Raw genomic sequence first — 288,358 nt, 5'->3', positions numbered from 1 at the left:
ATGTTCTGTGCACGTTGTCCAAGGTGATTAGCAAAACCTTTTATTTTGTCTGGTCTATCAGCTAATTCTCCATTCAGTTCCAGACAAAGAACTGCAGCCCAACAATTTTGAAAATTGTAGTCATTTAGTTTATAGCTAGAAATAACTTTCTTGAAGGATTCTGGGTCAACTTCTTTCAATGCCTTGCACAGTCTTACCCTGTATGCTGACAACTGTTGATAATCCTCTGTACTTTGCTCATTGCCTTTCATATACTGATCTACCAGATAGATTGCTTTCCTCAATTGTGATAGTATGACAATATCATGAAGTAGTTTAACATTAGTTGGAGTGATAATACCTTTTTCATCTAGCTTATTAAATAAATCAAGTGCAGTGTGTTTTGGTTCAGTGATGTCTTCTAAATTCAAATGATCAAACAGACAGACTTTCAATGAAAGTAGTGGTTTGTCCCCATCATAGTGCTTACTTAGATTGTTTTTCAATGACGAAAACTTGTCTGCCATTTTACCAAATATTGTACTACTGAAAAGAAACAATAAATGTGGCACTCTCAGTGAAATCAGACATAAGTCGCATAGGTAGTTTTGTATTGACAGCCAAAAACAATAAAAGGCTTTTAACCAGAAAATGATAGTTGAAACAGTATTTAATTACATTACCTTGGTGTTTTTCTATTTTTATACAAATAAATGCAGGAATTGTAACATTTTGTGTCGTCTGTTGGTTAAAAAATAGTGTAAATTGTGTGTGATTTTCATAATACCTATCATGTTTTATGCTTAAATTAGAAATGTTCTCATGGATTGTTTTTAATAAAAATTGAGCTTAATAATAGAACAATAGTTAATGAACAAAGGTGCGAAGTTTCATTGAAATACAACAATTAGAATACCCCTTTACTAAGGCATAAACTGTAGGTGTACTTGTCATTTCCTGTTAGTTAACTTTAAAAGCATTTTTCTCAAAACACTGATTGTAACAACCAAAACTTTAGACTGTGATATCTCTCGAAGTATATCATGGTATCAAGATATTTTTGTCAGTATTTGAAATCTTGGATTATGCAGTTTCAGTATTTGTGAAAATTCCAACTTAATGTCTGATTTCACTTGAGTGTGGGACAAATCATATATTACGTACTATTTTTCATAAGAAATTTATTTGATTATGAGTATAAGTGAAGATTACAGCTGTTACATTCATAATGGAAATGTACACACATGACGTACAGTAATTTAACCACCAACCAACAAATCTAAGTAACCCACTATAATGCCCAAATTAACAAATAATACAAAATATGTTATAGAACCTCATTACAAAATTATAGTTGTAGAAAACGTTACTTACCTTTGTTCTTTCCAACTATTTAAAATTATTCAATGATCTTTCAATAAGGACTGGGTTTTCATGCGTACTTGTTACGTGTTTGTAATCAGCTGAATGCCCGTATCGTCTGATGATACTTCTGTTATAAAAGTGTTATTGCACAATGTCGGGTACCAAGTTCACTGCAATGTACACACATCATTTCTAATGATAAATAGTTCAATATCTAATGTTTGTTTGTGATGGTTGTAAGAAAACCAGGATAGTAACAATTAATGACTTCCTCTTTTGTTTGATCTTTTACTAAAATTGACTTTAATCTCAAAATATGAAGTAGATAGATAGATAGATAGATAGATAACACAGTTTGCATTGTGTTATAAGGAGATAGATTTAATAACTTTGTATTTGTAGACAAAATAATTCCCAATAAGTTGACTCAAACTGTTGGATACACTTTATATAATTTCCAATCATGTAGGCCTATAATTAAATCTTGAATTGGAAATAACTAGATGGTACGCTCGCTTCGCTCCCGTACCATCTAGGTCGTGCCCACAGATGGTTCTCGAATACACAATAATTTCAGCGTAACAAAACTGGCGATTTCAAATGTACGTACCGCAGGACTACAATACATTGTCGTTTACAGAAACGAATAAATAGACACGATGATTTATGTAGTCAACTAAAATTAGCACCCTGGGAATTACTTCCGAAGGAGAAACTTATCACAAAATGAGTCCAAATTTTTGATTTGGACTCATTTAAAGAAACCCAATTTGTGTTTTGTATGTAACATTAGGGTTGAGGGTGGGAAAGCGGATAGGTACAAAGAGGAACAATTTTTAAATATATTCTTTATCCACTCAGTAACGAAATATTTTGTTCATGTTTTATAGGCCTGTAAGTAATATACCTCTAAATACAGTAAAACATTTGCGATTTAATACTTTGTTAAAACTGTCACTGTCATAATCGATTGAAATATTAAAGTACATGTCACGATACACCACTACGACATTTATATTATTGGTAATTATTAATTAATACAAACGTTGAGAAGGAACTGTCAGTATAACGTTTATTTGTATATAATAATGTGTTTATATATCTAACAGTAGAGTCTATCCACAATCTCAGTAATAAAGTTTATTAGGTGATCATTTAGTTAGGTGATCATTTAGAATAAAATGATCACCTATTGTTTTATAATCAACTTTCTACGCGTTTCATGTCATTTTAAGCATGTCAAAAATTCCCACGCGTGCGCACATTTTTACGTGTGCGGTGCGCACGTAGCATTGAAAACGTATTTTTTTCACGTGATTTATGTTTTTCCAGCCTTTTCTAGTATTTTTACCAAATTTTAAACAATTTTGACTTAAAGATACGTCATACGAGCACGTCGAATTGGACAATTTGCGCGCGTTTTTTATTAAAACGTTAAAAAATTCGTTTAAAATATGCCTTTTTTAAAACAGTCGTAATTTCTAAACTAGACGGTCAACTTTTTGTGGATGGCATTTTCTGGAAGTAGATGAGTTGTAGATATCGGATCAGGTATTAATATGGCTAACCGGACACTGTGACGTCATCGTATGGCCACGCAAATATAAAATTTAGGATTTTGTATCTTTCGTCATAGCTCATCACATTGAATAGAGCGCATCTCCACTTATCTGTTTTCCATTTTCACCCCGATTTTGATATTGTCTAGGTCAATCAACTATCTTTCGCATGAGTTAAAAATATTTTAATTTTTTTGACGTCATCGTGCCTAAAAATTTAAATCACGTGTGGCATTAATTTCATCTTTACAGTAAATTTTAATCTGTTATAGCTCGTAAGAATAAAATGTGATAATCACGATTAAAACTTTTTCTGGAAGCTATTGGATTGTAGATACGAAATTATGTAAAAATGTTGCCAATCGGATGTTGTGACGTCATCATATAGCCAGTTAAATAAAAAAGGTCGTATTTTCATCTTTTGCGTCATAATTCATTACAGTTAAAAGAGCGCGCATCAATATTTCACGTATTCAAATTTCTTCTACACGCTAATACGTTGTTGCTGAGATAATTTCCTTTCGGAATTGCTACCTTCGCGTTTCATTTTAAAACCGTCAACATGTTAAAAATTGCAATAAATAGCGGGTCCCGTAATTTCACCTATTCTACACTGTATGTGATATGGATACAGATTATACTGTGTATACTATATATGAATTTAAATAATAAAATTCAGCAATAACAACATATCATATTCTTAAGTTCAGGTCATAATGCCAACGTGAACACTTTCTTTTGTCCTCAACCTATTCCCTTAATGTTAATGTTGCACCACTTGCGCGGCGGATAACCAAACTCGTCAAAGTGACGAGTTACATGTCTAGTTGGTTATCCGCAACGAAGTTGCAGGATAACCTCTTGTGATTGTACGAAATCATCATCATCATCATCATCATCATCAACTTTTTATTCTTCTTCTTTCTTTCTGTATGATTTTTGTGTAACGCTTTTCTCTAAAACTCGCAAACATAACATTTCGGTAACTATGTTAACATTTTGACATTTATGTAACGTCGTCAAGCGAAGCTTTTCATGATGTTTACAATTGCGCAACGTGACGTACGCGCGATTTAACGATTTTCTCGTATCTAACATATGTCGAAAACCAAATAACATTTTAAAGTGAAACTTTGCAAAAGTTTAATTTATATCATGCGCTAACTTTCTGTTGAAAAAAAATTGCGTGTTTTACACAAAGTTACGCGCGCACGCGTATTTAAAATTTCAAAATGCGCAAAATTAATTTATAATCAACTTTCTACGCGTTTTATGTCGTTTTAAGCATGTCAAAAATTCCCACGCGTGCGCACATTTTTACGTGTGCGGTGCGCACGTAGCATTGAAAACGTATTTTTTTCGCGTGATTTATGTTTTTCCAGCCTTTTCTAGCAATTTTACCAAATTTTAAACAATTTCGACTTAAAGATACGTCATACGAGCACGTCGAATTGGACAATTTGCGCGCGTTTTTTATGAAAAGGTTAAAAAATTCGTTTAAAATATGCCTTTTTTTAAACAGTCGTAATTTCTAAACTAGACGGTCAACTTTTTGTGGATGACATATTCTGGAAGTAGATGAGTTGTAGATATCGGATCAGGTATTAATATGGCTAACCGGACATTGTGACGTCATCGTATGGCCACGCGAATATAAAATTTAGGATTTTTGTATCTTTCGTCATAACTCATCACATTGAATAGAGCGCATCTCCACCTATTCGTTTTCCATTTTCACCCTGATTTTGATATTGTCTAGGTCAATCAACTATCTTTCGCATGAGTTAAAAATATTTTAATTTTTTTGACCTCATCATGCCTAAAAATTTAAATCACGTGTGGCATCAATTTCATCTTTACAGTAAATTTTAATCTGTTATAGCTCGTAAGAATAAAATGTGATAATCACGATTAAAACTTTTTCTGGAAGCTATTGGATTGTAGATACGAAATTATGTAAAAATGTTGCCAATCGGATGTTGTGACGTCATCATATGGCCAGTTAAATAAAAAAGGTCGTATTTTCATCTTTTGCGTCATAATTCATTACATTTAAAAGAGCGCGCATCAATATTTCACGTATTCAAATTTCTTCTACACGCTAATACGTTGTTGCTGAGATAATTTCCTTTCGGAATTGCTACCTTCGCGTTTTATTTTAAAACCGTCAACATGTTAAAAATTGCAATAAATAGCAGGTCCCGTAATTTCACCTATTCTACACTGTATGTCACTGTATGTGATATGGATACAGAATATACTGTGTATACTATATATGAATTTAAATAATAAAATTCAGCAATAACAACATATCATATTCTTCAGTTCAGATCATAATGCCAACGTGAACACTTCCTTTTGTCCTCAACCTATCCCCGGCCCTTAATGTTAATGTTGCACCACTTGCGCGGCGGATAACCAAACTCGTCAAAGTGACGAGTTACATGTCTAGTTGGTTATCCGCAACGAAGTTGCAGGATAACCTCTTGTGATTGTACGAAATCATCATCATCATCAACTTTTTATTCTTCTTCTTTCTTTCTGTATGATTTTTGTGTAACGCTTTTCTCTGAAACTTGCAAACATAACATTTTGTTAACTATGTTAACATTTTGACATTTATGTAACGTCGTCAAGCGAAGCTTTTCATGATGTTTACAATTGCGCAAAGTGACGTACGCGCGATTTAACGATTTTCTCGTATTGAACATATGTCGAAAACCAAATAACATTTCAACTTGAAACTTTGCAAAAGTTTAATTTATATCATGCGCTAACTTTCTGTTGAAAAAAAATTGCGTGTTTTACACAAAGTTACGCGCGCACGCGCATTTAAAATTTCAAAATGCGCGAAACTAATTTATAATCAACTTTCTACGCGTTTCATGTCGTTTTAAGCATGTAAAAAATTCCCACGCGTGCGCACATTTTTACGTGTGCGGTGCGCACGTAGCATTGAAAACGTATTTTTTTCGCGTGATTTATGTTTTTCCAGCCTTTTCATGTAATTTTACCAAATTTTTAACAATTTCGACTTAAAGATACGTCATACGAGCACGTCGAATTGGACAATTTGCGCGCGTTTTTTATGAAAAGGTTAAAAAATTCGTTTAAAATATGCCTTTTTTTAAACAGTCGTAATTTCTAAACTAAACGGTCAACTTTTTGTGGATGGCATATTCTGGAAGTAGATGAGTTGTAGATATCGGATCAGGTATTAATATGGCTAACCGGACATTGTGACGTCATCGTATGGCCACGCGAATATAAAATTTAGGATTTTTGTATCTTTCGTCATAGCTCATCACATTGAATAGAGCGCATCTCCACTTATCCGTTTTCCATTTTCACCCCGATTTTGATATTGTCTAGGTCAATCAACTATCTTTCGCATGAGTGAAAAATATTTTAATTTTTATGACGTCATCATGCCTAAAAATTGAAATCACGTGTGGCATCAATTTCATCTTTACAGTAAATTTTAATCTGTTATAGCTCGTAAGAATAAAATGTGATAATCACGATTAAAACTTTTTCTGGAAGCTATTGGATTGTAGATACGAAATTATGTTAAAATGTTGCCAATCGGATGTTGTGACGTCATCATATGGCCAGTTAAATAAAAAAGGTCGTATTTTCATCTTTTGCGTCATAATTCATTACATTTAAAAGAGCGCGCATCAATATTTCACGTATTCAAATTTCTTCTACACGCTAATACGTTGTTGCTGAGATAATTTACTTTCGGAATTGCTACCTTCGCGTTTCATTTTAAAACCGTCAACATGTTAAAAATTGCAATAAATAGCGGGTCCCGTAATTTCACCTATTCTACACTGTATGTGATATGGATACAGATTAGACTGTGTATACTATATATGAATTTAAATAATAAAATTCAGCAATAACAACATATCATATTCTTCAGTTCAGGTCATAATGCCAACGTGAACACTTCCTTTTGTCCTCAACCTATCCCCTTAATGTTAATGTTGCACCACTTGCGCGGCGGATAACCAAACTCGTCAAAGTGACGAGTTACATGTCTAGTTATTTATTACTTTCTGTACAGATTTTGTGTAACAGATATCTCAAAAAGTTTAATGTCAATGATTATCAAAATTTCACAATGTCTTTCAAATACTTTAACTTAGTTCTAATAAGCTTTTCAGCGTGATCACTCAACCGTGACGTAATTTATACGCCATTTTGTGAAAACACATTATCAATCATATCTCCATAATTAATTATCACATATTAATGTAATTCACTAAACGTAAACTTCAGGTCAAGGGTAAAAATATTAGCAAATAAAAACGCACGCACACGTAGGATCATGCGCGTGAAATCGCGCTTTAAAAATTAAAAAACCTCAAAATTCAGTTTTGATCAATTTAGAGCATGAATTAGGCCATTTGCGTGTTTCAAAAAATTACTGCGCAAAAAAAAATTTTTCCGCGCGCGATACTTAAAAAGCGTAAAAAATACGATTTTTTTTACAAATCGCATTCTACTCACCATCTTTAGTACATTCATCAAATTTGAGTCAGTTCCGATATAAAATAACGCTTTACGTGCAGGTTCAAAATGACAAAATGCGCAAATTAATTGCATCAAAGTGTTGAAAATGGTGAAAAATAAGGCAATTTTAAAATGAAAATAATTCTTCAGAATGCACGATGACCCCCAATTTTTTTAACTTTTTCTGGAAGCCGTTGAGTTTTAGATATGAATTCATGTACACATTTTACGTACAAAATTTGTTTACGTCATCAAATGGCCACTTGAATTTAAAATTAAGTTATTTTTCTCTTTTGTCATTCTTTTTCACATTTAATAAAACGCATCTCTGTTACTTTGTGCCCGGTTTTCGCTCAATTTTCAGTATGTGATTGCTCAATTAATTGACTTTCTTATGACTTGCCACTACTTTTATTTTGATGACGTCATCACGCGTAAAAACTTGATTAAAATAGGTCGTGTAATTTCACCTTCACCGTAAATTTGAATATCTTACAGCTCTTCAGAATTAAAGCTTACCTTGATGATTATAATTTATTATGAAAGCTGATGAAATGTAGATATGAATTCATATAAAAATCAAGCCTATTGGATGTTGTGACGTTAACATATGGCCAGTTGAAGTTAAAAAGTAGTATTTTCATCTTTTTCGTAAAAGTTATACAAATTTCAAAGAGCGCGTACAGCGCTTCTACGTGCCAAATTTTCTTCCAATTCTTATATTTATTTGCTCAATTCATTATCTTTCAAAATTGTCATCTTTGAGTTTATTTTGATAATTCCATCATATCAAAAAATTGGAACATGATGTGTGTCCCGTAATTTCACCTATGCTACACTGTATATAGATATACAGTATATACTGTACATAATGTGGCATATAATAGGCACAACTCAGCACTATAAGCGTAAGCATCATGTCATAGGATGGCGTACATCAACTTTTAACGATCGTATGTTAACGTACATGCATGTTTAATTTCATTAAAATGATAAAAATGATCACCTATAATTCGTCAGAGTGACGAATTAAATTCTAGTTTGTATATATTTTTATACTACATCTTTCAGTACGAACATTCACAGTAAGAAATGTTCGATTCAAATGAGGACCAAAAATCGGGCCAAAAATAGTTAATAGGTATTTACAGTATTGTCAAAGTATTGCAAGTTTATTCTCAAAGGGCCTATATATTTACCTACCGTATGTGTTAAACCAAGAGCTCATAAATTTACCTACTTGTGTTAAACCAAACTCTGGCAGACTGAGAGATTGGGATGTTCCATTCATCGCAAATCAATACATTTGTATAATCGTATATTAAATCTATCAAAATAGTATTTTTTTAAGAAAATCGGCCTGTCTTCAACATTATGATGCTGTACTCTAGCTGTTCAACCAGTTTTCAGCTATTATTAAAGCTATTAAAAACAATTATCGTAGGAGGAGATAGGAAAATGCGAAGCCTCCTCGCATTTTTGTGGCGGGTATTTTTCAAGATGGACATCCATTAGACAGTGTATACCACGATCGGAAAACACCCCTATTTGGGGCAAATCGTTGAACCTAAATTCGTTTTAATCGTCAATAACTAATTATCTAACTTAATTTAATTAGTAAACAGGGTTACATCAGGTGGTTAAAATCAGTACCGAAGGTACGAACCAACTTTATATACCATCGAGTAAAAATTCTAGAAGTAAGGCGCGATTTACCGAATTTTGCCCTTACGTAAATTTATATATAGATAAAGTTATCATATGTAGCAAAGTGTAATGAGTGCCAGTGCCTTGAAGATTCATTGATAGAGATGATATGGATGATATTGTTATAATATCATTACTCTTTTATTAGTAAATGTGATATTGTTTTAAGTTCACTTGTGCAACTATATTTTGGTGTAGTTTGAGATTAGGCCAAAAAAAGTTATCTTGGCATAAGAGGCCCAAAAATAAAGGCGCAAAAAAAAAAAAAAAAAAATTGTAAAGAATTAAAGAAAAAACTCAACAACTGTAATCATTCACTTCTAGTCAGAATTTGAGTATGTTTAAAAGAGTTTTGATTTTGGAAAATCTTTTCCTTCGTTAATGCATTTATACACTAGCAATACAAGTCTGTAAAATATTGTATAGAGTCGATAGGCGGCATTCTATCTATGACGTCATTTTTTATTTTTACAGCAGTGATCAACTCGTAAAACAAATTCTGGTATTTAATTCAATTTTTTTTAACGTAAATAAAACATAAGGGTTTTTTTTTACCTAAGCTGACATGATTTTATAGAAAAATTAGTATTTAGTATCACAGTTGCCACTTCAGATAAGTTATTTTAATGGAAATAAATAAATAAAAATGGTTCTTTCCAAAATCATATCAAGGTTTCTGATGCTCCTTCTATCCCCATCCTCGTAACTTTATCTTTCTGTTATTACCAGGTGTGCTGCTTTCCATGCAAATTTGCCAAATGTTAATGCTACAATCCCGATTCATTGTATTTGCATTTCTGAGAACATTTCTGCAATATCAAACTCTTCGCTGCTCAATTTTTTAACTTTATTCTGAAGTAGTTCAATGGTTGGTGGTAAGTTTTCACTTTGTTTTTCCTGCCATACTTGTTGGTCTATGTTACTTGATGCACACACAACACAGTTCACTTCTCCTTCAATAGGTTTAATGATCATTGCTGGGAAGACCTCTTTGATTGTAGCTAATGATGATGCTTTTAGATTATCCTCTCGACAGCCAAAATTTAATGCAAACAGACCTTGGGAATAAAGAAAACCGGATAAATTATTTCATAATAATACATTTTTATTTAATTCAGACCAAGTGGCCCACTTCACTTCCCAACCTCTTGCATATGCATTAATAATAATCTGAGGTTTTTAATCAAAATAATATACAAACAATGTACTAGGAAGTTTTATCAGCAATTGCCTTCCATAGATGTAAAGGTAAATGCTTTTGTCAGTCAAGCTCTTATAATGTTCTCATTATCTCACTGTCAACAAAACCTGAATATTATAAACTGTGAATTGTGACTTTACTATTTATCAACAACTATAAATGCTATACAAATTTTGAAAATTGTATTGATGGTCAGGTCATAAGAAGTAACAAATACTTACCTTTCTGTTTTAAAAGAGATTGAACTTTTAGTAGAAATGATGTTTGTAGAAATTCTTTAGGTGGCCAGATTGAACCCCCGATTGAACCCTCACTTGCATTTACATCAAAACAGATGACATCATACACATTATCTGTAAAAGTCAAGTACTGTAGTTAAATCTGTTTCTAGAGGAGAGAAAGTTAGTACTGGATGGAGCTTCAGAGAAGGACTAATTTCATAGAAAACCAATATAATATCCTATGTTTAAGATTAAATGCAAGTTGTGTATTAATTTAATACTGCATTAAATCTGCTTTATCTAGTTTATGGCTGCCTACAGTTACTATTTATCAATTTTATACCCAGCACTTACTATTATATACATTTTTTTATACAAATACATTAAATACAAGAATTGCTCTAAATATGCATTCAAAACTACAATAAAAAAATGTTTTAAATATTTTCTTGTTTTTAATTGATATTTCATTTTCTTTATAACATGCTTTACTAAAGTTTTTACTTTTATAATGCACTTGCCTGTTTTGAGTTATCCTCTATAAATTTAACACCATCTCCTTCCAATAATTGCAGTCTTTTATCAGGTACCATACCAAATCTATGTTGAGCAATTTTGATAATTCTCTAGTTCAATCTACACATGAGAAATATCACATTTCATAGTATTAAAGTGGCTCCAGTCTGAACCGTTATATTAGCCAACAGGGTCTTACAAAAACAGCAACCTCGAAACACTGCAGATGGTCTCTGTTCACAAAAACTTCTGTATTACGTGTTAGACGGGCTCTGTTAAAAGGCAAAAAGGTCCTCTAAGCCTGGCAAGTTATAAGTGCAATTTATGAAGACCTGCAGCTCTTGTTTTACAAATTTTCTTTTTCATCCCTAACCATGGTAGGGCGGGTTCTGGAGACTCATATATTTTGTTATATATTTCAAAGTATAGTAAGTCCAATTTCTGGGACCTAGCAACTCTATATTTCAAAATTGTCTTAGTTCCACCCCAACCATGGTGGGCTGTTCCTTTAGACTTTTAATTTCATAATAGCATCTCTATTTTTCTAAATTTTCTCAGCTCAGCCCCAACCATGATAGAAGGGCTGGTCTTGGAGACTTATATATTTTGTTTCATATCATCGAAGTATAATAAGTCCAATTTCATATATCAATTTATAAGCCCAATTTCCGGGACCTAGCAACTGTATTTTTCAACATTTTCTTACAGATCATCCCACATTTACAATTTTCGCACCCACAGACAGCAACCAGCCTACGCCCTATATAACGTAATATTGAGAAGTTGGGGTCTATATTAAATAAGAAGAAACCCTGGGCTGCGTTGAATTGTTTATGTATTGGTGAATGATCGACGCTATTTTTCATTGAGCCCAAATCCATCTTTACAGTCAGTTCTTCTCCATCCATAGATAATATAAATAACACAAACCTACATTTTTCTGAACAAAGTAACCATACCTAGATTTTTGAGTTCGAGAGTGCAATTTCAGAACAAATAGGGGTTCATATTCTCAACATTTTCCTATACCTGTGGTGGCCTAAAATACACCAAACGGGTTGTGTGTGTCATATTTATCACGTACAAACCCATGTTAAAAATTATAAATACCTACGTAAAGAATGTGAATGCACGCTGCACCCCTGCCTAATAAAAAAAAAAAAAAATTTATGTCCTTGGTTCAAGTGCCCTTTTTTTCTGCATCCCTGTCCTCATTGCATGTCTGAAAAATTTATGAACATAAAAAGACAGTTACAGTAATTGTTATATCTTCCCTATAAGGAATTTTAACGTTTTTGATTCATGTAGAGCTAGTCCAGTGGCATAACGCAGAGACGAGGCCCCTGGTGGCACTCCAACACTGGAGACCTCGGGCGTTTTTAGCTTGAAGTATTTTATTGCCTGTTTTTTCTTTAGGGAATTGCTCATGGGCCCCTGGGTTTAGCCAGTTAGCGCTCATAGTCGTTACGCAACTAACCTAGTCACATGGTGCCATTTTTACCAATCATGTTATTGTAGGCCTACATAGGCTATGTAATACAGTAATACACACATATATTTGTCTTTTCTTTCATTAACTTTCCTAAATATGTTCATATGCCTTCATATGCCTACGCCTACATCATGACGCATGTTTGTTATATAGATACACAACAGACATTTATAACTTTTGTCATTTGCTGTAACCTTTTATCGGGCTATTTTTTCCTTTTATGTTTTTCTATACGAATTGCAAAAAGAAAGATTATTGATTTATTGTTATTGACATTAGATTGTTTATCTTTTTTGCTAATAATGTAAACATTTTATTTAGTACCTGTTCGTAGTTTGTCTTCTAGAACTTTCTGTCCTATAACAACTTATGTAAGCATACTTTAGACTTTAGAGTATTTTTTAGTTTATGAGGAGGAAAGCTATAATCAAGATAATGGTAATCATAATTATAGTACAAGTTTACAACCTACAAACAAGATTATATGTCACGTAGGCAAATATGCTTGATGCAACAAAGAGCAAAATAGATATTTAAGATAAATAGACACATTTGAATGCACTACAGGCTGTATAATGAGGAATACCTCAATCTTCAGGTGCTTGCTTTCGAATGTTTGTATGTTTGTTGCAAGAACACTTTTTGTTTCTTTTATACCTTTCTTTACTCGGACTGAACATGTTGTTGTGACTCCCTGTGTTTCAACATTCTCAATGATAAAATCTCCACTCAATTGACTAGTATCGCATTTAACAATCGTCCTTGTCCCAATAGCATCACCAATAGACAAAAATGGTACCTAATAAAATAAAACTTTTGTTTTTTAAACTGCTTCTTTACCAACTACTTTACCACTGAGGATTGCTATTAATAATAATAATCACATTCTGCATGACTGCAGTGTGTCTATTGCAATGTAGCATAATATTCCAGTCAATCTAATGATATACCCACCACAAATTGCAATAGTAACAAAGCAAGTATTTTTGAATTCCATATAAAGTGTAGAGCAACATACTAAAAGTCACCGAAAATCCAAGCATTGGGTCAAGGGTCAGAGGTCAATAAAGGTCATTTTAATTCAAAATTAATATGCCCCATTATACATATATTTAACCATTTGAATACATTATATACAAGTTTGATTTATGTCATCCGAAAGCTTCTTAAATTTCCTATTCAGTGATATCAAACTTATAGTCATAAGATGTTATTTAGAATGTCATTTTTGCGGAAAAACACAACATAATGTGTCAATTTTGGCAAAAAAATGTTGTTTTAGCTGTAATCAACAATGGTATACACACAGGGATACCCTGGGGTGAACATTTCAGTCCAAAGCGATACACTAATGACCAGCTCAAGATGCAGATGAGTGACATCTCCGTTCCTGTTGCTTCTGGATGATCTACATTCCATTTTTTCCAGATGGCATTTGTGTTGCCATGGTTACAGTATTTATATTGGGATGTACTGTATAAGTATTTTAACGATTTTTTAACCAGTAGAAATACAAAGATGTTCAACAGCAGTTTGACAATGACCTCCATGTTGTATGACGTTCGGACCATCTGGACTGGATTGAAAGGGTTTCTATGAGAAGCCTCAAAGAAAACCAGAGGTTTGGCAAGAGATATAGGAATGAGTACATCCAGACCAAATCTGCGCTGAAATGTATGTAATGCCTTGCAATAGTATCAGGGCGTTACTCCAGCAGCGGCCAACATAAGACCTTATGGCCACACGTCAGGGACACAATGGCAATTGAAAAATACATTTGGTTACGACTCAGAGACTTCATACCATTGATACGGGAGTTACTGCAGGTGATTCGGAATATAAGCAATGTGGTATTAAGCATTGAATATTTTGGCCAGAAAGTCTTGCAATGTATTCAAGATCCTGGTAATCAAGTCATATGTACATACAGGCAAATATGTGTGCATTGATCCTACAGTTCCAGAGGAGACTCAAGGTGACAACATGAACATGAACTTTGTTATCCACCAGCACTTTTTGAAACTACCAACTTACAATACTTTCAGCTAATAAACCAACATGATGCTATGCGGAAACAACTTCTTCTGAATAGTCTAACACATCCAAATCACTGAATGATGTCCAGTAGGCCTACATTCTAGATGGTAGTGCTCTACTGCACAGCATTCCATGGAATAGTGTAGAGATCTGTAAAAAATATTGCTCTGCCATCATAGTCTTTGATGATTATGAAAGCAGCTCATACACCAAAGACGGCGCACATGGTAAGGCGTGTCAGGTGGTAGTGTCCCTGTACATTTTACCAGTGACATGTTCCACAAAATTAGATCACTTTCTGTAACAAACAACAATTTATAAATCTTCGTAACTAGTATTTGAACAACATGGCAATGAGTGAATGCAACTGCTGATGCAGATGTTCTTTCGGATAGTACAAAAAACCATTGAATCAGCAAACAGGAAAACATCTGTCATTATCCGATGACACGGATCTACTAGTGCTCCTCTGCAGTCAAGCATTTAAAACATCTTGTGATATTCTTTAGACTGGAACTGAGATGCTGGACTATCAAACTGGTTCAAACAGTACTTTTGAGAGACATCTGTGATAACCTTCTGTTTGCTCATGCGATACTGGTGACACAACATCCAGAGTTTTCAGAATTGGCTCTAAAAAAAGCTTGTCATTGCACTTATTTCTTACATTATGCTGTAGTCTTCAGATGCAAACAAGCTACAAAGGATGACATTGTGATTGCTAGAGAAAATGATTTAGTGTGTCTGTACAATGGACGACCTGGAAAACGTGGAATGCCTTTGACTCCATCCCATCTACAAGTACAACCTCGCATATCGCCAACTTCATAATCGTACCACAACCAAGGTACTTAACATCATGTTCAAGTTCAAGTTATCTTTTAGCAATGGAGTGGGGTTGATATGTGTACTGAGGATTGGGGATGGAAGATCAGATGATGGAAACATGGTTTCTCTACACACAGACTTAAAGCCAGCACCTGAGTATCTCCTTGAAGCATTCAGGGGTAACTAGCTAGAACTACATGTGGTGAATGCAATGGCATTTCACTGTACTAATACCCGAACAAGAAAGTGATACTGATGACATATAAGTTGTGAGTCCTTTTCTATTTGAAGGATTAAACAATATCATCCCACACGGAGCAATTCAAATAAAAAGGTCTGGATTAAAATGATCCTACAAAATATACAAAAATATCACAATACACAGTACAATATAACAAGAGTCAAAGTTCGAGAAGAGTCGGATGGCAACTGGCAAAAACGAATATCTTTTCCGGTTTGTTCTACATGCATCGAAAGCGACACCCATGAGGCATAAGCTCGAAATCACTGAACAAGGCATGGTTAACATTTTTTAGAATAGCTCTACTTTTTTCTAGAGTTTGCATGTCACAGAAGGAAGATAAGCTACAAAGTTGACAACCTATTAATTTAGAACTTAAGTTAACAATTCTTTGTAGTGAGTTTCTCTCTTTGACCCTAAGACTAAAAAACCAGCATATAAAGGAAAAAAGTTAAAACGTTCTTAATAAAGGAATTATAAAAAAAACCTGAGAATTACTTTATCTATCGACATTAAAATGGTTCAGCTTCCTTAAACAGATAAAGTCTCTGGTGTCCTTTCTTTACTATTCATGCCTCTGTATTTAATTCCCAGCTGAGCTTGTCCTCAAATATAGTACCTAGGTATTTAAAGGAATGAACAATATCGCTGGTTCGTCATTTATGATGGATACCAGAGGGCTGCGTCCTTTCTCCTTCCTAAAATCTACAATCATGTCCTTGGTTTTGGTCACATTGGGTTCCAAGTAGACTAGTTTCCACAAAATTGGATAAAACAATCTAATGCGGAACATGACCGTCCTGTGAATTTTGAAGGAGAGACAGCAAGACAGTGTCGTCAGCAAATTTGACAAGATGACTATTGTCCTGTTCTCTGCGACAGTCATCATTCTTCTAGCTAGCATTATTTTTCCTATTTCATGATGATGCAATAGGTACAGGAAAAACATTATTTGCACCAAATACTACCAAAATATAAATAAAATATATATAACCATAATTTAGTTTTACGTAAAAGGTCAATGACCTCTATAGTTACATAAAAACTGTTGTATCAATTAGTTTTTAGAGTAAGCAATACATATTATACACATTTGTAGTTATTTAGATGTTATTGGCAGGCATAAAATAATGTTACCTACTACTACACTACCTGTTGTTGATAACAATTTATCATTATTATAGGATTATTTTTATTATTGTTATTATTATTTATTTATTTATTATAAGTGCATAATTAATTCAAAATACTTAACATCATTTTTCCTAATTCATATGACGATAGGTACAGAAAAAACACAAGTTACATCAAATGCATCGACAATTATGGAATAAGACATTGCATGTTAATAATTTTGTTAGGAAAAATTTGAGTTTTTGTAAAAGGTCAATAACCTTTTGACCTCTAGTTACGTATAACTGTTGTATTAATTGTTTTTTTAATGTATATTAGTAGGATATATATACTCTACACATTGGTACTAAAGCTATTTAGATATGATTATAAAATAATAGATTATAGGCATAAACGCTACCCCCTACCCCAAAATTGTTTACATTACATTTGATCAAGAATCAATTTCAATAAGAATAGTACATCATTACTTTTAAAATTCTTCTAGTTAACATCATGTTTCCTATTTTATATATTGATAGGTACAGAAAAAACACAATTTTGATTAAAATGCATCCACAATTATGGCATACGATATTGCAGTTAATCATTTTTTTAAGGAAAAAATGATTTTTTGTAAAAGGTCAATAACCCTTTGACCTCTAGTTATATAAATAAGTGTTGTATTTTGTTTTTTTAAATTGCATTTTAGAAAGAAATATATATTCTACACATTGATATCAAGATTATTGAGATTGGATTATAAACCCACAAGTTATGGGCATAAATGTTACCCCTACCCCAAAAATATTGACGGAATAAAATCACTATATAGTTGTTGAGATTACGTAAAAAATAATGTGTTCCAATGCTTCAATTTTCGGTGACTTTTAATATGTCATTCTAAACTACATTTGGAATGAAAAAATCAATGTTTCGTTACTATTGCAATTTGTGGTGGGTTTACCTCTAAATATCACTAGATTGACTGGACTATAAGGGATCATCAGCACGTTGTAGATGAGATAGATCATAACAATATTTTTAATATTCTGTAGTGCAATCTACAATCAATGGTTTTTGTGTTAATTACATAATGGTCCTTGGATAAAAGTTTTATCTCTTTTTAAATCTCATTTCTTCTTTCTTATTTTTCTACAATTTCTTCTTATCTAAGCTTACAACATCTGGACACACATACTTGTTTTATGGACAATGCACTAGGCCTCAAAATATCTTGGTTATCAATAATGTAAATATTTGTTTTTGTTTATCTCCTAAATTGCCCTTTCAATGTCTGTAATATTTATAAATTATTTCTTGGGTATTAAACTTCCTGCTAAATTTGCTTTTTTATGATTATTTGGGCCAATCTATTCTAGTCCTGGTATAATTCCAGTTTATATTTTTATAATTGTGTTAATTGTGTTGTATTCAGTGTAAAAGACATTAGTTTTAATAAATGTATGCTTATCTTAGTTTAGATGTACAATTTGGTTTGCATATATTTTTTGTTTCATTTACACCTTTCTTTAGTTTAGACTCAGACTGAACATGATATTGTGTCTTACATTTTGCATATAAGGACATCAAAGAAAGATATAAATGTTTTGTTTTATTTATTATTTATTTAACTTTGTTTTACAAGGGTAGTTTTGGATGCAGAGAAGATTTAAATTGAGGATGTGGTGCATATTTACGGTATTTTTTTCAAACTGACATAACCGATTGATGCCGTATTAGATAATTCCTCTCATTTTTTTTTAGTTATGATTGCCTTTAAGTTGACCTTCTAGAAGTACCATAGAATATTAATGTTTGTTTCCATATCTTGAAAAACAAACACATCCTGGTTAAAATAAAGAATCATAACTTTGCAATCAATTTGTAGGTTAATTATGTCATAGCCCACAATGCAATTCTTGAACTCTATCCACTCAATGTTAATAATACATGAAATTTGTATATTGTACATTAGCATTTTTTAAATATTATTGACAAAAAGCAAGATTTTTGTATACATCTTATACTAATTATACTATTTTGTTTTTTATTGGAGAGAAAAAGATTGTTTTTAAAAATTTCAGTTAATTTAAAGGAAATAAATATATAAAACTGTTTCTTTCCAAAATCATATACAAGTTGCCTGCTCCTTCTCCATTTTTATCCTCATAAGTTAAAGACCCATTCCCTACAATTTGTGACGTTTTGTAAAAATAATACATATATATATTACTTTAAAAACATTAAACCAGGTCATTCCTTGCCTTAAATTTGCGTTTTATGGTAAATTATAAAAAGAGAGAAACAATGCACTACCTAAGTAGCTCGCGGTGCAAACATGGTACGTTAGCCCAAGGCCTAGCCTGACGTTGTATAGTTGCTGCATTCATTATCTTTCTGTTTTTGACAGACTCCATTGATACAAATTGGGGGAAACCCAGTATTTTAGCTGAAAAGTTAGGAGTCTTCTATTTGTTTTGGCCTCGATCGAAAAGTGGGAGATTTACAGAAGAAAAACAAAAATATCAATCCGCGTGCAATGCATGTTGGGATTTATAGCGGGCCGCTAAAATGATTAAAGTCGCCTTATTTTTCACATTTTTAAACATTTAAAGACGAAAAAAGTTTTCTTAATAGGACCACATAGTATTTATTTTTGCATTAATGTAGTTTGTGATCTTAAACTATAGATCTAAATAAATGTAGGGAATGGGTCTTTAACTTTTAATATTACCAGGTGTTGGTGCTTCCTATGCACATTTACCCAATGTTAATGCTACAGTATCAACGATTCATTGTATTTGCATTTCTGAGAACATTTCTGCAATATCAAACTCTTCGCTGCTCAATTGTTTAACTTTATTCTGAAGTAGTTCAATGGTTGGTGGTAAGTTTTCACTTTGTTTTTCTTGCCATACTTGTTGGTCTATGTTACTTGATGCACACACAACACAGTTCACTTCTCCTTCAATAGGTTTAATGATCATTGCTGGGAAGACCTCCTTGATTGTGGCTAATGATGATGCTTTTAAATTATCTTCTCGACAGCCAAAATTTAATGCAAACAGACCTTGAAATAAAGAAAACAACGACAAATTATTATTTCATAATACAATTTTATTTAATTCAGATCAAGTGGCCCACTTCACTTGCCAACCTCTTATATCTTATATATAGATCTGTCCACATTAATCTGAGGTTTTCAATCAAAATAATACACAAACAATTTACTAGGAAGTTTTCTCAGAAATCGCCTGGTGGTAAATGTTTTTGATGCAAACACTTCAGTCTAGCAGTCAAGCCCTTTTGATGTTCCCATTATCTCACTGTCAACAAAACTTGACTATCATAAACTGTATAGCATCTACAGTTGTTGATGCTATACAAATTTGGACAATTGAATTGAACAATTATAGGTGGTAATAAAGAATAACAAATACTTGCCTTTCTGTTTTAAGAGAGTTTGAACTTTCAGTAGAAATGTCTTTTGTAGAAATTCTTTAGGTGGCCATATTGAACCCTCACTTGCATTTACATCAAAACAGATGACATCATACACATTATTATCTGAGAAATAGTACAATTCAATTAGAAATTTAATTAGAATCTTTTTCTTCAGGAACAGAAAGTTTGTACTGAAGATTTTAAAAAACCCAATATATCCTCTGAGCAAGTTGTACAATTAAATACTGTCTCAAATACATCAACTTTATCTGGTTTCTTGCTGCCTTGGAGTTACTATTGAGAGGATTTCAATTACAGTATATATCGAGTACTTTTTTTTGTCTGCTGTTTGCTGTTTATAATTACAATAAATGTACAAATCATTTTTTATTTAAAATATTTTAAATCAATATTATTACTACTACTTTGCATTATAGGAACAAATAGATCTAAATATACATTCAATGTTACAATAAAAAATGTTTTTTTTTACAATATTTCATTTTCTTTACTAACTTTTTTATTTATAATGTACTTACTTGTTTGTGAGTTATCCACTATAAATCTAATACCATCTCCTTCCAATAACTGCAGTCTTTGATCAGGTACCACACCAAATCTATCTTGAGCAATTTTGATAATTGCTGGGTCTAATTCTACGACATCTAACTCAATCTACACATGAGAAATAACGCATTTCATAGTATTAAAGTGGTTCCAGTCTGAACCTGAATATAGCCCTCAAACTATGTTAAGTAAAAATAACCACGTTTAAGAATTTTATTTTGTCTGTAATATATACAGTAATCTCATAATCAGGTTTAGATTTCAATACTGGGCCCTACTAGTGCTACTACAGTATAGTCTTGTCCAGTAGCGTAATGCAGGGGGAAACACCCTGGTTTAGCACTCACTAGGGGCCCTCCAATGCTGGGTAGTTGCTCTGGGGCCCCAGGGTTTAGTTATTGGTAGTTTTTGATGACTAATAAATCTTAATACTTACTGTTGGAAACATTGAATGTAAGACTACTGGTAGACCTCCACCTCCTAAGCCAATAAGTAGAAACTTCCAAGGATGCTCTAATGTAAAACAATAAGAATAATATTATGTATATGAATATGGTTTTATAACATAATGAAGCCAGGATTGGTAAATTCAGAACATTAAAATATAGCATTTCTAATCAATAACTTTCATTCTATTACATAACTTTAAAATACTAGATAGTACGCTCGCGTACCATCTAGGTTGTGTCTACAGATGGTTCTCGAATACACAGTAATTTCAGCTTTAAAAAACTGGCAATTTCAAATGTACGTACCGCAGGACTACAATACATTGTCGTTTTTAGAAACGAATAAAATAGACACGATGATTAATGTAGTTAACTAAAATTAGCACCCTGGGAATTAGGCCTACTTCAGAAAGAGAAACTTGTCTTAAAAATGAGTCCAAATTTGAATTCATTTTAACAAATCCAATTTGTGTTTTGTATATAACATTAGAGTTGAGGGATGTGGAAGAGGATGGGAAGAACAATTTTTAAATATATTATTTATCCACTCAGTAACGAAATATTGTTTTAAATGTTTTAAAGGCCTAACAATAATATATATTAACACAGTAAAACATTTACGATTCAATACTTTTTTTAAACTGTCCCTGTTATAGTCGATTGAAATAGTAAAGTACATGTAATGATACACCACTACGAAGTTTATGTTTTTTATAATTATTAATTAATACAAATATTGAGAAGCAACTGTCAGTAATAAAGTTTTTATTTGTATATTATGTGTTTATATATCCAGCAGTAGAGCCTACCCACAGTCACAGTAAGAAATTTTCTTTGTGTGTTTATCTAACAGTAACCACATTCACAGTAAGAAAATTTTGATTAAAATGGCAACCAAAAATGCCTAATACGACAGTATTTACAATATTGTCAAAGTATTGCAATGCTATATCTCAGTTTTAAGGGCCCATAAATTTACCTACAAACTGGGAGTCTGAGAGATTGGAATGTTGCAAATCAATACATTTGTATAAACGTATATTAAATCTATCAAAATAGTATTTTTTTAGAAAATCGGCCTGACCACATCAAGTGGTTAAAATCAGTACCGAGATTCTAACCAACTTTATATACCATCGAGTAAACATTCTAGAAAAAACGCTCGATTTACCGAACTTTGCCCTTACGTAAATTTATATATAGATACAATACAATATAATACCATACTAATGTAGAATTCATGAAAAATAATAATTATTATGTGACAAATAAAGACAACTGGGTTTCATCCCACATTTTCTAAGGAATAAACGTCACTTAATACTTAGTGATACGTACGTATAACTTGTTGAAAGTTTGGAATAAGTGCTAAGCCAGCTATGATGCCTTTGTGTGTTTCAAAGCTAATATAGCTTCTATCTATGACTACTTTAGATGTTCTTTTACCTCCTTTACTTCTCACTGACACTAAAAAAAAGAAAGTTTTAAATCTGTTTACACATACCTATTTATTGGTTTATTGTAATTTATATATCTCCATATACAAAACATTTTTCAATTGTCATTTATGTGTTACATTCATTTATTAAGTCACCATTGCGTGTATGAAAAATTGCTAAACATAGAAAAACAAAAACAGTTTAGATCCACGGAGGGGTTGCCACATGACGCCATTTTGAACTTAATCACGTTCTTGTATGTAATTGCTTATAGTTTTGCTTAAGCTGAAATATTTAAGAAGTGCTTAAACAAATAACTTAATCTTATTTATCAAATTGTCTTAGGTAAATTTTACTTTGCACATGCGCAAAATTAAAGAGGGCAGCAAATTATGTCTTAAGACGAAAAATCTTATCTTACGCGTGCGCATTAGCTTTTTTTCTCTTAGCGATGGCGGCGCTATAACATTTTATCTCCATGTTTTTACTCCCAACAAGAGAGGGCGCATTCTGGCTACTATTGTTTTTATTATTTTATTATTGTTCGTAGTACAGCGTTCAATGTTCCGGCTCGCATTGTCAAAAAGAATGTTTCTGTTTTTAGAAATGAGATAAGACAACATTTTTCATCTTAAGGCAGGGTGTTGTTCGTTCTAGATTTAAGACAAAATTAAGCAAATATTTTTGCTTAGATATATTAATAAATCTGACTTAGGCAAAATCAAGGATTTAAGGCAAAGTTAAGATGATATTTTTGCTAAGCAAGTTTGATAAATCCGGCCCCAGTTGCTTGCTCTGAATGAATGATACAAGGACTCTTTTTGTTCCATTTATACCTTTCTTTAGTTTAGACTCCGACTGAACATGATGTTGTGACTTCATGAATATTAATCGTCTCATAGATTCTCCCTGTGTTTCAACATCCTCAATGATGAAATCTCCACTCAATTGACTAGTACCTCGTTCAACAATCGTCCTCTTTCCAATATCATCACCAATAGACAAAAATGGTACCTAATAGAATTAACGCAAACTTATGTTTTTAAACTGCTTCTTTAACAATTACTTCCATTTGAGGATTGCTAATTAATAATGATTATGTTCCGCTTGACAATGTAGCATAATAAGTGATCATCCAACAAGTACATTAATACTGATCATAACATTGTTCTGTATGACTGCAGTGTGTCTATTGCAATGTAGCATAATAAGGGATCATCTACATGTTGTAGATGAGTACATTAATACTGATCATAACATTGTTCTGTATGACTGCAGTGTGTCTATTGCAATGTAGCATAATAAGGGATCATCTACATGTTGTAGACAAGTACATTAATACTGATCATAACATTGTTCTGTATGACTGCAGTGTGTCTATTGCAATGTAGCATAATAAGGGATCATCTACATGTTGTAGACAAGTACATTAATACTGAGAATAACATTGTTCTGTATGTCTGCAGTGTGTCTATTGCAATGTAGCATAATAAGGGATCATCTACATGTTGTAGACAAGTACATTAATACTGATCATAACATTGTTCTGCATGACTGCAGTGTGTCTATTGCAATGTAGCATAATAAGGGATCATCTACATGTTGTAGATGAGTACATTAATACTGATCATAACATTGTTCTGTATGACTGCAGTGTGTCTATTGCAATGTAGCATAATAAGGGATCATCTACATGTTGTAGACAAGTACATTAATACTGATCATAACATTGTTCTGTATGACTGCAGTGTGTCTATTGCAATGTAGCATAATAAGGGATCATCTACATGTTGTAGACAAGTACATTAATACTGATCATAACATTGTTCTGCATGACTGCAGTGTGTCTATTGCAATGTAGCATAATAAGGGATCATCTACATGTTGTAGATGAGTACATTAATACTGATCATAACATTGTTCTGTATGACTGCAGTGTGTCTATTGCAATGTAGCATAATAAGGGATCATCTACATGTTGTAGACAAGTACATTAATACTGATCATAACATTGTTCTGTATGACTGCAGTGTGTCTATTGCAATGTAGCATAATAAGGGATCATCTACATGTTGTAGACAAGTACATTAATACTGAGCATAACATTGTTCTGTATGACTGCAGTGTGTCTATTGCAATGTAGCATAATAAGAGATTATTTAACATGTTGTAGACGAGTACATTAATACTGAGCATAACATTGTTCTGTATGACTGCAGTGTGTCTATTGCAATGTTGCATACCGTATATTTCGGTGTATAAGTCGCACTTTTGACACGCAAATTTGACCTCCAAATTAAGGGTGCGTCTTATACACCGAACATAAATGCCTCACCACACAGATTGTACATAGGCCTAGGCTATCGTCACCTCGTTTGCTAGGCCTGAGTAGGCTAGGCCTAGCTACAGTAACTAACTAACGTAACGGCAACCTGCTTCTGCCTAGGCATGATGTTATACTAAATATGATGAAAAGATTTGTTCATTATGGCGCTCCGATAAAATTTCATTTGTAAACGTTTACGTCGTACGATTGGAATAGTATTTATTTATACAGTAGTTATACGCACGATCGCCGTACCCCAAGCGCGAGCCCTTCTTTTGGTGGCACATGGTGTGCGGTATTCGACTAGTACATTCTCCAGGTGATTATAGCATGGACCTAGCGTACACACTTCTCGGATACATAGATACTAATCGAATACGATTGTCTGTGAAAACGTGCGCCCTCTCGAAATGATCGAGCGAGGCTAGCCCACACACACACGTGCGTGTTACACACACGGTCATGCACTCGATGTTGCGGCGAAACTCATGAATAACAAGTGAGAAAGAACTTGTTGAGGCTGGGCGCGGCCGAGCCTAGGTAAGAAAAAACCTAAATAAAGGACGCCGTTGTAGATATAACAAAATATATTATCACAATAATATTGATTACAATTTAAAAAAACATTGTTTTGATGAAATATAAGGTGCGTCGATATAAAAAATACCGATATTTTACTCTCAGTTGGGGGTGCGTCTTATACACAGGTGCGACTTATACACCGAAATATACGGTAAGTATCAACAGGTTGTACAAGTACACCAATAATGATCATTATGTTCTACATGAACATAGAATAAGGTATCATCAGCATTTCACAAGTACATTTATACTGAGCATGACTGCTGCAGCAGGGAGGTATACAAATAAGTGGCTGCAGTGTATCTATTCAGCATAAAGTATGTTGTAGAGTACATTTTTCGTCTATAAAAGGTAAGTAAATAACAACATGAACTTACCTTTGTATTTTCAGGAAGATCAGAAGGCGCCAACTCCATGACATCACCAGACAGTTCATCTTGTATTGCCTTCAGACTCTCATATTGGTTGTCCCGATGAAGTGTCACAACAATAAGACGTTGGAAACTAGCAGACTTTGCAAGATCAACACGCCCCTTGGGATTACTGAACAACCACTCAACCTCTCTAAAATGAGTTATGGGTAACATTATTTTCAAATGTTTTAAAGCTATGTCTACACTATCAAACTAGTTTGACAAAAAAAGTGTGATGTGTCCAAATATGGTAGTGATATACCCAAATATGGTAGTGATATGACGTGATATCATGTCCATATATGGGCACATCACATTGATACTGACCTTCCTTGTGGGACAATAAACACAGCAAACTTGTTGGCAGGGGGAAGCGCACCTTTTGAATCAACAACGAACAGAGTAAATCTGGGAGTTGTTGGTTGTTTTGCATTGTACAACTGGAAGGACAGCTGCTCTTCATCCACTGACCTATTTAAGAGGCATCAGTACAAATAAGATATTACTGTTCCTTCATTATTGATTTTTAAATATCTACAGTACACATCATATTGTGTGTATATACATCTGCTGGCTATACAATGGTATTTTTATACATTTTTAATCAGTTTTACTGTAGTACAAATTCCATTTGGACTTCCATAATTTGAATGAAATAAACTCTTATTTAAAGATGGATTGTTTTGTGTTTAATGTGTTATTTCAAACAATGGTATTAGAAACTTTCTAAACACAGTTTCTAATGAAACTACTCAATTTCTTATTTTAAATATTTGGACCCCAATGGAAATAAATCACTTAATAAGTCACATAATTGTTATACAGACTTGGAGGGAGTTATTATATTATGATAATCTTTATAAATCTTTGTTTGTATTTCACATGAAGGATATCTAATAAAATCAAATCAATCAACCATGACAAAGTAAAAATAGTTTATGACGAAATTGCGTGACAAATTCGTTACCTGTGTAAAAGTTATCTGATTACCTAGTTTTTAGTGAGTGACGCATCACATGATAGTCTTGCTGGGCTTTGATAGCTGTTATCACAGCCTCAGCTGACTCCAGCCGTAGATTACTAGAATTCTTAGTGAAGAATACATCTAGTGGTAAAGGTGCCTGAGATTGAATTTTAAAAATGATTATAATATATACAAATATATTGAGTTAAGATTTATAAACAATAACAGCATAGAAGAAATACTAAACTGTCGATATATTATTGTAAAATAAAAGCTAAAATTTAAAGATGTATTGTCCCTTGAAACACAAAAAAATGAAGAAAAAAAATATTCTAAATTTAAATTGGCCATATCAAAGTAATATTAAAGTTATTTACTTTAAGTCGAAAATTCGAGCCAAAAACAACAAGTTTACGTAATTAACAGGTAAATTATTTGATTACATTTCATCTGGAAGTATGCATTATGCATGATGCTAATTAGGATTGTTTACAACTCGTCGCGGTTGAGAAAGTGTTTTCACACAGATCGCCAGGAAGTTTTATGATTATGCATACAGAGTAGCCAAACAAGCGCGTTGCATTATAAGATATGTTTTGATCGAAAACTTTGACTGGAAAACAAAGTTTTTTTAAAATGTCTGTATTTTGGATAAATTATTTTTTTTCAACTAATTTGTTGGTAAAGTTAATAACTATTATGATACTTCAAAATGGACAATATCTTTAAAAGAGGAAATCTGTGAGAATAAGGAAAAGCTGAGATTACAGTATATCATATATTACTTCAATTCATCTATAATATAATAATAGTATTACTGTATAACCATTTCTCTACAATAGTCATTTTATAGATGAGGGACATGTCCGAGTTCAACTATAGGATCAGACCTATATATATGATGATGTATATAAAACAAATATTGACTGTGGTCCAACCATTGCCATACAGTAGTCATTTTATAGAGGGTGCATGTCTAAATTCAATTGTACGTTGTAAATTTTCAAGAGGCTAGAGATACGTCTGAATGTGTAGTGGTATGCGGTACATAAAACAAATATTGATGGAACAAATGGTCCCCACAATAGTCAAGTTATAGACGCCGCATGTCTGAATTCAATTGTAGGTTGTAAATGTTCAGGAGAATGGAGCCACATCTGAATGTGTAGAACAGGTATGAGGTAAAACAAACAGATTTTTTATTACAATACTGTACCTTGCTTGCCATGATTGGTTTAAATTTAGTACAGACAAAAACGAAGACGGGGAGAGCAAAAGCAGATTTTTTCTCTTCATTGTCATCCGTAATAACCTTGTGTACCCTTACCAGCCATGACCTGTGTTGTCAATAATAAAGTATTCATGTGAAGTACAACAATATTTGTTAAAGTCAAAGCTATTGATAAGATAATTTTTAGATTTAAAAAAAAGAAATTCTTAAATTTTTCAACAAAAGAATACTCTACTAATTGTTTACATTTTTATGTCCAGGATATTTTTGAGATAGTTTGATAATAGCAGAAAAATAGATGGTTCACGATTTTGACTTTAACGTGTAAAAAAGCGTGTTTAAAAAATTAGTAAATTATACAATAGGGAATTTTCCATTTGCAATTCATTCATATGAAACCTAAAAAATGCTTCAACAAATACCAAGTCTTATAACTTTTTATGAGTGGAGGGAGTTCTTTTTGACATCAGACCAGATTTGACTCTGCAATGATACTCAGATTACTTACTTATTTGTAAACCATGTGACTATTTCCTTTGCTATGTGTTGTTGCGCTAATGATATACAAATATAGCGCCCTCCATAATTAACTACACGATCGATTTCTGAGAACATGTTTTGAACACTTTCAATTGTGGCAGGTTCCGAGTCTGACATAATGGCGTCAAGCGTTCCTTTGTCAATAACCACATTGAAATGATTATCATCAAATGTCATCTGGAAAAATTAATTATTTTTATTATTTATTAGGCATAATGTTTATAAGTGATATTATATTTATTCACAAACAATGCTCTACAAAACAGTTTGTAGAGTCTTTAAAAGTAAAAAATGTCTTTATCAGAACTTTTACCATTGGATAACTCCTGATATCATGAATGGCTTGAACCAAGGACTTTGGGATTGGCACCTGTGTATCTAAACCACCAAGGAGCTACAGCTAATTTAACATTGTCACCTTTTGTTACTTTTTACTCTATTAGTATAAGCATTGGACAAACATTCTCATTATGTATAATAGTTTCTAATGCTCAAAGCCTCTAAGCGCATCATTACTCCCGTGGTTGGATCAAACAAGTATGGAACACACCTGATCTAATCAGCACAGGTGTGATTGACCCTAATTATTCATCCCACTTGTACACCTGGGTGGAGAGAGACAAACTTATGTGTGTGCCTAGGACACAAGCAATCTGAAAAGCATTATTGACTCTCAAAGTCTTGATCTCACGATAACACGCTGAGCAATATTGGCAGAAAAGCAATTTCAGAATTATATATTAGTATTAACTTACCTTCTGCACGTCCATTTCAATAAACTTCATCTTTGGTCTTGTAGACGCGTTCCTCGTAGTCATGTTTTTAATTACCACCTTACTGATATCAATGTTGATCAACTGATGATAGCCTACATCATACAAGTCCTCACTCAGTGTTGAGTTACCACATCCTATCATCAGCACCTTGTTACTGCTTTTACTGTACTTGTGCAGGATTTCACATAGATCTCCATATTCACCATACCTAAAAAAAAAATTAGTTTTAACCTTTTCATATAAAAGAGAAAAAATATATACAGTATACATGCTCGGACTGGTGGACTGGATGCATGAAAGGTGAATATTAAGATATGAATAAATTGATAAATTAGAGAATAAGTGAGTGAATGAATGAGTGAGTGTAAGAATGGTGGAGTGAGTGGATGAATGTGTTGGTTCAACATTGAGTGGAAGATTGAGTTAGTGGATGAATGAATGAGTGGATAGATGAATGCGTAGATGGTTAATGAATGAGTTAGTGCATGAATGAATGAGTGAGTGCAAGATTAAGTGTGTGGGAGATTGAGTGAAAGAATAGATTGAGTGAAAGAATAAAGTGAGTGAGTGGACAAATGAGTGAGTGGATGAATGCGAGTTGTTGCCACGGTAGATGGCAGATTGATGCAGGTGAAAAGATTGATGAAAAATCAGCTATGTAAAAGAAGATTGGATGGATGAATAATTTATTAATTGATCGACAAATGGATAAATGAAATCATCAATAAAGTAAGTGGATGGAGGAATGGATGAGCAGCTGAATTAAATGAATAGAAGATGAATGAATGGATTGAGATAGATGAACCTGAAGTCTGTTTTACCACTCAAATGCTGCACCACCACGCTTCTTGAAAAATTTGTCCCAATAATCCACAGACTGAAACTCACTACTGCTTCTTGGTAACAAATCCATTTGCTGTTAATATACAATTGTAATGAAAAATTAAGTTTATTAGGTTTTAACCCGCCATCTGTAAATGCAAAGAAAAGTAACTATATAGCCATGTATTTATTATTAATTAATGACATGTTTTCAGTTGAATTGAATGTTTCTTGAATTTAAATTAGCCATGAAAATTAGGGACTGTTTGATAAATGATGAATCAACACCACTTTCCAAATGTTGGTCAAAAAGACAGGCAATAGCTCCATCCTGAGCAGCCCTGCCATCCATACATAGGCCTACTATACCTACTAGCCTAGCTAGCATTTAGGCAGGCAGAACTGTTCAGTCAGTGAGGCTCAATGTTAGCCTAGCCTAGCCTAGCTAGAGAGAGTCCTACTTTAGGACAAAACAAGCTCTACAGATAAGCCTATATTCTTAAAATGTATAACGTTATTATGTATCTATTGAATAATTATAAGCAGACGACTTTGGATTATCATTATATTATGTTAATTTATTCATAAACAAGGAAAACTTACAGTCAATCAAAACACGTGTGTTTGTGTTGGGAAAACTCATCTGTGTTGTGATATGTAGTTGTTGTAATCCAGCATGATTCTACATTATAACGACTGTTTCGATAGAAACTACTAAAGAAGTCTATAGCCTTTGACCTATCAATGCTGATTTTTAGATTTGATGACATGACCATTGACAGCAGCTCAGATAGATCACAGGAAATGAAAGTCAAATTATAAAGGGACATAGAAAATAACATAGTGGTCAAAGAATTACGGTAGTTTAGGCTTCAATCAATGGGGGCTGAAGGAAGCGTACTACAAGGTTGTAAGTTAGATGAACCTCTAAAATCGTCAGGCCACTCTCATCAACCTGACTGGGTCATCCATCCGGCACGTCGAGACGATGGTTCGCAGGTGTCCGTGTTTGTTCACAAAGGGGATCGGAAATCTGAGGACGCTAGGGTTCAAAATGCTGCTAAGGTACTGTAGAGTGGACCGTGTACAGTATTACTACAGTACTAGATGTACACCAGCACTGTGGTATAATTTATGGACTTTAGAATTGTTTTAATGATGAATCTCAATTAAATAATGAATTATTTAATGTAATGGAAATGTAGGATTTAGGAAGGGGAGTTATAAATAAAATACAATTAGAAACTTGGCCTAAATTCTTTCTATTATCCTGTACTACAGTGGCATAAATAATTAATGAAATAATTCACAATTGTGACACCAACCAATAAACACAAATCTATATTAATTGGTTCCATGGTCCCTATTGGTGTTTAGGCCTAAACTAATAAGACTGGATCTGTTTATAATAAAGCCTAACCTATCTACTATTACGATTTAAAATAGAATAATGTATTTTTTAATTTATTGATACCAAATAGAAATGCAAGTAAATAAATCTGTAAATGTAACCTGATTCGTCTCTTGTTTGTTTGTTTTTGCAGCAACTAAAAGTTCTTCGCCATCCAACTATATTAAAATTCTTTGCATCATGTAAAAATGTTGAAGGCACGTATCTAATCACAGAACAAGTGAAACCATTAGACCTGGTGTTGGAAAATCTCAGCTCGGAAGAAATATGTGTTGGGATGTATAACATTATAGAGGCCTTAAGTTTTCTACATACAAGGGTAAGACATTAACATTGATGTACTATGATTGCAGGTCAAGTATAATGTACAATACAGTGCATTGTTTGGCCACTGTACTTAATATACCCCCTCCCCTTTACCAACCAAAAAGTTAAGATGGTCTAACACTGACTTGCAATTATTAATTTTTGTATTCACTGCGTTTATGTTTATTGTAATTATTGTTTTCCAAGGTTCTTATTAGCTTAAAGATCTTAAAATATGCATCCTCCATTTACTTTTGTAGTAGTAAGTGGAAAATAAATTGAATTGAATATGATTTATAGATTAAAACTAGGTATTAAAAAGAAAATGTATGCGTATATTATATTTATATTTTCTTGATGCAGTTCTTTTGCATATCTTAGCTTTCAAGGAATATCCTTGTTAAATGCACTTTATAACCTTTTCATTCTCAAATCTTTTAGAATTATTAACATGTTTTTTTTTCATTTCATTTTAGGGTGGTGTATCTCATAACAATGTATGTACATCTTCTATATATGTGAGTAGTCAAGATGGAGGCTGGCGACTTGGTGCAATGGAACACCTTTGCAAATTTGAAGATGCCACCGTACAGGTAAACTGTCAATGAACCTAACCTAAACAGTAGGCACCTATAAAGGGACACCTTCAGGACCTTTAAAGATATCTTTTCCCAAAAAACAAAACAAAAATAAAGATTATAAAATCAGACTTTAAATAGGCCATTTTATAATTTTAACAAAGTTAATCACTTCTTTAGATTTTTTTAAACTGATTTTATTTCCAACAAAAAAACAACATAACCATAACATTGAAAAAAGTGATAAGATTTAGTTAAACGAAACTAGTCAAAGCTTAACACCAACAATAAGAAATAGTATAATTTTTAGAAAAAAAAACAGGCAAAAAAATAAAGTTTTCTTTTATAGAATGCGAATGTTGCTTATCAAAATTTTACAAACACTTTAAATAAAACAATTGATAATTGTTTCCCTTTAAAACGAATTAGAAATAAGGCGAACAAGTTAAAATCTCCTTGGATCACAGCTGAAATTGCCAGAGCTATCTCTCAAAAACATAAATTATATAAAAAGTACAAACAAAATAACACCACTACTAATAAAAGTACGTACATACATTTTAGAAACAAGTTAACCACTACTATTAGAAATCGGAAAAAAGAATATTATATGGTCCAGTTTGAACGAAATAAACAAGATATTAAAAAAACGTGGACAATCCTAAATGATATAATGGGTAGGAAAAAGACTACCAATTTGCCTACAAAAATAAAATTGGGTACTGAGACTTTCTCTGATAATGATGAGAAAGCTGATGCATTCAACTCTTTTTTTATTAATATTGGAGAAAAACTAAATAATAAATTTAGGCATGAATCTCAAAATGAAGAAATCACCCACAGAACTTTCTTAAAGGGAAATTTTACCTCTTCAATGTTTTTTAAGCCTGTTACTGAACATGAACTTAACCACTATATTAAAAACACAAAGAATACTTCTCCTGGCCATGATGGTATAAGTGCCCAACTCATAAAATCTGCTTCCCCGTTTATTTTAAAACCTTTATTGCATATTATTAATACGTCATTATCATCGGGCTGTGTCCCGGCTGATATAAAAATTGCTAAAGTTATCCCGGTATTTAAGAATGGTGACATCTCCGATATAAATAATTATCGGCCTATTTCCATTTTACCCTTTTTTTCCAAAATATTTGAGAGGATTGTGTATGATCAAACGATTTGTTACCTCTCAAAATATAACGTACTGAGTAAAACACAGTATGGATTTAGACAACACCATTCAACTAGTCATGCTTTAATACAATCGATTGAAAAAATCACAAACGCTATTGAGAATAAAGAGTTCACACTAGGAGTTTTCCTTGATTTATCAAAAGCGTTTGATACAATCGATCATGATATATTATTAGATAAGTTAAGATTTTATGGTATAAGAGGAGTTCCGCTAAACTGGTTCTCAAACTATCTTAAAAAAAGACTACAATACACATTTATTGTTAATACTGCATCTAGTAAAATGACAGTAAACACTGGAGTTCCTCAGGGATCCATATTGGGTCCATTATTATTTCTTATATTCATTAATGATATTAGTCTAGCATGTAACCATGTAGACATGATTATGTATGCAGATGACACAAATGTGTTTTATAGTCACAATGATATTACTCAAGCTTTTGATACAATGAACCAGGAGTTATCTATACTTTCGGACTGGTTTATTGCTAACAAATTAACGCTAAATGTAAACAAATCAAAATATGTTATATTTAAGGCTAGAAATAAGTCAGCTGACACTACCTCACTAGAATTGAGGATGGGAAATGAATGTATAGTAAAAGCTACTGAAGTTAAATTTCTAGGCTTATTTCTGGATGAAACTTTATCGTTTAATTATCATGTAAATGAGGTAGCAAACAGTATTTCTAGAATAATTGGTGTCTTAAACAAAGTGAAGTCTATGTTATCAAGTAAAATCTTGTTAACGGTATACAATGCACTTATATTACCTAGAATAACGTATGCTATCACAGTATGGGGTGCTACTTCTGCTACAAACTTAAACCGTATACATATTCTCCAGAAAAAAGCACTTAGAAATATTTGTCATGTTCATTTTATGCATCCTTCTCATCCACTTTTTATTTCAACCCAAACATTAAATATTTTTGACCTTTATACGAAACACACTGCTATATTTATGTATCAATATAAACATAATCTATTACCTGAATCATTTAATAACTTATTTAGTACATCTGCCTCATTCCATAATTACTCAACTAGAAACAGGTCAAACTACTGTCCACACCTAAAACGCACCAAAGTCGGACAGCAATGTATTTCCTACCAAGGAACACATATTTGGAACAATTTAACAGACTATATAAAACAATTCCCCACTTTAAGTTTGTTTAAACAGAGATTAAAGCAATATTATAACAATAGAAATATTTAAGTTAAGTAAATCACATTATGTTATTTTGGTTTGTTCTTTTTGTTTGTACTAATTGTTTGATCTTTTTGTTAGGGTTACATGCTTAAAGCACTTGTGCTTATTTTGTATCCCATTCCATTATCTTATTATTTGTATTGTATTTGTATATGTTTTTATTTTGATTATGGAATAAAAATGTCGATGAATTGAATTGATTGAATTGAAAATTACTGAATAAATGGTTAAATACCAACTCTATTGACAAACAGTCATCAAACCCATCTCTTTCACAGAGCAGCATAATTTCTACCTAGTTCAAGCCTTGTTGTGGTCATAGTGCTTTAGAGAAAATTTATTTTGGTTAGGCACTTTACAAAAGACAATTATTATTTTTAAATCCAACAAAAAACCTTTACTTTGCTTTAAATTACTATTAATAATTATTAGATTTCAGATCAAATTTTGGGTCAAAGTGAAAATCTTATGCGACATTAAAATGACATATTGAAACAAAATTTAAAAAACAAACAATACATCTTTAATAAGGTTATCCCTTTAATTGGCCATACTGTTAAAACATATATTAGTCCTTGTTCACAGGAAAGTGTCTCATCATGAAGGATGGGTTCCACTGTGTATTTTTTAAATTTTCTATTCATTAATTCTTCTTAGATTGTTTTCATAATAAATATTGTACAATAGATCGACAAAACTGTGGTGTTTTTATTTGTTTTATGATTTATGACAGCAATCCTGAACCATGAAAGATATGTACAGTATAGACACAAACAATTTGAGTAGAAACTAAATGGGAACAGAGCACTGAATACAATTCTAATCCTTTAGTGCACAATGCTTTTGAAAACTGTGCAATTTAGTATTATTTTCTGGGATCAGAAACTGAAATTCCTTGAATAATATAAATATAATTACAATTATTTTGGTTTTGAAGACTGGCATTATTTGTAGAAAATCTCAAGTAGTTGAATCATTTTGTTTTCTTTTAGTTTTTGAAAGACAGTAAGCCATTGCGTCATAGCGAGGCAATCCCACCAGAAGAAAAGGAAGATTCCTTAACGTCCAATGCACCGTCGCTAGGTCATGCCAGGGACGCGTACGCGTTTGGTATCTTAGCAGAGCATCTTTTACAATACTTGGAAGAACTTGGTAATGATTTTAAGATCAACTTAATAAAACTATCTATCTATTGTTTGTGTAACAGGGCTTGAAATTTACTTTTTTATTTAACTAAACCTCTGATAGTTGTACCTTTTTTAAACTTTATTCAAGTTACAACATTAGCTAGCTTTGACTTTTTTTGGATGACTCCTGACTGTAAATCTTTTTAATGGTGGTGCAATGTTATACAAATAATGAATGTTTATGAGTGTAATGGTGCAAGTAATGGCATGAGGTGAATGATGAAAGGTTATATTTCAACAAAAATCTGCTGCTGGTGTCGTGTTTACAAGCGAAACTGACGACAGGTAGCGCTGTTGTATTTCACAGTAATTTGTATACTAGATTTTTTTTCATCCGCGAATCTTTTTTTTTTTCGTACACAAAAATGTTTAAAAAAAGTACTATTAAACGATCGTTTAATGGTGTGTACTATTGCACGCCATGTGACCCACAATCGTCCAATCAATTGACAGGAATTTATTTAGGTTATATAATATACAAATTAAGACTTGCCAAAGTTCGATACTGTGCTTGTCCTGCAGATAGGATTAGGCTTTAATAATGTCAGGCCTAATATTTCTTTATGAATACTGTAAAAATAATTACAATGAAAAATGATATTGAATTTAATAATACAACTAGACATTCAAATTGCTTTTCCATGACTTTCTTTCATTTTTTACAAAATGTTCTCAGTCTTGTGTACAGTACATGAATAAATTGTTTTCCAGATATTATTATTATTCAAAATATTATTTATTGATATGTATTTTTTTTTAATTTCTAGGTGACATTACAAATTCGTTTGTTGAAAGACTCAATTCTTTTATTGATCCTGAACCAAAAAAGAGACCTCAATTGCGAACATTACTACAAGATCATATATTTAGGTAAGTAAATCTCATTTTACTATTAAATTGCAGTATAAACAAATGAGCGTAAATTGAATAACCTTGACAAAATAAACCTTTTCGTAAGCTAATGCATACCATTGAACAGAAGAAAAACTTTGATCATTATTACCTCCGCCAAGGAGGTTATATTTTCACCCCTGTATGTTTGTTTGTGTGTGTGTCTGTGAACAGCCTGGAGGCCACAGTTTTTATCAGATTCTCACCAAATTTGGCAACAATGATCTATGCCCCAAAAGCTCGGACGAGTTCGAATTTGAGGGGAAAAGGTCATAGGTCAAGGTCACAACTAACAAAAAACTATTTTACTGCCTAGAGACCAAAGTTTTTATCCGATTCTCACCAAACTTAGCCACAATGATCAATGACACATCATATAATTGTGGTTAAATTTTGAAGGGTCAGGGTCAAAGATCAAGGTCCACAAAAAGCTAAAAAAAAAGAAATAAAAAAATAATAGAAAAAAAAAAAACCTCAGTGGGACTTGAACCAGCGATCTCAACTGTGAGAGGCTGGATACATAACCATTACACCACACTGTCATCCACAACTTTGTAGTGTGCAGTTAACATATTTACACTTAGAACTAATAAAAAAAAATGTAAAAAAAAAAATATTCAGGGGGAATTTTATATAGGGGAATTTTACAGTAGGCGGAGGTTTGTACTCTCGGAGTACCCTCTAGTCATAGTTAATAAATTCATATTTATTTTTTTCTAGGAATGACTTCTTGGAAATTATAAAGTTCTTAAACCACCTGACACTAAAGACAGAACAAGAAAAGAATATATTTTTTGAAGATCTAGCTCCTCGTCTACACGGTCTGCCCGCCAAGTTAGTTGCTATCCGTCTAGCCCCAATGCTGCTATCTAGCTTTGTTATGGCTGAACCAGTGGCTGTTGATAAGCTGTTTGTCCACCTTCTCACACCTAAGACTGGTAAGAAGAAATTACCATCATTGATGCTTGATATATTACTTATGTATCTTTACCAAATCTCTGCATGCCTGCCTGCCTGGGTTTATTCAGAGTCTTTGATGAAGTAATCCTGAGGATATATTGTAGGGCCAATATGAATCTGAATGATGTTTTAACACATTTGAAACTCGCTCTGGAGCGGGTATAGTTGCTAGTTAATATCACAATTGCATTATAATTTGTATAGTATCTTAGGCACATTCCTTATTAATAGAGGTCATACAATATGTGCATTTTTTTAAATCTCAACCCAACCTTATATAATTCCTATGATACAGAGTCACATATTACAATCATGTGACTCTGTATCCAAGAACTTTTCTAATACAGAATTTTTGTTATGTATAAATGTTCCATTTTAGAATACTATTCCATTTGTTTTCTTTCAGATACTCAATCGTCCATTTTCAATAGGCAAACAATCAATCCCATAATTCCAGAGGAACTTTTTAAGAAGCATATACTCCCTCTACTGATTGAGGCTTTCCAGTTACGTGATTCTCATGTCCGCTGCGTTTTGCTACGCCACTTTTCTTCTTATGTACATCTGTTTGACCACTACACACTTAGATCCACAATCCTTGTTAAGGTACTGAAATAAACTGAAAATGTAAACTAACAGACAAACTGACAGCTAACTAGCTACTATTGTCATTTCTTATGCGAAAGTGCGCCCTGCTTAAATAGTTATTTGCGTTTTTCTTATGTTCACCCCATAATTATTTATTTGTTGACTACATTTGAAATATTTATTTATATACAGTATACTTTTTGAATTTTTTTTTTTTGTGGAACTAGCCTTAAAGCCCTCTGAGCTTTAGTTTAAGTTTCTCCAGCATACATGAATTCAACTTTAAAAAAAACTCTCATGTTAATATTGCATAAATGAAGTATCTTATGAAAATTGAATTGAAAGATAAATAATTGAAGCCTACATATTACTTTATTAGTTCAGAATGTGTCATTTAAGTAATATTATAATATCCAATATTGATTAATAGAGCCCCTAAAAAGTTCCCAGGCATTACTTTTGCCAAGTATTTAACACCAATTCTTAAACATTGACCATATTATTTTTATCTAGCTTCTGGTTGGTCTGAAAGATACCAATGATGATATTGTATCGGCCACGTTCCATGCTTTGGCAGAAGTTGTGCCAATTTTAGGATCTGAGATTGTTGTTGGCGGTGATCGTTTCAAATATTTTGTAGAAGGACGACCAAAGGTATATTTTTGTAATAATAATAATAATAATAATAATAATCTGAATATTTATGGCACTGTTTACCAAATAATGGGCTTTTTTTAAAAAAAGAATCAAAAATTTTTTTTTCTAAAGGAAATGTGCTGTGGCAAAAACTTCCCTACTATGAGAAATTGAAGTTTATAATATTTTTAAATATGTTTTGCTCAGTAGCCTGTTTGATCCGAAAGTCTGAGTGCCAGAGAGAACTGAGAGGCGTCAAACAGTGTGGTGACAATACTGATAATGAAATTTCTAGGTTAGAAAATCAATATATTATTTTTTTAGTTTCATACCAAAAAAGAAAATGGAGCATTACAACAAAAGCATGAAGGCAACCTCACAGCAGTGAGCGGCGTTATAGGCTTACCACTCATTGAAAAAATTGTGAAAAGTAACCACCAAGCGAATGAAACCAACCTTAGGAACCAGGGTGAGGATGAAGAGAAGCGGAAGTTAGCAAGGGAGCAAGAAAGACAACAAAAAAGGGAAGAAATGAAAAGAAAAAATGAGGAACGAAAAAAGGAAAGAGAACAGAGATTGTTAAACAAGCAACGTAAGGTTTATTGAATTCTGTGGTGAAAAAAATCACATTCTCATCATGTTGTTGAAAATATTATATTTTGACGAGTTGCCCGTGAAAAGTGATTTAAAAAAACTACTTTATTATACTTATACTCTTCTATATAGATGCGAAATTACATTATATACAATAATCATTTATAACTTATCTTATTCCAGATATTTTAGGAAAAACCATTGGGGAAAAAGACCGTCCTCTTATGGCAAATGAATCAATGGATTCAGTCAGTGATACTCATGCAGATGATACAAATGTGCATCATCCTGAAACAGGAGACAGTGATTGGTCAGATTGGGAAGCTGATACACCTATACTATCAGACAACCAAACCAACCCATCAACGAAAACCAAAGACAATTCTGAATGGCAAACGTTCAACAAATCTTCCAAATTCTCAAATTCAAATTTAGAAACACAGAATTATAAAACAGAACAAAAGGGTGCTTTAAAATTACAAACTGGAAAAAATGTTTCAAAAACTGAAAATAAGCGACATAAAATTGTGCAAGAACTTGGTAAGGAGTTTATTGTTCCTGATGTTGCTCCAAAACCAGAGGCACAAGAATTTGATTTTTTTGCTGATATGGAACCATCAATTGGAAAAACACAAAAGAATGTTACTCATTCAACTAAAACGGATGAAAAAAAGACTTCAGAGCAAGATAAGTCAAAATTTACTTTTCAAATGGATGACAGTACGACAATGGTGAGCATTACACATTTTATTTAATTTATGTCACTCAATTATAATTTCACAATCATAATGTCATTTAATCATAATCTCACTTGATCATAATGTCATCACTTCATGATGATGTCAGTTGATTATATAGTCACTTAATTATATTGTCACTTGATTATAGTGTCACTTGATTATAGTGTCACCTGATTATAGTGTCACCTGATTATATTGTCACCTGATTATATTGTCACCTGATTATAGTGTCACTTGATTATATTGTCACTTGATTATAGTGTCACTTGATTATAGTGTCACTTGATTAAAGTGTCACTTGATTATAGTGTCACCTGATTATAGTGTCACTTGATTATAGTGTCACTTGATTTAATAGTGTCACCTAATTATATTGTCACTTGATTATATTGTCACTTGATTATAGTGTCACTTGATTATAGTGTCACTTGATTATATTGTCACTTGTGTCACTTGATTATAGTGTCACTTGATTATAGTGTCACTTGATTATAGTGTCACTTGATTATAGTGTCACTTGATTATAGTGTCACTTGATTATAATGTCACTTGATTATAATGTCACTTGATTATAATGTCACTTGATTATAATGTTACTTGATTATATTTTCACTTGCTTATATTGTTACTTGATTATAATGTCACTTGATTATAGTGTCACTTGATTATATTGTCACTTGATTATAGTGTCACTGGATTATAGTGTCACTGGATTATAGTGTCACCTGATTATAGTGTCACTGGATTATAGTGTCACTGGATTATAGTGTCACTGGATTATAGTGTCACTGGATTATAGTGTCACTTGATTATAGTGTCACTTGATTATAGTGTCACTTGATTATAGTGTCACTTGATTATAGTGTCACTTGATTATATTGTCACTTGTGTCACTTGATTATATTGTCACTTGATTATAGTGTCACTTGATTATAGTGTCACTTGATTATAGTGTCACTTGATTATATTGTCACTTGTGTCACTTGATTATATTGTCACTTGATTATAGTGTCACTTGATTATAGTGTCACTTGATTATAGTGTCACTTGATTATATTGTCACTTGTGTCACTTGATTATATTGTCACTTGATTATAGTGTCACTTGATTATAGTGTCACTTGATTATAGTGTCACTTGATTATAATGTCACTTGATTATAATGTCACTTGATTATAATGTCACTTGATTATATTTTCACTTGCTTATATTGTTACTTGATTATAATGTCACTTGATTATAGTGTCACTTGATTATATTGTCACTTGATTATATTGTCACTTGATTATAGTGTCACTGGATTATAGTGTCACTTGATTATAGTGTCACTTGATTATAGTGTCACTTGATTATATTGTCACTTGATTATAGTGTCACTGGATTATAGTGTCACTTGATTATATTGTCACTTGATTATAGTGTCACTTGATTATATTGTTACTTGATTATATTGTCACTTGATTATAGTGTCACTTGATTGCATTCTTATTATTAATTGGATAATTCTTTTCTTTCAGGAGGGTGATGCAGGATGGGGTGATGATGACCTCAACTGGGATTTTGAAGATGAGTGAACTCGCATTACCTCTTGCACTGAACAAAATGAATTGTGATTCTAGGTTACTCCAAAAATAAATACACTTTGCTATAACCTCAACATTAACCATAATCTATAGTAATATTAATTAATACTTCACAATAATATTTCCCAAAAAAATATGACCATTTATTTCATCCAAAACCAGTTTTGTGTTTGGCAATGGCGATTCCTAAAAGCTCATTTAAAATTCACTCTGATGTAACACGCACTAACAATCACATTATGATTCAATGTCAGGAGTTTAGTTATTAAGATAGGCTTATGTTGAAAGCAACTAATATACACCTTCCACATGCCTAGCGAAACTCCGGAGTTTATGAACACTGATGCACCAACACCGGTGTTTTGTATTGTGTGCACCCCAGTTTTGTCTAAACTCTAAAATGTTGCTACAGTAGGCAATGAATATTTCAACCAGTTCCTTCAAATACCTCTTCAAACAATCGTTTAAAAAAACCTTTTTCAAACTACTGTAAATACCCAAAGGCTTAAAAGAATTGGACTTAGTGCGTACAATAATATCTTGTGTTGAAGTCTTTTCAATACCAATTTACTATACAGGTTTTCATATAGATTTAAAGCAATCTAATATAATAATTTAAATGAATGCAATTGGTTCCAGTTGAACTAAACAAGTTGTCACCATGCACTTTGTTACCATTTAACATTTGTTCAAGAGCAGAATTAAATGCAATTATGATTTAAATCAAATATTGACAAATTGTTATTTGTGAATATGTATATTTAATTACAGTACAGCTATTTTTTTCATTTTCACAACAATTTGTTAATTTGTATAGTAAAAATATATTGATCAAATTAGGGTTTTAATTTTTAAAATAATTTGAAACTTATTAGTTCTATTTTATATTTTAAAATAAATTTGTGTCATTTCAAATTGATTATTTTTCTTACTTTAATTTTTTAAGGTTGAATTGATAGAAAATGTAAAATCTGAGTATTATGTGTAGTGCTGTTATTTTTCTCAGATTACACAATTTAGCTTAGTACAATGTTTAACAATGTAATTCTCTTTTGCTTGTAAATTAAGTTGAGGAGTGACAATGTTAAACAGTGTCACTCTCCAATTAAAGATGTATTGTCCCCCCTGAAAAATAATTCTTAAACATTTGTTTGTGGAATATGCCATTTTAATGTCCCGTAATAGTTATCCACTTTGACCAAAAATTGGATTGAAAACAGTGTATTTACCTGATAAACTGTAATTTAAAGCAAAGAAAGTCAAATTGGCTGCCAGCCACTAGGTTTTTGGTTGAATTTAACCATTTATTTTGTCTTTTTCTAAAGTAAAAACATTTTTTTTTTCCCCGTTTTTTTTTCTACAGAAGTGATTAACTTTATTAAAACTACAAAATAACCTATTAAAAGTCTGATTTAATTAATCCTAATTGTTCATGTTTTTGGGGAACAATACATCTTTAAGCTAAAAAGTGGCAATATTAAATAATGTCACTTCTTAGCTCAATTTAATATAAGGAGTGACAATTTTAAACAATGTCACTCTCCTTTGCTTATACAATCGAAGTGACATTGACACTGTCAATTCTTTCCTTAGCTCAATTGTATAAACAAAAGAGAATGACATTGTTTAATATTGTAACTACTTGGCTCAATTTTATAAGCAAGTGGAAGTGACATTGTTTAACATTGCTACTCCTTACCTCATTTGTACAAGCAAAGGAAAGTGACATTGTCACTCGTTTGCTCAATTAAATGCACCATGATTTTAAAGGTAACTTATTCACCTTTGATAACATCATTAGTTGCAAGTCACAGTTAATAAAAAAATAAATATACAAAAACAAATTTAGTTTTGTGGTTGTTTCACTGGTGTACTTACTGATCATTGTCGTTAAATTGTCACCAATAACGTTATATTAATATTATCACTAACAGAATGATCACTATAATTAATATCGTCATCGTTTGTTGCAACAAATTCTACTGTAGTAACATTTTCTCATGGAAGAGCATTTTCTACACTGAGCACTAACAGAAATGTAATAATTGTAACGAAAAATACATCAGAAGCTTAGTACTGAACCGTTCGTCAAACAACGCTATGTATAGTATTGTGCGTTTACAACGTTAGATGATAGGCCCATGTGAAATTGTTAAGATTCACAATTCAATCATTTTAACCAAAAAATGTTATCGACGTTAGGTCAAATTGTACCGATCATCAAATACAGTTTTGATGTACGTTACGTACTGTAAATGAATACGACGTATTTCTTGCAAGAATGAGTGAGAACTAAGATATTTTGTTTACGAACGGCGTAAAATTGAGTTTATACTAGCCTAGACTATTAGTGTAGGCACCGCATATAGCAACTAAAAAATGTGTTCGTTTCTTTTTACATTCCGACGTAGGTAACCAATAACTTACGTTGCAGTACTACAGGTTTAATTTAACATCTAACGGAACATTACACAGTAACTGATCGTTAAATTGAACGTAATCAACTGTACAATGTAGTGTAACGTATATCACCATGTGATGATGATGATATGGGGATTTCCCTAAAGCATCACGTGCTCAACTTCTCGCTGTGTGGTCAGGTGATACAATTTTCTTTTTTTCACACACAAAAAAACATTTTTTAGCAAATCCTGAGTGAGAGCGACAATAATGGAGGTCTTTTTAAGTGTTCTTTTAATTCTTTCTTATTTAGTGCCTACATCTGGGGTTTTGTTTGGCTCAAAACCTCTTTATAAAATGCCACATACTAGTAAATACGCGTATAAAACATATTATATGGAACAACAGGTGAGTAATTTATAAAATAGGCTAGGCCTAGCTAGTTAAAGTAATAATAGTAGCTAAGCTTGAAGCTAGTAGAAGTAGGCTTTTCGGCTTTCCTAGGAACCAGCTGAGCTAGGCCTAGCTTACTGATGGATGAAGGCTAACCTAATCGCTGGCAGGTTCATTCATTGGTGCCTATTTAGTAATCAAGTATATCCATCTTCAAAAATTTGGAAATTAAATTAATTTGGTCACTTATCTTTGTGAGTTTAAATGAATAAATTGTTTTAGGCATTTCCTCACTCAGTTTTAAATTGTCAAAGTAGGTCTAGGGCCTAGCTAGTCTATGGTCTAGTCCTAGTATCTATACTCTGCCGCAGTTTTTCCCGTAAATATTATACAGTAGGCCTACTGCGTTATACCAAAATTTATATATTTTTATTGCATTTAATAAATATTCTAATATTAATAATATTTAAAAAATTGTCACAGTACAACTAATATTTGTTATTTTTAAAAGGTGGACCATTTTAGCTTTGCAAACAACGATATTTACAAACAAAGGTATTTGGTGTCCACAGAGCATTGGGGAGGTGTTGGAATGCCAATACTGTTTTACTGTGGAAATGAAGGCGATATAACATTGTTTAGTGAAAATACAGTAAGTAACAGTCATCTCTTGCCATCAAAACAACACTTACTTTATTAAAGATGTATTGTCCCTCAAAAACATGAAAAATGAAGATTAATTAAATCAGACTTTGAATATGTAAACTACAAAATCACATATTCAAAGTCTGATTTAATTAAATCAGGGAGTTGTTATTAGTAATAACAACTCCCTGATTAAATTACAAAATAACATATTCAAAGTCTGATTTAATTAATCTTCATAAAGTTAATCATTTCCGTAGAAAAAAACATGTAAAAAAATAATGTTTTAACTTTTCACTTATAAATGACAAAATAAATGGTTAAATTCAACCAAAAACACATTGGCTGCCAGCCAATTTGACCATTTTTTGCTTTAAATTACAGTTTTTTCAGGTAAATACATTTTTTTTTTGATCCGATTTTTGGTCAAAGTGGATAACTATTATGTTACATTAACTGCATTTTTTGTCATTTTCTTTTCGCTATTAATTTCATTTATGTGAATAAATAGCTAGCTTTTCTTAACAAGTTGGTGAAACAGTGTGGTGATGTGAGATTCCGTTTTCGGACTTTTTTTCTGTTGTCTTGGTCAATTTATTCAGTTTTCTTAGGCCTTTTCCTGGTTTATTTTACATCAACATTTTCATACTTGTGCTAAACAGCGCATAGAGACTATTTGTATTTTACGCTATATAAATTGAAAAACCATTAATCATTTTTTTAAACATACTAACAGAAAAGGTCTATTGATTTTTTATTGAATAATTAATGTCACAAAAGCTTAAATTATTACTGTATATTAAAATCTTGAGTTATAAAATCTTAATCTTCAATATAGCTGAAATAATATTAAATTGCTTATTCTCTGGCGCTGCCTTCATTTTGCCAAGTATTCTGCACTGTTTCTCAATTTACTTTTTCTTTGTATAGGGCTTTATGTGGGATATAGCACCAGAGTTTGATGCCATGATTGTGTTTGCAGAGCATCGTTACTATGGTGAATCTATGCCATATGGTGATGATTCTTACAAGGTAAGTTTTGGTAAAAAATTATTTTTAGTTTTATTAGCTTCATTTTTAACATTTTTTTTTACAAACTGATTTTGTCCCAAAAATGTAAAGTAAAGTGAAAAAAAATACTTGTCCCAATTGTTGGGGAATTAAATATTTCAATATTTTATATTTGTATTTATTATTCACATTTGAAAAAGGTATTATTATTCAGATAATAGTCAATTTTGACTTTTAAAACTCCACCAATGTTCATCCAGAGCACCCTTCTATCCAGGATGTAACACAAATTATGATTCACAAAAATATGAAATTCAAATTTTATAGAATAAGTCAATGTTAAGCTACCTAACAGCTGAGCAGGCCTTGGCAGATTTTGCAACCCTGATTCGCTACATGAAAGCAACCATGAAGGATGCATCTGGTAGCCCCGTTGTTGCCTTCGGAGGTTCTTATGGTGGCATGCTAGCAGCCTGGTTTAGGATGAAGTATCCCAATATTGTTGTTGGGTAAATATTCTTGTTTGTCTTTAAAAAATTCCATCATTTGTGCCTTCCATACCTCACCACATACGCTGGATATTTATTTAAGCTACAATTGTACAGAAACCGAATGGGAGATCAACATACCAGTCAATTTTTTTAAACGATTTTTTATGGTCAAATATAATTACAGTACTATAAATATAGTAAGAATATTAACCATGCCATAATGTGAAGGAGTCTTCTCTTCTCCCTTATATAGATATATATATTATTTAGATTAAATAGTGTACGTATCACACTCTCATTCCAAACTTACAAGACTTATGTGTGTAGAACATTTTGTGAAATGATTATTGACCATTATATTTCTTTCTGGATAGAGCTATGGCTGCTTCTGCTCCAATTTGGCAGTTCACCAACTTGACATCTTGTTCTCGACCATATGAAATCATCACCAACGACTTCGAGAAAGGCGGGGCTAACTGTACCAAAGTTGTGAAAAGATCATGGGAAGTCATTAACTCATTAGCCAAGTCTGGTTAGATTCATTCATTTATTTTATTTTTTTTTCGTATTTCTGTACACTCATTCCTACATTCAGTCCGCTTCTTATTCATTCAATTGACCTCTCTGCGATCTAACTCTGACATTTAGAGATGGCTCCAATTGTCAAGAAATTGTTCTTACCACAGACTCCAACCATGGTGGGGCTGATGTTGTGTGGAATCTTACAATTTGTTCATTATGTGTGGTTTGGCTTGGTCCCGGGAACCGTATTACATGCTGCAAAATAAAAATTTGCTGAACGCTGGTTTTAACAGTTAAAAAAAGATGAAAAAAAGCCCTTTTATTTAGTAGAAGAAAAAGACAAAAATACAAAGGCTTTTTTGATATATATTAATTCTATAAACTTCATCTTTTTTATCAATACAGATGCAGGCCTTTCAGAAATTACCAAACAATTAAGACTCTGTGACAAACTTAAAACACAAGAGGATGCAAATAGTGTAAAAGACTGGATCAAGGGTACATGGTTTAACCTAGCAATGGTTAACTATCCTTACCCTGCCAATTTCCTTGCACCTTTGCCGGCTTGGCCAATAAATGTAAGTCTGAGGCCTGTTTTGGTGGCAGCAATTGGGTGCCAGTGTTTACAATAAATAATAGTAAAAAAGGTATTATATGCCAAGAGTGTGATAGATTTTGCCAAAAAATGTTCATATTTTTGTTCTTTCTGTAGGAAGTGTGTAAACATATGAATAATGCTGAAGCCTCTGATGATGTCATCTTAATGCAGGTTGCCAGCGCCCTCAACGTGTACTTTAACTTTACTGGAAATCAAAAATGTTTCAATATATCTAGTAATGCAGTTGATACACTAGGTGATTTGGGTTGGTCATATCAGGTACATATTTCTTTCTCATGTACATCCACACAAACAAACACCTTTTCACATAAGTTTTCCATAAGCAGAAGGCTACATAAAATGTATTATATTGCCATTACATCAATATCAGCAATAGAGAAATATGAATTTTCTTTCAGAGTTGCACAGAGATGGTTATGCCATTCTGTTCTCATGGCAAAAACGACATGTTTGAATCATCTCCCTGGGACATAAAAGCATTTACAGAAGGTTGCCAGAAAACATGGGGTGTTACTCCAAGACCAAAATGGATTCCAGTACAGTTTTGGGCTAAAGACTTGGAGATGGCTACCAACATTATATTTAGGTTAATTAAACACAATTTTTATATTTTCACATGAAATATCTGTCTATTTTTCTTAAAATGCCAAATCGAATATTCGTAAGCCCCACTTGGCTAGTCATATTTTTGCATTGAAAACAGTGGCTGGAAATATGATTGGTTTAATATAATATCTATCACGTTAAAATATGTTAATCATGTTTCTTCACTAGATCATGTTAGGGTGATTTAGCTCAGTCACGAGAACTCCCCTAAAATGTAACAGCCATTTGTGTTTTACCCTTATTTGAAGGCCTGTGACCACATATCTATCTGTGGTTTTTAATTTTTTAAAGATCTGGCAATAACTTTTTGAGTAATCCTGCTAACTAACAAATATAAAAACACACGTAACCTCTCACCATTCTGTAATTGAGTTTAAATTAATTAGAAATAAATTCAATTGTTGTTTTAGCAATGGATTACTCGATCCATGGTCGGCTGGTGGAGTGCTGGATGAAATATCTGACGACATCACCACTATTCTGATTCCTGATGGCGCTCATCATCTTGATCTTAGAACTCCCAATGCTAAAGATCCACTGTCGGTTAGAGAAGCAAGAGTTCTGGAGACGGTCACCATCATGAAATGGATCAAGTCTGCAGTGTAGAGGATATGGTACTTTTTGGCCATCTTATATCTCGCCACAAAATGAGTCTTTCAGTAATTTCAGTGCAGATTTTTTCAATATAAAATCCTGAAATTTATCAGATTTTTGCTTAAGTCAAGATAGAAAAGTACTTAAGTGAAAAACTCAAGCTTATTTATCAAGCCATCATTTTTTATCTAAGTAATAGACATCATCATCTAAACAATTTAAGAATAAAAAATATGCACAAACATTGACTTAAGTTTAATTTTTTTTAAATGACTTAAGTGAAATAAAACATTGGAAATAGAAACACTATATCTTCATTATGCGAATAGTTTTATTTTGTGGTGGTGACTCACATGTGGCATATTGCTGGAGTTGGAGCTGGAGTGAACACAACAATATCTGCAATAATATATATTTATAAAAACCTTATGAAATATAAAAAAAATTTAAAAAAAGAGTTATCAGTGTTTAGTGATAGTGTAAGTAAAAGGGATAACATTCACTCAGGTTTAGTTTCATTTCGTTTTTATTAAATCTGTAATAGTAAATTTGTTATACTGTATAGACTACTTTATATATTTTTCATTATTATAAATATATACATTGAATTGTTTTTGGTATTTGTATTTTGTTTAGGTTGTTGGTGTTTTGACGATAATAAATATTTACCATTTTTTTCTTGTTCAATGAAAACAAATGTATAGGATTATTCACAGCCTAAACTTCAGTGAAAAATACCATTTTTAAATGGCCAGCCTAAACACGTCTTTAAACGTTTTTTGACCCTTTTATTTTTGGACATAACTATTTACTATGGCTCCATAAGATGATGATAACACTATATATGCGTATATATGGCAATATTATCGCTTAATAATTGACTTTTAAAAAGAGAGAGGAAAATATTGACCTACTTTTTGCATAATAATTGAATCTCAATGGCCACAATGATAATTTACTTTTAAAAAGTGGATATTTTGGTCGAATTTCGACCCTTTTATTTTTGGACATAACTATTTACTATGGCTCCATAAGATGATGATAACACTATATATGCGCATATATGGCAATATTATCGCTTAATAATTGACTTTTAAAAGGTGGATATTTTGGCCATTTGTCGAAAAAATCCCTGTACAATATTATCACAAAATTTTTAAAAAAAAGGGAAAAGGGAAAGTTTTATAAATGGCCGAATTCAGCCCTTTTATTTCTGAACATAACTAGTTACTATGGCTCTATAAGATGATAACACTATAATATATGCGCATATATGGCAATATTATCACCTAATTATTGAATTTTACAAAGTGGATATAATTATTGGCAAATTTTCGAAAAATGGCCAAATTTCGACCCTTTTATTTTTGGACATAACTAGTTACTGTGGCTCTATAAGATGATGATAACACTATATGCGCATATATGGTAATATTATCGCCTAATTATTGACCTTTAAAAAGTGATTTTGGCCATTTTTTCGAAAAAAAATCCCTGTACTGTACTATAATAGTACATGGACATTTTCAAAAATTAGCCGAATTTCGATCCTTTTATTTTTTAACATAACTAGTTACTATGGCGCTATAAGGTGATGATAACACTACATATGCGCATATATGGCAATATTATCGCATAATTATTGACCTTTATAAAGTGGATATTTTGACCATTTTTCGAAAAAATTTTTAAATAAATGCACATGACCTACTTGGCCTTTTCAATCGCATTCTATACTCTCGATCGTAAGCATTCACTGATGAAACCTAATGGCACTTTTGTTAATGAATTTGCAACAATTGCAGGTATCCTAGCACCTGAAGTTGCCTGGTTTTATGATATTTTTCTCATCTTAAGTGTTCATGTTTTTAAATCGTAGGTTGCATATTATTTATTATTATCTATTAATTTTGGGGGTATTTCAGAGATAAGGAATGGTAGGGAGGGGTTAGTGGGTTAGTGTGGTGGGTCTCTGTTTTGAGTTTTTTTTTACTCGTCTTTGGCTTTCACTTAGTGTACCCGCTGTAACAAGAAAGGTTTCTTGGATTTCATTCCCGAGTTTTACGATATTTCTAATGTAAGCATTCCCTGAAATTAACATTGTTTTGTGATTTTATTCAGAGAAAAAATCAATCATCATCAACTATGAATGCAAAGTTGTTTGTTGCTGCTTCTGTGCTGCTCTGTATTGGTGAGTGTGAACAATTTGTATATTGAATTGTTTAATGACGAGGTTGTTTAAATTTACGCATATGAACGCATATCATTATAAAGCCTATTTAATTTCCATTTATGCATCCTCGATATGTTTTCTTTTAGGTGCTAATAATGCTTTTATGTGTTACAATTGCACTCAGTATTTCAATCCTGATTGTGGAGAGGTGTTGGTGAATCCAGAGAATATCCCGCGGGTTCCCTGTCCTGGAATGTGTTGGGTAAATTATCAAGGTCTGTTTACACTATCAAACTAGTTTGACAAAAAACAAAAAAAGTGTGATATGCTCAAATATGGTAGTGATATGCCCAAATATGGTAGTGATATGACATCATCATGTCCATATATGGGCACATCACATTTTTTTGCCACATACAAAACTCTCAACCGTCCAGTGTGATATACGGTATTGAAAATTATTTATAAACTGTGAAGATATATAAATATAATAGAAATCATGGGTTTTTTTACCTTCGATCACTACTTTATTTCAAAACAAAAACCTCCAATATGATTTGGTTGATATGACAATACTGTACATTCACCGTACACACAAGGTATCACGGCCCTTACAAGTACGATGACGTAATTACCAAGTTTTCTATTTTATTTCATTACGTCTACCAATGGTGTAGGCTATGTCACCGGGCGGTTTAGAATTAATGTTCTATGCCTGTGTTTATATATATATATATATAAACACAATAGGCAAAGAACATTAATTCTAAACCGCCCGGTGATATACTGAAATTTTAATTAATTAATTTGAAACGATAAAGATGAGGAAATCTGTGAGAATGAGAAAAAGTCGCCCCATATATAAACAAATCAGGCAAAGAACAGTAATTATAAACCTCCCGGTGATATACTGAAATTTAATTAATTGATTTTAAACGATATATATTTCAGACTACTCGGACCAACGCTTCTTTTGGTGGGCAAGAAATGATTTTCTATGATAGGATTTGCCTAGAATTTGATTGTTCTGAATTGACATGTGTGGTGAACGATTTCTATGGCAGTACTTGTTATACATGTTGTAATACAGATCTCTGTAATACTGACTATAACAAGCAAGACCAGAACGAGATATTTCTGGTGCTAAACAACGCATGTACTAATGGAGCTGTTCTTACTATATTAATGTTGTTGGTTTTCAAAGTGACGCCCTAGATCAGGGGAGTCACCAGATGTATTTGAACACCTAACACTGGTTTGGCTGCAACATAGTAGTGTTAAAAACAGAACTCGTAAAAATATTGAACTTGTGTCTCAGAAATGTGTATGACATCATGCTTGTCCCATACTAGAACAAATACATAATTAATTAATTTAAATACAATTTTCACTGAAATCTTAAAAACACCCTCCACCCAAACCCAATCTATTACAAATTCATGTGGTCACTGATTAAATAGGAAGTGTAACGCTGTGGGAGGTGACCGTATAGTAAGGTAGAAAAACAAATTGTTATAACAAAAAGCAGTGGAAAATATTAAAATGTAAAATTCGCAATTTATTTCTCTTGAAAACCACAGATAAGTTAATAATACATCATAGTACGTTATCATATAAATTATTTCAACCAAATAAGTACATTTACTTTATTGCTTTTTTGATAAATCTATAAACACATAGATGAAAGACAAATTAAGTAAAATAATATAAAATGTAATTAGGAGAAATAGGTTTATCGCAAATAGCTTGATTTCGCGAGGAACGTCATTGCATAATGCGTGATGGGAAGGGTTTGGGAGCAAACGTCGTGAAGTTTGCTCCCAAATCCTTCCCACCATGCGTTGCGCAAGCTATTTGTGATAAACCTTATTCAAACGCTTAAATGTATTGACAATCTGACCTTTCTTGTTGGATAGTCTCATTTGTATAGACAGTAATAATAATATAAATAAACTTTCATTCTTAAATAACTTGTGTTATCTTAAAGCTTGGTTCCCACTAGAACGTAACACAAGGATGTAAACGCAACGCAACGCAAGCGTTTTAACCAATGACAAGCAAAGTTATAGACAGTTAGCAACCACAAGCGAATAAGCCATCGCTTGTGATTGGTCAATTTACTTGCTTTGCGTTACGTCCTTGTGTTGCGTCGCTAGTGGGAACCACGCTTAAACACATGAGTTACTTTTGTTTTCTTTTTGGTTACTATGTATCATGTTTGCATACTGAATTAATCCTAAAGGCACTTGTTGGCATTACCAATGTAATAAAAGCGTAACATTTACGTAATATAAAACAAAGAATAAATACATCATTAACACATTCATCTTGGAGAACTACAGATATTCTAACTTTTGGCCCAGAAATGTGTATGACATGGTTATTATCTGCTCATCCCAAATGACCTCCACCTGTTTTTTTGTTAAAAATAATGTTAATTTTTTATATCATCTATTATATTATCAACACACTGTGTCTTACAAAGAAAAGAAAATAATTTGTCATTTGTTTACTAAAAGCCCATTCTCTCAATTATAATATTATAAAATTGTAGTGATATGCTCAAATATGGTAGTGATATGACATCATCATGTCCTTATATGGGCACATCACATTTTTTTTCACATCAAGTTTGATAGTGTAGCTTAATACCCTTTAAAGACAAACATGAAAATTTGAGTTCTCTGTTGATGAAGAGAAAACTCAAAGGTGATGAAGAGAAAACTCAAAGGTGATAAAGAGAAAACTCCAAGGTGATGAAACATTGCTATAACAATAATTTATAAAATTTGCAGGAAAATTAATTTACTGTACAAAGACATAAAAATCACATTAAATTAACATAACAGTTATCAATAACATTTATTTCTTAACAAGCAATGAATAACATTGGTAATTAATGTTAAAGTGTACCATACATATCAACTTCTGATTGAAGCACAAGAGATTCAATGCAGCCATGCACTTATAGTGACAAGATTTAGATTACAATTATGTCAAAAAGGTTACAATGCCTGTCTCCAAACCAGGGGCTTCAGGCCACCCTCCACCCCCCTCCCCCACCTCTTATGCACAATGCTGGATTTACTCATTTAATGCCCATGTGAAATTTGAATTAGTCAATTACTAATGCTTTTATAACTATATATTACATAAGAACTATATAATTGTATAGGAAAATACAGTAAAGCTCTGGCGACACTGTCAAACTAATTTGACAAAAAAAGTGTGATGTACCCAAATATGATAGTGATATGTCAAAATATGGTTGTGATATAACATCGTGTCCATATATGGGCACATCACATTTTTTGTCACACAGTTGATAGTGTAGACAGAGCTTAATACACTAAAACATCTTTGGCCTTAATGAAGAAATCAATAACAATAACACTAATAATAATAGTTGTACTGAGCCTTAAAACGCTCTTATTACACAAGTGACCATGGTGGAAATTTGTAACTGTGGAATGGAACACCTGTCACGTTGACTGGTATTGAGATAATTGCCTCCGACATTTCATTGTTTTCTAAAACCTGCCGTATATTATGTCTGCAAAAAAAACAATTATTGCATAAATAATAATAATAACCAAACTAAAAATGTACTGGATTTGGATCTGGATGAATACTGGCGAAGGACCACATGGGTATATGCGCCAGGGGGTGCGTCTCTCGGTGTGCAAACATCATACTTAAAGCCCCATTCCCTACGTTTTTTAGATCTAATTTAAGATCACAAACTATATTTAATGTAAAAATAATACTATATGGTCCTATTGCGATAACTTTTTTCGTCTTTAAACGGTTAAAAATGTGAAAAATAAGTCGATTCTAATAATTATAGCGGCCCGCTATAAATCCCAAAATGCATTGCGCACGGATTGATATTTTTGTTTTTCACCTGTAATTCGCCCACTTTTCGATCGATTGTGAGGCCAAAACAAATGGAAGACTCCTAACTTTTCAGCGAAAATACCGGGTTTCCCCCAATTTGTATCAACGGAGTCTGGCAAAAATAGAAAGACAATTAATGCAGCAACTATACAACGTCAGCCTAGGTATATAGGTAGCGTACGATGTTCGTACGTTACCGATGTTTACCAGCTAGGCCTACAAAACTAAGCCTAGCTAGGCTAGGCCTAAGACCGTCCACGAGAGGTCGATTGCCGCGAGCTACTTAGGTAGTGCATTGTTTCTCACTTTTTATCATAATTTACCATAAAACGTACATTTAAGACAAGGAATGACATGGTTTAATGTTTTTAAAGTGATATATATGTATTATTTTCCAAAAAACGTCCAAAATTGCAGGGAAGGGGTCTTTAACTGAATTTATTTTATTTATTTTTTTATTATTATTTATTAACTTCACTCTTGTACAATCTACAAAGTCTTTTGACAAATTGGTATACTGGTATATATATTGGTTTAAAATGTTTATGGTTTATTAAAAAGATCACAGTAAAATGGAGCAAATTTGATAGTGATTATTTTAACATCGAAGCCAAAAATCAACTTGGAATACACTGGGTAGTAATAGGGAGATTTGCAATGACTGAACTAGACCACGTAAATTGATGTGTCATCGCCTAGACCTAGAAACAACAAGGACACACGTATCAATATCTCTGTATGGAGTGGAGTTGTGGCTTGGTGGTTATAATTGATGCTTGGCTACAAATCCAAGGGTCCTGTGTTCTAGTCCTGTCGTATGTTAAGATTTTTTCTAATGACACTCCCAAAGACTTGTAATAATTAAGACTTTGTTTATGTAGAGCATCTTGTGCATATGTGTGTCTTGTGAATGAGATTGCCACCGAATGAATTCGCTTATGGTAATACGTGGCAATTTAAAATCTGAGCATCGCCCGGATAAAAAGGTGTTACAGTATGTCTGGTTAACAATGCCGGTGTCCAAACCAGGGGCTTCAAGCCTATGTGTTACACCACTGCCCCTTTTATATATAAAAAAAAATGTGCACAATGAATTTAGTTATCTCGGTCAACAACATTGCTAACTTACCCATCTCTTCCAAGAAGGAAGACAGCCGGAATGGTGACCTTTCTCTCGGTACCATCTTCTACCATGTCAATAAATTGCCAATCGTTACTAGTATCTTTATCATATATCACCGTTGCCATTGCACCAGCCTGTTCAGCATTTAATGTTTTTGAAAGAAATGAACACTCCCTGTGAAAATACAGTAATTTAAAAAGATGCTTATGCTAGATCAGGTCAATGATGAGTTGTCGGTTTTTGCTTGGACTTAGAAATCAAAACTGTGTTCAAAGTTCGGAGGAGCAGGAAGGAACGAGTCCCAATATCTCTGCATGCCCACAGTGGATTAACATGACATACAAAGGTCCTTATTATAGTAGGGAGTGGGACAGTAAAATGTATTATCTATACTTCTCCCTTTTTAGATGATTAATACAACATTGGGAATTGTATCATCTACACTTACCCCCTCTGGGATTAATACATACAACATTGGGAATTGTATCATCTATACTTACCCCCTCTGGATTAACACAACACTATTCTGAACTAAGTAACTATTTTGCAATGGTGAACACCCATGAAGAGGGTCCGCAAGAACTAAACTAATACGACTGAACTGAAGATTCTGAAAGATAGCAATAAGAACATTACGACAATAAAGTTATGATCAATCACATTTAATATTATCAATACTCAGCTCAATAAGAAGCAAGTAATGTACTACTATAAAATAATAGGCCCCTATATACTTACAAATATTCCACCAAACGATTTTGCTTGACGAACTTTGAACACATAATTTAAACTTTCAGGTTCGAGAATTTCAAAGAATAAATTTTCTTTAGCTGAATATCCTAAAAATATAAATAAAAAGATAGCCTTTTATTTTTAGCCCAGGCCTTTTAGCTGTTAAAGTGTAAATACTATACTGAATAGACATTCCTAACAGTAACAGTAGTAATACTAGCCTTGTCATAGCTAGTTTAGGTTTTTAGGGATACTACCTAGCTGGCACTAACTAAGAGCCGGCCTCTATTATAGTGCCTATTAGGCCGCCCTACCTATATATAATTATAGGCACTAGCCTAGGGCCTATATATATTACTATATATTACTGGCTGGCGGGTGGTAATAATTCTAGGGAGGCGCGCCCTACGTACTACTACACTTACACTTACACTTAATGTTTGATGGAAATAGTTTAGGCTAGTGCCTATTAGATTCCATTTCTAGCCGAAAATAGTCAAGTCTAGACTTAAAGATGTTCACTGAAGAGGCTTGTATTACATATTCAGGCAGAGAATTCCAGTGATGTATGACTCTGATGGTAAAAAAGTTACCTGCACATAAGATTTCCTCTAAGTTTTGGACGATATAGTTTTAAGCTGTGTCCCCTGGTTCTGATGTTGTGAGATAATTTAAATAAATCTTTTGGGTCAATATCCTCAAAGCCTTTCAAAATTTTGAAAGCTTCAATCAAACCTCCTCGTAGTCTTCTTGTCTCTTGAAGATCAAGATATTCTAACTTTTTTTCATATGGTAGATCACTTATTGACTTGACCATCTTTGTAGCTCTTCTCTGCACCTTCTCCAAGATTTCTTTGTCTTTGTTATAGAAAGGAGACCAGGACTGTATACAGTATTCCATATGTGGACGGATGTATGCCTTGTACATGACCTGAAAACTTTCTTTGTCAATATTTTTGAATGTTCTTTTGACAGTTCTCATACTATTCGTCGCTCTAGCTGCTGCTGCAGCACACTGTCGGCTTGGCTTGCAGTCGCTAGTGAAGATAACACCAAGGTCTTTTTCTTCGTTTACTGCCAATAACGTTTCTCCATTTAGACAATATTTTGATTTCTCTGTCTTTCTGCCAACATGGAGCACTTCGCATTTCTTGGTATTGAATTTTAGCAGCCAGTCTTCTGACCATTCCTGAGCCCTATCAAGATCAATTTGAAGTTTTCTTGAATCCGATTTTTCTTTGATGGTCTTTATAATCTTTGCATCATCTGCAAACATGTTAAAGTCTGCGCTGATAATTTTATCTGGAAGATCGTTGAGGAGGATGAATAGGATTGGGCCAAGGACTGATCCTTGTGGGACTCCACTCACTACATCTACCGGTTTGGATGTTGTATTTCTTACAATTACTTTCTGTGTTCTTCCTGCCAGAAACTCAGCTATCCAATTTATAGTCTTACCAGATATTCCATAGCCTATCAGCTTGTGAATTAGTCTTCGATGTGGAACGCTATCGAACGCCTTCATATAATCAAGGTATACGATATCCACATCTTCACCACTATCTAGAGCTTCAGTGACTGTTTCGAATGTTTGTAGCAAATTTGTTAGACAAGACCTACCACTTAGGAATCCATGTTGACACCTAGACAGCATTCTACTTCCTTTAACAAAGCCAAGCACATACGCCCGTATTCTTAAACCGGACTTTAGTCGTAGTTCGAAGTTCGACTTGGAAAAGTCGTAGTTCGAACTATTACTTCAAATTCGATTCAAAAACGAAGTAGTCGAAGTTTGCAGTTCGACTTAATGAAGTCGAGCTTTTAGTCGAGTTGCACACGTCTGGGTAACAAAGGCTATACATTGGCCAATGACAAGAGAGTATTTGAGGAGCAGACGAAATTTTGCGCATTGATATCACTTTCCATTTCTTACAACACTTTTTACGCATCAGGACTATATACATGAAAAATAATTTTAATCGTTAATTATTAGAACAATATCAGTAATAATTTAACAGTGAAGTATATTTGATTAACAACAAATAAAATCTTTAAAATATATTTAGGAACCATGGCGGTACGGTAACTTTTATATTTTCTAGGCCCCCAACAAAGTATGATCGCCACGAACCACGCACTTCATAGCGTGACAAGAAAGCGCTAGGCCCCCTAAACATTCCATCGCGTGGTGAATTGCCGCATCTCCCATTGTCGCTATGGCGTGACGTAGCTCAAGTCGGACTTGCGCGAAGAAAATAATGTAATTTGTATACAGTTGTAAATAAAGATGATTTTCATTATTATAATTTATACCACTGTATATTTAATTAAGCTAATATAAATATAGATATTTCATTCTTCAATATCTGGCCAATATAACAACTCAATGACTGTTACGTTTTTTATAAACATCGTTTAAAAACCATTTAGTCGACCATTTAGTCTGCCCTCTCCAGGACTAAAAAAATCGATCAAAATCCGTCTCGATTTAGTCGAGGTTGGCCTGATTTAGTCGGTGATTTAGTTGAAGTTCGGTTTATGAATTAAAATGACGTCATTTTTTTAGTTTTAGCTCGAACTACGACTAAAGTCCGGTTTAAGAATACGGGCGATTGTCTTTGATGATTGATTCAAAAACTTTACATGGTATTGATGTTAGGCTGATGGGCCGATAATTTTCAGCTTTCTTCTTGGATCCTTTCTTGAAAATTGGTGTGACATTTGCAGTCTTCCAATCTTTTGGTAATTTACCTGTCTCAAGGGAGAGCTTGAAAATGATAGTAAGTGGATGAGCTAGAGAACTGGCACATTGGTTCAGAACCATAGGGTGGACACCATCTGGACCAGGAGCTTTGTTTGGTTGCTGTTGATTAAATTTTTTCTGAACATCTTCTACCGAAAATACAATATTTCAAGAATGTTGTCGCTGTTCCTGCTATCAAACTGGGGAGGGTCTGGTTCATGGGTATATACAGATTGAAAAAATTTGCTCAACATTTCAACTTCTTCCTGGTCATTTTCGGTCAAACTTCCATCTTCTTTTACAAGATTAGTTACACCTTCTTTTACTTTTTGTTGTTCCCTAATGTACTTGTACACTGGCTTAGGATTTTTCTTAAAGTTCTTCATTAACTTTTGCTCATGTTCTATACGTGCCTTTCTCACGTTTGCACTTGCGACATTCCTCTGTTTCTACTACTACTACTACTACTAAAGAACGCCTCTAGGAGGGAGGCCTCTAGGGGCCTAGGCCCTAGCCTATAGAGTAGAGTAGGTTAGGCCTAGTTAGTAGGGGAATCCGTTAGTAGTAAGCCTAGCTAGCTAGCCTAGCTAGGGTCCTAGGTAGTATTATAAGGCCTAACTATAGGACGTGTCACAGAATATAGTTTAAAAAAAATAGATACAGTATAATATATATTATATTACCAGATAACGGTACAAAAAATAAGCATAAGAATAAGATTTTCAGGAAAATCTTCAAGAAAGTTTTACAAACGTTGTAAGTGGCCATGTTTTTGACAAATCACCACTAAGGTTGGTCAATTTTCGTTTAGGGGAGAACATGATTCTAAAATTTTATTTTTTTTAAAACATGTGTTGTTGAAAAAAGGATATTCCAAATTTAGGTAAAACTAGGAAATTAATATTTTAAAATTTCAAAAATATTGCAGATTACTGTGACTAGGCCTACCTATATTGTATTAATTTAGTTGATATCATATTAAATATAAAGAAATCGTCCGATTAATAATAGAATAACCCATTCAGAAAAAGGTCAAATTACCTGGGAAAAAAACAAAATAGAGAATGTTGTTTCAGGTAATTTTGTTTTAGGTAATTTGAGAAAAATAAGGCTAAATAGTGACAATAAATTATAGATCTAAGAGTACTATGATCCCTAGGTTGTAGGTATAGAGGAGTAGTAGTAGCCTAGCCTAAGCCTAGTAGGTCTAAAGACTCAGGCCTACTATCTAAGTATATGAAACATTTTAAGTCATGCCTCGCTAGTTGAGAGAAAGCCCAGGCCATCCAGTCTTCAAGTTCAGTGTTCCGTTTGTAGCCATAGGCTAAGCTTAACCGGCTTAGGCCTACTAATGTTTTGATTTTTGTTTTCTTACTGTGTATTTCTTCTTTATTTCAGTAAATAAGTTGGGGCATGAGAGGTAAGGATTATAATAATAATAGACTAACTTTTGTTTTCTTCACAAATAAAATGTCATTACAGTATTTAAAAAATGAATGAATAACATACTCAAGCCTTTCTCTCACGGATAATAACATTATTTATGCATGGTTTGCAGGGATTTTTAGAACCCAGTCTCTTCAAGCTTCAGCGTAAGGTATTTTTGTTTTTGCATACAGAAATGCATGTACGGATTTAAGGATATAACTCGAAGAAAACCGTTGCCCATCCGGGTACCATTACTGTACTGAGAGGCTGACCAGAACGTTTTCTAGGTCATAGTTTTGTAAAGGTTAATGGTGTACATAAAATAGAAGACCAGATTGCAGGATCGGCAGTCAATAATATGTTTAAATTACACAGTGCTATGAAAGCCAATCTGCAATTTGACTTTCCTAAAAGTGTAAGAATTTCTTTGCACAAATATTGCATAAAAAATAGATTAAATTTAAAAGGAACAAGAATAAATACACAAATATTTAATGAACCATATTAACTCCATATACTATTTGTTGTTATTATATTGAGCAGATTGTTGTTAAAATGGCTGAATTAAACTCAGATGAGACCAGAAATCCAGACTTGGTTTTGAGGAGTGACCAACAAATTGAAGAGGTATAAGGACATTGTAGTTAGTTCATCGTGAAGACTAGCCCATATGTTGTTCACAATTCATTTAAATTAAAGCAACATACTTACATTATACTGGGCGGTTCTATGTCTCTCAAATTTATATATACTGTACAGTATTATAATAATATATAATAATATTATTAGTGTTTCCTGAAAGCTCTGCAAATAGTTTCTAGCTGTTTTACTTTAGATTTGTTTGCTTATTTGATTTTGTATGCAACGCACTCGCATCTGATTGGCTACATCCCTAAACCCATGTTATATGTCTTATAATGTATTGTTCTCATAATAGTTTTGCCATAAAAATGCTTAATAAATTAATACTAAATATTCTATTTTTTATTATAAGGAAAAGGTTTTTTATGGCCCAGTCCAAGACACAAACCCCAAGAGATTGGCCGTTGCAAAGTTCTCTCGACTTGAGCTTCACACAAATCTCCGTGAACCTCCAGATAACTGGCTTAGAGGCAAGAAATACTTCAAGGTGCCTAGGAATTGGCTTAACAGTCAAAGCGCAAAGTTTTCAAGGTAGAGTATTTATACTGTATATCCATTTTTGTTGTAAAGCATAAAAGGCATGGTGTGCGCAGGACAGAATTTGAGTCTGTTTACCACTAGGTGAATTTAGTTGCTCTAATCCAATTCTTTTGCAGAGAAAAAACATTTGTTGCACTTTGCACTACAAGAATGAATAGCTGCGATTTTCATTTCCATTGTGTAACATCTGAGCCGTTCGATTCGCATGAGTGCTCATGAACGTGTGACAACTCATTTCCCGAGCTGTGATAGGTTGCAAAATTATTTGGTTTGCTAAAAGTAGGAACTGTTCAAACTAAAAATTTCGCTGAATAGAAAAACAAAGGAACTAGTGGAAAAAGGACTTAACAGCAACTAGTATGCATTTGATCAAAGACTGTTAAATGCACAAGACATTTTTAGAGCATTAATTTAGTATTAAAAACTGACTCTGCATAGACCCTACTTATATAAATATATTGTTGATATAAAACATTGTTTTTTATTTGTCCTCGTACAGTTTGTTAATGGCAGACAGATATCCTGAAACCGTAACAGAAGTTAATGTAATTACTGCATCAGAGGTAAGTATTAAGTGATGACAGTTAAACATTTACCACTATGAATATAAAGTGTGGCGATGCATGTATTCACCACCTAACCTAAACTGTGATAGGCATGGGTTCGAGCCTATCTGTAAGAGCCTAATACTCTCATTGCCTTGTCCTTCGGATGAGATGTAAAGCTGTTGGTGTACTTTATAATGCACATTAAACTATTTGAAAAGAGAAGGGAATCGTGTTCCGGTGTGCTGATCTGGTAGGCGCTGCACTGCTGACTGCCGTGGGTCAGTGGAGGGGCTAATCCATTTCCTCAGTTTCCAGTTAAGCTTGAGGACTAAGAATAATACATTTAACTTTTTTTTAAACATTTAACGATTATTGTTTATCTTGAGAATTGAGAAATTTGAACTTTAATAATATTCTTATCATTTTATCAATGGTTTATTTTTACAGAATATAAAAAAACTTCTGAAGATGCCGTTTAGTAAGTCACAAATAAGCATGGCTGTTCACCGTATTGACAAGACATTGCTTCTAGATGAACTCGATCTGTATCAACACTTTGGAACATCCCAGGTACTCCATACACATCACTTTCTGTTTTTGCTTTCACCAATACAATCAATTAAATGAAAAACCTAAATTTGCATTCCCACATAGCAGACCTCGCATAAGCGGGGAGTTTCCCAAGGATATTTCAACTGATCTTATGTCGTTGTGCAATTTCTCGACACATCAATTTGGTAGTGATATGACATCATGATGTCCATACTTTTATGGGCACATCACATTTTGTTGTCACATAAAGTTTGATAGTGTAGACAGAACTTAAAAAGGGTTTTGCTTCAAAAGTACATGACATGCCCATTAAAGCTGATTCCTAAATTAGTTTTAAATAGCACTCTCTATATTTGGCTAATGTATTAAAAAAATTATGTAAATTCTCCTGATGTTGCGACCTCTGACATAGCCCCATGACCCTATTATAGAGTCACAGGGCTATGTCAGCCACTTTTAGTTAATGTGTGACTTTGACAAGAGTCAATGAATTGTTTGAATGGAAAAGAAAATGTGTTATTTATTTATTTATTTTGTTGTCTTGTCAACTCATAATAGTCGAATGACCTTGATGATTGGTTCTACACATTCATTCGTGGAATCTTACTACAAGATGGTAAAAACTTTAAACGTCGTAAAAAGCATAAGGAGAATTCACAGAAATGGAATCTTCTATCCAAGTTCTTATACCATAGGTAAGTAGTGCGATTTCTTTTGAACCAACAGACAAATCGATTAATAAAGTGGTTGCTTGCGACTACGTATCAGGGAGCATTTTTAGTGGGTTTTTTCTATTTAGAAAAGTTGTTGTGTGGTTGGTTTGTTGAAATTAGAAATTATGCTAATTTCGCCCATTACATTTTCTTAATTTTTAAAAGCATTGGACAGTTGGACCAAGAGGCTATGCAATTGGAACAAGTACCCCCAGAGACCTCCAGTCCTGAGGTAATTACTTCTTTCCCAATTAAAGAGATATCAATATGATTTTCCAAATAAAAACAATATACATTCTAGGTATAATAGGTAATATGAGTTTTTATAATACAAATTTTACTGCACATATCCACACATCTGATATCAAAATTACCAGAATGGAATTTTACTTAAGTGATTGTAAGTCAAACTTTATTAATGTTTATGTTATGAAAGCCATCAGAGTTTGACTTTGCAAGACAAGTACTTTGGAAGTTTGAAGACATAAGTATGTTACTGGGTACTGACTTACCAATATTTGGAGGTGGAACATTTCCTGCTGTCAGTCTAAGATTAAGGTATTTTTTTATGAATTACAGGTATTATACATCTATACTAGAGAGAGCGTTTCTTATACAAATTTTGCAACTGCATGCATCCAAACACATGGGGTGGGCATCTTCCCTGGTAATTCCTGATATATCTGTAAAATGGTATGGAGCTATTTTGTACCCTCGCTACATTGTATGCAAACTATGTTTTGTGAATGTACATTGCATCACAAAAAGTTTGTTTAGTTTTTTTGGTAAGCACATCTTTTTTTTGATATTGTACAAAAATGAATACTTACACAAACTTGTACTTTTTTCTAAGGATTCTAAAGACCCAATCGTAATGTTCTGTATGTATGTTTCTGGTTATACCTTTCTAGGGATTCTAACAGCTCAGTGGACAGATGCTGTGTCATTCATTTTTAAGCTATGCCTTTCGAGGGCTGCTAACAACCCAATCAACAAGTCCTCTATGTCTCTTTCTGGTTTCCTTTCTAGGGATGCTAACAGCCCAATCAATGTCCTCACTGGAATGGACTACTGGCTAGATAACCTAATGTGCAACGTTCCAGAGCTTGCAATGTGCTACCATCTTGACGGCATTGTACAGCGATATGAAGTCATCAAAACTGAAGAGATTCCACATATATCGCAAGCTCAGTTCTCTCCAAAGGTAAAGCTCTGTCTACAATATAAAACTAGTATGACAAAAAAAGTGTGATGTGCCCAAATACGGTAGTGATATTCCCAAATTTGGTAGTGATATGACATCATCACGTCCATATATTTTTGTCACATAAAGTTTGATTGTAGACAAAGCTTAAGTCCATGGTTCCTTCTAAACAATGTGAACATCATTTACTTTATCGTTTTAACTTTAGATTTACTATCGATAATTATCTACACAGGTAGTGAAAGATGTTGCTCAGAATATTTTGTCATTTATCAAGAGTAACTGCACACAGGAAGGCCACACTTATTGGCTCTTCAAAGGTATGTATTGTTGTTCATCTTTGATTGGCTAATTTGCTTTATTATGTAATTTTGTGGCTGATATATGTTATCCTTTTGTTACAATATCCTTCACATGATGATGGGCTATGTATTGTTAATCAATTTATTTTGAGGCAGTTTTAAATTGTTTGACTTTGATTTGACTATGCAGCTCTTTGATTTATATTTATAAACAGAATATTACTCGTCTAATTGCCTTTTACCAGCTACTCATAAATATTATGTAGTTTATGCATGGAGCTATAAAATTAGATAGCTCCATGGTGTATGTACAATTCAATACATTTTTTTAAAGAAGAAGAATAATACAGTGTAAAGCTCTATCTACACTATCAAACTTTATGGGAAAAAAATGTGATGTGACCATGGACACAATGATATCATATCAGTACCATGTTTGGGCATATGACAACCATATCATCACACTTTTTTGTCAAACTAGTTTGATAGTGTAAACAAAGCTTAAAACACCTGTAGACAATGTACCACTCCACTGTATAAGCTACCATACATTGTATTGCATTAATTTATATTTAATTGTTTAGGCAACAATGATGATGTTATCAAGCTGTATGATCTTAGTAGTCTATCAGAAGATTCTATACAACGTGGAAAGAATCCATTTGTGATGCCAGTTATCCTGCTCCTTTTCAAGGTGGCCAAGAATATGTCAGCATCTGACCCAAATAAACGGTATGTATCAATTTAGGCCAAACTAACAAATTTAGATCTCCCTCTTATAAAGCTTTCTCTACACTATCACACTAGTTTGACAAAAAAGGTGTGATGTGCCCAAATATGGTAGTGATATGCCTTACTATAGTAGTGATATGACATCATCATGTCCATATATGGGCACATTACATTTTTTGTCACATAAAGTTTGATAGTGTAGACAAAGCTTTAGAAACCTGTGGCCCTGATAAACACATAACTGGTCATTTTTTGAAGCAGTTTTGATAAAAATTGCACAAAACTTTTCCCCCACATAAATTTTCTTTCTTTAATTAGATGCTAACTTCTACTTATAATAGTTAATATGAAAATAGCACAAACTTAACTTGATAGGTCTGTCTTACAAGTAAGGTTTGGTTATTCTTTTGATTTGATAAATATATATATATATAATTTTTATTTTAACAGATCTGTAATTTGCAAATTACTAAGAAACTGTATATCGCTACTAGAAGAAACAGGACAGGCCAATACTGAGGTACTTTCTTTTTTTATTTTATTTAAAAACATATTTATACAGGATAACAACGTATCAGGTATAGATATTGCATCTGTTTTACATATAGTCTTGTTTTTTAGAGTAGTATATTAAAAACCATTCACAAAAAAGACATTAAAAACTTAAAATAAAACTATAAAAATCACAATACAAAGCCAAACAATATTTACAATGTTTTAAAAAAGGAGTGAAAAATAAAAAGGGATACATAAAACGTAAAAACAAAGATGTTTACAAATATATTTTACTGAACTAGTCTACATTAGTTCATTTTGTTTGTCAATATTTTTGATATTTTGAAAAATTATATTATATTGTTATCTGTTCTTTTTTTATGTTTACGTTTCTGATTTCATCATTTATTTTGTCAGAAAAGAACAAATATATAACAAAACAAAAGAAAAGAGTTAACAAAAAAAAAGACTGGTTAATCAAAAACTGAAATGAATCGCTGTCAAGTGGCTCACCTGATGCAACCCCTGGGCCATTTCCCACAAAAAAATATAAATGAGTTAAAAGTAAAATTGCTGGTCCTGCGCACATTTAAAAAATCAGTGCACTATTCGTAATAGAGAAGAGGATTATCTCCCGGTGTGCTGATCATCATTTGGTCCTATACTGCGAGTCTCGTACTGAAGAGGTTACCCAGAATAAATAGCTCTGTCTACACTATCAAACTGTATGTGACAAAAAATGTGATGTGCCCAAATATGATAGTAATATGCTCAAATATGGTATCATGTACATATATGGGCACATAACATTTTTTTATCACATAAAGTTTGATAGTGTAGACAGGGCTTTACTGCTTTCTTAGATAATGGCAGCAGCTACCTACCTACTCAGCCACTCATACCTGAGTAACATCCATAACGAAAAGGATGAAGACAACGACGACATAATGTCTAAGATTTGGCATGATGAAGTCAGTGACACTATTAAACCCACATCAGAAGTTGACGTCAGGAGGTTGATAAATCCTGGAGAAATGGTCAATAACAACGAGGAAAACGTATCAAAAGAACAGAAATCTCCAGAAGAACTTGCAAAATGTGCTGTTGATGTTATAGTTAAGGTGAGAACATTAAATAATTGAAATATTTAATTCAGTACTAAAGTTCAGTGCATTACATTAGTAGAGAATCTAAAGGAGGAAAACCCTTTGAATGCACTATTGCATAGGCAGATTCAAGGGAGAGGGGGGCCAGCTGGCCTGGACCCCTAATTTTTTCAAATTGTAATGCAAAAGATAAGACAGACACTAATTTCAGTTCAGCACCTAAAATTTGCAATTTTTAGGCCCCTAATTGAATTATTAGATCAAGGGCGATTATTATTTATAATTTAATTAGCTTTTTTTATGAACATTTACAGGGTTTGAAATGTATTGAAAATTGTGAACCATCAAAGTTTAATGCCGGTTCACAACCAATCCCACTAAAGTACAAAACCGTCGCAAAGGATGCTACCAGGGTCCGCAAAGACTCTTTCGTCAGATCAACAACATCAAACATGTGTTTACCTGTGGACTCATGGCAACAAATGTACAAGTTAGATCTGCTTTTAGATGCTTTAGATTGTTTCATGACCCAGGCTAAGCATGAGGTACAGATCAAGAGTTATGGTGTAGCATTACGCCATGCCCGTGTTGCCCTGTCATGCTTTGGTAAGTTTAGCTAGTGAAATGAACAATACACAGACTTTTGCATTAAATTGCTATTGTTTTTATAACAGAATAAATTCATTTCAAGGCGATAGACTGCAAAGGGGCATGATTATCCTCCCACTGTGTACCTTCAATCCTGAACCCAAACAAAGGGTTCACTCTAGCCTTAACACTGTATCATCTCATAAACGCTTGCTTGTAAAGTTGACTAGTAAAGTTGCTTTTTTAAACCTTCTTTTCACCTCCCTAAATAAGATCACCTCATGCCCAAACCAACCCAAGCCCTTGTAATCCCTAAAGCTCTGTCTACGCTATCAAACTAGTTTGACAAAAAAAGTGTGATGTACCGAAGTATGGCAGTGATATTCCCAAATATGGTAGTGATATGACATCATCATATCCATATAAGGGCACATCACATTTTTTTGTCACATAAAGTTTGATAGTGTAGACAGAGCTTAAGGCTTTACCACAGTTTCCTTATCATCTATAGAGAGTGTTGTTGACTATAAGTATGCTGGTAAAATTAACGAATGCAACAAACGGATCAGTGAGATCTTAGAAGTATGCGGCGATACGCACCTACTTATGGTAGACAACATTCAGCAACATGAACAAGAATTTAACAAGATATGTGAAAATGAGACAAAGATTTTGGAACATACAACTGAAGATTCTGATATGGAAGGTATGTGAAATATAATAAACACACACAAAGTGTATCCCTGTCTTTTAATTGGTTGATTCCGTATCACATGCTGTGAAATATATGGAGCTTTTCTCATAATTGGAGGTACATTGCTCATTTAATAGGGCCTCTTCAAATCAGGTGTACAGCTTTTAGACCAAAGTAGTAAAAACAAAGTTGAATAATTAAATATATAAATATTCTGTTTTTTTTGTAAATTATATTGAGAATTTTGTGCAAGAGAAACAAAGAACTCGCAAATTGTTAATATTTCACCGCAGTAGAATTTAGTTATGTTTGTACATAGTTGTTTTAATCCATTGTATGGTATATTTTTTAGAAGTTATAGTATGAAGCCCGGCCTAACAATATATCAAATTTAAAAATTAAGACTTTGTCTCTTTTTGTTCTTTAAACAAACAGATTTGTCATGGGCCGTTCAACTCCAATCTAAAAGACAAGACTGTTTGAGGACAGCTTGTATATGTTATGAATCTATCTTGGATCACTATAGTGAAGGACTTGATCCCGAAATGCTAATCACATCAACGAGAAAGCTGGGTAGCGCACGTAACGAGCTTGGTATTTGGTTTATGAATCTTGCGACTGAAAAACGACAGACAGGTAAACATTTATTATAATGTACAGGTATGGCATAGCTGTTAAGGCAGTAGAACCGTAATAAACATAATATCGACAGTTTTTCATCATTATTTTTGTTGGCCCTTATATGCATACATTACACTATCACACTCTATAGTATGATTTAATAATACTCTTTCTCATTTCGGAGTACCACTATCTGAAGAACAAAAGCTATGGACAGAGAGTTTTCAGTGTTTTGAGAAGGCGTTAAAAGCTTTTAACGCTGTGTCCGATGTTGTCAACGTTGCCTTGCTGTACAACAACATGGGTCGGCTGATGAGGATATGTGCTCAAGCATTTATGGCGTCAAGCAGTGACGGAGAGACAGAGGGTTTCAGTAAAGATGAGAGACATTATTTTAATAAGGTAACATTTATTACAACAACCAGTTAAAACTGCTGATTCAATGTTTAAAAGGTAGCTCTCTGTTTAAAAATGATGAAAGCACAGTAAATACTTGTTTGACAATTTCACGCAATTCAGCTGTAGGCTAGCTAGGCCGAAGCGAACATATAACATGGACTCGATTGGAGTACAGGCCTAGCTAGTGGCAAAGTTTCGCTGAGAAGAAGCAAACATCAACAAAAGGCCTGCATTTGATAATTAGTCGCTTCAGATATGCCATAAATATTCCCAAAGCATACTTTATTTGTTCCTTCATCTTTTTAACTTACTAAATCCTCTAAGTCAGCTCCATCTACACAAGTTAACCATTGTGGCTAGACAAGGGCTAGTGCTAGCTACACAATCGTCGCATCAGTGGAGTTGTGGCTTGGTCGTTATGATGCTTGGCTACCACTCCAAGGGTCCTGGGTTCAAGTCCCGTCACATGTCAGGATTTTTTCTAAGGACCAAATTCTCCACTCCCAAAGACTTGTAATAAGACTTTGTTTATGTAGAGCATCTTGTGTATATGTTTGTCTTGTGAACCTCTGAGGGTCCCTAATGATCAGCAATAGCTGGATGTATCACCCTCATTAAATATGGTTTTTTTTTTAAATCACTTCTGTAGATCCTATTTTATTGCACAGTTTAGCCAGTCTATACTGTAGTTCGAGGGCATGGCAATAGCTATAGACTGGCGATTAACCAATTGGATACCATGAATTGAAAGGTGCTGGACATAATTTCAAATAAACAATAACAATCTTAAACCTGGAGTTTGCTTTAAACTGTTAAGGTTGTCATCAGACATGTGACCAAACATACGTTGCACACACATAAAGATGGCCTTTACTATTATTCTCTTTTATAAATACAGGCTATAAGTTATTATAAAAAGTCACAAAGTACACTCAGAAATAGAGCACTGTACCCTGGGATATGGGATGCAGTCACATGGGAGTTATCAACAACTTACTTCACCATGGCAACCACAATGCAAGACAATGCTCCCTTGGCAAAGATATCTAGGGAGGAGGTGAGCAAAAAAGTATTTCCAAAGTAACTTTGGATGAATCTTTATTTCTCTACAACATTTGGAGAATTTATTAAAATATTTTTTGACAGCAGTAAACTAAAACTGAAATAAGCACTTTTTGTTGTATTTATCTGTTGAATACTGTAGGAAATTAATGTAGACATTTTGGTATATGAAGGAATATGAAGTATATGAATTGAATGCCTCCTTATTTCACTTAAGCATCACTCATCACAGCCAATTTTATATGAATTTACCATTTTAATTACTTATATTCAATAGGGAGAAAAAGTGTGACATCACGTGTCCTGGCTGTTGACTGCGCTGGGTACAAACAAAGTTTGATCGGCCATCTTGTCCTATTCTAACGCATTGATTTAACACCGCTTTTCCGTACATCCAGATAAATTTCGTTTTTACATAATTTAGAGTTGATTATCTTGCTTTATTTTACTATGTTACTACTGTTGAATATTTTGCTGATAATATATCGTAAGTTCACTTTCAATTTATAATCACAATGTTACATCACAACATTAGAGGTAGCCGTGTGCGGTCGTTCTTAGCTGCCTATAGCAGCGACATTTTGCCGATTAATTTGACCCATATCTGGCCTAGATGCATCAAAACTAGTAAAATTCAACATTTTACCTACCATATTAAAAACTCAAACTTTAATAAGCAATACATTATAAATAAATAAATAGTAAACTGAAAGTTAGAAATGCATATTGATTCGCACATTTCCACAAACAAACGCAGAAATACTGCTAGTATAAACTCGTCGCCAAAGAAAGAGGCCTAAAAAGTGCTTGTAACATGAAATTTAAAATGCTATTTTACTTACGATATATTATCAGCAAAATATTCAACAGTAGTAACATAGTAATTAAATAAAGCAAGATGATCAACTCTAAATTATGTAAAAACGAAAGTTATCGGGATGTACGAAAAAGCGGCGTTAAATCAATGCGTTAGAATAGGACAAGATGGCCGACCAAACTTTGTTTGTACCCAGCGCAGTCGGAAACGTGACGTCATCACTTTTTCTCCCTATTGGTTAAGTAGAATTAAAAATCCTTAAATATTTTTGTTAAGGTTGAAAAGGAAATTCTTCATCTGATGCATGAAGTGTTATCACTGTCAGAATCAGTGGAACCATCATCCAGTAATGCTGTCTTGCATCAGTTCCGTATGGCTAATGTCTACTACAGACTGGCCTCAATGTATCACAGTTCACTAAGAAATCAGGTTAGTCTTTGAATTTTAAATTTGTTTACACTGGGTATCCTCTTCAGTCAAAGACTGGTCTCCCAGAAGACCCAGGTATGATGGGTACTAGTATATCGGGGTAACCCTTCTACTCGTTTAGAAAGATGTACTAGGTGTGCACATAATCTAGATGTATACACTGGACAGTTTATAGTCCTTATCCAAGAAAACTTTGTTCTACCACGAGAATCATGAAGCAGGTGAGCCTCGAACCCTTGCCGATGTTATGACTACGGTTCCACAGTACGGTACCATTTATCTTCTATCAGAGTGATGTAATTGGTTGTGTTGAGATTTATCGGTTGAACTACCATGCTCTTGATTGTCCTGTGTCCTATCCAAGTTAAAATATACTATATTTGTTATAACACCACTGCTTTTGTTGCATAATTCTTCTTCACGACCAAAATTTTGTTTTTAGATGAGTGACAAAAAGAAACGCTACACAAAATCCCTTGCAGATAACTATTATGAGAAGGCTGAGAAATTGTTTAGAGTTCTTGAAAGACCAACAGAACTTCTAAGGGTACAACTTGAAAGGGTTGCCATGATTGAACACCAGTTCCATAGTAAGTTATGTAATCATATTACTGGTATTTATTTTGTTATTATCATGTGTGTCTAGAGAAAGGCCTGGTTAGGCAATTGATTAGTTAGTGGTTACAACTAACTAACTAATCATATTTTCTAATTCATTGATTTTCTAATTTTTTATATATTTGGGAAATTTTCCCGTACTCACAGCAACAGCAAAGAATGCAAATTGAGCAGAAATTCTACTACCATGCAGTTTCTATATATAAATATACGCAATGGCAAATTTCAGTAAATCGCGCCTAACTTTTCGAATTTATACTCAATGATATAGAAAGTTGGTACATTCTTTCAGTACTGATTTTTATTTGTTTAATAATAACAAGTATACTATTTATCTCTGTTTACAATAATTGTTTTTAATTGCTGAATCTTGGTACACAACTCCATTACAACATCATAATTGTAAACTTTTAAAAATACTATTTTACTTTGTAAAACTTACGTTTTAACAAATATATTGTATGATGGCTATAAATGGAACATTCCAATCTCTCTTCCAATTGTGTCAATTCCCTCAACCGTATTTAGTTATGAATCAACAATCCACTTTCGTTTGTAAAATTAACTATTATTATTAATTGCAATAAAAAAATTGTTAATAATTTTTCAATAAATTTCTTTTATTTTCTCTCTCCCAACAGGTCAAACAGGAAATTCAACCAAGATTAAATCTTTGCAATGCTGTTTGGATATTTTATTGCAGTGTAAAGATACAATACAAATACTAGATAAAGAACATGTAACATCTGCTGATACTGGATCTGCTGATAGCATAGATCAAGTTAAAACTAATGTCACCGCTACTACCTCAGAAACCATCCCTGAAAAAGAAACTTATAAACCAGCCAATAATCTTGCTGTTGTAAGGAAAAGAGACACTTCTAATCAATCAGAAGCATTAGAACGGAAGATAGACACTTCTAAACAATCAGAAGAATTTAAAAGTGGGATAGACACTTTCAACCAATCAGAAGTTTCCAAAACTGGGATAGGCTCTTCTAACCAATCAGAAGTGTTCAATACTGGGATAGACTCTTCTAACCAATCAGAAGTGTTCAAAACTGAGATAGACTCTTCTAACCAATCAGAAGCGTTCAAAAGTGGCATGGACACTTCTAACCAATTAGAATCATTCAAAAGTGAGACTGCAGTAGATTGTCAGAAAAGAGACACTTGTACTTCTAATCAATCAGAGGTTTTAGAAAAAGAACAAATAGATCTTAAAACTGAATCTCAAAAACTTAAAAAACAAAACATTTCTAAAGAGGGTTTGGATTATGAAAAAAGAAATACGTCTACTCATTTATCAGAACACAAGAGAGATAAAAATGACAGTCATGAGTTAGATAGTGATGATGCTGAGATTGAAGGACTTAAAAACATTCTAAAATCAAGACTTCAGTATGTGCTTCTTAACCTGGTCAAAGTTCATTCAAACATGAAACGGTAAGAAACAAAACATAAACAACAACTACAACTACATTGGTTTCCTATTTCTGACTCGCAGAAGTTCAAAGTTCTATTTATTACCTTCAAATGTCTTCATAACTCAGCTCCATCCTACATCTAAAGCTCTGTCTACACTATTATTATTTATTATTATTGTTGTTGTTGTTGTTGTTGTTGTTGTTGTTGTTGTTGTTATTATTATTATATCAAAATTTATAAAGCGTCAATTCAAAGACCGAGGTACAAAATCAAAGGCGCTGGGCATGTTAGTGGTCGAAAAAATGAGTTTTGAGCAATTTTTTAAATAAGGCAACAGAAGAGCAGTGTTTAATTTGTGGGGGGAGTGAATTCCAGAGTGTGGGTGCAGCAAAAGAAAACGATCTATGACCAAAGGTTTTAGTGGCTATGCGTGGAACAGAGAGTAAAAAAATCATCAGATGATCTAAGAGTCCGTCCAGGAACATAAAAGGTGATTAATTGATGGATGTAAGCAGGTTGGTTGAAAAGAAGTGCTTTAAAAGTAAGGAGCAAGATTTTAAATTTGATTCGATTGTCAATGGGGAGCCAGTGAAGTTCTCGAAGAACAGGTGAAATGTGAGAGCGACGGTTAGTGAACGTAATGATACAAGCAGCCAAGTTCTGTAGTCGTTGAAGACGATTAATTTGAAAATTCGGAAGGGCATAGAACAGAGAATTGCAATAATCAAGACGAGAAGAGATAAAACCATGAATGATAGAGGATGTGGAGCGTATCGAAAGAAAAAGTCGAATGTGTGCAATATTGCGGCGAAGATAAAAGTTTACAGATTGTCATGATGATGTCATATCACTACCATATTTAAGCATATCACTACCATATTTGGGCACACTTTTTTTTTGTCCAACTAGTTTGATAGTGTAGATAGAGCTTTTGATCTTATTATCACATAGTGGATGTCTCTGTTCATCCAGTGATAAGTTCAATTTTAACCCTCAACTTTTCTCTTATATTATGATTGTATATAATTCTTTGATTTTGTTTTATTTATTTACAGAAATAAGGAGAATGAGATGATTTGTGCCACGTACAAAAAGATGTATGTAATATCACTCAAGGTTGAATCAACTGAACAATTAACTTTACAGTTTTCATTAACAGAAATAATACTATTGAATCAAAAACTGTTAACAGGGCAAACAGCAAGATAATGATGATTATGTATACTCAAGTGGTTTGAAATACTTTACAAATTCCAAGATCCTGGTGACGTGCGAATCAAGGCTTAGATTATGTGATATATAGTTTGTATTATACATGCTTAGAACAACAATTTAAAGATTAAAATACCTGTAGTGTAGTGTATGAGTTTTTGTTTTAAATAAAATTACAAATTTCAATTTCCTTGTACTTTGACAAAACTTAGTTCAGATAGGGTGATAATAATACACTATATGTGCATATTAATGACGCATAATAATTACACTATGGACAAAATCAGGAGATTTTTATATTAAAAATAGTGACCGTCAATCACATCTACTCCCACGGGTAACTCACACAGCGGCATGGGGAGGTGCACATCTACTCCAAGGGCTGACTATCACACACATACTCCACACACAGGGGCATAGGGGAGGTGCACATCTACTCCCAGGGATAACTATCACACACAGTTGGGCACGGGGAGGTGCACACCTACTCCAAGGGTTAACTATCACACACACGGGGCATGAGGAGGTGCATATCTACTTCTAAAGATAGTAAACTTGTTTACTCTTCTGACTTTTTGTGTGATTGCGCCCTCTGTATATTTTTATTATTTACCCATACACAAATGATTTTCACGGCTCCCATCCATGATAATGAACAAGTCAAGCACCCTCAGTGTTAGCAGATAACGTCATAACGTTTACTGAACCACGCGGAAGATTTGTTCGAGCGGGCGCACAGTGGGCCAGAATCAATTCAAAGTGTGCCAAAAGTCCAAAATGGTAAATGTGGCATTCCGAACTTTTTAATATTGGATTAGGAAGAAGACATCTTAAATTATATAAATCCACTAATAATTTTATTTTTTGTAAATTTTAATAGTGTCTTGTAACCATGGAAACTTGAAGAAACCATGACATTTCACTTAAAATGAGCAAAAACAACAGTTTTGATAAATTCGCTGCTATTTTTTCTAGAAAAAAGCAATGGATTTGATACTGCATGAAATTGTTGTCTGTTATTAATACTATTAGGCAGTAAAATAACATTTTCGATTATTGCTTTATTTTAGGGTTAAAAATCACAAAATATAGCCCAAAAATACCAAAAAATCATATTTTAAAGTAAAACCACTAAAATAGTTTGGATTCGCGTCGATTCGCGCGCTAATTTTGACATTAATATTTCGAGCAAAGCTTGAGCTTTACGTTAATACCAAATTTGGCTGCGAAAATTCGCGACATTGCATATAGGAAGCTATTTAAATGTCCCGTTTTAAAATAAATGTATAATGCATTTTCATTGACACATTGATCGCAATCGCACGAACTTGACGAAGAGAAAACCTTTCCACGACGCGTCTGTATTTGAAAAGAGAATGCTACCAGTGTGAGAATAAGCATTCATAAATGTAGGTACACTCAGGTAACATGGCCTCCATATCAAAATACAACCTTTAAAGCTGTCCATTCGGCTGGTTTAATTACCAACATTGAACTAGCCTGCAATGTATGTTTACGTGAATTGCGTTTACATTACAATGTAAGGAATGACAAGAACATACCAAAAGAACTTTTGGAGTATACTACTAAAACTATCAAACCATTTTCTTTATTATTTATGAGGAAGATGGTACAAGTATGGCCGTCACAAAGTTCATTTCATCAACTATTATTAGTCAGAGTACCAGAAGAACTTCTCTATGCTGCTTCACAAGGCGTATATAAGCAAAATTCACATTTAAAATATGTGCTGAAGTTTGCAATGCTAACACCATTAAGACCAGCTAAAATAAGAAAGTTAATATCCGAAAAAAAACCAGAACCGATCAAGTTTACTAGTGAAAAAGCTTTGTCACTTTTAGCTATAAGTTGAAACTGATATGACAAAACAGTCATACCAAACAGGTTTGTGGAACGTGAGGGAAGCTAAGCATAGATGCTACGTAAATAATATAACGGTTAAAGAAGATTCGGCAAGAGTACCCCTTCAAAGCTTGCTGGACCAAACTGCACTTCGAATTGTTCAGTAAAAAAAAGAAGAAATTAAAGAAGTAGTTGAACATAAAGATACTTCCTCGTGATTTTGCCGACCTTACACCTGCAATTCAATATATTATCTGATATTAATTAACTATGAACTGGCTGCAGATGAAAACAGAAAAGACAACATCTAAATACACTACAATTTACAATTCAATAGTTGACCAAAATGTCGAGAATGCTTTGACTGAAACCAAGTATTCAATGCGATGTTATATATGTGAAGCTACTCCAAAACAGTTTAATGATTTGGATAAACTCCCATCGTCAAGTGAAGAAGCCTACAGCTATGGCTCTCGCCACTACACAAATGGAGTAGGTGCTTCGAAATGCTAATTCATATTGGTACAGAATGCCAGTAAAAAAAGTGGCGTATTTCGTCTGATAGTGACAAAGCCATCGTTGCCGATATGAAGAAAAGAAATACACGATCGGTTTAAAGAACATATAGGAAAGAAACAAGGAACAGCAACATAGCTTGCAGAGCTAGCTCTCCAGGAAAAGGAGACTTTCGCTGAAATTTGCGGGTTGGATGTAAATCCAGTACGTGCTTAGACCCTTTTTAGGGACTACTGCCGAAAAACAGCAGAGTTATATATACAACTCTATCCATGGTATAAAATGCCAGTGAGTGTACATGTTCTCCTAGTTCATGGTTCATCAATTAATTCGAGTTCTGTATTACTGATAGGTATGATGAGCGAAGAGTCTATCGACGAAAACATACAATGAAAACAAACATAAGTGATGTATTTCAGTCATTTAAACCCTTATTTGTAACATACAATAAAAACCTATTTTCAATATTAATATTATTCACACAATCAGAAAACAGTATTTGTAATGACATCATACTGAACAATAAAAAGATGGTTTCATTGAACTCTGTGGATCTTTAATCATGGATGCAATTTAATCACACATGATATTGCAATGAGAATTAAAGTCATCTAATCAAACATTATTATTTTATGACGTCTAATATATTAAGAAAATGTTCCAGTTGGATTTATTGGGTGTAATAGAAACCCTTACACTTTCAATAATGAATGTAATATCAATCGACATAAGAATTACAAGCACATTCGCCTCAACCAATCAGAAAACACCATTTGTATTACGTCATACCTATTTAAAAATACTTCCATTAAATTCTACGGGTCTGAAAACCCCTTAGATCCTTTAAAAATTAAGGTAATCAATATTTATTCATGCGTATAGACTTTTGGCACACTTTGAACCAATTCTGACCCACTGTGGGGCGGTATCAAACAATCATTTATTTAATGTGTTTTCAATAGTTTCACTTTGGTGCAATTGTATTCGACAATTAAAGTTTGTATGTAAGCGGTTTTCTGTGCATGTCTTCGAATAGAGTTTTTATCCGCATTCAGTAGTCGTCCTAAATTCTGCACACAGGATGACAGAACACACAAGAAATGAATAAATAAAAACAAACAAACGTGATCTAACTTTTTAAATTTTTTTTATTTGTTAAAACGATTTCCAAGTTAACGAAATTTAAATTCATAAACAATAAATACAGTACAATAATAATTGAAATTCTATCATTAAATAAAACATTAAACAAACTGAAATTTCAGTAAACCGTGATGCTCTATGTACATAACAATATGCACCACTAGCAGCAGATATTACAAAAGTATGGATTCACGTACAACGAAGGTTAACATTCACAAACAAATATATTATATATATATATATATATATATATATATACATATAATTGTTCAAACTCGATTGGATAGCGACTCTTTAACATTCTCGGCGTGGTACGGTGGAACAGCACTAGTCCTCAGTTGTACGCACGCGCACCAGAGATCAAATTGATACGCCCTCATCTTTCAGTATTTTTATTCACGAGGCGGGATCTCCGAAGAGATACTTTTATATATTAAACACATCAGGCAATGAACATTAATTCTAAAACGCCCGGTGATATATATATATATTTAGTTAAAAATGTATACTTGTACAACTAATGATGAAAGGAATTATTTAATTAAACCAACAAAAGACAAATTATTGACAATGAAACTATTTTCTTTTCAATACGCGCATGACAGTACCACTAGAAAAAATCGCTATATCAAAAATGTTATTTTTGAATGGTAGAGTTGTCTCCACCATTCCTAAATTTTCGCTGCAGATAGTAAATACGTCATTGACGTAATCTTCAAATAATAGATTTTGGAATACAATAACGCGTTTGCATCTTTTGACATACCTCATTATTGTTTGTTTGTCTTTTGTTGGCTTCATTCTAATATACGTGAAGCCATTCCATTTTAATATATCTGCTACTTTTGCCGTGTCACTGTTATGTACAGCAGAGCACGACGAAGCGATCAGGTAGTCTACATTGCTGTTGTTGTCGTCTTCGGAATCAAAGGCGTAAATTTCCTTAAAAGGCAGAAGTGTGCTTTGCCTGTGAAAGAAAACATGACGTAAATAAAGAATAATAATTTTCGGGTTTTGGGAGCATTTTCTGCATGAACAAGAATAATAGTTTGTGAACCTACCATGAAAACACGCCTCTGGTTCGTTGAAGGCGTTTACAACGACCCGTCGAATGTAACGGTTGTTGCTGTGTTGATTCTATATGAAATCAAATATATTTAATATATATTATAACAATCATATGAGCAGCGTTAAATAGTATCGTTCGCCAACAATACATTTACTTTAATTTACCTTTGTCCACGGTTTCCTCTCCTTTCGGGTTGAACGGGTGCTCTTCCGAGGGAACTCTTACAAATGTACTATATGAATAAATTATATATATATATATATGAATCGAATAAATAAACAAAAATGTAATGTCAAGAAAATAAAAAATACTTACTGCAGTATTGGTATTCTTGTTACTGAAATTTAAAAAAAAAATGAAAACTGGTTTTATTATACAACTAATAATACGTGGTGCTGGTGCTAGTTTGCAACCAATTAAAATATATACAAAGCTTCTCGGAGAAGGATTTAATACTGGATGTGTTCAGAGTACACATCTGAATCGTGTTCTCTTTGAATATTTATCCCAATGAGCATCAAGTTGGTAGTCATTATTATCATGGATCCCTTCTAGAAGTTAAAAACTTGTCTCGTAGGGACCCACAACTAAACACATTAGGCCTACTAAAAAAATAAAAATAAACCTAGAATATATAATTATATAATTTAGGATAAAAAATTACAGTATAATAACATAACTAACATCTTCTTTATAAAAATTATTTAAATTATATTTCAATAGTTTCATGATAATTATAAATGAAATAAATACCGATATTGGTAAATGAAAAAAATATGTATACATAAATTATAATTTATGTATATATATAGTATATACTATATATACATTATATATAGTATAGATTAAAGATTGCAATAATAAACAACAACTAATATTTTGTGTAAACATAAATAGTATATGAGTATAAATAATGATAATAAGCATATTAACTAAGCAGTATAATATTTATAATATTTAATATATATTATAACAATCATATGAGCAGCGTTAAATAGTATCGTTCGCCAACAATTCATTTACTTTAATTTACCTTTTTCCACGGTTTCCTCTCCTTTCGGGTTGAACGGGTGCTTTTCCGAGGGAACTCTTACAAATGTACTATATGAATAAATTATATATATATATATATATATATGAATCGAATAAATAAACAAAAATGTAATGTCAAGAGAATAAAAAATACTTACTGCAGTATTGGTATTCTTGTTACTGAAATAAAAAAAAAAATGAAAACTGGTTTTATTATACAACTAATAATAACATCTTCTTTATAAAAATTATTTAAATTATATTTCAATAGTTTCATGATAATTATAAATGAAATAAATACCGATATTGGTAAATGAAAAAAATATGTATACATAAATTATAATTTATGTATATATATAGTATATACTATATATACATTATATATAGTATAGATTAAAGATTGCAATAATAAACAACAACTAATATTTTGTGTAAGACATAAATAGTATATGAGTATAAATAATGATAATAAGCATATTAACTAAGCAGTATAATATTTAGATATATAATGATTCCTTAACTTTTTTCGGAAAGTAAATAATGATATTGACGTTTTGATATTTGGCGGGATATGATTCCACAAATTAGGACCTGATATAGTTATAAAAAAATTAGTTTTGGTAAGTCTAGCAAAAGGAATGTTTAAATGAAAAGTTCTTAAATTGTAATTGTGAAATTTGGTACGTTTACAGAGCATATCAATCATAGAAATAGGAAGTTGGTTTTTAAAATAATTAAACATAAAACTGGCAACTTGAACATTGTGGATATCCGTTAATTTTAATATACCAAAACGTTTAAAAAGGGGTTCAGATGAGGTTCTATAATAGTTAATCTAGCAATATTAGAAGAGTAATCTGCAGCCCAAATAATGTTACAATACTGGAAATAAGGAAGTACAAGTGTGTTATAAAGAGAAATTAAAATATTTAGAGGGAAGAAGTGCTTAAGTCTGTTAATAATACTAATAGATCTTGATATTTTTTTCGAAACGTAATTTTGATGACTGGTCCATTTAAGGTTTTCATGAATATATACACCTAAAAAAAGTGTTTCAGTTTTGCGTTCAATTTGAATTCCGTCAAGAAGTATATTTAGGTTATCAACTTTTAGTTTACGTTGAGAATTGTGAAAGATTAAATAATTTGTTTTAAGAGTATTAATAAGTAATTTGTTTGAAATAAACCAGTCACAAAATGTTGTTAATTCATCATTGAACGTAGTAAATAATAAATCAATATTTGAATTAGAGTAAAATAAGGTGGTGTCGTCGGCGAAGGATATTACTTGCATTTTGTTACTGACATTAGCCAGATCATTAACATATATAAGCACAGATCCATGTGGCACTCCACAAGTAATATCCATCGTCGACGATGTACAAGATCCTAACGCAACATATTGTTTTCTATCTTTCAAATAACTATTAAACCAATTCAATGAAATACCTCTAATTCCATAGCACTCAAGTTTTTAAATTAAATTATCGTGATTAATAACATCGAAGGCCTTTGAAAGATCAATAAATAAACTTAATAAATTTTCTTTTGATTCAAATGAATTTGTAATATTATTAATAAGATCTAAAACGGCATGGGATGTAGAGTGATTTTTTCGAAAAACCATATTGGCGTTTATTAAGTATATAAAATTTTGTGAGATAATCAGAAAGTTTAGAATACATGAGTTTTTCAATAATTTTGGAAAAGACTGAAAGTAGTGATATTGGCCGGTAATTAGATAATTGACTTCGTTCACTTTTCTTGAAAATGGGCACAACTTTAGCTAGTTTTAAGTGTGTTGGAAAAGTGCCAGATAAAAAAGATGAATTTATACAATGGGTAAGTTGGTGGATGATTAAGGGAGATACAGATTTTAAGACACGAGCAGTAATACCGTCAGATCCAGACCCTTTATTAGAATTTAGATTTTATATAGTTAGGTTAACATCATCAATTGAAACTGGGCTAATATAAAATGAGTTGGCAAACGCAGAATGAAGATAAGATAATGGATCAGTTATAGTTGGCATACTATTAATAAGATTAGGACCAATTGTAGAAAAATAGTTGTTAAACGATTCACATATCTCTTTTTGAGTTTTGTAAATATTATCACCGTCTTTAATTAGATTCGGGTGCTTGTTATTATTATTACCTTTATTTAAAACAGAATTTATTACAAGCCATGTGTTCTTCAGATTACCTTTATATCTATCAAACTGGGAAGTATAATAATTCTTTTTAGCAGTGCGACAAAGATTAGTGAAAATATTATTACATTTTGTATAGTTTAGTTTGTCATTATTACTACGTGTGTGCATATATTTGTTATAAAGTTTATGTTTCCGTGAACTACATTTTAAGAGAGCAGATGACATCCATGGTTGTTTAAACGTTTTATTTGATTTTATACTACTGTACTTTTAACCAAGTGTCTGGAGTGGATATTTGTAAATTTTTCAATAAATATATCAAAACTCAATCTTGGGTCACAATCAAATATCATAGACCAGTCTTCACCTTCTAAATCAATCGATAAGGCATTTAGGTCGTTTATACGAAATGAATAGTTGGCGCTATTATCATCAAGGTTTTGATCATTATTTTCTTGATCAATGAACTGAAATATAGGAAGGTGGTCGGAGATCATTAAGTAAAACACCAGCAATAGTTAGATTGTTTGGAATAAAAATGATCAATCAAGGTGGCCGAAGTTGAGGTAATCCTAGTTGGTTTTGAAATAGTTGGGAAAAAAGAATGGGAAATTAAAGTATTTAGGTAGGTGTTTGTTAATTTATGGTTATGGAATTTTAATAAATCAATATTGAAGTCTCCCATGAGATGACAATTTTTGTTTTCATTGTTAATTTGGTTCAATACATTATCGACGGATTTAGTAAAAGAATCTAGCCCTCCACAGGGGGCTCTGTAAATAATGCCTATAATATCATTTTTTGTCTTTGAATTTTCAATCTCAACAAAAAGTGATTCGGAAAGGTCGTCTGGTAATTTTAAGTCATTTCGAATTGTAATGCTAATATCATTACGTATAAAAAATGCAACTCCTCCTCCAATTTGATTATTGCTTCTATTGCTTGCAAAGAAGGAGTAGTTATCAATGAAAGGAATAGGGGAGTTTTCATTAAGCCATGTTTCACTGATACCGATTATGGAAAATTTGTTATTAATTGAATTCAAAAGGCATTCGAGATCATTAACTTTATGCGTAATACTTCTAATAAGATGCAGGAGAGATAGTTTAGTATTAATCATAAAAGCTGCATTCATCTATAGGGTAACTGACTGTAAATTGAGATTATTAATTAGTTGATCAAAAGATTCATAATATTTGTCATTTTCATTGTAATTAACTGGATTAAAGGTTATGTTAGAAATATCATTGTTGTTAGTAAGTTCAGTGTTCACATTAAAGTCATAAAAAGGAAGTAGGCCTAAGTGAAGATAATTAACATTCATTAACAATAGCTGCGTATAACGTTATCTAAAAAAGAAATACAGCAATAAGCATGCATGAGACTGTATATATTAATACATAATTAATGAGAAGCAAAATAAACAATTCTTGAAATAAAAATTTATTATAGGTAATATTTCGGTTGACGGTAAGTAGAGTCAAAGTAAAGTTAATTATTGCGACGACTAGAATTACTCAGTAGCTTCGGGGGCATGTGCTTCCTTGAGGTTCGGGTAGTATTTGGCAAGATGATCCATGTCGATGAATGTGCGAACATAACCATTTGCATCTATGTAACGCAACTTGTCAAGGTGGAGCCAGGCCTTTACTTTTTTGGAATGCAGGTATTTCATCGATGAGTATAAGGCCTTTCTTCTACTTATCACTCTGCTGATAAAATCATCATTTACGTAGATGTTATTATTTTTAAATTTAGGTCTCACTTTTGGAGCTGCCTTGCGTACTCTTTCTTTAGTGGAATATCTGAGAAAGTATGCAACAAGTGGTCTCGGTTTATCCCTGGTGGTATTACGTGGTCCAACTCGATGGGCTCGTTGTATATCATCATTAGCGATTTTGATGCCGGTGGTATTGGAAATAAATGAGGAAAGGAAATTAACAGTACCTTCGCTATCCTCCGCTTGTTCGGGTATGCCAGTAAACCTCAGATTGTTACCGATGATTTCAAGATTGAGGATGGTAATGTCTTTTTCCAAGGAGACAATCTTGGTGACTGCGCCGCATAATGTTGGTTTAATATCAGCAATGGTTTTGCAGCCCATGATTGACTTGATGAGAGTCGACAGCCAGGTGTTCGGTTCAACGGCGCTAATATTTAAATTAGAAATATTTGGCTCATTGTTTTCCACGTTGGCCATTGTAGATGTTTAGTTAGAATAAATAACAAAAGTGTACTTATATTTAATGCAACCGATACGTTCACTATCCAGGTAGGTATACAGGTCTCATGCAGTTAGTAACTTATCCTTGGAACATGCTATCACAGGTAAGCGAGTACTGTATCTAAAAACGTATACGTGTGAGAGCTCCGCTCAAACACGTCTGCACTCGACGAAGGACAATGTATTATAATAATATATATAATATATATATAATATAGATATATAACGTTAGTATTGTATTTACCTTTAACATTATTTTTCCATTGTGGAACATTCTGAACTGATGTTCGTTGTACTAAAAACCAAAAAAAAAAAAAAGGGGTTACCAGCCACAATCATTGTCATTATGCGCTGCATAACCCGGTAAAAGATATATATTACAATATTCTTGATAATATCGAATCATGCCCTTATAAAACTATGGTAACATTATTTCTTCTCGATAAAACAAAAACAACAAAACTAGTGACACAATAGAAATAATATTACGTTGCTAAAACAAACAATACACATTTATGAATTAAGGCTGGTTTCCTGTCGACGTAAGAACATCACTTTTGTTGCGACTACGTCGATTTGTCGTAAGAAATGCGGATTTTACAGGAAACCGATTACGATCGAAAATTTATAAAATCGACGTAACGTAAGAAAAATGGTAACGACAAACGATTTTACAGGAAACCGATGACCTAACAATTGTTGCGTTACGACGTTTTCTTCCGATTTTACAGGAAACCGGGATTTTTTATCTTACGCTTGAATGAACGCCCTTGCGTCACGTTTCTTACGTCTCTTACGAAAGTTGACTTGAAGTCAACTTTCGCAAGAGACGTAAGCGCAATCGTAACAAGCAACCAATGAGCGACAAGAGTTATGATGTAATGTGTATGACCTTACAGTGAAATATAGCCGGACAATAACATTTGTATGTATTTATCGTACTACTACAATTTTAGCCCACTTTACGATGTTGTACAATGTACATACTTTACAAATGCACAGTAGTTTCAATATAATATTGTTCTAATCAGGGAGTTTACAACTCATATCAAAATATAATACTCTTATTTATGGACGTGCAATAAACAATCCGCATTGAAACCGACATTCTTCTGTTCTATTTGTCGGTAGAAACGTCGCGATAATGAACATTTGCAACAAGATAAGATATAGAAAGCCCTTGTAAGCAATATAATATTATTATGTAACTTTAAAAAAAAATGTTTGCTTGATTTTTGTATAATTTATATTGTTTTGTCAAATTTATTCTTATTATAGGTAAATAATGGGTATCTTACTGCGTTAGTACTATCTCATGCTCGATTAGAGTACGGTATGCCTGGGCCCATAGGTAGGTCTAATAATAATAGGAATCCCGAAATGATTTGCCGTTTTTTAATTTTGAAAACTATTTAAGGCTAGGCCTACTAAGGCCAGAATAATTAATTCATATTTTGGTTCATACAATAGTGCATAGGCCTAGCCTATTAGCCTGGCTCCTAGGCTAGTTTGATTATATTTTGGTCAAATCCATTCCTATTAGTACAGTATTAATTAAGTATTATTACTAATACTAGGGCCTAGCCTATCTACTAAAAATAATATGCTGGTGTGCTGCACTGACACTGAGTAGCTACAGGTACAATAACAACATTCAACATTTCGCGCGAAAAATGATAAAACCCGCTCTAAAAAGAAACACCAATCATAGATGTTGTTTCAAATACGTCATAAATCTGACCGACGAAAGAAAAAAAATTCAACTTTCGTAACAACACTAAAATCGACGTAAGCATACGACGTGTGTTTCACAGCCAAAATTTCAACTTTCGGGAGCAGCATAACTACAGATGTTTCTCTGCGGCCTGACACGATCTTGACTAACGTCAACGACGTCAATTTTTTCTCAACTTTCGTAAGAGACGTAAGAAACGTATGAAACGCAAGAGTCGTTGCAAAATTCGACTTCTTACGTCGACAGGAAACCAGCCTTTACCTTCAACATCGTCAGTCCACCACGGAGTCATCCACAATGTATGTTCTTGCACTTCACACTTAGCTGTTTGCTGAGACATATTAGTTAGTATATACTGCTTCACTGAAGTGTGTGTAGGCTATATATACTGCTTCACTGCCAGCAAAGTAAATTGTGTGTGTATACAATTGAATTGTTGTCCTTGCGAATTGAAAAGACGATGACCTTCAAAGTTTATGCATAATTAATAGGCATGAGTATTATATAATATATATAATAATTTATTTGGAAAACGCTTTTTGAACAGCGGCACACATAATAATGGTGCATCCTTAAAACAATTAAACATACAATATAAAAATATATGAGTATAAAAATAAAGATAGACTAGATTAAAACAGATAATACTCAGATAAGACGGAAGTTCGATAAAACCAAATTAAAAATAAACTGTAATACTAAAACCAATTAAATGCAACCCACATACATAAGCTTGGACACTAAATTAGCATATCAATTAGTATATGAACAAAGGAATATACAGTACTTAGAATCTATGTTAAGATATACATATTCATATATATATCTCCTGGTAAGTTGTACAATGTCTAATCGATGTCCACCTTGGAAAATATCAACGTATGTGATTGTGAATATAAGAGGCGAGATTGTGTATTTTTAATGTTTAGTTAAAGTCGCGCGGTTGTTGAAAATGAGTAAATCTGAGAATACAGCCGATGATCTACTGCCATGTGAATTATGGCCGGGCAGTCGAATTACGGACGATATTGTGTTTGGTGAACCCATGCACATCATGTGCGTCGAGTTGAAATCGTTTGAAATACCGACAAACTCGCTGCGCAATTGCTCCCCGCATACGTACATAATGATGATGGTGTTGTTGAGAAAAGCGTTACAGTTGCACTAAAAATAATAATAATAATAAACAGTATTTATATAGGGCCTAATGGATCACTGACCCCTCTAGGTGCTTTACATAGGACCTTAACTAATGGTAATAAACTATCCCCCGCCGGACACCATTCCGGTATTTCTTAGTCGAGGTTTCGGGGATGGAGACAATCAATAATGTGAAAAAAAATGTAACTAAAATAAGCTTAACTATGCTTAACTAAGCAACGATGAACAGTCACGCACTGGTGTGCTCTCTTATTGAACCTAGTCGCATCGTGGATGAAACGGTTCGGGGCAAGGTGTCGTGCGGTTACGTGTTCTGGTTGATCTTCCCACGACGCTTGCACAAAATGTTACAGTACGTTGTCAAGTCCATACTGTTGATAACAACGGATACCTGCCAGCATGGGACACAACATTCTTGACAGACGTCCGATGCGAAATGTTTTCAGACAACGATCTTGTATGATGATGATGATGATAATGAACCGAAACGTAAAAAGACAAAACGTAAACGAGACGATTCAGCAACGGCGACAATAAAATATGCATTTAAACATTTCAATTGCCGATTGGGTCGTGGAACGTCAAAAAACGAACCAAGATAAATAGCTATGTTCCACACGTGACAGTGCTCGGGGATTTTGAGAGAAGCATTGAAAAATATTTCTGTTTAGACATTTAGTAGGATCCAACTTACCCACTATACTGTGTTGTGAGAGCATGCATTGGGTCCAAATAATCATTAGTAACTTCTTATACTTGGCTCCGTAATTATATACACATAATATATTCCAATAATATAGTTTCTTCTGTACATGTACAGGATACGCAAAGTTCCTTGAGTTAACAAACAACGGTAAGTAAAACAAATACGTCCTGCTTGTTCGACGGTCGGTAGTTGAGAGAGAGACAAAGAATAAAAAGGTTTGCATGCCGTTCGTTACACCTGCTAACACATATGCAAATTGCCTCTACATCAGCTCCCCTCTAGATCGCAAATGAAATGTTAGCGAGCGATGAATAAAAAAAAAATGTTTCTAGTATAAAACTTCCAGCACAATAAAATGACAGAATTTCTTCAACCGCAATCATAATCTGCAAGCTTACGTGGGCAGTGTACATGTCGTCCGCTACGCGTTTGCCGTGGCGGAGGTGCGACTGGAATAGTACTTGCGGTTGAGGAAAGCACTGCTTCCGGTTGCCTTGACGATTCTGGAAAGTTGTTAATAGCTTTATCATTATTTACATAGGCGACTTTTAGTCTGTCCAAACTAACAGTTTCATGTTTATCTGCGATGCTCAAAACAAAGTATTTGTCAGTTCTGTTTAAAACTTTAAATGGCCCATTGTAAGGAGACTGAAGAGGTTTCTTTACGCTATCGCAACGAACAAACACGTGAGTACATTCACGCAAATCGTCGTGGATTTGTGCGGTGCGTTGATTCGCTCGTGTTGGCACTGGTCGAATATTCTGCATGTGTCTTTGCAATCTATGTACGTAATTCGCAGGTTCATGTGAGGCGATATCAGTAGGCGCGACAAACTGCCCTGGAAGTTTCAGGGTTGCTCCATACACCAGTTCCGATGAAGAACAGCCTAAATCAACTTTGACCGCTGTCCGGAGATGATCCTCAGAAGTGGAGTGAAACTTTACCTCTAGTTCTTCTTGGTCTCCGGACAGCGGTCAAAGTCAAAGTAATACAAATTTGTTTGTTCACGCTATGCGCGATGATGCAGCGCAATTGGACGAAGACAAAATTTCGGCAATCGGAAAACTGTATGTAACCAACCAGAATCAGAACGAAGTGACCATAGACTCGAGGTACGTATTTTATCATCATCATCATCATCATCACAACACAAATTCTAGTGTGCGTGTTTTACTTTTGATTTATAATTGTTTTTTTTTTATATTTTAGGCATTTATACGGTGAAAAATACACGGCAAAGAATCCGGGCATAGTGATGATGAGAAAGAATTTTCACAACTTGCAATAGACTCCAGAAAGATACCGTGACAAGACTGTCGCCAAAATTTTCTTCGACATGTACACGCAAGTGCATATGGGAAAACACGTGCAGATGAGCGAAGTAATAACGCAATCGTATGCCGATATGTAGGATACCGAGATGAAGGGTTGGTGTATGAACGCGTCTTGACACAGTGACGGCAGTTTTGTTCCATTCGTATACGAAGAGGAAGCTGACGTGAAAATATCGATAGGTTATCGATATCTTTTGAACATGGTGGCTCTGATAGGTAATGTAGCCGGTGTGTCTAACGCTAAAGGTGAACTTTTGTACATTTTACTGTCGGCTATACGTATCGTGTGCCCACACGATGCGATGGCCATGCACGCCATTCTGGTAGGACCTCCCGGTAGGCTACGGGTAAAACGTCTGTGATGGTAGCCGCTAAATCTGTAATCGGTAACGCTTACTCAGACGACGTTACTTACCGAACACAGAAAGCCGTGCTCGTCGACAATGAGCGAAAGTACAACAATTTAAAAAAAAATACGCTTCATGAACGAATTTGTGCCACCGTCGTCTGGATCTAAAAGCGATAAGAATCCGTTATCAATTGAAAGCAGTCAAGAAGCGGCAATAATGAAAGAGGAACTCGATTCCGGCTGTACGCGCACCGAACGAACCGAGAAGGTAACGGATCCGAACACGGGAACCACTCGACACGGTGTTCGAACCGTAATCAACGTTTGCGATAATGCCACCATAATGGCCATGAACGAAAAAAACTTGTGTAACTCGTTAAACGAACGAGTTGTCACCTTTGACGTGGCACCCAGTGGTGTTGATTGTCAACGTGCCCAAGAAAGTGGAGGGATACGAGAAGGAATTGGATCGTTTAAAAATTCGAACGCAATTCGGCGCTCTGCGCCACAAAGTAATGGAACATGTACGGTTGGCAGAGTGCGGTCTGTATCCACGTCGATCGGAAGGTGATTCGTACAAAGACGATCGTATGCTACTGTTGACTTGCGATAGAATATCTGTCGAAATGGAAAGGCAAGGAGTCCGATTCGGATTCGCCACAGAAACTAGAACCATCAATAAACTCATCGACCTGGCACGTTTGTGCGCCTTTCACAATGCAGTGATTCAAGTGAACGGCTGTCCGTTACAAATTCTGCACGCCAATACACCTCGATTACCGAACGAGAACACTTGTTGTCTCAATTCAAGAATCATAGCCAAACATCAACGGTGGCTGATGCAACAGGACATGAAGCGACTACACGACATGGTAATGTCCGAGGCGCTTCTGTCCATTTTAGAGCGCGCAAAACGGGTGTTGCTCGCAAACAATGTAACAATATTGTTGGCCATGCACGGTGGACGGAGTATTAAGATGTTTCGAAAAGTGGACGATAACGGACAAAAACAGCTTCTGTTCAAATGTAGCGAGGCAACGGAAGCTCATCTTTCGTCACATGCGAACGAGTACCGTGAAATATCGGACGTGATGATGGCAGGAATGTGCAATGCAAAACAGTACAGGGGAAAACATTACATTTACGTTATGCTCAATGGAAAACTTACACAAGCCGCACGCTTCTTGTCTCATTTGCCCGTCTTCGCTCGACATACGGTAGGCCTACGTACAGGGGCCAGTCAAACTCTCAAGATCCCAAATCCAGCATCAATTATCTAGGATCGGTGCCGAAAAAGTTTACCAACGAAGAAAGATACTGGATAAAAATAAATTTAGATTTTCACGAGACCCGACTGGCGTACGTTAGGAAACTCGCAATCCAATCGTGTGTGACTGGAGACTGCGACGAAAACGGATCAATTGCGGTCGGTGTTGACGTGAAAGAGATTGCCGACAGTTTAAGGGTGTTGAAATGCAGATCATATGACGGTAGCAGAGATAGACTACCGATGCCACCGCCGGTGATGAACAACGATCACACGTGCAGATTGGTATTGGAAACGTCGAACGCTCGAGCCTTTATGGTACACGTTAGCGCCTTTTTGCCACAACATAGGCGCTTGAAAAAAATACTCGAATTGTGCACAAAGGTTGTGCTCAAAGATAAAAACGCGTGCCGAGGTAATCGAATACGCGTTCTGGTAAATGACAAGTTCGAAGCGGATGAGCTGAGAAACGGTGTGAATTTGCTAACAAACGACTTGAGACACTTGATAAATTCTTCTTCGATCATCTCGGAAACACCACCACCGAACGTATTCTTTCACGTAAATCTGTTGACGTTGAATTCATTGGAAGACGCGTGTAAGCATTACAAAGTGAAAGCCGACGAATCGATGATCAAGAGTGTATTGGAAAAGTGCGTGTTTAAAAATATGAATGAACGTAAAACCATCATGTACGTGGATCGTAGTACAAGAGATGTGTTTCAGACGTTAGACATTCAGCAATTGGCCGAAAAGAACGGCGGTAGTCTAACGGTAGGCCTACACAAGTGTAAAAATCCGTATCTGACACAAACGCTTCGAAATCCAACAACTGAGGTAGTAGATCGTGATAGATTAAGATTCAAGTTAGAAGAACCGCAATTTCTTGAAGCCGAACCGTCGCACGTTCAACGACGAAAAGCGTGGATTAGAATGTTGTCCGATGGTACGGAGATTAAACTGAGAGAACGATTTGGACACGGCGTGGACACTTATTTACGCCATATAAGACTGGTAGAAGATGCAATTATAGAAGAGGACAAACTGCACGCATTCAGACCATTGGTTTAGAAGACTGGTGAAAAGAAACTTTCACCGTGTACGTGCTCAAAACAAACGTTATGAAATGATTTCATACCATACCTCCGTGCATTCATATTATGTTTATGGTCTTATATAAATTACATTGTATACATTTTTTGTGCGTGTGTGTTGCCAATAAAACGAATGAAATTTAGCCGTCTCGTTCTCTGTTTTAATCATTACACATGCAAGAATACCATTGATAAACGCGCACTTTATAATGATTATGTACAGATAGTATGTTTACTGTAAGAAATAACATCGCGTAATTATTATACACTTCTCATCGAATAAAATAAAAATGTATACTACCGATTCTAGTAAAAATTTTCCGATAAAGCGCCGCGCTGTTATCATGATGGTCTACCTGAATGCTTAACAATGAAGCGCGCTGTTATCATGATGGTCTACCTGAATGCTTAACAATGAAGCGCGCTGATTATCATGATGGTCTACCTGAATGCTTAACAATGAAGCGCGCTGTTATCATGATGGTCTTCCTGAATGCTTAACAATGAAGCGCGCTGTTATCATTGACTTGAAGTTATATTTTCATTAAAAAAAACAAAAAAAAAAAAAAAACATTCCTCTAAGAAAATGATGAGAAAAGATGATGGTCAATAAAGAAGATGGTGAGTAAAACAAATATTAAATATATATATATATATATATGTATCAAATCAATTCTCTAACCCTAACCTAATACTACAGCGTTACATTACGAGACTCAAGAACTAACCATTCAGCTGGCTTACAATCTATCGATACCATAACATTATTAGTAATTTATCAAAAACTATATAGGGGCGCAACTACTCCAAGGGGTAACTATCACACACAGGGGGAATGGGGAGGTACACATCTACTCCCATGGGTAACTATCACACACATACTCCACACACAGGGGCATAGGGGAGGTTCACATCTACTCTCAGGGATAACTATCACACACAGTAGGGCATGGGGAGGTGCACACCTACTCTAAGGGGTAACTATCAAACACTGGGGCATGGGGAGGTGCACATCTACTCCCAGGGATAACTATAACACACAGGGGGCATGTGGAGGTGCACATCTACTTCCAAGGGTAACTATCACACACACGGGGGGGGGGGGACATGAGGAGGTGCACATCAACTTCTAAGGGTAACTATCACACACATACTCCACACACAGGGTCATAGGGAAAGTGCACATTTACTCCCAGGATAACTATCACACACAGGGGGGCATAGGAAGGTTTACATCTACTCCCAAGGGTAACTATCACACACATACTCCACACACAGGGGCATAGGGAGGTGCACATCTACTCCCAGGGATAGCTATCACACACAGTTGGGCACGGGGAGGTGCACACCTACTCCAAGGGTAACTATCACACACATACTCCACACACAGGGTCATAGGGAAAGTGCACATTTACTCCCAGGGATAACTATCACACACAGGGGGCGTGGGGAGGTACAGTACATGACTACTCCCAGGGGTAACTATCACACACACATAATCCACACAGGGGCATAGGGGAGGTGCACATCTACTCCAAGGGGTAACTATCACACACAGGGGGAATGGGGAGGTACACATCTACTCCCATGGGTAACTATCTCACACATACTCCACACACAGGGGCATAGGGGAGGTGCACATCTACTCGCAGGGGTAACTATCATACACTGGGGCATGGGGAGGTGCACATCTACTCCGAGGGATAACTATAACACACAGCGGGCATGAGGAGGTGCACATCTACTTCCAAGGGTAACTATCACACACATGGGGAGGAGGGGCATGAGGAGGTGCACATCTACTTCCAAGGGTAACTATCACACACATACTCCACACACAGGGTCATAGGGGAGGTGCACATCTACTCCCTTGGGTAACTAGCACACACATACTTCACACACAGGGGCATAGGGGAGGTTCACATCTACTCCCAGGGATGACTATCACACACAGTGGGGCATGGAGAGGTGCACACCTACTCCAAGGGGTAACTATCACACACATGGGCATGAGGAGGTGCACATCTACTCCCAGGGATAACTATCACACACATGGGCATGGTGAGGTGCACATCTACTCCCAGGGATAACTATCACACACAAAGGGCATGGGGAGGTGCACATCTACTCCCAGGGATAACTATCACACACAAAGGGCATGGGGAGGTGCACATCTACTCCCAGGGGTACCTATCACACAAATAGACAGATTTCCTAGATGCTTTCGGCAATAGGCCACTATATGCGCCAAAATATGTTTCTAGGCTGGTTTGGGCATGGGAGAGTGCATCTCAACACTATTTTGCTTTATTTTGATTTATCAGAAAATACCTGAGCTATAGCACAGGAGTTTTTATCATATCTAACATTAGCGCATAATTCCATATTGTAGAGTTTCCTGAAAAAACCACAGTAGGCTTGTGTAGGCTTGTAGTTCTTTTGTACTGTACTGGGGTGATTACATGTTCATCAAATGTGTGCTGAGAAATAAAGAATACGCAAATGAAGAGAAAAGGGACAATAAATTCCAAATCGGTGGTGTGATCTTTTTAATCTTCAATATACATATACATATCTACCTTACACATTATATACCTTATATCACAAGGATAAACTTAACAATTAGTATCATTTATACTAATAAATGGGCTAATGCACTACATTATGTTAGTCCAATTGCAAAACTGCCCGTAGCCAGGATTTTTACAGGGCAAGGGGGATCTTTTTTCCATAAAAAGGTAGATTTAGGCCTACCATGGAGAAAAGTTCCTAACTTATTTCTCCATGGGCCTACCTAGTAGATGAAAATAATTTGCCTGCTGGCTAAATTGGCCATAACATTAGTGTCATAAGTTAGACCTATTTACCAGCTGTTGGACACTTTAGGAAAACCCTACAAACCCTCCTGGCTACCGGCTTACACAATTATAGTTACACTTAAGCTAATTGCTTTTGTGTTCACTAATATATTATACACATAATGTGCTAATTTATCTTGTTATGTCACAGAACTTTATTGCTTCAAAAGTGAAGTACCAGTGAAATATGCATTGTTTAGTAATTTAATCTTTAGAATACTTTGTACATCATATGTGACACCTGTCGAGAACGAGACGATTCAGCAACGGCGACAATAAAATATGCATTTAAACATTTCAATTGCCGATTGGGTCGTGGAACGTCAAAAAACGAACCAAGATAAATAGCTATGTTCCACACGTGACAGTGCTCGGGGATTTTGAGAGAAGCATTGAAAAATATTTCTGTTTAGACATTTAGTAGGATCCAACTTACCCACTATACTGTGTTGTGAGAGCATGCATTGGGTCCAAATATCATTAGTAACTTCTTATACTTGGCTCCGTAATTATATACACATAATATATTCCAATAATATAGTTTCTTCTGTACATGTACAGGATACGCAAAGTTCCTTGAGTTAACAAACAACGGTAAGTAAAACAAATACGTCCTGCTTGTTCGACGGTCGGTAGTTGAGAGAGAGACAAAGAATAAAAAGGTTTGCATGCCGTTCGTTACACCTGCTAACACATGTGCAAATTGCCTCTACATCAGCTCCCCTCTAGATCGCAAATGAAATGTTAGCGAGCGATGAATAAAAAAAAATGTTTCTAGTATAAAACTTCCAGCACAATAAAATAACAGAATTTCTTCAACCGCAATCATAATCTGCAAGCTTACGTGGGCAGTGTACATGTCGTCCGCTACGCGTTTGCCGTGGCGGAGGTGCGACTGGAATAGTACTTGCGGTTGAGGAAAGCACTGCTTCCGGTTGCCTTGACGATTCTGGAAAGTTGTTAATAGCTTTATCATTATTTACATAGGCGACTTTTAGTCTGTCCAAACTAACAGTTTCATGTTTATCTGCGATGCTCAAAACAAAGTATTTGTCAGTTCTGTTTAAAACTTTAAATGGCCCATTGTAAGGAGACTGAAGAGGTTTCTTTACGCTATCGCAACGAACAAACACGTGAGTACATTCACGCAAATCGTCGTGGATTTGTGCGGTGCGTTGATTCGCTCGTGTTGGCACTGGTCGAATATTCTGCATGTGTCTTTGCAATCTATGTACGTAATTCGCAGGTTCATGTGAGGCGATATCAGTAGGCGCGACAAACTGCCCTGGAAGTTTCAGGGTTGCTCCATACACCAGTTCCGATGAAGAACAGCCTAAATCAACTTTGACCGCTGTCCGGAGATGATCCTCAGAAGTGGAGTGAAACTTTACCTCTAGTTCTTCTTGGTCTCCGGACAGCGGTCAAAGTCAAAGTAATACAAATTTGTTTGTTCACGCTATGCGCGATGATGCAGCGCAATTGGACGAAGACAAAATTTCGGCAATCGGAAAACTGTATGTAACCAACCAGAATCAGAACGAAGTGACCATAGACTCGAGGTACGTATTTTATCATCATCATCATCATCATCACAACACAAATTCTAGTGTGCGTGTTTTACTTTTGATTTATAATTGTTTTTTTTTATATTTTAGGCATTTATACGGTGAAAAATACACGGCAAAGAATCCGGGCATAGTGATGATGAGAAAGAATTTTCACAACTTGCAATAGACTCCAGAAAGATACCGTGACAAGACTGTCGCCAAAATTTTCTTCGACATGTACACGCAAGTGCATATGGGAAAACACGTGCAGATGAGCGAAGTAATAACGCAATCGTATGCCGATATGTAGGATACCGAGATGAAGGGTTGGTGTATGAACGCGTCTTGACACAGTGACGGCAGTTTTGTTCCATTCGTATACGAAGAGGAAGCTGACGTGAAAATATCGATAGGTTATCGATATCTTTTGAACATGGTGGCTCTGATAGGTAATGTAGCCGGTGTGTCTAACGCTAAAGGTGAACTTTTGTACATTTTACTGTCGGCTATACGTATCGTGTGCCCACACGATGCGATGGCCATGAACGCCATTCTGGTAGGACCTCCCGGTAGGCTACGGGTAAAACGTCTGTGATGGTAGCCGCTAAATCTGTAATCGGTAACGCTTACTCAGACGACGTTACTTACCGAACACAGAAAGCCGTGCTCGTCGACAATGAGCGAAAGTACAACAATTTAAAAAAAAATACGCTTCATGAACGAATTTGTGCCACCGTCGTCTGGATCTAAAAGCGATAAGAATCCGTTATCAATTGAAAGCAGTCAAGAAGCGGCAATAATGAAAGAGGAACTCGATTCCGGCTGTACGCGCACCGAACGAACCGAGAAGGTAACGGATCCGAACACGGGAACCACTCGACACGGTGTTCGAACCGTAATCAACGTTTGCGATAATGCCACCATAATGGCCATGAACGAAAAAAACTTGTGTAACTCGTTAAACGAACGAGTTGTCACCTTTGACGTGGCACCCAGTGGTGTTGATTGTCAACGTGCCCAAGAAAGTGGAGGGATACGAGAAGGAATTGGATCGTTTAAAAATTCGAACGCAATTCGGCGCTCTGCGCCACAAAGTAATGGAACATGTACGGTTGGCAGAGTGCGGTCTGTATCCACGTCGATCGGAAGGTGATTCGTACAAAGACGATCGTATGCTACTGTTGACTTGCGATAGAATATCTGTCGAAATGGAAAGGCAAGGAGTCCGATTCGGATTCGCCACAGAAACTAGAACCATCAATAAACTCATCGACCTGGCACGTTTGTGCGCCTTTCACAATGCAGTGATTCAAGTGAACGGCTGTCCGTTACAAATTCTGCACGCCAATACACCTCGATTACCGAACGAGAACACTTGTTGTCTCAATTCAAGAATCATAGCCAAACATCAACGGTGGCTGATGCAACAGGACATGAAGCGACTACACGACATGGTAATGTCCGAGGCGCTTCTGTCCATTTTAGAGCGCGCAAAACGGGTGTTGCTCGCAAACAATGTAACAATATTGTTGGCCATGCACGGTGGACGGAGTATTAAGATGTTTCGAAAAGTGGACGATAACGGACAAAAACAGCTTCTGTTCAAATGTAGCGAGGCAACGGAAGCTCATCTTTCGTCACATGCGAACGAGTACCGTGAAATATCGGACGTGATGATGGCAGGAATGTGCAATGCAAAACAGTACAGGGGAAAACATTACATTTACGTTATGCTCAATGGAAAACTTACACAAGCCGCACGCTTCTTGTCTCATTTGCCCGTCTTCGCTCGACATACGGTAGGCCTACGTACAGGGGCCAGTCAAACTCTCAAGATCCCAAATCCAGCATCAATTATCTAGGATCGGTGCCGAAAAAGTTTACCAACGAAGAAAGATACTGGATAAAAATAAATTTAGATTTTCACGAGACCCGACTGGCGTACGTTAGGAAACTCGCAATCCAATCGTGTGTGACTGGAGACTGCGACGAAAACGGATCAATTGCGGTCGGTGTTGACGTGAAAGAGATTGCCGACAGTTTAAGGGTGTTGAAATGCAGATCATATGACGGTAGCAGAGATAGACTACCGATGCCACCGCCGGTGATGAACAACGATCACACGTGCAGATTGGTATTGGAAACGTCGAACGCTCGAGCCTTTATGGTACACGTTAGCGCCTTTTTGCCACAACATAGGCGCTTGAAAAAAATACTCGAATTGTGCACAAAGGTTGTGCTCAAAGATAAAAACGCGTGCCGAGGTAATCGAATACGCGTTCTGGTAAATGACAAGTTCGAAGCGGATGAGCTGAGAAACGGTGTGAATTTGCTAACAAACGACTTGAGACACTTGATAAATTCTTCTTCGATCATCTCGGAAACACCACCACCGAACGTATTCTTTCACGTAAATCTGTTGACGTTGAATTCATTGGAAGACGCGTGTAAGCATTACAAAGTGAAAGCCGACGAATCGATGATCAAGAGTGTATTGGAAAAGTGCGTGTTTAAAAATATGAATGAACGTAAAACCATCATGTACGTGGATCGTAGTACAAGAGATGTGTTTCAGACGTTAGACATTCAGCAATTGGCCGAAAAGAACGGCGGTAGTCTAACGGTAGGCCTACACAAGTGTAAAAATCCGTATCTGACACAAACGCTTCGAAATCCAACAACTGAGGTAGTAGATCGTGATAGATTAAGATTCAAGTTAGAAGAACCGCAATTTCTTGAAGCCGAACCGTCGCACGTTCAACGACGAAAAGCGTGGATTAGAATGTTGTCCGATGGTACGGAGATTAAACTGAGAGAACGATTTGGACACGGCGTGGACACTTATTTACGCCATATAAGACTGGTAGAAGATGCAATTATAGAAGAGGACAAACTGCACGCATTCAGACCATTGGTTTAGAAGACTGGTGAAAAGAAACTTTCACCGTGTACGTGCTCAAAACAAACGTTATGAAATGATTTCATACCATACCTCCGTGCATTCATATTATGTTTATGGTCTTATATAAATTACATTGTATACATTTTTTGTGCGTGTGTGTTGCCAATAAAACGAATGAAATTTAGCCGTCTCGTTCTCTGTTTTAATCATTACACATGCAAGAATACCATTGATAAACGCGCACTTTATAATGATTATGTACAGATAGTATGTTTACTGTAAGAAATAACATCGCGTAATTATTATACACTTCTCATCGAATAAAATAAAAATGTATACTACCGATTCTAGTAAAAATTTTCCGATAAAGCGCCGCGCTGTTATCATGATGGTCTACCTGAATGCTTAACAATGAAGCGCGCTGTTATCATGATGGTCTACCTGAATGCTTAACAATGAAGCGCGCTGATTATCATGATGGTCTACCTGAATGCTTAACAATGAAGCGCGCTGTTATCATGATGGTCTTCCTGAATGCTTAACAATGAAGCGCGCTGTTATCATTGACTTGAAGTTATATTTTCATTAAAAAAAACAAAAACAAAAAAAAAACATTCCTCTAAGAAAATGATGAGAAAAGATGATGGTCAATAAAGAAGATGGTGAGTAAAACAAATATTAAATATATATATATATATATATATGTATCAAATCAATTCTCTAACCCTAACCTAATACTACAGCGTTACATTACGAGACTCAAGAACTAACCATTCAGCTGGCTTACAATCTATCGATACCATAACATTATTAGTAATTTATCAAAAACTATATAGGGGCGCAACTACTCCAAGGGGTAACTATCACACACAGGGGGAATGGGGAGGTACACATCTACTCCCATGGGTAACTATCACACACATACTCCACACACAGGGGCATAGGGGAGGTTCACATCTACTCTCAGGGATAACTATCACACACAGTAGGGCATGGGGAGGTGCACACCTACTCTAAGGGGTAACTATCAAACACTGGGGCATGGGGAGGTGCACATCTACTCCCAGGGATAACTATAACACACAGGGGGCATGTGGAGGTGCACATCTACTTCCAAGGGTAACTATCACACACACGGGGGGGGGGGGGGGGACATGAGGAGGTGCACATCAACTTCTAAGGGTAACTATCACACACATACTCCACACACAGGGTCATAGGGAAAGTGCACATTTACTCCCAGGATAACTATCACACACAGGGGGGCATAGGAAGGTTTACATCTACTCCCAAGGGTAACTATCACACACATACTCCACACACAGGGGCATAGGGAGGTGCACATCTACTCCCAGGGATAGCTATCACACACAGTTGGGCACGGGGAGGTGCACACCTACTCCAAGGGTAACTATCACACACATACTCCACACACAGGGTCATAGGGAAAGTGCACATTTACTCCCAGGGATAACTATCACACACAGGGGGCGTGGGGAGGTACAGTACATGACTACTCCCAGGGGTAACTATCACACACACATAATCCACACAGGGGCATAGGGGAGGTGCACATCTACTCCAAGGGGTAACTATCACACACAGGGGGAATGGGGAGGTACACATCTACTCCCATGGGTAACTATCTCACACATACTCCACACACAGGGGCATAGGGGAGGTGCACATCTACTCGCAGGGGTAACTATCATACACTGGGGCATGGGGAGGTGCACATCTACTCCGAGGGATAACTATAACACACAGCGGGCATGAGGAGGTGCACATCTACTTCCAAGGGTAACTATCACACACATGGGGAGGAGGGGCATGAGGAGGTGCACATCTACTTCCAAGGGTAACTATCACACACATACTCCACACACAGGGTCATAGGGGAGGTGCACATCTACTCCCTTGGGTAACTAGCACACACATACTTCACACACAGGGGCATAGGGGAGGTTCACATCTACTCCCAGGGATGACTATCACACACAGTGGGGCATGGAGAGGTGCACACCTACTCCAAGGGGTAACTATCACACACATGGGCATGAGGAGGTGCACATCTACTCCCAGGGATAACTATCACACACATGGGCATGGTGAGGTGCACATCTACTCCCAGGGATAACTATCACACACAAAGGGCATGGGGAGGTGCACATCTACTCCCAGGGATAACTATCACACACAAAGGGCATGGGGAGGTGCACATCTACTCCCAGGGGTACCTATCACACAAATAGACAGATTTCCTAGATGCTTTCGGCAATAGGCCACTATATGCGCCAAAATATGTTTCTAGGCTGGTTTGGGCATGGGAGAGTGCATCTCAACACTATTTTGCTTTATTTTGATTTATCAGAAAATACCTGAGCTATAGCACAGGAGTTTTTATCATATCTAACATTAGCGCATAATTCCATATTGTAGAGTTTCCTGAAAAAACCACAGTAGGCTTGTGTAGGCTTGTAGTTCTTTTGTACTGTACTGGGGTGATTACATGTTCATCAAATGTGTGCTGAGAAATAAAGAATACGCAAATGAAGAGAAAAGGGACAATAAATTCCAAATCGGTGGTGTGATCTTTTTAATCTTCAATATACATATACATATCTACCTTACACATTATATACCTTATATCACAAGGATAAACTTAACAATTAGTATCATTTATACTAATAAATGGGCTAATGCACTACATTATGTTAGTCCAATTGCAAAACTGCCCGTAGCCAGGATTTTTACAGGGCAAGGGGGATCTTTTTTCCATAAAAAGGTAGATTTAGGCCTACCATGGAGAAAAGTTCCTAACTTATTTCTCCATGGGCCTACCTAGTAGATGAAAATAATTTGCCTGCTGGCTAAATTGGCCATAACATTAGTGTCATAAGTTAGACCTATTTACCAGCTGTTGGACACTTTAGGAAAACCCTACAAACCCTCCTGGCTACCGGCTTACACAATTATAGTTACACTTAAGCTAATTGCTTTTGTGTTCACTAATATATTATACACATATGTGCTAATTTATCTTGTTATGTCACAGAACTTTATTGCTTCAAAAGTGAAGTACCAGTGAAATATGCATTGTTTAGTAATTTAATCTTTAGAATACTTTGTACATCATATGTGACACCTGTCGAGAACGAGACGATTCAGCAACGGCGACAATAAAATATGCATTTAAACATTTCAATTGCCGATTGGGTCGTGGAACGTCAAAAAACGAACCAAGATAAATAGCTATGTTCCACACGTGACAGTGCTCGGGGATTTTGAGAGAAGCATTGAAAAATATTTCTGTTTAGACATTTAGTAGGATCCAACTTACCCACTATACTGTGTTGTGAGAGCATGCATTGGGTCCAAATATCATTAGTAACTTCTTATACTTGGCTCCGTAATTATATACACATAATATATTCCAATAATATAGTTTCTTCTGTACATGTACAGGATACGCAAAGTTCCTTGAGTTAACAAACAACGGTAAGTAAAACAAATACGTCCTGCTTGTTCGACGGTCGGTAGTTGAGAGAGAGACAAAGAATAAAAAGGTTTGCATGCCGTTCGTTACACCTGCTAACACATATGCAAATTGCCTCTACATCAGCTCCCCTCTAGATCGCAAATGAAATGTTAGCGAGCGATGAATAAAAAAAAATGTTTCTAGTATAAAACTTCCAGCACAATAATCATAATCTGCAAGCTTACGTGGCCAGTGTACATGTCGTCCGCTACGCGTTTGCCGTGGCGGAGGTGCGACTGGAATAGTACTTGCGGTTGAGGAAAGCACTGCTTCCGGTTGCCTTGACGATTCTGGAAAGTTGTTAATAGCTTTATCATTATTAACATAGGCGACTTTTAGTCTGTCCAAACTAACAGTTTCATGTTTATCTGCGATGCTCAAAACAAAGTATTTGTCAGTTCTGTTTAAAACTTTAAATGGCCCATTGTAAGGAGACTGAAGAGGTTTCTTTACGCTATCGCAACGAACAAACACGTGAGTACATTCACGCAAATCGTCGTGGATTTGTGCGGTGCGTTGATTCGCTCGTGTTGGCACTGGTCGAATATTCTGCATGTGTCTTTGCAATATATGTACGTAATTCGCAGGTTCATGTGAGGCGATATCAGTAGGCGCGACAAACTGCCCTGGAAGTTTCAGGGTTGCTCCATACACCAGTTCCGATGAAGAACAGCCTAAATCAACTTTGACCGCTGTCCGGAGACATAGGATGGTAAGATGTTGTTCGAATGCGTTTTGTGCCCAACATGTTAGATAGGGCGGTGAATAGTGCCGATTCGAACTGACGACCACGGTCTGTAGTGATGGTGGATGGCGCGCCGAATCTGGATACCCAAACAGTGACAAACGCTTTGGCTACAGTTTCAGCGGTAATATTGGTGATTGATATGGCTTCTGGCCATCTTGTAAAGCGATCGATACATGTAAGTAGGTAAGTATAACCATCCGATGAAGGTAGTGGTCCTACCAAGTCTATGTGGACGTGGTCGAATCTTATGTCAGATGGATTAGTTGAACGTTTTCACCGCCAACTAAAGGTTTCGCTTAAGGCTCAAGATGATTCTCAGAAGTGGAGTGAAGTGCCGACAGTTTAAGGGTGTTGAAATGCAGATCATATGACGGTAGCAGAGATAGACTACCGATGCCACCGCCGGTGATGAACAACGATCACACGTGCAGATTGGTATTGGAAACGTCGAACGCTCGAGCCTTTATGGTACACGTTAGCGCCTTTTTGCCACAACATAGGCGCTTGAAAAAAATACTCGAATTGTGCACAAAGGTTGTGCTCAAAGATAAAAACGCGTGCCGAGGTAATCGAATACGCGTTCTGGTAAATGACGAGTTCGAAGCGGATGAGCTGAGAAACGGTGTGAATTTGCTAACAAACGACTTGAGACACTTGATAAATTCTTCTTTGATCATCTCGGAAACACCACCACCGAACGTATTCTTTCACGTAAATCTGTTGACGTTGAATTCATTGGAAGACGCGTGTAAGCATTATAAAGTGAAAGCCGACGAATCGATGATCAAGAGTGTATTGGAAAAGTGCGTGTTTAAAAATATGAATGAACGTAAAACCATCATGTACGTGGATCGTAGTACAAGAGATGTGTTTCAGACGTTAGACATTCAGCAATTGGCCGAAAAGAACGGCGGTAGTCTACCGGTACACAAGTGTAAAAATCCGTATCTGACACAAACGCTTCGAAATCCAACAACCGAGGTAGTAGATCGTGATAGATTAAGATTCAAGTTAGAAGAACCACAATTTCTTGAAGCCGAACCGTCGCACGTTCAACGAAGAAAAGCGTGGATTAGAATGTTGTCCGATGGTACGAAGATTAAACTGAGAGAACGATTTGGACACGGCGTGGACACTTATTTACGCCATATAAGACTGGTAGAAGATGCAATTATAGAAAAGGACAAACTGCACGCATTCAGACCATTGGTTTACAAGACTGGTGAAAAGAAACTTTCACCGTGTACGTGCTCAAAACAAACGTTATGAAATGATTTCATACCATACCTCCGTGCATTCATATTATGTTTATGGTCTTATATAAATTACATTGTATACATTTTTTGTGCGTGTGTGTTGCCAATAAAACGAATGAAATTTAGTCGTCTCGTTCTCTGTTTTAATCATTACACATGCCAGAATACCATTGATAAACGGGCACTTTATAATGATTATGTACAGATAGTATGTTTACTGTAAGAAATAACATCGCGTAATTATTATACACTTCTCATCGAATAAAATAAAAATGTATACTACCGATTCTAGTAAAAATTTTCCGATAAAGCGCCGCGCTGTTATCATGATGGTCTACCTGAATGCTTAACAATGAAGCGCGCTGTTATCATGATGGTCTACCTGAATGCTTAACAATGAAGCGCGCTGATTATCATGATGGTCTACCTGAATGCTTAACAATGAAGCGCGCTGTTATCATGATGGTCTTCCTGAATGCTTAACAATGAAGCGCGCTGTTATCATTGACTTGAAGTTATATTTTCATTAAAAAAAACAAAAACAAAAAAAAAACATTCCTCTAAGAAAATGATGAGAAAAGATGATGGTCAATAAAGAAGATGGTGAGTAAAACAAATATTAAATATATATATATATATATATATGTATCAAATCAATTCTCTAACCCTAACCTAATACTACAGCGTTACATTACGAGACTCAAGAACTAACCATTCAGCTGGCTTACAATCTATCGATACCATAACATTATTAGTAATTTATCAAAAACTATATAGGGGCGCAACTACTCCAAGGGGTAACTATCACACACAGGGGGAATGGGGAGGTACACATCTACTCCCATGGGTAACTATCACACACATACTCCACACACAGGGGCATAGGGGAGGTTCACATCTACTCTCAGGGATAACTATCACACACAGTAGGGCATGGGGAGGTGCACACCTACTCTAAGGGGTAACTATCAAACACTGGGGCATGGGGAGGTGCACATCTACTCCCAGGGATAACTATAACACACAGGGGGAATGTGGAGGTGCACATCTACTTCCAAGGGTAACTATCACACACAGGGGGGGGGGGGGACATGAGGAGGTGCACATCAACTTCTAAGGGTAACTATCACACACATACTCCACACACAGGGTCATAGGGAAAGTGCACATTTACTCCCAGGATAACTATCACACACAGGGGGGCATAGGAAGGTTTACATCTACTCCCAAGGGTAACTATCACACACATACTCCACACACAGGGGCATAGGGAGGTGCACATCTACTCCCAGGGATAGCTATCACACACAGTTGGGCACGGGGAGGTGCACACCTACTCCAAGGGTAACTATCACACACATACTCCACACACAGGGTCATAGGGAAAGTGCACATTTACTCCCAGGGATAACTATCACACACAGGGGGCGTGGGGAGGTACAGTACATGACTACTCCCAGGGGTAACTATCACACACACATACTCCACACAGGGGCATAGGGGAGGTGCACATCTACTCCAAGGGGTAACTATCACACACAGGGGGAATGGGGAGGTACACATCTACTCCCATGGGTAACTATCTCACACATACTCCACACACAGGGGCATAGGGGAGGTGCACATCTACTCGCAGGGGTAACTATCATACACTGGGGCATGGGGAGGTGCACATCTACTCCGAGGGATAACTATAACACACAGCGGGCATGAGGAGGTGCACATCTACTTCCAAGGGTAACTATCACACACATGGGGAGGGGGGGGGGCATGAGGAGGTGCACATCTACTTCCAAGGGTAACTATCACACACATACTCCACACACAGGGTCATAGGGGAGGTGCACATCTACTCCCTTGGGTAACTAGCACACACATACTTCACACACAGGGGCATAGGGGAGGTTCACATCTACTCCCAGGGATGACTATCACACACAGTGGGGCATGGAGAGGTGCACACCTACTCCAAGGGGTAACTATCACACACATGGGCATGAGGAGGTGCACATCTACTCCCAGGGATAACTATCACACACATGGGCATGGTGAGGTGCACATCTACTCCCAGGGATAACTATCACACACAAAGGGCATGGGGAGGTGCACATCTACTCCCAGGGATAACTATCACACACAAAGGGCATGGGGAGGTGCACATCTACTCCCAGGGGTACCTATCACACAAATAGACAGATTTCCTAGATGCTTTCGGCAATAGGCCACTATATGCGCCAAAATATGTTTCTAGGCTGGTTTGGGCATGGGAGAGTGCATCTCAACACTATTTTGCTTTATTTTGATTTATCAGAAAATACCTGAGCTATAGCACAGGAGTTTTTATCATATCTAACATTAGCGCATAATTCCATATTGTAGAGTTTCCTGAAAAAACCACAGTAGGCTTGTGTAGGCTTGTAGTTCTTTTGTACTGTACTGGGGTGATTACATGTTCATCAAATGTGTGCTGAGAAATAAAGAATACGCAAATGAAGAGAAAAGGGACAATAAATTCCAAATCGGTGGTGTGATCTTTTTAATCTTCAATATACATATACATATCTACCTTACACATTATATACCTTATATCACAAGGATAAACTTAACAATTAGTATCATTTATACTAATAAATGGGCTAATGCACTACATTATGTTAGTCCAATTGCAAAACTGCCCGTAGCCAGGATTTTTACAGGGCAAGGGGGATCTTTTTTCCATAAAAAGGTAGATTTAGGCCTACCATGGAGAAAAGTTCCTAACTTATTTCTCCATGGGCCTACCTAGTAGATGAAAATAATTTGCCTGCTGGCTAAATTGGCCATAACATTAGTGTCATAAGTTAGACCTATTTACCAGCTGTTGGACACTTTAGGAAAACCCTACAAACCCTCCTGGCTACCGGCTTGCACAATTATAGTTACACTTAAGCTAATTGCTTTTGTGTTCACTAATATATTATACACATATGTGCTAATTTATCTTGTTATGTCACAGAACTTTATTGCTTCAAAAGTGAAGTACCAGTGAAATATGCATTGTTTAGTAATTTAATCTTTAGAATACTTTGTACATCATATGTGACACCTGTCGCATAGGCCACAAGCCTAACCTTAACCATAACATAGTACAAGTGCCGCACGATTTTCCTTACTGGCCATATAATGCCATAATCAAACAAAACCGTTATGTGGAGATACAGTAAGAGAATGGAAAATTAAAACTGGTATTGAATGTTTAAAATACCTTTTTCTTTTAGGTAGTAATAAAAGCCAAAAATAAATGGTACTATCTCCTTATATCTCAGAATCTTTGTTTCAAACTACAATCACCTGCTTACAAGCATGTGTCAAATACAACGTATTTTATACAGTGACTTTAACAAAAATATATGCATGGGCACATCTAGGACAAAACTGACAATGGTTTCTTAAATAAAGAATACAGAGCTTGAGACATCAAGGGAAACTGAAAAGAATTCACATGGTTGGGTCGAGAGGGCCACCTTTTCATGACTAACAGCCAACTTATGCCAAATAAAATACAACAGATTGAACATTGCTATACGTACTACAAACTTTACCATCATTATGCTTACAATATTTATACACTTATACATAAAATAGTTTAATAAATTTAGGTTTGCTACAAATATCTCTGGTACATTGATCCTAAATATGAATGTTCACAATTTCAATGGTTTTCAGGAATTAAAGCTTTGTATATTCCCTTTATTTTCACTTTATAAAACAATGTTGATTCCTGTAAACATTAATGATTGATTATTTGATAACTTTTTAAAACAAATTTAAACAAACTACTACAGATTTAATACATACATAAGTTGTAACTATTTTTCAAATATCCCCTCCCAACTCTTGGTTCCCACTTGGACCAAATGAATTGACCAATCACAAGTGATCGTTTGAATGTTGCATCATGTCACGATTGGTCAAATTGAGCTTACCTACTTGTGTTGCATCCGAGTGGAAACAAGCTTAAAACCCACAAAACTCTCAATCCATATTTTGAGTACAATCACATTTGAAATTAATTATGCAAATTATTTTAAGAAATAAAAGATAAATGGAACAATATAAAACATACTAAATAATTATAGAACCATACATAATACAAATGGTGAATACAATTATGTGCTCTTATTTCGGACACATTCCAGTTGCAGAAGGGAAAAGAATTTGTTACAAAATAATCCGAGAAAATGATACAAAATATACCACAAAATTGTAAAGTTTTATTAAAATATTTTCCTATTTTAAAAGTTTATATTTGTTATTACATTTCTATATGTTGCATTTATATGAAACTACAACCACCACTCTAAACCAAATATATTAAAATTTGTTTTAAAAGTAGGCTACATATATAGTCTGAATTTGTCCGTCCATCCAAAAATGAATTTGTATTTGGTATGAACGCAGTGGAATAATTAAAATATTCTTTTTAAAATATAATTAATTGCCGATCGTCAATATATTTGCAACATATGATTGGGTGAAAGATGCAAGGAATAATAAATATATAAAAAATGATTATATACTATGAATACAAGATGAACAGATCAATGTTCCGTTTTCACGATGTTCAACGCTGCTATGCGCCAATCGGTATGTGCGAACCCACGTGAAAACGAAACATTGACGTGCGATTTGATATATTACTCGATATAAGTATCACTTTTAACTAATTCCTCTGTTGATTTGTGTGAAGGTTCTTCAATGACAGGTTCGGGCAACTGATCACCTTAAAATGACAAAAACAAAAAAAAGCGCAAAATAATAAATGACTAAAACATGCAGCTATAAATGAATCACAAATACTTCAGTGCATATTCTAGTAAATGAAAATATGTATAAGAATTAGTTACAAAATGCCAAATGTCTGTAAAGGGTAGGACTAGTTGGTGGATGTACAGTATAATCTTTATTTTCATTCTCAAAGAGAATGTGTTTTTAATCAAATAGGTAACAGGCTTCGCACTAATGGTACAAGTAATACAATATTCAGAAATAAAACCACATGCACAAACAGACCGACGATGAAGCCATATGTGAGCAATTAACGTTTGAATTTTATTTAAAAAAATTAAAAATTTGTAAATTCAAAAGGTATGATTCAAAGTTCCATAATTTGCACAATTTCAATTTAGCAACCAAAAAAAATAAGATGACAATGGGATTTAAATTTTAATATGAATGTAAATTGATATTTTAAAATGTAATTAGCAAGTATTGAGATTTAATTAATTTATAGCATATTGTGAATTTTAACATAAAAAGCAAAATCTGCAAAAAAAAATAAAACATTAAATAAATTAAAATGTGCTGTACGATGATCACACAAGCATGCAGACAACATGCACATACAAGCATGCAATAAGAATGAATATTGACTTGATTGGCAATGCAATCAGGAGAGTAAATTGTCCCCTAGTGTCTATAAGTCTCAAACCATACATATACGAGTCAAACAAATTTGACTAATTATATGATTGAATAGACATGGTGTAGTGACAGATGTATAGGGCAGTATCAAGGGGTGAAAAACAGACGAGGCAAAGATGTTTTTAATATAAATAATAATATAAATGATTACGGCCCTGGTATTTGAGGTTAAACACAAGAGGGGTTTTAATAGACGGTAATATGCTTATATACTAATATCTAAACACCTTAACTGAACAAATGTGCTACCGGCAGTGTTCTTTTATAAAGTATGGAAAAATTATAACATGCTCTTCCAAGCTACTACATGTGTGAAGATGTCATAGTCCTGGAGAGATCATAGCTACTGTGTAACCTTTGACATAGCCTATCCTAATTACTTTAGGGATAAATCACTTTAAAATCTACTTAATAATTGAGGATTTTAAATACTCTCATAAAAGGAGGATTCCGAAATTAAATAAAAAACGACACAGGTAATCCTCTCAAATGATGGTTAATAAAATAAAATACAAAATTTAAAACTCTTCTTGTGCAGTAGGCCTGTGTAAAAAGCAAGCAGTTATCAAATATAAACAAAAATCAAGTTGTCTCCCTGTTAATGCCTTGCATTTTACCTTATTTTAGCATACTCGGTTTGTTCCATCAATTTTTCTACAAATGAAAATTTTGAACAAATAATGTTATTAAAAAATACAAAATAACCCTTTAGTCCTTTGAATAGAAAATATAGAAACAAAAATTGTTATAATAATTGTTGGTGTCCTAATAATGCAACATGTTTTTATTTAAAAAAATTACAAGAGACACTAGTCTCTTCACATATATGATGGTAATTACTAATACACCTAAAAACTGTTATTTTTGCTTAGTTTTTTTAGAATTATTTATATCTACTGTATGACATCGTAAAAGATTAATAAATAAATGATTATTTATTGCTTATTGTTACTATAAATAAATATTGAAAATTGCACTAAATTTATTGCATCTTCTCAAATTATTTACTTTTATATAAAATGTCTGTTTTTACAAATTCATTGCACTGTATACATGAGGAAAATTCAATCATTTTTGGTGTTTGATGTCACAGAAATGTGTATGTCATGCATTTATGGGGTCAAATGTGTATGATGTCATACATCCATGGGGTAAAATATGTATGATGTCACAAAGTCATGGGTCAAATATGTATGTCACATATTCATGCGGTCAAATGTGTATGATGTCATTGAATTGAATTGAAATATATATTTCGCTACATTTGATTGCATCATATACAAGTAAATGTATGCAATATTCATGTGTATTGCATTATACGAAATTAAGTACTTATTGATGTCATATATTTGGTCAAAATGGTTGCATTAGGCCTACTGAAAATCATGTCAGACGATGAATTGATGTCAAACATTAATAAGTTCATGATTTGATGTCATCATTTTCATGTAAAAATTATATAGTTAAGAAATTAATCATTACAATTGCACATAATATTTGTGGCCTAATAAATTACAGGCTATTAAAACAGATTTTGAACAAATTGATGACAGACATTAATGGACACATTTCTAAATAGCTATCGCACAAATCAAATATTTAAGTACAACATTAATCTTAAGTAGAACATTTAGCTTTAAGTAGAACTTTCCATATAATAAATTACAAGGAAAAATAAATATATTGTATTTATATATTATATATAATGGGTACTTAAATAAATGATATATCAAGGAATATGAAATTACATATCTGGTAATTTCACTTTTATACTGTATATCTTGGCCACATAATGGCCATTTTTTCTTCTCTATTTTGCCATCATACATAATTAATATGTACATGACTTAAATGAATCAAAATTAAATGTATACATTTTGCTATTAACAAACAGCAGTGAGTTTTATGAAAAAAGAACCATTTAAGAACTGAGAGCACCTTCTGCATGTCTTATTTGGGTTCAGAAACCAGGAATGTGTAAAATCTCATTAGTCAACTTGTTTCTGTCAGACAAGCTCTCACAATGCTACAACACAAGGCATAATCTCACTATCAACCTTCTATGAGACAATGTTTCACAATTCTACAATCTCAGCACAAGGCGACCTACTGTCAACCCAAGACTGTTACAGGCTCTGGCAGACAAGGTTTCACGTTTCTACATTGATAGATTCAAGTATAATCCCATCCCCTAATATTCATCAGATTTGCTGGCCAGATATTTGAATTATACTAGGACATAAATAGAATCCTAAAAGTCCTACTACAACATGTTAATTTTTACAAGCCTATTAAGCTAACACAATCTTAAATATATATTTCATATTTTATTATATAGATTTAAATAAACATTACATTTGAAGATAAAATGACTTCACTCATTAAAATAGGAATCAACGGTTGAATGATCTGGCGTGACAGGAAAGTCACTTTTCAGTGGTTCTTTGGAACTTGAATCTGGAAGGCCGAGTTTGCCGACCTCCAGATGTTCGTGGTAACGCGACCCGTAATCTTTGACCCCTACCGGTATCAATTCACCCATCTCACCTTTTGTTTCTTTGCTATCCAGCTCCACGGGATCATCCATGCTGTACTTGGTTGACTCTGGAATGTTCGTGACGCACAGGAACACATCCCATTTTCTATCAACACCCATCAGTATACATCTGGATATATGGGAAACACTTAAAATCGAGATGAATGATATAATCATACAGAACGTACGAAACGGAAACAGCTGTCCGTCTACCTCATCGTAGTATGGATACTTAATGAACGGTTTGAGGCCAAGCAGAGGTTCCCCGCCACCGAGTCTTAAAAACAAACCGATTATATAACCGGCAAGAGAGCCGTAAGTGTTACAGAATTCGAAATAGATAACACAGAAAAGTTGTGGAAATAGGACCACATAAACAAAATCAGAACAAAGGTACCATAGTCCGTAGATTGAGTTTATAGTGAGGGACAAAATAGTGGATAAAATTCCCATTCCAAAAATAGCTATACGCATCACCCACAATATCTCGCGTTCACTAGCCTGCAAAAAAAAAAAAAAAACTGTTAATTATTTGTTTCTCAATAATTTTATAATCACACCTGCCTTTCTAATTTTCAACCTTAGTGTTTAGTATAACAGTCACTTCTGAGTATGTAGGTAAAATATCAGTTGAAAATTACTAGAATTTACTCCAATGGACGAATAATGTTCATCTTTTGTTGCTATGCAATACATAGTCATTATTTAAATAGCAATATTATTACATGCATAGCAGCCATACTTCATGAAATTCTTATACCATCACAGCAAGTGATTCATTATTCATTTTGATTTCACAAATCTAATTGCACCCAGCAGAAATATATTTAAGCAATACAGAACCCCTATTAAGGCAACACCATTCGTAACCCAAACTTAATTTCCCTATACTAGGGGTGTCCCCTTAATAGGTGTTGGTTAATTGGTGTCTTAAAGGAAGAATTCTACTCTCCATAATACATACCTTTTGTCTAAAAATAAGTTTGTAGACATTGCGAGCAAACATTGAACTGGCAGACAAGATGGACGAATCAGCAGAGGACATGACCGCAGCGGACACCGCCCCCAAACCGATGAACGAGATGAATGGTGGTGTAAGATATTGCAAAACAAGTGGAAGGACAATGTTACTGTTCGTTACATCTTTGCCATAATCTGTCATATTCCAATCTAGTGAGATTTGAGACAAAAAATTAATAAGACATTTAGGCATATATTACAATAGCAGAAGTAGACGTGTTAGCCTTTAAAAAAGCAAAGAAAATATAGTAAGACTGACAGCATTCTTAACTTAATATAGTAATTAATCACATGCACTAACATTTCACTCTACATTGTGAAAGCTTAAGCTCTGTCTACACTACATTTGGGTACATCATACTTTTTTTTGTTAAACTAGTTTGATAGTGTAGACAGGACTAGCCTTGTCAAACTTTATGTGATGGGCCCATATATGGACATGATGATGTCATCACTACCATACTTAAGATCACTGCCATATTTGGGCACATCACACATTTGGATAGTATACTGCAGACAGAGCTTTATACTAGCTTGGCTAATAATTGTTTATAAATCTAAATTAGGACAAATGGCGCCAAAAACCCAGCATTTATTATTGAATAACGTAATACAAACCTGTTCCTCTGGCAACTGCTCCTACCAGGACGGATGGGATTGCCATGACGATGCAACCAAACGCAGCTACAAACGATAAAATCTGAGCTCTTGCAGCAGTTTTTGATGACAGGACACGTTGAAAGTATACTTGCCATGGAATACCACCAAACATCTGCAAAAGCAATACATATAAATCATTTACCCTATAGACTGCAGCGACGTCTAATCCAAAGCGATTGAGTTTTGCTGTAGGAGTCTAGTATGTGTGATGTATGTGTTATTGTTGGTATTGTAAAATTCGGAACAAATTGAATTGACTCATAATGCATTACTTATAAACAATATAAAGTAGAATCCCTCTTGCGGAGAAACCACTTTAAAAGGGGACACTTTCATGTGAAACAAACAAGCACTACAAACACTACAGACCCCTTGAGAGGAGCCCTATTTAAGTGTCTTTCACATCTCTCTCAAGACGCTCCACATGGCTATGCGCTAATCGGTATGCGAGTAGCTGCGTGAAAAAAAGACATTGAGGTTCGCTTTGGTTTGCTGCCGGCCCGAAACCATGCCGAAACAGGCATGAAAGACCCTTTTGAGAAGACTTTTTTGGTCACAAGGTTCTACTGCTCCTACCTATAAAGGGGACACCTTGTTTGAAATGCTAGAAACAAGTCTGTAATATTCTTATTGCCTAAATGTTACAGCACATCCCCAGTTTTTCTCGTAAAAGATGCACACAGCTTTTGGAACAATAAAAAATAATTACCAATAGTAAAGCGTAATCAATCCAAACACCGGTAAATTTGCTGTCCCATTCTCCAAGCCAACCAGTGCTTGTGTCCACAATTGGTTCTACATACTCACTTGTTAAAGAAAATGGAAGACATATCCACTGTAAATAGAAAGAAGAAGAAGAAAATAAATGTCTAATTCATTTAATACAAACATTTAAAAAAAAGATTAATTTCTTCAGATTTAGCCTTAATAAGTGAAACTTGATTTGTGTTCACTAATTATAAATTATCATCCTTAATAAAATTTGATAATGAACACCAGAATATTGTATACCAAAAAAATGCATGTCAATACTGATTTACTTTAGCATAATACAAAATTATCTTTAGGCAATTTCAAATTTTAATATCATGTTTTTTATTTTCTACTCTGCTTTCCTGAAGTCTATAAAACTTGGGACAAACAATATACTGGAGACTTTGCCATGGATTGACATTTACCTCATTAGATTCAATGTTTTAAGCTCTGTCTCGGTATCAAACTTTGTGACAAAAAAATGTGATGTGCCCATACATGGACATGATGATGTCATATCACTACCATATTTGGGCACATCCCACTTTTTTTTGTCAAACTAGTTTGATAGTGTAGACAGAGCTTCAAATAATTATAATATCTTTCATAATCTTATTTCATTCCTTAGTGAACTCTTCTAATATTTTCAGTTCTCTAAATGTGTTTACAGGAAAGAGAATCAATATACGCCACTAAGAAATGTAAACTATTTACACGCTTGGTAAACAATACAGAATATAAATCAATTAGAAGTAAATTCAAGTAAACGCGAAACACAAAAAAACATGTTAATGGTTTTAACAACAGAAAAATTAACAATTATTAGATATCATTAAACAATGGTAAAACAAGTTTGATTTCTAATGCTCTGTCTACACTATCAAACTATTTTTGACAAAAAAAATGTGATGTGCTCAAATATGGTAATGACATGCCCAAATATGATAGTGATATGACATCATCATGTCCATATATGGGCACATCACATTTTTTTGTCACATAAACTTTGATAGTGTAGACATAATCAAACTTTGTGACAAAAATGTGATGCGCCCATATATGGACATGATGACATATCACTATCATATTTGGGTACATCACACATTTTTTTTGTCAAACTAGTTTGATAGTGTAGACAGAGAAAAAAGAATGAGTTTTGCAACTCCTTTACAATTAATCCAGTAGAGATCAAATAAATCCAAAATTAAGATATGTCAAAAATAAAAAAAAACCTTACCAGTCCTATAAATATACAAATAAGCTGTACAACGTCGGTGTAAGCCACTGAATAGAGGCCGCCAAATAGCGTGTAAAATACCGCAATACACGCAGAGATGATGACGGCCAACTCCAGGTTGATTTCCAATATGACACTCACAGTTGCTCCTGAAAATAATAAGTGAATTTAAGTTCAAAAGAAAAAATTATATAATATTTTCATCTGTTGGAGTGGAGTTGTGGTTTTGGAGTAGAGTTGTGGCTTGGTGGTTATGATGCTTGGCTACCAATCCAAGGGTCCTGGGTTCAAGTCCTGTAATATTTCAGGATTTTTTCTAATGACAAATTACAACTCCACTCCTAAAGCCTTGTAATTTAGTTTATGTAGAGCATCTTGTGTATGTTTGTGTTGTGAACTGGATAGTGAATGAATTTGATTATTGTTATCCTTGGCAATTTGCCTAAATATATAAAAAAACAATAATAAACAAACAGTATGAAGAAGTCATAATACAAATTATTTCTGATCACTGAATTGGTTTTACATAATTGACATTTTTTATATTAGCCTATTTCATTATTAATTGTAATTATTATTGAGCATATAATAAAGTTTCAAAAAAATAATAAATTCACTGATTATATTTCTGCAAAGAAGAAAGTCATTTATGATTCGATTTTTTTTTTCATGATTATGACTAATTATAATTAAGTTCAGGTTACAATGAGTGAATATTGTGTTTTATATTATTTTTCGTCAAGGAAATAGCAAGATCATTTATCAGAAGATGATCAAAGGGCGCATCTTTCAACCTTTCGCCCTCTAAATTTGCTCACATTAACTATTATATATATTATTACCACTGAGAAAAGAGAAATGTTTATTTGATTGATTACCTAAACAATTTGTACCAAAATGAAACATAAAAAAGACTGAAAATTAGTTCAAAGTAGTGAAAAGGGTGCTGTGTTACGATAGAAGTAGCAGTAATACTTTAATGCAACATATTTGCATAATTACCTAGCGAAGACAAGATGGCCGCCGACCAAAACACCTCTCCAGACAGTGCTGGCAAGAACAGAAGACCTCCCATCCTTTCTCCATACTTTTGTTGGAAAGGATCCAGCATGGTCACATATCCCTGTTCTCGCATCTTCTTGGCAAATAATAGTCCACCTATCAAAAAAGAACAAAATTAATATTAATCCTTTGAAATTGACATTCAGTAAGGTACTTTAGGATACTACCTCTATTTAGGAACACTTTTCTGTGAAACAAATGAAGGGAAATATGTTTTAATACTACAGCAAACCTCTATAAGGATATTTCCTGGGTCCCGAAGGTACAGTATCCCCTTAATAGGGTTGTACAATATATCAGACCTTGTCTTTTGATAATTATAGGTGTGTTACAAATTGCACTCCTCAATAAATTAGGGATGTTGTAGGTGTGCTGTTTGTATTTTGGTGTGTAGAAGTTTACCAAATTGAAGTGTGTTGTAAATCACACTCCTCAAGGGCAGTTTAGAAAAGGCCTGATATAGGCACTTTATATTATTTCTTTATTCTTTTGTATCATTTATATTTAAAAAAATAAAGATAGTTGAGTTAATATTAAGACACCAAATATCATGATGTATACTATATAGACTATATCAAGAGGACACTTTCGTGGGCCCTGCCCATTAATAGGGGTTCTACTGATGCAAATATAGACACATTTACTATTTCTTTATTCTTTTGTATCATTTATATTTTAAAAAATTAACACAGTTAAGTTAATATTAAGATACCAAATATCATGATTTACACTAGCAACAGATTACAGAATTTTGACAGCAAACAAATTATGTAGTCCGATTAATATTATTTATTTGCTGATAAATAAAACGTGTCAACTGAAAACAACTTTATTCATTTCAAATGATTTATTACAAATTTCACCATTACAAAATAAATGTACACAAAATATATTGACAGGTACATTCTATAGATGGTGATCAATCTAAGTGGTTGGAGTGGCACGGGGTCAGAGTTTAAATCCTACTGACATTGATACGACATCCGGGATAATTTTTATAAAACCGAAAAAACATAAAAGAAATTATTAGCATTTATTGTGAATAAATGATTAATAGGTAAATATTCATAATGAATAAAATTGCAGAAACTAGTTTCTTAACAACAATCTATATGATTTACGATGCATTGGCAGACTTCCCATAGCATTCAAAATAAATTTAATCTTCATTTACACCTTCCAAATATTTTCTTTCTTTATTACAAATCCTCATTTTATTTACTCGTTCGTAATTTACAACCACGTGCAATTTACCTCGAGGGAACGACGACTAATATCATCCACTGCGTAAACAGGTGGCGTAGCACACAACTCGATTTACGAGGTCGTTACTTAGTATGCACTAGAACGCGGTAGTTACTTAGTATGCACTCGTACATTACATGCGAACTAGTACACAAACGTTACCACGGGTCATTTTCCAGAATAAACAGAATTAAAATATACATTTCTCGTTTGTAAAGGTCAAAAGGATAATTTTATTGTGGAGATTCCACTGACGATGTTCTACAGCCAAAAAGAATGATTCAATTTTGGTCCTTAATTTATAATAATAACAACTTACAATATGAAATAATCATCATAATAGTTATCATAATTATCAATGTCTTACAATATATATTCCAAATTGATTTCATCAATACTATGAAAAGTTTTCATCAAAATATTTATAACCATCACATCAGATACTAAGTATCCTAGATAGTAGTAATAATTAAGTACAGCCAATATAACCTTATTAAATCACTATTTATTACAAGCCTGCAGTCATAGCCTACTTGCAAATATATTTTAAATAAGATTACTTTTCTGAAATTATTTCTGCTTTAAAAAAGTTTACTATTTGTTATTGTTATTGATTATAGTGTGTTACTGTAACTGTATTGAATTATTTTGAATTAATTCAGCCAAACTTTAATCTACTATTTATTATGTAAGCAATATTTATTTATTATTAAGGGACCTATATGACAACGTATGATTTTATTTTATGGGATTCACTACAAAACTATGTGATTTCTCAAAAAAACTTGCTCAATAATTAAACAGGTTAACGAACCTAAACAAAATGTATTTACTGCAGTAGAATAACTGTGATGGTCTCTAAATCTCTGTCTATACTATTAAACTTTATGTGACAAAGAAATGTGATGTTCCCATATATGGATATGATGATGCCATATCACAACCATATTTGGTAATATCACTGCCATAGAGCTTAAGTTATTTTAATTATCTATACTAATGCATAAATAATTTATATAATAAAACATTTAGTTTCAAAAGCAAAAAATTGGTAATTGAACAATGTATTAAGTTACTATTTATTACTCTAGCTAGTTGTCTACTTTATAAATAAGATATTAAGAATACACATCTCACAAAATTAGACAACTGTTTTGACGTCATAAATATTCATAATGTATTTCTCAAGTATTATTTGCAAGTCTAAAAAAAAAATCACAGTTGCCAACGAGATAATGGACATCTAGAAATGACGTATGGCTACTTGGACATTAATTGTATTATTACTATTTATTATTATAAGCCTCTAACTATAGCCTACTTATATGCGAGGTTGAAACATAACATAAATCTGTATGTAGGTATGCCCGAGTCCCTGTCTACACTATCAAACTAGTTTTTAAAAAAAAGTGTGATGTACCCTATAAATGGCAGTGATATGCCCAAATATGGTAGTGATATGACATCACTATGTCCATATTTGGGCATATCACATTTTTTGTCACATTTGATAGTATAGGCAGAGCTTTAAGACTAAAGATGAGATTTCCTTGCAATCTGTTTAAATTTTAAAAACCATATATGTATAATTATGCATACCGTATTCCAATAATTATCAATCTATAGTTTCTCCTATGTTTAGGATTTTCTTTGTCGCACAATTTTGAGAAAATATACTGAGCACTTTCTTAATCTTATTTTCTTATCTTAACCAAATGGTATGTATGAAAATCATACTGCAGATGATTTTAAAAACATTTTACAAAGAGTACATTTCTTAATTTTCATGTGGTCTTCTTGATAGTTTCAGTACATTTGTTTGGGTTTTTTTTCAAATTCTATAAAACATATAGATTATTAGTATAATTATGATTCAATGGCATAGTTTGTATAATTTATAAATTTTCAAATGGTTTGTCCACGTACATTTGTTATTTTCCAAATAGATTATTAGCATGAAACAATCACATTAGAGCAATTTGCATAATTTACATAATAGTGTTCGTGCCGTAAACCACGAATTAAGATCTAAATTAGTTTAAATCAATCAGAGGAATTGCGTAATTAGAAATGTAAACACGGACGTCATTTAGTCTTTATGAGACGTCAATTAATTAATTGTATTTATCAAATTAAAGGGTAAAATTCCACAAGGTCTTGTTAACCTGTGTATGTACAGTTTATCTATTGATGGATCACGTGACCTTGTGAAGTAGGCTAATTTGTTAAGAACACTTTATAGCAACTTGGCTAGGTTTACATATCAACTAGCATTCGGATCAATAGAGGTCCTCTTGTTACAACCGCACGGGTAATTTGTTTCCAAGTTCGTATATGGATTTCTATGATCAATTACTCCACTCGGATCGTATTAGCTATGGGAAATAGTTATTATTTTAAACATTGCATAAAATTATTTTGAATATGATAGTACAAATGTCAGAGATATTTAAAATAATAATTCAATGGATGACATTAGTTCATTGGTCTTGTTTGAATAAAATAACTTAGTACATTAATGAAAAGTATAGGAACTAGTGTGTTGAAACTGGGAAGGCAATGCCCTATGTCATGGTTTGGCAGGATCAAAGAAATTGCAATTTTCACTGGGAGACTCATGTGTGAACTCACTTTAAACTGAATAGTCAAATGGCCATTAAAAAAACCCAGTGTGAATGCAACTTTAAACTGAATAGTCAAACCACCATATAACAAACCCAGTGTGAATGCAGCTTTAAACTAAATAATAGTAAAACCATCCTATGACAAACCCAGTGTGAACTCACTTTAAACTGAATAGTCAAACGACCATTAAAAAAACCCAGTGTGAATGCAACTTTAAACTGAATAGTCAAACCACCATATAACAAACCCAGTGTGAATGCAGCTTTAAACTAAATAATAGTAAAACCATCCTATAACAACCCCAGTGTGAACTCAACTTTAAACTGAATAGTCAAACCACCATAAAACAAACCCAGTGTGAATGCAGCTTTAAACAGAATAATAGTCAAACCACCATATAACAAACCCAGTGTGAACTCAAATTTAAACTAAATAGTAAAATCCCCATTATAAAAACCCAGTGTGAATGCAGCTTTAAACTGAATTGACTAGTCAGACCTGAAAGCCTGTCATATCATTTACAACTCAATCTTTATATAGAATCTTGCTTGATAAGAGTTTGTACTAATTAATTGATTTTTCTTTCTCAGTAGATTGTAATCAATTAGGTGACCTTGTTTTTTTCTGCTGAGCGTCAACGAAACTCTATCACACTATTTAAACAATCTTACTCAGTCAGAAACAATAAATTATTTTTCTAAATTCATATACAGTAGAAATAAGGGACACCTCTGAGGCCCAACAAAGTGTCTCCCTAATTATTATTATTTATTTTTTATACTGGGCATAGCCTTTCGGTCAAAGACTGTTCTCCCAGAGGGTCCAGTGTATAGTATATTACTATGATGAGTTTGTGACAGTGGCTATGTGAACTAGTACACCGGGGTAACCACCTACTTGTCCTGAGAGATTTACTAGGTTCTTTAAAGTGCACATGAACCAGATGTGTACACTGGACCTATGGTCTATAGTCGTTATCCGATCCGAGAAGACTCGTTCTACCACCAGGACCTTGTAGGGAGTGAGCCTCAAACCCTTAATGATTATGGTTCCACTGTCCTTACTTGCTCGGTCACTCAGTAGTTAACCGCTCAGCCACTTAAGTTGTATCATAACATATATTTTACCTTCGTTGTTTCAAAGTGTCTCTATGGGAGAGAAGGGGGGTTCTCCCAATGTATTTCGATATGTCCAAAATTAACCACAGAAGCTATGGTCTAAAGAGGTTTAGCCCTGTTTGTTGAGAGGCATAAACAAATCCATGCCAAGCCCATGTTTAACCACATACTTACCAAGTACAAGACTGATGGCATATCCCCATGGTGCCTGCGCCCATAATAGCCCCGAGTCAAACACGGATTGAGCTGTACCGTTGATGTATCCACCACCAACCCATGTTGCTGCAAAAACAAACAAAAATACATTAAACAAATTGACATTAAACATTATAAAAAAAAACTTGATTAGAATTAGAATTATTTCACTAATTATTTATCAACGGTCCTTCTATAGCTTCATCTGTATAGAAATTTATCTTCATCCCAAAAATGTAACTTTCATTTAAGAATGACATTTTAGGAACATTTAATAGAAAACAAATAAAATAATTAGCAAATAAATAATTAGTTATATCATGTTAATAAAAGGGATGTCCCAAGACGGATAGAGGGGGGGGGGGCACTGGTGTCCCCCTATGTATTTCGATATGTCTGAAATTAAACAGAGAATGGTCTATGGTCTAAATTGAATAAATTGAGCCCTGTTTGGGTTAATGAAAATGAGAAGAAATTACAATTCAAGTTTGGCGAAAGAAAACAAAAGAAGTAGAATTATTAACATTATAAATTATCATTACAAAATAATTAACTATTAATTGGAAAATAACCAGTTTTAGACATGATAATTGCTTGTAAAAAAAATGTTTGGATGTTATGATTTTGTATTTAATATGTCATATACAGTACTTGTCATAACTACATAAAACTTAATACTCTATCATAACACAACTTAATTTATTTACAACCTCGTCTAAGAAAATATCATAGCAATAAAAATCTGCGTAATGTCTCGTAAAAGGAAATTATCGCGAGAGCCTAATTTGTTATTATAAGAATAACAATGACATTGTCTTTTTATTGTTTGTGTCTTAAGTACTTAAAGCCCCCTTCCCTACGTTTTTTAGATCTAATTTAAGATCACAAACTATATTTAATGTAAAAATAATACTATATGGTCCTATTGCGATAACTTTTTTCATCTTTAAACGGTGACAAATGTAAAAAATAAGTAGATTCTAATAATTATAGCAGCCCGCTATAAATCCCAAAATGCATTGCGCGCGGATTGATATTTTTGTTTTTCACCTGTAATTCGCCCACATTTCGATCGATCGTGTGAGGCCAAAACAAATGGAAGACTCCTAACTTTTCAGGGAAAATACCGGGTTTTCCCCAATTTGTATCAACCGAGTCTGGCAAAAATAGAAAGACAATTAATGCAGCAACTATACAACGTCAGGCTAGGTATATAGCTAGCGTATGATGTTCGTACGTTACCGATGTTTACCAGCTAGGCCTACAAAACTAAGCCTAGATGGCTAGGCCTAAGACCGTCCACGAGAGGTCGATCGCCGCGAGCTACTTAGGTAGTGCATTGTTTCTCACTTTTTATCATAATTTACCATAAAACGTACATTTAAGACAAGGAATGACATGGTTTAATGTTTTTAAAGTGATAAATATGTATTATTTTCCAAAAAACGTCCAAAATTGCAGGGAAGGGGTCTTTAATGTTTATTTGTAAACATATATTTTCTAGGAAACGTCATATTTTGTAGGAAAGTCATATTTTTTAGGAAACGTATAGTTCAAATAAAAACAAATTTAAATCTCTTTATTCATATCAAAAACAAAGCACAGAAATTGAAGGAGTAAAACAAGTTTAAAAAAGATGAAAGGGACCTCCAAGAAACCCCAAGGGGCTTGTGATGGAGGCCCACTAAAAAATAGAAAAAAAAACTTAATTGTCTGTCAGAAAATGGTTTTTGGTTAAAATTAACCGTTTGTTTTTGTCTTTTTATAAGTAAATTAATTATTTGTTGGGGTTTTTTTTTTACAGGAGTGATTAACTTTATTAAAACTACAAAATAGTATGATTTAAATATTCATCATTTTTCATGTTTTTAGGGACAATACATCTTTAAAAGAAATTGTTAATGTTACTACAAATTATAATATTACATCTCTCTGTCCTTTGTAACCATTCCAGCATCACATTATAACACTCATTACATGCACAATATCGCTCCCATATGATCACAAATGAGAAAGCTTCAATCTCTTTGACGTCTTTTCGTGAAGAATTTAAGATTGCCTTCAGAATTCACACTGCAGTTGGGTTTTCGTAGAAGTATACCATTATTCACAAAAATTATTTCTATGAATCAGTTCAACAACATAAACACAACTTCCCATGGTACCTATCAATGCTGATATGTGTACCAAGGTGCCCATTGATACTCATTTTGTGTATAGTAAAATGTAAATCAGAACTTCCAAGATAACAATTCTTATTTTAACATTCTAAATTTAAGTAATAAGAGAGAGAGTTTGCCTGTTGTTTACAAATTGTTGCTATTGCATGCATCCATATATGGTGTACCATAGAGATATTATAGTTCACTATAATATCTCTATGGGTGTACCAAAATGACCAAAATTGTATGTGGAATTATTTACTACATTTTAAACACACCATGAGTTTGGTTGCAAGTTTTTAAATATTTGAAAAATATGTTTATTATTATCTATAGTGTTGCCAACATTATAAAAACTTTTACACATCATTCATTAAATGAGAAAGCATTGAAAATGTTGCCTGCTAGATTTAGATATATAAAACAGAACAAGTTCATTAATGGGTTTGTCATCATATTTAATGATGCAATTGCCCATGTCTCCCTTCAAGGCAACAACTTCCTCTGTTTTGACAAACTGTGCCAGATCAAAATCCAAAAAGATAATTATTTTAAACATTATAATCTAACTTTGATAATTAAATTAAATATTTGAGTACTATAATTCATATTTACTTTTAGCTTTAATACCATACAAATATAGTTTATTTAAATCGTCATGTTAATAAATTTGTTTGAAAATCAATTAATAAACACTGATCGAATAAATTAATTACTAAATGCTATAAAATGTATTTTGAACTATCAACTAAACCATAGTTATACAGATTTAAAAAGCATTAATTCATTTTTAATATCCATCAGTTACTTATTATAAGAAAATAGATGTTGAAGGCATAGGCCTACTGAAACACAAAATTGGATTTAAAAATCAGCTGTTAGGAAAATTATAAAGCAAAACATTGAGATATGTTTTACCCCCAAGACATTCAATCTCTTATACAAATGTTAGTCCGCCAAGACCCATCACGCTGGTATTGATTACTGATCAATCTTAAGTGAGGGTTATTGATTCGTGTCATAATGCATGCATGTAATGGAGAAGGTAATTGTTATTATAAGCTGTGCCTTTTATATTATTCCACATCCTCCAGATGGGACTAAATGCTGTTGGTTGACATAATTATCCATAACATAACATTTTGTTTGTTTGTTTTATTAGTTTCTCCACACATTCTAAAATAAAAGATAAAAATTACAAATTGCAAAAAGAAAATTACAATAAACAAGAAAAACATCAAAAATGTGCGGATGGAGGTCAAAATAAGTTGCGGACAACTGCGCTGAAAATTATTACCCCAGTCATTTTTTTTTTATCAAACACGTATGGAAACATACTCCCATAATGCTGCTAGTAATCAGCGCAAAGTTGAGTCGGGTACCCATTTATACACCTGGGTGGAGAGAGGCAAACATAAGTAAAAAGTATCTTGTCTAAAGAATACAAGCAATGCAGCGAGAGTTGGATTCAAACCTCAATCTCATGATCAGTAGTCCAATGTTCAACACACTGCGCCACACGCCCTCATTACAGTAAAAACTTTTAGGACCCAACCAATTGTAGGTGCTGTAGAGTTAAAACATATTTTCCCCTAGTTGATATATTTCATGGAAGTGTCCTCTTATTTGGTGTCTCTTAAATAGAAGTGTCTAAAAGAATAAGTTCTATTTTAGTAGTATTTTGTCATCAGACGAACATAAGAAAACTTTATTATCTCCAACAATCCGAAGAAATTACATGCGCTTACAATCAAAGATACATTACATGTTTGTTTATCACACATTGCATCACACATCTTACTAAGTAAACTGTCACTAAATGTTCTGCATCACTAATACAACCATTGTAAACTAAATATCATAACTTTAATAAAACGCTAAATACCATGTTTTATTCTTGCACTGTAAAGTTACAATGTCTTTAGTACATTTAATGTTAATATTATAATTTATGTCCCTACGGAGAAATATATAGCATTTTTTAGAGTGCTAATTTGAGACACTGCTTGTGTACAATTCCATGCATCATAAAATAGAATCGTCGTTACTTTCATGACTATGACAGATTTTGAAATAAGCATAGCCGCACAAATAATGGAAAGCTGTGATTGGTTTAACGATGACTAAAATTCTGTTTCTTTTTAATGTTTTGTGCATTAATCATGAACCAACTACATATACAAATAATAAATGTTTATGAGTACAATGAAATAAATAGGCGATCTAATTTTTAACGTTGAGTAGATTATTTAATAGTTGTTGCTCATTGTAACAAGAATGAATGCGCATTTAATTCAATGGCCATATTACAAAATTCAATGGTCCTATACTAAAATTGCACGATTTATGACGTATGGTTTCAATGGAGTAATTATTGAATATTCATAAATCAAATGACATGAATTTTCTCAGGTGTGTTAAAAAGTCTTTTTTTAGTGGTTTATCGTATATGAACCGCTGTCAGGTCATTCCGGGGTCAAACCCTGGTAATCAACATAAACATCAAGTAAGTAACGTCAACGAAGCAAACTAGTTTATGCTTCTACTGCAGTTTTATCTCTTAAGCCCCATGAAGCCGAAAGCTTTTCTACACTATCTAAGTTACATGAATGAAGTACTAAAAATATCAATGTTTCAATGCTCACCGGTCATTGTAAAAATGCCAACAACCAAACCGATATTACGGCCCGCTAACATCAGATCCTCCGAGTCGGTCTTGCCTCTGGTTTTTCTGGCGGCAAACAGACCAATGGCCAGGATGATAATGTAGAAGATTATGACGGCCACCAAACCACCCCAATTAACCGACATTTTGAAACTTGTTTAGGAAAAAAAGCTAGGAAAAAACAGGAAATCTGCAAAATAAAAAATAGAAATTGTTTTGGTAATATAAGATTATTATATCAGCCACAAAACTCATCGATTCATTAACATCACAAACTAATAGTAATCTATATTAAAATTTAAATATTCTGTTATTTTAGTTGTTTATATTGTGGGCTATGATGTGGGTGACTCAAAAAGAAATAAATTAAATTAAAAAAAATATCGTCCCTAAAACAAAAGAGTATAAGTGCATGATATGCATGAAGAAATATATACACTTATTTTTACATAAAACGGTATGTGTAATATATTTGACGACTAGTAACATTTTCAGCATAGCACTAGTTACAAGATAATTTAATGGGCTGTTACATACGATACATCACATTAAACATTCATCATTTGGCTGAGGAGAAAGAAAAGACATTTTCAAACAATTTCCATACATCAAATTATAATAATAAAAACTATACATTTACGTACTTTATAAATAATTTTATTTATAGTACTGTATTTCATATGGTGTGAATTCAAGCACCTAAAGAAGACACGTAAATAACAAAATTAATAATATTTTAACAAATAGAAGTCTAATTCTGGTAACACTTAATTCGAGCAGAATTTTAAACTCTCCGTTTCCTTGTGAAGAGCCCTATCTAGAGTAACTAATGAAAAACTAATGAATTGTACATGCTTTCTTTAAAAAAAATTGCATTAAAAAAAATAATTAGATGATTCAAGTACAATACACTCTTGTGTCTGTAGACTGTATAGCTATCATGAACGTATACTACTCGAGTACGGCCTGAAGTGCATGTTCTTGAAAATCAACGAACTTAACGAGAATTAATAACCATGTGTTAACGTCACACGTTCATTAACGTACTTCAACGACAATCTGCAAGACAATCTGTCAAGAAAAATACTGCACAACGTAAATAAGACTGACGTTTTAAATGCTGCGACAAATTTGTCATAATTAATTTGTATTTAAAGTCGTCATGGATATTATTTTCCAGTACACATCCGCTGCCATACATCCGGCTTTTGTGTAGAAATCTTATTCTCAAATGTTAAATTTAACAAGGTAACTAATTGGATACCGATAGCTCAGGTGAAAACGTGAAAATACTAACAGCATAGAAGTAACATCCATACTGTAATATTAGAGATTTATAATCCACAACTTGAACCTTCTTCCCTATCATATACAATATTACAAATCAGTCTCCCCTGCTGTATTGCAAGAAAATTATTTATTAGATCTGGAAGATTAACAATTCCAGTTAAAACAAATAGACATAAATTTTCATTCTTTCTAGCGCTATTAGACTACACAACAATGAGTTTCAAAGATAGGTCATTAGGTCTGTTGTATTTTATATCGCTTGGTCAGTTGTTGTTGTTGTTGTTAGTTCTAAGTTGATCACGAATGTAAATATTATGTGTGTATTGTTTTGCTTGTGTTTTTTTGCCAAGAAAACAATTATCATTATACTATGTATGTATGAATGAATTAATAAATCGAATCTGAATCTAGCGTAGACAAACCTCAAGAATCAGGAGTTAAAACTAACCTATTTATATACTATTCATACATTTTGCATACTATAAATATTATTTTTCTAGACAGATCAAAGCTTTTAAATTGAATCAGTAAATAAAGCAGTGAAAGAGAACCACTTAATTTAGGAAATTGATCAAATTGATGTGTATGAATTAGGAGACAAAATGTATATCAATTAGTAGATAATTGATTTAAAGGGAATTGGCCTTTTGCTATACAACTTGAGTTGACAGAGTAACTATATTTTCTATAAAAGTTGCTTTCATCCAATACTGTAGTACTTTTTATCAGAATTTGGGAGTGGAGTTGTGACTTGGTGGTTATGATGCTAGGGCTACCAATCCAACGGTCTTGGGGATAAGTCCTGTCATATGTCAAGATTTTTTCTAATTTTTATTGACAAATTACAACTCCACTCCCAAAGACTTGTAATAAGACTTTGTTTATGTAGAGCATCTTGTGTATATGTTTGCATATGTTTGCACTATCCTTTAAGAAGGATAGTGAATGAATTTGCTTGTGGTTATCCTTGGCAAATTTTCCTAAATATATAAAAACAAAACAAATGTATTCAAAAGTGTATTATAATTATTTATGGATTCCTGCTTAAAGAATTAACTTTGATTTATATTGTGATTCAGTTGCATGGTTCTAGATGATACCTTTTGATGTATTCAAGATAGTATTGTAATTATATTTTCAAAATCATACAGTCCTCTTCCTTTATGGATTCCTGCATAAAGAGTTACATTTGATTTTAATTCGTTTTGCATGGTTCTAGATGATAACTTTTGATGTATTTAAGATTGTAATATCATTATTTTGTCAAACTCATTTTATACAGTCCTGATCCTCCTTTTTAAAGAAATAATAATAATTATAAGGAAATCTTATATTGCGTTAGTTTCCATCACAAATTAATGAATGAAAACTTATAGTAAAGTCAAAGTCCGATGATAAACGTCTTAAGCTTTGATTTAAAGAAGTTCAAATTAAATTTGATTTTTATTTTGATTCGTTTGCCAGTATACCTAAAAAACCCCTTAGGCTACTGAGAAATAAGAACAATTCCATACGCTATTAAGGAATAAAGAAAAATACCATTTGTGGCTAGGTAATGATTGATTATTAACTATTACACTTCAGTGCTCTAGTACATCATGATTCAAAATTGTTTCACTGAATTTTTTTTTTAATAATTTAAATTCACTTTAAAAGTCTAGTTAATGCTGGATAAAACAGCACAACCTTCAAAAACAATGGATAATAAACAAAAGAACATTTTAAACAAAAGGTAATTATAATTAAGCTGTATATACACTGGTTTACACAGCTTCTCGTAAGATTAATAAATGCATTCCTCTGGGTCTCCTTATATGCCTGACAAATCTTGGGTATCCCACACTGCACGTATATTAATCTCTTCTATACCTTTAAGGCTATTTGCGCAAGATTTATGCGGCATTATGCGTGTGACATTGTGAGAGAGTCGTGTTTAAAAGCAAATCTTGTTGAAATCCATTTTGATTCCTACGGTCGTTAAGCAATGACATTTGCAAGGGTTCCGGATTTACGTTTAAAACAACAAGATTAAATATATTAATTTGACAAAATAGGAATAGAATTTCTGTTTTGGCAACCAATGATTTTTAAAATATTATGAAGCATAATGGGTTTTATTATCAATCTACTCTCATCTCTTTCGGTTTACCAATCTATAACGTCATCCATGAAATGCAGTTGTTTTGTTTTTGTTTTTTGGGGTTGCCAAAGAGAAACCAATATTATTAATATTAAAGTAAAACTCTTTCACTGTTGGCAAATAAAATTATTATAAATTAAAACAATTATAGATACATACCTTAAAACAACCGGGTCTTCTTCATTCACCAAAAAGAAATATTACAACCAAAAATCTGTAAGAACAAATAAAACATTTAATTAATAAACATTTAATTAAAAAACAATGCCTAATAGGCATTTGAAACAAAACACAGCATTGACATACAGAAATTTTTTTTAAAGTATAGGTTGTAATAATAGTAATAAAGTTTCCAGATTGATTCCACATATTCATAATAAATAATATTAAAGATAATGTTAATAAACACGAAAGGAAGAAATTAAATTACTTCACCTTTCTACTACTCAATCCAATACAGAATGCATTTTATATCAAGAACATCAATATAGAAATTTCTTTAAATCTGTATTCAAATTTTTAACTTTTTTTTTACAGCAATTAAAAAAAAAACCATTTAGAAGGCTGAACGACTTTTGTATAATGACGTCAAGAACGTGCATTGACGTTTATGTCTCTGATCGTTGACATAGGATCTCCGCTAATTTACCCGTTTTTACGAGCATTGATTTACAAAAAGTCAAACAGACGCTACAATTCTCTTTGTATCAAAACAACACAAATCGGTTTATGGTAATTAGATTCGACAATGGAATACCTCCTACATTTAAATCTTACAAATTACCAACTGAGTACAGTACAGTATTCATAAAAAAATAATTTAACGGAATCTTATTATAATTGAACACCTCCCTTGGAATACTCCTATACAGGGAAAGGGACATTTTCCTGATAAACAAAAAAGTGATAATATTACTTTAACAATACAGTCAACTCCTATCCAGAGGACAGTCCTTAAGGGTACACTGCTACTAAGGGGACATTTTCCTGTGAATGAACAAGTGATAACATATATTTTAACATTACAGTCAACCCCTCAGGGTACAGGTCTATTAAGGGGACACTAACACTTTCACGAGAATGAACAAGTGACAATATATATTTTAACACTACAGCCAACTCCTATTCAGAGGACAGTGCTTAAGGGTACACTGCTATTAAAGGGACATTTTCCTGAGAATGAACAAATGACAACATATATAACACTACAGCCATCCCCATTCAAGGGACACTACTCCTATTCAATGGACACCTCTATTCAGGGGATACTCCTATTAAGGGGACACTCCTATTCAGGGGACACTTTCACGACAATGAACAAGTGACAATATATACTTTAACACTACAGCCAACCCTTATTCAGGGGATACTTCTATTAACCAGACACCCCTAGGGGACATTCCTATTTAGGGGACACCCATATTCAGGGGATACTCCTCCTGAGAATACAAGTGACAATATATATTGTAACTATACAGTCAAATAAAGACCTAGTAAAATATGTGCTAGCTAGTGAATGAATCACAGCAAAGCGCTTACTGCAGTCAAAGCGCTATAGTCATATATTGTAGCACTGTAGTTAATACCATAAGAAAAGATAAACAATAATGATTCTTATTAACTTTGTTTGGCTTCATTTCTATTCGTGTTTAATGAAACAAAATCAGGCCTTATCACAAATCAATGCTAACCATGTGATATTCAAATTATTTAATTGTAAAGTAGTTCTGTTGCTCATAAAGGGAATTAAATCGAATTCATGTTTTCTCGGAATGTACTAAAAACTACATAAATTACATTGTAATGTCAACTGATATCATACATGAATTAATGACACAACTATAATGAACATAGCAGACACTCTAAGGCCCTGTCTACACTATCAAACTAGTTTGACAAAAAAGTGTGATGTGCCCAAATATGATAGTGATATGCTCAAATATGGTAGTGATATGACATCATCATGTCCATACATGGGCACATCACATTTATTTGTCACATAATGTTTGATAGTGTAAACAGAGCTTCAAAAGAAATATGAGAGAGAGAAAAAGAGAGATACTGATCATCAGTCAGCCCCTATAGGGTGCATTTACGTGGACACTTTTCTGATGATAAAGGCCTAAGTAGGAGAAAACTATGCAACACTACAACCAGTATAAAATACTATAAAATTAATATAAAAGGTGGGCTAATTAAAAATTAACACACTGGACAACGGAAAATGTATCGGTTTATTTGGTTTCACAGATTTGTAACATCTTAATACTGGTATTTTATACTTAAAACAGTCGGTTACTGAGTTAATTTTAGTTGTACAGTAACTAGACCCCCAAAGGCATCAATCCAAGACTAACAATCTGGAGAGTTATTGGATTCTTTATAGAGGATGCGAGGGTTAAACTTGGAGGTAACGAAACGGTGAAAGCAATTTAACCAATCACAAGCAATGGATTATCCAAATTTTTGCTTGTGATTTGTGAACTCGCTTGCATTGCGCTTACGTCGGCATTGCATCCCAATGGGAACCAAGCTTTAGGGGTAAAGCAGATATTTGGCATAGATGAAACAGAAGACCGAAAGAAGATCTGAACTAATGACTCCATAGAAAATAAAATCATCTATCTTTTTTGTAATACATCTACAGGTCTACGATACACAACAAATCTGGAACGACTTATATCTTGAATTTATTATCATTGATGCTAAACTTGAGCTTATTCAGAAGCAGGCAACAAAAATCAGTTAAACCTGTGATTTACTGTCTCATCTAAGACGAAGAAATTGCTTTTTTTTATCCTGAAAAAAAACCCAACTTTCTAAAATGTCATTTGTACACAAAGTAGTACAGCTGCATATTCTTACTTTTATTGGCTAATGCTCATGTTAACTATTAGGTCATGTTATGATGTCATCCTACCTACATAGCAATAGTATAATTCTATTCATAGTCATGATTTTGATACCTCATATATAAGTAATCATAAATTGTGTGAATTAAATCATCTATTAAACTTTAACTTGTTATCCTTTTGTAATACTTATCTTCACTATCAGATTCTTCAATTTACAGAAAAAAATGAAGAATTTGCAGATTGTTTAAAATCGAAGGAAGAAGGGGAGAAAATTATAATTTTTGAGAATAAATCATTTTTTTTAAGCAATACTGTAAAGTCTTTGGCAAATGGAAATGTGTGTGAACCATATTGGTCCATTGCCAAGATATGTATAAATTACTATTTTACCATATTTTCATGAATTTGAATATATTATTAAAATTGGTGTAATATAGTTTCCTATTGTTCACATAACAAAATGTGTTTTTAAGTAGGTATTGTTATTGAATATATCACTTATTATATCAAACTGTATATAATATATTAAAATATGTTTTTAAGTAGGTATTGTTACAAAACAACCACACATTTCAAAATTCTCATTTAATTTCATATGTTTTGTTAATCACAAAACATACAGTACGTCAATATCAAAATAAAAACATTTTCGATATTTCTTTTCTCAATTGTTTATTCTAAAGTTGTGTCTTTATCAACGTCAACTTGACGTCAATAGCACTAAACTTATCCCACACAAAACACTATTTTCAAACAAAATCCCACACAAAGTACAAGTTACAGTACAACAATATTGTAAATTTAATTTTAAATAAAAAATGAAACAACAAAAGGCTTTCATAACCATTTTTTTTATTGAACGAAATAATAATAATTACAACTATCTTTTAAGATGCAACTGAAGTATATAATTCACGTCATTGTAATAAGCATGTCTATAATAACAACTTATTGTTAAATGATATGTCGAGTAATTTGTTCAATGACGACAAAAATCAATAAAGAAATTGTGGCATGTAAGGAATTATACCATTCATTAGAAATTTAATGAATTTATTGATTTTTTTTTATTAGCAGCATAACAAATTTAGCAGACAAAGACAAAATCTTTTAATTTAGTCATCTCAATTGTTAATCTGTATCTTATAAAGATAACAATTGGATTGATAAACACCATTGATTTTGGTTTTTAAACTAAATCTTAATTTGCAATCTTCACAAGGAAAATAATAGTAAATCTTCTCTTTTCTAAATAGAGTTTAGATCTCCAACAATTAAAACAATGATTTTGAATAACTTAAGGGCCACTACAAATCATTGGTCAGCGTACAATAAACTCATTCAAACCTGTATTCTTGTAAAATTGAGTAAATCGGTAAAATTTTCAATTGACTGTATATTATATATTAAATATTATATAACACCTATATAAATTCCTGTCATTTGATTGGACGAATGTGGGTCACATGGCGTGCAATAGTACGCACTATTCAACGATCGTTAAATAGTACTTTTTGAAACATTTTTGTTTGTTATTTAGATGTTATATAAAACAAATAATGAATGTTTTGTATTCGTGTAATGGTACAAATAATGGCACTTGGTGAATGATGAAAGGTTATATCAACTCGGCTTTGCCTTGTTGATATAACCTTTCATCATTCACCTCGTGCCATTATTTGTACCATTGCACTCATAAACATTCATTATTTGTATACTATGTAACGTTGTATTACAATAAAATACTCTTAACATTGTATCTGTTGTTGCGATAGAAATATTAATATAAAGAATATTATATCTCTATTTGCTTCCAGCCTTTCTATAATGCTTTATCCAATGTTGACATTCAAACTTGAACGCAAGCGAAAAGAAAGGGGGAACATAGTAAAACATTCTACTCATATCCTTATTGGCTAAAATCCTTTTTATAATGCTTTATCCAATGTTGAAATTCAGGCTTAAAAGCAAGCGAAAAGAAAGGAGGCACATGTCATAGTAAACATTCTACTCATATCCTTATTGGCTAAAATCCTTTCTATAATGCTTTATCCAATGTTGAAATTTAGGCTTAAAAGCAAGCGAAAAGAAAGGAGGCACATAGTAAACATTCTACTCATATCCTTATTGGCTAAAATCCTTTCTATAATGCTTTATCCAATGTTGAAATTCAAGCTTAAAAGCAAGCGAAAAGAAAAGAGGCACATAGTAAAACATTCTAATAATAATCATTATTGGCTAAAATCCTTTCTATAATGCTTATCCAATTATGTTGAAATTCAGGCTTAAAAGCAAGCGAAAAGAAAGGAGGCACATAGTAAACATTCTACTCATATCCTTATTGGCTAAAATCCTTTCTATAATGCTTTATCCAATGTTGAAATTTAGGCTTAAAAGCAAGTGAAAAGAAAGGGGGAACATAGTAAAACATTCTACTAATATCCCTATTGGCTAAAATCCTTTCTATAATGCTTTATCCAATGTTGAAATTTAGGCTTAAAAGCAAGCGAAAAGAAAGGAGGCACATAGTAAAACATTCTACTCATATCATTATTGGCTAAAATCCTTTCTATAATGCTTTATCCAATGTTGAAATTCAGGCTTAAAAGCAAGCGAAAAGAAAAGGAGGCACTTAGTAAAACATTCTAATAATATCCTTATTGGCTAAAATCCTTTCTATAATGCTTTATCCAATGTTGAAATTTAGGCTTAAAAGCAAGCGAAAAGAAAGGGGGAACATAGTAAAACATTCTACTCATATCATTATTGGCTAAAATCCTTTCTATAATGCTTTATCCAATGTTGAAATTCAGGCTTAAAAGCAAGCGAAAAGAAAGGGGGAACATAGTAAAACATTCTACTCATATCATTATGGGCTAAAATCCTTTCTATAATGCTTATCCAATGTTGAAATTTAGGCTTAAAAGCAAGTGAAAAGAAAAGGAGGCACTTAGTAAAACATTCTACTCATATCACTATTGGCTAAAATCCTTTCTATAATGCTTTATCCAATGTTGAGATTTAGGCTTAAAAGCAAGCGAAAAGAAAAGGGGAACATAGTAAAACATTCTACTCATATCATTATTGGCTAAAATCCTTTCTAAAATGCTTTATTCAATGTTGAAATTTAGGCTTAAAAGCAAGCGAAAAGAAAGGGGGAACATAGTAAAACATTCTAATAATATCCTTATTGGCTAAAATCCTTTCTATAATGCTTTATCCAATGTTGAAATTTAGGCTTAAAAGCAAGCGAAAAGAAAAGGGGAACATAGTAAAACATTCTACTGTGTATAATTTATACATTAACAATTCAAATCATAATCTTAGAAAATTGATAGATTACCATACAAATTAATTACTTTCCATTATTATTTAAAATACAACTTTAGCCCGAAGCAAATATCCCTACCTTGGTTATACTATCAAGTACAGTGAAACCTTCCTAGTTTAATAATAACCACACATTATCTAAACGCTTGTACAGTATGTATTCCTACAAAAACACTTCTGACATACCAATTGTAGGGTACTCCACTTCCAATTATTGATCTCTTTCTTCACTCAGCCTATACAAATCAATAAATGGCTCTTTGGTCTCAAGAACTTAAGATGGGCGGTCATTTCGTACTCTATACTTATATAGATTATTGATTTAATTGTTGTATATAAGCAAATGCTGGTATAACCTTCATTCATTTTCCCCTTGGGTTTAAGTTACATTTCTAATTAAAGGGAAACAATTACTAGTTTTAAGGTTGGTCAACAATTTAATTGATCTTTACCTACGGTGATAATTTATTCTTTATTAAGGTATCTAAATTTAACACCTCACTAGGAGGTTGTGGAACCATAGAGTAAAGTCAGTGTTATAGATTTATTAATGCAGCGAGTCCATGTACAATTTTTACCATATAAGTTTAAATGTTCTGTTCTGTTAAGCTACACTAGAGTGTGTGAATTAATTACTTGTTAGAAGCCAAAACAGGGCATTTCAAATAAATGGTTGAATGGCATATTAAAGTATTGGATAAAAAAAATTCTATTTAAAATTGTTATCCATGGTAATATTTCCTTGCAATGCAATACAACGGCTTCTTTTTCCAAACCGATATACTAAATCTTAACAATAATATAACTAAATAAAACTATAGTAGTTAAATCCAAAAGAAAAAAAATTTCAAAAATATTGTGTTAACAAATTTAGTTTTTATAATATCTAAATATCTATAGACTAATTTTATATCAAGTAAATTTATTGGTGATAAAAACCAAGTTAGTAAAGCTACACAAATTGTCAACAACAATATAAATAAATTCTATATTCTATACTTCTATCTTGAAAAAACTTGATTTTATTCAATTACAGTATCTGTAAAGGTCAGAGGTTACTTTGCTACTAAAAAGCATACTTTATTGAAACTATTATTGCAGCTAGACAATTGTCAACAACTCAATACAAGGTATCAACATACTATATTTTACACCCTACTTTGTGAGAAACAAACTTGTTATTATAATGAAGATTGAACAATTGTCTGTGTAAAGTAGGTCAAGGTAAAAGACCATAATAATATAAAGTAAACTACTATAAATAGAAAAAATCACTACACACAAAAAAAGTATTCAATCAAATTTGAATTAAACTCAAACTTACGAAATACGAAAGAAGAAATTCTTTTTACTGAACATGTCTGTACCAACTACCATATTAAAAAAAAAAAAAAAACCAAATATTTAACTAGGTACTATAGGATTGAGTAAACCTCACTAAATTTGGTTTTGTCAATTTTTTTTTTTACCAACTATGGTTTAAAGATGTATTGTCCCTTGAAACACAAAAAATGAAAAAAAAAATATTCTAAATTTAAATTGGCCATATCAAAGTAAAGTTATTCACTTTAAGTCGAAAATTCGAGGCAAAAACAACAAGTTTAACAAGTAAATTAATTTGATTACATTTCGTCTGGAAAATCATTATGAGCGAAAGTAAACAAAGATTTCAATCCACGAGTATGCATTATGCATGATGCTAATTAAGATTGTTTACAACTCGTCCCGGTTGAGAAGGTGTTTTCACAAAGATCGCGAGGAAGTTTTATGATTATGCATACAGAGTAGCCAAAACAAGCGCGTTGCACTATGAGATATGTTTTGATCGAAAACTTTGGCTGGAAGTCAAAGTTATTTTTTGAATAAAAAAACGTCCGTATTTCGGTTAAATTATTTTTTTTTCAACTAATATTTGGTGAAAGTTAATAACTATTATGATACTTCAAAATGACCCACTTTTTTTCAAAATATAATAAAAAAAAATTTTTGAATTAGTCAAAGGGACAATACATCTTTAAGGTGAAATATTCTACTGCTGCGCTGACTATAAAGAATTTAAATTATTTTTTCTCTCTGGTCAACCAATCTATGGAACAAATCGTAAATGATTGATAAGGATTTTTAACCGAGCAAACCACAGACTACGGCCCACATTCGTACTGTTATCTTCCATGTAAGGTCAACCAATGTGTGCAGTATTAAATGATTATGAGTTTGAACACAACAAACAGTGATTGACGATGTATCATCCGATCTACTCGTTCGGTCAACCAATTTATGGCGTACAAAGTTGTATAATGATTACGAGTTTGAACCGAACAAACCGCTGACGAGTATCATCCAAAATATCGCCTACTCATCTGGTCAACCAATTTAAATTAGTATAATGATTACGAGTTTGAACCGAATAAAACCAATAATATTACAGAAAGCTGGACATTAATATAATTAATAAAACATACAATATGGTAACATTTTTATTATACTTCTGATAAATTCTTTTGCTTATTTCTTTGGTGGAATAATTTATTATTAGTAGTTTGAATGCAACAAATTAAATATCAATAGATAAGATAATTTGATTACTGTACATCTACAATAAGTAACATCCTCAAATATTATATTAAACTTTATCACAAGAAGAAATTTAATTTGAACCCTCATTTGAGTTTTTTCTCCTTCCTTTACGCTTATAATAAATTATAAATTACTATAGCAATTATAAAACATCGTTTTATATTTGAATTCTAAATAACACCATCCATCCATCAACTCTTTACTATATTTTATGTTTATTTTTATATACCTCTTTATCAACTCAAACCTATGATACTGTAGGACAATTTAATACAGTACCTGTATTACCATGTTGATAATGATTTGACAGTATTTTTGCAAATTAGTTTAAGAACCTGTATCCGTCATATAATGTATTGTTTTGATGTATTATGTTAAATTGGATGCACCACTTCTGTGTGTGCCACCGATGCAAAGGTGTCATTTCCTAATAAATTATTTTTTATTTTACCATCCATTCATTCATTTTATTTGGTCAAAATCATTGTTAGACATAAAGAAAACCAGAAAAATACACATGAAATGCAATCTACATGCAATCACATCTACGTAATATTCAAGATGGGAGAACAAATATTTTTAGTAAAAATACATTAAAACAGGGAAGTCCTCTATGTTTCTCATTATAAAATATGATTTTATAATAATAAAATTATTAAAAATGTAATTATTTAATGTTAATACACTTATGGAAATAGAGATAGTGTAGCATTTAGTGTTCAGATTATACTTCAGTAAAATGTTGACATTAAACGGCTCCATTGCAAGTGAACTAGTAGTTGCACGATTCACAGGCCGTGTTTATGATACTACAGCGGGCATCGAGTACAGTGATCCGTGTATGCTTACAGGAATAACGTGATAAGCACAAGATCCATTTAATCATAGATATATTATAGTTCACTATAATATCTAGATGATTTAATTTAATATCAGAAAACATTCAATAACAATCTAAATGATATTCTGATGAAACAAAATAACATAAGAAATTATTTTTATACATAAAGTGATAAAATCTTTAGCAATATTAATTATTGAGTTGGTATTTGTTAACATATTGTTAAACAAAAAACTATCCAGATGGTGTAAGCTCTGTCTGCACTATCAAACTAGTTTGACAAAAAAAAGTGTGATGTGCCCAAATATGGTGGTGATATGACATCTTCATGTCTATATATGGGCACATCACATTTTTATGAGTGCCTGGTTGAACTCGTATTAGCTCTTCTGGACTGATATGATACCGAATATGAAAAGATAAACCCATTTCTTACTTTATATGAACCAGTTTATGAACCCTGTTATTTAGTACAGAATGTGTTACTGTCTGTACATATTTTTCTTTGTTTAAAAAGAACAGTACCAAAAATCAACGGAATAAACAATCTGAAAACATATTTACAGTAGATACTATACATCAAACGAAAGGAAACGTTTTAAATACCAACAAAATAAAAATAAATAAAAAGGGAGAATTATAAAGTATCGAACAGTCACAAAAAAATTAGGTTTTCTAAAGCCTTGTCTACACTATCAAACAAAAAAATGTGATGTGCCCATATATGGACAATATGATGTCATATCACTACCATATTTGGGCACATCACTACCATATATGGGTACATCACATTTTTTTGACACATAAAGTTTGATAGTGTAGACAAGGCTTAAAGAATGAATTTATATCAAATATATTATTCTCAAAGTATTGGAGTTCACCCAAGAAAGAGGATTACACAATTGCATGGCAACAAACAATTTCAAGGCTATCTAGTTTGTAGATTTCTGATTGCAAAAATGAAAAAAATCAGTGTGTACTATATAATGTTTTCATAATTTACTATTGTCAGATTTGGACCAGTTTTTTGTTTATTATTAGTCAATTTATTCAATTGTAATTTAAATTTGTCACATTGTTAAATTTGGATACTACTTTTTCAACAGAGTATTTAATGTTTTTGGTTATAATAAAAATACTAAACCTATATTTGAATTTATTTGATAGCAAATACTGTAAGAGTGTAGTAAAAAAAATAATAACAACATACCTACAGCAGCAGTGGTTCAGACAATCAGTAAAAGTCACAATAAAAAACTAATCCAAAATTGTCACACCTGATCAACCCCATACATCACAAAAGGTCCAATATATATTTTCTTGCCGACAAGAAATATGTTGAACTGAACTGAGAAAAAAAAACCACAAGATACAGAATCTTTTGAGAAAGCAGAACACTTAACGAGGCGAATCAGGAACTTTGTAATCGACGTTGAGGTTGTCAGCATTTACGTCACAAGATTGAATTTGGCAAACAAAATTGATTTTGCCTTCAAGACTACGGATAGAGCAATCAGGTATCAATGCCGACTGAACGCGATCAATTATTAGTTCTCCCTATTATGGAATGACCAGATGAGTGTAACAACTTTACAACGACAAAGAACAAGCACCTCCCACTGATAAATAACAGAGACTGACATTGCTGCAGATTAATGGAGCTTCTAATTAAAATCTAGACTACTTTATGTTAAACACTATTTTTCTTTACACTGCTGATAGAAAGTAATAGGAATATTTATTGCATGTCTTCGTTTCATTCTATACATACTGTATGTACAGCAGTGGCACTGTAGCTTGGTGCTTGTGTCTCACTCTAGAGTTGTAGGTTCAAATCTAGACTGTTCTTTTCACCAAAGGCAAGAACATAGCACCTCTTCTTAAATAGACGATTTCAGCTTCTAATTAAAATCTACTTTATGTTAAACACTTATTATTTATTCGTTATTCCTTATAACAATATTTTTACAGAAAAATTGCATGTTTTGAACCAAAAACTATGTCTTTGCAAAAATTCAATACATATGTACAGAAGTGGCACTGTAGATTGGTGCTTGTGTCTAGAGTTGTAGGTTCAAATCCAGACTGTTCTTTTCACCAAAGGAAAGAACATAGAACTTCTTCTTAATACTCAATGCTCTTTGATTGGAAGCCATTTTTAAAAATAAAACTAAAATAAATCATAAATCATGATTTCATTTATATTATAATTAATATTTTAGAACAGATTTGTTTGTTTGCATTTGGCTTGGTCTATACAATTACAGAATATGAAATTTCCCATTTTATGTTTTTGCTGTTAAAAGATAAAGAGTAATGTTCTAGATGACAATTATGTGTAATATATATTTATAATAATGAAATATAATTACACATTTATATTAGCCAGGTGGAGTTATTTCTATTACTGTATGCATTTATATCATGACTATCTATTGTCTATAAATTAACAAATTAAAAATTTAAGCTAATACTAAATTGTTTCCGAGCTCATTTAACTCTATTTTGGAAACAGAATAAACACTTAAATTGTAAAGACTCTTCTAGCCTACAAAAGTATTTTATTGCATTTTCCACTTTAAATGGCACTGGAATATTAAACCTTTAGCTGGCAAATAGTAGGGCTATTATCCTAAGTGTTTAGATGTGATAACTTCAATGTGGTAAAACTAAAAGGTACATACACCGTGTCTCCTGTGGTGACACGATGTTTACGCAAACAGAATTGTATGATAAAGTGAGAGTCTGGGAGAATTATACAAATATATAAAGTTGTTAAGTGTTCAGTATGTTAAGACATTTATCAATGCAGATAATTAGAGCAGGGAGTTGTATTAGAGCACTAAATTGCATATGGAGAATACTGTGTAATTGAATCACGTAGTACACAGTAGTGTGTACAACTAATTTAGGTTTCTGTTTTTACACAGGAAAAAGCAATGCAATTGCAAGGTTATTGACTTGGCATCAAATATTGAGATGCAGAGATATTTTAATGAGATAAATATCAATTCGTTTTGGGACAGTACAAGGACAGTAATTTAACAGATAATTACGGTTACAGAACATCGTGGACGGAATATACTTGTCATGAAATGTAAATATTTCTTTTTTCCTGCTCATTGCATCGCAAAACTTGTTGACCCAAACGAATGGTGATCATAGTTATATAATTTCATATTAATACATATTTTTTTAATATTTGTAGTTTTTGGTGTTAAACTAGGAATAGTTTGGTGAAAAAAAATGTATTCCTGGTTTAACACTAAGAAAAAATTCTAAAAATAAAAATTTAAACAAAATTATTACTAGAAAATTATAAAATTATAAGACAAAAGCATAATTTAAGGACTTGTCAATGTATAAAAGTGCTTTATGCATGGTGATGAATCAAATGGAATAGCACACTATACTATAGTAAATCTTGTGTTACTTCATTCTCATGTACTGTACAGTACCTGTGCCGGTACATGTATTGTTTAAAAGTGAATTTACAGGGGTTTTTGTAGAGGGTGAGGGGAGAGGGGGAGAGGGGACGAGTCGGAAGGGTGGTGGTGCTCTACATAGTGTTGTCGTCAAACAATTTATTTAAAAATAAAAATGAGAATATTTAAATTTTTTATCCTAATTTTTTTTTCATGTTGAAACAAGTGAGTAAATTAACAAATTTTCAGTAATTATTCTCTCAATTATTGTGTTTTAATATCATTAAAAGGTTGTTTTCAAGCTTTTCTTTTCAGATTTCATTTGATAATGTGTAGAATACATTCTGCAAGTCTGGCTTAATTGGATTCAGTAATTAAATTAGTTTGAGTTAGTGGCAAATAACAGAGCTAGGTAATTGAATTGTGTTCGTTATAAACATTTCACCTTAAAGCAGGACAATTTTCAGTAATTGAAATTGGACATAACTACAGCTCTGAGTACAGTAGGCCCAGGTTGAAAGGGGTTGTGGGGCAGGGTCCTATATATCAGTCTCAGTCAGAAAACAAATCTTATTTTTTCCCTATTAAAAAACAAACTTGGTGGGGGGGGGGGGGGTAAATGGGAAGAGAAAAACAATTTGGTATGAAACAATTTATAATGACTACAGTAGTTAATTAAGTTGTGGAATAAAAACGAAGAAAAAACCCCAAAAGTTGGTAATGTTATGTGTATGTGCACAGATTTAAGTGAATTACTTCTGATTTTTATTTTCTAATCACAGAAAAATCAATATGTCAATCAAAATTCCAAAGTATGTCGTTTGCAATTAAATAAGGAAATCTCATCATAATACATTATTTTAAATTGTATTTCCACCTATGGTTTCTGTAATAGAAGCGATTATCATTTTCATGCAATTTAGCTAAATATTATATTCTGTTTCTATTTTTTTATAAAAAGCATATATGTAAAATTGATACATTTTCCATACAACGAAAATTCAGCCTTGGGTTCATTCTTTACTAGTATTATTACAAATAATATAGGCTGGATTATGATTGTTTATGAAATGAGCTGCACAATTTTAAAAGTGCAATACCTGTACTTCTACCAAACCACCAAATAATAAACTTTAAAAAAACACCTTTCATTAGTATTTTATGAGTTTACGCTGATGGGTAAAGCTGCTGAACCCTCGGCTAGAATTCAATACTATGTGCAGTTAAAAACGATATGATCAAAAGTGTATCTATACATCCGTCAAAAATGCATGTCCAGCCAAATAAATTATGATTTGATTTTTAAAATCCATGTCAGAGAACAGGCATCTACTGCATTGTGATTGGTCACGACCGAAAAAATTGCTAGTGATGAGTAAAGTAGCAAGCTTACCTCAACTCAAAATAATGGCGACAAAAAAACAAAATCAAACAATCACCTTAAAAGCAGACAATAAAACTCTTGTAACCTTCATTTCAGGTCCATAAAAACTTACTATTCACATCAGTCAAACGAATCAATGTGAGAGGATAATAGGACAGAACTGTATTAGTAAAACGTAAATATGATCTCTGAACTTAAATTTACCTCCCAGGCCTATCTAGTTGGGCCCGAACTTGCCAACTTTTTTGAACCAACCACGTCCTCCGATTGTCTGGCAGTAGCCTCCAACTAGCAAACCACCTGTAGTCTGTACAGGCTAGGCGATGTTTATTATAAATAAAAAATCAGGTTAAATTCTGCAATAAGAAACCCTAAACTCTCTAAACTAATACAGCAGTAGTCTCCCTTTATTCTAATGTATTAAATATCTGAAACCTTGCTAAATGTGTATTCTAGAATGACATTTTTTCTAACTAAATCTTACCTTTTTTAATACCCCGCCAAAGAAACAATTAAATGGCCTTTGTTGTGTTGTGTGAAGCATAAATTAACCAAAACAAAAACACGTGCGATGTTTTGTTTTGAAATTAGACTAGCGCCCTCAAATTCAAACACATTATTAAAGTTTTTTTTAAAGCAATTGCCGTGAGAAACAATACTGTAATTCGTTCAGATTGATCTAATTGTAATATAAGTTTAACACAAAATGATAACAATGTAACGTTTTGAAAGTCACTTTGATAGTGTTATCATTGTTCTCTCTCTTTTTTTGTGGTTTAAAAGGTTATCTTGGTTAATCAAATAATATATTTAGGCCTATACCTATATGGTAGGACTAATGTTTTTTTCTTTTTCTTCGCAAATTAAAATGAAAAGTTATCACATATTTCAACCAAATGAAAATAAATAGGCCAATTCAGGTATTAAATAGGCCTAATCCGTTCTTCTTCAACGTTTTATTTTATTGTTTATACAATTAAGCATGGAGTCTTTACTCAATGAATTAAGTCATTCGCTATAGAATTGGGCATATGTTACTCCATGGCTAATGTGACAACAGCTGGGCCTAAATTATATAGGAACCATTGTATCAAACGTACTTAACGGAAAGATTAAAGATGGGTAATAATAGACTTCAACTACCCTACAGGATATCCTATAGCCTAGGCATAGATTGTCACAAAGGAAGAAATGAGAAAAACAACATCTCAAATCTTACTCAGGTCTCCGTATTCAATGATATAGTCTAACCCAGTCTTTTCTAAAACATATGAATTTTCCAGGACACCCTGATAAATAGTTAAACTGTTTAAACATACGGAGGACTAGTAAATTTACACGTTATTATATTATAATAATAATAATACAATAATTATCATAAAATAAACATTACAATAAACATGGTTGTTGCCCAATTAATGGGAACCATACCTTAATTATCCGCGAATTATGATTTTTTTTTAAATATATTTTGGCAAATTGCCAAAATATATTTTGGCAAATTGCCAAGGATAACCATAAGCATATTCATTCATCCTTGTTTGTTCTGGGACAAGCATATACACAAGATGCTCTACAATACAAAGTCTTTGCGAATATATTAATTAATTAATTAAATTTCAGTATATCATCGGGCGGTTTAGAATTAATGTTCTTTGCCTGTTGTGTTTATATATATATATATATATAAATTAAGGTACTAGTGCTGTTCCGCCGTACCACGATCAAATTTGAGTAATAACACGAAAGCCATGGTTAGGACATCTGCATATCAAGCAGAAGGCTCCGGGTTCGAATCTCGGTTGGGGGGAATTTTCCTCATCTTTATTATTTCAGTTTCAAATTAATTAATTTTCAGTATATCGTAATGTTTAGAATTTATTCTGTGATATTTATCATTTTCTTAAATGAATAAATTCATTGAATAGGTAAAGAAGATATAGATTTTGGGTTGAATGGATTAGTAATGTAGTGATTAGTATTTTGAAATCCTTTATGATTACTTTCAAATTCTACCTGGATAAATACCTGATAGGACTACGTTCAAATAATAATAAAAGACGCAGAAATCTTTTTTTTCTCAATTGAATATATTACCAAATCAATAACTTACACCGCCACATGGCTTATATTAATATTATATAACATTACGTAATGCTGTTAAAATTACATCATAGTGCGCCGTTAATCTTTCGTGCTTATCCGCACCTTATACACGGACGTTATAAATATGGATCAGACACCATGACCTTTGAACTATGTGTTTCCAGTTGGCAAGCATTTAATGATTACAAAAATAACTTTTATTATATCCCAATAATGGTTGTCAATGTCACTTTGAACGAAATAGTTCCCTAGGTGACTTTGACATGTAGTAGGCATATTGTATAATTTTTTGCTAAAGTTGTTTACACTTTTACATACAGGGGAAAATTACCTCTTTCTTAATCCTCATTTTGAACTGTTTAAATCTTGAAAACATTACATAAACAGGCAAACTTATTGAATCAGTGTGCTCATTTTAGAATATTTTTTGTTTGTACATCAATTTTAAATTTATAAATACAGTGTTTAAAAATAAACACCTTTTTTGAATCTGATTAAATGGAAACTTGGTACATACTATTTCAAAATATGAAATAGAGCTGAAGGTAGTATAGTAGTGCAGAGTGTTAATGTGTGTTTTAATATAATAAAAGTGTATCTTATTTACAATTAAACATGATCTTAAACCAATTGTATATGTTTCTTTGATATATACAATTATATTAGTTCTATAAACGGAAAATACATCCACCAGTGTCAGCCTAGCTGTTAGTAAAAATATAAACTTTTTAAAAATGTACAGTATAAAAAAAAAACATTCACCATGCATGTACCAATTATGTGCCATCAGTTACCATATATGAAACAGGCAGAAATAAAGATTTACAATAAAAGAAAAAATTCCCCACAGGGTCCTGCACATTAAGGTGGTGAAGTTTTTTAACTGTACTGTAAAATTAACAGAATAAGATTTTAGTGGTGGTTTTAAATGAAAGAGTAGGCAATATAATAAACGAAGATTTTACAAAAAAACAAAAAGATTATACAATATTCCAGCTATTAATATTTATAATGAATATTAATTATGCCATAGTGAATTAATTAATTGATTTGCTGTTTATATGGAAAACGTATCAAAATTATGTTAATGCAGTAACTACTAAACTGTCTGTATGTTTACTCCAAAAATCCTGCTAAATAATTGGAAGTTGAAGAGTGAAAATGTATTTACTGCAGTAATTGCAGTAGAAACATTTTGTCATGGTTCCTTGATATTTCTACCATACATACATACATAATGTACAATAATCAAATTTAAAAAAAAACCAATAATTTAATTATTAAATCATAATATTATAGACCAAACAAAACAATATTGAAATAGAACATAATTAAACAATGTTATTCACAAATAAAACTGAATGAATAAAAAAAACAAATTTCAGATGACCTGAAATATTTTGTTAATGACATCTGTATTTGTTGCCTTTAATAAAAACACACATACGCCGTTAAGGAGTATTATAGGCTTTGAACCAATGACCTAAGAACAATATTGTACCAAGCTATAGTGTCATATCTGTACCATAGAAAACTGTTAATTCTCTGTAGTATACCCTGTATCAACTACTTAATTCATTTCACCATAAAAAAGAAACACAATCTTTGAAATAGTAACCGTATTTGTGGGTTGGGTACTAGTATATATCAAAATACTTTATGGATTAAAACTTGCCACAAAATGCTGGGCACAAAAGTTGTATTTAACTGGTGGGAAAAATATATTATTAAAAACATCATAAATTAAAAATAAATAAACAAATTAAAAAATAAAACAATAGGCCAGCCTAGAGGTTAGTTTACATTATAAGTAAGATAAAATGTTAGTTTGAAAACAAATTTTTGTTTAATAGTTTCAACATCGTATAATTGTGGTTATACATAAAATACATTATATGAATAAAAAGAGTAAAATTAATTGTGTAAAGCTGTCTACACCATCAAACTTTATGTGACATCATATCAGTACTATATTTGGGCACATCACTACTATATTTGGGCACACCACTACTATATTTGGGCACACCACTACTATATTTAAGTTTGATAGTGTAGACTTCAGACTAATAAAATGTTTTTTTCTATATATAAGTTTTCTACCTCCATAAAAATAGGACTGATTCCGTCAAGGTTGTTGATTTAGAATTTGTTAACCATTTGCATATATTACTAAAAAAAATCTTTTACTCATTGACTAATTTAAATATATTAAATGTTATCAAATGCATACACACATTTTTATTAATTATCAACTGATTTTATATTACTTATTTATGCATGCATATTTTAGTGTAGGTATATATTAATTAGCATAATAATTAAATTACATAATTAAAACATATAGAATAAAATTAAAAGAAAAATAAATTAGGGTGGTGTCGAGGGCTAATTCAGCTAATAATTACATCACACCACCTTGTGTGGAAAGCTGTATCAGTTCAATCTCCTACACACAAAAGCAATGAATATCACATTTAATTTAAAAATTACATTACTTTAAAAATCAATACACTATTCACTTAGCACCAACAACATATTGTTAAGGCACCCACATGTGAAATTAGCAGAACAATGTTTAAAATTATTCTAAAAATCTTCAACTTTATGTATATTTAGTAGATTTTCTATTTAAGTTCTTCAGAAAAATAAACAACATCTGCATGTAAGTCAAGGATGTAATTATGTGTATGTTATTTGGTTGAGTTATATTTTAAAGTGATCTGCTATGGAACATAGTACAGTAGAACTCTTACTTTGGGACACCACCTCTATTAAGGGGACACAAAAAACATGTATGTATAATTTGGGACACCCTGTTAAGGGGGCACCCCTATTAAGGGGGACACTTTGTTGGCTCCAGAAGGTGTACCTTTAAAGAGGTTTTACTGTATACTAGCAAAGAACTTATAACACAAGAATCTCCTGTTCGTCCGAAGTGCGTAACAATTTCGAAAGGCATTGTGGGATAGAATAGAGCTAATGGGTGGCGTCATTGTGAGCCATGGAGTAGGGCGCCCGCATCAAATTAGAAAGTCAAAATCATAGAGGGGATCTGCTAATACTCTAGGGGGGATAGAGTAATTGACTGAGGAGTAGGGCGCCCGCATCAAATTAGAAAGTCAAAATCATAGAGGGGATCTGCTAATACTCTAGGTGGGGTAGAGTAATTGACTTCCTAGTTTGGAGGGGGCGCTGCTCCATGCTGTGAAATGGCGTCCAGTTTGACCTTTTAACCCTGTACTTCCGATACTGTGTTTTGAATGCAAATTGAAGAACAGGAGATTCTTGTGTTATAAGTTCTTTGATACTAGTAGATACTGAGTGAGAGGAAACATGTATGTGTATATTTTGGACACCCTATTAAGGGGGCACTCCTATTAAGGGGAACACTTTGTTGGGTCCCGAAGGTGTACCTTTAAAGAAGTTCTACCATATACCAGTAGATACTGATTGAGAGGAAACATGTATGTGTATATTTGGGATACCCTATTAAGGGGGCACTCCTATTAAGGGAACACTTTGTTGGGTCCCGAAGGTGTACCTTTAAAGAAGTTCTACCATATACCAGTAGATACTGAGTGAGAGGAAACATGTATGTGTATATTTGGGATACCCTATTAAGGGGGCACTCCTATTAAGGGAACACTTTGTTGGGTCCCGAAGGTGTACCTTTAAAGAAGTTCTACCATATACCAGTAAATACTGAGTGAGAGGAAACATGTATGTGTATATTTGGGATACCCTATTAAGGGGGCACTCCTATTAAGGGAACACTTTGTTGGGTCCCGAAGGTGTACCTTTAAAGAAGTTCTACCATATACCAGTAGATACTGAGTGAGAGGAAACATGTATGTGTAATAATGTTGTCTACAATTACTAATATATAAAATAAATAAAACGCTATTTAGCAAACAATTTTTCAGTCAGCTTTGTTAAGTTAAATAATAACATGAATAGATTTATGGTTTTACGTTTTTATGCAAAAATTAACCATCAGTAAGTAGCAATATTCTGCATTAATTATCAAGCACAATATAAAGATGGCGTCATTAGCTCTGTGTGACGCCAAAATTACTCCATGAGCACACAGAATTATACCATCAGTGAGTAAGAATCTTGTATAACAATGACTTCAGCATTAATTACCATACAAGATAAGGACAGCATAGTTAGCTCAGTGTGAATCAGAACTCCATGAGCAAGAAAATAAAACAGCATTTACTTGGTCTGTTTAAGGCATTGAAGCACACAAATAAATGTAGTCTGTGTGGAGCGGGAGTCGCCTTTTGTGAGACACACCTCGCTTACAACTCTAAAAAGCAGATTCCATTGCTGTGTACACTATCCATATTAGACCAGTTAATAATGACCTGGCTCCATAATAAGATCACAAAAAACATAAACAATCACGCTGGGGTCAACCAGTATGTCATTCCTTCTGTGGCAGAGATGGTACAGTGTTCTTTACATAAACGATCAACCTGGGGGTCAACCAATATGTTATTCCTTCTATGGCAGAGTTAGTACAGTGTTCTTTACATAAAATGATCAACCTGGAGGTCAACCAGTATGTCATTCCTTCCGTGGCAGAGTTAGTACAGTGTTCTTTACATAAAATGATCAACCTGGAGGTCAACCAGTATGTTATTCCTTCCGTGGCAGTTAGTAGTGTTCTTTACATAAAACGATCAACCTGGAGGTCAACCAGTATGTCATTCCTTCCGTGGCAGAGTTAGTACAGTGTTCTTTTCATCATCTGCTGCTCGACGTGTGATGTTTTACGAATGCAATTGCGGCAAGTTCTTTGCAAAATTCCTCCAGAACAATCACTGCTTCCAGCAAGTCTATGTGAGGCAAACTTTAAAATAGAAAATAAAAATCTTATTAGTAACAAATGAATTCCGATGTTTTGTGTTTGATACACAAGCAGGACAGTAACAATACAGTAGAACCTGTCCCTTGAGAGACCGCTAAAAGGGTCACTCTCTGGACATTAATTACTTGGACAATAACCACACATAATGAAAATAAACTTGAAATCTCAGTTTTTGTTAAATTAGTAGTGTTTCTTCATTATGATTCATGCATGACCATTTATATATTCATCATGCACTCATTCCTTAAGCTCTGTCTACATATCAAACTAGTTTGACAAAAAAGTGTGATGTGCCAGATATGGCAGTGATATGCCCAAATATGGTAGTGGTATAACATCATCATGTCCATATATTGGTACATCACATTTTTTGTCACATAAAGTTTGATAGTGTAGACAGAGCTTTATACAATTACTCATACAAGAATTGCAACAAAGACAGCTATACATAACAAAAACAAAACACAATGTAAAGATATAAATGAACATTCTGAAATTTTAACTGAACATTTAAAGCTATATTATTTATATAGAAAAATGTTAAGTCAAAGTAAAAATTTTGTTAATAAATCTATATGAAATAAATGATTATAGTAATGTACTAAAATTGCCAAAATTGATTAAAAAATTAAACATAACCTATTCTTTACAAAATCAAAGCATCCACATTTCCTAACAAATAAATTTAATAAAGTTAAATAAAAGATAAATATTGTTACGTATTTTTTAAATGTATATCCAACCAAGTAAATAGGTTTAATCAACTATCTTTATCTTTATTTTATTCAGGTTTATATATAGTAACAATAAGGTTGAAACAAAATATACAAATATATATTTATTTTGTTTGTGGAATGATTGAAACAAATTCTATTAAACAGCTTTAAATGTTTTCTCGGAAAAACACAAGAAATTAAAAATGTTTTTAATGTGACACAATCCATACATGCAGCATATTTCATGATAAACACAACTGGCTGAAAAAAAAACCTTTCTACAATAATAAAAAAATGTTATGTTAGTTTATAAATGCTGTAAAATATAGATGGCGCTGTTTGGGTTAGCAACAAGAACTGAAGACTTGGCTAGAATTTAAAAGAGGTCATTAGGTTCACTGCTCTACGATTTAAATGATTAGTTAATACTAAATGTCTGTCAATTCTAGATGGCGCTGTTCGTGTTAGCTTAATAAGAAAAACTGGGATTATATATTTTGATTAGGTTTATTTCTAAAGTATGATTAAAAAAACGAAAAGAAAAAATATTATTTTAGTTAATTTTAGAAAAATTAATAGTGATGCAGTCAGTGGGATTTCAATTTTTGAATTCTAATGATACTAATATCCCTTATGCCTATAGTTAATGTTTTAATTGTTTATCAATATACAATATATATAATGATCTTAATCTGAAAATGTGTGTAGAGGGATTGATTATAAACATTACCGCACATAGTTACTGGTTAAAATAATTAAGGACTTTTTTATTTTTTAAATTTAACCTTATTTATAGAGGGTGACCCTAAACGTCGTATGCTGACAATCAAGGGGCCCTCATGATGACTTATGATAAGTGACTGTGTGTTACACTGTGTATATATCTAGTACACCGAGGTAAACTCCCTACTCGTCTCGAAAGATGTTTTAGGTTCCTTAGATATGTACACTGGACCTACGGTTTATAGTCTATATCTGCTAAGACTACCACCAGAACCATGGAGCGAGTGAGGCTTGAACCCTTGCCGATGTTATGGCTAGGTATTACTGGCCAATAATAGATTTTAGATTCCAAGCATTAGGAAAATTACTTAAGTTTCAACAATAATTTGTTTCAAGACAAAGTTAAGAATTTGTTGTTGGACACGATGCCACTTAAATTTAGATTCGTACAGAGAAGTATTGAAAATATGTTAAGTTCAGGAACAAAGAGACTATTCTTAGGGAGAAATTTTATCTACCTAGTGAGAAACATTTAGGGAGAAATTTTGTCTGCCTAGAGAGAAACATTTTTTTACATCTATAGACGCTGGAGAACTGACCACATCACATATTTCTGCCCAAAAAAATAGAAGGATTTTTTTCAAAGACTAGCTGTTTGATAATTAAATATTAATATAAATAATGTTATGAAATATTAAACATTTGGTATAAGTATATATGTAGCATCACGTCAGTTCATGCTTGTTGCATGCATCAATAAACTTACTTCATGATTGGATTATCCTCAATCTTGTGTCTGTAAAAATTGGTTGTCAAAAACAAATAGCATTCAACTTAATTCGTTCAGATATATTCAGGGTTTGGTGGAGTCCCACCTAGTGTGAACTAAGTCTTACGTAAAGTTTAAATTTGTGTGCAGAATATTGCATGCAAAGTTATATATTTTACTAATGTAGGACACTATTTCTCTGTACTGTTTACATTCTAGGCAGATTATTAAAAACAACTCTTGATTCAACCTTAGTCTGTGTGACACTACGAAAATTGTTTGATTTTGTTTTCATTGTGTCTTTGATATTTCGAAATTTTCACTTTCCATGTCGGGTCTTCGAGGTAATAATATTACTCGGCTGATTGTAAAGTAAGAGGACAGGAATCTTTTCTAAATGGTACACATCATGCAATGCACTCAGAACCTACAGCTTAACATTTCATCTGAAAGGGTAGCTGCACTTAAGCTCACCAATCGAAATATTATGAAAGTAAAAGTGATTGAATCAGAGGTCAAAGGTGAGCTTATTACAATTCAGATAACAGAACATTGTAAACTGCACATTTTGCCTACTGCGCTTTTGTTAATATGGATACAAATTTACAAGAAGTTTAAAAATTAAAAAATTAAATTATGTTTGTATAAGCAGTCACGGTACATACAATAGAAAATTATAAAACATCTAAAATGAATATGTTGATGAGTGCACACAAACTTTAGCACTGTTTTGTGATAGCTTGCGCAGCTACATCAAATTCATAGCATTCATAACAACTGTCTGATTAAGTCAGAGATTTCTGAGCATGTGCATATTCCGGTTATGCTTCATTGCTTCCAGAGTACTGTGTAATTAAAGGCCAAAATCCACCAATGTGCTTTACTTTACAAATGACAATAAAAGCACAATTTTACAAAGCTACTATTCCACGCTATACTACTATTCAACACTACAGTGTACTATTACAAACCTTTCATCGTCTTCTACCATTCCCATGAGCTGTTTCCGAACAATAATCATTTGGCTCTGGAAGTCAGATAATACCCTCATTCGTGCCTTCAGATCCATAACCACCTATTTACAATTGAAAATAAAGTGAGTTAAGTTACAATAGACTCACCGCAGCTGTGCAATTCATTGTTATAATGGTTGAGTGGTATGATGACGAAATATCATTTTTAAATAGAGCTGTAGCTTGGTGGTTAACATGCTTGCCTTTTAATCCAAATGTCCAGGGTTCAAGCTTGACCTAGTTCCAGGGTTGTAACTATATATATCTAACTATAAGTATGATAATAATAATTATAAAATAGTTTATCTATCCTGTAATTGGCGAGTTACTCGCTGTTGAATGCGTATGAAATAAAAACATAAAGGGGCGGGGGGAGGGGCCTTGTCTAAAATAACATTTCAATCTGTCTCATGATTTCAAAGTCCATCCCGCACTTGTGTGTAGGTGCGAATATACCCACATCCATATTTTGTTTACAAAGAAAATTATAAATACCCTGTTTAATACTGTAAATAATGTTCGGCAACCAGGTGCAACAGGCAAATAAGGATCTAACAGTAACTCATGAATATGCGGATGAGGCAGGTGGGCCATCTTGGCAATTACAAGTGTCATCTGCAGATTTACCTCGTATGGCTGGAAAAAAAAAAGTAAGTATTAACATTTTGGAAAAAGATTTTAAGCTATTTAATGGAAAGGAATTATCTGATATTGGAATGATTAATTGTAGTATACATCATTAAAATGTGTTTCTTGCTTTATAATACACCTGTGTGTATCCTTGCCATTTTATTGCCTATTGTATCACATGCCGTTCAATATTAATTCTATGGTAAAAGTTGTATTATGGTTCTATTCAATGGTTATATTACATGTGTGTATCCTTGCCATTTGATTGGCTACTTTTGTATCACAACCTTTCAATATTAATTTTATGGTGAAAGTTCTATTTAATGGTTATATTACATGGCAGCTTTCAACTCATAGAAATATTTCCTCCTGTTCAACTCATAACATTCATTATTGTATATAGAGTTCTCTCCAATGAGAGATTTTATTCAGTACATACGGGCCACCAGCCCCAAAATACAATAAGTAAAACACCATGAACATTAGATAGGTACAATTGACGTGATCTATATGCAAATATAATAAATCTGGAAATTGATACTATTCTGTTTTTTCTGTGGATTTAAGTAATAATAATAACAATAATAATAATAATAAGATTTATAGAGTGCACATATCCACAAAGTGCTCAAGGCGCTTGTGAAAACCATGAAATGCAACCATGAAACTAAAAACAACAACAAATTTTGCAAAACGGAAAAACAAAAAGAGACCAATCGAACCCACCTCACTGCTTCCGTTTACCAGCAATTTAAGGTGCACAGACCTGCCAGTTCATTACTCACAGGTGTTCTCAGTAATGTGGGTATCTAGCTAAACAATAGCCTTACAAATTTCCAAAGGCAGCCGACAGCAGATGTGTCTTAAGTGCACTCTTGAACACATCAGTAGACTTGCTAGATCTAATATGTGATGGTAGTGCGTTCTAGAGACGAGGTGCTGCAACAGCAAATAACCTGTCACCCCATGAATGCCTAGACCTAGGCACAATAAGTTGTTGCAGACTACTATACCAAAGATGACGATGATGATGATGATGATGATGATGATGACCTCACAGTAGGTAGAACATGTTTGAGATATTGTGTGGAAGGTATCGATCTCTTTCATTGGTGGATAAACGGCATATTATAATATAAGTAGACTAACCTGATCCAGCATCCGTGAGACTTTGTCTAATAACACTTTCATAAAGTAACCCTCATAGAATGCACCGCTGTTCCTGCACCTTTCCAGTGGAACTGGATGGCTAGGCCAATCCCATGATAAACACTGTACTAGACAATTCTTATACTGAAAAAGTAAATAAATATTTAACAAAATATGTCCATTTTGTTTTACTTGTGGGAAATTCATTTTCATCTTTGTCTATAAGATGGGATAAATTACTTTCTTTATTTTGTTTTAAATTTCTGGTGGGGTTTCTGGACTGCAGCACAGTTCATGACGGTATTTTTTAGTACCCGACACAATGACCGCCACGTTTAGTGATCTGAAAGTCATTGGTTCGAGTCCCACCGAAAATTTATTTGCAAATTTATTTGCAAATTTATTTGTTTGGTGTTCTAGTACAATTATGGCTCTTTATACTTACATGTTTATGAGCGTCCCTTAAATACATATCATACCCAACATCACCAGTAATATATGAAGATTTAGCAACATCAGGTAAAAGACTAAGAAAACTATCAAGAAAAACATTTTTTTATTTATATATTTGATGTATATCAAAATGTATAATTAATAATCAATTATTCTTATTGTAAATGGCACATCTTAAGGGTATTTGATGTGTTAAGCTCTGTCTACACTATCAAACTACTTTGACAAAAAAAAGTGTGATGTGCCCAAATATGGAAGTGATATGCTTAAATATGGTAGTGCTATGACATCATCATGTCCATATATGAGCACATCATATTTTTTTTGTCACATAAAGTTTGATAGTGTAAGAGCTTTAGGTGTGTGCTTGCAATCGCACACATCAAAAGTTAAGGCCTGTTAAAAAATGTTACTGCAACTAAATGATAGTGCAAAAAACATCCCCTTTTTATCACATGGTTTTCTAACATTACAATTAAAGATTACACAATCTTGACCTACCAATTTACGACTCTATGAATACCCTGAGCTTCTTCCACCAACTCCCCATTTGGCGACACATCAGAATCATTTATTGAACTTGCTGGACTACCAGGTACACTTAGTGGACTACCAGGAACACTGCCCTCTTGTGATGGGCCATCAGCGCCAGCCTCCACACCAGGTTCTATCCCACTGTCACTTGGAGATCCTTCATGGGATGCAAGCGAGGGGGATGGTCTATCATAGTACGCTCTTGTTTTAAGGTTACGTAGGACTAGATTTCGAAATATATGATGATGAGGTTTTTGTAGTAAGACTTCAAATACTCTTAAAGACATTATACTAATCTGAAAATATTAATAGAATGATTTAAGAGTGAGTGAGTGAGTGGTAGAGTGGTTAAGAAAGTGGAACTGTAATACGTGGCCATAATATCAGCAAGGGTTAGAGGCTCACTGGTGGTAGAACGAGTCTTCTCGGATAAGGACTATAAACCGTAGGTCCAGTGTACACATCTGGTTCATGTGCACTTTAAAGAACCTAGAACAACAAGACGAGTAGGGGCTTACCCCAGTGTACTAGTTTACACAAAGCCACAAAATCATCATACTATATACTGGGCCCTCTTCTGGGAGAACAATCTTTGACTGAAGAGGCTACCCAGTATACAGAATAAATAACAATAACAAATAGTAATAATTCAAATGAATATTTTAAATGCTAAACTAATATTTTTCATGAAACAGCTTAAAAATAATTACCTCATCACTTAGATGATCACACCTTTCTATTAACCTATGCCGCAGCTTGTGTGTATTATCGCCAGGCTTTTCCTCGCCTGTTCCATCGCCTAGTATAAAGTAGACCATTTGAGATAATAACTCGGGGGATGTTGTCATTTTGAGTAATTTTGTTAGGTGTGCTGTACTAGTAAGAATACCGGCTTCTGACCTGAAATCATAAGGTAAATATATTTGGCTTATTCTCTGTTTTCATATACAGTAAAGAACCCGTATTGGGAAGACACTTTCTTATCAATAAAAGTGGGACATACCCTGAATAAGGGTTGGCTCTGAGTTGATTTGAACTGTAATACCTAGCCATAACATCGGCAAGGGTTCGAGCCTCACTCACTCCATAGTTCTGGTGGTAGAACAAGTCTTCTCGGATAAGGACTATAAACCGTAGGTCCAGGACTATAAACCGTAGGTTCAGTGTACACATCTACCTAATGCACACTTTAAAGAACCTACTACATCTTTCGTGATGAGTAGGGGTTACCTCGGTGCACTAGTATACACACAGCCACTGTCACACACAGACACTTATCATAACTCATCATGAGGGCCCCTTGATTGTCAGCATACACTGTTTAGGGTCACCCTCTATAAATAAGGTTAAATAAATAAAAATCATGACATCAATAACATAATAATTCACCTCAAATGTTGAATTTCAAAAGAAGCTCTGTCTAATCATATGTATTTAATCTAAAAGTAAATTACTTTTAGTACTTGACCAATAAAATTAAAATGTATACTAACGATTGTAAAAGTAAAGGTTCTAGCACTGGTATAAAGAACCATTCATTGATTTTTCTTGCGATTGTTCTACTAATCATGGGATGAGATTCATTTACCATCTGATCGCAATAATCATACCACGACAGCAAAGAGATGAGTTGTCTTTTACCGTGAAACATACTGGTGTCTTCTCCATCATTACACGTATCCAACCTGAAAAAGTTATCAAGAAAATGTTCTTCAAGCTCATAGATATTCATAGAAAGTTTTCTTTTATTTTCGCGATTTAAGTTTCTTGTGTAATTTGTTGAACCAAATTGGCAAATGTATTTCGCCTCCGCGATGAACGTCAAAAACAACAATTGAATTACAGAATACGCGATTTTAAATTTAGGGATGTAAATAAATAAATGTTTTGGCTACACACTGGGTGACGAACATATTTAATAGGCTCTTAGATAGTGAACACCCCCCCATTATTAATGTACTCTACCAAATTATTGTTATTTTTACAAAACACATAAGATTTAAAGGTGCTAATTTTAATATGGGTATTCACTATACTATATTTGAAGATCATGATCAAAAAGACACTATGGTGTATCTATCAGTGATACAGTACAACCTCTCCTTTGGAACACTCTTTATTCAGTCAGGGGAGACTAATGATGTAAATGGAGACACTCCAATTCAGGAGGTTAAAGGAGACAGTTTCCTATTAAAAAACAATATATATGTTTTAACACTACAGTCAAACCCCATTCTGAGATACCACTATTAATTGGAATATAATTCAACTTGAAAAACCTACCCCCATTTTGCCTCTACACTTTCCACATCTACAGGGTCCATACACAACGGTAGTGCTGTGTACAGACTGCATAACCTCTCAGCCATCACTGTACAAAACATGGGATGTTCTGATATACACTGTGCTGCATGCTTCTCGGGTATACTGGATATAAGCAGTAGCCCTTCGCATGCTTTCACTGCTATTTTGCTGTCCTACAAATTGGACAAGAAAAAGGTAATTTTACTATGCTACTGTAAATGCAAATTTGGGAAGCTAGAAGAGATCATTTGAAACAGCTAGTAGAGGTGATTTGAGCCAGCTGGTAGTGCCAAAGGAAATCACCCACTGTTCATTTAGCTTACCGGTATATCAATGACAAAGTGCTTACACTATTGTTTATCTTCACAAAAATGCATAGCCACTGTAAACATAATCTTTACACTGACTAGGTATTATACTCCATCATATGCTTCGCAAAAAGCATTAAGGCCAATTTACACAGACAAGCGGTCACTTTTATAAAAATATAATAGAATCTATGTTAGTCCTTATGACCATTTACACAAACCGCAGAGCGGACGGTTTCCACTGAAGATAGAAATAGATTCTATGTTGGACAAGTTATGCAGTTTTCCGTTTATCATTACTGCTCGTCTTTGTAAATTGGCCTTTATACAGTACAACTATTCTCAATATTTTATTAACAATGTTTTTTTAAAATAAAATAACTTACTGGACTTTGAAGAAGTGCTAGAAGGGAGTCTATTAAATTAAATTCCATTGGCAGATGTGAGGGCGATCTTCTTCTTGTATCATTTGTTGACGGACTTTTACTTGGAAGATCTCCCTGAAAAAGATTATAAAGATGTAAATTTGTAGTGGAGCTGTGACTTGGTTAACATGCTTGCCTTACAATCCCAAGGTCCAGGGTCCAATCCTGACCTAGAGTAGGGTTGTAACTCACAACTCTTTCAACTCCACTCCCTAAGCATCAAATGAGACTTAGTTTATAAGCATGATAAATTATTAAATAGTTTATCCATCCTGTAATTGCTGTCATGAGGTAATTTCCCGATTGATCGTAATCAAAACGATACTGGGTTTTGATTACGATCAATCGGGAAATTACCTCACGACGATATAATAATTTATACACATAAAAATAAAACACCATAGAAATTATTATTGAATTACGAAACAAAATTTAAAGCAATGTTAAAGATGTATTGTCCCTTTGACTAATTCCCAAAAATTTTTTTTTATATTTTGAAAAAAAGTGGGTCATTTTGAAGTATCATAATAGTTATTAACTTTCACCAAAAATTAGTTGAAAAAAAAATAATTTAACCGAAATATGGACGTTTTTTTGTTAAAAAAATAACTTTGACTTCCAGTCAAAGTTTTTGATCAAAACATATCTCATAATGCACACGCTTGTTTGGCTACTCTGTATGCATAATCATAAAACTTCCTCGCGATCTGTGTGAAACCTTCTCAACCGCGACAAGTTGTAAACAATCCTTAGCATCATGCATAATGCATACTCGTGGTTTGAAATCTTTGTTTATTTTCGCTCGTGAAGATTTTCCAGACAAAATGTAATCAAATTAATTTACCTGTTAATTACGTAAACTTGTTGTTTTTGCCTCGAATTTTCGACTTAAAGTGAATAACTTTAATATTACTTTGATATGGCAAATTTAAATTTAGAATATTTTTTTTTCATTTTTTGTGTTTCAAGAGACAATACATCTTTAAAGCAAGCAACAAACACAAAACAATAACAGCTGTCATTGTATATCAATTCTCTAGTAACAAAACAAATTACATCACAAATGCTACAGTATAAACTCTTTAAATATTAGTTGAAAAAAGTATAATACAATAAAAATGCACAAGTCTAGCTAGCTTTGTAGAACTCTTGTATGGGGTATACACCTACAGAATATTCAGTATAATTTCTAATCAGGATGGGCAAAATTTACATTATTATTAACATCCATAGAGTAGCATGCAGTAGCTTTTCAACATATAACTTTCTAAAGCTCAATAAATAAACAAACATCACATTTGGTTTGGTTTTATTTGAAGATTCTAAAATTAAATCTTTGAAACTGATGATGGTATAAAAATTTGTCCTTTGTTCAAAACATAAAAAAAAAACCAACAAAAACATAACATTATTATTATTGAAATATTCTTACTGTTGCTGTGGTACTATTAGGTTTTGTTTTTTTATCCTTCAATGTAGCAGTTGGTAAAACATATGTTAAAATGTTATGCAATTAGTAATAACATTAAATGAAAATGTAATAAGTGTTCTCTAGGAACCGAGGAATACAGATTGGGAAAGAAGCACTGTGGCATAGACATGTCTCAACCTTCTTACAAGCTGGTCTGGTTGCTTACCACTACGCCATAATGCATAATCAAAATAGACTACATTAAAGCTCTGCCAACACTATCAAATTTTAAAGTGCCCATATATGGACATGATGATGTCATATCACTACCATATTTAGGCATACAGTATCACTACCATATTTGGGCACATCACACTTTTTAGACAGAGCTTTAGTCTTCATGTATAATCCCACTCTCACAACCAATTTCATGTTCAAAAGAAAGTGGTCAAATCAATAGGGTATTTGATTTTTTTTTCTGCATGGCACTTCAATTTCCTAGAGTCTATCTACAGTTTGATTGGTTCAACTTACCTCAATAAAGAAATTAACTAGATAAGGATCTTGTCTGATCTTAGCACACACTATACACAGGAATTGGATCTCTTCCAGTTCTGTTGGGCCAGCTCTGATCTCCCCACATACTTTTATTAACCTCTGATAGATAACAAAACAAATTTAATAGATATCAATACAATTTGTGTAGGAAATTATAGAAATGTAATAAAACTACCTAAAACTACTACACGATTCAATAAAATGTGAATGTATTTATAAATTTGGATTAAGCCCTCTACAAACCCACAGCAGTGTATAGTATACACAGATCAGCACACCTGTGTGCCAAGTTTTTTAATGTGCACTATATATAATACACAGGATTATGGCTTTACATCCAAAGGACAAGGTAATAAGAGAAAAGCATTTATAACTAATATGGCCAAGGCAGGCTCATCCATGCCTATCACATGCTAATCTAATTCCTTACATTTTGCTTGGCATAATTAAGACAATAAAAATACATCCAATTGCACAAATGCTATAGGACAATGCTAAAATATGGTTAATAGGCCATGTTTCAATGGTGTCGATTTCAACATAATGTATAATGTAAATCAATATACTTACACTAACTGGTTTGTAGACATTAATATGAGGAAGCAAAGGTTGTTTAATCTTTCCTATCAGCTTGGTGAAAAAATTTAAAACAATTTGCTTCATACCAGGCGGACACTGAAAAAAATTATTTTTATTATTAATTATTATAATTATTTTTTTGGTAATTTCTATTCAAGATTTGGATAGTGAAAACATATAATAATGTAGAATTCCTTGCATTTGTCATTACATGTTATTTTAAAGAGAAGAAGTTTAATTGAGACTAGGAAGTATATACTACATTTATATTTCCTTGTGTATAGCTCTGTCTACACTATCAAACTAGTTTAACCAAAAAAATGTGTCCTAATATGGTAGTGATATGCTCAAATATGGTAGTGATATACTGTAACATCATCATGTCCATACAGTATATGGGCACATCACATTTTGTTATCACATAAAGTTTGATAGTGTAGACAGAGCTTTATATATAAAAATGAACATAGTACCCAGATTAATTTAATCTAGAGTGTGGTTTTAGTTGTCAACTATGTGATCAAATGGAAGCATTGCTAAAAATAATATCTTACATCTGCTTTTCCCAATGAGTGTAGGGTTTCCAATGTTTTATGTTGTAATAAGTATTCCATGCATGGTCCGGAGAGGTTGTCTTCCATCTCGGATTCCTCTGTGACCAAGATTGCCAACATCTGATCAAGATGATTTGGAATGTTGCTCTCCTGAACAGGCTTCTTATCATCTATAAGTTAATTGTACAAAATACTTTTAAATTAAAAAAAAGTAAAATAATAAAAACATATTTAAAGATGTACTGTATTGTCCCTTTGACTAATTCCAAAAAAAATAAAAAAACAATTTTCAAAAAAAAAGTGGGTCATTTTGAAGTATCATAATACTAGTTATTAACTTATTACCAAAAATTAGTCAAAAAAATCATTTAACTGAAATACAGTTTTTTTGTTTTTGAAATAGGGAGAGGGGAAAGGAGAAAGATGGCATAAATAGATGTTGTTTTATCAATATATACAGTGCTTAGAGGTTTCATAACATTAGGGGCTTTTTAAATCCAGGATATTATTATTGTTATAATATTATTATCTATGTTAATTATTCTTGAAAGTACTGTATAAAAAGATGTGAAAGTTGTTTACAAGTTTCTGAATTTGATTGTCCTTGAATTGTGGGTTCTGTCATGTGACAGTTGTGGGTTCAATTCTATTTATAGAACAATTTAACTGAATAAAAAGCCAAACCTTTATTATTGATAAAATAATGTGTCACCGCTTTCCAATGAAAGATAAAATCTTCTTGAAGGGACTGAGATGGTGCAAGCTGCAAGAAAACAAAAGACTATTATCTGCATAATCACCAAAATTTTAATGTAAAAGAAAGTAAACAAAAACTTGTTTGTTACTAATTAATCCACAATACAAAGGATAGAAAAGATATTGTAAAAAGGTATTTTAGATATTAAGGAGTTTTAGTCAACCAAAAACACTTTCAATATTGCTATTATTATTACTATTACATTATGAATTAATATACTATCATACTATTTACCATTTCATACAGTACAATTTTGAAAATTGTTAATTTAAATAAATACTCTCTAACACAATACCACAATTTATTTTAAGTTGTATTTAGCCATACATATTATAGTGAACTATAATATCTCTATGATTTTAGTTCACTATAATATCTCTATGATTTAGCCTAGATATTTAATATAAAGTAAATTTATTATCGAATATATATACCTCCAAAAAAGAATTATTTATTTTAAAAATTAAATAAACCAATAATATAAAATAGGCCTAGCCTAGCTAGAGAGGCCTAATTAATTAATAATATTATCAGCATAAATGTAGGCTTCATTCATACATAGTAGGGCCTAGGTTTTTTTACAGAATTTATTGGAATAATAATTGTTTTTAGGCCTATTTAATATTAAATTCATTAATATTAAATGTTGTTTAAATACAATTTAGCCTACAACATTTAATTAAACTCGGACGCCTAAGACCAGGTGGCTTTATGTTATTCTCTAGTCTAGGAATAACTAGAAAGTCTGGTATTCTAAGGCCTACCTAGATTTCCCATGACAGCCGCTTGCCTTGTTCTATGTCAGGTGGCGCGGTGGAGTAGCTCCAGTCGCCAGTAGTCTAGCCTAGGCCTAGCTAGCCTAGCCTACGACGACACACGATTAACGACGCAATTCTAGGCCTAGATTTCCCATGACAGCCGCTTGCCTTGTTCTATGTCAGGTGGCGCGGTGGAGTAGCTCCAGTCGCCTAGCTAGCCTAGCCTACGACGACACACGATTAACGACGCAATGACATTTCTTACCGCCTCAACTGCACTGTGTAAGGCTGCTGCAAATTTATTGAACATCTTGCCTTTCTTCAGTCTAGAGGCTAACTCTCCTTTATTCATCGACGTAAATTTTCATTAAAATCAGTGGTCAAAACAATAAAAAATAAACTATTTCTTCCCTAAACCTTTCCTAAACATAACTTCCGTAGACAACATGGCAGCCCTTACTGAGCATGCGTAATCGGTTAGTGTGTTTTCACAACAAACTATTTGTTTTCGTTAAACTTGGAAATTGGGACTTTTACCGTCCGCGTTAAGTATAGTTTTTTCCGTTAAGTGCTTACTTAACGGAGTATTTTGAGCGTTGATATTATTTGCGTTGTTATACATTTTATGTATAGCAAATACCATTTTATTACAAAATATGAAAATACACAAAAACGCACAATTTAGTGTCAGTAATATGTAGGCCTATAACCAGAGGAGAGTAAAATTACTTCCTTAGGGCCTACTAGGGTAGGCCTATAACTTGTAAAAGAACTAGAACAAAATTGTCACTAGAATAGCGAAACTAAAGTCTCCACTAATAATTATATGTCCTCTGAATAGGGGCTGGTTGTAGTATAAAATATAATTCAGTATAGGCCAATGCTCTTCGTTTGTTTCACGAAAAAGTTTCTTACTAAACGAGTTGCGAGGAAGACCTCACGGAGGTGCTCTTGAGATGACTCAAACTTTCATTAACAAAACATGCATGATTAATGGCTTTCTAAACTGTGCAACAACGGTTGCACGTACATGCAACTTGCAATATATTTGTTCTCAGCTCATATTCAACTCAGCTCCGCAGCTAGTCACAATAGTAGGCCTACAGTTGCAGTCGCATCTCGACAAAAATATAAAATTAAATTTTAATAGGCATAGCGCATCGACGATAAATAGTTCTCAAAACAATTTGGAAATAATACTTAATAAAAATTGTTTATTGATAAGATGAATCTAAAGAAAGTAATAAATATTTGAAACATGAAACTATAACTTGATCTACTATGATATACAAACAAAGGAACATAATATGAGAAAAATTGCGACAAACAACTCTAAAAAACACAATTATTTACACGTTTTTTGGTATTATTTTTATGTAGTCTTAATTATGCCAAGCAAAATGAATCTCCACTTTAAGTGAAGAAATAAAATTTCTTGAATCTTGAACCGGTCGATGTACGTCTAAACAAAAAAAGAAAGCAAGAAAAAAGAAAGAGTCATATTCGATTTTCATTGGCTGTAAGTAACTGTTACGTCATGCCATTTGGGGTCACTGCATTTTTTAAGAAGGGAGATCGGCGAAGCTGAAAAGTGCTGATAAAATTTGAATACTCTGTGACTGCTCTGTTATCTACTTTAATAATCATATTATTAATCTATAATATAAATGTATTGGGTTATTGATTGTGTAGTATTCACACATAATATATGTTAAACGTGTGAACCTTTTAGGATATAGGATGGATGGCTAGCCTAGACCTCATAGGCTAGCCTCTCTAGGCCTGTCTCTCTCTGGTCTCAATCGGTGTTCGTTCAGGAGTGAAAGCCAGCGAAGCACGCTCAATGATGTCAACAATACACAAGTCGACGAGTTGTTATGGGCCTAGGCATAGACCTAATCTAATTAGTTAAACAATCAGAATTTATTGAAAGAAAATAGCTTTCAAATGCGTTAACTATTGTATTCCGAAAACTTTGGATACTATTTATTATTAAAAGTGAGAAAACTTTGATTGAGATAAAATAAATAAAATAAGAAAAAAAGATCCTACTACTACTACTAGGAGTCTAGGCCTACCCACCCAGCCTTACTACGTACTAGGCTTTTGAACTGTCTATTTGTCTAGTCTTTTTACATAGGCTAGTTAAAAGATGGCGAGGCCTAACCCTAGGCTGAGGAAGTCTATAAAAGGTAAGGGATTTTGTTTAAATTTAAGTTTAACTTTATAAGTTATAGTAGCAAGTAGGCAACCTATTTATAGGTTAAATAATGATTTTTAAAATTCACATGTTCAAATTCAAACACATTATCAAAGGCAATCACTGTCACTGCACACAGATTTTATAGAACAGTAAATATATGCTCAGCATTGTAATCTAACATATATTTTCTTTGTAGGAAAAATTGCCTTAGCTACATTGTCCATCGTTGGAGGGTAGGTAGGCTAGTATAAATATTAATAAATAATGTAAATACAGTACTAACTAGAGTATTAATAATACTCCAAATCAACAAATACTGTAAATGGCTATCCACACTGTTCAATGAAAGGATTATTTTAAAATGGAAGTAAATTAAACTTACACAAAGTTACCCCAGAACAATTATTTTAAGAACTGTATAGCATTCTGTTCTCTTTTTTCCCCACCATAGTTTATGATTTTAAAGATAATTTATGGTTTAATCCTCAAAATCTTAGAATGTTGAGTTAGTTTTCTTAATTAATACTTGACAGGGTTGGTATCCTCGTTTACAAGTTATTTCAAGACATTGATAGGGCGATGAACTTTAAAACAAACCAACTAAGCATTGAGCATCATAGCCCGTACATCTACGTGAAGACTGAGGACATTAAGCAAGGTATTATCTTAAGGGCTAGTATAAATATTATTAATTAATAATACCTAATCGCATTTGTGCATGCAAAATATTTTTTTTATTAAATACAGTAATCTTTTCTTAGATTTTTTTAAATTAATGTGTCTGTGTCACACAAGATTCAATATTTATACATTCAGGCTACAATTATAATCACCAAATATGTTCGCAAAATCATAGGAAACATTCACATAGTAAGCTAAAAACATATAGAAATATTGACCAATAAAAAACACTAGCCTATAGAAAACACTAATATAACATAATATAATAATATAATATAAGATTTGTAAAGTGCACATATCCACTAAAGACTAAATTTCTCAAGGTGCTGTGGACTAAACTTTCAATAACATTCCTCTCCCCTAAGGGACTCATCATGTCCTGCAGAGAGACATATGCGGTGCTCTCTTTTCTGTTCACGAAAGTGGCTGTATGGACTAGTACTACACCAGGGTAACCCTCCTACTCGCCTTCGAAAGATGTACTAGGTTATTTAAAGTGCACACTGGACCTACGGTTTATAGTCCTTACCAGAAAAGACTCTTTCTACCACCAGAACAATGGAGCAAGTGCGACGCGAACCCTTACCGATTATACCTATGGATTACGGTTCCACTATCTTAGCTGCTCGGCCATACGCTTCGATACATAATAGAAACATTAACCTATAGAATACTAATCTAGATACTTAGACATAATGCAGTGTGTACTAAACCTGTAGCATGCATGTTTGTTTGTAGGCCAGTCAAACATGGTAACAAATATGAAAAACACATTGGAGAACATCATTGAAGATAAACATCCAAGTAAGTCCAATACATTACACTTTCATGTACAGTATAATACTATATACCACTTTGAATTCTGAAAATCAAAGCACAACCTGAGATTTCTTCCCATTGAAAACAACATTAAGTTAAGGTTGTTATTAAGCTCATTATCAAACAAGTATGACAACAAAAAGTGTGATGTGCCCAAATATGGTAGTGATATGCTTAAATTTGGTAGTGATATGACATCATCATGTCCATATGGGCACATCACATTTTTTTGGTGACATAAAGTTTGATAGTGTAGACAGAGCTTTAAAACAACATCCTATGTTTTTACCATATGAACCAAGAATTGTTAAAATACTGTTAAACATTATTTTGTTAGTGACACTGACAGTATTTTGTTAATCTTGCAGGCACATCTTGGTTACCGTTTTGGGTACCTTTAGACACAAGTACAGCCAATCCTTGGCGCTTATTACAGAAGGCTAAGTCAGATAAACCATATGATCGCCAACTTGCTATATCATCATTGGCTAACGTACATGGATGGCATGGTAAACTGTTGTATTTCAGTCTTTATTTCTTTAGTGCTTTAAATATTATGGGAGACACTTTCCTAGGTCCTGAATGGGTGTTCTTTTAATGTGTGTAAAGCCCTGTCTACACTATCAAACTTTTTGTGACAAAAAAATGTGATATGCTCATATATGGACATGATGATGTCATATCACTACCATATTTTGGCATATCACTACCATATTTGGGAATATCATTACCATATTTGGGAATATCACTACTATATTTGGGCACATCACACTTTTTTTGTCAAACTAGTTTGGTAGCATTCCGGTTCCTGAAAACCAAAGTAAATACTGTAGTATAATTCTAAATCAAACTTTATGTGACAAACAAATGTGATATGCTCTCATATATGGACACGATGTAATCATATTACTACCATATTTGGGCACATTACACTTTTTTGTTTAGACAGAGCTTTAAACATTTAAATTGTTGTATAATTAGATGCCGATTACCAAGTTGTCGCTCAAGCATGTGATCAGAACACTCTTATTGGTTTAGCTAGGTCACCTGATGTTGATAGTCGTTTCTTTCTTCCACCACCTCCTCCTGTTCAAGAAAACAAGGTATGTTTGATTGGTTATAATGGATAATAACCATCATTTAGTGAATTTAGTGAAATCTCTGTCTACACTATCCAACTTTATGTGACAAATAAATGTATAACTGATTTAATCAATTATTTTTATTCTAAATGGCACATCCCAAGTGTATTTGATGTGTTAAGTAAGCTCTGTCTACACTATCAAACTACTTTTACAAAAAAGTGTGATGTGCTCAAATGTTTGAAAGTGGAGACAGAGCTTTCGGATGCTCTTAAATTGTCAATTCTTAAAGCTATTTATGGAAGTTTAAACATTTTCATTATTACACATTATTACATTAGGTAAATTTAGTTGAAAGGTTTCGTCATCTGTTGGGCTCACTACCTAAAAGTGGTTTAGATGCGTGCACAGAATATTTTACAAAGACTGCCCTCTTAGGAGACGATGCGGCGCAAGCAGATGATCAGGTAATTTAGATCCATTTATTTTAAATCTATTTTTAGTTTATCCCAGGACAACATACAGTGTATACAAAGGCTAGTACTAAAGCGACTTGTGCTCAAAGAACCCAACATAAAATTCTTCATAAAAAACTTTACCAGCAGACTCATTGTGCTACTTGGTACTCATGTACAAATAATTAAAAATAGGCTACAGACGTCTCAAAACAAAATTATTAGGTGCATTTCGAACCTAGGACCACGATCTCATATAGGTATACATGAGTTTGTAAACTTAAATTGGTTGCCAGTTGACCTAAGGGTACAAGAGAGGAAACTATGTATTATGTATAAAATAATTAATAAAAGTGCTCCAACTTACCTGGATACAATTACCCTGACGAGACAACGTCACAATCACAATACAAGATTTGCTAGAGACAGCATTTCGATCCAAATTCCAGTCATAGGAACTCACAACAGGTCAACTTTCTTAATAACAAGCATTCAGTTATGGAATTCACTCCCCTATTTTGTTCAAAGCTCCTCTTCATTACAATTATTTAAACAGAGATCAAAAGGTTATTTTTGTGAAATTCTTAGATTAAGAGAAATTTAATTTGCTATATGTTTGTGTATTATGTTTAAGTAATTGTGGTTTTCCTTGTTTATTCTGTTATATTTGTTTAGGACCACAATGGAAATAAGTTTGCCGTCTCGGTACTTTTTTGTGTTTTTATCCTATTGATTTTATATCAGAATAAAGAAATAAAAATAAAATACTTTAAATGCTTAAAGCGCAAATATAACAATATTTTACTGTCTTTAACATAAATAATACTAAATCTAAAACTTCTATCTTTTCAGAGCGGTGCTCTTTGCTTTGGAGGAAATAGCTTATCCTTTGTGAGTAGTTTGAGTAGAGTTCCCACGGAGCGTGCTGAAAGGTTCTATCTGATGTCACTTATCAACCATTCGGAGGTATGTAATTTTGGCGAATCTGACGTACAGATTTAAAACCTTGTTCGCACTGAGCCTGAAAAATTGTATATTTAACCATGGTAACTTTACCAAATGTCATCAGAAACTTTGACCAATGTTCGCGCTTGAATTCATACATAATTAGAGACATTTTTTTTAAAATGTATTTTCAGATTGAAACTCATGCTGAAGATATTATTAGTAACGGTGGTTTGCAGTTGCTGATGGAGCTGCAGCATAGGCGCACTCAGAGTTTACAGTTGCAATGCTACATGGCTCAGGTTCTCGGAAATTTAGCAGTATACACACGGTTTCATCAGAACATTATTCAAGCTGGTATGTTAATAACATAATTCTTTACATTGCTTTAAACGTAGTGTTAAAATATAAAGTTTACCACATTCATTTAACAGGACATTTTCTATTTAATAGGGGTGTCCTCTAAATAGTGGGGTACCGTAAATCTTCTAATTGTAACCCTGAGTTATTATTATTTGATTGTTTTTTAAGGATGGATTACTATTAGAAGGGGGTTACTATTAGAGTAGTGTGTTACTATTACTAATCTTAAATTAGGCACCTGAAAATAGTAACCCACCCCAACTTTTTCGGTCAGCAAATCATAGCAAAATAATAAAACAGTACGAATAAATGAATTTGTTTTAACTCTAACTTTATTTTATAAACTCAAAAACACTCAATCCTCCCCCACTTCCAAGATCAACAGGCTGCATCATAAAGGACCATGTCTTCATAAATGTTATTTTGTCAATAGTTTTTGTGACTCTAAATACCCATGGGTTACTATTAGAGTAGTGGGTTATTATTAAAAGATTTACGGTATATAACTTGAACCTTCATTTTAAAAATATAAAATAAAAGGATAGTTCAAACGCCAGATCATCATTTAATCACTGTGGCAGTGTATTAAACATTAGCGGTGGTGTTCTGGCCTATTCACTCCAAAATATATAATGGTGATCACACAAACTTTTTAGCCTATATAGACAGCATATCATAGCTTATTAGGTCTATCGCAAATTGCATGAGCGATGCATGATGTGAAGGGTTTGGGAGCAATAGCGCCACCACCAGTATATAAAGTTGGTATTATACGGCGGTGGCACTTTTGCTTCCAATCCCTTCCCATTAAGCATTGTGCAATGACGGTTCTCGCGAAATCAAGCTATTTGCGATAAACCTTATTATCTTTCCTTCTCAGGGTTTGTACGTGTACTGGTTAACTGGGTTAAATCAAAGCATATACCTCTCCAGATGGAGGCTAGCCGTGCCTTATCTAACCTTGACAGTTTACACACTGGTAATGTATTCAGAAATGGCATATACCAACTTCATCCACAGTATAGATACAGGTTTGTGAATAAGCATTTATTTTTTTTATATTAAAGTTCCTAGAAAAAGTTACAAATATCCAGTACATGATATGGTTACAGTAAATTCATACCTTTTTCTAAACTAAAGTTTATTTATGCAACTACGATTTAAAATTTACTTATCTGAAAATGAACTACTTTTTTCAAAATTTTCTCAATGTGTAAAGTAAAAACTATGGCAAACATCTGACAATTTACTCAACTCCCTGATGCAAAGCTACTCCACAGTAGTTAAATACAATCATCACATTTTAATCTAATTCCCTACAGTGATGAAGTAGTTGCTGATGTAGTATTTGTACATGGTCTTCTTGGTGGCGCTTTCCATTCCTGGAGGCAGCGGGCATCTGCAAAAGAAGAAACTTCTGACACAAGTACCAATGATAAGGATTTGACACCTTGTTGGCCCAAGGTATAGTATAAATATACAGGTATTCATTTATATTATAAGCATTTCAATAAACTCCATATCAATAAAAACAAAGAGGTTATATAATTTAACTTAGATATAACTTGTTAGAGAGACACGCCCTTCGGCGATAGTTGTCCTTGGCGGCTTTTGCCTTTCCCCAGTGCTCCTTTTTTATGTTTCACTGATAGGAATAAATAAATAATAAAAAACTCCAATGTGATTATAGCTTAAAAAGCGAGTAACCACAACACGATACGGATACATCACTTCAGATACCGTAAATCTGGGTTATTATTTTTTTATTTTTTTGTATGCGTTACTATTAGAGTAGTGGCTATTACTAATCTTAAATTAGGCACCTGAAAATAGTAACCCACCCCCAACTTTTCCGGTCAGCAACTCATAGCAAAATAATAAAACAGTAGGAATAAACAATTTGGTTGAACTCTAAATTTATTTTATAAACTCAAAAACATTCAATCCTCCCCACTCCCGAGACCAACATGCATTATCTTCTTTTTTTCAAAATACGGTGGCTGGCCACATCCCCAGTTTTTGGTTTTTTTTTTAGTAACCCCCATGGGTTACTATTAGAGTAGTGGGTTATTATTATAGATTGACTTATAAGGTAGGTTACTATTAGAAGTGGGGTTACTATTAGAGTGTGGGTTACTATTAGAAGTGGGGTTACTATTAGAGTGTGGGTTACTATTAGAAGTGGGGTTACTATTAGAGTGTGGGTTACTAAATAATAAATTACGGTAAGCCAGTTTGAAGTCACATCTCTACGCAGTCTAGTCATGCACAATCACGTTTACAGTATTGGTTACAGGTTTAGTGTTCACACAATATTGATAAAATGTTTTCTATTTTTGGAGATTTGAGAAAATTTTTCTACACTCTGGATACAATCAATATTCATCATATAATTTTAGTTATTTGTTATTTTATTTTTGTTTCTTACAGACATGGTTAGCTGAAGACTGCCCTCATTTACGTATTATAACAGTAGCATATGAAACTCAGGTTTCCGAGTGGACATCGTCATGCCCATATGGCCAAGAAAAGTAAGAAAATGTTTTCTCGCACATCATATTATAAGATAAATAATAAAAAGTATAATACAATCAACTCTCCCAATACCAGACTCTCCCAAAACCGGAAACTTTCCCAAAACAAGACTTTTTTTGGTCCCAAAGATCCCAAATTCCTTTTTTACCATTTGATACACGTTCTGAATACCAGACTTTCCTGAAAAACAGACATATTAGGCCAGCCTTAAGGTATCCGGTATTGGGAGAGTTTAATGTACCAACATAAGAGGCATTAATATCTGGAAGTTTCACCAAATGCAGTTATAGTATATAAAATTTGATATCATAACATGGTCTCAAATTTTAGAGGACATTATATTACATATCTATTCAGGCAAAGTGAAAAGTTATGATGTTTTGTACCACACAGGCGTTCACTAGCTGCCAGGAGTCAAGAATTACTCAAGAAGTTAGAAAAAGCTGGAATAGGCCAGCGACCAGTTATCTGGGTGACACATTCAATGGGAGGTAGGGCATTAATTTGTTAATACCCTATCCTAGTCAGAATATATACTTCTGAAATTATGGAAAAACACTTTTTAATTAATTAATAAACAGATAAAAACAGATACAATGATCATGCAATCATTTTATGTTTCACTCTTCCCTTAAAGCTCTGTCTACACTATCAAAACAAATTTTATGTGCCCATATATATATATATATTATTATTCAATCGGGTTTGAACTATACCATGAAAGCCCCAGTGGTCTAATGATTAGGACATCTGCATATCAAGCAGAAGGTCCGGGTTCGTATCTCGGTTGGGGCGACTTTTTCTCATTTAAACAGATTTCCTTATCTTATCGTTTCAAATTAATTAATTAAATTTCAATATATCACCGGACGGTTTAGAATTAATTTCTATGCCTATTGTGTTTATATTATATTATTATATATTACTATATTATTTATATATTATTATCATTACTTTAGGTTTACTAGTGAAGCAGATGTTAATAGATGCATGGCAGAGTAAGAAACAGCAAAGTTTGGCTAGTAAAACAGCTGGCGTTGTGTTTTATAGTACACCACACCAAGGCTCAGCCATTGCAGCTTATTCACAACAGGCTAGTTACCTGCTCTACCCATCGGTTGAGGTAGCTGAACTACAACAAGGTAAACAACATATTACTGAAAAAAATAATTGTAATTGCATAGCTATATGATATCTATGTGTTTGGGGGGGGGGGGGGGGTGGGGTATGTCAATTTAAAGCCAAGAACCTGGATGTAATGGATTTTAGGTACAACTTTTTTTTTATTAAACTTTGTTTAATGAGGGTGACTCAAAACAGCCGAGGCTGACATACATGAGGCCCTCTCTTAGTAGTGAGTGAGTGACTGAGCGGTTAAGACAGTGGGACCGTAATTACTTAGCCAGCAAGGGTTCGAGGCTCACTCGCTCCATGGTTCTGTTAGTAGAACGAGTCTTCTGGGATAAGGAATATAAACTGTAGGTCCAGTGCACAAACTCATGTGCAGTTTAAAGAACCTAGTACATCACTCAAGACGAGTAGGGGGTTACCCCGGTGTACTAGTATACACACAGCCACTGATCATAACTGGGCTCATTGTGCAATTTGGACTATTTTAGAGGTGTTTACCACCTGTTGGTCATCCTAATGTTATGTCTATGTACATCTTAGTGAGAAAATAATGAAATATAAAATAAATATAATAATATATATTAATAATAAAATATAATAATAGTACATAAATCATAGGTCCTACTGTACTTTGTCATTTTACAAGTAAATTTTAAATTTAGCAGTTGTTTTTTTCCCAATTGTCTAGGTGCTTCATCATTACGCCATTTACACGGCCAATTCCGTGCGTTTGTTCAAACTTTCGGTTTACCTGTGTTAAGCTTTGGTGAAATGCAACCAACAGAGGTCGCTCTTCTTAAGTTATTTGTTGTTCCCATGACTTCAGCACGTAAGTCTGACAATTTTTGTAAATAAATTATGTCTAATGAGGGAAAACTTCAGTATATTCCAGAGTACTTAATGATGAAACTGATCTCTTCTGTGGAAAATATTTTACAACATCATTAAATTATTTAATAATTCATATGAATTTATATTTTGAAAAGTACAAGTCTCTAGAAAGACTTTTTAATTTGAAAGTACATCACTCTCAATTATGTGAAGTAATTATTTTTACATTGCTATTATCAAGTCAATTATTACATCAAATTAGATTGCATTAACCATTGACTATCGCTGTGTTAGAATATCTAGGTCAGTCTATTCAGACATGGTTTGATAAAGTAAATTGACTTTATATTTGGATAAAAATTATGTGCTGAATATTATTATTTATTCTTTTTATTTCCTTTTCATTGATATTTTATTTTGTTTGATGTCTTTTGGCACATGTGGCCAAGAATTACTAATAGTAAATTAATCACTGTCCAATCAGATAGTAATAGGTGGTAATTCCTCTGATATAATATATACAAATTCAAATTTTAAAAAGGCAGTATGCAGACTGGCTATATTTGTCTTCCTCTAGAAGTTTCTAAAATTACAATACACAAAATAGGTCAGCACAATTGTTAGGCCCTCGCCCCTTCCCCTACCTATTTCAAAATCTTGGATCCTCTTCTGTCAGTAATTGTCGAAAATTCACACATTATCATCCGAAGGGGAATGTAAATATAAAAAGTCAGTATTTACAGTATGTATTGCATTCAGTATTAGAGACAATGCTTTATAGACAGCAATGCATACACTATTTCATAAGCATAGAAAAGTGTGCACAAATAAATAATATTAACCAAAAAACACTGTAAAATTGTATTAATACAACATGCTATCTGCAGTGTCAGTAAAAATATGACAGGAGGCAGCATATATGAGTAATACCAAAGAACTTATAACACAAGAATCTCCTGTTTGTCCAAAGCGTGTAACAATTTCGAAATGCATTGTAGGATAGAATAGAGATAATGGGTGGCGCCACTGTGAGCCATAGTGTCAAATTAGAAAGTTAAAATCATAGAGGGGATCTGCTAATACTATATGGGGGATAGAGTAATTAACTGAGCCCTCTATAGGAATTAATAGTTTTGACTTTCTAGTTTGGAGAGGGTTCTGCTCCATGCTGTGAAATGGCGTCGCCCAGTTTGACCTTTTAACCCTGTACTTTCGATACTGTGTTTTGAATGCAAATTGAAGAACAGGAGATTCTTGTGTTATAAGTTCTTTGGCAATACTCTTTTCCTCCTTATTTCACTTAAGGTAAGGTTAATATATCTATAATTCTATTTTCTGTCCTCTACAGATCCTGGTTTCGGTGATTTTTACATGCTGGATACGAATCACTTTGGGGTATGCAAGCCAACTAGTCATTCATCACCTGTATACCAAGCCTTATTGAAGTTTCTTAATCGTCATGCTCCATCGCCCCTTCACGCTAAAATTGCTGAAATTCTTACTCAACAGCCAATGAACAAGCATTTGGATACAATAGACCCACCTCCCTTTGCTGGATTTGACCAATAGACTGTCACCAATCAGGGACAACTGATTACACAAGCGGTGTAACGTTTTTGAATTGGGAAAGGGATATTAAAACATAATGAATATGTTTTAATATAGACTACTGTTTCATTCCAAGTATATTGTTGTTTTGTTTTAATTATTCCCACACATATACTACCTCTGAAAGGTTAAAAATAAGTGCTATAACTCATAAAATGTTGATTTTTTTAATGTAAATAAGTATAGAAAAAATACGTTTTAAAAAGTGCAATTCAATGGTAGTTTTGCCTTTGACGAATATCGAGTAAAAATATTGGTGCATGGAGGTATGGTGCGTGGAGAAACCTTGAGATGTCGCAACTGTTTAAAAGATGTTTAGCCACTAAAGTCTACCTGTTACTGAAAACATGGGATGAACCCCTACAGTAGCATTATGAACAAATTACTGTACAATCATAATATTTTGATATTGAGTTACAAGCGTTGTCAAAACGAGGTATTCATACTGTAATTTATATTTTATAAACTAAAATTAATAATTTATTATTCATATTATTTATAAGAAATTTAAGACGTTAGTACTATACACTTTGTGGTATACTTCTTATTTATGAAAAATAACAAATTTATTTGGGTTTAATATTTATTGCCTGTTTAAAATACCTCAACCAAATTCATTATTATTAATAACTTGCATTTGAAAGTGTAAATTGTTTGGCCTGAACTAGGGTGTCTTGGAAGAGTTTACTGTACAAATATTTAGGATTATTTTATAGGATGTCAATTTTTATTTTATTGTTTGTTTTGCAATATTTATCTAATTGTAGGTTGTTGATTTGAATAAAGTTATTAATTTAAAAATAGTTTCATATATGTATAATTATGTGCCTGCTCACACTGACAGTTATAGTTTTGTATTGTATGCAGTGTACACAACTCTATCCGTCCGAACCAGGAAAAGAGTTTTCGCATCCAACCAATTCAAACAGTTAATGAAAGCACAAGTTTGCTGTTACGAAGATTATGATAAGAACTCACTCTACAGATCTGAACATACCTTGAGCAAGGCAATCTAACAGGTCACTAAGCTCACATTGCCAAGATAGGAACTCCTAACAGTCCTTTGATCTTATGTCTGGCTGCGACAAATACCAACAGTACTGTACTATGTACATATTCTGCGCTGTGCCGTGTCTGTTAAGGGGTGTATCATGATCGTGTCACAGCCACAGATAAACCCTTTGATCTCTGGAGCTCAGCATCCTGTTGTTAAATTGCCTGACCCTGACTATATACATTCATCATAAAAGTGTTTTTTTACTTTATTTTTTTAAACCACATTTAACAGCAAGGTTAGGATAATATGATACCCAAATCAATTTTTCTATTTCTGTCCGCTCTAAATCGGTCTAAACTAAACAGGTATATTGTATTACTAATTTTTAAAATTGAACAAAAATGATACAACACACGTCATAACCTACTAACATTATTAATCAAACTAATGATTATTGAAATACAATAACAAATCAAATTGATGACGACAATACATTAAATTCTATTGTGATTTTTCTACTTATTATTTATTTAACATCTGTTTTTATGTTTATTTACTAGATCATCAAAAAGAGCTTAACCTTATTATTCAGAACAATCAAATTTCTATTTATAAGACAATAGCTCGTTCAACAACAACCTAATTGAATAGATAGATAGATGAGGACACTAAGAAACTTTATAGATTTGTAATGTCTAAATCTAAACATCTAAACTGGATAGAATAATTTTATTGTAGATTTAATATTTATAGAATCGTTTGTAATGACTGCTAACTGAATACAGTGTCAGATCCAGGATTTAGAAATATTGGGGGAGGGGTTAGGGTTTGTGAAAGTAATGAAAATGAAGTGGGGGGGGGGGGGGTGGTTGGAAGGGAGGAAAAGTTACAGTGGATATAGCACAAGAACTGTAAGCAGTATTAAGCTCTGTCTACAACAACCTAATTGAATAGATAGGTGAGGACACTAAGAAACTTTATAGATTTGTAATGTCTAAATCTAAACTTCTAAACTGGATAGAATAATTTGATTGTAGATTTAATATTTATAGAATAGTTTGTACTGACTACTAACTGATTGCAGTGTCAGATCCAGGATTTAGAAATATTGGGGGAGGGGTTAGGGTTTGTGAAAGTAATGAAAATGAAGGGGGGGGGGGGGTGGTTGGAAGGGAGGAAAAGTTACAGTGGATATAGCACAAGAACTGTAAGCAGTATTAAGCTCTGTCTACAACACCCTAATTGAATAGATAGGTGAGGACACTAAGAAACTTTATAGATTTGTAATGTCTAAATCTAAACTGGATAGAATAATTTGATTGTAGATTTAATATTTATAGAATAGTTTGTACTGACTGCTAACTGATTGCAGTGTCAGATCAAGGATTTTGAAATATGGGTTGGGGGTTAGGGTTTGTGAAAGTAATGAAAATGAAGGTGGGGTGGGGGTTGGAAGGGAGGAAAAGTTACAGTGGATATAGCACAAGAACTGTAAGCAGTATTAAGCTCTGTCTACACTATCAAACTATATGTGATTGTAATAAATTACCATTCCCTAACATATAGAGTAACATAGTATTTACATGAACATTCTAGAATTAGATGTTTTGATTTAAGAAACCATGTATAATTAATAAGAACAATCAAGAACATTCCAGAAGCCCTATTAATAGAAACTGTAATCATGTAATAATGAGAAGTATAAGGAATGATCTAGAAGGTTATGAACATATTGTATATAAGGGGAAGTATGACAATTGTAAGTGGGAGAAGGATTTTTGATTGAAGCATTTATTTTGAAGAAGGTTGTTGGATTAGAGGTTGGATTAGAGGTTGGATTAGAGGTTGGATGTTATATATTGTAAAGTCATTGTGAAGCTGTTATTTAAAGTGCTTACTGGATTGTTAAAAGTTGAAGTTGATTGAAATTAAAGCTTTGTTTTTGAGTTATTTTACAACTTTGTGGATTTTGTGTGTATACTTTTATGTCACAAGGGAGTTCCTAAAGTATTTTCAACCGCTCGGAAACATACGTGAGAGGAGTTCGTGACATAATTTGGTGGCAGCGGTTATTTCGATCTACTGTTCGACTTAACTGTGTATTTATCTACGGTTGTGATATTTTGTGGTAGCAGTTTGATCTACTGTATTTTGCCATAGATTGGTGGCTGTTTTAGGATCAACTGTACTTTTATTGATATTTTGAGGAAGCGGTACTTACGATACTGTGATATTTTACGGAAGCCGCGGTGCTACGTTTTGTTTAATCGTAAGAACACAAACATTGTTTTAAGAACAGTACATTATTTATTTGGAACAGTAGACTTGTGAACGTCTCGGTAACTACGATTAACTAGTAACAAGACCCTCATCCAGATTTAAAATATGGCTGATAAACAATCAACAACAATATCCGGTAAAGTGTACAGCAGTACAGACTTTTTGGTGGTGTTAATGAAGCAACAAATACAACAACAGAGTCTTCTGATGCAGCAGATGATGGATAACCAAGAACGTTTACATCGGGAAGATATTGAAAGGAAAGAAGGTTTATGTCGGGAAGATATGACGGTCTGTAAGGACGGAATTTTATTTAGGCATGTTTTTACTAAACACCAGACAGAACCCATAGAGAAATTACTGGTTTTATATCATTGCAGTAATAGTGTTTTGAAATTTTCACATGATATTTCGTTGACAGAGTATTGTAAAGCCTCAAAGTATAAAACTAAATTTAAGGATTTTATGATTCCTATGTCAGTAATTGTTAGTGAACCATTCCGACAAATTTACATGAATATTGTTTGTTCATTATTAGTAATTATTAATGATTATGTTGTATGTTATTATGGCGTATTTAAGTTTTATAGAATAGGAGTGGGTTAACTTTTGCCACTTTCGTGTATACTTGCCCTTCAAAACTCCAAGAAAGAGTTTTGAGCTCAGAAAGAGGGGGGAGTGTAATAAATTACCATTCCCTAACATATAGAGTAACATAGTATTTACATGAACATTCTAGAATTAGATGTTTTGATTTAAGAAACCATGTATAATTAATAAGAACAATCAAGAACATTCCAGAAGCCCTATTAATAGAAACTGTAATCATGTAATAATGAGAAGTATAAGGAATGATCTAGAAGGTTATGAACATATTGTATATATTAGAGGAAGTATGACAATTGTAAGTGGGAGAAGGATTTTTGATTGAAGCATTTATTTTGAAGAAGGTTGTTGGATTAGAGGTTGGATTAGAGGTTGGATTAGAGGTTGGATGTTATATATTGTAAAGTCATTGTGAAGCTGTTATTTAAAGTGCTTACTGGATTGTTAAAAGTTGAAATTGATTGAAATTAAAGCTTTGTTTTTGAGTTATTTTACAACTTTGTGGATTTTGTGTGTATACTTTTATGTCACAAGGGAGTTCCTAAAGTATTTTCAACCGCTCGGAAACATACGTGAGAGGAGTTCGTGACAGTGATAAAAAAAATGTGATGTGCTCATATATGGACATCCATATTTGGGAATATCAATACCATTTAATAGCACACATATCACACTTTTTTTGTCAAACTAGTTTGATAGTGTAGACAGAGCTTAAGATTAAATTGATTTGAATTAAACAATGATGAATGTAAATACATTGTACACAGATAATGAAACACAATTGATTGTGATGCCTACGTAAGAAATGTCAACTTTATTGTCTCTCAGTATGCCTAGTCCACTATTCCAATTCAACATCAGGCAAACAAAATGACAACAGTTTAATAATTCCTCCACATATTACGTTTCAATGACATGAATAATTCATAAATAAACAACTTGCACATCTTAAATGAATTTAAATTCAATAAATGTTGAATGTTTAATTGACCAGTGTAAATGGTCATTACTTTACTTTTAAACACAAACACTAAACAAGTTTTAAAGTGAATCCTTCTCATGAACAATTGTAACTCTATAATTTGTTTTATTTACTTAAATAAGTCTAATCATTACTTTGAAGACAGACACACAGGCATAAGTTACCTCATACACTGTCACATATTTATCAGGGCTCCACACACCCCACCCCAATATAGACTAATTTGATATAGGCTTAGCGTTATAACCATACATTCTGGTCCCCCAATTTGGTAGTAATTGACTACTTAGTAGTGGTCGTCTTTAGATTTTATCATTGTCGGACAACTTCACTTTTCATAAACAATAATCTCTTTAAATATAGAATCAGTTAAATTATAAGTTAAGTCAAGGGTTTGTCTACAACTGTACTACTAATCCACACATTGCTACTCCATCTTGAATACTTTTGTGCTTGTCTGCAAATCTCTGAGCCCTGATTGGTTGAATCTTCAGCAATTCAACAGATATTTAAATCTACAGACATGGAATTTGTATTATCACAATTAACACAATAAGAAGTGTCCTAAAGCTCTGTCTACACAAATGATCAAACTATATGTGACAAAAAAATATGTGATGTGCCCATGTATGGACATGATGATGTCATATCACATATATGGGCACACACACACCACACTTGTTTTTGTCAAACTACTTTGATAGTGTAGACAGAGCTTTATACACACGTTTATACATTGTCTAGTCATAAACATTTTATTTATTTGTCTACTTTTAACTTTTTTTTAACTAGGATAAAGTGAAAATGTTCATACAACGGTGCAAAATATTATCTTTTAGTTATGATCAAAGAGCTTAAAGATGTATTGTCCCCCTGAAAAAATAATTCTTATTAAAAAAATTTTTGTTGAATATTCCATGTTACATAATAGTTATCCACTTTGGCCAAAAATTGGATCGAAAAAAAAAATGTTTACCTGAAAAAAATGCAATTTAAAGCAAAAAATTGTCAAATTGGCTGCCAGCAAATCGATTTTTGGTTGAATTTAACCATTTATCATGTTATTTTATAAGTGAAAACATTATTTTTTTCCGTTTTTTTTTCTACGGAAGTGATTCACTTTATTAAAACTACAAAATAACATATTCAAAGTCTGATTTAATTAATCTTCATTTTTCATGTTTTTGGGGAACAAATACATCTTTAAATATATTTAATCTTTCTGGTTCATATTGACACAATTAAAGTCATATGAAACATATTTACAGTACCTAGTTTCAATACAGTTCATGTTATTTGTTTTACATCGTTTTTTCTCATAATATTGTTTTTTAATTCTGTCTATTTTATTATTATTAAACAATGCAATATATCACAATAGCCAATTGCCATTATTAGAAGATCGTTGTTTATAGTGTATTGTTTTGCTCTTTATTAAGCTATCCCTCTATATACAGAAGATAATTTGCTATTCATTATATCAAAAGTGTATAGGGCCTTGTCCCAATTTGAAAATGGGGTTATACATACACCAACGTTAATCAAGTGGGCTTATTTCTGCACACAGTATAATTTCCTTTATACTAATAAGTTTATAACATATTAATTAATCGTTTTAATTAATTTAATGTGAAACGGTATTATAGTGAAAAAGTTACCCCAAAGGTTTGATTATTATCAAACTATATTAAGATACTTACTTGTGGAAGGTAGCCTAGGGAACAATTTTTTTACATACAACTGAAATGATTGTAGAGAATAATAATTAATTATTAATTAATATATCCAATTCCTTTTTTGTAATATTTGTTAGTTTTATGAGGTTAACATTAAGAAAACTTACAGTTGTTAAATAATAAAATATAATAATTTGGAGGGAAAGTAACCATTTACTCGGTGGTCAGTAATAATGATTTGAGACTTCATTATAAAAATAGTGGATTATTTTATAAACATGTTAGGAAATATTTTTGGAGAGATAGTTTTGTTCTTCTTTAACCAGTAATTAACTCCTTTATGACTCCTGAATGTTTGTCTAATGTCTTTATAATACTTAGTAAATTATAATAATAAAATTTATTTAGATATATGATATATACTTATTGACCAATTATGAACAAGAATTAAAAGAGATTCTCTCTCTGGCTTGTCGTCTAGTAATACTAAAATATTCCAATTCTCAGCAATTAAAGAACAAAATATTGACATCTTTAAAATTCTTTCTACTTGCCAAAGTTTTAAAATCACGCACAAAATATTCGTCTATATATATTCTATAATTAGTCGTTAAAATAACATGTTATTAAAATAAAAATGTCATATCTAAAAATAGTAAATAAAATACATGCACAAAAATAAATTGTTTTAACTTCGAAGAAAAACATTCTTGATAAAAATATATGTTAACACAAAATCATTCTGGTAAATATTATTAAAACGATCTAATATTTTGAATCACAAAACATGGTGAAAACTTGTAAACATTTACAAAATATTAAAAATAGTAATATAGTAATCAACATTAATTTTTAATTGGTCAAAATCGGTGATTTCTTACAAAATGTTTAGTAAGTGCGAACATTAAGAATATGACTGCATATAGCAAATCCTATCAACAAGCATACAAGACTCACCATAACACAGGTGTATATTCTTATATAGAAAAACATGCATACACATTTTTCCATTGAGCATACACTTTTTAAAACCCCTATAACTCACTACTGTAAGTTGAAGTTTTGCATGGAAAATTTTACAAGACCATTAATACTCTTGTAAACCACTTGTTAATGCATACAAAAGAAAAACATATTTCTTGACAATATTAATATCTTAACTACAGATAGTTTTTTTTTAATATGTGAGTGTTGAATTGTACAACAGTGATAAATAAAGCTATGGAAACTAAATATGATTCCGTTACATGAATAATGCAATGGCAATAACAGCAGTAAGTGTATTTCAAATTCTTCAATATACTGCAATATTGCAGATCTTGTATATAACTACCATATACACATTGAAACAATTTTATAGTATATGCTTTCCCATCTATAAAACTGAAAACTGTACAAGATATGGTATATTTATCATACAGACATAAACAACATTAAAAATAAAGAATTTCCTGATACATCATTTTAATATAATCTGATTTAATCAATGATAAAATTCCTAACTACCACTGCTAATTAATTGGTCATATTTATTTTAAAGAATTAATTAAAAAATAACTTGTTTTTTTCCTGGATTTTCATATTGCCAGATTGGAAAATTTAATATTTTTTATTTATTTATATAGTTTTATACACATGAAGATACATTAATTCTGGTAATTTCACCTGTAAAAACTGAATACTCTACCCAATTGGGTAAAACATTAATTTTTACATGAAATAAGTATTACATACTATATTTGGCAGCCTCTATCCTATTCTATTTTTAAAATAGGGTCTAATTGAGCAAATCGCATTCCCTTCCCTATTCGGTTTTCAGTTATTTCTGTAAATGAAAAAGTGCAACCTTTTTTACATTAATACATTTTTTTAATGCAATGAAAAAATCAATAGTGACAACGATATTGCATTTTCTATCCTGTATATTAGCTGCAATATAATGGAATAAGGGCTTACAGATATAATAATAACAATTTAACATATTTAATTTATTATTATGATTTAAACTATAATAGTCTTGGGAAGCAAACTATGCTATTTAAAAAAACCCCATTGCGTTCTACTAAGATAGTCCCACAATTTACAAAAGGGTTAACAAAGACATTATAGTGAAATTATTATACATCTAATATACATATGCACAGAGAGAAGCAGGTACCTTTATCATTTAAGTCAATTCTATGGTATTAGACTAAGCCGCCTGTCATTCAAACACAATACATGGTACATTACCATACATGATCAAGCTAGACATGTAGAGCTCTTCATTCCACTCTAATGCTCTGTCTACACTGTCAAACTTTATGTGACAACAAATGTGATGTGCCCATATATGGACATGATGATGTCATGACTACCATATTTGATCCTATCACTACCTTATTTGGGCACATCACACTTTTTTTGATAGTGTAGACAGTTCTTAAGACATGTGGAGCTCTTAATTCCACTCTAAATCGTCTTCAACTATGGCGTTTATTTAAATGAGGAGCTTATTTTATCATTAACGATAGAAGATTTGTACCATAATCATCATCAGGTACTAAATATGTCGTGAAACTTTTAATATTAGCAATACAGTACTAATGTTTAGATATATTGCCATTTTAAGAGGTTTTTAAGGAAAACCACTAGACCAACGGTTTCAAATAATTCATTAGTGCATATGGGATAACCTGAGCCTGGGTAATTCATTTTAGTTAGGCTAGAGTTGTAATGTTACAGGAAACATTTACATATTTATTTTATAGCAAATTCATTATTTGCCAACCTTCTTCAGTTACTTTAGACAATTCCTTTAAATTCTACTACACTACACACTGTACAAATGCTCACATAATATCATAAAAACTTTCCTTATCTTGGTTCACTTCTTTAAGATGCAGTGAGTCATCATTGACAGTAGGCTGCACATCAAGTTACAACTTGTTGATTTGCAACTTTATTGTAGCCAAGATCATCTTCTCCATTGCAACTACAGAATATTTAAAAACGGCAAAATGTTTTTTTCCGTAATTAAGAATTCATCACATTGATTTTTATTCCTGCTTGCTTATGTAGTCAACTCTCTTCATAACGGTAGTGACAATTACCATAGTGATTTATGTTACATTGATGTTGGTGATCACCATAGTGATCTCCATGACGACGTGCTTAGTGACCACTTGTACAGTGATCACTATGACAATTCCCATAATAATTTGATACAGATCCACATGGCAACGCTTTTAGTGATCTCCATGGTGATACCTGCTAGGTTGTGCTTGTTGGCATGGCAATGGTTATAATTAGTATTTCAGCTACTGTATTAATCAGCTAGTCTAGCTAATTAACCCTGATTTATCATCAAACAATACTGGTCATTGGTCATTGTCCACTGCTGTTTCTCTGAAGAAATGAAAGAAAGAAAAATCTTATGATGTTCTGGATAATTATAATAGTATACTATACCAAGGGTGGACTTATATATACCAAGGGTGGGGTTATATATACCAAGGGTGGACTTATATATACCAAAGGTGGACTTATATATACCAAGGGTGGACTTATATATACCAAGGGTGGACTTATATATACCCAGGGTGGACTTATATATACCAAGGGTGGACTTATATATACCAAGGATGGACTTATATATACCAAGGGTGGACTTATATATACCAAGGGTGGACTTATATATACCAAGGATGGACTTATATATACCAAGGATGGACTTATATATACCAAGGATGGACTTATATATACCAAGGATGGACTTATATATACCAAGGGTGGACTTATATATACCAAGGATGGACTTATATATACCAAGGATGGACTTATATATACCAAGGATGGACTTATATATACCAAGGGTGGACTTATATATACCAAGGGTTGACCTATACCAAGGGTGACCTCATTTACCCAATAAAGACAAGGGTAGACTTATAAAACAATGGGGAGCTTATATATACAAGGGTGGACTTATATAAACAATGGGGAACTTATATATACTAAGGGTGGACTTATATACCAAGGGTGGACTTATATACAAAGGGAAACTCATTTACCCAATAAAGACATGGGTAAACATACTGTAGACAATGGTGAACCTATATATACACAAGGGTAGACTTAAAAGGCGATTTATACACTTATAATGCTATTTGACTTACAATACCAAAAGGCAATAAGTTTTCTGTACTTGACTTTCTATTCTATTACTATTACTGTATATAGAAATTATCCGACAGACATTGGTAACACACATATATTATGTTTGTAAAATTGAGTGTTTGTAATTGAGAGATGTTGTATAACAATGTAGTGTAACTGTACTAAGCTAACAAATTCGTGCTACACTTCAGTGCATTTGTTAGCAGCATGCTGTACTGTACCCATGTTTTCATTAGTGTTTAAAACATAGCTAATAGCCTAATAAAGTTGATTTGGATAGCGAATGGTAAATTGTACTAAGCGCGATTTCCTGGATGTCGGTCATAAAAGCTAATAACATTTTCGATGATCATTCCAATTCAAAAAGAGCAGATTGAACAATCAAATCAACACTATTGTAACCATGACAACAGTTCCTGATTAGTTCAAACATCAAAAGGAACAGCTGAATTCAACATTGTCAAATAATCTTAAAAGCAATGTAGTTTCTCTTGATGTTGACCATGATCGCTAGTTGGAATTTAAACAAATCAGTATTTCTAAAGAGGACATGAAATAGCTATTTACGGTGTGTTGTAAAGCTCTGTCTACACTATCAAACTATATGTGACAAAAAATGTGATATGCCCATATACGGACATGATGATGTCATATCACTACCATATTTGGTCATATCACTACCATATTTGGCCATATCACTACCATATTTGGGCACATCACATTAGTTTGATAGTGTAGACAGAGCTTATGGTTTTTTTTATATTGAAATGCTTAACGCGTATATTTCGTGTTACAAATATGTTTATTTTTAAACCAGAGGTTATTTTGATTTAGTACATTGCTTGATCGACTTCAATGCTAATTTATTATTTGTGTTCAATATAAATGTAGTATAAGAATATAAAAGGCTACAATTATTCTAATTGGAGCATTTTTGTAATTAAGTTATAATGATCAAATTAACAACAAATTGCTGTTTCTAAAATTAACTTACAGGTAATAAGTGCATTTTACATGATTATTACATAATTTTAGCAAAATACATCTTTATAACTGCTTTGCCACTTATTTGGCAGACGTGCTTATTCAATAATTCATGATCAATTTGACAAATGACTGAGAGTGAAATCAGTACAAGAGTTAACGATTTCCTGCCAAAAATTGCAAACAAATATAAAACCGCAATGCTGTTATGACTGACAAGAAATTTGATTGGATTATTTCCAATGGAACATATGATTTCACCCATTTATTTTTATGCTATGCATAGAAGACAAATGAAATATGTATTTGTATGTATATCTCATTCAAGCTTGCTTCTCACCAGAGGTGCAATGCAAGGACGCAGACGCAACGCAAGCGACTTGATCAATAACAATAATCCATCGCTTGTGATTGATCGAATCACTTTATGTTGCGTCACGTCCTTGTGTTGCGTCTGTAGTGGGAACCAAGCATTAAGATAACAATTCATATTGAACTGTGTTACTTGTGCGTACAGTCAAGAAATAGTGTTGTTTCGTTCCATGCTGAGGCTGAAAGGACCTGCATAAAATATTCACATCTCGCTACATGTGCATTTTTTTTAAACATATCTTCTCTTTTCAGTCTCAGTGTGGGTATATTGTTGTTATTTCTTTGTTTTGTTGTATTAAAAAAATCTTGTATTATTATTTTGGACACAAATGATAAAATACTAATACAAATTCAGACACAATAGTCTTACCCTTCTTTTAAATATTCTACTAAAGAAACCAGGTCGAGGCTGAGGAGGTGGCTGGTCAAGAAGTAGGTCAGGGGTGGGTGTATTATTAACACCAAATATATTGAGTTCCTTGAATACCTCTGTTTCAACCATCTGAAGAAAAAAACATAAATATAAAAGTTAGAGAGTTGTCTATGTGCATGCTTAAAATCATATTACTACAAGAAGGTTTGTGAATTTAGTAGGCTGGTTTGATTGGCTGATGTGCTGCAGCCATATATTTGTTATAGAGACTCTCTCTAGTTTTATACAGTAGAACCTCCATTTTACGTACGGTACAGGACCAAAAGGCATAAAACAGAAGATTCGTAAAATCCAGGTTGACCTTAAATTGACCCCCTAATATGTAGATCGTAGCTAAAAAGGCTGTTGTGTTTATTTACTTTACTCACGCAGTGGTCACCAGCTTTACCTCCTAGACTAATCTAGGCGTAAGCCAGGCTAGGCCTAGCTAGATGTGAGGCCTAGCTGTGAGGCCTAACTAGAAAAGTATATGCAGGCTGTGCGATGTTTAAATAAATTGTTATAAATAAAAAATCAACGTTCTTATATTTTCTATCAATAAAAGCAGTCGCTGCTGTAGAGTAATGACGTCATCGGCCATTTTAAGCGTATGTAAAATCCAGGGAACGTAAAATCAGGGTACGTAAAACACAGGTTCTACTCTATGGGATATAAGTACCTCATTTTGCCATGGTATTGCTACACTTCCAGTATTGAACTTCTCGTAAAACTTCTCATCGCTGTGGTCTAAATTGACGCCTTTGACAGTTGAAAATTGCTCGATATCCAGAACATCTTTTGCATAAACTGCTCTTGGCTAAAACAAAGAAAATAAAACATCTTTTATACAAATTGCTTTTAGTTAAGCATATAGAACATAGTATTAGTGGTATCCAGTACTTTAGACACAGCTGAATTACCAATGCTTTTTAAACAAGAGGTCACAGGTCACATCCTCAATCATATTTGAATAGGTAGTAAATCTGAATCTTAAAAGCATTATGAATTCTTACGGCCTGGTTCCATAGAAATAAAGATATTACCATCCAATTATCTATTACATGGTACATTGTGTATGGATGTTGTTACAAGTATGGCAGATTAAATATGATACTGTATTTCACAGTGTACCACGCCATAAGTGTAGACAGAACGTAAGGGTGTACAAATACTATGGGAGCAAGAATATCATTTTAGCATCATTAAAAAATTAATTAATGTTCACAACTTACATCAGGTTTAAAAGGCGGTTCTACCATTCCAGCTTCAAGCCATTTGAAATTGATACAGTTGAACCACGATTGATCTTTGACCTCTCTAGCAGAGCCATCACTGTAACCAAGACGTTCCTCAGGATTCTTATTGAGTAACTAATAAAAGAAAAAATAAATAAATTGTAAGATTTTGCTGGAGTAAAGCTCTGTCTACACTATCAAACTAGTTTGAAAAAAAAAGATGTCATATTCCCAAATATGGTAGTGATGACATCATTTTGTTGTCATATAAAGTTTGATAGTGTAGACAGAGCTTAAGGGTGTACAAATTACTACGGGAACAATTTTAATTTATATATTTAGTATATTAGTAGTAAAACCAGGCTAACTAGATGATAGGTGGTTTTTTAGTGTTGATTTGTGTCCTAAAAAAACCCCCAAACAAATCTGAACAAATCAGAAAAAGCAACAGAATAACTTATTGCAACGTATTAAAAAATACATTTGCTTGATTGTTTACTGGGGAACCAACCTATATAAAGACAAAATCTACTTAAAATCAATATATACATCAAAAACCTAACAAAGCTATTACAAATGTTGTTTCAATATAAATAAGAACAAAGGTTATGTAACAGGAGATATATTTGTTGATTTGTTCCCAATGCAATTAGCAAAATCTCTGATAATTAACCAATTTTATCTATAGTGCGTTTATATAATAATTGCTTTCAATAACAATTATCACTACACCTAGAACTATTATTCTATTAATGTTTCTATATATACATCTGTTTTTAATGAGCTTATTAACCCAATTTATAAATGAGCTACAAGAAATTTAGAAAGGAGTTATTCTACATTTGTAAAGTGTCATGAACCCAAATATTAATTGGGATATATAAGAACGTAACATCGTCATCGTCTTAAACCAAAGCGGAACATTCACACAATTACACAATTTAAATTGCTTATATGCTTCTATTAAATTATTACTACATTCTTTAGATATTTTATGAAATGTATGTTAAAATAGAATTTTGTGAGTTGATTTATTATAATAAATAGCAATCTAAATGTATGCTATACACTTATATACTTTCCAACCAAAAGATGGTAAATAAAAATTTCACAACAATTTCCATATTTAAGGCTGCTCTAACAAAACACTTTATTTTATGTTTAATTTTATTTGTATTACCATTGTTTAACTTTCTTGTATAAGGTACGTTTATTTAACTTATTATATTGTATTGTATGGAGTGAGTGCAGAATCTGTTTGGACTTTAGCCTATTGTCACTCCTGGTTATTTTTCATTGGTGACCAAATAAATATTATTATTTGAATTAAAATACCTAGTCTTAGAAGGCAAGAAATGACCACAGTTTAAGATAAAACTTTGACTATTAGGCCGGTCACTCCGTGAAGTTATGAATACATACTCGTTTGCAAATTGCTGTTGCTTCTGAGCTGAACGCACTTGTGTAAGTTTCTGTGTCCTCCTTCACCCTCCTATCGACCTCTTCTCGTTTTACCTTCTCCTTGCGAGCACGAAATGGGGCCTAGAAACAGAGTTAAAATAACATTGTTTTATAAACATTTGATGTTTGTTTATGTTTACAGTATGTGGGGATGTAGGAATTCGCAGTATATTTATTTGTACTTGTTTCTTATCAACAATGTTGTGTTTCTAAGGAAAATATAACAATCGTTTCCATGGCATTGTTCATGAACCTAATGTTTAAATGTTCATAATGGTTTTGAAGTATAATCCCATGGGATGAAATTAGGCAATACTACATGGGATTGTGCATTTAAATTTGCACAAGAAACTATTTTAATGAATCTATCTTTCTAATAGGATTCTATTGATGTAGAACTACCAAGACAGCTGGGAGTGGGACTGTAAGCCAATCAAGAATGCCGTCTGCAATAGAAACTAAATTTATTTAATTTTTTTTTCAAGAAACATCTAAAAGCAATTTTTAGAACGAACAAGTCCCATGTGAGACTACTTTTAGTTACAAACATATCCACATAAAAAATCATGAGACTGTGAAACTTAAATTTAGGACCTTGCATTTCAATCTAGGATGCTGAATATTATCCTAGGACCCTGGATAAACCTATAGGATTCTGGATATTATCCTAGGACCCTGGATAAACCTATAGAACCCTGGATATTAACCTAGGACCCTGGATAACCCTACAGGACCCTGGATATTAACCACTAACAAGGTTATTTTCTGAAGGAATAAAAACCTACTTTTCCTTGAATCATTTCATAGACAAGACATCCTAGGCCCCACCAGTCTGGACTAAATGTATACTGTTCATTCTTGACAACTTCAGGGGCTGCAAGAGAAAACGCAAGGCTCAGAAATGATAATTTCTATACTTGATGGAGAGAGAGATAATAATATTAAAATAAGGAAGTGAGTGATTACTTTTTCGATTAGAGTTCATGCTGTTGTTAACTGCAAATATCTTATCTAGAATACCTGGTGAATACACAACTCTCCCAGTTTGGAAATTTCTGAAAATCCGAAACTCTCAAAAAACAGATTTTCCTTGAGGCTCAAAAGGTCCCAAAATATTTTTTCCCATTAGAAATTGAATTTCAAAATAGTATTTTGAGAGTTGTATACATACATTCTAAAAAGCAGAACCAAAAAGTCCCAAATTCATTTTTACCATAAAAGAAAACCATTCAAGACTTTCTGGAAAACCATACATATTTGACCAGCCCAAAGGCGTCTGGTATTGGGAGAGTTGACTGTAAATGCGGTATCTTATATCTACATATGGTACGCCATTTAATAAAACAAGGCCATATACATGGCTGCAGTCGCGTGCTCACATTTGAGTTAGTGTTTACCGAGCAACCGTCTGACATAGTGAGCTGTAGAGTCGCTTTGCACGCAACTAAAATTAAGAAAAACAAATTCTGGTACACAATTTTTTACACACTTACCTTTTGATAATAATTACATTATTAGGTGTACAAATAAATGTACGGATTATTTTTCAGAATTTATATATTTATATTTAATGTTACTGGTATATTATTCACAAGTTTAGTGGGTCACACGTTTACTGGGTCTTACACCACTTGGGACTATTCCAAAATTAGTACTGCATATTAATAATACAAATGAATGCTTATAAGTTATAAGATTGACCGATTTAAATTCAGATTAAATTTATTATCATAATGTACATGTGAACTTACAATGGAATTGTATAGTACAAACAAACTATGGTACTCATTATACATGGCATACTGGAGTTAAATAGGACGGTCATGTTTAAAACATATTAATGTTCTAAAGTAAACTTTTACTCATTTAATTCACTGCTTCCATCTTTAATTAATGTCAAAGGTTAGTTGAGAGCCTATAGGTCATTACAAAATACAGTACTGATTTTGGCCATTGAAGGCCGTGAAATAGTAGTAGTAGTGGCGCACATTGTAGACTTATTTTCAGCACTAGCATGGATTGCATAAAAATCTAAATATTTTTACAAAAAGCTGCCATGTAAAAGAATCATAACAATACAACAACAAAATTAACCAATCAGGGATGTTATAATCATTGAGCAGATTCTATAGTACTAACAATACTTTGATAAACTAATAACACTAAGGGATTTTGGGTAATTATGATTACAAGCAATTAAAATGTGACTGATGAGTACTATGTTTAGCCGAGTCATTCAAGCACGACAACGAATGTAAACATTCTGTTATGTAATGTACCGTACATGTTGCAAATGTCCAGGAGTAAAATGCGCAAATCATTACTACCTTTTACCAGGTGTCATTTTAAACAGCTTTGATAAACATTACATCCCAACTATTAACAAAATCGTTGGTCGATTTAACATTTTAATGTGACTCACATATACGACATAAAAAAAATATAAGCGTAAATTAAGACCTTTTAGCTTATCGGAGCGTTCATTTCATAATCTACAAACGGTGGAATTGTAGTAGTAGCTCAGATATATATTAGTAATATTCATCATATACTGATTGGCTATGCATTTAACGAACCGTGAAAGAAGTTCTCAGTGTAAGCTTTTTTCCTCGACGCTTCTAGGCTAACATTCATTTTTTGAAACAGGGTTAATAGTAGCTTTCAGGCATGTCTTGGGTATTCTAATACTTGTATCAAGGTTCCTTTAATAGACATTCTTACGTTTGTACAAAGCACATTCCACATAATGAGTTATCACTTCTTAAAGGGAATTTAAAGTAAGATGAATGTGAATTCATCAGATCAATTTAACAAAAAAAATCCTTCAATAAAAACTCGGAATCAATAGTCCATCAACACTTTTATATGCATATCTATAAACATACAGATGCTGTAAACTATATAAATTAACTTCTAATTATAGACCACTTTTGAAATATCATTTCAACTACCATTTATTGGACATAAATAATAAATTGTGAAGACACATCACTTAAAATCGGGTGTTTATTGGAGCATGATTGGAGAAGTGCTACAATTCAATTGGAAAGGGGGGGGGGGGGGGGGGAGGGGTAAATCATTGTAGTTTGGGGGGGCATGTGATTAAAGAAATAATTTAATTGACAGACTCTTTTAATTGGAATGATTCTTCACAATGGTTTCACAATATATATTTGGAATGTTATAAACAATTCCAAAATACTAAAAGTAAACATATTCCATATTTTACTCATCCAAACTCTTACAGCAGTTGCCATTTTGAGATACTAAAAGCTAATACCACCATGTCAAACAACTGAATGATGTAAGATGCTGTCAAAATGGGATAAACACAATGAAATCTAGCAGACAAGCTTTATTTTAAACTGCAACATATCTTTGTGTTTAAGACAGCACACTTGTTTTTTTCTTGTTACATACCAGACCGTATTAAATGAAGACACGGATTACAAGACACAGACCGGAACATTCTACAGCATTATAGACTTAGACATAGCAATGATAACTTTAAGACCATCGTTGATTTTCTAAACAACACTGTCACTAAATTTATAGCTCTTTGAGAATTATGCTGATCGGCTTAAACCATGAACAGCGATTGCTATTCAATTGTGGTATAAACAAACATAGGTTTAGTTCAAATATTAATAAATGAAATTTAAAAACAACGGAAAAATAAACAATATGCAAAAGTTTATAGTGAGTTTTTACATTGGAGGCTTCACCTTGAATTTGTAATGTATTTGGTCAGTAATAGTGTTCGCAAATTTTCAAATGGACGACAGCACCGTACTGGTCAGTGTGCGTCATTAGTACCGACCACAATTGTGCGTAAATGCTTAATGATGTCAACACATAATTACAAAAATCAATCATGGGGACTAAACTGGTTTTATACATTATATACAACTTTCGCAGTATCCAATCTAAAATATGCAAACATTTAAAATCAGGATAATTGAACTAACAACGTACAGAAAATATACCGTCAGTCGTTGATCGCATCATGATGGTCACTTATTGTACGCCATTATGCCGGCACTTACGATTTATATTCATTGTCTCTTGGACTTTATTTCAACTAAATAAATGAACAGTGTCAGAATACTTACCCATGTAGCCTACGGTTCCCACTCGACCCATAATCTTCTCTCCCTCTGGAATCTCTAAGCCTAGACCAAGATCTGAGATTCTGACATGACCTATAGAAAATAAAACAAATACATAGTATTAACAACAGACAGTTTAAGGTGCGAGATGTTAAAAATTTGAATTAAAAAAAACATGTTTTGCCCTCTCCGTCTTTCCAATAATCATTCATCCACATCCGTGGTTGCTACGTAACAAATTAATAAACAAAATAATTGTTATCAAAAGACAATAATTTATTCTTATTATTTATGATATACAGTAATATAAAATTCAAAAAAATATAATTGTTATCATCATTGAGACACAATCATTTATTATTTATTTATGACATGCAATAATATATCCCCTAAAATTCAGAAAAATATTGATAAACTATTCTGTAAAATTGCTTGCTTTATTAAAGAATGATGTACAGTAACATAAATTAATGATTATTAAAATTCTATTTTTTTTTCTTTTTTGCTACCAGCGAATTTGAAGTCTATATTCATAATGATATCAAATCGATTCAAATTTATTTCCACTTTATTGAGTCTAGTAAACAACGAGTGAGAGTGATGGTACATTTCTATCAATAAACTGTATTATATTTTTAACAATACAATATATATTATAACATTGCTTTAAGAAAATGAATGAATCTATCCATTAAAACAAACCATAGACCATAATTAATAATTTGTTTACAAATTGGTTAGGCGTTGAGTAGACTAATTCTGTTCATATCTCGACATGATCAGCGTTAAAGCATTTTAGGTTGATCTGATCCGCCGGCGTGGACTTTCACGGCGCATAACAGATGGTAAAATGAACTACAGGCTACCTTATTGCCTTATAACAGTACACCAAGGAATTTTATCGTGATAGCGATTGCAATCGGTATAATCAGTAATAAACTAAGCTAATTACAAACTGTATCGTAGTGGCAATTCAAAGTAGATAACATCACGAGTCGCATTAGTGAGACGTATCATGCATGCTTCTACCTCTGCTTCTTGCCTTCTACTAACGGCCTACAAGCATTATTACATGCGGTTCGTACTCAGATTTATAGAGATAAAACGATAAAAGCAATAACACAAATTAAGATTAATCATTCAACCTTTTTCATGAAAATTATTTTGTGATTCTAATATTTATGATATTTTCAATGAATTTGGACTGAAACTCTGAAAATGCAATTTTCACTATAAAGCTCTGTTTGCACTACTATCAAATTTTGTGCAACAACAAAATGTGATGTGCCCATATATGGACATGATGATGTCATATCACTACCATATTTGGTCATATCACTACCATATTTGGGCATATCACTACCATACAGTATTTGGGCATATCACTACTATATTTGGGCATATCACTACCATATTTGGGCATATCACTACCATATTTGGGCACATCACACTTGTTTGATAGTGTAGACAGAGCTTTAAACGATTAAAAATTTTTTTAGCATTTCATGTTTTTTCTTTGTTTAAAATCTATTTATTCACAACAAAATCGTGATGTAACCTGGTCTACCTTTCTTAACTAGATATAAGCTGGCGTAACTAAAACTGAAATGTACCAGCTAAATGTATAAGCCTATTATGCTAAACCTAAGGGCCAGATTAATGGATAAACTTGAAACAAATGTGTGTATATTGTAAACGATTAAATGAATAGATGGCTAGGATGAATAAGCGAAACATTGGATGGATGATTGAATCATCAGCATTGCGCTGCCAGGGATGTGGCGGTATGATTTGAAATGTGACCTCCTTTTGCGAAATAAAAAACTACAGTGAATGTGTAAACCCTGGGAAAATTGTATGAGATATAATTTTGCCAGTTAGAAATTATTACTCTATCATTAAGATAATTCTTTTTATATTATCAGGGTTTGGGTTTGTTTTAAAGCTTAATCTACATTATAATGAAATGAAAATTAAAAATATCAACACAAGTCATCTAGAAACCTTAAAGGCCAGGTGTAGGCAAAAAATTTCTTTTTATCATACTTTTCAATAATTATCGATCTATAGTTTCCCCTATGTTTCATAATTTTTTGGGATTTATTTGTGTTACACCAGCTTGTTGAAAATAAGCACTTTCTTATCAGTGGGGGATAGTTCAAATTACACAGTAAAATCCCTATTCTTTGTACACAACTTTGGAAATAGAGAGGCATTTTAAAAAGCTATGAAAAATAAATGGTGTGGTAAAAAAATGTTAACAGATGAAGAAATATAGGTAATATAAATTTCATTTTACATTTCTGGTATTTTTATTTTCATGCTATAAGTATAGCAAAAATTATCCACCGTATATCCACCATCTTTTTTCACCTTCTAGGGAGTCACCAGACATGTTATTACATTAGGTTATTACTACCTAACTACTGAAAAAAATTCTTCCTGGTAATTTTTATGGCAGAATTTTGCCAAATTTTGTATTTGACCATATTAAGGGAAATTCATGTTTTTTCATCTTGATTTCTGTTTCAAATATTTGATTGATGTACAATTCACCAGATATTATATTTAAAATTTATGCCTGTACCTGAGCTTTAAGTTTCAGACACTAGTATGCAGGGACTAACTGCCTGCATCGATCACTAATTCATATTTTCCCACAATTGTGGGAAGAAATCCAAGACGAAGTCAAGGACTCATTTTCAATGGATGATTTTCCTACATTTTTGTTTAAACTTAAAATGAATTTCTACTCAGAGTAAACTGTTTTACTTTTCTGCTTGTTTTTGTATTTTTATGATTGTTTTTTTTTTATATATTTTGTGTGGATATTTTCTGATATATTTATAGAAATGCTATATTTTATCATTATGTGCTACTTTGGTAAGAGGATTCACAGGTTCTTGTCATAGGGATTTAGTTCCCTTTTGTGTTTCCTGCTACTTACTTTGTAGTTGTTGTTTGTTGTTGTTGTTTTATGATTGGCAATAAAGAATAAGAATATAATATGTATACGCGGCACAACGAAGATGTTTGGTGAAAATTTCCGTGCTGCTCCAATATATATCGCAGGAGTTGGCGGCAGAGATGTTCATTACATTCTATGCTTCGTAGTTGACTTTAATCCTAATTGTAAGGTGAGTGTGATGCATGGATTTCATATGATCTCTGTACGACAATTTATTAATAATCTTTAAGGTAAAATTACACTTAACAAGGTTGAGACAATGGCCATGTCGCATCAGAAGTAGCACTTGACAATATTCTTTATGACAGATGTATTACATGTTTCAGATGACATATTAAGGTCATTTTGGCTTAAAATTACCCTTCATTTCCACAGACAAAAACAACTTAAACTCATGTAATATTTTAAGGTTGAATAACAAAAGTTATTTGATAAAAAATATTACTATTATTAGTGAATTTCTTTTTGCTGTTGGGTTTGGAAATAAAATAAAATAAAATAAATAAAAACAACTATTATTTGAAATTGATGTAAAAAACATTCTTCGGCGTTGAAGATATTTAATTATTTAAGTGATCCTCCATTTTTAAAATAAATTATGGCTACCTTTCTAAAAAATTAATATCTAAAATGGAGAATAAACTATACTGAATGTGATGACAACCATAACATTTGTTTAAAATAGCGTCTTCTCGTAACATTGAACCCTGGAATACCTAGGATCAGGATCAGCATCTTACTTCTTACGTCTATGAAAGAAGTTGATACAGGGAGGAGAACACTCCTTCTAAATTAATTTATACCATTGAGAAACACATTCCGAATACCAGACTTTATTAAATAATAAATTAATCATAGAGCTATTTATTATTTATCTCTATTATCATAAAGTATAGGAAGAACATAATAATAAATAGTATTTCCAACATCAGCTACACTTCGCTTACCTAAACCAAGAGAATTTTTTTTTTCTTGCGATAATGTCAATTTTTTTCTTACCTAATGTCTCCCAAAGGGACCTATTTTTCCATAGTAACAGCTAGATTAATTCTTTAATAGTGTATATTGTGCTAGTGGACATGTACAGTAAGATTTGTCAACACAGAATATTAATGTTGCTGTATACACGTATACAGTATTGAGATAATTATACGATATACTCACACTCGCACTCCATTCCACCTTCCCTAACAGTAAGTATACTTTAATGACATTATTTTAATTTGAAGATTATTATGATTTTAGTACACTGAATGTATCTATTTTTATTCTAATTTTATTTTAATCGTTTTTTGGTTTATTTATTATTTTAAGTAGTAAATTGTATTAGTTTATATGTATGTGTATTGTTTCTGGTGTCTTTCTCGAGACAAGAAACTTAATTTCTTCTAGAGAAGACCCCAAATGATGGCTTATTACCATGTTTTCATTTAAATAATGTACACACCTATATATTACACTTCTAAAAAATATGCCATTGTTAAACCAATAAATGTTTTTTGAACTTGATTATGTATAATAATGAGTAATAAAAGTCCAGTTCTTTGACCTTTGAAATTGTAGTTCACTACTAGTGAAAACTTCAACTTTCCTTCCTTCCACACACACCCAAAAAAAGACAAAACCACAAACAATATTGTTTGTGTCCTTGTATACCAAAGAGTTTATTTCACGAGTTGAAAGATTGATGCCACATTAAATAGAACAGTCAGGCTTTCAACAACTTATGAAAATAATATTAAACTCATTCAAGAATACAAAACATGCATTCATTATTTATTTTACAACAAAATGTACTGTTCCCAAGCAAAATTTTTTCTTTAATCAATGTCTAAGGTCTAAAAAAAGCAGCACTTTAATTTTGGTCACGGAATAGAACAGTTTTAGTTGCCATAACATCAGCAATGATTTCTAAGCTCACTCACTACATGGTTCTAGTGGTAGAACAAGTCTTCTTGGATAAGGACTATAAACCGTAGGTCCGGTGTATGTGCACTTAAATAAAGAACCTAGTAGGTCTTTTGAGACTGGTACACATAGCTACTGATCATAACTAATTCCTCTGGGAAAACAGTCTTTAACTAAAGAGGTTGCCCGGTATAAATAAATAAAAAACAAACACTTCAGGTTGGTTCTTCAACGTGCAACGGTCACTAGCCTTGGAAGTTAACAAAAAAGCTTAAACAGTATCAATTTTTACCGTGATACAACTAATAACAATGAATGGTACATGATACGAAACTAACCAATCGAAATGGAAGGATTGTAAAATTGGCAACATTAGGCTTTTAACCCACCCAATAAACATGATTATGTTCTCTATGTTATACAGTGTGTACATATTTGTACATTTTAGTCATTTGTTATATGGCCAGGTCACCTTCTTTTCTAGTTTATATTCACAAAATGTCTTGTTGATAATTGCATTTGCATATCAATATCTCAAATGAAACCAATCTGATGGTGTTTTTTTTTTCTGTACATGTAAAATGCATTTTCAAAATTAGATAATTTATCTGTTAATATAAAACTCAAATGAACGTTCATGGTGATTATGATCGCTGAAGATGCATACTAATCAAAATGTTTTCAAAAAAATTTATAAAACTATTATTTCACATAATAAAGGGAGTTAAAATTGCTATTGGAAAAACGGCTAGGAAGAGTTTTCATGTTTGATACTATCGCCCGTATTCTTAAACCGGACTTTAGTCGTAGTTCGAAGTTCGACTTGAAAAAGTCGTAGTTCGAGCTATTACTTCAAATTCGATTAAAAAACGAAGTAGTCGAAGTTTGCAGTTCGACTTAATGAAGTCGAGCTTTTAGTCGAGTTGCACACGTCTGGGTACCAAAGGCTATACATTGGCCAATGACAAGAGAGTATTTGAGGAGCAGACGAAATTTTGCGCATTGATATCACTTTCCATTTTCTTACAAAACTTTTTACGCATCAGGACTATATACATGAAAAATAATTTTAATCGTTAATTATTAGAACAAGATCAGTATTAATTTAACAGTGAAGTACTTTTGATTAACAACAAACAAAATCTTCAAAATATATTTAGGAACCATGGCGGTACGGTAACTTTTATATTTTCTAGGCCCCCAACAAAGTATGATCGCGACGAACCACGCACTTCATAGCGTGACAAGAAAGCGCTAGGCCCCCTAAACATTCCATCGCGTGGTGAATTTCCGCATCTGCCATTGTCGCTATGGCGTGACGTAGTTCAAGTCGGACTTGCCCGAAGAAAATAATGTAATTTGTATACAGTTGTAAATAAAGATGATTTTCATTATTATAACATATACCAATGTATATTTAATTAAGCTAATATAAAAATAGATATTTCATTCTTCAATATCTGGCCAATATAACAACTCAATGACTGTTACGTTTTTCATAAACATCGTTTAAAAACCATTTAGCCTGCCCCCTCCAGGACTAAAAAAATCGATCAAAATCCGTCTCGATTTAGTCGAGGTTGGCCTGAATTAGTCGGCGATTTAATTGTAGTTCGGTTTATGAATTAAAATGACGTCATTTTTTTAGTTTTAGCTCGAACTACGACTAAAGTCCGGTTTAAGAATACGGGCGTATTTGTTGCTACTCCATGGCATGCACATGGGGTATCAAAATGAATACAACGAGGTTGGGAATAGGAAGGATTTGGGAGTCATAGCACCACCACCAGTATATAAAGTTTGTATAATACAGCGACGCTATTGCTCCCAAACCCATCCCATCATGTACTGTGCAATGACGTTTCTCGCGAAATCAAGGTATTTGCGATAAACCTTATTGTACTGGGAATTTTTTAAACTACATTTGAAAATTACCAACCATTTGGGGGAGGGCGTACAAATCATGTAAGAAACCAAACAATTATATGATTATTTGATATTATTTTTCATCATCATGTCCAAAATGCTACATATTCCACAATTTGTACATTACACAAAAGAATAACAATAATTTCCCATTGATTCATTCTCTTTATCCATCACTATCCTGGGATACACATTCTTCCGTAACCAATTTAACTGTAATTCCATGAAATGCAAAGATAATCTTTTCCATCTCGTGATCATGTCAAATTGTTATGATACATTTGTTATTATAGCCAGTGCCAAACACAAGGGGAAAGATTTGCAATTACTTTGTGCACTGTCAGGGCAGAAACCTATCATCAAATATGACGCGAAATGACACAAAAAATGCATCAGAAATAATATATTCCATTAAAACAGGAATTATTCATTAGTACTTGAGGATAAATTTTACGCATAAATCTTAGTTAAATACCATTGCTACATTCCCATGTATACAATTACAAGGTATTGGATTATCATACTAATCAAATCTACCGTTAACCGATGTTCTTACCGTGCTGGGTATATTTTTAAACTATGGCACGCTTACTGTCAAATTTTGGTTAAATCTGCCAAATATGGACACCATCAAAGTTTGTTCTTTTCAAACAAATCTGGAGATTTACTTAGAAAAAATGTTTACAATTTTAGTGTAAAAAGATGATTTCAAGGTTTTCTTCTTATCAAGTATCCCACAAAGTTTTGCATTAAACAGTTTATTGTGAATTCCTTCACTTGTCCCTTTAATGACAAACAACATTTTAAACTATAAAATCTTCTCTTATAAAATTGTCATCCTAGAGAAAGAAAATGACCAAATCAACTTAGAAATAGATGATCTAAAATTGCAATTTTGAATAATCTTTAAACTGTAAATGATTGCTTTTACTATGAGATAGCCTAACCTAGATAATGTATGAACTATGCCTTATTCTGAATGATCATACACAACGCAATGGCATGTACCTGATCTTTATGGTCTAATTAAATATTATGGCATTAATGGCAAAGAAGATATCCAATTCTATGTCATTCATGATTGCCGTAGATAGTCATCAGAGAAGTTTATTAATTTATTGTACTTTCCAAAACAATAGAATTGCTTAAGCTCTGTCTACACTATCAAACTAGTTTGACAAAAAAGTGTGATGTGCCCATATATGGTAGTGATATGCTTAAATATGGTAGTGTTATGACACCACCATGTCCATATATGGGCACATCACATTTTGTTATCAAATTAAGTTTGATAGTGTAGACAAATCTTTATGATTTGTATAAGGTTTTCCCTATGTTGTCTGTATATTGGGCTGCCCTAGTTTGTTTTGCAAAGCAGTATTGGATAATTACATGCTCGTTTGCATATCATATAGTTGAAATAACAGTGCATGCCTTACTGTAGATAACGAACAGATTTGGATAGTTTTGGAATTCAGAAAGCTACTAGAAATCTTGTTCATGTTTTCTAAACATTTTAGCTAATAACATTTTTATTCATAATGTTTTGTTTTTTCAGAATGATTACACTGTAACAAAGTTATTCCTTAGCGTCAGATTGACTTTCAGATATTTCCAGATCCCGACTAATAATAGGTAAATTAAATTAAAATGTTGTGACCGACTAAACACTCAATTGGATAATAAATTTGCATCACTTAATTGGTTAAGATCGTCAGATAAGTATTAAACGCCTAATTCTTACGCTCATCTCATCTATCCTCTTTGGGTCTTGTGGCCCATAATGTTGAATTGAACTCTTTCAGCTCTTCTTCTGGCAATTTGTTTAACTTTGTTCCAAGACTTCCAACCTGTTCCTTTCTTTCTCAACTGTCCTTCTCAATGCAGTTCTCATATGTCCAACTTTCCTTCTCCCTTCAGGTTTCCATGTCATGCTCTTACTTATGCAATCGTTGTCATTGTCTATTCTTAGCACAATGCCCTATCTACCTCCATCTCCTGACCTCACATATTATTCTTATTTTTGTCCTGTTGAATATTTAGTATTTTATATTAGGAAAATATACGAATTCATTCACTATCCTTCTTAAAGGTGGCAATCCTGTTCACAAGACAAACATATACAGGATGCTCTCCATAAACAAAGTCTTATTAGAAGTCTTTGGGAGTGGAGTTATTTTGTCATTAGAATAAATCCGGACATGACAGGACTTGAACCCAGGACCTTGAATTGGTAGACAAGCATCATAACCATCAAGCCACAACTCCACACCATCAGATGACATAAGGTCATCTTATCTTCAATATTCCTCTAAAGCATGTGCAAAGCAATGTGTCCATTCTCATTAAAGTGGAATTCTTACTCTGACATGGTCCAACTTCAAAAGAGTATTTCACTGGTCAGTTGAATACCAGTAAGTTAAGCAATCAACGAACTACCAAATCCCAATAAAGATTAATATTCCATTTAGTAGGTAAAGGTAAAGTTGAAACGGCCGTGGTGCCCATCTCCATTTCTTTAGCGTTTGGGCCAGACTCCACTAAGTGTGTATGTTTGTGGGAGGTACGCCATTCCTCCTGCACAAACGAGTTTGATTTACCTTCCCAGTACTTTTTACAAAAATAGGTACCCATTTGTATCACCTGAGTGGATAAAGAATCTTGCTCAAGGACTCAACACTGCAGTGACCAGGCTTGAACCGGCACCCTCTTGATTGCAAGTCCAATGCTTTAACCACTGCGCCACAGTGCTCCACTATATTTTAGTTAAAGGTGTGTCAAATGCAATGTGAGTTTTATTGGCCAGTGTTCGTATTCACCATTCACACTTAAGCTAACATTTAAAAAATCTCCTATCTAAGTAAATGCAATTTAAGGGTTCAATGAAATATTTAATATTTAAGTGAAATATCTCACTTAAGTGTGATTGGTAAATGACCATTGTAATGGTCAACAGATGACTACAAAGTTACAAGGAACATTCAATTTTAATCTGCCTAAAAAAGTAAAACATTTTTCAGTCAAAGGAAATTGAGCATAGTTTCAAAATCATCCTATATACTTTGTAAGGACATTACATTACATCTAGGCTAATTTTCGCCATGAATAATGCATGAGATTTAAATAGTTGTAGGGTTTTATTGGCGAACTCATCGATCATTCAGGTAGTTCTATCATTTTGACTCAGAATGCAATTTGTACAGAGAATGCGGATTACATTCAAATTGCTGAATTCCAAGCACATGGAGAAAAAGGTTATGGATAGCATCAAAGAATGGCTACATCGATATTAAATAGAATAAACAACATTAGTGCTTGACATACAATATAAACAGTCCAATAAATACACAACTTTTTGTTACAAATTTGGCTACTACAGCAAAACTAAATGAATTGACGTTGTCAATCAACCTTCTGGCTTATTTAAAATTCTGAATTTTAGACCTAATTATTCATTCTTTTTTCTTTAATTTTATTTCATTATTATTTAGCAATGTCTATTTTGTATTTGGTCTTATTATTTACTTGCATCAGGAGCCCATGATAATAATGCTTGTAACTTTTAATTTTTTTTATATACAAATTATTGGTTATTGCGTGTGGCGCAGTATGTTGGACGTCCTACTACTGATCGTGAGATCGAGGTTCGAATCCAACTCTCTCCGCATTGCTGGTATTGTAGCTTGTATATTGCTTAGGCAAGATACTTTACTTACGTTTGGCCTCTTTCCACCAAGGTGTATAAATGGGTACCCGGTTTAGATCAAGACACAACTTTGCGCTGATTACTAGCTGCATTATAGGAGTATGGTCCCATACAGATTTGATCCCCAAAAAATGACTGGGGTAATAATGTTCAGCGCTTAGAGGTTTCACAACATTAGGCACTATATAAATCCACGATATTATTAGGTTATATGCATGATATGCATATAACCTCTTGATTCTGTCAAAATCTTTATTTATTTATTTATTTATTTATTTATTTATTCTTTCCTTAGCACTATTTTGTCCGTGCATTATCTTGGCATCAGTTTAATCTAGCTAAGTCAAGTTTTCAGAGTATATTCCTCATGGCCAGGAATCGGAGTGGTTATATTTTCACGATGCGTAATCAAAAATTACGCGGTCTACGCGCGTTTTTACGAAATCACGTTTGTAATCATATCTTCACAAGCATGAATCACAATTAAACAAAATTTGGTAGTCATAAATTTCAGGTCATATTTCATCATATGGCAATAAAATTACGTGCGTAGCGCATATAACGCTTGCGTACGCGCGCTTAAAATGTTCAAAATTGTCAAAATTTATTTTCGATGAAATTAGAGTACGTTTCAGGCAATTTTAAGCGTTTAAAAAATTGCCATGAGTGCGCAGATTTTTGCACGCGCACTGCGCGTTAAACGTTAATGCGCACTCTTTTTGCCCGATTTCTGTTTTACAATCTTTCTTTAATAATATCATCATATTTGATTCAGGTTTCAACTCGAAATTGCGTTATACGAGCAAGTCAAAAGTGACTGGCTACGCACGTATAAGTTAACAAAATGGTGAAAATATGCTAAATTTTAAAATTAATATATATCGTCAGAATGCAGGGGAACACCTATTTTTTATTTCATTTTCTTGAAGTGTATGTATCATATGTATGATTTATTATCAAATAAAGAGAACAAAAGTTGATTAAGTCATCATTAATTGCATATTAAATTTTTTTTTAATAATTTCGACAATCAAACAAATTATGACATTTTCTTAGGCCAAAATAACAAACTTAACATTAACTTTCTTCCTTCAAAAATTCATATATTAAAGTTAAAAGTATGTAGTTTGACAGTGCATCATTTGTATACATTTTAAAGATGTCATCATATTAAAAAATTATAATTCATTTCGGTATGTAATAATCTATTTGCATCAAAGTGGTTACTGCATAGTAAATACACGGAGGAATTTTTCTACAACTTTTAGTGAGTTGTGTATGGCTCGATGGTCTGTGCTCGTGTCTATGGCATTCAAGGTACCGAGATCGAGTCTCACCTTGGGAAACAAAATAAGATTTTTTTTTTATTATCCGTATTGTTTGTTCAAATTTATTTCTTAGTGTATAGATTATACACATGATTTATAATGAAATCTAGATAAAAATTAACTTATGTCTTTATTATTATGTAACAACAAATGTGGTTTATGACATTATACGCATATGGATCTTTGATCGGATTGTGATACCGGCTATGGTGTTCGCGTTAGCAAGGTCCTATCATATATTATAAATAATTAAAGATTCTGAGAAAATCAATCAATCAATATATCTTTTAAAAATCAATTATCTTTATTTAAATCAATGCATATAACCTATAATTCGTCATAGTGACGAATTAAATCTAGTTATTATTATTATTATTATTATTATTATTATTATTATCATCATCAGATAAATAAATGTTATAAATCAATAAAACATTATAAGATATATACACAACCATTAGGAGGCAGATAAGTAACATTATATGAATGCTTTAAAAATTGCAAATTTATCTAATAAAATCCCTCCCACACAAAACATCCATCGGGACAACCGATATATATTTCAAATCAAAAGATATGGCAGTTGAGAATGAAAATCGTTCTTCATTGTCATGGTCTATCAATAATAAGCCATGGATATTTGACACCGAAACCCATAATCAGAGTATTTCTCGTCTTAAATGCACATAACCAATTATTATTAAATAAAGGTTCTTTTAAAAAAAACTTTGTTAAACCACCGAAAAAAAAAAAATTCAATTTAAACATCTAAAAGAAGTTTTAGTGAGAGACTTGGTGATAGATTAGATAGCTTCTTCTTTTTTCTTACTTAACACCCTGATGCAAAGCTACTTCACAGTACAGTTACAAACAATACCTTAATTATATTTCGCTGGGTAGTATAAAAACCATAATATATTTTTTACTCTGCTTATATACTACTAATATAATCAGTTTTATCTTAAATCAACAATTCATAATCTTTGAAAACAAAAATGATTATAAATAAATTAGCCATGAGAAAAAGTTTTACATGACCTTAATTGTGAGAAAGATAGGATAGCTGGTTAAATTTAAATTAGTGATATTCTTTCTTAAGATGCTCCTGCTTGCTTCTTATTTTTTTAATTAATTTTTTAAAAATTTTTATTTCATATTGTATAATATTGATACTGGGTGAATAAATAAACGTAAACGATTATAATGCAGAGAAGATTAGAAAACAGATTTTATGCAAACAAAAATTTATGGATGCGTAAATAAAGCGCTTTAAAGTATTTATAAATAATTAAAATCCACAGATTGTGTAACTTCATTACATTACTTTAAGTGGTGATACACATGTAAATCTCACACAAGGTTACTCAAAGTTTGTATGTATATATTATGTATTTGTATATGTTATCGTTGGTAAATCTCTAATCTACAGAAAATGAATGCTAATCAATTGCATTATCACATTGTGTATCAATTCATGTTCTTATTTTTAACCATGTTCCATTTCCACTTCACACTTAACCTTTAAAATAATAATATTAATAATAACCTTTATTATTCATTCTTGGTCTGTTTGCGCTGCTGTTATTGTGTTTCATTAACCACTTTGGTAGCACCAGATTTTTTTGTGTCACTTGCTAACGTGATGACAACTTCTATTTTCAACATATCTTCCCTGCTGACTCATGCAACTGCGTTAGCATTTTTTAACTTTTGATGCGTTTCTTGCATGTTTCTTTTGTTTTATAACTTTTTATTAGATTTTAGCATTTTATGCAATATTTTGTTATGTTTTGGCCATTTTGGCAATGAGATCTAAAGTTGCACACCTACGATTTTGGAATAGGGAGGTATTAGGCCTAAAAATGGTGAAATGAAGGGCTGAGCTTAATTTGATGTCCTATCTTTTGCATTAAAATTTGCTAAAATTTAGGGGAGCTTGAATCCGCCCCTGCAGTAATATTTTTAGAATGCAAATTATAAAGCCACATGAGATTTTTCGTGTCATAGGTCAATCTCTACAATCTTTAAACAAAATCTTACCATGATCATCCAAAAGAATGTTTTCTGGTTTCATATCACGGTAGACGATACGCAGTTGGTTCAGATGCTCCAGTCCGCACGTGATCTCAGCAGCGTAGAAGCGAGCACGCCCCTCATCAAATCCAGGTGAACCCATATTGTGAATGTGGAACTTTAGGTCACCGCCATTCATTATGGTCAGTACAAGACACAGAGCTTCCTTAGTCTCATAAGCATATGCTAAGCTTACCTAAAAAACATAGGCATTATATTATTTTCACACTTATTATGGCTGGAAAATTTGGAGTTTTTCTCTCTCTCTCTTCATAATCATCCTACTATTTTATTTACGACTGACAAAAGTATAAATATACATGATTTTCTTTTACTCTTAGTATAGAAACGTACCCTCTCCACAGTATATTCCACAACCCCATAAAAAACATATTTATATCAGATATTTTTAAATCCTGTGAATGCTTTATATGAATAATAATAACAATAGTTTTACTGTATGTCAAGTAGGTAACAAAAAGTGATTTCATTCAATATTATAAAATGATATACAACTTGTCATTTCACACAAACCTAGATTCTTAGAACGTAATTACTAGTGTCATATCAAGGAATTCTTATGAAATGCATACCCATCTCCCTACGGTACCCCTTCATCTTAAAATAGTCATTATCCTTTAGAACCTCTGAATTATTTTAACTCCTATAGGAGTAGCAACAATCAAGCTGCAACTAACATAACATATAACCACTTTTCTTTTCACATCATTTTTGTTGTTGAAAATCAATGATTGGATTTTTTTTTAAAAGATGTATTGTCCACCAAAAACCTGAAAAACGAAGATTAATAAAACCAGACTTTGAATAGGTTTGTAGTTTAAAAAAAGTTATTCACTTCTGTAGCAAAAAAAATATTTAAAAAATAATGTTTTCCCTCATAAAATGACAAAATAAATGGTTAAATTCAACCAAAAATTCATTGGCTGGCAGCCAATTTGACTATTTTTTTGCTTTAAATTACAGTTTTTTTCAGGTAATAATTTGTTTTTCGATCTAATTTTTGGTCGAAGTGGATAACTATTATGTAACATTAAAATGGCATATTCAACAACAAAAATGTAAATAATTATTTTTTCAGGGTGACAATACATCTTTAAGGGAAGGAAAAAGAGATCATTTTGGTATATTGCTTAAAAGATGAAACTGGGTTATAAATGATGTACTGTATGTAAATTGATTGATTACTTGGTTGAAACGGTGTACATAATTCTTAAGTTTTCAATTTAGATATTAACTATATGCAAAGTCTCGATATCGGGATTAGGTCAGGGAATACGGTTTTTCTAATTCCGAGATTGACTGCAATTGTTTTCAATTTTCAATTACATTTTGTTGGTAATTGCTCTGGTGTATTCTAGTAATTGAGGTAAGTGGTGCAAACAAAAGAAATGCATTTTATGAACTATTCATATTCAGGTATCATTAATTACCTGACAAATAAAGAGATGATTTTAGAGAATGGCACAATGATATACGAACCAACTTATATGCGAGAATGCACTGGTTCAAGATATGTGATATTGCAATAATTCTCTGTCTCCACTTACAAACTAGTTTGACAAAAAAAGTAGTGATATGCCCAAATATGGTAGTGATATGACATCATCATATCCATATACATATACATCACATTTTTTTGTCACATAAAATTTGATAGTGTAGACAGAGCTTTAAGCTCTTTTCTCACAGGCTTATAGGCAAACAACTATTAACATATTGGCCTGTCATATTGACTATAAATAATATCTATAGGAGTAAATTTTCTTACAAGTACGATAGATAATATCTATTCCCGGCACATAGTTCTGTGAGAAAAGGGCTTAAGAGTGAGATTACTCCATTTCAACGATGAAAACAACAAATGACGATAAATCTAGTAACACGGACTCGGTGGAACAATGCAAGATATAAATACGCACCACAAATCTACTGTTGACCTTTTGCAGCAAGGTCTTTTCATTCAACGCCATCGACTCTCCTTTACGCTTCTTAATTCTCTTCTTTTCCAGTTTTTTACAAGCGTACATCTTTCCGGTTGATCGCACCTGGCAGGCACAGACCTGTAAACAAAATTCACATAACTTGAATTATCACCTAATATATTTAGTCAATATGTTGAGCTATTTATTTTCTTTAATAGACAATATATTATATTGAGACATTTATTCATTAAGTTGCACAGAGAATCAGGAAGTCAGCAAGTCAATTTGTTATTTGTAAAACATACCCGACAGGTATTCACATACTTCAACTTGAAATAGGTTTAAGGCCCATTTACACTAGGATGATAACGATCGACGATAAATATGCATTTTGTTTACATAAAACAAAAGAAATTAGAAAGGTTTTCGTTCTAGAACTATAGGATAATCATGCTGTCTTTGATAAAAATAATATTTTTTTAAATTCCATTCAAATGACGTCATGATAAATAATAACACTAAAATCGTTGTATTGTCACGCTATTATTGCTCTTACTAATCATGACGACATTTGATTGGACGTGTAAAAATATCATTTTCATCAAAGGAAGTATACAGTAGATGGTTATTCTATAGTTCTAGAATGAAAAGTTTTATATTTCTTTTGTTTTATGTATGAAATCGTTATTGTCCTAGTGTAAATGGGCCTTTAAGGGATCTATATTTTTTTATATTACATAGCCTATGTAAATACACGAACGTGATTGGTTGAAACTGCATCACATGACTACCGCTGCGAGGATCGTAAATCGTATATATCCTCGAGAACGATGATATTGACTGTGTAATTTTCGCGTAATTATCGTGTCCCCTGTCATTAAACATATAGATTCTCGAGTTCGATGATATTGACTGTGTAATTTTCGTGTGCCAACACTCGCGTTGCCGATAAATAAACAAAAGTCATCAACTCGATCTTGAACTCGGGTGGAATTGTCACTCCATCGCAAGACAACGCTTCAACCGCTATGCATACATAGCGCCCTCATTTGTTATAAGTCCACCCTAAATGTGATGAAACACCATTTGTGATTGGTCAATACTCACGGTAGTAACCTAGTAACTAGTACGCGCTGAACATCCGGTGATTCGGCTCCTCGAAGATCGAGAAGAAGACGAATTGTTTATTCGGCCTACCTGATTATAATATTATTATTTTTAATAGGCAGGCTTGTTTAAATACAATACAAATACTATAGGAGGCCTAGCCTAGCTTCACCCAACCCAGCAGACTTGTTCTTGGCTATATAATATAACAGATATTGCCATTTATATCGGTTAAATATAAGATTTGACATCCCCTCGGGAATGATATTAAGTTCTCAGCTGGCGCTTCGGGAAATATATATTCCCTCGAACTTAATATCATTCCCTCGGGGATGTCAAATCTTATATTTAACCTCTAAGCAGTCAATATCTGTATAATAATGTATAAGGCAGCCATTGCAGTAAACAGTGTGTAAAGTACCACCAAAAAAAAAACTTTCTTTAATAGACAATATATTATATTGAGACATTTATTCATTATGCCTGTTTATGCTAAATGTTGCATAAACAGGTTTAAATATATTGTTTGCCTGGCGAAATCAAATGTTGATATAAATAGAGTGAGAATTCTCACTCCTGAGGACGATCAAAGCATATTGATCGAAGCGTCGAGAAACCCAACAATTCTTTTCAGAACTAATATATGTGGTGTACCGCAAACTTTATATCAACAGGTTTAATAGTTTGTAAACTTTATGATTTCAGTCTGTTTCTGATTTCCTAACAAAATTCCAAATCAGTTATAAAAGTAAACAGTGTACGCTAATACCAAAACAAAATTGATAAATAATTGCATGAACAGATTAAAGAGTAAATAAAGTGTAGTTACTGCAGTAGAATCATTTTTACATGGTCCCTAACTTTATGGGGTGAATTTTTTTCCTAAAATAAAAGACCAAACCTAAAGCTCTGTCTACACTATCAAACTGTTGGGTGACAAAAATGTGATGTGCCCATATATGAACATGATGATATCACTACCATATTTAAGCATATCACTACCATATTTGGGTACATCACACTGTTTTGTCACATCTTAATGATTAATTATCTTAATTTATTCAGAAATTTCCCATTCACAAATTCATTAATTCATTCATTCGCTAAATTATTCATTGATTTGACAAATCATTCATTCATTACTCATCGATTCACAAATTAGTTAATTCCTATGCTAATCTATTCATCCAACAATTTATTATTTGGCAATTTTGAAAATCTCATTAACACTATTAAACTTCTATCATCATATTTATAATTTTATTGGTAATTATTAGTTCATCATTTACGACTTGGCACCATGCCAATACTGGTATACTACCAAATCATGTTCTAATTTTCCACATGTGTCTAACATTAAGGAATCTCTATACCTAACTATTGTGTTTACATTTTCCCATCTTATTACTTTTACATTGCCGTCTTTCAGCTGTGAAAGTATAAGTATCACAGGGTTTTTATTAACCCCCTGCAGTTCTTTTACATAATGAAAAATATTATGTATTATTCTTGACCTTAAAAACTAATATCTGTTGATTAAATTCATAAGAGCTCTATAACATAAACATAATAAGACAAATAACATTTTAGAATTTAAACAGAAATGTTTTTTCAATTATTTTTTACAACAAGTTATATAATTGTTAGAACATACGTCATATAGATGATAAAACAATTATAGATTTGGTTGGAGTCGGCAAAAAAAGTATCTGGAGTTCCAGTTCCCTTTTATATATTTAAACACAGGCGTGGGTTAAATTTTCCAGAAAAAGTTGAGTAAATGTAAATAACATAAGAGGAAGATATGTTGAATCAATATAATCTATTGTTTATTATTTTCAATAACATTACCACAACTGTCAACCCAATATAACCTTCAAAAGTGCATTTTCATCAAATTTCTTGAAAATACATATGTTTTTAAATAAACTAAATAACAAACGCATTTCACATACAATAAACATTGGTTGGTAATATTTTGAGAAGTAAATGTTCTACATTTAATTGTTCTTCCATCCATGTCCTCTGGATATCTAGAATACTTTGTTTAAATAATTAATTGTTTAAAATCAAATTGCTCATTAAGGAATTAAAGATTCACCAAATATTTAACTTTAATATCAATGGTACCTATCCTTAAGTAGCATCTCCATTAGAATAAAGTGGACTTAAACTGTCCCTTTGATACTGACCTAATTAGTGACCTGATTATTATTACGCTAATTATAACTTCTTGGAAAACAAACACGCATTAAGTCCCTCAAAGATCAAGATGTTGAAGATTTAAAACAAAAATTAACAAAACCAAGACATATTCCATGCAGTAATAACAATCTATGTGTAATATTGGTCTAAAACCCAAATTTTTGAGATATAATTAAAAATCCTATTTTCTAATGCAAAGAATAGTTAGTGGAACTGTAAGCATGGTGTAAGTAAAACTACATTAATGTGCACGAATACAGTATATCCTTAAATAAAAATGATTATTTAATTATTAAAGATGTATTGTCCCTCTGAAAAAATAATTCTTAAAAAAAATTTTGTTGAATATTCAATTTTAATGTAAGATAATAGTTATCCACTTTGACCAACAATTGGATCGAAAAAAAATGTATTTACCTGAAAAAATGTAAAGCAAAAAATGGTCAAATTGGCTGCCAGCCAATGGATTTTTGGTTGAATTTAACCATTTATTCGGTCATTTTACAAGTGAAAACATTATTTTGTTCGTTTTTTTTCCTATGGAAGTGATTACCTTTATTAAAACTACAAAATAACATATTCAAAGTCTGATTTAATTAATCTTCATTTTTCATGTTTTTGGGGGACAATACATCTTTAAATAAACAGTACAGAATATGAAACACAAGAAGACTCTGATTGCCATGTGTACGCCGATATACATTTTAGATGTTAAAAATGTACTCCATTTACTTCCATTTAAAATTGGCAAATGAAATTAAATCTGAAATCTGAATATACTGACAATTCAATCAATAACATCGCAAACACATCTGCAAATTGAGGGGAACAACTCTTGTAATCATTTTGTAAGATGACCCCTCTTTGGATAATTTCAACGAGTGTTTTTTAAGGTTTGATCATGATGTTCTAAGGTAATGTAATACTTTCCTATATTTTAAGTGTGATCAATCAATACAAGGCATGAAGACAGCTTATCAGGTGCTAAATCTATATTATAATTGTACTTTATAAAATTGAATGCAGCTATGCAGCAATTAGGATAGCACAATACAACTATTTTCAAACAACCAACAACTAATAATGACTGTTTTGTAAATTCTAAGTTTACTAAAGCTCTGTTTACACTATCAAATTTTATGTGACAAAAAAATGTGATGTGCCCATATACGAACATTATGATGTCATATCATTACCATATTTGGGAATATCACTACCATATTAGGGAAAATCACAACCATATTTGGGAATATCACTACCATATTTGGGCATATCACACTGTTTTATTAGTCAAACTAGTTTGATAGTGTAAACAGAGCTTTATTATTTTCTAAATAAAATCATTTGCTCCTGTATCGATAATATCAGCCATTGATGTGCAATGAAACAGAACAAGAACTGTCGTACTACTGGGAAAAAGTAACATTTTCAAGATTATATGAAAGTTATAAATAAGATTGCATTTTATATTATAAAAGTTATTTAATTTTTTTTTTCTTAAAAACTCTTCACCTAATGATAGTTAGAGTCAGAAAATAAAGCAGAAAAAATCCATGTAAAAGATAAAGCAGAAAAAATCCATGGAAAAAAGATAAAGTTGAAAAAATCCATGGAAAAAAGATCAAGTTGAAAAAATGCATGGAAACGATAAAAAAGCATACATATGCAAGCATAAATAAATACATACATTTATTATAATGGGAAAAAATGTGTCATAATGGAAAAATGTTGAAACTGACATGATTAATATTGTTTAATGATTGTGATCAACATCAAATTTAATATTTCCAACATCGTATCATGTATCAACGTACACCACGTAACTTGATCAAAGTCAGCACTTAATACTAACTCGATGATGGATTTTTGATCACAGTTTGTATTATGAATGGCTTTCAGAAAAGAGTCGGAGACCGATAAGCTATACATTATACCTCTGCTGCATGCATATATCTAGTTTCGATCCACTGTTTAATATATCCATTAATGCACAATTGAAAGCAACTACATTTTTTTTGTAAATGTAGTTTAGTTTGGATAACTATAATACCATTATACTACGCCACTGTCATACGAGCCCATGTTTTTGTCGTGTCATTTTTAATATTGATGCGTAATGAATAAATAATATAAAATCTAATCGGATATAAACAATCAAAGATTAAATTTCATTATTATATATCACGTTTGGGCCAATACAAAGTAGAAGTGAGATGTTTGAAAAAAAAACAAAAAAAAAAAACCTCGACTTTGATTTGATTCAAGATTCAAGAAATTTTATTTGTCCATAAAAATGGAAATTCACTTTGCTTGGTAGATTAAAACAACAATAAAAAAACAAATATAAAAAATGTTGCAGTATTATAACAGATTAAAATACAAGATAAAAAGTTAAAAATAAAAAAACTGTTAAAGATGTAAAACTATTTAAAAATTGCATTATTGTCTTACATTAGAATTAAAAATATGAATGCTATTTACAACGAAGGATTTTCTAGTTCTACAAAGATTTGCTAGATAGCTCTGCGTTTAGAGAGTGAACGACACATATTGTTTAGATATTGTTGATTCACAATCAACAAGCAAGGATGTATCTTGTGTTGGTGCTATCTTGAATATAGGCTGGGTAGAAATATTGTCCAGTACAATTACATCATGTATCGACAAAACACTGAAGAGGACATTAAGCTCTGTCTTTACTAATTTGACCAAAATAAAGTGTGCCCAAATATGGTAGTGATATACCCAAATATGGTAGTGATATGCCCAAATATGGTAGTGATATCATTACCTAGCGAGTCAAAAGGCTGAGCGGTTATGGCAGGGCGCTGTTTACTGTACCTAAACAGCCAACAATATCGACAAGGGTTCGAGGCCGACCCGCTCCTTGTTCTGGTGGTGGAACAAGTCTTCTCGGACTATAAACCATAGCACTTAGGGACTACCATCAATATGATATGACAGTGATTAATTTACTATTTACCTTAGCCACATGTACCTAATAAAAATCATGCAATTAAAAGAAGATTTAAATCTTCCCATAGACTCACAGTGTATGATAATTATTGACACTTTAAATTTGATAGTATGTGGTAAATATGCACACTGAATGTTCATAACCTATGGCATAATACAATAACACTATAGAAGATAATTATTATGGATAGTTTGGATAGATGATTTGATTGACAAGTATCAAATAACAAAATTGATGAGCATCATTGAAGATTCAAAATATCTCTGTCAAAGCAAGAAATCGTAATGAGATATCTATATTCAACCTAGCTAAAGATCATAGTTCCAAAAGTCACAAAATCTGGAGCTACAGTATGCAATTTATTAAGGGTCTGTTTTTGCTTCACAATGCAAATTAACCGTTTATTTTAAAATGGATTAAAAACAAGAAGACCGGTTTCTGCTCAATTTGTAATAACCGGTTAAATCAATGGGTCGACAAAAATCGTTAGAATTACCCAAAATGCAATTGGTTCTGGCGATTAAACGTTACTGCCGTGTAGTTGACTCAGGGTCAGCAGCTGTCAATCAAATAACCGTTATTTTGTGTTGCAGCTAAAAATTGCTCAGTGATAACCGGTTAAATGGCATTCTAACACCGAATTGAATTGGTGTTTTTTAACCGGTTATTTTGCGCTGCCTTTTAACCGGTTACCACAAATTAGTCCTGTTTCTGCTCCCAAGAAAATTGAGTTAATTTATTCACACAGATTTTAACCGGTTATTTTTATGCAGCAGAAACAGGCCCTAAGATACAGTACAGAGAATGGGTTTTTAGATATAGCCTAATATACTCGTACAAACACTCCGGTTTAGCCAATCTATATTTCTGATCGTGGTAGGTGCGCTCCAGTTGGGCATTTCGTTGGATCACAGAAAACACATAAGTATACATTTGCATATATAAAAATCACAAGAGACTAACCTCCCCAAAGCCACCCTTTCCAAGCACTCGGTACTGCCTGAAAGTGTTCTTAGTGACTGGTTGACTGAAAAATAAAACATCAACCTTTTCATTAAAATACATACAAGTTGATTAAACATCAACAATGAACACTTTTTAATTAAAAAAATTCATACGAGCAACTCACCAATTAAAGTACGGATAAAGTATTTTTAATTTATCGTGCATTAAAGTCTCATAATAATAAGTTACATTTGAGGCTTAGGGAGTTGAGTTGAAAGATTTGTGAGTTTAAAACCCTGACACAAGATCAGGATCGAACCCCGGACCTTGGGATTGAAAGGCAAACAGGTTAACCACCAAGCTCCACGACACCAAGCTCTGTATTAATTTACTTTAATATAATTTATGAAGTACAGACATGATGAATCAAATATTCTGAATGAGGAGTCCTGACAATTCCTAAAGGATTGTGTAACAATTACGGCACTGTCGCTTATCGACTAATGCGTTTGCTTATCATTACCAGTGTTCAAGTTCAAATCATGCCTCAGTCTCAAGTCTAAGAGGATTTTTCGCTTTTCCTAAACAGCGTCACTAGTAAAACCTCATACACTACAAGACTGTGTTTAGAAAGCATTGTTTTTTATTCTGCAGTGTTTAAATTGAGAATTGACACTTTTCTACACTGTTCTAGGTCCGCCCCGTAACTTACCTCTCCAAAAACTTCCACTGTAAAAATCTTGAATAGTACATACTAGATTTGTATTCCCTAAACGGTTCACCCATTAAATATTCCCGTACAATTCTGAAAATGCAATGTAAAGAATTATTAATGTTTATTTTCTTACCATAGGTAGGAAGTTGAAAAAAGCGGGGTCTCTATGGGGTCTAAATTTTCCACTACGGGTATGAATTTTCCACAAGGTGCTGTGTTTGAGCAGTAATAAAATCTAGTATTTGATGTGTATAAAAAACATGTTTTGGTGACCTGTGTATCACTATGAATAAGTGAAAAACCATCCCCACACTCATTCTTCTTGTTGTGGATACATACAATTAAACACAGGGCCTGTAAATTTGTTTACTAGGCATATTAATGATTTCTTCTGTGTAAAAAGTACTTTAATGAAAGAAATACCATTTTTAAATTAATATTGAAAATTACTTACAATTTAACAATCACATATTTCTAGGAATGAATTTTCTGATCCAAAAAGTAATTTTTTTTAAATTTAATCTCTATTTATGGCATATTCGTTAAAAAAATTAATCATATTAAAATTACTGTAATATTTTGTAATCAATGAATCTTATATCTGTGATTGAATTGTTTAAACAATAATTTTAATAAATCAAAGTAACGATTAAATACTAATATTTCCAGGAATTAATTTTCTGATCCAAAAAGTAATTTTTTTAAATTTAATCTTTATTTATGGCATATTCATTAAAAAAATTAATCATATTAAAATTACTGTAATATTTTGTAATCAATGAATCCTATATCTGTGATTGAATTGTTAAAACATTAATTTTAAAAAATCCAACTATTAAATAAGGCAATTATGGTATAGGATCATTATTTAGACTAAACATGTACGTCAGGGTATTAAAATATAATCTTAATTACACTACTTCTAGTCTTGATATACGGCATATTGATTAAAACGATAATTGCATTTAAATTAATTGTATTATATAAACAGGTTCATTAGATCATGTATTTCTAGGAACCATTAATATATTTTTGATGGGCCTTAGGCCTAGACTTTAAACGCAGAGGCTTAGTGCAAAAACATGATTTATCATTATAGTTTCCTAAATATAATCTGTTGGGAAAGTATATAGGAAGGTTGTACTGGAATTTGCAATTTAAACTGCTTGGTAAAGGAATTGTAGGCTGTGCTCCCACTGGTAGTGTGACGTTATAAATAGCCTGTGTTGTATATTGTTTGAAGGTTTGCATGGCAAAATCAAATGTTGATATAAAGTTTGCGGTACACCACGTATATTAGTTCTGAACTAATATATGTGGTGTACTGCAAACTTTATAGCCTGTGTTGGCAAACTTATATTATTTGGCTATTAAAAAAGGGAGGGGGTTAACTTGTGCCTAACAACTTTTTCCCCTTTGTGTTGAGCAGTCACCAACCAACACTTATTTATCTCCATCCCCCATCAGTTGAGACGGATCACAATCAGGATGCATTGAAAATAATTTGGGTAATCCCGCCCACATAGTATTAACCTACAGTAACATAAGAAACCATGCCCACTTAAACAAATATTGAGTTCATCCCATTCTTACTAGTAACAGATAGTCTTGCTGTTACTATCACCTGCTCGCATTATTCAAACGTCAGAACAGGAAACGTTACAGACGTCCATATGTACAAACAGATAATTATAAGGAGATGAGATAAACTGAATACATTGTTATGTATTAGTGTTATAAATCAGTTTAAAAATCTAGATGTTTATGTCAACTAGAATCGTCTGTATCAGATTACGATATTCATGTCAAGATGTGCCAGCGAAACACGATCAAATGCCATCAATCTTAAATTTGTATAACAAGAACGCATTACAAACTAGGTATGTTTAATATATGTCGATGATAAGTTCTGATGAATGATAAAAGAAGAAACATCTCAGTTATAAAGCACAGCAAACAGCATTATTACACCCCTCCACCTCCTCTGTCCAACTCCAATTCCCCCACCCTTTCCGCCCAAAACTTATGTTTTATCATATACCTGTATATCATTAAATTAAATATGTTTTTATAAATACATTTTTTTTATATAATTTTATTTTAATTATTTAAAATTTCCCCTGGTGATCTGTGTGACACCCTTCTCTCTGATGGTGCTGCTACAAACTTGTTGGTTATCCGCACTTGGCGGATAACCCCTTGTCATTGTCACGATCTTTAATTTTTTTTCCTTCCATGTTATTCTTCTTTCTTTCCCGGAATTTTGTTTGCAGCAAAAATGGCATGTTGACAAGAAGTTACGCGCGCACGCGCATTTAAGATATTAAAATGCGCAAAATTAATTTCTAATCAACTTTCTACGCTGATCATGACATTTTGAGCATGTAAAAAATTCCCACGCGCGCGATAAAAATTACGTGTAAGGTGCGCACGGAGCATGAAAATCATGTGTTTTTCTCTTGAATTATTATTTTACAGCCTTTCCTAGTCATTTTAAAAAGATCGACATAATTTCAAATTAAAATGACGTCATACGAACACGTTGATTTAGACCATTTGCGCGCGTTTTAGTTTTAAAAGTTGTCAAAATAATGCCAATTTTGAATCTATTATAGCTCTTTGGGATCAAAGGTGACCCAAATTTTGAGTTAAATTTATATTAAATATAATCCTCTAATTCATAATTCTCACTGAAAAACAACTTTGATTGGATTTGAACCCTGGTCTATCAAATGGTAATGTCAATTTATATAGCTCAATTCCAAAGACCACTGCTACCTATTTCAATACAGGCTTCTCCCCTAAGGGTCACTTCACGCCAATTTAGGTGCTCTCTCATCTATGGAACAGAAAGCTAAACAGCCAAATAACTGGGTAACAGAAAACCGTTGACATAACCCATTTATGTCCATGCTTATGTCATACATCAGCGCCTTCTCTAAGGTGTTAATTATGCTATTATTAATCTAACTATTCATGATTTATGTTTAAAAAAATGTTTAAATGTATTTATTCTGGTCATTAAGCTTAATTGGAAACTGAGAAATTTTGGGTTAGGCCTTCCACACGTTGAAAAAAAATGCCTGGAGCACCAAACTGGAACCCGCTTCTCGCCTCAGCCTTTCTCACTTCCTTCCCATCCTTCTTTACTTACTGTGCACAATGTGTGAACAACTCTTTGCTTGGTGAATCATTTGAATTCAATGAACCTTCACAAGGGCTTGTGTTTTCTTCAACCAAGGGTGATAGTCGGTTGTTATCCTGTAACATACAAAGAACAAATTTTACTGTGAAATATTAATAGAGAGAAACTTGTACCCTTTTCACATTTGCATAAATTGTTACAACTTGTAACAACTCTGAGAAATCTCGGAAGGAAAGCGTAGTTGCGCATTATCGGATAACTATGATTGGGCAGTTTAATATCAGGGTAAGACACAAAAACAGGCCTCTCATCAGTGTGTATTTCTCCCGACATTTCACGTGGAATTTTCCACAAAATCGTATTCACACTATGCAAACCTGGTTACACTTGGTAGAGTATACGAGAGGAACCATCATAGCAATATAAATTCTGAAATTAAAAATAATGTTAAGCTCTTGTGTTTTCATATTTTAGGTAGAGCGTCACAGATCCAGGGTTTTACGATGCTGAATTATGCCCAAAATGTGTTTAACATCACATAACAAGTAGGAACTTTTTCATGTTTCTACCTCCAGCTTGGATAACCAGGAACAAAATGCATTAATTTAATTAATTTAATTGATTTTATAAATTTATTCATATAACAAGGTCTAATCCATTTTGATGATTGAATCAATTGCAATAATTGGTAAAAATGGTCAATCAACTGATGACAAAATTCAACCAATGAAATGATGGCGACAGTCAACATCTGATCACGTATTATTATGTTTATCATTTCCATAGCAACACAGTGCAAAGCTTTGATAATCATTAATTTCAGCAGTTTTAAGCTATTAGTAGTTTAACATAGACTTTTTCAAGGACACAAGAAGTCATCATTATACAAATAGCATTGCAGCTAATAATATTCCTGTTTACTTTACAGCGACTCAAGTATAATTTAATGAAAACATTGAAGGCATGGCACCACAACATTTGAGTGGTAGTATTGAGAAAAATAAATGTTACTGTATTTAAACAATTCATATATGGCTATCATTCACCATCTCAATAGACAGTAAATTAGTTTAAAGGGTGACATTTGATTTGTTAAATTCATATCACATGCCATTCAGTATTAATTGTGATAGACGTTCTTATACCTGCCAACTCTAATGCATAATGCGCAAGTCTCACACATGAGGGCCACTTTTATGCCTCACACATACATGGCCATTTCTTACCATCCATAACAATACTCAGAAAAAACATTGTTAAAATTATTGCCTATTTTGAAGGGAAAATAGCCTAGGACTACACGTTAATTTAATTAATTTGAGCATAATTAGCCTTGAACTATGTTTATTTGTATTTTATGGTTAATGTAGTACAGGAAAGCCTAACTCAATTTGGCGAAAAATTAAACATAGAGGGCGTACTTTTCGATTATATTAAGTTAATATAGAATATATAGAATTTTAATTTAATGTCTCACACATAAGCCACTGAAAAATTGGCAGGTATACGTTCTATTGAATTGCTGTATTAAATGGTTCTATTGAATGTTGAATGACTGGCTGCTTGTTTGAGAATCAACCTGTACAGTACTACGCGCCATCATTAATAACTAGAGCGCAGCCTTTTTTACTGGCCTAACCTCCTGCCTAGCCTTCAACATTGATTCTAAGATGGCAGTAGCAACCTGATTAATAAACAGTTTACAGTAGGTATGTTTATTATTCATTATAAACCTGACCTCATGAATATTCAATATTTGTATATTATTTCATGATATAAAAATAACACTTTTTAATAATTAATTTCAATATTGATCATAACATTTCAGTTTGACTTTGGAATCCTTTATACAATTTTATTAATTTAATAAATCTATTGAAGGATTATAAAAAATAATTCTATCTACTAATACAATAAGAGTTAAGCATCAGATTGATTATAAAAGGCAACACAAAAAGCAACATCAATTGTCAGTCACGAAAAACACATGGTCGGAAATTAAATTTTGATAGTAGCCACGTCGAACATAATCAACAAAAGGATATTACCTGAATTACGATTTAGTTATTAATGTGGATAAAGATTGCGTTCTATTGATTTCTGTTCTCTATAAAATTTAAACCGACGACGACAAATTTCTATTGAGAAGTAAACGCATCATTTCCCGCCTTATTCCATCTAGTACTAATAGAGCTCAAAGATTTCAAATGTATTTAAACACTTTGTGTATGACTTCGTAAATTGTGATTGATCAAGCATTTGGTTAAACCAAAACAAATCTCTTAAAACTCTGATTATACTTGTAACTTTCATAAAATTGTTATAACAAAGTTTAACTACACAGCTAGTGAACCATGAGAGTTGTTTAAACCCTGACAAGGTAAATTTTAATGTTATTTAAAAATTCTTTAATACAACCTTATTAAGAGACTTTGGTTTACAGGTATTTGATATATACAAACCTCAAGATATTTAGAATAAATGTCCCTTGCTTTTTCTGTCCTATCTTCATTTGCTGAAATTTCATAAACATCCTAAAAGAAAGATATTACAATTTTGTTAATAATATAACTAGCTGATCTTTTTGTTTCGTGGATAATGTAACACATTATGGGAGGAGAATATGAAGGTGCAACAGCACTATCTGTCAATTGCAGTTTTCATATTGGTACATGTAACAAAAACACTTCTTCTAAATAAAGTATTACCTCTATTATAGGGACTTTCAGGGGGCCAAACAAATTGTTAACCCCTTAATAATAATAGGGTTGTCTCTTTCATTTTAAAGGAACTGTTCCTAAATACAGGGGTGTCCAGAGGGACGGGTTCAACTGTCCTTTGGTTCGTTTCATAGGAAGATCTCCTCCCAAAAGAGGGGGTTTTACCGACAATAGCTTCTGTAATATGCATTCATTAGTATATATTTTCCTAAGGACAATTACAATAGCCATTTCTAAATAATACTTTTTTTCCCATATACTTACAACTTGATCTAAGAATGTTATTATTTTGCACAAATCTGGTTTTGTTTTGCAGAACGTCCTAAAAAGCTTCTTTCCAATAGGTTGTTGCTCACATATACTAGTAAAATTATCATCTGGTTAATAAAAAAAAGAAAGAGTATTGAAACAATAAGGTTATTTTTCTCTGTTACTTTATTTTGATACTTGATATTAATTAACCCTACATTCCTTAAGCTCTGTCCACACTGTCAAATTTATGCGACAAAATATGGACATGATGATGTCATATCCCCACCATATTTGGGCAAATCACAGCTTAATTTAATAACTTTATACCAGGTACATGGATGATCTCATCTGGTAGTGAATTCTAGTTATGCAAACTTTAGCTCTATCTACACTATTAAACTAGTTTGACAAAAAAGTGTGATGTGCCCAAATATGGTAGTGATATGACATCATCATGTCCATATATGGGCACATCACATTGTTTGTGACATAGATTTTTTATAGTGTAAACAGAGCTTTATGGGGACATATTGGGGAGTACAACATTGAGTATTGTTTTTTTGTATTTTATTAACCAAAAAGTGTGAACGGACAAAGTTATATTAACCATTTAAATTTTAAAAAGTACAGAACTTCTATATAACATACAAATTGAATACGGTAAGCCAAGAACGGTGCTATTAGTATTATACTACTGTATAGTTATGATCAAACTAAGTTCTGACTAAGCATTCAGTTGCTATTTTAGGATATAGCCATGGGCAAAGAATACTGTATTGCATATTTTGAACATTGTTTTTATTTACCTCTGTATATATTTTGCTTATAATACCCCTTTCACACCAAAAGCAAAACTCCGGAGACACTCCGGAGACACCCCGGAGTTGACGTCCCGCTGTTTGGTGTGAAAGGTAAAATCAAGCAACTCCGGAGTTTAAAACTGCGGGGTTGAACAGCTGAACATTCTCCGGAGAGCGAACTGCGGGGACACACCGGTGTTTTGGTGTGAAAGGTACCAACATCAAACTCCGGAGTGTTTCGGGTCAAAAGGTCATCCTCACACGATCACTCATTGCTTTAGTTTTATTTCAAAATACTTTAAATATTTGTACAAAATATATAGCGGGTTTAAAAAATAATTAGTAGTATCAATAAAACATTATATTACTTCTGAGACTTTTGAAAGTAATTATTAAATTAAAAATATTGTTAATTAAAATTATTCTAATGATCGTCGCTATGTAAACAAACAAAATAGAGGGCGACATTTACAATTTTATTTTATAAACCCCGGTGTTGCTAGGTTGGTGTGAAAGGGGTATCTCCGGAGTTTCTCGACGTTTTGAATGGTCATAAACCCCGGGGTGTCTCCGGAGACACTCCGGAGTTTTGGTGTGAAAGGGGTATAATTAATTATTCTACAGTAGTATATAATAATCAAGTCAGAACGGTTACTGGTACAATCGTTACAACAACAAAGTATAAAGTTCTGACTAAGCATTCAGTTGCTATTTTTGGATATAGCCATGGGCAAAGAATACTGTATTGCATATTTTGAACATTGTAGGTTATGTTAAGCATTTCCTTTTATAATTGTTTAGGCCATGGGTCCCCTATAATTAAAAATACTGGATACGCCACTAAAATAAAAAGGTGAATAATTTGACGACGTCAATTTTTTCTTCAGACCATAAAGACAATTGTCCTTCATCTTTTGAACATTTTTCGCTAAAACAGAAAACAACTTCCGCATCCTCATTTGAGAATTGACGTCCTGATTTGAGATCGGGAGATATCCAACTGGTTCCTTTTTATATACTGACGACAGAGGGCATGCTCAAGGTTTACTTGTATCATGTCATAGGGAAAAACAGGAAATAATAGTGATAACTATTATTATTGGAATAACTGGAATAGTGTACATTGTTATTAAGTTAAATGACTTCGCAATACATCACAATACTTTTACAGCGAATTGTTTGCGTTGTTCCTGACCTTTTAAATAGTATAATTTATTTTTATAGAATTGCTCATTGTTACGTATTCAAAGAAATGGTGATACCACCTGTATCGCAAACTATAAAATCTCTAGATAATGCTACGGTGTATATCTTGATAAAAGTAGGTCCTTGTAGTACATTCATTGAACTTTTTATCATTATTAACTTGATGAATCGGTAACCAGTATTCAATACTATTTTACATTGTATTTTTTAGATTGTTTAATGATTTTCTTGGTGAAGAAACACTAGAAAATAAGCTTGGTGTTGTTCAGACTCCTACAGTACACTACAATGAAAACATTACTGTAGTACTGAACCATTTCCAATTTGCACTTTTACTATAACCATTTAAATTCTTAATATTTACATTTAAAGAAAAGCAAATATACGATAAACAAAACTACACAAAGAAAAACTTTGCATAACAATTAACTTACATTTATATTATTAAATAGAAACTTGTTTTTTAATAGAAACAAATTCGATGTTTTAAAAAGTAAGTAATTATGGCAAATAAAAATCAATTTATAAAGAAGCTTTCCTCCTCCTCTTAAACATTTTCAGACATTATGCTTTCCACGATTTGTTTCAAATTTTTTCCAGTTTAGGGCAAGATGATTTTTTATTGTGTTAATGTCTACATTTTTCCATTTAAATTTTTATTTACCTCTGTATATTTTCCTTATAATTATTCTAAAGTAGCATATAATAATCAAGTCAGAACGGTTACTGGTACAATCAACAATGTACAACATTAGTTTAAATCATCAATCTAATACTGTAAAACCAGAAATTATACTACCAAAGGGAAAGAAACCATTACTGTAAATTATTAAAAGAGGTACCTAGCAAAGCAGGTAAGTTTTAACTTCTCCAAACACTTCCTATATGCCATACCCAATTGACGTCACTGAATATTGTGATCAAAAGCTTTTACAAACCACTGGATCAACACAATGCCTAAAGCAACTAATGTGTTCAACTATAAAGAAAACCACGGACCAACTTAGCTTCAGTAAATTACCGATTCAGTTGTTAGAATCATTCTACCTAGATTCAATAAAATCAATGAGTATTGTAGTTACAATTTTCGCACAAGTTTATTCGCTAATGTATTTGGAATTCTATTTTTAGAAAGTCAAACAGACGGGTTTTTTTTACGCCGCATCATCATCAAACCTCATTAAAGAAGAGAGTACGGTTTAAGATATCTTTGACATCATTGATGTTGCTATTAGTTATGGCTAAAATAAGCTACCTATCAATCCCACCTAAAATAATTTAAGTTGGTAAATTACTATGTTACAAGTAGAACAGACATAGAAAGTCAATTTCAAATGAATAAATAATAAAATATTCAACAGAAATTGGACACCACTTAAGATGCATAGCTAGTAGGATCTATACTGTTCAGTATATCTTACAGTATTTCAGCAAATATACTGTATATAATACATTTCTCAGTGTGACCACAACATTAGTAAACTAAAATATAACATTTACTGAATTATACAGTATAATAATATATTGATATCTACATTCACAACCATGAAACAAGTCTGTACGTACAGTAACCATGTACTGTACTGTACGTTCTGTATATCAAAAACAAACCCACACTAAATGTTTGATATACAGTATCATGTTATGATACATTTAGCTAATAGGGAGGTTTCGCAATCTTACGAATACGATAACGAAAACGTCACGCACACGTATTCGTTTTTCGTAAGCCAGTAAAAATCTGTTTCGCATGGCAACGAAATATTGAAGCTGCCGTCCAAAATATGACTGCGGTAAATTTGAGCGAAGCGCAGGTACGTGTTGCTTGGTGTTTGGCTGCCTAGACCTAGCGTAACATCAAAGCGAGGACTTTAAAAACTGCTATTTATCAAAATTGACCTGGCATTTTAGTAAATTGCTTTAGTAAATTACTTTCAATAAAATTATAATTATATTATAATCATGAATCATTCCTGATTCAAATGCAAAATGTTCAAAATAGATCAAAAACTATACTCGTTTTGTAGTTACGAATATGACTGGTGATATTTGTCAACACGAATACGCTTTACGAATATGAAATGGGGATCAGCTCAAAAGTTTCACAAATGTGTGACGTATCCGTTTTCGTTATCGTATTCGTAAGGTTGCGAAAACTTCTTATTTACTGTATGTTCTGTATCAAAAACAAAACGACACTAAATATCTACATTCACAACCATGATTCTGAACCAAGTCTGTATGTAATCTTGGATTGTACGTTCGGTATATCAAAAACAATATGACACTAAATGTTCCAATTTTTATACAGTATCACATGTTGTAATGATACATTTAGCTAATATCTCAACTCAAAGTCTTATACTACTGCATACAGTAATAGGTGGAAAGGATAGTTACCTTTGTGGTTGTTTGCAAAAACTAGGTGGGAAAACGGTACCATCTCTCTTTATTAAAACTACTGTACATCCATAAAAACTATTATTATAAACTATTGCAGCCAGTAATCACATTTTGTACTCTTTGTTTACAGTATATAATGGTTTAGCAAGCAAAGAGGTAACACACACTATATATTGCACACAGTTACTGTCTCATAAACTTTCTGCCGAAGAAAACTGTTCGTGTACAGTAATGCTTGGTTCCCACGAGATGCAACACAACGAAGTAACCCAACGTAAGTGTTTTCACCAATCACAAGCGATGGATTTATTGGACTGTTGCTTGTCATTGGTCAACTAGTTTTCTTTGAGTCTGCATCCTTGCATTGCGTCCAAATGGGAACCAAGCTTATGGAACTACGAAACTGTCAATAACTAATTTCATATTTTACCATTGGTTTGAAAAGAAAAAAATGTGTACATTCAACAACAAAATCGTATGTTATTGCAGTAAAGAAAATGCATTTACTGCAGTTACTGCAGTAGAATAATTGTGACATGATCATCAGGTCCTAATCTTTTTTTAAAAAGCAGACTGAACATCAATATCCGAGTGTATTACATGCAATATAGTAAACAACAAGGAAACATAATGTACTTATAGCAAATAGAAGCCTTTAAATGCTAATGAACAAATTAGTCTGCCAAAGTACTGTACAGTCTTAAAGATACTATAATATCCAAATTACAAACCGCACTAAACCTAAAAAGTACACTTCACATTCGACCTTTTAAAAGATATTATTCAGAGTTGACCTTTCTAAAACACATGTATTTGAAGAGAGTAGATAAACGAGTAGTCTAGTATCAACGAAAGACCGCGCACTGACATCAATCCTATTTCATAGACTGTTTGCCCGATCTACCTATTTATAAACATAGAGGAATAAATTAAATTAGGCATTATCAACATCAATTTTGTTTCCTCGATTGTGTCTCAATACGCCATATTGTGTCTACGCTTTCTTTCCAATAAATACTGATTTATTACAAGAGAATAAATTAAATTATGTTATTTGTGTTTATAGAACCAGTGTTTATCTCCAGACGTTTCTATTGTTTATTTTATTTCATAAGATGTTGAACACGAACAAGGTGTTTCTAGTAGAGAGTCATAGACTTAGAAGTAGGGAGTCAATCAGTCGTCAGTCAGCCAACACCCGCTGAGGACGGAGAATGGTTTCTCCGAAAATATTACGGAAATTATTTGTAGAACAGTATTAAACCTTAATTTAATGTTTATTTTTTTGTTTGCCAGTATTGGTTTATTCTCATGCTACATTACTATTAAAAAGGACTCTTATTATTAAATTTTGTTTATTTGTTTGCAGATTGTTTAATGTTTTTGTGTTTATACTAACTAGTGATAGCTGGAATGTTTTTTTTTTGCTGCTTTCAATCTTATTTTATTTTATAGAATGTTGAACACAAAACAAACATGAAATTGGCTCCGTAAAGTGCATTATCTACATATTTGTTAATATAAATAAATGTTTATTTCTTTATGTTTTGTCAATATTGGTTTATTCTCATGCTACATTAATAAAATGATTCTTATTATTCAAATTATTATTATTTCATAATATATATATATTATGGTTTGCAGGTTGTTATTGTTTGCAGGTTATTATAATAAATGTGTATTATTTTTCATGTATAATTTTAATTTTAAAAACATCTCTTTTTTTAACTGATGCATTGTGGGCCTTAACTGAATACTCACTACAACCAATGTTAGTTAAACAATTTTTGCTTGCTTTATTTCGAAGAATGTTATGTTTTTTTTATAATGTTCATTTAGAGACATTCAAAACTTTTCTGGTTTTAAATCAACAGAGTTATTTAAAAACTACCGTCAATTGTTTTAACTTCAGCTTATACATGTACACTAGATATAGGATAAAGAAATTTCATATATTTTCATTCATCAATTTCATTTAATTTTTGTACAATATGTATCTCTAGACTTTTATTATAGATATAGAAAGGTGAAACAGTACTGCGATATCGAGACTTTAGTTGCATAATATATTCAAGTTCGTGGGCGTGATGATATACAGTTTATAAAGACGATATCATACCATACGTTTGTTGATGCAACAAGCGAATAAATCTCGCGTTTTATCCACGAAAAACATAATGTCAACAAATTAAATTTTTTAAATTATATAATCTTGTTTTTAACATGTCATAAGTATTTTGATACAAATTTTATATGTATGTCTACTAGTGAATATACACAATTAAACACTGCCGACAATATGTCAAATCTTAAAATGGATAGCCATATAGCAAATTTTATAATATATATTAAAAATTTATATCCTCAGAATATTTTTAAAATTTAATTAAAATGTTTAATATTATCAAATCATAATTGGATAGGCAATAAACACAAAAAATCTTTACATTAAAACTTAATTTAGTAATTATTAACATTCCTATTAAAGATGCAATTACTAATTACTTTTAATCAAGATAATGGGAATTTGCAAGGAATATGAAAATTTAATATTTAGTCATAAATTAATATTTATATAATGAAATTATTTTGTAAAAATAAGATTTTTATTAATTATATCAATACTAATAAGTATTTTCTTCCAGCTTCTTTATTTGCTCCTGAACGAAACTAAAAATGATATACAAAATAATGGTTGGAAGTAGTAAAAGGTCTAGGCATTAAGAACAGAAGAAATTGAAGGCTGAAAATTAGATTAAAAACCATAGTTATAATATAATATTATTATCCCCTTGAATTCTCATTAATTTTTTGGAATTGAATTGAATAATGCTAAAAAATTTGTTAATAATTTACTTGTACTCATTTTCATAAAACTTAGGGATCGTGTTACAATCTAATGCAGTAACTGCAGTAACTGCTTCATTACATACTTTTTATTATTTTTCAATGTAGAAGTTTATGAGGCAGTAACTGCAGTGTACAGTATGATTAAAAATTCCCTAAAAAAGCTTGCTATAATTGCATACACAGTTTAAAGAGTAAACAAAATGGTGTTACTGCAGTAACTGCAGTAGAATTACTGCAGTAGTCGTTTAATGAAAGACATCTATAAACGAGATATTGCTTATACAGTACAATCTAATCTAATGTTATCGAGAAGCGATGCGAGGAAGACGTGTCGAATAATCGCTCCTGTAAATCAAACATTTTACGTGTCACACCAGCTGAATGCATTGTTACACATAGTCGCAACCTACGTTTACTATTGTTTATTTACCTCAAGGAATTTTGTTTACTCGATTCCAGTGTTTTATTTGCCCGCAACATGGGCGGTGGTAAGCAAAAAGGAGGACAGAGGGACGATTCGCCTGCAGTCAGGCCACGTCGTAACCAAAAAGAGGCTGAAGGAAAGGGCATCCCTTGCCTTGAAGATAAGTTAGATAAGTTCAATTGCGACATAGACTCTAAGGAAATCGCTGGCATTATCCAATCTGAATTGAAACTCTTATTTGATGGCAAATCGGACATATTGGATAACTTAGCGAAACAAATAACATCGATGATCAAGGACCAACTGGCTGAGCATATTATGCAAATTGTTAGTAAAGCCACTATGGATGCTCTTAGATTTGAACTTGACGAGTCGAATGATCGCATGAAAAAAATGGAACAGGAAATCGAGGACATTAGGGAATCACTGGATGAAAGTGAACAATATTCCAGGAGGAACTGTTTGGTGATACACGGACTGGAGGAAAAAGTAGGTGAGAATACCGATAATATTGTTACACAATTATTTAGTTCTAAGATGAACCTTACGGTGAATCATAATGACATTGATAGGTTCATGGTCAGCACACAAATACTGCAGCGGATTTTAATTCCAGTGCTACCTGTTATACTGCTATAACAGGTACTGTAGCACTGATTAAGGTTTGTGTAAAAAATTCATACAACATTTTACTGTACGTACAGTACACAGTATTGGATCTTGGAATGGGTGTTTCAAAACCAGAGATCCAAGACCAGAGACCACAGATCAGAGACCCAAGGGTTTACCTTATTGTATAATTGGGGGTCTCCCTTTTCGTAAAGTGGGGTCTCCCTTTTCGTAAAGTGGGGTCTCCCTTTTCGTATATTTGAGGTCTCCATTTTCGTATATTTGGGGTCTCCCTTTTCGTAAAGTGAGGTCTCCATTTTCGTATATTTGGGGTCTCCATTTTCGTATATTTGGGGTCTCCCTTTTCGTAAAGTGGGGTCTCCCTTTTCTTATATTTGGGGTCTCCATTTTCGTATATTTGGGGGGCTCCCTTTTCGTATATTTGGGGTCTTCCTTTTCGTATATTTGGGGGTCTCCCTTTTCGTATATTTGGGTCTCCATTTTCGTATATTTGGGGTCTCCCTTTTCGTATATTTGGGGTCTCCCTTTTCGTATATTTGGGGTCCCCCTTTTCGTATAGTGGGGTCTCCCTTTTCGTATAGTGGGGTCTCCCTTTTCGTATTGGGTCTCGGGTCTCTCGTCTCTGGTCTCTAGTTTCGAAACACCCATCCTGGAATATATAATAAACAGGCTTTTGTTGTATTTGATTTGTAATTTAAATCATTCATATTAGGTACTAACAAAATACCAAATGTTATTAAATATTACAGTTAATTAAATTGTATTTAATTATTGTAACCATCAAATAATATTGTTCTGAATTTTAATACAGTATGTTTAATAATTGGCAAGACTTTTGGCTTGTTCTATTCTATGCATCATTTGCCAATTAATAACGCATACAACACCATATATGCAACTATTAAAAACACCCATAAATTATAAAATGTTCATTTTAATATTATACTATTAATATTTTATTTTTTTACAGGGTCACAGCCAAATTATCAAATAAATACAGTAGTAGGAGGTAAAAATCTCTGAGGGTGCAAACACAATCGCTACAGTATGTGGGTGGAAGCTAGGCTTAACATAAGCCATGCTTAGCATAAGCCAGGCTTAACATAAACCAGGATAAAGTTTCAAAATAATCAGGTTGAAAAACATGAAACCCACTCGTTTCCAACTGAGTAACATTACTTCCGTCATCAAAATGCATGATTTTCAAAAATATCATTTATTGATTGAACAATTTCAATGAATATTGATTGAACAATTTCAATGAATATTGCATGATTTTTAACCAAGTTGAGCATAAATTGAAACCATTATATTACTTTTAATATCAAAATTTATTTACAAATTCTAATATCATAACTATTTTATAGAGGGACACTTTCTTGGTTTACTGTATAGTACAGTAGAATCTTTCCCTTTAATACACCCCTATTAACAGGACAGTTGTTAAAATGAACAATGGGCATATTTAAACACTATCGTCGACCCCTATTCACTTAAAGCTTGGTGCCCACTAGGACGCAACGCAAGCCACAACGCAAGCCAATTGACCAATCACAAGAAGCAGTTCAAATAATCTATCGTTTGGATTGGTCAATTCGCTTGCGTTGCGGCTTACGTCCTTGCGTTGCGTTCTAGTGGGTCCTAAAGGAATCCCCTTAAAGGCTAATTTACACAGACTAGCGGTAACAGTAAGGAGAAAACTGTAGAGCTTGTAGAATCTGTATTGATCCTGAGAGTAAAGTGTGTAAATGGTCATAAGGATTCGGAATAACCAAAGAACTTATAACACAAGAATCTCCTGTTCTTCAATTTGCATTCAAAACACAGTATCGGAAGTACAGGGTTAAAAGGTCAAACTGGGCGACGCCATTTCACAGCATGGAGCAGCGCCCCCTCCAAACTAGGAAGTCAATACTCTAACCCCCCCTAGAGTATTAGCAGATCCCCTCTATGATTTTGACTTTCTAATTTGATGCGGGCGCCCTACTCCTCAGTCAATTACTCTATCCCCCCCTAGAGTATTAGCAGATCCCCTCTATGATTTTGACTTTCTAATTTGATGCGGGCGCCCTACTCCTCAGTCAATTACTCTATCCCCCTAGAGCATTAGCAGATCCCCTCTATGATTTTGACTTTCTAATTTGATGCGGGCGCCCTACTCCATGGCTCACAATGGCGCCACCCATAGCTCTATTCTATCCCACAATGCCTTTCGAAATTGTTACGCGCTTCGGACGAACAGGAGATTCTTGTGTTATAAGTTCTTTGGAATAACATAGTTTCTATATTTGTATTACCGTCACCTCTCGTCTGTGTAAATCGACCTTAATAAGGGTTTTACTATAATTATTCATTCCACTGTTTATTCTACATCTACAACATCATTTTATAGAGCGTGGAAAAATAACATGAACCAGCTGTGTTTCCAGGTCTAGTAGTACTAGTAGGCCTATCGTGACCCTGACAACAGCAGCGAGGCAAGCTGACAGTCGTGGAATCAATTAGCAATGACAGGCCAACTTGGTAATCATCTACTTATTACAAGTTGACAGCTTTTCAAGTTGCTTGACATAAATATTGATTCAAATTAAACTTGGCTAATATTGAAAATTGACACTACGGTATAATACCAGCAAATATATTATCAGTCCTCATTTCTTCTCTTAAAATATTCAACTCTGAAATGGTCAATCACTTTTGTCCTTTTTCGGTCCATACTCAATTCTAATTCTCGAAAATTAACATACAGTATTTTTATAATTATTAACATCTCCCATCCCCTTCAAATTTTCTCTGCTCCTCGGTTGGAATCTCAAATGTTTATGTTCCAGGTTGATACCACTGTCTTGGCGGGGAGTTCAGGAAAATTTTTTACTTTTTACTCGGGGTACCCGAGTCTAGTACTCTCTCATCTTCTCCTCTTCTTCTTCTTCATCCATCTATTTGTTGTCAATTGTTCTTAATCTCAGTTTTACTGTAGTTGTTTATTTGTCTCGGGCACTAAACTCAAGATTCATAATTTCTTTGGGATCCTACTGTATCTTCTTTCCTTTATTATTTCATTTGTCTCCTTTTCATAAGGAAAAAATAAGTAAATAAATGTTTATATTGATTATTAAAAGTGAATACAATTTTGAAAACAGGCTGACCAGAATCTGTTTATGTTCTTTTTACTCATTCGTAAAATTATGAAAAATACACATATCATCAAAATCAATGCTCTTTAATTTTCAAAATATCGAAAATTTTGATAATTTTGAGATGCAGAGTGTTAAGATACGATATGATTATTTGTTTAATAAATTATGTTAATTTTAAGTAAAGTAAAACATTATAATGAATAATTTAATCAAAATTAAATATTATCCAAATTTGCAAATTTAAAGCCCCCTTCCCTACGTTTTTTAGATCTAATTTAAGATCACAAACTATATTTAATGTAAAAATAATACTATATGGTCCTATTGCGATAACTTTTTTCGTCTTTAAAAGGTTTAAAATGTGAAAAATAAGTTGATTCTAATAATTATAGCGGCCTGCTATAAATCCCAAAATGCATTGCGCGCGGATTGATATTTTTGTTTTTCACCTGTAATTCGCCCACTTTTCGATCGATCGTGAGGCCAAAACAAATGGAAGACTCCTAACTTTTCAGCGAAAATACCGGGTTTTCCCCAATTTGTATCAACGGAGTCTGGCAAAAATAGAAAGACAATTAATGCAGCAACTATACAACGTCAGGCTAGGTATATAGCTAGCGTATGATGTTCGTACGTTACCGATGTTTACCAGCTAGGCCTACAAAACTAAGCCTAGCTGGGCTAGGCCTAAGACCGTCCACGAGAGGCCGATCGCTGCGAGCTACTTAAGTAGTGCATTGTTTCTCACTTTTTATCATAATTTACCATAAAACGTACATTTAAGACAAGGAATGACATGGTTTAATGTTTTTTAAGTGATATATATGTATTGTTTTCCAAAAAACGTCCAAAATTGCAGGGAAGGGGTCTTTAATGACCATTGTTTCAGCTACACTATGAACTCTGATTAAATTATGTGCTGCCCTCTATAATTTAATGATCTGAGCAAAATTGACAATATGTGAACCAGAATCCGACGACGTATAATGCCAGATACAATAAACAAAATATAGGATAATAATATGTGGTTAGCAAATCAATAAGGATCGATATCAAACCTTCATTTCCTGCTAAGAAATCGAAATAAAATACTATAAAATTGCATTTTTACTTACAGAGAACAATTGGTTGTACTTTTCATACATATTGTCATCAACTTATTTAGCCAACTAGCTAAAATTACTGGATGAGATGTTAATATGCCACTGACTGAAGTTATACTAAACAGTAGTTATACCTTTTGATTTTTTATAAACATTTGTTATTGTGCTCAGAAATGTATTTTTGTATCAAGCTTCTCAATTTGTAATTTTCTTTTTTGCAGCGGAGTTCCACCCTCCTGTTTTCTGTTTGTTTATTCACACTTTGTAAATCATATGCAATAACTGATTGTACTGTTTTTTTTTTTTTTAAATAAAACACTACTACTAGTAGTAAAGAATACTACTTTACCCACCTACATGTATGTGTACAGTATGGAAATCATGTTTATAACAAGGGTTCAAGGATGTAGCTAATCAGATACGCTGAAATTAGTCACGTGTGCGCTCTTTATTTTTTGACTATCATGAACTGTCCATTCTTTGTATACTATCATAATATGTCTATAGATTATTAATAACCTATAGCTCTGTCTATACTATCTACTAGTTTGACAAAAAAAAGTGTGATGTGCCTAAATATGGTGGTGATATGCTCAAATATGGTAGTGATATGTCATCATGTCCATATGGATGGGCACATCACATTTTTTTGTCACATAGAGTTTGATAGTGTAGACAGAGCTTAAGGTAATTTGGGCAGTTGCCATCAAGAAAATCCACATATGAATGTTCAAATCTATTTTCTTGATCTTGCAATTAAATTAGTGTGCTAATCACTCAGGTTTCTGTGGGTGACACAACCTCTTCCAATAATCTCTTTTCCTTATCCTGTATTCCTATTTTTTATTCTGGGTAGCCGAGTCTAGGACTCGTCCATCTTCTCCTCTTCCTCTTCTTCTTCTTCCATCTTTACGCGTCGTCTGAAGGCTCTGAAACATGGCATGCATTCTATACTAGGGTAATAGGTGAACAAAGCTATAGAGAGAAAATGTTCGTACATCAACCGGATGCAGAATTATGACGTCATAAACATGGTACCAATCGTAAAAAAATTGCGATTTATAAAGTACTACTCCTCCCTTATTTGTTGTAGTATTGAGCTGGGATTTGGCATGGGTATACTGCAGGGACATGTCCTCAAAGCTATAGAGCCAAATTTTTCAATTTCAAACCTTATGCAGACATATGTCGTCTCAAAGATGGTACCTTGGTGGCAAACGATTTTCGTCGTAATATAGCCGTGTTTGGTGTCATTTCAAAGGTCTTGACTTGGAGAATAAGAATATATACAGTAAAATGATATTGTGACATCACTTCTGTTCTTTGAGATTTCACAATTTACCGTAAATATACCATTTTCGGTTATGTGACGTAACTTTTCGGAATATATATCGTATTTGGTAGTGAGGTTATTGATGTGTATGTGACATTACATCCCGTCTTATGACGTCATTACAGCTTCTTTTGCTGTACCCAGAGTATCGCACATTCGTGCTTGTTCATGCTAGTATCTATGCTAAATAATATGCTCTCTGCTATATTGCAGGTCTATCCACATCTGGCACATGTCCAATGACTACCATTAATACTCATGGTTGTAGTCATCAAGCAACAATTGCAATTACATTTGATATCATATGACAACTCCGGACAATGATATTAAAATGGGGTTTTTTTTTATGAGGAGAATGTTCGGCAGATGTTATTAAAAAGCCAACACAATAAAGATCATATTGCTGATTCTACATACTACACTGTCAACATGTCAATCCAAATTTTACAATAAAGCACAGCATCTCATTTTGTACAATATTACACAAGTCAATCAGGGGTCACAATAATCAATATATTACATACATAAGTCAATCTGGGGTCACAATATTACACTATACTATAGATTTATGGTATAATTTTGTGAACCAATCATATTTTGACAGAAATAAAATTCTCCTGAGACATTTGTTCTTAGAAGAACCAAGGATTTGTAAATTTAAACAATTAATTAACAGGGGAATACGATGAAATGAAAAATAATTATTAGATATTATAGAAGAACCAGACGCTGATTGTCTTGGCTCTTTGCCATCATTACAATGCTTTGCCTAGCAGAAATGAAACTTTTAATATGTTTATTATACAATGGTTTATCATCTAGCATAAAATAAACTCTTTATGTCACCAAATCCACTTTTGTCACCCAATTCCATACTGCATCTTACAGTTCATGTCTAAGTATCTAGGAAAGCTTTACATGTATGTTACAACTGTATCTGTATATTTTACAGTGCTTTTTATCTAGCATAAAATAGACAAAACTCTATGTCACCAAACCTTTGTCAACCAATTCCATAATGTACAGTATCTTACAGTCATTTCGTCAGTATCTTAGGAAAGCTTTACATGTTTGTCACAAGCTACAACTATATTTGTATCCTTTAATGGTTAGATTAAAATATCATAACATGTGTCATGTATTTAGGTTTGTGCCTATGATACTATATAAAATATAACATTTGCCTAGATACAGTGCACTACAACATCTACTGTACAAATCAACCTCTTATCAATTTTAATTTACAAGCGCGGTTAAATTATAATATACCACATCCTCTGTTGCTCTTTTCTGAAAGTATTTGGCACTAATATTTCAGGTCGTATCGTTTCTGGAAACTTTCTTCTTTATAATTTGGCCAAAAAACGCGAAATCAGCGTTGCAAAAAATCAAGATGTGTCATGTATGATTGCACTGACCTTTAGAATGAACTTAGTCCTTGTGAGACAATGACGTCAATTTATACGAGCTAATTTATAGAAATATTCAGTTAAGTGAGACAATAAACCTTACCTATGTTTACATTTTGACAGAGGGATATATGTGGAAATTTCAGGATTTGTTTCCATTTCTTGCTTCTTCCTTTTCGTTTTCCTCCATTTCCTACAAAACAAAGATACATATTAATTTAAATATTCATTCTATTTTTTTCATTTCATTTTACGACTCTCGTAAAGACTTTGAAACAGGCCAATACGACTAGTTTTCTCAGAAAATCAGGTTTTCATGTCATATACAGTACAATAATAAGGTATATAATTTAGGGTTTAGCCTGTATACAGCAGAGTGATATATTGTTTCGGGTACATTAAACTAAATACAGACAGTATCAAGAGCCATCTAAATAAACAACCATACCTGGTTAAAATAAACACAATGAATTGGTCATTTAAATAAAGGATCATGTCAAAATTATTCTACTGCAGTTTACTGCAGTAACTACTCTACATTTTAATTATTTACTTAAACGTATAATTTTTACTGTTTTCATACAAAGTATACAGATCTATAAAAGGCTTTCTAAATAATTGTTCTAGCAAACAAAACAGCAAAGTGCAGTAACTAATATATTTTTATTTGGTCCCTAAAAAAGCTAATAAATTTAAAACCAAGACAACAAAATTCATCATTAAATATCCTTACAGTTATACTGTACACAGTATATCAAATAAATGCAATGGTATTCAAAATAATTTGCTAATGTATTCAAAAATAAAGAATATATATCTGACATTTATTATGATATTGTACACAGGAATATCCACAAATCATTTTTATGACTTTGAAATCTGCAGACAGTACTATCATTTTTATTGGTAAAGTTCAACTTTGAGAACATAGCAAATGTTATTAGTCATTCGTGGAGCAAACATTAATACATCGCTGCCTGTGATTCATCATTGTTTGTGAATAAAATGCATGGAAGTAGTGCCCTTGCTTTATCTTTGTCTTGTTTGAAAAGAATTTTCATGAGCTATGCTGCAGTGGCTAGTTTGAAAGGGCACGTACTATAAGACCAAAAAGCGTTTGTTCGACCCCTCAATTCAATTACATTCAAAATAAAAGTTATTTACTTCCTTTTAAGATTAAAACAATAATGGGAAACATATACAAATAACAACAATAAATCTGGGAGGGGGGTGGGGAAGGCAGCATCCCAGAAAGATACAGGTCTGCCTGGGACACAAAACGAAGACAAGCGGGGGACGGGACAGCACAAATCAACAGAAAACAACCAGGACATTAAACTCATGCCTTAGTGTATTGTGTACCCGAAATACAATACTAACTATCAGAGTAAGATACAAAACAAATGGTAGCAGTACTAGCAGGGCATTCCCCCATCTTATCAACAGGGATTTCATCAAACAAATTTTTTAAGCATTCTTTTAAATTCTAGTTTCTTTTTTTTCAACATGATATTTCCATATTTGTTTAATGCTCATCAAGACTCTAATAACTATAGATATCTTGCATAACTCTCATAAAAAAAATGTGTAATATGTTCTAAAATAATTTTAAGTGATGAAAAATGTATAGAAATACAGTATAACAGACAATATACTATCCAATCAAAAAGTGTTTAATTTGAGGAATTCTTACAACCTGAAGTTCCAAGAATCAATCAGAAGTTTTATCTTTTGAAAGCAAATGTTGTAAAATGATTTCATTTGTTATCCTCGTGCAACATTATTATTGCCATCAATTTCATTATAATGATAATGCTTTTCTTAGATTTCTTCTGAAGTGTATAAATTGTGTTTTTTTCTTTTTCATTTCTGGATGACAAGTTTCATTACAATGTTATACGGCCTCGTGCAACAACACCTTTCTAGTGAATGAGTCTTTTTTTTTCTGTTGCAAAAATAAAGATTTTAGTATTATTTTAAAACAGGGTAATGCGTTTAAGAGCTTCGGCTCATTGCATACCCGTTTTGTATCAAATAAGTTTATAGAAATATTCTTGTGAAAGAAATACTGTGTAAATATATTTTTTGTTGATACAAATAAATGGTACGTATATAGTACCGCGAATGATAAAAAAAATTCTTGGTACTGTATATAAATAGTTATCATTGGCCAATTGTATGATAGTGACAGTCATGTATCACATGTGACACCTGTATCATGCTGTAAGCCTACTCTAAGCTAACACTTGACATAATACAGGCAACACACATTCTGTAGTACAGAATTTGCCTATTACACTGGGCATAAAATGTCTTACGTGGAGATACAGTTTACAGAAAATCAATAGACACCAAATGTTCATCAGTAAATTATATGATGAATATAATTATTCAACAATTTTTAATGTTATTAATCACCTAAAAAATATAAGGATATTGTTGTCATGGATATGTATATTTTATATGCAAATGACAATAAATGGAAGTAATTTTCAACTGATGAATGTAGTTGTACAGTATGCCACACATGAGCTTAAAATTCTTTGGACATTTTTCTAAAACTCCACCCTAAAGAGCTACAGTATCTTTATTATACCATAATATTTAGTGTAATCACCAAGATCATTTTGGACATTATAGATATATAGAGTCCTAGTACAGTAGTGGCGTGTGCAAGTGTGCAAATAAATAAAATAAAATACGAATACGATAACGAAAACAGATACGTCACGCACATGTATTCGTTTTTTGTAAGCCAGTAAAAATCTGTTTCGCATGTCAACGAAATATTTAGGACGCCGGCCAAAATATGACTGCAGTAAATTTGAGCAAAGCGCAGGTACGTGTTGCTTGGTGCTTGACTGCCTAGGCCTAGCGTAACATCAAAGCGAGTGAGGACTTTAAAAACTGCTATTTATCAAAATTGACCTGGCATTTTAGTAAATTACTTTCAATAAAAGTATAATTATTATTATAATCATGAATCATGCCTGATTCAAATGCAAAATGTGCAAAATAGATCCAAAACTATACTCGTTTTGTAGTTACGAATATGACTGGTGATATTCGTCAACACGAATACGCTTTACAAATATGAAATGGGGATCAGCTCAAAAGTTTCACAAATGTGTGACGTATCCGTTTTCGTTATCGTATTCGTAAGGTTGCGAAACCTCCCTATTAACAACATAATCTTGATATAAACAATTTGTAAACAGACCCAAAATAACCAATCAAAATCAAGTTTATGGCCCGATTAAAACTTACTTTCAGAAAGTGCATCGAACCGACAAAAATCCCAAAGCTAAATTAAGGTTGAAGAAATGAAATGGAACACTTTATATCTACTCAATAATCAGAAATTAATTGATTCAGTCCTTAGCATTGATTACAGCTTCAGTTCATATTTGTTTACGCAACTTGTGAAAACAGTGATCGAGGCAAGGCAGTGCCTTTGCTGACGTTATGCCACGCAAAACCAAGTCAGCATGAAATTTTGAATCAACACAATTGGGGCTAAACAGCAGGAGGCAGGTTTTAGAGTGATTTACATCCAAGAGTATAGACACCTTTTGCTCCTTATGCCCTAAGCAGAACAAGATGCATTATGGTATATCCAGGCTTCCTAGATACAGTTTAATAACTTGTTTATTCCAGAACAGATTCACTACAAATATGGAATTGTTATAATAAAAAAAACAGCTGTCATGATTTCGTGATCAATTTGTTGGAATAGTAAATACATTTTTATACAGATGTGCTACACGTATTTTGTCATATGATTATGAAACTCTACGAATTTAAAATGTATAAAATATTAATTAAATGAATGTTCTTTTTCAATTAAACTACTGAAATTTGCTGTGATGAACATCCTACTGTACAATTCTAAAAGAATTTTTTTAAACAATAAACAGATAAAAAATATCACTGAGCTTGATTAGTAAAGTAATTAACTAATTTGGGAAAGCCAATCTTTGTTGTGTGTACATTGGTCCATGAAGAGAATAAATAATATTTACCTGATTATGATTATATATTTTAAAATATAATTCAAACAACCCTTCAAGTGAGGCCAACATTGTTAAAATAAACATTTAATACCTGCTCTTAATATTTTTCACTATAACTCTATTATTCAAAATAAATATAAACTTTAATAGTATTGACCGTATCAAAGGGGATACAGTGTCTTTTTGGTTTTGAAGGTGGTATTATTATTTTATTAAAACGTTTACGAAAATACATAGTGTACAGTACATCAACTCCGAAAACTCTACAATAAACTGAATTTAACCATATAAATAATCTCTTCTTCTCAACAAAAATCATGTGGTCGATTTCGTTGGTAGCTGTAAACAATACTTAATTAATGTGCGTTTCATCCACTACAGGTAAGTCAAACACAATCTTTAAATAGGCTTTTCCGTTCCATTTAACTGCAGGTTTTTATTGACTGCATCATGTAGATACAGTTACTATTAACCAGCATGTCAACATGATACGTTAGTGTTACTATAGTCAGTGTAACAATTATGGATTTGAACTCTGCTGACCTTTCATACAAATTTACATTTATATGGAATACTGTTCTTGCTCCAAGATGTACAATGAGAGTTGAATCTGATATATTCACAGAGAATTATAAATTAAAATTTATATTAATTTAGAATATTTTTAAAGATACATTGTCCCGCTTAAAAATTTTTTTTTTTCATTATTTTTTGTTGAATATGGCATTTTAATATCACGTATTAGTTATGCACGTTGACCAAAAACTGGATCAAAAAAAAAAACTATTTACCTAAAAAAATGTAATTTAGAGCAAAAAATACTTGAATTGTCTGTCAGACAATGGTTTTTGGTATAAAATTAACTGTTTTCATGCGTCTTCTTATAAGTGAAATAATTATTTTTTCTTAAACCTGCAAAATGGTCTATTCAAAATCTGATTTTATCAATCTTCATTTATCATGTTTTTGGGGGACAATACATCTTTAATAAACTATGACCTTATTTCATTTGAAAAAAAAAATGAATACTAATTTCTGCATTTTCTTTGTGTGGTTTAGAATTTCTCCTTGTCTGTTAAACGTGAAATAAAACTGCACTGCAGTTGACAATTGCACAAACACTACAGTACGAGTTTTTCATAATATTAATAAGTCATGTTCCATAAAATCAATACTTACCAGTTAGTCAATCTATAATTACAGTAGTCTATCAATCTGGATATAATTAGTCTATTACTACATAAACATACAGAAGCATAAATCGTGAATTAAAATTTACTCGTCGGTAACCTTCTACAGATCCTAAATCAATACGAATCTTAGCCAATGTTGATTTTCTAATTATACTGAAAACATACTGTAATACCAGCCATGTTACTAAAAATAGATTTATGATAAAAAGAATATATCTTATTATGTAACAAATTATGATAAATTTATTATGTTACTTACTGAAAATTTAGGAATTTAATGAATTTTTAGATATTTCTAGTTAGGATTTGATACTTCATTGTTGGCGATTTTAATACTGTATGCGTATTTATGTACATACAGTATATTACTGTGAAAGTAGTTTATATGGTACTGTAGGAGGAAGGAAATAGGATATTAAGAAGAGTTTAAATTCAAGTGCTAAATGGCTTTAATATTTCCCTTTTATTTGGTAGATACTACAGTATTATCTTTACAACAATGTTTCATTATTTATGCATTTTATTTATTTTGCATAAACAATATAAATTGTTTATAAATTATATTTTGGAATTTTTGTTATTAACTATAAAATGTAAAAATATATGCAAAATATTAATTAGTAATATTATAATAATCTAAATATAAATTATACAATATTTTTCTGAATAATAATTATTGAGTCGAGCTTGTAACTATTTATTGATTAATACTGTCATTAACATGCATTTTAATTACCTTGTTTATGAATTATGTAAATTAATTTTGAACAAATTATCACAGGAGTACAGTATGAAGATCTAAAACTCGCAATTAATTTAATTTCGGCTTACAATAAATCAAACCCATGCATGTTGTAATGAATATCCTCTTAGCCTATGCATAATGTTATTTATAAGTCAAACGATAATTTATGATATAGGTCTGGTATGTGTATAATGCCAGGCTTGGATTCTTACAGCTTTTAACCAGTAAACATACAGAATAGGAATGTCTTTTAGTATGAAGCTGAACTGCTTTCCCGATTCTGTCGTCAACATCGGATATTATTTAACTCTTTTTCAGTCAATACATGTTTACAATAACAATAACATGCGCTATTAAAATGAATATGTTTTTCAACTTTTTCTTTTAAAAATAAACCCACAAAAACCAGTGAATGTTCTTTAAATTACATTCATTTAATTATTTTAATTAACAATATTATTTCAATGAAAAGAGACCTAAAGAATGACAATACAGTAGTCTGGTATTTCATTGGCATGTACAGACTTTAATACTAGACAGACAAAATGTCGTTTTTTTTTAATGCATACAGTACAGTACTGTCCTGTAGTAGCTTCCAAAATGATTTTCCCAAACCCATACGCTTGAACTTTATCTGATCTCATAAAATTACAGTAGTTATGACCAAATTCCAATTAAAACCACACATGGTTGGAGGAAATGGTGATTAAACGTGATATAAAATGTTATCAATAAACATTGATATAAAATGTTATCAATAAACAGATACTTCGTCGGGAATCCCATGATACAGTATTGTACAGTATGTCTAACAGTACTGATAGCATAGTAATCATACAGTAGTATACATTAAGTACCACAGTAACACAGACAGTATATCAGGAAGTATTACAGTATCATACAGTACTGTACAAAGTACCATATACTGTACAGTTTAGTAATGTATGTAGTACTGTACAGTACGTACTGTAACACACAAGTGTACAGTACACAACACTACACTGTAAAAGAAAGTACTGTACCACACAGTAAAATACAACAAAGTAAACATAGCATACAGTATACAGTAACACACAGTACCAAACATTTACTGTACAGTACTTGTAAGAAAGTACTGTACAGTAATACTGTATACAGTACAGTACCACGGAGCAATATTACAGTAGTACTGTACAGTAACAGTAGCACACATTTCAAAGTACTACAATCCAGTGTTGCGCTGTAACTTTTAAAATATTGTTGAAAAATATATAGAAAATGGAATCTATCAATGACAATACGTACTTTAATTACACTACTATTAAAGCCCCATTCCCTACGTTTTTTAGATCTATTTTAAGATCACAAACTATATTTAATGTAAAAATAATACTATATGGTCCTATTGCGATAACTTTTTTCGTCTTTAAACGGTTAAAAATGTGAAAAATAAATCGATTCTAATAATTATAGAGGCCCGCTATAAATCCCAAAATGCATTGCGCGCGGATGGATATTTTTGTTTTTCACCTGTAATTCGCCCACTTTTCGATCGATCGTGAAGCCAAAACAAATGGAAGACTCCTAACTTTTCAGCGAAAATACCGGGTTTTCCCCAATTTGTATCAACGGAGTCTGGCAAAAATTGAAAGACAATTAATGCAGCAACTATACAACGTCAGGCTAGGTATATAGCTAGCGTACGATGTTCGTACGTTGTCGATGTTTACCAGCTAGGCCTACAAAACTAAGCCTAGCTAGGCTAGGCCTAAGACCGTCCACGAGAGGTCGATCGCCGCGAGCTACTTAGGTAGTGCATTGTTTCTCACTTTTTATCATAATTTACCATAAAACTTACATTTAAGACAAGGAATGACATGGTTTAATGTTTTTAAAGTGATATATATGTATTATTTTCCAAAAAACGTCCAAAATTGCAGGGAAGGGGTCTTTAAGTATTATAAATTAATTTTTAGCCAATAACAACTTGATACACTGGTAAAAAGTAGATTTAATATGACATTGACAAAGACATGATGTATACACATCTACACGGTAAGTGTGCAGTTATTGACACAGCAGAAGAAAACCTCTTTGAAGTTGCGAAGCATTGAACCTCATCAATATAAACGTAAACGTATGGTATATTCATCGCGTAGGTAATTGATCATCAGTTTAGAGATGAGAGGAATCCAGGCTGTGTAAAGATAATGATGAAGCTGGCAATAAGGTCTTCTTAAGGAGTTCACAAGGCTTTTAAACTATAAACAACTTAGCATAATAAAATCCACATTAAACTAACAACTACAAACTTAACACATCTCTTGGCACTATAGGAATTACGAATTAATAATTACGCAAGAATATGAAGATATTTTCAGGCTTGGCGTCAGAAGGTGAAGACCCACTAATCAGTCATATACTGTATCTCAAAGAAAACTGCTAAATCTTTGTTTTTTTAATTAACTACTGTATGGCATGACTTGTTCATTAGTACTGCTGGTGTACTATACTATAATTGTAGATTATTTTAATTAAAAATTCACTACAGTAATGAAAAGCTGTTGATAAATAAATGTAGGCTAAAAGATACAGTAGAAGTATATTTCTGTTACTGTAACTGTATACCATTCAGATACTGTAAAAAAGTAAACCAAAAAAATAAGGCATTTAAGGGCCTACAAAGAACGGAGAAATTTAATTTAAATTTTGACTGTAAAAGTATTAAAAATTGGTTCTTTTCTGTGTTAATATTAACTGTTTAAAGCATTTTGCATTTTTTTTAAACTGTAGTTTCTTGTCAATAGAAACCGGCCCAAAAGTGATGACAAAATTTATTCACCAATATCAGAAGAACTTAATTTTTAGGTTAACGAACTGTGAAAGGTACAGAAGTAGGAAATCCCATTGATGTGTTACAGACGAAACCAAGATTTTAATCATGAACATGAATGAAAAAATAGTTAAATCCATGCAGCTATAGGATGTAAAACATTATAGGGTATGTCATTTGATTAGCACCAGGAAACCATTAGCAAACCACTAGCAAACCATCAGGAACAGGTCTACAGTACAGTTGACCCACATCCAAGACCTATGGATTTGACCCTGTCCACAGTGGTGACCACTTTAGCGAAGTTGCTTTATTCCAATGACACATCGACAGACAACGAGGGCGCATTGTCTGTCTTACTCATAGTCGAACACGATCTACACAGCAGGATCCAATAAAATGGGGATTTGTGCAGATTATGTTTTGAATTACATATCATGGTGGTCAGTGTTGTATCCCACAAAACAAGTATGTTATTTCTGAGACATTGAACTCTAACATGGCTTAACGAGGAATGTTATAATTTTAGAACACTCCTTAATTGTATTTATTGTTTGCATCGTATGAATCAATTACCAAACAACTTTAACATAACTTGTAAAGCCCAAACAAAATGACAAGTTAACTTCTTATATAATAAAAAAAGACATTCACAACTTAAATACTGTAAACCTTAATTCAGTTAATGAGAAAAATGTACGTACTGTACTACAGTAATTAACAGTTAGAAATAATTATAAAATTTGAGGTTCGGAGGTGGAAAAGTTTGCATTATCTCAAAACACAATGGATAGGCTACAGTGTACAAAAATAATGTCAGTCATCATCACTATTATTTAATGTATACAGGAGTGTTAATTACTGCTGAATTACTTTAAATTGAAAAATTAGAGAAGCCAGGTCAGAAAAAAGAGTCCATACAGTATTAGAAACTACTGTAGCCTTAATTAGCTAATTATAAAGAGACTAATTTATTAGTTTAATGTGACCTTGTGAGAGAGGTCATTAATGAAGCAAGTTTCATCAAATTAACTTGCCATTCTTAATTTTTCATATTCCATTGTACTATACTAACTGTAGTATTAAGGCACTTATCAACTTTTAGTACTTCAACTTTTTGTAAAAGCTGTTTAAGCTCTGTCTACACTAGCAAACTTTATGTGACAACAAAATGGGTGGAGATCTATTGAATTTTCATTTGAAAAAGCCTTACTGTTTCTATTCAGATGAGGTAGAGTGAATCTTTACTCATGAAAATATTTTTCCCATTTCAAGTCATTAACATTCATAATTGTGCACTTGATTGTATAAACTATATTATTAATATTTTATTGTTCAAATTATAATTTGGTAAAATTCATTCTACTATAGTATAATACTGTACTGCACTTAAAAATTAATATTTTCGAGAATTGGTCAGTGGTCAGTCATACTGTCACCAAGGAACATACACAACATCCTTTATAAGTATAGTATGACCTCAAACTACATAATTAATGAAGGTACTGTATACCAGACAAGGTAGTCGGATATGCATGAAGACAAACTACTGTAATATGTAATGCACATGAACTATTTGAAAAGTTCAAACTAGTTTATTTTACTAGAATAGGAAATGGAACGTCCAGTGTAATCGGTCTCTGGGTAGAGATTCAAGTTTTACTATTGTACATTTCTAAGACTCATAATTAGCTCCCAAGGAGGTAGTGTTCATGGTCTGATTGGCTTTATATTTGTCGATTAGTTTATAGCCTACTACACTGTTTAATTCACAATGGGAGGTATTTTAACTAGGCCAATTTGGTCTTCTGAGTTTTGAACTTGGTGTGTTGTTTATAAGAAGGATTGGAGATAAATAAGTACAAATTAATACTGTATAGTCTAAAGCTCTGTCTACATTATCAAACTACAAAATGACAAAAAAGTGACATGCCCAAATATGGTAGTGATATGCTTAAATATGACATCATCCTGTCTACAGTATACAGTATATCACATTTTTTTGTTGCATAAAGTTTGATAGTGTAGACAGAGTACAGCTAAATATGGTTGAACTAGATAAACAATTTACACAGAAAAAATACTGTACCATCTGCCTTTAGGTCTACAGCGAAATTACTACAAATGAATATGGTTAAACTTTAGATAAACAATTTACACAGAAAAAATACTGTACCCTCTACCTTAGGTCTACAGCGAAATTACCACAAATGAATATGGTTAAACTTTAGATAAACAATTTACACAGACAAAAATACTGTACTACTATATAATACCAATCAAAGAGTAATATCTAATACAATATGTCCATGCTGTACTTACAGTAATACAATATCAATAAGGTTGATTATTTAGCTTTATGTGTAAATAATCCAAATCAATATGAACAAAACCACTATGTTTAATTTCCTGGCATTCACTTTGATTATGGTCTTTTATTTAAGCAGATATTTCAGATTGACCTTGCATTCATTTAATGCAAATTATTGGATTACTGTAGTTACATCTCTAAAATTTAAATCAATGAGTATATTGTTTCAAAAGTTGGGTTCATATCGAACTTAGGGCGAGATAAGTACTGATCTAGTTAAATTTTACGAGAGCGGTAATTCGATTAAATTCATTAAATTGCGTTCGACGGCTCATGTTAGGGCGAGATAACTTAAGCATCACATGCTCGCGACCCCGCCGACACAAACAGGAAGTACAGTTGAACAGGTTAGGGCACTTTATTGTGGGCTATTCCTTGTGTGTATACGCACCCATTCTACCACCTTCTTCTTTTTCGAGTACTGCTTAACGATCCGTCGACACAATGCTTCCTCAGTTATTATTATTATCGGGGTTTTTACCTATATTTTTACAAATGATTAATGATGACACGACACTGAACTAGATGAAGGTACTGCTTTGCTGCTGTTTGCGTTAGTTGACGACGGCTCAGATACCTACTGTACGATATGCCGAGGAACAACAGCGCGAACTTGGGGAGATCATGTTTTTTTTCATACAAGCCTAGATGTAACATTTTTTGTCTTCGCTTTTACTTTTTCGGACATGATGAATGCGGTACAGATGTACTGTATTGAAATAAGTTTTAAAATAGTAATATGACAGATCGTCGCTCTCGGTTAACATGTGGTTCAGAAATAAAGCTAATTTGTTGATGTTTATATGTCAAAGTTGAAATTTGCTTTAATATGATTGGTGTATTGGTGTTAATTACCTCAATCGTTTTCTAGCTTTACAAGTGGATTTACTATTCCATCGAGGCGATGGCCTTGACTGACCGTAGTTGAGGAAATTCCTTCATCTCGCCCTAATAATTCGTTCACATCAAAGTTATGGCAACATCATCTCGTTAATCATAGTAAATTTATCTCGCCCTAAGTTCGATATGAACGGGCCTATACAGGGTTAACCTTGGCCATTGTCTAAGATGTTGTACATACTGCAGCCAACTTTTAGATTTTTGTAGCTGAGAAACTTTGGTCCTAGCAGTAGGTTGTGCTTTTACTATAAAGCTTGCTTCATAACCTCTACAAACTTTCAATTTGGACTATGTTCTGAAGTTTGTACTCTCAATAATTAACCCAATGTCCTTTGTGAACCAGCAAGGTGTGTCACTACCGAAGGATCATACTGTCGACATTTAAACAAACATACATTTTGCAATCGGTCACCACCGAATTGTAAAATTCATTATTTTATTAAAAGTTTGAAATTCTTTTTTAATCAATGTATCCAAAAAAAAAATATCAAGGTCAATTGGGAAGGTAAACAGGTAGCTTCACTTCCTGATTCCACAATGAAGCTATACAATTCCATGCTCATTTTCTCTTGCACTGTACTGTAAACTGAACTGATTTAAAATAAATAAAAATAAAAACATTTATAATGCGCTCTATATCGTGTATTACATATAAAATAATTATTGCATTGTATAATAATAATAATAATTTATTTGGAGGCTACACTTTTGAAACAGTGGTACACTTCTTGAATGAAAGTGCGTCCAGAGTAAGTAAAATTAAAGTTAGAGGAAAAAAAATGATTTAAAAATAGGCCTACAGTATCTACAGTACAAGGAAACGTAAACTAAATTATGTACAAGATATAAAAAAACATTAACAAAAGTAATACTTTTTCATGTATTGACTCTTAATTGAAGTAATATAATATATGCGTCTATCTATACGATCTATTAGTATTAATAATTTGTTGGTAATGCATTTCACATCTACCTACTGCGGGTCAAATAACTTTGGAAACAATAACTGTATTGAAACTGATTCTTAATCTTTACAGTAAATAGAATAACACTGTGTAGTATTGTTTTTGCCAATTCTGGCAATAAGAAAGGGCCTACCCTACCTGAGCATCTATAACTAGGCCTACTGTAGTACTGTACTCTCTAGCTAGGCTGCTTTAAATAATAATTTATATAAATAAATTAAAAATATATTTATTTGTGAAATAAAAATTTGAGATAGCCTATATATATATACTGTTACGTGCAATGCAAAATCTTTGTACTGCTGTAGCACAAAAACGAGTAGGGCAATTCAACTATACAGTCTAGGCTAGTAAAACTATGTGTTTATACCTCACAATTTGCGTATTGGGTATTTTCAAGGCTAGGCCGAACGCTAGCCTGGGAGAATGTGCACCATACAGGAAAAAGAGCTCCGCTTTCACCGCTTAGTGGCTTAGTGGCCAGCGATAATTTGACCAGCACCCGAGAAGCAAAGAATAATATTTAGCTCACTAATTTAACAGACTGTCATTAGGATTCAGATAACTGCTAAGTTTTACTTACCTTCTCTTGCTTTCAAATACACCGTATTTGCAACAATATTTTCTAACTCCATGGGTAGTTTTTTATAGTCCACTAAGCACCGAAAAGGTTGAGAAACACATATCAGACAGGCCAACTTCGTGGTTGAACAGAATCACTATCGTCGATAGCCTCCAAATAGTGCGTGCAGGGTGTGGTAGATTTTACTTCCCTCCACCATCACACAACATAGGGCAATCTGGGAGATAGTAATAAATCTTTAACAATTATCAAACACAAGTTACGTGAATATTTACAAAACACAATCTGTTCAACAACAATCCCTTTTTATCACACATACTAGTTTTATTAATAAATTTGCAATTAAATGTTATTAAAACGTATTTATTAAACGTCAAACTGTGTGTCTCAATATTATTATATATAACGCCCCTACATAATTTTGAAACATTCCAAAAAGAGGTCAAAACGTCACTCACAACCTTTATTTATAGAGGGAGCTAGTAATCAAAACAAGAAAACAACAATACAACCAAATATAAAACACAAAACTCAACCACGTGTGTGTTTTGATATCGACCGGAAACGCGTATATCTTACGCACAGGAGGAAGGAGGATGAGCGTGCGTACGCGCCAAAAAAGGATGAGCGTACACAGCAAAAGAGGATGAGCGTACGCGCCATGTTAAAAGAGGATGAGCGTAGCGCCAAAAGAGGATGAGCGTGCGCGCCAAAAAACTTAGATCGAGTAGCGCATTAATTATGTAGCAAGTTCAAATAATAAAATAAACAGAAATCACTTTACAATTTTTTATTTGTTAAAAAACACTCTTACATATAATGAGTGCTTGAAATTATTCTATTTTGAACAAATTATTGTTTAAATAAGTTTTACCTTACATTACACACAAATTTCATTTAATTTTAATTTTTTCTTAACAATGTATTGTCTAAAGATTAATAAAATCAGATTTTGAATAGACCATTTTGCAGTTTTAATCAAGTTATTCACTTCTGTAGAATCAAAAATTAAAAAAAAATAATTATTTCATAAAAAGACAAAAGAAATGGTTAATTTCAACCATGGAGTTACTCCATGATTTCAACCAAATTTACAATTTATTTTTCTTTAAATTACATTTTTCAGAAAATTTTATCCAGTTTTTGGTCAAAGTGAATAACTACGGTATTATGTGATATTAAAATGGCATATTCAACAACAACAACAAAAAATAACTATTATGTGATATTAAAATGGCATATTCAACAACAACAACAAAAAATGTAAACAATTATTATTTTTTTAGGGGGACAATATATCTTTAAATTATTTTAGAATAGATGATTTTAGTAACTTTGAATTTTTACAGTGATAGCAATATGAACTATCACATCTCTAAATTGGCAATGGTTCTAGGGTAACTTACAAACACACAAACCTCTCTTAGTCACAATGTCATTGCTACTTATAAAAAAACAAATTTCCTTGGTGATTAAATAGGCTCAACCACATATATAATATACTGTAACCTAATTATATCTTATAGTACCAACATTACCTTTTAGAGTATACAGTCTATTTCTATTTTAATAAATTATCCTTACACAATTTTATATAAATTTCATAAAGTTGATTATTATAATTTATAGAATATATTATCTACAAAATTGATTTAACCTGTAAAAAAACCACACACATTTAAAAAGTGAAGTAGATACAGCTACACCATCTACAAGAGACTGTTTTGTTCTGGAAATCTTAATTTGTTCAATTAATCGATCTTAAACTACGCATTCTTGAGGTATATAAATTTGTCAATATAAAAATTGTTTACCAAATAATTCCCAGATTCCTCCTAAATTTTGACAAATATAATGAAAAAATGATATCAATTTCGAAACATTTTTAGGCTACGTCTCCTCCACCTATTTCAAAATTCTGGATCTGCAACTGCACCATATCACTTGGTACTTGTAGGCCTACTTTGGAAATGTTATATTAATGTTATTGTGTCTCTTTGGTGGCAGTATTACCAATCAATATTTTAAGTTTTCAGATCTATCATGGCATCCTTCCAACCCTTTTGTTTTTGGCTCTTCTCTTCATTTGTCCATAGATTTTTCTATTTTGAAGTCAATCATAATTCTCTTGTTTCCTTCTAAGTATCAAAGTTTTTTTTTAACTGATAAAAATATTTTCAGTTTATTCTTAATTATTGTACAATTTATACAGAAGAATAACTCTCTCTCTATATATTATGTTCAGATGGAATATAAAATTTCATATACAGGTATATAAAATAAAAGTTTTTCACCATGCTCAGATATATATATATATGTAAGAAGATTCTTCTACAAATCTCGGTTCGGCCAGATTTTTCTCAACTTTCTAAGTTTAGAGTTTCCTCTAGGCCTTTCTAATCTATGTATATCATCATATATACATATACCACCTGGTTATGAAATTTGGGAAAAATTAGGGGTTGGGATTATACTCGGATGGAATTTACCAAACTTTTACCTTTAATTTAGCCTAATCAGAAACTGTGATTTTACTCAAGCATGGGAATATACTCAAGCATAGGAATATACTCGAGCATGGGGTTATAATCTAGCATGAGATAATACTCGCGCATGGGATCATACTCGAACATGTGATCATACTTGAGCATGGGATCATACTCGAACATGTGATCATACTTGAGCATGGGATAATACTCGAACATGTGATCATACTTGAGCATGGGATCATACTTGAACATGTGATCATACTTGAGCATGGGATCATACTCGAACATGTGATCATACTTGAGCATGGGATCATACTCGAACATGTGATCATACTTGAGCATGGGATCATACTCGAACATGTGATCATACTTGAGCATGGGATAATACTCGAACATGTGATCATACTTGAGCATGGGATCATACTTGAACATGTGATCATACTTGAGCATGGGATCATACTTTAGCATGGGATCATACTCGAGCGAGCATAGGTTTATACTAGATCATATACAATCTACTTTTTAGATCTCGGTTATGCTCTACCCTTGGTGGGAACTTTATCCTGACGTTATGATACTTTTAAACTTAGCATTTTGTACACAAGCTGAGTATATTTTCAATTAGAGTACCATTCTTAAATCAAATTGTGTTCAAACTAAACAATGCTTTATTCTATCATCACGAGTACACAGGTTGTTGTCTGTAGTTAGCAATTGTGTTGTAGTTTAGAATGCTATCAGCTCCGGAGCGTTGTTCAGCTTCCAGTCGGAGATATTTTGTTTTGAAGAAAGTGACAAACAAGAAACAAGTAAATGTAACATATCCACAGCAGATTAAAAGTGGAGCTGTAAATTTAAAACAAATTAAGGGTTAGAACATTTATTAATAACAAATTCAGGTATTTTTTGCTTAGTAAAATGAAAACACAGACATAACTTAACTTAAGTCGTAGTTCAGAACTTCAACTAAATCTTTAACTAAATCAAGTCAACCTAGGCTAATCGAGACATATTTTGATCAATTTCTTAGTCATTAAATAGCAGGGTAAATTGTTTTTTTAAAAAGGGCTGTTTAAAAATGTAACATATTGGTTAGATATTATTAAAAAATAAAGTATATATTTTTATATTAGCTTAATTTGATATCCATTAGTATTAATGTGGTTTAATGGTTGGGCATTAAGAAAGCCAAAAAGCTTATGTTCGAATCTTGATTGAGTCACCTTCTATGTACACATTATTTATACACATTTTATTCATAGTTTATCTTTTAAAATTTTATCCAATAATATACAGTATGATCATTTAAAATGGTTGTTTAAATACATATTATTTTTAATAAAAAATGCTTTGCTTACTTGTTAAAACATGTATCTTCTCACTAGGATTATTTGTACACTTTTGATTGGGATGTATCTCTTCTGTTGCCAGGAATTGGAAGAATAACATAAATGCTATACCCTGGATTTGGCTGAAAAATATATCAGTAAATGGTTACATTTTATACAATAAATGAATGTTTATGAGTAAAATGGTGCGGTTATTTCAGTTGAAAGATTGACTGTTAAGCCTACTGTGCATTATTTTAAAAACATGGGCCTAGGAACAAATAGGCTTAACTGAGACTTTCCAGAGGTCTTAGGTTAAAGCCAGGCTTAAGTCTAAGCCTAGGTCTTTATATTGTAATCCGCCCTTAGTCTTTTTTGTCCAGAAGGCAAGCAAGGCTTACTGCCATCTGCATTCCTTCTCAGCAATACAAACAATTATGAGAGAAATATGAGCTATAAACTGATTATTGTTTTTATGCATTTATCCTTCACTCTGAAAAAAAAAATTTGCATTTGAATTGAATTGATTGCAATTTTTTTTTGTAGGCAAGAGAAAACTGGTACTGAGTGCTATAATAAATCATTCATTCCTACCGAAGTTAGATCCTGCAATGGGTGCTATCTGCTCTCTGTCTTTTTGTAACATATTTTAGGTTTTTGTTATGATTGCTGTGTATTTTTAAAATGTTTTTATGAATCTTTGTATTACCACATTTAATTAAATTATGAATTTCCCCGGAGTTTTGAGTAATAAAGTTTTATTTAATTGAATTAACATGCATTAGAACTATTGATTATCACAATTAGATATCACTTTTCTATTTCTATAGGTTTGGTGATTTTTAAAGATTTAATGTAAAGAAATTACAAACAAAGATTGTTTGCCATTTGTTTCCATAACTTTGTTAGAGAAGTATGCTATATGAGTTTCTATATGCTATTTAATTTGTTTTTTATTTATTATTATACATGATTTTAAGTACTTTCTATAAACTTTGTTTCATGTGTTTATAGATTTCATAAATCCTTTGTTATCAACGTTTTTAAAATCTGTTCTTGGTTTAGGGAGGTTTTGTTGTATATTACAAAAAATATGTTTATGAATGAATGGTATGATTCATTAGCAAGAATGTGTTGGTTTTTATTTCATTAATAATAATAATTCAGCCTTAGATAGCGCATTATGCCAAAGCCTCAATGCCTCAATATAAAAAAAACTTTTTTTGTCTTTAGATAATTAAAAATGTGAAAAATAAGTTAATTCTAATAATTATAGCAGCCCGCTATAAATCCCAAAATGCATTGCGTGCGGATTGAAATATTTGTTTTTCGTCTGTAATTCACCCACTTTTCGATCGATCATGAGGCCAAAACAAATGGAAGACTCCTAACTTTTCAGCGAAAATACCGGGTTTCCCCAACTTGTATAAATGGAGTCTGGCAAAAATAGAAAGACAATTAATGCAGCAACTATACAACGTCAGGCTAGGTATATAGCTAGCGTACGATGTTCGTACTTTACCGATGTTTACCAGCTAGGCCTACAAAACTAAGCTACTTAGGTAGTGCATTGTTTTTCACTTTTTATCATAATTTACCATAAAACAGACATTTAAGACAAGGAATGACCTGGTTTAATGTTTTTAAAGTAATATACATGTATTATTTTTACAAAACGTCACAAATTGTAGGTCTTTAAATGCTTTGTTGAAGGATGGATGGAATACATACCCAGACATCGCTAAGAAACCAGCACTTGTTGCTTCAGGTACTGGATATGTGCATTCCACACCTAACTCAAACGTTATAGCATATTGAGCTAGGCCTAAAACACCAAACATTGTACAGAATATAAGGAGTTCTATCTGCATATCATCAAACGTAGACAGCTGTAAAGAAATTAAAAATAAATGATTTTAATGTACAAATAATATTTATACTACTTCACAAAGGCATAAAATCCTAATTAAGGCCAACGGTCATAAAAATATAGAATCTATGTTATTCCTTGCCCCTGAAAAAATATTTATTCAAATTTGTGTTGTTGAATATGCCATTTTAATGTCACATAATCGGTTTAAAAAAAAAATTTTTTACAGAAGGGATTAACTTTATTAAAACTACAAAATAACCAATTCAAAGTCTGATTTAATTAATCTTCATTTTTTATGTTTTTGGGGAAAGATTGATATTTAATTATGACTATTTACATAAAGCACAGAGCGAATGGGTGGTTTCCGCTCATGATAGATACAGATTCTACGTGGGACAAGCTATATAGGTTTCCGGTTACTGTTACCCCTCGTCTGTGTCAATTGGCCATCACGTGTGAAATTTTTTATCCTCATCAATGATTTTAAGCTTCTGTTTTGTTGACTGAAATGCAGTCTTTCATAAGTGTATGTTCCTTATTAGCAAGATTCCTACAATATATTCTAAGCTTTCATTCTTTATATCAGGGACTTACATGACTACAACCTTGCAGATATATCTAAGCTTGAAATTGTGCATAGTAAATCCGTATTGTGATAGTGTTAGGTTTTGTTTAGTAATGTTTATTGAATACATTTTGTTACAATTGATTGATTCCTGTAATCTGGATATCACTGCAATTTAAATCCCTCTAAAGAAACTTTTACTTACTATTGTAAATGCCATAAAGCAGATAACGGCTAATGAAAAACATATCTTTGTAACTTCTTCAAATTTTTTGGTCTTATCCACATAAAGCCCCGAGAAAAATGCAGCAATTATTCCAAAACCTAACATGGAAGCGCCACAATACCCAGAAAATTCCTAAAAATAAAAAAATTAAAATTAATTTGCTACTGCCTAGATTTCTTGTTTACTTGTTCAGTTTTGTTAACACTATAGGTTTCAGTTCCATTGTTGAAATTCAATAGCAATACCAGCATCTGTCATAATGATTTGTAGTTTTGCTTGTTTGCAATAAAAAATCGTATTAGTTTTCGAAAACGCTAACAAATTGTTTACCTAAAAACTTTTCTGTTTATTTTTATTGAATCATCAATCAATTGTTCCACAAAAAAAATTGTGATATCACAAAATTCATCTTACTTATATGGTATAAAAATCAGCATCATCTAAATAAGGTTGTCTCCAGAATAGGGATTCATTAAAGCCGATTTTCCACCAGGCCAATTTGTTTGCGCGAATCCAACGTTTCGAAGAGAGAAAAATCGCCTACTCTCTTTTTACTACATGAGCAAATAGCTGCAACGTCCATGTCCCTCGCGTGGCTGCTGAGCTTTTCGATTCGCATGAGGGCTCATGAAAGCGTCATAGCTCATTTCCTGAGTTCTGATTAATTGCGCATTATTTCGCTTCGCAAAAAGTAGACAATTCGCTGCAGCAAAAAATCGAAGGAATTAGATTCGTCGCAGAAGGGAGTATCACAGACAGAAACTTGAATACGCATGCATAGACCATGACGATTTTGATTTGCACGAACAAATTCGTCTAGTGGAAAATCGGCTTTAGGGATGTCCCCTGAATACAGGTGTCCCTAAAAAGAGTTGTATTGTATTTAATTCTATTAAAATAAATAGACTTACATCTGTGTATCCTCTTACACAGAGTATTTGCTGCAATACTGATAAAATTGAACTCAACAAACCAAAACCGGCTCCAAAGTTAACAAACAAAAGAAAATATGCTGGTATTCTGACAATCTATAAAGAAAAGTTGTTATAATAGTTAGTGATAATTCATAAATGTCCACATGCAAAACAAACTTAATTAATCAAAATGTTCTATGCATAATAGAATAAATACTACTACCAATTTAAAGATCTGATATAAATAATTAAAGTAAACCTAATGACTTACTTTAAAAACATTCTACTTTTGATGCTTAATGATGAAATGATATACGTGTGAAGTTATTGAATGAATACGTGTAAGTAAAGATTATCTAAAGCTCTGTCTACACTATCAAACTTTATGTGACAACAAAAATGTCCATATATGGAATATTTGGGAATATCACTACCATATTTTGGCACATCACACTTTTTTTGTCTAGTTGATAGCTTTACCTTTTTCAGTCCCTGCCAAAATGTCTCATGAACCTCAGCAGCACTAGCTGATGGCGGGGATGGAGGCACAGAGCTGCAGAAACCGAATATGCTCAGCAAAAATCCAATTGCTCCCGGAATTAAGTACACAAAAAGCTACAAAATTAACATGTGCGATTAGTGTACAGTACTTAAACAAAGCAAAAACTAAAGTTGGTAATTGTCAATTCATCATAAACTTATATAATCTCACGTGGTCTATTCACTATTCAAATGTTCTATTCACACTGTCTATTCATAAAACCATACAGTATTCATAATATCTTGAGTATTCTATTCACGCTATCCTTTCACACTATCCATTCATACTGTCTATTACCATTATCTATTCCAACTATCTATTCCCACTATCTATTCACACTATCTATTCACACTATCTATTCACACTATTCCCATTACAGTATCTAATAACATTATTCCCACTATCTATTCCCATTATCTATTCCCACTATCTATTCAGACTATATATTCACACTATCTATTCATAATATCTATTTCCATTATCTATTCATAATATCTATTTCCATTATCTATTTCCATTATCTATTCCCACTATCTATTTGTACTATCCATTCCCACTATCTATTCCCACTATCTATTCATATTATCTATTCCCATTATCTATTCACACTATCTATTCACACTATCGATTCCCATTATCTATTCAGACTATCTATTCACACTATTTATTCACATTATCTATTCCCACTATCTATTCCCACTATCTATTCCCACTATCTATTCATACTATCTATTCCCATTATCTATTCACACTACCAATTCCCACTATCGATTCCCATTATCTATTCAGACTATCTATTCACACTATTTATTCACATTATCTATTTCCATTATTTATTCACACTAATCATACTATCACTTCCAACTACTGTATCTATTCATAACAAGCAATTTATAAAATACAAACGGAGTTCACACCATTAACGTAATATCCCCATCTTTTTTCACAATGGCGGGCGACGCAATATTAACAACAAGGAGCCCGAGTGGGTTCAGCATCGATGCTATCATATTAGCTACTGCCCTCTGGTCTCCCGCAAACCAAGTAGCTGCAAGTTTAGTTGGTGCAAAGAGTAAAAACGGTTGAGCAATAGCACATAGTGTCTGTCCACCAAGCACGATCATGTACGGAATATGATGGTCCTTTGAAATAAAATCAAAAGAACTTAAGTAACGAACAGCCAGCCCAAGAAAATTTAATGTTGCTCCGGTGATTATCTGAAAAAGAAAATCAAAGAACAATCATATTATTATTTATTTTTTATTTCAACAAACATTTCAAACAGCATAGGCCTATTCAGATAGATCTTTCTAAATTATCTAATGTGAGGCTATGAGACAAATCTTGGTACTTTAAGAGAGTGAGTTAAGATTTGAACGGACCCATAATTTATAGGTCCATGTTTGACCTAATGACCCTGGAATAACAAGTAAGCAAGCCCAACACAACAACCACAAACAATTTCCTGTATTGGTATATACTGCTCTAATCAAGGTCGTCACATGACATTTAATTATTACACCATCATTTTATAAGCATCCTCATTTTTGTTATCTTTATTTCCATGCAATTATTTCATTAGCGGGATAGGTATAGGTACAGTTTTATTTTAATGAAATCGTCATAGTTCTTACCCCTAATCTTAGTCCAAATGTATCTAATAGATAAATAGCCAGGAATCCAACTGGTATAGCAGCAATCATGTACACTGTCGATAGCCAATCGATTTTTGATGGACTCACATTATAAAAATTTGCCGAGTGGTCAGAAACTGGACTAAAAGTCAACCAAGACTGAAAAAAAAAATGATTAAAACATTCATGATTCAGTTACATAAAAAAAAAAAAAAAACAATAATTTTTTATTTTTGCATTCATTTCTTATATTCTTATCATCAAAAATGTAAATAAAACAGGAATATGACCGAGGTACTGTAGGTCACCAGAAACTTTTTTCTTCTTAAAAACTTTGTGACCAAATCAGAAGCCTCCATGTCACATGACGTCCCTTTTAAATCCTTTTAGGATTCTGCTTATTTTGAAAAGAAATTAATTTGAACATAAACACATAAAGCAAATCCTGGTAGAGGACCTTGTGACCAAATTAGAACTCAACACGTCACATGTTCTTTTTAAATCCTTTTAGGATTCTGATCATTTTAAAAAGAAATTGATTTTAATGTAAAAACATAAAGCAAATCCTGGTAGACGACCTTGTGACCAAATTAGGACTTACTACATCACGTGTCCTTTTTAAATCCTTTCGGATTCTGCCTGTTTTAAACAGAAAATAATTTAACACAAGCAAATACTGATAGCGATCTTTTGAGTTTCTTTTCAAATAAATCATGGAAATTCTACTGCTTTTTTTACAATAATTTTGTTTTAAATTTGTGTTTAATAAACATGGTTATTTTATATAATGAAAATGTTATATGTCAATTAAATAAATTAAAGATGTATTGTCCCCCAAAATCATGAAAAATAAAGATTTATAAAATCAGACTTTTTAGCCTATTTGGCTTATTCACTTCCATAGAAAAAAAAACCAAAAAAAATAATTATTTCAGTCTATAAAAAGTCAAAAGAAATGGCTATTTTAACCAAAAACCATTTGCATTTTTTCAGGTAAATTATTTTATTTTGATGATCCAGTTGTTGGTCCAAGTAAATAACTGTTATGTGACATTAAAATGGCATATTCAACACAAAATTTTAACAAATTATATTTTTAGGAAGACAATAGGAAGGAAGTTTTTATTTATAATTAAACATCTTATCCTTAATTAAAAGAGACTTCTTTGTGGATACCAAGAGATCTAGATTAGCTTTAGTATTGAAAAATTGAATTGCTGTTTTTCCTGTGAGAAGTAAAGCATTCAAAACAATGATTTGATTGTTGGTTAGTATGGTACAGTTGTAGTGTAGACATGCAGACAATATAGCAATTAGAATTTCACTTGATTTTTTCTTGGCAGCAATCGAAAAGTCTCTACAAATTAACACTGACTGTATATATACAGTATGTTAACCACGATTGAACAAATTGCACAAATCATACATAACACATACAAGTCTTTGTTTGATGAATCAATATTTATTTGATTAATTGATTATTGTAAGACTGCTATAAACCTTGTTATTTTGTTTGACGTGTTTGTGTGTGTTTATTTTTTAATTGCTATATTATATACATTGTTATTCTGGCTGGTCTTATTGTTAACAAGAGTGTGATTAAATAAATAATTTGTAAAATATATATTGATGACATGCATGAATAATTTACCTACCAGTGCATTAGAAAAATTAAGAATACCAAGTACAGCCAAAATGAACCATCTTCGTTTATAAACTCTGTACTCGGTATCTTCCTTAAAGTTTCGATTCAGTGAACTTTCAAGACGAGGATCTGTTAGTAATGAAGTATCTTCTGAATTTCTTCCTGCTGTCTGAGACATGGTTGGTAAACTAAAACACAGTAAATTGAAAGTGTTCGTATTATTGTGTATTGGGGAAAAGGGGGTGTGTCCCCACAACAACATAACATTTATTTATTTATATAGGTCAGGCCTAACATTATAGACAACACCATCACCTTTCTTAGCATCAGAATATTACAATAACATTTTACAATTTTTACAAAATAACACTAACAACTGAACAACAACGATATTATAAGTTTAGTACAAACCAGTTTTTAAAGAAAACGTCGGCCAACAGGGACAGTTCTCAATGGTACAGAAAACAAAGTTACGTTTTCCATTCAACTTGTGTGTGTACAGTGGTACGGTTCTGCTCTGCTGCACACACTGTGCTTGATCTCATGACCACGTGTGCTCTTTATCAAAACTAATACAATGTAAAACTTAAATAACGATAAACAACATATAAAAATAATGTAAGCATTAAATAAAAAAACTACATAGTACTTGTTTTATTAGGCAATCCATATTAAATAACAAGTATTTTATAAATTTATTTTTTATAATGATGAACAATCTTTTTCGTTTATGGTTATGCTTCTAAAGAGGGCGTTGTTTTGTTAAACTTCGCGCGAGTTGTTGTTGTTTACATTTTGTGCGCCACATGCGCTCCCAGTTTTTAAAGTTTTACAAGACAGTTTTTTGTTAAATAACGATGCCAGTTTGCCATGTTTGTGATGCTGTTGATGATTTCGACGATGAAGGGGGTTTATATTACTGTAATGTTTGCAGTACTCAGTCACAGGTAGCCGAACTAGGCCTACTACTTACTAATAAGAGGCTAGCTAGTCATATACTCCTTTTTTTTAGTGTGGACCACACACACTGTGTAGTCGAGTCGATATACACTGCCAGAAGTCTCTGGTCGTTTCACCCCATTATGTTAAAATAACATTTAATATGCAGCAATCTAAGGTGTAAATAATAGATCTTTGGTTTGATAAAAGAAGTGAAGAGAAAATGAGAGAACCCACCTTGTTCGGTTCCCCCTTGTTTTGGAAAAAATACTCTTTGTATAATTTTGTAGGTAATAATTAATATGGAAATATTTATTTAAGCATGGATGTGCAAACAAAAGAGGGCGCTATATAAATATTAAAAATTTAAACAGTAATTTGCTTAAAACCAGGTGCCAAAAAAAACAGAATACAGTAAATAAATATAAAAAATAATAGTATTTTTTGTATAATTAATTTCTCTTTTTTTATTGTATTTTTATTTATTTACTACTAATGCACTTATCAATTGTATGACCCACTATACGACCCCCGGGAGAGGTGCGTCATTTGTCCGATGTGCGTCATACTTTTGAATACCATGACGCACCCGTGCGTCAAAAAGGTGACTTACCTTTAGGTGACCATGACGCACCCATTTTGACGCACTGTGACCATGTTGTTTATGATATGGTGGGTGGTAAAGTGACGGACATTGACACACCTTGTTCATTGATGTGACGTACCATCTAGGTTTTTTGACGCACCCCTGCGTCAGTAATTATTTGTAAATGACGCACTCATGGCGCACCTCTCCTGGGGGTCGTATAGTGGGTCATAAAATTGACAAGTGCATAATTCTATCGTTTGAAAAACATTTGATTGACACTAATTAAAAAATATTTTTTTTAATATAGTCACATAATAGATCGTTAAACAATTTATTTAGCTGAAAAAAATAAGGCAAATAAAGCAAAAAATAGTCAAATTGTCGGTTAAATTTAACTGTATATTTTGTCTTTTTATAATTTAAAACTTTTTTCCTTCGTTTTTTTGCAGAACTATTCAATTCAACATGACTCCTCATGACACATAATAATTACATAACCTATTTAAACAAAGAAACAATTTTACAATCATTCACAAAAAAAAAGGATTTAACAATCAGTTGAAACCCATAGTCAGTGAACAAGAACATGGTATATAAATTTGTAAAAATCATAGTTGTAAGGTGGCGAGAAAAACAGATAAAAATTTTCATTTTGATTACACTACCGTAAATAATCTTATGCTAGTCTGTTGTTTTTATACGGTTGGATAATTTTTAACTTGATTACTAATTTTTTACTTTTTAACCATTTTTTAAAAAGAGTATGCAAGTACTGGAACAAGAAGTTACATATTCTAATATTACCAGTGGTCGATCTCTAGCAGTCAAAGTCGCTGCTAAACCACGCAAAGGTACAGTATGCTGACAAAGTTCCTTATATGCATTTTTCTATTGAGGCCTGGGAGTGTGATTTACAACACCCTAAAATAAGTTTTTCAACAGCACACATACAGTACAGTACATCTGAATGTGTTGAGAAATGCAATTTTTAGCCACATCAGTAAAAAGACAAGTTCAGGCTCTTATCATTTACGTGTATATGATTAGAATATTAAAACTAAGGCCAAGCTAAATTAAAAAATAATAATAAAATTTATAAAATTCTGTTACTGCCTACTGCATTTATATTACCTTTAAGATTGATCAAACATTTTATTTTTAGACTTACTTGTTGAATTGACAAAGTCTAAGCCATGGTGGAGTTATGAAGCATTTCAGATAATCTTACAAGCTCAAATTGAGACACTGATTGCGATGGGGGTATCTCATCATTTAAGTGTAAGTCAGTTTTGAAGATTAAATACATTTGATTTTTTACAGGACACCACCACCATGTATTTACTTAAGAGGCTTTCCTTCGAAATCCAGTGTTCATGATTGTTATATCGCCTTTTTAAATAATCTTAATTTATTCAATTATAAAAAAATGTCTTATACTCTACAATGAATTTACACACATATGTTAACATGGCATCATAAATTGCATTCATAAAATTGAGAATTGGTAAAATTATTTGTTTTTAAAGGAAGTTGTAAAAACCATCTGGTTCAAGTTTTTACAAAAGTCTGGTGTTGCGTTTTGCACGACCAGTACCGAAACGATGTCTATGTATCGTAAGATAGCAGAGAAAAGGGAGCTTGAGGTGCGTGAACGCGAAAAGGCTAAACGCAAAAGACTTGAACAAGCTAAGCAGAAAAAGCAGCTCGAACGGGATAGCCTGGAGAAGGTGGAAGGCATGGATAGTGGATTAGATACAGATGAAAACATAGTAAGTATATGCTTTTCTTAATCTCTTAAACTTGTTTCCCACTATGACACAACCCAAGGACGTAATTGCAAGTAATTAGACCAGCAACAAGCAATGGATTATCCAAACTGGCACTCTTATGTTTAACATTTCATTTTGTAGCGCTAACATATCATAGGGTCCTGATATCTAACCGTATCAGAAGCATTGAGTTTTGAATATGCTTGTTTGTTTTGTAAATGTTTTATTTATTTTTTTATTTCACGTTATTTATACAGGTGGACCCTAAACAGCATATGCTGACAATCAGGGGGCCTTGATGAGTTATGTTTCTGTCTCTTAAGTGACTAGTTAAGTAACCCCCTACTTGTCTTTAAAGTGCACATGAGCCAGATGTGTACACTGGTTTATATTCCTTATCCAAGAAGACTATCACCAGAACCATTGAGCGAGTGAGGCTCAAACCCTTGCCGATGTTAATATGGCAAGGTATTAATGTTCCACTGTCTGAACCGCTTGGCCACTCACACTAAATGGATGCCTACTTCCTCTTATTGATAACTGTATACTTTTTTTATCATCAATTGACATGTTATATATTTTACTGGAATTTATTATGTTTACCTCATTTTCTTGAAGGAAGAAATAATGTTAAGTTGAATTGAATTGAATTGACATTTCAGTCAATATAGTTAAATATATGTATATTATTTATTAATAGAGAATAAAAGAATACTCGTTATATGTTAGTAACTATTCAGTATTCCTCAGAACAGTAATGTGGCTGATAACAGTGATGCAATTTCTATGAAATCAAACAGTTCTGTGAGGTCAGCAAGGTCAACCGCCAGTTCACGAAAAAGCGGATGTTCTGATCGACATATATCCATGGCACGTAAAATAAACAAAGAACCGCACATTAGAATTCTCAGCTTGAGACACCTAGTTTGTTTCTTGTACATCGGACTTCGATATCTTAAAGAACCAATCATCATGAATGATCTTGTACGTTGGATTCAGATTGGTAAACTGCCCTTCTATGGAACGGATGATCTGTTACCGAACTACATTGTCGCAAGTATGGGAGCAAGTGAACAGAGAAAATTCAAGTGTCGAGTATGTTGTCAATTCATATCTTAATAATTATTATATATTCTGATGCTTTATTTCGAGATGTGGTGGTGTGTTCTTTTGTATAGTTTGCAGTAGTAGTATAAATATTTCTTTAAGCTCTGTCTACATTCAAACTTTATGTGACAAAACAATTTGATGTGCCCATATACGGACATGATGATATATCACTACCATATTTGGGCACATCCCTTAAGCTTGGTTTCCACTAGTATCCAACACAATGATACGAGTGCATGACAGTCAGGATAATAACATTAGTTGTGTTGTGTCCTAATGGGAACCAATCTTAAGTGGCTGAAACAAAGGAACCGAACTTGGTTGTCACAAAACTAAGCCTATCTAGGCTAGGCCTAAAGACCATCTATGAGAGGACTTTCTTGCCATCATAATTTACCATAAAACGTACATTTAAGACAAGGAATGACCTGGTTTAATGTTTTTAAAGTAATATATATGCATTATTTTTTACAAAATGTCACAAAATGTAGGGAATGGGTTGATAAATCTAGAGCTTGGGATTTCAAGTTAACCACTAAGCTACAGCTCCACTACACTATACTTTTTTATTATTTCTTGTGGCATAAAATAAAGACTGGTATTACAGTATGTATTAAGTTATTGTATACTGAACAAATTCATTTCTTGTTTTTTAGGAAATTCCAGGATTACCAAATTTTGAGAAACTATGGCGTTCATTAACCACTTATCTATTAATTGAAAATTTACCACCACCTGGTTTAAGCCTGTTGGTATCCAGATTTGTAGTCGATTTAAATTTACCAAGTGAGTAATATTAAGTACAGTACAATACTATTAATCCTGCATTTTACATTTTTTTAAATAGATAAATGAGGATTGTCTTCCAAAAAACATGAAAAATGAAGATTAATAAAATCAGACTATAAATAATAGGCCTAATAATTTCACTTATAAAAAGATAACAGTTAATTTAACCAAAATGGTTCCTTTAAATTACACATTTTTTAGTTACATTTTTTTTTCTGATCCAATTTTTAATATAATGTGCAAAATGTCATGTTAAAAACAAAAAAAATATATTTTCAGGGAGGACAATAAATCTTTAATAATCCCTTCTGTTTCTACAGTTAAAGCGATATATTAAGAAAACATCTGTAAAAGATTATTTTTTTTGTCTCTAGATGAAATTCTTGCCTTGACCAAGAGAATACTACTATGTAAGTTAAACCGTTCACAATGTTCGAAAAGAAAGAGAAAAGATAAGAAAAGACATCCATTATATGAACTAGAAGCGTTGGCAGCTATTGTTGTGGTCTTAAAATTATGTTTCCGTTTAGATGATGATTTTGAATACGAACAATCATCATTATGTAGGAGGGTGAACGAATGCTGTGAAGCTGGTAAGAATTTGAATATTCAGAACAAAATTTCCAGTGTTTGTAGAGAGACAATGTCGTTATTGTTTCCTATATTAAAAATGAGATTTAATATTTTTTATTTATTTATTTTTATTTATTCGGGTATAAAACTTACAACAACTAGCCGCAATTTACAAAATTGCAACATTTTATTATTCATTGAATGGTATTAAACTGTTAAACCTTAAATGTCTTTACAATAATAACAAAAATCTACACAATAAATTCAAAAGCTTTTGTTGCTGTAAATGTTTAACCATATTTATATTTGTATGTTGAAATATCTTCCTTTTAAATTAGGTAGTGATTATTTTATTTGGAATGAGTGGGTTCTTTCGCAACAGGTCAAAGTTCAAGAGCAACAGAAGACAGCAGTTCATGAACAAGCTTGGTGAGTTTACAAATATATATAAATATATAATAATAATATATTAAATGCTGTACAAAGAAATACACTATCAAACTTTATGTGACAAAAAATGTTATGTGCCCATATATGGACATGATGATGTCATAGCACTACCATATTTGGGCATATCACTACCATATTTGGGCACATAACTAACATATTTGGGCACATAACTACTATATTTGGGCACATCAAACATTTGTCCACTATATGCTCTCATTATTATTTTAATTTTGTTTCTTTCAGTAATATTTTGAGAATACAGAACTTAGAACCATTCATTAACTTTGAGAAGAATATTTATAACAAGTGGTTGGGTGGAGAAACATCTTTTCAGGGATGGGCCTCAAATAGTAAGTTTAATTTGTTTGGGTCATATGGAACAAGTAATTCTATAATGTGTTTTACCAATCAAATTTAGACTTTTCATATATGATACGATCTAGTTGAAAAATTCCATGCATCAAACATATGATCCTGATTGTAATCTTGTGTATGGTAATTACCTTACGTGAAGTAAAAGGCAAACAGTATTACTTGTATAGGCTATGTTCTCTTGGATTTTGTATGCGAGTTGCAACAACTTGGCAAAGTAAAGCTCTGTCTACACTATCAAACTAGTTTGACAAAAAAGGTGTGATGTTCCTAAATATGGTAGTGATATGACATCATATCCATATATGGGCACATAACATTTTTGTCACAGTTTGATAGTGTAGACAGAGCTTAAAGAGTTTTTTTTTTCAGAATTTTTGCTAATTCTTTTTATATTTCAATTTCAAATTGTTACTTTTATTCATATTTTCATTTTTTTATTCAGAAATGGAAACAAGAAATGAAATGATGAAACCATTTGTTGCCTTATCTGATAACAGGGATGTACAGGACGTCCAAGCATCATCATTTGTACATAAACACCCTCTGCAGGTTACTTCAGAAGACTGCATTACAAAACACGACGGTATGTCATTATATATTAGGGAAGCTTTGTTAAGTAAAGATTTCTCACTAACGTCCCTGAGGTACGCTCTTCACGTTGCATCTGCTAGTGAAAAGAATTCTAGTACTCTTCACGTTGCATCTGCTAGGGAAAAGAATTCTAGTTGGTTGAACTCATCGGAAGACTGCGTAGAGCAAGAGAATTGTTTGTTGGAAAAACAAGAAGAATATCTATCTGAAGAGGACAATGATGATGATATATGGAAGACACAAATGAAGAAAGGGCAATCTTGCGATGATTCTCTAGAATGTGTCCCACCATCAGTTGATGAATATGATAGTATGCTTGCATCTTCGTCAAGTCCTCAAAGAGGAACTAAGCGAACATGGAGTCGAATTAAAACCCTAGATATATGTAATCAACAAAACTTTACAAATCTAAATGAACAAAATAATGATGAAATAGGACAAAATACGAAAAAAATGAAACAGAATTCAACTACAGAAACAAATGACGAAGGAACAAAAAAACATGTGTGCAAGAATTTGCAAAAGAGACTTGATAAAATGTCACAAAGCCAGTCGTATATTGTCTATCCTAAACTTGACGTTAGGAGATCAGGACTAAGATTTCATTATTCATACACATGGTTGCTAAAGCATCTAAGTAGAATGGTTGGACAAGACTTTCTTAGCTTACATGATGAAGTACTTAGGTTTGAGTACTTACTGGACCTTTAAAATCTACAGAAGTAGAAATATATTTTGTTTTTAAATATACAGTTATTTATATAAAGGCTTATCCTAAATTACCTATTAAACCAAACACAAATTAAATATAAGTTGGTTAAAAACTTCTGACATGATGAAGTGTATTTGTTGCTCTTCTTATTTTTGTGTTTCGGATAAGGTTATTGACACTGTTAACTGTGCTTATGATTTAAAGATTCAAGCATGATAGAAAATTTTATAATTAGATGCTAGGTCAACACCTTTGACTATTTCAATATTCCATTAGCCACACTAAATTTACAGCAGTAACACTTGTTAGATGTCATGGTTTTTCACATGCTCTTCATAGTCTTGGAAGAAGAAACTACGGGATGGCAAAAAAGACAATGATCCAAATAACCAAATGTGCCAGTCACAGAGCTCTCTTGCTGTAGAAAATAAATGTTGTCATCGATCAACGAATTGAGATACAGCCAAATGATTTGCTATACCGTTAGTTTTAGTCGGTCTGTCTGTCGGTCCGGTATCACTATGCGTTTTAGCACGCGACTTATGGCTGTTGGCCTTGTTTTCTTTACACTAAGCAGTTACAGGTACAAAGTGTGCTGCCGTTTTTGAACGGTGATGGAATCGGGAAAGCTGACCATACCAACATCCGGCAAAATATAAATGTTTGCAATGAAGATTAGTGGGTCAAACACTACTTCGTTAATACCATGAAGCAGATAATAAAGAGCTTAACTAGGTCCTCTCAATCGCCTTGACTTAAAAATCGCCAAAACTGTGTCGATGTGAGGAGGTAGGTAACAAATCCTAATATCCCAGCATGCGCACAATCAATTAACATGATGTAGTTTGGTCATTTAGAAGCAAAGTAGAAACATTAATTGTGCCAATAATTCATATTTTTTTCACTTAAAAATTGGATGCAATCTTAGCTTATGAATGTTTCCCATATTGTATCGACAAACATTCTGCAAATCCTCTAAATAATCTGTACTGTAACTATACTACAGTTTCCCATATCGGATGCAAATTGCTGTCAGAAGACATGATACTGCTGGTTGTTTATTGTCGCTAGACATGATACTGTGTGCATATTTTATAGAATGTTCAAATCTCAGGAAAAGATTTGCCTAGTAGAAAACCTGCTTTAGGGACAGTATATGACATGCAACCCTAAATGAAAATTAAATATCAAAATTGTCCCACTCCTTCCCCGTTATTTATTTAATATATGATGTTTTTGTCGGTCATTTGTTATAAATAGATTTATTTGTTTAGATACTTTAGTGGTCATATAAGACAATTTTGATTTTTAAAATGTAAGAGCTACAGCCCATATAGCAGAGAGATTTTTAACTTGTGAATTTTGAAACTGTTATACATACAGTACCTTTTTAAGGCCCCATTTGTAACTATTTCACACCATGACCTTATTCTACCGGTGTAATTTGATCTTATGTTAACGTATCACTTCATGAATACGACATACGACATATTTCCGCAAAAGAGAGTAACATTGTCCAGCCGTATTTTGCTCTGACAACACGTAAATTGTAAGTACAACTATAGTACTCATTTATGTATAATAAATTTTGCCGTTTGTATCATTTATTTAGGCCTGTACTGATAATAATAGAAGTATTATTGTTAAGCATTTAATCCTACTAAACGAATTCAAGCAATTCATTTTTCGTTTACTTAGATTACAATGTGTGTTAGACCGTCCCGTACTTCAGCAGGTTTAAATGGCCTTGACTGGGCCTTTTATAATTCAGTCTTCAAAAGAAAAATAAATACCACATAAGAACGTTTTGTGTGCCTCAAAGAATAGCGTATCAACAAATATTGAATTTATAAACAGTAGGCCTAAAGTTGAGGAAATCTGTGATAGAGGAAAGGCCATTAACAAAATATAGATATACACTATATACAGATTAGTATACTGTAGTTGATAAGAATCAAATAGCTCCTCATGCAGCTTAGATATGAAAATCAAATATTTCAAACTTCGTCTGCCTCAATGTGAATTTATTAACACGATCAATAGTTTATATTGAGACTGTTTAACATTTTATATTTTTAAATATTTGTGTATACTTCTTTATTTAGTGTGTTAACATTTAGTTATTTTAAACAAATTTTTCTTTCCATTTTAGAAAATACCTGAAAATTGAAAAATGGGTAAGTACTATAAAATATTGTTTGTTGAAGAACAAATGTTGATAAATATTATAACTTTGCATTACTGTAACTGACCCAGTATAACCTAACCCCTAGGCTAAATTTAAATTTGACATTGTAATGTAAATGCAATGCAAGTGCAATCAAATCCACATATTTTTTTTTGCTAAATTTCATACCAAGGTCTATTGAATATATACTGTACTCTTTCTTGATATATATAATTTGTTATATATATCCTCTTCTATGTTTAGTTAGTGTACCATATAAACAGTCACTTATGAATACCAAAGCACTAGGAGTTGACCTTTGCAGTTGTTTGTTGTTCACCATTGAATCATCCAGAATGTGTTACCAAAGACCTCCTAGTTTCCTTTTTTTAAACAGAAAATTAAATACACTAGACCTGCAATTTGTTTTCGCAATAGGTCTATATAGTATTTATTTTTACATAAAATGTAGTGTGTGACCTTAAATTAGGTCAAAAAACGTAGGTGTAGTGTCTTTTTAATATTTGCTTGATGCATTACCTATTGTGGTTTTTTGTGACCTTAGGTTTCTTATGATACAAGGCAATGCCTTCTAGCTTGCGACCTTATCAAACAGTTAATTTATTTTTAATTGTGTAATTTATGTTAAAAAATGTTGATAAATAAATGAATATTTTTCATTGTACCTCCTTTGCATATTTTTGTTGGTTCTTTTTTGTAGGTTTTCAAACGGCAATTAAGTGTTTGGTAAGAGAAACGTGGACATCCATCAGAAAAGCGCTACAATTTGCAGTTTTTCTTCTGTTGTTCATTGCTGTGTTGCAAAATACAGGTTTCTGGTCTGCCACAGTCATCGATCCGAGTATGTTAACTACGAAACAGATGAAGAAAATTTTAGATTGGAGAGATGTGGACCACAAATATGCTGTTATGAAGAGTGATCTCGTGGATTTAGTTCTCCAATCAGGTACAGTAGGCCTCTATGTTGATTTTATGTGAAAATTTATTGATTTATCTAAATTGATTGTTGCACCAAAGATAGTTGGTAACAACACCTTTAACAAATTTTATACAGGTGATGTTATTGAAGGAGAACAGTGGGCAGCAGATGTAAATATTGAATCGAATATATTTACATCCAAAGAAAGCTTTGATAAAGAAATGTTAAAGAATGTACTTATAGTTCAGGTATGTTAAATAGCTTTTAAATATCTCCTGCAGGGGTTTTACTTTGAAAATTATTCAATGATTGTTCTCATGCAAATTAGTTGGTATCCAGTGGCATGTTTATTTGTTCATCTTTTGTATCTGAAATACCTGTATAGAGGTATATATGTGCTCAATGAACTAACATGGCTTAATTTGGAAGTTGCAAATTCAAAGCTTCCTATATCCTATAAGTTAGTACATACCTAGATAATTTCATTATGAAATATTGAAAATCATATGTGAAATACAACAATCTTTTTTTTTAGACTATAGATGTTGGATCTCCGCCATTATTATCTGAGGAAAAATGGGAAGAACTTAAAAGAAAAGCAAATCATTTTGGTATAAGAACAGGAACCATAAATTGCAAGATATATAAAGGGTAGGTAAACAGAAAGTATGAATTTAGCTGGAGGGGCCCTATAATATTGGCCTTGCCTAATTTTTTAGATCAATTCCCGGACGTTCGCTAATCAAGCTATTTCCTTAAATTCTATAACCAATCTTTAGAGATAATATTATTTATTTTATTTGTTTCATTTTCAGGTTATGTGATGCACAACGCTGGAATAAACCAAGTATTATTCTTGGCCCATCTTATACACATATCAATAAAACACGCTCACCAGATTACATCTTGTTGAGAATAAACAATCTCCTAAAACCAAACATCAGAATATTTCATAATCTTGAATATTTTCAGCAATGATTTGACAAGGCAAACAAAAGAAATAATAGTTCCCCAATTAAAGTATTCTACTTTTCAAATGCGAAGAACCCACCTCTATTTTACTCCGTCCTTGCATATACCTTTTCGCTAACGCATCGATTTGCATTTATATCAACCAAACAAAAGATGATTCATTTGCCCAAAAGTTTCGAGTCTATAAAAGTGCCTTCTTTAATAATGTTAGCACCACCAGATTTTTATGTCCATTATGGTAAGCAACGTGGAGAATTTCTAACATACAATAACTTATATTTATGCATAGAAGGGTTTTATGGGTTTTATCAAGGTTTGTTTATACTGTATACTTGCATTTGCATCTCAGAATTCTTCTTAACACGAGGAGGTATTTTGCGACGCTTGTATTTTTTGTCATTAACAAGTGTAAAGTACGTTGAATTATCAATTATTATTGTGATTGTCTTTCGACTTTTTAGCCCTTCTCGCCAATTTCTTGTTTCTGACTTTACGCACTACATGCATATCGATCTGCTTATATACTATCAGTACTCTGTTCCACTTGTTTTAACATACTTTATGTTTTGCAGTGTAGTTGGCTTTGCATTGCACCATATAAGATCTGATGCTATTTTGCAGGAATCAAATTTGGATTGGCTAATCATAATTTCTAAAGATTTCTATTTCTTCTTTCATCGATACATACCCTTCTACATCTCGCTACATAAATATTTGGAAATGATGGGGTGGTTAAAATTTCATTCCCAAGATTATATCAAAGAACTAAAACCATGGATATGTAATCAGTGTGATCATATGAAAGACTGTTCCATGTGTCATCGTCGATACAACGAAAAGTTGTGTTGTATATTACCATGTAACCATTATTTCCATGTTGATTGCATTAAACCTTGGTTGAAAGGAATCCCTAGGGATGATCCTGATGCTACAGCTGATCCTAAGCACACTTGTTATACATGTGGTTGGCCCGCCTATATTCGTAAATTCCAAAACGTCGAAACAATACCAGATAGGTCTCATGCATATACATTTTTATGTTTAATCATTTTTACTTGTGTTTTCACTGTGCTAAGTTGCTTTTTCAGTATGGCTTATTTAGAAAGAACTGTCAGTGCTGTAGACAACATTTCTTACTCCTCTAGATATAAATCTCTGTTCTCCCTACCTGTAATTGGAGGACTTAATATCTTGTTTTAACTGTCGCTACAATATGCTTAGTCAAAGTGATGCTTGCAATTCTTTACCCCTCCTTGTCCTCCCAATCTATTTGAATACTTAATATCTTGTTTTAACTGTCGCTACAATATGCTTAGTCAAAGTGATGCTTGCAATTCTTTACCCCTCCTTGTCCTCCCAATCTATTTGAATACTTAATATCTTGTTTTAACTGTCACTACAATATGCTTAGTCAAAGTGATGCTTGCAATTCTTTACCCCTCCTTGTCCTTCCAATCGAGTACTTAATATCTTGTTTTAACTGTTGCTACAATATGCTTAGTCAAAGTGATGCTTGCAATTCTTTACCACTCCTTGTCCTTCCAATCGAGTACTTAATATCTTGTTTTAACTGTTGCTACAATATGCTTAGTCAAAGTGATGCTTGCAATTCTTTACCCCTCCTTGTCCTCCCAATCTATTTGAGTACTTAATATCTTGTTTTAACTGTCACTACAATATGCTTAGTCAAAGTGATGCTTGCAATTCTTTACCCCTCCTTGTCCTTCCAATCTAGTTAGTACTTAATATCTTGTTTTAACTGTTGCTACAATATGCTTAGTCAAAGTGATGCTTGCAATTCTTTACCCCTCCTTGTCCTCCCAATCTATTTAGTACTTAATATCTTGTTTTAACTGTTGCTACAATATGCTTAGTCAAAGTGATGCTTGCAATTCTTTACCCCTCCTTGTCCTCCCAATCTATTTGAGTACTTAATATCTTGTTTTAACTGTCACTACAATATGCTTAGTCGAAGTGATGCTTGCAATTCTTTACCCCTCCTTGTCCTCCCAATCGAGTACTTAATATCTTGTTTTAACTGTCACTACAATATGCTTAGTCAAAGTGATGCTTGCAATTCTTTACCCCTCCTTGTCCTCCCAATCGAGTACTTAATATCTTGTTTTAACTGTCACTACAATATGCTTAGTCAAAGTGATGCTTGCAATTCTTTACCCCTCCTTGTCCTCCCAATCGAGTACTTAATATCTTGTTTTAACTGTCACTACAATATGCTTAGTCAAAGTGATGCTTGCAATTCTTTACCCCTCCTTGTCCTCCCAATCGAGTACTTAATATCTTGTTTTAACTGTTGCTACAATATGCTTAGTCAAAGTGATGCTTGCAATTCTTTACCCCTCCTTGTCCTCCCAATCTATTTAGTACTTAATATCTTGTTTTAACTGTCGCTACAATATGCTGACTAATAGTCAAAGTGATGCTTGCAATTCTTTACCCCTCCATGTCCTCCCAATCTATTTAGTACTTAATATCGTGTTTTAACTGTCGCTACAATATGCTTAGTCAAAGTGATGCTTGCAATTCTTTACCCCTCCTTGTCCTCCCAATCTATTTGAGTACTTAATATCTTGTTTTAACTGTCACTACAATATGCTTAGTCAAAGTGATGCTTGCAATTCTTTACCCCTCCTTGTCCTCCCAATCGAGTACTTAATATCTTGTTTTAACTGTCACTACAATATGCTTAGTCAAAGTGATGCTTGCAATTCTTTACCCCTCCTTGTCCTCCCAATCTATTTGAGTACTTAATATCTTGTTTTAACTGTCACTACAATATGCTTAGTCAAAGTGATGCTTGCAATTCTTTACCCCTCCTTGTCCTTCCAATCGAGTACTTAATATCTTGTTTTAACTGTTGCTACAATATGCTTAGTCAAAGTGATGCTTGCAATTCTTTACCACTCCTTGTCCTTCCAATCGAGTACTTAATATCTTGTTTTAACTGTTGCTACAATATGCTTAGTCAAAGTGATGCTTGCAATTCTTTACCCCTCCTTGTCCTCCCAATCTATTTGAATACTTAATATCTTGTTTTAACTGTTGCTACAATATGCTTAGTCAAAGTGATGCTTGCAATTCTTTACCCCTCCTTGTCCTCCCAATCTATTTAGTACTTAATATCTTGTTTTAACTGTCGCTACAATATGCTTAGTCAGGGTGATGCTTGCAATTCTTTACCCCTCCTTGTCCTCCCAATCTATTTGAGTACTTAATATCTTGTTTTAACTGTTGCTACAATATGCTTAGTCAAAGTGATGCTTGCAATTCTTTACCCCTCCTTGTCCTCCCAATCTATTTGAGTACTTAATATCTTGTTTTAACTGTTGCTACAATATGCTTAGTCAAAGTGATGCTTGCAATTCTTTACCCCTCCTTGTCCTCCCAATCTATTTGAGTACTTAATATCTTGTTTTAACTGTTGCTACAATATGCTTAGTCAAAGTGATGCTTGCAATTCTTTACCCCTCCTTGTCCTCCCAATCTATTTAGTACTTAATATCTTGTTTTAACTGTTGCTACAATATGCTTAGTCAAAGTGATGCTTGCAATTCTTTACCCCTCCTTGTCCTCCCAATCTATTTAGTACTTAATATCTTGTTTTAACTGTTGCTACAATATGCTTAGTCAAAGTGATGCTTGCAATTCTTTACCCCTCCTTGTCCTCCCAATCTATTTAGTACTTAATATCTTGTTTTAACTGTTGCTACAATATGCTTAGTCAAAGTGATGCTTGCAATTCTTTACCCCTCCTTGTCCTCCCAATCTATTTAGTACTTAATATCTTGTTTTAACTGTTGCTACAATATGCTTAGTCAAAGTGATGCTTGCAATTCTTTACCCCTCCTTGTCCTCCCAATCTAGTACTTAATATCTTGTTTTAACTGTTGCTACAATATGCTTAGTCAAAGTGATGCTTGCAATTCTTTACCCCTCCTTGTCCTCCCAATCTAGTACTTAATATCTTGTTTTAACTGTTGCTACAATATGCTTAGTCAAAGTGATGCTTGCAATTCTTTACCCCTCGATGTCCTCCCAATCTATTTAGTACTTAATATCTTGTTTTAACTGTCGCTACAATATGCTTAGTCAAAGTGATGCTTGCAATTCTTTACCCCTCCTTGTCCTCCCAATCTAGTTGAGTACTTAATATCTTGTTTTAACTGTCGCTACAATATGCTTAGTCAAAGTGATGCTTGCAATTCTTTACCCCTCCTTGTCCTCCCAATCGAGTACTTAATATCTTGTTTTAACTGTTGCTACAATATGCTTAGTCAAAGTGATGCTTGCAATTCTTTACCCCTCGATGTCCTCCCAATCTATTTAGTACTTAATATCTTGTTTTAACTGTTGCTACAATATGCTTAGTCAAAGTGATGCTTGCAATTCTTTACCCCTCCTTGTCCTCCCAATCTATTTAGTACTTAATATCTTGTTTTAACTGTTGCTACAATATGCTTAGTCAAAGTGATGCTTGCAATTCTTTACCCCTCGATGTCCTCCCAATCTATTTAGTACTTAATATCTTGTTTTAACTGTCGCTACAATATGCTTAGTCAAAGTGATGCTTGCAATTCTTTACCCCTCCTTGTCCTCCCAATCTAGTTGAGTACTTAATATCTTGTTTTAACTGTCGCTACAATATGCTTAGTCAAAGTGATGCTTGCAATTCTTTACCCCTCCTTGTCCTCCCAATCTATTTAGTACTTAATATCTTGTTTTAACTGTTGCTACAATATGCTTAGTCAAAGTGATGCTTGCAATTCTTTACCCTCCTTGTCCTCCCAATCGAGTACTTAATATCTTGTTTTATCGGTATACAGTATGCTAGTCAATACAAATTGATGCTAGCCAATCTTTATAACCCTCTGAATATGATTCTCTTTGCTCCTATTCTGTAATTGTAGTACCTTACTTTATTTCTTTTTTGTTTTGAACAATGCGTTGCTAAAAAGCCAAAACCATCTGATTGTCAACAGTGGTCTATTTGTATCCAACATTTAGTCATTTATTTTATGTTTAAAAGCTGAATATTATACAATAGTACATTTTCTTAACACACAACGAATTGTTGTCCATAATTTTTATTTTGGCAGTGAATTCTAAGCTGTCATGTGTTTTTGACATGTTGTAATTAATTTTTTTATGTAAGCCGACGCTCTTTTTATCAACTTTAAGTTGGAAATACATTAGTATAGTATACCAAATTGGATGGTTTATAAATAAAAGTTCATCCTAGTGACGAGTTATTATTATTTGCAGTTATACAAACCTGGTACTTTTGCAATTAAGTAAATATAAAATGTTATAGAAAACAGTTGAATTTAGTAGTTGTATGGACGACTTTGTTATTAGTTATTTAAGAGCCTGTAAGTGTTCGTGCTAAATACATGCAAGGTGCTTGGTTTTAATATTTTAGTGTTTTTGTTTGTTTAAGAAAACCAATTTTCAATTTGTCTTTTTGGTATTTTTTTTCTCATTGACCTACACATAGCCTAAATTAAGTATATATTCTATTTATAACACAAATGAGGTGCTAATTTTAACAAAATGTCTATTATAGCAAGATTAGGAAAATGTTGCAATACTGTTGTTTTAATCTACCAAGCAAAGTGAATTTCCATTTTTATGGACAAATAAAATTTCTTGAATCTTGAATCTTGAATGTTGGGAAAGCCTTTTTGGGGTCATTAATTCACTTAAGTTTATGGTTTTTTTGTAAGTGTCTACGTCAATTTTGTAAGTTTCTACGTCAATGTTTCTAGAATGGTGCTTATATATTAGTGAAAGTAATTCATTTTTTTGAATGTTTTTAAAGGCCAGGTGCGGGCAAAACATTTCTATTGATCATACATCTATAGTTTCCCCTATGTTTCATAAGTTTTGGGATTTTATTTGTGTTACACAAGCTTTTTGAAAATAAGCATTTTCTCATCAGTGGGGGGATAGTTGAAATTACACAGCAAAATCTATATTCTTTTGTACACAAATGTTGTAAATAGAGAGGCATTTTTAAAAAACTATGAAAAATAAACAGTGTGATAAAAAATCAGATGACTAAATATAGGTAATATAACTTGAATTTTACGTTTCTGGTATTTTTATTCAACTTCAGAGTTTTATTTTCATGCTATAACAAAAATTATCCACCTTATATCCACCATCTTTTTTTCACCTTCTAGGGAGTCACCAGACATGTTATACTGAAAAAAAGTCTTCCTGGTTTTTATAGCAGAATTTTGCCAAATTTTGTATTTGACCATTTAAAGGGAAATTAATGTTTTTTCATCTTGATTTCTATTACAAATGATTGATTTATGTACAATTAAGCAGATATTATGTTTAAAATTCATGCCTGTACCTGAGCTTTAACAGTCAAATCGATAAATAAAAAACAAAGCTTTCATTTTTATATTAT

General features: G+C 32.9%; 12 protein-coding genes across 14 annotated transcripts; 5 read left to right on the top strand and 7 right to left on the bottom strand.

Annotated features, from left to right (window-relative positions):
* Positions 1-9,737: 9,737 nt before the first annotated feature.
* On the bottom strand, positions 9,738-30,987 carry LOC140046711 (eEF1A lysine and N-terminal methyltransferase-like). The gene is made up of 17 exons (XM_072091414.1): positions 30,940-30,987; positions 30,336-30,430; positions 29,494-29,722; positions 28,707-28,915; positions 28,184-28,304; positions 26,994-27,124; positions 26,331-26,474; positions 25,968-26,154; positions 23,519-23,696; positions 22,582-22,710; positions 21,231-21,307; positions 20,767-20,902; positions 20,228-20,350; positions 19,589-19,853; positions 11,071-11,153; positions 10,554-10,685; positions 9,738-10,189 (listed from the first exon to the last, which is right to left on the bottom strand). The coding sequence occupies exons 2-17, from the start codon at positions 30,425-30,427 to the stop codon at positions 9,912-9,914; spliced, it is 2,514 nt and encodes an 837-aa protein (XP_071947515.1). The 5' UTR covers positions 30,428-30,430; positions 30,940-30,987; the 3' UTR covers positions 9,738-9,911.
* Positions 30,988-31,111: 124 nt separating this feature from the next.
* Positions 31,112-44,073, top strand: LOC140046469 (protein-associating with the carboxyl-terminal domain of ezrin-like). Its single transcript, XM_072091119.1, has 11 exons — positions 31,112-31,401; positions 31,881-32,066; positions 32,530-32,646; positions 36,040-36,199; positions 37,002-37,104; positions 37,846-38,063; positions 38,492-38,691; positions 39,187-39,327; positions 39,634-39,901; positions 40,087-40,634; positions 42,160-44,073. Exons 1-11 carry the CDS (start codon positions 31,216-31,218, stop codon positions 42,214-42,216), a joined length of 2,184 nt encoding a protein of 727 aa, XP_071947220.1. The 5' UTR covers positions 31,112-31,215; the 3' UTR covers positions 42,217-44,073.
* Positions 44,074-44,871: 798 nt separating this feature from the next.
* On the top strand, positions 44,872-50,130 carry LOC140047945 (lysosomal Pro-X carboxypeptidase-like). Its single transcript, XM_072092973.1, has 9 exons — positions 44,872-45,033; positions 45,530-45,670; positions 46,594-46,695; positions 47,002-47,183; positions 47,540-47,697; positions 48,093-48,265; positions 48,400-48,564; positions 48,705-48,892; positions 49,323-50,130. The coding sequence occupies exons 1-9, from the start codon at positions 44,896-44,898 to the stop codon at positions 49,516-49,518; spliced, it is 1,443 nt and encodes a 480-aa protein (XP_071949074.1). The 5' UTR covers positions 44,872-44,895; the 3' UTR covers positions 49,519-50,130.
* Positions 50,131-53,114: 2,984 nt separating this feature from the next.
* Positions 53,115-60,942, bottom strand: LOC140047944 (protease-associated domain-containing protein 1-like). The gene is made up of 5 exons (XM_072092972.1): positions 60,858-60,942; positions 57,438-57,538; positions 57,200-57,309; positions 56,706-56,873; positions 53,115-55,232 (listed from the first exon to the last, which is right to left on the bottom strand). The coding sequence occupies exons 1-5, from the start codon at positions 60,940-60,942 to the stop codon at positions 55,112-55,114; spliced, it is 585 nt and encodes a 194-aa protein (XP_071949073.1). The 3' UTR covers positions 53,115-55,111.
* Positions 60,943-61,204: 262 nt separating this feature from the next.
* LOC140046468 (erythroid differentiation-related factor 1-like) lies at positions 61,205-76,450 on the top strand. The gene is made up of 23 exons (XM_072091118.1): positions 61,205-61,250; positions 61,573-61,594; positions 62,146-62,229; positions 62,597-62,775; positions 63,284-63,347; positions 63,780-63,902; positions 64,443-64,579; positions 64,763-64,829; positions 65,034-65,155; positions 65,627-65,801; positions 66,037-66,121; positions 66,688-66,835; positions 67,286-67,355; positions 68,194-68,451; positions 68,751-69,042; positions 69,536-69,730; positions 70,154-70,354; positions 70,524-70,741; positions 71,637-71,795; positions 72,894-73,046; positions 73,489-73,636; positions 74,306-75,110; positions 76,148-76,450. The coding sequence occupies exons 3-23, from the start codon at positions 62,158-62,160 to the stop codon at positions 76,299-76,301; spliced, it is 3,825 nt and encodes a 1,274-aa protein (XP_071947219.1). The 5' UTR covers positions 61,205-61,250; positions 61,573-61,594; positions 62,146-62,157; the 3' UTR covers positions 76,302-76,450.
* A 21,176-nt stretch (positions 76,451-97,626) lies between these two features.
* Positions 97,627-98,910, bottom strand: LOC140046709 (uncharacterized). Its single transcript, XM_072091413.1, has 2 exons — positions 98,859-98,910; positions 97,627-98,219 (listed from the first exon to the last, which is right to left on the bottom strand). Exons 1-2 carry the CDS (start codon positions 98,908-98,910, stop codon positions 97,627-97,629), a joined length of 645 nt encoding a protein of 214 aa, XP_071947514.1.
* A 9,692-nt stretch (positions 98,911-108,602) lies between these two features.
* LOC140046464 (high-affinity choline transporter 1-like) lies at positions 108,603-147,884 on the bottom strand. Of its 3 annotated transcripts, XM_072091116.1 has the most exons (12): positions 143,787-144,144; positions 133,133-133,187; positions 129,524-129,733; positions 124,696-124,803; positions 119,474-119,629; positions 118,472-118,620; positions 117,191-117,316; positions 116,440-116,593; positions 115,766-115,971; positions 114,813-115,302; positions 112,883-112,919; positions 111,477-111,564 (listed from the first exon to the last, which is right to left on the bottom strand). In XM_072091116.1, the coding sequence occupies exons 3-12, from the start codon at positions 129,687-129,689 to the stop codon at positions 111,561-111,563; spliced, it is 1,596 nt and encodes a 531-aa protein (XP_071947217.1). In that variant the 5' UTR covers positions 129,690-129,733; positions 133,133-133,187; positions 143,787-144,144; the 3' UTR covers positions 111,477-111,560. The 3 variants fall into 3 exon arrangements, with proteins under 3 accessions (XP_071947216.1, XP_071947215.1, XP_071947217.1); XM_072091115.1 differs by lacking the exons at positions 112,883-112,919; positions 143,787-144,144 and adding an exon at positions 147,870-147,884 and having other exon boundaries at positions 108,603-111,564; XM_072091114.1 differs by lacking the exon at positions 112,883-112,919 and having other exon boundaries at positions 108,603-111,564.
* A 4,567-nt stretch (positions 147,885-152,451) lies between these two features.
* On the bottom strand, positions 152,452-168,448 carry LOC140046707 (FHF complex subunit HOOK interacting protein 2A-like). The gene is made up of 16 exons (XM_072091412.1): positions 168,274-168,448; positions 167,178-167,256; positions 166,494-166,663; positions 165,931-166,035; positions 165,337-165,459; positions 163,353-163,466; positions 162,638-162,831; positions 161,848-162,039; positions 161,065-161,254; positions 160,322-160,650; positions 159,813-159,903; positions 159,368-159,511; positions 158,084-158,224; positions 157,547-157,650; positions 156,573-156,602; positions 152,452-154,349 (listed from the first exon to the last, which is right to left on the bottom strand). Exons 1-16 carry the CDS (start codon positions 168,358-168,360, stop codon positions 154,244-154,246), a joined length of 2,199 nt encoding a protein of 732 aa, XP_071947513.1. The 5' UTR covers positions 168,361-168,448; the 3' UTR covers positions 152,452-154,243.
* A 1,146-nt stretch (positions 168,449-169,594) lies between these two features.
* LOC140047943 (protein SERAC1-like) lies at positions 169,595-181,426 on the top strand. Its single transcript, XM_072092971.1, has 16 exons — positions 169,595-170,200; positions 170,408-170,444; positions 170,745-170,869; positions 171,631-171,696; positions 172,080-172,220; positions 172,693-172,814; positions 173,135-173,260; positions 174,101-174,214; positions 174,388-174,550; positions 175,437-175,587; positions 175,879-176,020; positions 176,987-177,087; positions 177,485-177,582; positions 178,051-178,233; positions 178,911-179,051; positions 180,402-181,426. The coding sequence occupies exons 1-16, from the start codon at positions 170,161-170,163 to the stop codon at positions 180,620-180,622; spliced, it is 1,971 nt and encodes a 656-aa protein (XP_071949072.1). The 5' UTR covers positions 169,595-170,160; the 3' UTR covers positions 180,623-181,426.
* A 3,890-nt stretch (positions 181,427-185,316) lies between these two features.
* LOC140046460 (G protein-coupled receptor kinase 5-like) lies at positions 185,317-259,031 on the bottom strand. Its single transcript, XM_072091109.1, has 16 exons — positions 258,732-259,031; positions 245,253-245,342; positions 229,864-229,976; positions 229,342-229,413; positions 226,889-226,995; positions 223,732-223,824; positions 223,038-223,101; positions 215,783-215,923; positions 213,810-214,038; positions 199,937-200,026; positions 196,610-196,698; positions 195,786-195,905; positions 194,361-194,498; positions 193,808-193,945; positions 193,087-193,218; positions 185,317-190,589 (listed from the first exon to the last, which is right to left on the bottom strand). Exons 1-16 carry the CDS (start codon positions 258,781-258,783, stop codon positions 190,569-190,571), a joined length of 1,689 nt encoding a protein of 562 aa, XP_071947210.1. The 5' UTR covers positions 258,784-259,031; the 3' UTR covers positions 185,317-190,568.
* A 2,868-nt stretch (positions 259,032-261,899) lies between these two features.
* Positions 261,900-270,443, bottom strand: LOC140046459 (solute carrier family 49 member A3-like). The gene is made up of 10 exons (XM_072091108.1): positions 270,358-270,443; positions 269,957-270,134; positions 268,302-268,460; positions 267,585-267,884; positions 266,607-266,741; positions 266,124-266,240; positions 265,192-265,344; positions 264,280-264,437; positions 262,579-262,691; positions 261,900-262,066 (listed from the first exon to the last, which is right to left on the bottom strand). Exons 2-10 carry the CDS (start codon positions 270,122-270,124, stop codon positions 261,900-261,902), a joined length of 1,470 nt encoding a protein of 489 aa, XP_071947209.1. The 5' UTR covers positions 270,125-270,134; positions 270,358-270,443.
* Positions 270,444-270,699: 256 nt separating this feature from the next.
* LOC140047939 (TATA box-binding protein-associated factor RNA polymerase I subunit B-like) lies at positions 270,700-277,922 on the top strand. The gene is made up of 10 exons (XM_072092970.1): positions 270,700-270,893; positions 272,235-272,325; positions 272,637-272,752; positions 273,001-273,243; positions 273,994-274,338; positions 275,010-275,139; positions 275,517-275,735; positions 276,054-276,144; positions 276,409-276,515; positions 276,983-277,922. The coding sequence occupies exons 1-10, from the start codon at positions 270,804-270,806 to the stop codon at positions 277,840-277,842; spliced, it is 2,292 nt and encodes a 763-aa protein (XP_071949071.1). The 5' UTR covers positions 270,700-270,803; the 3' UTR covers positions 277,843-277,922.
* The last annotated feature ends 10,436 nt before the right edge of the window (positions 277,923-288,358 follow it).

The sequence above is a fragment of the Antedon mediterranea genome, chromosome 4 (assembly GCF_964355755.1).
Source record: "Antedon mediterranea chromosome 4, ecAntMedi1.1, whole genome shotgun sequence".
NCBI lineage: Eukaryota > Metazoa > Echinodermata > Crinoidea > Comatulida > Antedonidae > Antedon > Antedon mediterranea.
This window is presented reverse-complemented; position numbering and strand designations above follow the sequence as displayed.

Excerpts from the sequence above, each read along its gene's own strand:
- LOC140046711 (XM_072091414.1), bottom strand. The coding sequence starts at position 30,427 with ATGGATTTGTTACCAAGAAGCAGTAGTGAGTTTCAGTCTGTGGATTAT. Across the intron at positions 11,154-19,588 it reads GCAGAAATGTTCTCAGAAAT|ATTTGGTATGGTACCTGATA; the intron begins GCAAATACAATG and ends TGCTCAACATAG. Across the intron at positions 10,686-11,070 it reads GGATAACTCAAAACAGGCAA|ATAATGTGTATGATGTCATC; the intron begins GTGCATTATAAA and ends TGACTTTTACAG.
- LOC140046469 (XM_072091119.1), top strand. The coding sequence starts at position 31,216 with ATGGGGGCTGAAGGAAGCGTACTACAAGGTTGTAAGTTAGATGAACCT. Across the intron at positions 31,402-31,880 it reads GGGTTCAAAATGCTGCTAAG|CAACTAAAAGTTCTTCGCCA; the intron begins GTACTGTAGAGT and ends TTGTTTTTGCAG. Across the intron at positions 38,692-39,186 it reads GATCCACAATCCTTGTTAAG|CTTCTGGTTGGTCTGAAAGA; the intron begins GTACTGAAATAA and ends ATTTTTATCTAG.
- LOC140047945 (XM_072092973.1), top strand. The coding sequence starts at position 44,896 with ATGGAGGTCTTTTTAAGTGTTCTTTTAATTCTTTCTTATTTAGTGCCT. Across the intron at positions 45,034-45,529 it reads CATATTATATGGAACAACAG|GTGGACCATTTTAGCTTTGC; the intron begins GTGAGTAATTTA and ends TATTTTTAAAAG. Across the intron at positions 48,266-48,399 it reads TGCCGGCTTGGCCAATAAAT|GAAGTGTGTAAACATATGAA; the intron begins GTAAGTCTGAGG and ends TTCTTTCTGTAG.
- LOC140047944 (XM_072092972.1), bottom strand. The coding sequence starts at position 60,942 with ATGGCCACTTACAACGTTTGTAAAACTTTCTTGAAGATTTTCCTGAAA. Across the intron at positions 57,310-57,437 it reads AATCGTTTGGTGGAATATTT|AATCTTCAGTTCAGTCGTAT; the intron begins GTAAGTATATAG and ends GCTATCTTTCAG. Across the intron at positions 56,874-57,199 it reads GTTGTGTTAATCCAGAGGGG|GGAGTGTTCATTTCTTTCAA; the intron begins GTAAGTATAGAT and ends GTATTTTCACAG.
- LOC140046468 (XM_072091118.1), top strand. The coding sequence starts at position 62,158 with ATGGCTGAATTAAACTCAGATGAGACCAGAAATCCAGACTTGGTTTTG. Across the intron at positions 62,776-63,283 it reads CAAAGCGCAAAGTTTTCAAG|TTTGTTAATGGCAGACAGAT; the intron begins GTAGAGTATTTA and ends GTCCTCGTACAG. Across the intron at positions 65,156-65,626 it reads GCTGTCAGTCTAAGATTAAG|GGATGCTAACAGCCCAATCA; the intron begins GTATTTTTTTAT and ends TTTCCTTTCTAG.
- LOC140046709 (XM_072091413.1), bottom strand. The coding sequence starts at position 98,910 with ATGGCGTTCATGGCCATCGCATCGTGTGGGCACACGATACGTATAGCC. Across the intron at positions 98,220-98,858 it reads CACGATACGTATAGCCGACA|ACCAAGAAGAACTAGAGGTA; the intron begins GTAAAATGTACA and ends CGCTGTCCGGAG.
- LOC140046464 (XM_072091115.1), bottom strand. The coding sequence starts at position 129,689 with ATGTCGGTTAATTGGGGTGGTTTGGTGGCCGTCATAATCTTCTACATT. Across the intron at positions 117,317-118,471 it reads TTTGTATATTTATAGGACTG|TGGATATGTCTTCCATTTTC; the intron begins GTAAGGTTTTTT and ends TTCTATTTACAG. Across the intron at positions 116,594-117,190 it reads TTGATTACGCTTTACTATTG|ATGTTTGGTGGTATTCCATG; the intron begins GTAATTATTTTT and ends TTGCTTTTGCAG.
- LOC140046707 (XM_072091412.1), bottom strand. The coding sequence starts at position 168,360 with ATGAATAAAGGAGAGTTAGCCTCTAGACTGAAGAAAGGCAAGATGTTC. Across the intron at positions 166,664-167,177 it reads TTATTTTATCAATAATAAAG|ATGATAAGAAGCCTGTTCAG; the intron begins GTTTGGCTTTTT and ends ATTAACTTATAG. Across the intron at positions 157,651-158,083 it reads TATTTACAGTATTAAACAGG|GTGGTTATGGATCTGAAGGC; the intron begins GTATTTATAATT and ends AATTGTAAATAG.
- LOC140047943 (XM_072092971.1), top strand. The coding sequence starts at position 170,161 with ATGGCGAGGCCTAACCCTAGGCTGAGGAAGTCTATAAAAG. Across the intron at positions 172,221-172,692 it reads TAACGTACATGGATGGCATG|ATGCCGATTACCAAGTTGTC; the intron begins GTAAACTGTTGT and ends TTGTATAATTAG. Across the intron at positions 178,234-178,910 it reads GGTAGCTGAACTACAACAAG|GTGCTTCATCATTACGCCAT; the intron begins GTAAACAACATA and ends CCAATTGTCTAG.
- LOC140046460 (XM_072091109.1), bottom strand. The coding sequence starts at position 258,783 with ATGGAGTTAGAAAATATTGTTGCAAATACGGTGTATTTGAAAGCAAGA. Across the intron at positions 223,825-226,888 it reads TTGTTCACACATTGTGCACA|AATTGTACGGGAATATTTAA; the intron begins GTAAGTAAAGAA and ends TTGCATTTTCAG. Across the intron at positions 200,027-213,809 it reads CATTCTTTTGGATGATCATG|GTCATGTCAGAATCTCAGAT; the intron begins GTAAGATTTTGT and ends TATTTTCTATAG.
- LOC140046459 (XM_072091108.1), bottom strand. The coding sequence starts at position 270,124 with ATGTCTCAGACAGCAGGAAGAAATTCAGAAGATACTTCATTACTAACA. Across the intron at positions 266,241-266,606 it reads TTTGGCAGGGACTGAAAAAG|ATTGTCAGAATACCAGCATA; the intron begins GTAAAGCTATCA and ends TTTTCTTTATAG. Across the intron at positions 262,067-262,578 it reads GAAGATACATGTTTTAACAA|CTCCACTTTTAATCTGCTGT; the intron begins GTAAGCAAAGCA and ends TTAAATTTACAG.
- LOC140047939 (XM_072092970.1), top strand. The coding sequence starts at position 270,804 with ATGCCAGTTTGCCATGTTTGTGATGCTGTTGATGATTTCGACGATGAA. Across the intron at positions 272,753-273,000 it reads GGGTATCTCATCATTTAAGT|GAAGTTGTAAAAACCATCTG; the intron begins GTAAGTCAGTTT and ends TTGTTTTTAAAG. Across the intron at positions 275,140-275,516 it reads AGTCGATTTAAATTTACCAA|ATGAAATTCTTGCCTTGACC; the intron begins GTGAGTAATATT and ends TTTTGTCTCTAG.